Source organism: Eptesicus fuscus, chromosome 17 (genome assembly GCF_027574615.1).
Source record: "Eptesicus fuscus isolate TK198812 chromosome 17, DD_ASM_mEF_20220401, whole genome shotgun sequence".
Classification (NCBI taxonomy): Eukaryota; Metazoa; Chordata; class Mammalia; order Chiroptera; family Vespertilionidae; genus Eptesicus; species Eptesicus fuscus.
In genome coordinates, this window is record NC_072489.1 from 26095373 (window position 1) to 26383730 (window position 288358).

At 39.6% G+C, this 288358-nt stretch overlaps 2 protein-coding genes, 1 non-coding gene and 2 pseudogenes across 6 annotated transcripts; 1 reads left to right on the forward strand and 4 right to left on the reverse strand.

Annotated features, from left to right (window-relative positions):
* Window positions 1-1767: 1767 nt before the first annotated feature.
* LOC114232952 (small nucleolar RNA SNORA76) lies at window positions 1768-1904 on the reverse strand. The gene has a single exon (XR_003619064.2). It is a non-coding gene; the product is annotated as a small nucleolar RNA SNORA76 (small nucleolar RNA).
* A 76036-nt stretch (window positions 1905-77940) lies between these two features.
* LOC114232922 (COX assembly mitochondrial protein 2 homolog) lies at window positions 77941-78212 on the reverse strand (annotated as a pseudogene).
* A 3801-nt stretch (window positions 78213-82013) lies between these two features.
* On the reverse strand, window positions 82014-149038 carry LOC129152099 (ATP-dependent RNA helicase DDX54-like; annotated as a pseudogene).
* Window positions 149039-149345: 307 nt separating this feature from the next.
* Window positions 149346-212736, forward strand: RHOBTB1 (Rho related BTB domain containing 1). 3 transcript variants are annotated; one of them, XM_054729023.1, is made up of 12 exons: window positions 149346-149559; window positions 151666-151716; window positions 174413-174614; window positions 174981-175084; window positions 192417-192602; window positions 195522-196504; window positions 198161-198279; window positions 204315-204465; window positions 207985-208073; window positions 209600-209705; window positions 210459-210646; window positions 211073-212736. In XM_054729023.1, exons 3-11 carry the CDS (start codon window positions 174423-174425, stop codon window positions 210626-210628), a joined length of 2100 nt encoding a protein of 699 aa, XP_054584998.1. In that variant the 5' UTR covers window positions 149346-149559; window positions 151666-151716; window positions 174413-174422; the 3' UTR covers window positions 210629-210646; window positions 211073-212736. The 3 variants fall into 3 exon arrangements, with proteins under 3 accessions (XP_054584998.1, XP_008143696.2, XP_028007306.2); XM_008145474.3 differs by lacking the exon at window positions 211073-212736 and having other exon boundaries at window positions 210459-210894; XM_028151505.2 differs by lacking the exons at window positions 151666-151716; window positions 211073-212736 and having other exon boundaries at window positions 149521-149559; window positions 210459-210894.
* A 62908-nt stretch (window positions 212737-275644) lies between these two features.
* CDK1 (cyclin dependent kinase 1) lies at window positions 275645-286443 on the reverse strand. 2 transcript variants are annotated; one of them, XM_008145475.3, is made up of 8 exons: window positions 286291-286443; window positions 284181-284242; window positions 281522-281678; window positions 280754-280877; window positions 279600-279770; window positions 277912-278075; window positions 277663-277804; window positions 275645-275980 (listed from the first exon to the last, which is right to left on the reverse strand). In XM_008145475.3, exons 2-8 carry the CDS (start codon window positions 284215-284217, stop codon window positions 275882-275884), a joined length of 894 nt encoding a protein of 297 aa, XP_008143697.1. In that variant the 5' UTR covers window positions 284218-284242; window positions 286291-286443; the 3' UTR covers window positions 275645-275881. The 2 variants fall into 2 exon arrangements, with proteins under 2 accessions (XP_008143697.1, XP_054584912.1); XM_054728937.1 differs by lacking the exons at window positions 284181-284242; window positions 286291-286443 and adding an exon at window positions 283414-283464.
* Between the last annotated feature and the right edge of the window lie 1915 nt (window positions 286444-288358).

Consider the following 288358-nt stretch of genomic DNA (forward strand, 5'->3'; position numbering starts at 1 on the left):
TCAGAAAGCCCTCATCAGGGTGCCATGTAGGTCCTAAGTAAATGCTGACAACCTGAATCAAAGTGTGTGGAAGATACCAAAAAGACAGGTCCTACTGACACTAAATCAAGAGCATCCTTTTTGTATAAGCATAAAGGTTTTTTACAAGCACAGATTTATAATGAAAAACAGAAAAGGGACACAAAATTTGTGTGGTTGCTGTGCCAATTCCATTGCTCTAATTCAGAATAACTTTGTTGTAGTTAAGAGAGTATATTTTCTTGCTTTAGGATTGTTTGCTTGGAGGCTCCAGCAATAAAGCATATACATTTGGCTGAAGAACACTCTGATGTGAAAAGGTCATCCTCTTGAGTAGAAAGACTTAGGAAAAGTAACTGGTGGCTGTAAGGGAGATGAGGCCCATGACTCTGTCATAGGATTCTTACATCCTGACCCAAGGTTATGGGATACGATTATGAGAATCATGAGAGTTGGCCTGTGTCCCAGGTTTAACCAGTTAACTACCACAATATTTTGAATTTAATTAAAAATGGTCCGCCGCTTGCATCTATAGACACTTATGGTGTACAAATGGTTAACCACTTGCTGTCTATTTCTACACTTTGTCTAAGTTATATATATATATATATATATATATATATATATATATATATATATTGATTTTTAGCAGAGAGGAAGGGAGAGGGATAGAGAGCTAGAAACATCGATGAGAGAGAAACATTGATCAGCTACCTCCTGCACACCCCCTATTGGGGATGTGCCTGCAACCAATGTACATGCCCCTGACCGGAATCGAACCCGGGACCCTTCAGTCCACAGACCGACGCTCTATCCACTGAGCCAAACCGGTTTCGGCAAAGTTCTTATCCAGAGTTATTTTTCCAGAGGGTCACCAAAATGGAATGTTCATCATTTGAAATAATCTATATTATTATGATTTAAAAGTAGCAGGAATAGGAAAAATTAAGCTTTAAAAAGCAATGTTTTAGCAGAAGGTAATGCTTCAGGGAATATAGGCTTTGGGTTTGTTTGTTTTTTAGAAGAAAGTAATTAAATAAGGGAAAACAGAATGTCTTGGGCATGATTTATCCTTTCTTGAGCATCTGCCCCCTGGTGGTAAAGGCATGTTATAGTGACCGGTTATTCCCAGTTGTTCCGCTATTAGGGTCAATTTGCATATTACGCTTTTATTATATAGGATTATGTTCAGCTAGTCTTCAGATGGCTCTCCAGGTTGACTGTTCTATAGTATAGCTGTAATGTTGATGTGGTCATAGGAGGAGGCCATCACAGCATTTACCTACTCCTTCCTCTTGCCTGGAACTCCTAAAGCCTTTCATTCTGTACAGCTCCTCAGAGCTCCTTTCTATCTGCTCGATGGAATGTTGCACAATTCAAATTGATTTTTGCTCAAATAAACTCTTAAAATGTGTAACATGTCTTAGTTTATCTTTTAACTGATGACTTACTCTTGCCAAAATAATCACCCTCCTTTTTTTTTAAACTCAGAATATTGAGTCTTTTGGGTTTTATCCCTGTAATTTTGTAACTAGATCTTAATTGTGTTAATAGATACAGTAAAACCCTGAAACTTGACTCTGGAGGACATTTTTTATTTATTTATTTTAAGAAATGCTAATGATAATAATTATAACTGGAAGAAAACCAGTTTTAATACTAACACATTGTTTACTACTAAAATATTGAGTTCCCTGTGGGTGTTTTTTTTGTTTGTTTGTTTGGTTGGGTTTTTTTTCCTTTTTTTCCCACTGTCACTTGCTGCCAAAGGTACCGCTTAGTGGCATTTAAGCAGCCCTGGATCTGAGCAAGTCTTGTTTGCTCTGGCACAGCCACCAGACCCCTGAGGCCACCGGCCAGGCACTGCAGAGATTCCAGGGCAGTGCCTGAGTTCCCTGTTTTTAAGAAATCTGCTGAGGGGGAACCTTTGTCATCTAAGTAGGTCTTCCATAGTTTGAGAAGGGCCTTTCCTCTTATCCCTCTCTCCTCACTGCAACCTTCCTCCACCAAAAAAATTAAAATAAAAACAAATCCTTTCAGCAATTTATCCCTCTGGGTTAACAAGATACTCCTAAGGGTAATGAGAAGATTCTGAGAACAAACTTGCTTTAATTGATCATTTTACCTAATGTGCATTTACTTTGGCAATAATACTAAATCTGACTGTTGTAGGCTGGGGTCTAAGCTGGCCCCCATGATTCAAACTCTCTGATGTAGAAGCCTGAATAGCTCCCTCCTTCCCCTTAAGAGAAGAAAAAAACCTGTGAATATAATGGAACATCATACCCATTATTTGAGTTAATCGGAAGTGCAATTATCCTGGGTGTGTCTAACCAAATCAGAGGATTCTTTAAAAGAATATCAGAGGGACATTCTCCTGCTGGCCAGGAAGAAATAAAACCGCCATGTTGTAAGAGCTGTCCCCAGCCAACAGCTAGCAAGGAATAAGGGACCTTAGTCAGAAAACCACACAGAAATAAATTTGCCAACAACCAATGCATTCCAAGGACACTACAAGTCTCAGCTAACACCTTGATTTCAGCCTGGTGACAGCCTGAACAGAGCACCCATCTAACTTGTATCTAGATTCTTAACCTACAGAAACTGTGAGACAAAAAATACGTATCGTTGTAAAACAGTAAATTTTGGGTAATTTGTTATGAAGTAATAGAAAACTAATATGCTGACAAACACATATAAAATTCAATCACTCAACAGAATCTGTTAACTAACCTCAGAAGAAAAGGCACTACTTTATAATGGTGGAAGCAAAAGTGACAAAATTCAATACTGTCTTCTTTTATTTATTCAATTATAACATTTGGCATAAGTGCCTGGAGAGAAATGTTTTCATTTATTCTCTGTTATCTTCTTTCTGGGACCACATAATCAACTTCAGAAATAACATCATGGAATGATTTTTTTATAATAAGGTAATTAAAGTTAATATTCTTTTGAAAAGAATATATGCAATTAATCATTTTGATTATCTGAAGAAGTTTACCCTTTATATATATGGTACAATTATAATTTGGTCAATTTAAAAATGTGTTTATGAAGAGAGAAGCACATAGGATCCAATTATATGTATGGATTATATTAACATTCTCATCATTGATGTATTGATTTTTTTTCCTTTTTCCATTTTGCAAAAATAGTAGTAAGTATGTAATAGTAATAGTAGCAGCAGCATCCTTTATGGGAAATTGTGCTTAGCTGTTTTCTCTCTACTGAGGCTCCTAAAGGAAATAGACATAAGTTGAGTGAGGTAGCATCCTAGACATAAGTTGAATGAGGAAGTACAATGGCCCGGATATTAGGAGACCTAGGTTCTATGACCTATTTTGACATTAATTAGCTCATGATTTTAAACATAATTTTATTTTTCTAGGTCTAAGGTTCTTCATATATAAAAATAAAGGGTGAAATGAGCTCACTATAGTTTATGGTGTTTCGAACCTGAGGGAATCCTGAATGAACACACTGCAAAAGCAAAGATCGTGAATAGAGCCGGGGAGGTGGGGAACCAAGCAGGCAGGCTCAAGGTCTCCATGTCCACTCCCACACAGATCAGTTATTTTCTATTTCATACATATGGGCTTTATGAAGGGTTTCATCTCAAAAACTTTCCATAGTTTTAAAACAAAAATTTTCAAAAGAACTGGAATATATGGTCTGTAAGATCTTTCCCATCAAAGACCATATGAGTCTCTCAGAGGAAATAAACCAAGATACTGAGAATATACTCAACCTTTCTTCTGATCATCACTCCAGGTCTTAGATTCCACTAAAGTGAGGATACATTTTTTTCTACGGAAGATTGTATGTCCCATTATCGACCTGGTATTCAGCTTTCCTTCTCATGCAGATGCTATCCTTTATTTTTCCTGTGGCGGTCCATTTCATAGGCAGCCCATACTCAGTGCAACCAATATGTTCCAGTACAATAAGTACTTACTTCATTTAAGTTTAGCTGTATCACTAAAGCCAATTCATTGAGTGTGATAAAAATTTATTACATTGTAAAGCAGCTTAAATAAAGAAATTTAAAAACCATAAAAATTATTTTCTGTCCTTCTGCCCTATTCTTGGCTCTGGTCCCTAAGTTTATGTTTGATGCTGGGGTAAGACCAGCTCCACCAACAATCAGATCAGTCCCTTAGTATTGTAGGAAGCTACATAGACTACTAAAGGGGGTGGGTACTTCGGGATGTGGGGAGAGTAGGAGAAACACTGAGAGAAATGAATAGGAATGAAGTTTTTAGAAATTAGTGATGTCAATCTTCAGGAAGCAGAGATGTAATTTTGTATTACTCTTGCCACACCTCAACTCCATTCCTATCCTGATGTGATACTGAGCATACCAAGGCAAATATTCCCTATCCTTTCTGCTGAATGGTAGCACAATCTGGTGTTGACAAATGTTATTGAACAATTTAACAGAAATTACTTAATTAAAATGATAATGACTGCTTTTGCCAATACTTGTTGAATTACTAAGTGCCAGAAACTATGCTTAGCACTTCCTTACTAACTACCACCTCATTTAACATATACAACCACTTGTGGGATATTACTTTCTCCAGTTTACCAATGAGAAAACTGAGGCTCAAGGGAAGTTATTTAACTTGCTCAAGTCACACAATTTATAAGTGACAAGGCCACATCTGTCTGACTCCGAACACTTAACCACAAGTTGTGCTCTTCTCAAACTACTAGAGTTTGATCTTCTTTGGAGCAAAAGCCAAGATATTTATTTTGGAGCACCCTCATCCCTAGCACAAAACCTTGAACAATGAATGACATTCAAATATATTAGTTATTAAAAGATCTATCCCTATATTTTTGGTGATAGAATTGAAACCAAATCAATTGGGAGGTATAAAAATGTAATACACTGTTCAGTGGAGCTGATCTTTACATGTTACCATGATGACAGAACAAAACACATAGAGAACTTTAATTTTAATAATCTCTTCTCTAAATGATTTGTGAACATAGAACAATTGTCTTCTCTACATGGAAATTCCTAATTCTCTATAATGCAAAAATATCTAAAGAAGGCTATCAAAGCAATAGATTTTAAAAATATATATAGTCTAACCCATATTAATTTTAATTCGTATATGGTAATCTTTCCCCTAAATTGATTTGTTGTTATAGGACCACAGTCCTCTCTATATGGAAATTTCTAATTCTCTAGAAAGCAATAATATTTAAAGAAGAAAATTAAAGACATGAATCTAAAATAATGACTGATACAGTGTGGGTTAGTTTGGGATTCAACCTAAAAAAACATTTAGCTCATTAGCAATAGCAGCCTGATCTGTTCTCTCTACTTAGTAAGTGTTACATATGGTATTGGCTGTATATTCCAAATCCTGAATCAGGGTACATGACATAGGATTGCTAGGGAATATCCAGAACATATGGTCGCCATCATATTAGGAAACAGCCACTGAAGATACTTTGGAATTGCTATTTCTGCAGCACATATGTGTTTCAAAGAATAACCTCTTATTTTCCTAAAGATATAGCCCCAATATACCAGAAGTCTTTGAAAGCTAAAGTTAATTATACATCCAGGTAGGTGGGCCAGCAAGAAAGCTCAGAAAACAGCTTGATAATACCAGAAATCAACCCTTAAACCATTTTCAGTTTAGAGAAGCCACATCAAATCTTAATGAGAAACCACATGTAGTGGTAAATTTTGGCATTTAATTTTATGATTATTTACAGCCATTCTGGTGCATAGCATATGGCATAGAGTTGCCTTTTTTAAAGTACCAGAAAAATAAGCTAGAATGGACTACATACATAGCAATCTAGATTTATTCCTCTTGATAAAGAGATGAGAGCCATATTTAATTAAACAAAAAAGATAAAATGGGAAGAGCTGTGGGTAATAATTCATCTTGTGGAACAGCTTGGCATTATGCCTTAGGCAAAAACTGGTAACAAATATTTTAAAAAGTAACCAAAGTTCCATAGTAATTTATTATTAGGTGAATGTTCTATAGTCTACCAAAAAGCTTCATTCTTTTAATTCTATACTCATTTATCATTCTAATAAAATGTTATAATAAAATATATTGTAAAACCTTTCACCTATTTGGTTTTTAAATTATTTTCTGAAGGCTTGTAGGAGACTTTGGCAATAGAAGTAACATTAAGCTTTATTTTTTTTCTCCCAAAGAATAATGCCTTTGCTCATCCAAATTCCTAAATATAAACATAACAAATTTGAGTAAATTTACTTCCAAAATTAATTATTATGGTATGTTTCATTACATGGGAAGATGAATAATCAGATGACCCTTGGTATAGTATAAAAAGAGAAGCAGAATAGTTTCAGGTACAGGTGGCAGACCAGGGATGTGTATCCCTTGCCATCCAAAGGCCTACCAGCGAAAAAGTCTATCAGTAGAAAAAAACGTAGAACCATATGAATAGACAGAATGGGAGAAGAGGGCTGGTCTTTGCATTTCTACAATTGTACAGCAGATAGAAGCATGTTGGTAGATAAATCAGTAAAAGAATCCACAGTCCAATCCAGAATCTACCATAGGGAAATGCAGTGCAAATCACTGCAAATGCAGTACAGAACTAGAGAATCTCTCAGAAACAAGCTAGTATTTATCTATATTGGAATGTACTTTATAAAGGTTATATACCCTAGCGGAATGTGAGCACCTGGAAAGCAATTTTACTCTTTTATGTGTCTGGTACACAAAGAGTGGTTAAATGTTTGGTGACTGAGGAAAGACTTTCTCCACATCCAAGTTTATTCAACACCTTGACCTCTCTCTTACAGATTAAATTGATTTTCCTCCATTAAGAGGGAAGACCAAAAACAGGAGCAAGAGTGCACATTACAGATATAAAAACGTAAGCTTGTATTCTCCTATATTTAACAGACTTTGTTATTAGTATTGTTCAGTAATATTAGCAGCCCCCCTTTTTAAAATGTTTAATCCTACCATTCAGCAGCCTCAAGAGTCAGGGCAGCTGCATTAGCTCTGAGCTGATGCTTGGGTGAGCCTTAAATCTTCATGTTTTTTGACACCGTGCTGAGATAAACTCTTTGATTCAGGAAAACTGCATACTCTGTGGAATAAGGCTGAAGCAATTAATCAAATGTTTAATTACATCATAACAGAACACAGTTATCAAGCTTTTTTAACTAACAATAGTAAAGAGTCCCAAGTGACCCAGGCAACAGAAGACACTAAGACACAAAAGGCTGTTTAAACCTCAGTTCTTCTAGTCTCAGTAGAAATGTGTGGAAGAGTCTGGGATAGATTAGTACCAAAAGGCTGAGAATCTGGCAGACAAGTGTTTAAAAGCAGTCCCTTTTCTAAGAGGGTTTCTCATAGGAGGACCAGAGGTTCCTAATCACTGATCCAGACTGACCTGCAATTTTTACCACCATGCACACCCTGAAACACAGCTCATCGGTCCTTTCCCCACCGTTGTCTCCTTTCTCACATCTGGAGTCCATGGTCAAAAATCACTGCAAAGATCTCTCATAGTAATTCACTGAAATTTTCAATTTGTCTGTTGCTACAAAGTTATCTAATATGCATGATGTTAAAAAATGTCACAGTCTATTCTCAGCTTGCTTTACAGTTTCACCTGCCACCCATCTTCCCTCCACAAACCATATTTATGCCAAAATGGTTAGTTCCTAAATATACCCTATACTTTTCCATCTCCATGGTTCTGCTAATGAAAATCATTTGGCCTAGAACATACATGTTCTGGTGGAAAGAGCATAGGCTAACCTAGAGTGTGAAACCAAGACCATCACTCAAATAACTATGTTCTCTCAGAATCTCAATACCTCTATCTACATGGATTTGGGTATGCAAGGGTGGGGGCGGGGGCGGGTTAATATGAAAAAAAAAGCAAAAGCACAGACTTAAAAATGAGACCAACTCATATTCTCTGCTAATCATAATTTTGAGCTAATGACTTTGAGCCTTAGTCTCATCACCTATAAAATGGTTGTTAGGCTCACTACGTGACACAGAATTGGGAAATCAAGTAGGACAGTGCTTGACAGTAGGTCCTGGTTAATTTTGTTTGCACTGAAAATTTTAAATAGATAGATAAATAGGAAGAAAGTGCACAATTAAGCTAAGAGATATAAGCCACTTTTAAATTGTCAGATTAATACACATGCATTTTCTAAATTGTTCCCCATAGATTAGTTTTGCTGGAGATATTAACATGTATTTCTTGAGAAAAGTGTCCACAGTTCAATAAGTTTGGGAACTCTTACATAAAATATCTCCCTTTGGAGATGGATAATGCACATTAACAATTAACAATTAAAGATCTGAGAAGTCATATGATAAAGAATCCTATTTAACTTAATTTAGTACTCCCTGAAGTTACCTGCCTATCCACTGTTCCCCTACTGGAACACCCATTAACATCCAATGTTTTTCTGAATGTGGTGTGTGCCTCTGTGTGCTCAGACCGCCATAACAAAATGCCAGAGACTGAGTGCCTTAACCAACAAGAATTTTTCTCACAGTTCCAAGAGCTGGAAGTGTGAGCCCAGGGTGCCATGGTCAGTTTCTGATAAGGCTCTCTTCCTGGCATGAAGATGGCTGCCTTCTCACTCTGTCCTCACATGGCAGAGACAGAGACACAGATGGAGACAGAGAGAGCTCTTCCTCTTCTTATATGGCCACCAATTCTATTAGATTAGGGTACCGCCCTTATTATAAGGTGACCAGATTTTAACATTGGTAAAGCAGGACACCATTGACTGGGGGGGGGGGGTCTTGATTAAAAATTTGGTCTATATGGAGCAACAAAAATTTTCATAGAACGCAAAAATAGTATTGTAATATATTTTTTAAATTTCAACATAAGTACAATTTACAAATATAATAAATAAAAAATTATGTATAGTATTATTTTATTATTTGGCATATTTCTCATTTGAGTGAATTTTTTTTAGTCGATTGCTGTCGTTGTTTAAAAGGTCATGAATTTGCCGTAACGTAAGTCGTAAGTGTCACTTTCAAGGCCGGTGCTAGACTTTTTGCCGCCACTATAAAATATAAATAATACAAGTACTGTCTGCTAAATTCAAGAAAATTTATGTATTTATGAAATAAATAAATAAATTACATACCTAAATTATCTGAATAGCTGATTTGTAATGACATCACTCGTTTAACTAGCTTACTAGCACACAGTACGATGTGTATCGTCTGAGAGACAGTTACAAAATGTTTTCATCGTTGCCAATCCCCAAAAATGCCATTGTTCATTAAGTCCAAACAATGGTGGTCAAATTCTAACAACTGATCAACAATGCAAACTTTGATAAGCAGTTCTCGATAATCAGTTCTCAACAATTATTTGTTATTATTAAAGTTTAACATTATAAAATTAATAAAAATAATATAAAACTCATATCCTGGCTAAATAGCCACATGGCCGCCGAAAACTGTATATTCCCTTCCCGTTCTCCCACCGTTCCCTAGCTTGTCGTGCATTCTTTCCAAAAATCAGGACTTTTTTAAAACACCGCAGGACGCGGGACAAATTGTTAAAAATCGGGACTGTCCCGCCAAAAGCGGGACGTCTGGTCACCTTACCTTATTACCTCATTTAACCTTAATTGCCTCCTAAAAGCCCTATCTCAACATGCAGTCAAATTGCAAGTTAGAACTTCAACATATGAGTGGGGGTGGAGAGGGAGGGGGGAATGCAACTCAATCCATAACAGTTTGGGAAGTGCTGATAAAATCTATATATATAAAAGCCTATATGCAAATAGACCAAATGGCAGAACAACCAAACAACTGGTCACTATGACGTGCGCTGACCACCAGGGGGAGTGCACGGAACATGGCAGGTGTCGGCTGTGGCGGGATGGTGGAGCAGGTGAGTGGGGGCACCAGACCAAGGCAGGGTGCTGGTTGCTGTCATCAGGGCGAACCTCTGGTGGTTACTGAAAATTCTTTGCTCCCGCGTGCCACAGTCCTGCCTGGCGCTCGCACCCGCTGCCAGTGCCCAGCACCGACCCTGATCTCTCAGAGCTGTCAGCAGGTGCAAGCAGTGGCTGCCAGCCCAAATTGCCCCTCAGAGCTTCTCCACCTCCCTCTGCTCCTGAGGGGCAATCGGGGCAGCAGCCACCACTCGTACCCACTGACAGCACCAGCCCCACTTACACCTGCTGCTGGTGCCAGCCCCAATCGCTCCACATCATCAGTGGGTGCAAGAGGCGCTGGCACTGTCAGCGGGTAGGAGCAGCGGTGGTGGGAGTGGAGCTGCCAGCAGACAGGCAGACAGAGGATTGGAAGCTGTGGCAGAAGGGGTCAAGAGGGGGTGCGGAAGAAGGGCTAAGACCCACCCCTGTGTCCACCACAGCCTCATAGATCACAGTTCCTTTCAAGGTGTATGAATTCATTCACTGGGCCCCTAGGAAGGAGTATAATAGGAGTGTACTAGGATAAATTCAGTCTGTGTTGGTGGAGAAAGGAAATACTTTACTGAGGTAGGAATTAAATTCGTCTGGAACTCAGAGTGGATTTAGCAAGTTACTTGAGGGATCTGTAAAATGGCCCATTTTAAGTTAACACCCCTGTCAAATTTCAGGAGTATGGGCAATTTGCTGGCAGGTAGAGCAGATATCAGAACAATGTGGATGATGCCTCCAAATATTAAAATCTGACACATTCAACCACCTCTCTTTCTATGTACTTCTTCCCACAAATTTCCTACATTACCCTACTATGAAGATTTAGGAAGAAAGATTTACTCCATTATAATTATTTGGGAGGCCACCAAATGTAGAAAGAGGAGGAAATTTTATGAATTTATGACCACCTTTTGAGCTCAAGCTAACTCCCTGCCAAACATCTCCTACCTAGAGGAGACAAGTCTGAGAAAAAAATCATAATGAACTTAAATACTGCCAATAACTCAGCTCCATAGAACAACGACCAAGAGTGAAGGCAACTGGAATAATTCTATTAGCCTCTATGGTTAATTCCAATATGTTACTCATACAGATTTCTAGCGAATATTACTTTGTAGATATGTAAACTTAGTGCTGGCATATGTGATTTTTCAAGTAAAACTGGAAATCTGGATTTTTATGTGAAATTGGCAACTAGCTAAACATTTTTAAACTCTCTCTATATAGCTATAGCTATATTGCCCATACACACAACCAAACCCACACACAAAAATGCACACACACTTGCAGGACAAGTCCAGGCCACAGGTAACCAGTTTTTAACCTGTGACATATGCAATAAATACGTGCAGAATGAAGACATTAAAGCTATCCTAAAATACAATACTTCTCTCTCTCCAAATGAGGGCTATATACCAGAGAAGTCCTGGTATTTTGAGACCAGTAGCTGGGATTGCCTGAATGGTACAGCATTAATTTTTATCTTTGCTCTGTAAAGAAAACTGACCACTAAGGTTTATGGAAATGTCTGAGAGCAGTTGCCATCAAATATTATTTCTTCTCTGTTAAACAAATACTTCATAAAAAGCCCACATCCAGATGTCATTAGAGATGAAATAGGCATGGACTTTCACCACAGGATTCAATGTCAAATTGGAAACATTACTACTCTTTCCATACTCTTGATGAATATTACTTCAAGATGATGACATTAAGTCATGCGTAAAAAGTTATGCATTAATATTATGTCGTTGAGATTTAATTGCAGGATGTGTTACATTTAAATCCATACCTCTTACAGCTAGCCATGGTTTTTGTTTGTTTTTTATCTAACATGGCCTGATCTCAGGAGAGGATATTTTAAAGGGAAGGAAGGAAACTACATTCAATTCCTTTTCTTTTTTTCTGCAAAGCTGTTTCCTGTACTCCTTGTCCGTCACTATCCCTCACTCTTCTCTCACCAGAGGAGAAAGCAAGATTGGAGGTATTGACAACATGCATTCTGCTCATTTCTTGAATAATTAACTTTTGAGACTTCTTCCTAATCCCTTTTCACTACTAGATGTCTGACCCTCCTCCACCTCCTCCATCCCTAACCCCTACACATACCCACCTGGCAGTGAGACTTGCGCCAAGCTACACTGATTAGATTGTTTACCCTATCTAAGAAACAATCTGAGCCCTTCTGAATACAGGAGATATTAGATGGGCATCTGAGGTGGCCCCCTTCCGCTACCCTAAAAAACAAAAGAGTGGTGCAGAGGGATGGAGCAACTTTGGAGGCAGACAGAAAGTTCTGGGAAGTACTGCTCAGGTTTCCAATTGCATCCTAAGGCCTGTATGCACTCCTACCTTCATAATAAATACTCCTCCTCTTCCTTTTTCAAGCCAGTTCAAATCTGTTATTATAAAGTGATGAGTTCAACAGTAGTTCTATTTGGAAACCTCACCAAGTTCAATCCAAGATGCTATACAATTTATAAAAACTAAACAGCCCTCTTTTCACTTCATAGATGAGAAAATCAAATTTAAGGTGTAACTTGGGAGACTTCATCCCAAATTTATTCAAACTTTAAGGGAGAAAGTGAGCAGAAATACACATGCTGAATATGTAGTGAGAACAAGGACCTCTTTATTACAAGCCCTTGTATTTAGAGCACTGTCCGAACAATGTAGAGCTGCCCAATCTCCTAGTTGCTCCAGAGAATTAAGAAGCTGCAGAAAAAGGCAGACAAAGGTTTGAGACCACCTTTCAACTGGTTCGGCTGAAAAGTCAAATCAGGGAGTCAAACAGGACTCATTTACTAGTAACTTAAGGTAATCATTGCGACTGTACCAAAATTTTATACCAAAACCTTCCTGTGATTTATTCCATATAAGAGAGTCCCTGCCTTGGTCTCTTTTTGTTGGTCCTCAACCCCACCCCACAACTCCCCTCCACCATAGCTTCAGATTTTTACTTTTAATTTCACCCAACTCTACTCTGAGCTTTATAATGACTTTAACTGTTCAATATTTAATAAACCAATTAATTAAATGACATTTATTATACTGTAGGACAGTAGTTCTCATATTTTAGTATGCATCAGGCACCCACCAACCCAGAGATTCTGATTCAGTAAGTCTGAGGTGGGGAGCAGGGATTTTATTTTTAACAGTCGCGATGCATCTGCTCTTAGTGATCGGTTGGATACATTTTGGGGACACACATATCTAAGGCTATAGGACTATGAGACTATATGCACTGTAGGTGACAAAGAAAACGGCAATAGAGTACAAATCCCTGATCTAGTACTTACTAGCTGTGTGATTTGGGACACGTTATTAAATGCTCTGTGAGTCAGTTTTCTCATCTGTAAAATGAGAAAAATAATAATATTTGAGTCATAGTGTTGCTGTGGACACTGAGGTGATATAGGTAAAGTCAGTATCTGACCCTGCCTGGGACTCTTGCTGATTCTAGATGTCTCCTGCTCCATCAGCAGTTCCCACACAACTGGGGAAGAAGGCTAAGCTCTGCTAAAAGAATCATGGAAAACTCTGGAAGAGAAAATATAAATATTTGTTTATCTGTGTACTGGGAAAGAAAGGGACAGCAGTCTGAGGTAAAACAGGTGTGATGTGAGATGACCCCCTTCCAGTGTTCTCAGAGAGTGAGAGACAGTACCACATGAAGGTAAACAAGGATGTCACTACTACTGAAGTGACAAAAAAAAAAATCCCTTTAGGACAAGTGACACATTCCCACCTAAATGGTCCTATATATGGGAGCATTTACAATGTGTATACAGATTTCACTGTTCTACTTTTAGAAAAAAGTGGGTAGCTGCTGGTCACTGACCTTCACTGGCCCAGGGTGACCACCTTAAATCAAGAGCTTGCTACAACACAGCTGAGCTTAGCAATTTTAATGAGAAATCTGGTCCTTCTGGATTACTGTTCCTAGGCCACATCTTGTCAGCAATTCCTCAGGAAATTATTCAACCATCCCCAATTGCAAAGAAACAGATGGCGTACCAAAAAAAAATACTCTGAAGTATATGCGTTGGTAAAAAGCAAATTAAGGACACAAAGGCCAAGGATGACACAAATACTAAAAGTACACACACACCCCAAAAAATGGACTTGCAGATATTTCAGTTGTCCCTGCCCTTTTAAACTGTGAACTACACCAGTCATCACCTTGCACTCAATGGAGAGATTTGTTTGACTTTTCAGAATCATTGAATAGAGGCAGCTTGTTTTAATAATACAGAATAATACAAATGAAATGCTCTCATGGAAGATCAAATTTTAAAATTTGTATTAATGCCTTGCTTGCCACTCTATTATGCAACTGGCCATGAAGAAATGCTGAATTATTATTAAAAATTATCATGGCACCTGAGAAAATAGCATTGTAACCCTCATGAATATTAAATCTTTTCATAATGATCAGTGTTATTACCATGAATACTAAATGTAATGAATTCATTGCAAATTCATAATGTTTAATGTGAAAACTTGGCCTTTAACCAGAAAGTCTGAATTATACTTGGCAAATACTTGAATCGATTTTAGTTATAATAGAACAAAAAGGAAAATGGATAAAATTTTTGACCTTCAGTCTCAGAGGCCAAAGGGTGTTAGGAAACTTGCAAAAGGAAGGCCAGTTGCAATTTTCAAATATTTCATGTGAATTTTTAAATCTTTTTCAGGGTTCCCATCCATGCTTAATTATATCCCAATGCAGAAGAGCCCAAGAAGTATCAGGAATGAGAGACCAGCATATTCAGTTATTAGTCTGTGTCTGTACTTAAATGGCATTAACTTTCAGAGATTGCTGCTACAGCATATCATCAGAGTGATTCTGACCCTAGAAGAAATGTATGAAAAATAATCATTATACAACAAAGCCTGTACTTACTATAAACTAAACCAACTTGTAGTCCTCACATCGCTCATAAAGTAGGTACAACCAGCATGTTTTGCTTCAATAACTGAAAGCTACATCTCCACAAAAACAAATATCAGGTGTGTTTGTTATGGTTAACTGATCACACACCTTAGGTCGTGTGTTTTTATATTTGCCTGACATTCAGGGAAATAAAATGGAATGATTGATTCTCAAGACATTCCAAGAGCAGAGTAACAGACAGAGGTTCAGGGAAATAGATCTTAATGAAAATCTGATGGGAGAGTGGACTTCTCTCAGGGGTGTTCCAACTGGAAACCTGTTGGGCAATTTACAATAAACTGAAAAGTGTGCACTGCACAAGCATCCCTTTATAGGGTCATTTATAGCTATGTTTAACTGAGTAGGTCTCCCCATTTGTGCCATGTGATCAAAAACTCTTAGGAACCAGAATTTGTATCAAAGTGAAGAAGCTCAAATCACAGTTTTCTCCCTGGAAAATACATGTCTAAATCTGCAGATACTTAGCATCCTTCAGAGATTAAGAGCATGTTCAACATAGAGTTTAAGTACTGTGATTTTTTCCCTAGTTTAAGCTCCATCTGAAATTTTCTTTAACATATCCTAAAATATCCTTAAGAATTTGAGGGAGTTCTGACTGAAAGACAGTTTTAAGTATCTCATTATTTCCCAAAACATTATCTTACAGTCCTCAACAATAATTCCTTAAGGTGATGCAGAATAGGGCACAGATGCTAATTTTGCCTCTGGGAATTTCTATGAAGTTATTGGATGGCACTGAAACTGCGAAACAGCAGGATTTAACTAAACAGAACATCAATCAGTAAAGAACAGTATGGTGTGCCTGGAATCTATTCAGAATGTCCTCAAGGCAGATTCCAAGATATTTTTTTCCTCTAAATTTTAAGTCACATAAGTACTGTCTTACATTCTTTCACTAATTCCTTAAGTTATATAATCATGACCAGCCAAGTGGCTCCTGAGAGTTACTCAGCTAATAATCCACTGGAAGGAATTATTGGGCTCTTCAGAATAATTACTTTGCATTCCTCCTGAATCCACCCAGATTCCTTCAGCGTCCTCTGAATCTCCTTGGTTTCAATAGTGCAGAACTGCTTCAGAGTCTGAGGGTCCCAGATTAGAAATGCAGATTAAAATTATTCATAAGTTCCCAGAGAATCATGCATAACATTTCTAAGTTCAAAAATAGCCCCTACTTACTTATCAAGACTAGCAAACTGTGTAAAATTTTAAAGTAATACCATGGGGACAGAAAAAATTCAATATTCCAGTTTAAATGAAGTCAGATACGAGAGCATGGCAGAATGAAAAAGAAAATGATATAATTTTGAATCCTGGGTCTTTTATATAAAGTGAAAGATTACTTAACTTTTCTTGGTCTCTGGGTCTTCATCTGTAAAATGGGGATAGTAACTGCATACCTTACAGGGGTTTTGTAAATATTAAATGAAAGAGATTGGTAAAGCACCTGGCACAGTGACCTACATCTAAATTTGGCTTAAGAAACATTTATTTTCCCTACAATTAAAGTATCTTCTCACAAGTATGATTTCTCTGGCAGAGGCCTTGGACAGAGCCAGACATATTCAGTAAGTCTCCTATTTATAAAGCCAACTCATTAAATGATATATTTTCTTCTTCATCAGAGATTGCAAGCCACAGATACCCACTCAAGGAGGACAACTGGAAGGATATAAAGAAGGCTCAAGGAAAGGTGTTTTGGGTTTTGGTAACCCAGGACCTCAAAAGTCATCAGTGACCAAAGCAGCTACTCAGCTTCTCTCAATCTCTCTCTAAAGCCAACTGGCCTCTCTTCTCTGCTTCTCTCTGCTTGTCCCTTACCCTCACCTGCTTCCCTTTGGGGCCAGCTTTCTCCACTTATTAAAGCTGAAAACATACCCTGCACCTGCTCTCTTGCTTTCTTTGTAATTTCTATATTCAAGCATGCACCATCCTATGGGTATACACCTTGTGTCTTTGACACCAGATTCACAAGACAGTTAATATAGTTTGTCTCTGACAAATTAGGTGTATCTCTGGTACAAGAGGTTGTGGCAGGGGTGGGAAACAGGGGAGGCAGCTGTACCATGAGGCCCACAGCCCATCCCTTCAGCAAACACTGTAACAGGGGTCAGTACAAAAAAAAAAAAAAAAGAGTGAACTAGGCAGATACCCCAAAACAGATCAATGTCTCTATAGGATATTACCTTTATCTTCCTGTTTCTTATTCATCAAGAGCCTGGAGGCATTAGTGCAGCTGCAGTACAGTGCTGTTGGCCAATGGCCATGTATAACTATCGTGTCTATCAATGCCTCAATCATGAGCAACCTAGAAATTCTGGCCCTGAACAACTGTGGGAATGCTCCACCACTTCCAGAATTAGAAAATGGTGCCAAGCCTACTGCCTCTCCAATTTCCTTTCCCACCATTGTAAATACCCTTAGTTGCTACTATACACAGACTACATACAACCCCATTTCACAGGTCCACCCTCAACTCAGTCTATCAGCAAACCTGCTCATCCTCTTACCTGTCCCCTCCTGAAATGCACTCACTTCTCCCTCCCGTTTTGTTTCCCACCTGCTTTCCTTTACAATATTCTCTATCCCTCCCTCTTTTCTTACTCCTTCAGCCCTCAATTCCAGAACAAAGTTTAAGCCTGGAAATAGTAATAAAATCAAATTATAATGGCTGAGTTTTATTGATAGATATCTAATGGATGCCAATATGCTTCATACTCAGAAGAAATGTCTCCTTTATTTGTTCATTTGTTCTCAATCAAATTTACTCTTGTACTAAACCCCTCAATAATCAGCATTGACAACTGAATCTCAGACATATTTAGGGAGGCCCTCCCTCTCTCAGATTATTCAGTAGTCTCAGAGGGCATATCCAATCTTTAACATTGGGGAAAGAGGCGACTTGCCTTCAGACCTTCACACACACACACACACACACACACACACACACACACACACACACACCATCTAAAGGCAAGTGTTTCCTTTGCCTCTTGCCAAGCTCAGGCACAGGATCCTTTGCTATGGCTGGGACCTAGTGTATAGATTTTTTGGGTATCTAATACTGTCATTCCCTTCTGGGGGATAGCCATCTTGGGATAGTAATGAGAAACTCTATCTCTCTCCTTTCAGGGTAAAGTATCACCTATTTCTCCTTCCTCTCAGATGATCCATCCCTTCAGTGAATCTAGATTTTCAAAAACAAAGAACTGGTCATTTCCCCCTGAGGCCAAGAAATGTCCAGCTTCTGAGACTGTAAGCTTGTTTACTCTCTGGAAGGTAAAAAAGAGATAAACACCTCTTATTTATTTTCCAACTCTCCCGAAACTGTGAAAACAGGACAGATTTTACTATCACTTGCTTTAGCAACTCCCTATAAGTGAAAGTTTTAAATGACTGCACTCGAGGCCTCTTCCCAAGCTGCTGACTTCAGGATCATTCTCCCAGAAGCTGAAAGTGAACATCTTGACCATCCAGTTGGTTCATAAGGGGTCATGGAAAGGAGATATTTCAGAAACTGGTGACAAAGGCCCCGAGGAGTGTTCTCAGACAACTAAAAATAGTGTTGACCACATAGACTTCTTAATCTGACCTTTCACTTCTTTATCAATTAAGTAATAATAATACTTCATATGGCTGCTGGATTATGACAACACTTGAAAGTGTAGCTCATATCCTACTGTGCATGAGGTGACCTAAGAGTAATGCCACGTGTTCCTGAAAGATGTTACACAGGAAGTTGATCACCCTGAATAGTGAGGGAGTCGCCTCCAGCTTGAACTCCAAGCAGTCAGTCAGTCATTCTGCAAAGGAGAGTTTAAAACACCCCCCTCAAACAACAACAGTTTGCAAAGAATGCCAATCAGAGTAGGAAAAAAAGCAAGGCTAAGACAAAAGATAAAGACCTTCTGCGTTACAGAGATGGACCCCCCAGTTCAGCAATGAAAGTCAGCAGCCAGCATTTTGCAAAGTATGTCATCCGCTGCCTCCGCCCACTTCCTCACCTCTCATCAGAGGCAGCAAAGGATCCAGATGTCAACCCAGGCCAGAGGCAGGGAACCAATGTCACACATGGAAGCATATGATGTTAGAATAACTGGGACAAAAGGAAGCCTTTCTGTGTAAATACAGGGTTGGAAAGCAAGGAAAAGCCAAAAAGTGAAGTCCCTGGAGTTGTCGGATAAGAACTGAAGGCAAAGACAGGGTCTAGAGCACGAAGTACGCACAGCTAGGCTAGGCAAAGAACGTGGAGCTAGGAAACATTTTCTGAGCCAACCTGAGTGAGGTAAGGGTACCTTTCATAGGAGATCCAGAGGTAAGGATGGTATAGAAAGACCAAGGAGAGGAATGTTACTTAGACACCATAGATAAATGCAAATATTTCAGTAATAATAGTAATTCTGGAACTACTGATAAAATATAACTAACATATTGTGCTTTTTATGTTCAGGTGACATTTTAAACATTTTACATACTTCAATGCATTTACTCTCACAATACCCTGTGAAATAATTTTATTCCTACCTCCATTTTACAGATGTAGAAACTGAGGCACCAGAACTTGCCAAGATGGCACAGCCAGGAGGTAGCCGAGCTGGAATCCGAATGCAAGAGTTCTGACATCAGAGTCCAAACACTCACCTGATTCTTATGAGATGCTACACACTCCTTCAGGTATTTTACATATGGTAACTCAGTACTCACAGCCACCCTACTATATAGGTGCTATTATAAATCAATTCTAAATTTATAGATATTAATGCAACAAATACACCATTCAAAGACTAATATGGTAACATACATAAGAAAAATCTAACAACATTTATCAATGAGTTCTAAGAGCCTTGAAACAGAAATCCCAGGGTGGATCATCTTCATGCAACAAGAGATGCAGTGCAAGTCTAAAGAGGACATGGGTGGACCAGCACATGTCCAGTCCATGCCCTCTTTACACTACACCAACAACAACTTTGTAAGGAGGAACATGAGACTCAACTCAGTCCCACAGAAGAGCATTTATTCAGTAGCTTATTATATGTAAGATAAATTCAGTTTATTTATATATATAATATACATGTTATATTTGTTATACATGTATGTGTTATATGCATACACTTACATATATATATAAGGTAAGCAGTACAATCTTATAGAATTAACCTGAGTTCTTAACATGTTCAAAAAACAAAAACAGCAACAACAACACATACTTACATATACACACACACACACACACACACACACACACACACACCTCGCACAGTTTCTGAACCTCTCAACCTGTAGGAGAAATAAGCAAACCAATATTTGTAAGGGCTTAATTCTGTGTTAAGAATTAGGTTAGGCCCTTCATTCTGCTTTAAATTATTTATTACACAACAGCATAGCTAATATAAATCTAAGAAATTTTATTCTAAGACCAAGAAATGCCCTCAGGGGCAAAAATTGAATAAATAGAACACTACTGAAATTAAGGTATTTTAAGAAGAAATAATTCCATGTTAAGGTGTAGCTTAAAAGCAGTGGAGGAGAGAGGCCGGCGTGCCTTAATGGGAGAACATATCAGGTGCCCCAGCACAAGAAACATCTTGTGAAGTTATGCTTTGGCCAAAGGGACTGAGGACCATAAGGGCCTTATGGTGATAGGCCATGAGAGCCATCCAGTGTCGGTAGGAGACCGCACATTGCTGAACTGGGGTATTCTACCCTGAATGGCCTGTACCAATCTTCACATTGTCAAGGATGTGCAGAAAGAAAGAACACCAGAGATCAGAGAGATGCTCAGAAAAATGGAAATGGAAGAATGTCTTCGCAGCAGAGCAATGATGTGCCCTGACAGCTCAAACTTTGGGTTTTCAAACACAAATTTCAAAAGAATATGGCCATCCTTTCAGCTGAACTGATGGCAAAAACTTACATCCTATCTACGCTTCTGCTCAAATTAGGTGACATAAAATGCTGACAGGCAGGATTCATGGCAATCATAATTCAATATTTTGACAAAGGATTTCTTCTCAACATGACCAGTAACTTCACTGGTTTTATCTTTCTTATGTGGCATAGACTCTAAGGGGAGGGAAGCTACTGTTGAATTCAGTATTTAGGAATATAAAGAATGAGGTAGGAATATAAAGAATACTTTTGGAGTATCAGTCATAAAAATAAGATATTTTCCTTATCTTCCTTTTGTTAAATAAGGTGAGGGGCCTCTTACAGAGACAAATGGCTCCCAACATCCTCTTGTCTGGCAGGTCCAGGCAGGATAGTGTAAGAAACTAGGCTCTGTAATCCCACATCTGGGTTTGAATCCATCTTTGAACTAGCATTGATATAATTCTGACCCCATCACTGAGCTAGCATTTATGTCCTTGACAAAGTGCCTAAGTTCTCTGGGTTTCTGTTTCCCCTCTACAAAACAGCTAAACTTACCTCTGTTTTGTAAGGGTTTGGGGAGATTATAAATCCAAACACATCTGGGTGTGGTTTACAGTTTCCAGAATGTTTAGCTGGGGATCACATGATCAAACCTGCCAATAAACATACATCACATGAAGCCATGCCTATCAATTCTAATGTCAGCACCAAAAGATGAAAAGGAAAGGCTGCTTTAAGATTCATTTGTTTTTCTTATAACTTATTTCTTAATTTTTAAAATTCTATCTTATTGTTTAATGGTATAAATATTAGTATTATTCAATCTTATAATTCTTACAACTTGTAATGCTAAAATGTTATTCCCTATTTTGAAAATGACAGAGTGCCTAAAAGTCTAGGTAAAAATTCTATGCACATGTGAGACCTCATAGGGACAGACGTTCTATAAAATCTGCTTGTACCTTATAAACCTTTGTTTTATCCAGACAACTAGATAGTGCTCTGTCAAGATTCTGATCATTGGATTTAAGTGGTGCATGAGATTGTTAATTGGATTTACAATGAATTTTATGAATAAATAAATATACAGTATTAATATTTTATTAATAGTTATTAAGATACATTGAAAAGGGATATGTCATACTAGATAGTTATATAATGTAAAGTATCTAGTACAGTGCTGGAATAAAGTAGACACTCAGAAAATGATAACTGGCCTCAGTAAATGTAAATGTCCTGTAAAAAATAAGAGAATAGTTGCAGGGCTGGTGTTGCTCAGTGATTCAGCATCGACCCATGAACCAGGTCATGGTTCAATTCCTGGTCAGGGCACATGCCCAGGCTACAGGCTCAAGCCCCAGTGGGGAGTGCACAGGAGGCCACCAATCAATGATTCTCTCATCATTGATGTTCCTGTCCCTCTCTCTGTCTCCCTTCCTCTCTCTGAAATCAATAAAAATATATTTTTTTTAAAAAACTCACAAATAAACTGAAGAAATACCAGTCTGTTCTTTTGGAACATGCCTTGCCAAAATTAAGCCAAAACTGTCTGCCTTTTATAAATGGTTGCACTCTACATTGCAAAAGAAGCCATTTTATTTCTTTATTTACTTGTAAATGGTTATTAGAAGATCAACTGTACACATTTTGAGTCCCTAATTCTCCTTGTCAAGAATTCTTAACATTTTTATGTCTTAGTCAGTATATACTAGTGTATTTAGTCTCTTGGTTTCAACACCTATTAAAAATACCTGATTCTATTATTAAAAACATCACTCCACCAATGACCGTCTATTTTTGCTCTACAGCATATATCACAATTGTCAGCAATTGCTTTTCTGAATGCATCAACTGGATAGAATTCATGACTATGAATTTCTAAATCACAATTCTCCACCTTTCACATTCAACAAATATCTTGTCTCCCTCAATCAAAAATTACATCCTTCTTCTCTTATAGGGCAATACTTGGAAGCCTGACACCATATACCAGTAAAACGTATGTATCTATTAACTCTTATTTTGTATTCATCTTGCTAGGATATTGATAGCTTCTGGTCTTTCTGAACTTAGGGCCCACAATGTATCTTAGTTAAAGGTACAGTAGAGGCTTACATCTCAATATGGTATCTGTACTTCTCTCCTCTCCCTTTTGAGACTCATCATACACACTAAACGAAGAACTAGATATAAACTCATCACAGCAAAGGGAATGAGAGAGGAATCACCAGTGAGCAAAAGAGTTCACAAACTTTCTGCACAACAAAATACAGGTAAACAAACCTGAAGATTGATAGAGAAAGATGGGGAAACCACAACTAAAGATACTAATAAAGTGGACTGCAATCAACAAGAGAACAGATTTGCTCTGGAGGACTCAGAAACAGCAGATATGACAGAGAACATATTCAAAGACTAGGCTTGCCCTAGCCGGCTTGGCTCAGTGGTTGGAGCGTTGGCCTGCGGACTGAAGGGTCACATGTTTGATTCCAGTCAAGGACGTGCTTGGTTTGCGGGCTCGATCCCCAGTGAGGGGGCAATGCAGAAGGCAGCCAATCGATGATTCTCTCTCATCATTGATGTTTCTCTCTCTCCCTCTCTCTTCCTCTCTGAAATCAATAAAAATATATTTAAAAAAAGAATAGGCTTGAAAAGAGGATTAATTGAAAGCCTACAGATGGAACAGAAAACATTCCTCTTCTCACCTACCTGCATGCAGACCACTCTAAAGTGAGATAACTATCCTCCAGAGGATATGGTGAATAAATTACATGGCAGTCAGAGTAGAAATTAGTGCCTTTGAGCAAATCCCTCATCATTCCAGCACTCGGGAGTCCCAGTGCATAATCTCTGGATACCTGCCTTCTCTCCATATTGATTCCATCCTCTTCATCAAGTCCCATTCACATACACAAGGTTCAGGCCACTTATTAATGTCACCAATGATGGCATTTAAGAAAAGCTCAAAATATGCAAAATTAGGACAATAGATAAAAAAAGATTAATATGAATGTTGGGCAATTCAGGGAGAGAGAATGATGAGAGAGAGAGAGGGGTGGGGGGAGGGAGAGAGAGAGAAAGGTATCAAAAATACTTCTAATTGGTCTTCATAGAAAAGATTGGGAAGATATTGCAACCATCAACCAAGAAGAGGATTCTGTGAATAAAGTGAAAAGAAAAAAAAAAAGAAAAAAAAAACCTCTCAGAAATCCAAAAATTGTCAATTTTTTAAAAAATCATGATACATTGTAATATTACATCAAGCAAGTCTCCCATACAGTACAACAAAGACATTGAGATAGAAAACACTGTTATGCCTTGTCTAAATAATGTAAATTATCTTCATTTCCAATTATTAGAAGCAACTTGTGGATAAGCTGTGGAATACTATACTATAATTACTGAACAGAATGTATATATTCTTAACCTTGCCAGTATAAAAGGAAAGGTGTAACTGACTAAGGATAGAATTGGATTTGAAGTGGGAATAGAGGTAAAGGAAAGTATGGGAACACTGATGCTATTATCTTCACAGTAGGAAGTCAGTAAATACTATCAGTTATGATGCAACAAGAAATGGTGGGTTAATACTGGTGGAGCTGCAAAAATGACCTGTGAAAGAACTGAAAATAATTTTGGATAGAGGTATTATTTAGCTAAATATTTATATATTATAATGAATGAATTAAGAAAGATAAATTAAGAAACAGCAACAAATTTTATCTTTAAAAAAATGAAGAAAACAGATATATAGACAAAAGCAAAACATAAGTAGTTACCTCTGAGAAGTGTAACTAGAGTAAGGAAATAGCCAGATGCCAAGAATTATTGCTTTTCCTCCTAAGTGTCTTCATACTACTAGACTTTTTAAACCATGAGCATTACATAAAATATATACATTAATTTTAATTTTAAGAAAAAAGTAGCTTTCATGTTCCTCAACCTCAAACCATCTGCCTCTGTATTTCTTCAGTGGTTGCTCAACATTCTTAGCACTGTGGCATCATGGGGGTCATTTCCCAGCCATTCCAATCCTTAAAAACCATATTTTGCTGTTTGATCAATCCACATCCAAATTAAAGACAAAGTAGTAGAGAGAAATAAGGAAAATAATCTCATCTGACCTGCAGAATCAGATGTGCCCAGGAAGAATTTCAGTGTTTCGACTTTGAAAACATGCTGAGTTTATTACAAAGGAAGTAAAGTCTTGATTCTTTCGACTCCAGTGTTGTAAATCCCTCAATCAGAACTGTGGCTGCTATTACTGCTACTGCTGTTGTTTTGCTGCACACATATAAACATCTCACTCCATTTCTCATCTAGTGGAAAGATTAAGTTACCAACTCAGTGCAGACTCATATCAATCATCCTGGACTAAGATTCAGAAACATAACCCTGTAGAACTAGAAGGCATTTTTCCCTCTTCTTTGTACTTTATAATATGTTCCGGATTTTGCATAATGTAGACCTATTATTTTCAGTATAGAATAGAAAAGAAAAGTCTTAGGTAAAAAAGAAATCCAAGAATGAGAACTTGAAAGACCTCAATTATCAAAGAAAGGGAGATACATCTCAATTCCATATGATGCACTTAGGAGGCAAAAAGGATATGCACACATTTTGGATTTTACTAGCATGGTGGGACAGATTCCTAAAAGAGGTTTTGATCAAGGAGCCCTATGTCAATCTTCCCATTTACTGAGCTTAGACACTGCTAAAATCTCTCTTGCTATAATTTCTTTTACATTTTCACACAATTTTGCCACAAAATTCATTTTCTCATTGTGTGTATTGGGTTTATTTGTCTACACAATATATACATGTTCAATACAGAAATGTTAAAAAATATTGAAAAGCAAAAAGTGAAAAGGATTCATTATCCTACTACCTGGAGACCATCATTATTACTAACATTTTGGTGAATGTCTTCCAAGTTATTTTAATATGCACATAATTTTATACAAAAATATGCTTATGCTGCACATATCATTTTATAAACTGCTTACCAATTTATTGTGAACATTTTTACTTCAGTAAATACATTTCTTCAAAATTTGTTTACTGGTCACAAAATATTCCCTCTGGTGCCTGTTTTATACTCTTTTTAATTATTTTTTATTGTTGGATATTTCAGGTGTTTCCCATATCTGCCTATGTTCAATAATGCACTGATGAATACCTTTATACATACATCTTTGTACATATCTCTGAGAATTTCTTCAGGGTAAATCCTTAAGTAAGAAATTACTAGGTGGAAGGCCATGCATATTGTTAAGTCTTTCTTACAGTGCATTATTTTTTTAAAAAAAATTAATTCATTTTAATCCACAAATAATAGATAAATGAATCTGCATATTCCCATTCTTTCAGAATGTTTCCTTATTAAATATAGCCTTTTGAGATTTACACATAGGAAAAAAGACTGGAAGTAAATATACCCAAAACGTTTGCATTTGACTATGGGGAATGAGATTGTGAGTAATTTTGTTATGTTCACCCTTTGCAGGGGAGGGGAGAGGAAGGGAGGGAAGGAGGAGGGGAGGAAATATATATATGCATGGGTTCTTTTCTTTGGGACTACAGCATGCTTACTTGAACAAAGTGTAACAACTGACTTTGCATTGAGTTTAGTGTGAGAACACTGACATTCTAAATGTGAAGGCACAAAAGGAGAGCCCATGGGTTTTATTCCACCTCAATCGTGCTCAACTTGGCTACACAGTATTTTTATACTGGACAAGCATTTTATATGGACAAGCATTTATAATGGGGAAATTTTACACAATGTGAATCCTTATCTTCTTCTGAAAATATTTCATAGATCGAACATCATTGTGTCCTATATTTCTGTGAAGCCTAAATTGGCTCGAGTGGAGGAGTTGCTGACGCTTAAACACAATGTGTCACCTTCAGTTGACATTCTGCACCACTCCAAAGATACCTGCTTAGGCACCTTTTCTGGTCAGCTATGTTCCCTTCCTTTACCATTCAGTCCCCACAGCAATTAAAGTTCCTGACCCCCTATTCTAAAATACCTACTGTGAATTACTCCCTCTCCTTTGCCTGCTTCTGAAGGTCTGAGTCCTGGATTTTTTACATGAGGTTATAGGCAATGCTCATTCCATCTCCTGGATTCTCACTGGAGCATCACTTTCTAACTAAAGTTAAATGGCTTGTCATTAAAGAGTTATGTTGGTGCCTGAGAACAAGGCATTTCATCTGCCTCAGCAGTACATCTGTGGCAAAGGATAAAAGATAGAAAAATGAAATACCTCCTCATTTCTCCTGAAAAACCTTCCTTTTTCTACATTGGAAACATTCATTTTGGAATATCTTCTTTTGTTTGCAGAGTGAATCTTTGACACCACATCATTATCCCAAATCCCAAATATAAGCCACAAGGTCTGAAGGGTCTGATGAAGAATCTAAGATGAATATTAAAATTATTAAGCTTCAATTATGAAATAGCCTGGTTTATAGAACAGTTTACAAAAATGTTCATTTTGGGGCCCTGAAAAACTGTTTTGAAGAAACAAATGAGACATTATGATATTTCCCACATTAGATGGGAACAATGCACATTGGCTTTGAGCATCTGCGGACACTGAAGCCTTCTTCACTCTTTGATGTGTCTTGGAAAAATCAAAGGCAATATAAATAATTGGGTGGGTCTGCAAAGGAAATAGTAGCCTCCAAAATCTTAAAATTCTGAGGTCCTTGACATCTGCTAAACCACAGAGGAAATGTTTTTTTTATTACAAGAGGATGCTTTTTGAAGACTATATGTAAATAAGCAAATTGTTTTCTTTTTTTACCTTAATTATTAATATCTTTTAAAAGGACCCCAACCCCTGGCGAACTAACACATTTGCGAGGATACAGTCTTTGCTCTTGAGATCTGAATGAACTTTTCCAATTTAATACTTAAAGAAGACTGATTGGGTAAAGTTGTGGTACATATATACTATGGAATACTACTCAGCCATAAGAAAAGATGAAGTACTGCCATTTGCAGCAACATGGATAGATCTTGAGAATATTATGCTAAGCCAAATAAGTTAGTCAGAAAAATCTAAGAATCATGATTTTACTCATATGTGGGATATAAAACTGAAATTCATAGGCCAGACAACAGTATGGTGGTTATCAGAGGGAAGGGGGTGAAGGAGTAGTAAAGGATAAAAGGTACCAAAGATATGTTGACAGATGATTTGACTTTGGGTGGTGGCACACAATGCAATATACAGATCATGTATCATAGAAATGTACACTTGAATCTTATATGATCTTATTAACCAACTAGAGGCCCGGTGCACGAAATTGTGCATGGGGGGGGGGGAGTTCCCTCAGCCCAGCCTGCACCCTCTCCAATCTGGAACTCCTCAGGGGGATGTCCAACTATGGGACCGGGCCTAAACCGGCAGTCGGACATCCCTCTCACAATCTGGGACTGCTGGCTTCCAACCACTTGCCTGCCTGCCAACCTGATTATCCCATAACCACTCCCCTGCCAGCCTGATTTCCCCCAACTGCCCTCCCCTGCTGGCCCAGTTACCCCCAGCTGCCCTACCCTGCCAACCCGGTCACCCCAAACTGCCCTCCCCTGCAGGCCTGGTCACCCCTAACTGCCCTCCCCTGCAGGCCTGCCCCCCCCCAACTGCCCTCCCCTGAAGGCCTGTTTCCCCCCAACTGTCCTTCCCTGCTGGCCTGGTTGCCCCTAACTGCCCTCCCATGCTGGCCTGATCGCCCACAACTACCCTCCCCTGCCAGCCATCTTGTGGTGGCCATCTTTGACCACATGGGGGTGGCCATCTTATGCAAGGGTGTGAGGGTCAATTTGCATATTACATCTTTATTATATAGGATGTCACCCCAATAAATTTAATAAAAAAGAAGTACTAATATTGACATTATTTAATGCTAAAATAACAACTCCTGAATTTAAAAAATCATTCATTGATTTAAACAGGAAATATTTAGATATTTGTGATTGCAGAAAACAAATGTAGTTTCTTTTTTATTCTAAAAATGTAGATGAATCATAGATCTTTCAATCTAATAAGTGAAAGTTTAATTTTTAAAAAAAACTGTATCTCAAAGCATGCTAAAATATATTTGATAAAATTTCAAATCCATTCTTGTTATATTTATTTTTAAGCTGGATATTACATTTAGCATAATAAAATATAGTTTTATTATACCAATAAAAAAACACTTGAAGGCAGGAGATCAAATCTGGAATTAAACTAATTTCAGAGTAATGAAGGATATCCCACCTCCCCTCTACAAGGCCAGGCTTGTTGTGAGGGAAGAGGAAAGGCATTGACTATGCCACTGTGTTCCTTTAATCAAGATAACTGGTTGCAGAAATATTCTAAATTGTCCATTTTGAACACTAAGTCAAATTAAAGGTCAACCAAGGTTTAACCACAATCAATACTACCCATACTCTAATGAAATTATTTTTAAAAAATTTAACAATAATAAAATAGAATATATACATTTACACAATTCACCATTCTTCCAGCAATGAATAGTCACCCTTCAAGAATGTTAAGATACCTGACTTGAGACTATAATTAAATGTACACCTAAAAGGCACTGCACACAAATCTGGATGGAATTCAACCCTTTCATTCTATAGTAATGTCACACAGTCTACAGCTTCCTTAACATTATACACTGAATATGAAATGTCTGCTTGTATTCATCATTACAGAGATTTCCAAAGACCTTTAAATTATAAACCCATCTAAATAACCACAGGCTTGTTGCTAGGTATTTGTTGCGTTTTTAGCAAACTTGAATAAATGAGGGACTTCAGCAGACAAGGAAGAAATAGTCAGGAGCCTGCTGGGATACAATCCTGTGATCTCTGCCCAAGAAACCTTCTGGCCTCAGCCCAGATCTCCATTGAGGTCCAAACCCCAGCACCCTCTGCTTCACATCACTAAGAAAGGCATTTCCATCCTCAGGAAGAAACATCTGTGACAAAATGTTCAGCATATTTCATTAGCAGCAATGACCCTGGTGATAAGAAAATGATTAAATCAGTTCCTAAAATGCTGGTTTGCTAGAAAACAATCTTAACTGAAAAAACAAAAAATAATAATTTTTAAAAATATATGTACCACTGTTTCTTCCCTAGCCATACTCCTTCATATGTGAAATATCAGATCTCAGGAGATTAAATCACAAAATTCCATATCGCATTTAACAGACAGTCAGAGAATAGTAAGTTACAGGTGAATGAACTTTCCAAATAACTAAAATTTATTCCATTAAGCAATTAAGCATCAGTTTCATAAGTGTGTGTGTGTGTGTGTAGAATACAAATATATCTAAGTTTTAATTTTACAGTAAAACATATAATTTACAAAATTATATATTGTAAGTACATTACTCAGTTTTTGCCATTTGAAACCGAAGGCACTGAACGTGAGTGCCTCTTGATAACACAGGTCCCTAATCAGAAACATGTGTATGTGATAATCTCAGTATCCTAATATTGCTGTGCATTTTTATTTGGCTTTTTATAGATTCTTTTAGTGTCCTTTTAATTTTCAGCTATTTGTATCATCTGGTGGTTCTAGTAATCTTTCAATGCTACCCAAAATCCCCCTTGTTCTGATTCCTTATTTCTAATTTGCTATGGACAAATAGACTAGATTTTTAAAAGAGTGAGTGAGCGTGTGTGTGTGTGTGTGTGTGTGTGTGTGTAATATGATGGCAAAACAGTCTTTAAAGACTCTCCCAGATGTAAAGTGCAGGAGTTTTAGTTATTGGAAACCACAGCCACATTTTGACTTCTCAAAGCTCTCTTTCCCTGTTTCTGAACTAAGCTCCCAATAGTTGATATGCCTGGTTAAGTGACACCCTAATAAATGAGGTATTAATGGTCCATGATATCATATAAATTCTTTTCAATTGAAGGTTTAAGGAAACAATTCAAGTTTCAAGACTGGATTATTTCCATCCCCAAATTATGCAACCTTGGTGTTGAATATAAATCAAATATTATTGCTTGTAAAGCATAATTTAACACATAAAAAGCAAAGTATTAATTTGGAATCACAAATGTTTGGAGAGAGAAATAAAAAGGCAGTGTATTAGCAAACACTCTTCTATGAATTTTTCAAGGAGTTATACCTGTCTCACACTTCAAAATTCTAGGTGAAACATGTCCACAGGTTCAAGCATGCTGGGGGCCCTGACTGGAGATGCCACTTCTGAAAATCAAGGGAGGAGCATTACCTCCCTAAGTTTTAAAATTCCCTTAGTTAATTCTGAAGCGGGGTTTAAAAAAACAACAAGGAATAAACTTCCCACATTATTACTCCCATCTAGTTACTGCTTTCCCCATTTTATATTAATACTAGAGGCCCAGTGCACAAAATTCATGCACTTGGGGGGGGAGGGTCCCTCAGCCTGGCCTGCGCCCTCTCACAGTCCAGGAGCCCTTGTGGCATGTCTGACTAATGGCTTAGGCCCACTCTCCATGTAGGGAGCAGACCTAAGCCATCAGTAGGACATCCTTAGTGCTGCCACAGAGGCAGGAGAGGCTCCCGCCACCGCCGCTGCGCTCGCCAGCTGTGAGCCTGGCTCAGGGCTTCTGGCTGAGTGGTGCTCCCCCTGTAGGAGCACACTGACCACCTGGGGGGAGCTCCTGCATTAAGCATCTTCCCCCTGGTGGTCAGTGTGCATCATAGTGACCCATCATTCCACTCTCCGGTCGATTTGCATATTAGCCTTTTATAATACCTTTTATTATTCCTCTCATTTTTATACTCTTCATCTCCAACTCTGTTGTCCTCTTCCTCTTTTCTCCTGCCCCTTAGGCTTAACAGTGATATCTTCAGGAACTGAGAGATCTGCTTCTTCTAAGGCACTAATGTGTGTTCTAAACTTCCTTTGCTCAAAATCAAAATATCCCAACATTCTGTACTTTCCCACACATGTTGCTATTTAGCGAATATTTCCTCTTGAGGCAGGTGTTCTGGGGTTCCAGGGACCCAAAGATCTAGGATCCATTGTGGGTTCCTGGCTTCTAGCAGAGAAAGAATTCAAACCCAAGCCAGCATCAAGTTTAAAATTAAAGTATAAATTTATTAGTGAAACAGTAAGACAGAGAATGAGCTACCCCACAAACAGAGCAGCTACCCATTAGTGGGATATTCTTCTTTTATTGAGGTTTATTTAATCAAGAAGTGCGTGCATTCAATGAGAGGGATGAATATTCAGGATCTTTCTGGGAAAGGAGTGGAGATTTCTCAGAAAAGTCCCATTGGCCATTTCCTGTTCATATTTGGGTTTCTGATTCAGATCATGGTGGTTTAACATGCTAATGTCTTACAATGAGCCCATGAGGGAAGGGGTTAACATAAGGTGAAATTAGTCACCATGTTCAATTGAGCTGGTCTGCTGGTTTTAAGCTATAAATCTGGGGTGGTTTGTCTTACTATCTTCTTGACCATTAATCACATCATTTGAAGCCCTGGATCCAACCATATCTAGAGCCTACACAGAACATTTTTGTTATGTAAATCAATAAAAAATATTCTGCACAGCAAAGAAATCAATTGTCAAAATGAAAGGACAATTACAGATTGAGAGAAAATATTTGCAAACTATACATTTGAGAGGTTAATATCCAAAATATATAAAGAACTCATACAGGGAGATCATCCTGGCGGCCCACAGGATGGCAGTGAGAGAGTGTGAGTGAGTGAAGGAGTGAAAGGGGAGTGTGTGGGAGTGTGGGGCGTGTATGTGTGTGTGTGAGTGAGGGACAGTTATATTCTGCATGACTTTTGGGATCTGGTGGACCAGGCTCCATAGCCGGGCAGCCTCTACTACTGTTGCGAACTCTCCCAGGGAGGCCGGCTCTGCTGCAGAGACTGGGTCATCTTGAAGGGGAGGGCGGCTGTGACTGGGAGCCCAGCCTCACCTCCACCCCAGGAGTCCTCAGACACCACCTGGGACCCTACAGCCACACCAGCCAGGGACCTGCTGCCTCGGCTGTGAACCCACAAACACTGAGACTCCAGCCTCCCCGGCTGCAGGCTCCTAAAATGTTTGTCCAAGGGGGAGACAAAATGGTGGCTGAATAGGTGGATGTGTCCTGCACCTTCTCATGGAGCAGATAGAAGAAACAAATCAAGTAACATCCACCTGGAATTGGTGAATGAATTAAACACAGCTGGTAAGACAATCTGTGGCCAGAAAGGATAGAAGACACCTGGAGAATGGTAGAATCTGAGATCTGAGCTGGAGAGAGAAATGCGCAACCACCGGGACTGGAGGGTCAGAAGGAAACAGCACTGCACCAAGTCTGCATCCTGTGGGGACACGCATAACACTTGACTGTGTAAGGGGGTCCACAGGGCTGCTGGCAGCAGAGGACTCTAGATCTAACTCCACAGTCATGGGAGGCTGCACCCAGAAAGGCAGCCTGAAGTTCTGCACTGGCCATGCAGTGCCAGGGGGAGAGGATCATGGGAATCAGGAGGAAAATGTCTTTACATTTTCCTTGCTTTTACTCGCTAAACCCAGTACATAGGATCTTTCAATTATAAACACCCACCGAGGCTGCGGTGCAAGTGGAGGTGGTTTGGTGGAGGCTGAGGAGCAAAGCAGGGAGAGGCGACCAGGAATACAACTCTGGGACAGCCTAGTCTCTCAACCCTAAACAGCCATTTTTATCCAGAAGAGTTAGCCCCTCCTAGCGGTCCTGGAAACTAATACAGCAACACCGCCACCTAAAGCCTGTGTCAGAAATAGATGCTTGTGTAAATACGACTGAAAGAAGGCAGAAAAACAAAGAGGGCAGATTGGTCCCACATGCCTAAATCCAAGCCTGTGGAGACAGACACAGAGGAGCAGTAGATTGCTGGGAACTTCAACACGGTCCTGACTACCTAACAGAAAACTGAGAAGTGCCAGACAGAACAGTAGAGAAAGGTCTTAATCCAGTCCCTTGGGACACTAAAACTCAGCTGAAGCAAACGACACTTCACTACTTCATTTTTTTATTTGTTATATTTTACTTAAGAAAGAAAAGTAAAGGAAAAACATTTTTTCTTTATTTTTCATTATTATTATTATTACCTTTTATTTTTTTATTAGTGCTCCACATTCTATTTTTACTTTTAATCATTATTTTGCTTTATCTCACTTTTTCCTTTTTGCCAAATTTTTCTTCCTCACTTCTCCCTTTTTCATCCTGTTTCTCTTCTCCTGTTTCTGCTTTAGTTTTTCTCTCTCCTTTCTTTTTACTCCGTGTTAAAAATTGATCTTTTTTATCTGCTTTGTTGACACATTACTATTATAGTAGTCTCTGTTGGCTTACTCATATATCTAATTTCCTCTCCTCTGCTCCAAGGCCATGCACCCATCTCTTTTCTCTTTCTTTACTAGCCAATTTATTTATTTTATTTTATTTGCTTTTGTTTTTCCTCTCCTTATTTGCTCTCTTCTTCTCCTAATTGCTTAGTTTCACTCACCAAACTCAAGCCTATTTGCTCTCTATTCTATTCTCCTTTTCCAAAAATAGGTGAATATATAGATACATTAAAGAAAAGGGAAATATTTTTTATTGACTATTTTGTTTTTTACTTTTCTTCTTATCCACTCATTCTCTTTCTACCTCCTCTATACTAAACTGTAGCCATTCCCCCATTCATTCAATTCCTTTACCTTACTTCCTGGAAATAAGCTTTGCCTCTTCAGATTCAGTTCCCCCCTTTTCCTCTGTGTGTTTGTTGTTCGTATTTTTTGGTTTATTTGTTTGTTTTGTAGAGTTTTCTCCCCATATACGTATTTTTTTTCCCATTTCTTTTCTTCTTTTTCTTTTCTCTCTTACCTTTTTTCCTTTTCTCAATATCATTTTTGTGCTCTTTTCTCTTTTCTCTGGTGGTCACCTTTATTGGGGTTATTGGTGTCATGAATACATTCATATTTTGTTCCCTCTGTGTTATGTCTTGTCGAGTTGTATTTTGTACCTTTTGGTCAACATGGTAGACAGTGAGCCACATAACAAGACACCCTGAGCGGAGTAAAAATGGGGTGACAAAGAAACAGCCCCATATGAAAGAAAAGGAGGAATCACCAGAAAAGGAAGTAAATGAAATGGAGGCAAGCAATTTATTAGAGAAAGAATTCAGAGCAATGGTCACAAGGACGCTGAAAAGGATGGAAGACAAATTCAACAACATGTATAAGAATCAAAAGGAAATGAAGAACCAAGAAGAAATGAAAAATGACAAAGCTGCAGTAAAGAACACAATAGAACGCATCAACAGTAGACTAGAAGAAGTAGAGGACTGCATCAGTAAGCTAGAAGACAAGGTAGGAAAAAACACCCAAACAGAGCAGCAACTGGGAAAAAAAGAAACTTAAAAAGCAGGAGGAGAGCCTAAGGGAGCTTTGGGACAATACAAAACAAAACAACATCTGCATAATAGGGATGCCAGAAGGAGAGGAAACTGAGCAAGGAATAGAAAACCTATTTGAAGAAATAATGACAGAAAATTTCCCTGATACTGGGAAGAAAATACTCACATAAGTTCAAGAAGCACACAGAGTCCCAAGCAAGATAAACCCCAAAAGACTGATACCAAGACTCATCATAATTAAATTGGCAAAGACCAATGACAAAGTAAGAATCTTAAAGGTTGCCAGAGAGACAGAAAGTTGCCTATAAGGGATCTCCCATTAGACTATCAACAGATTTCTCAACAAAAACACATCAGGCCAGAAGGGAATGGAATGAAATATACAAAGTGATGCAAAGCAAGGGACTGAATCCAAGAATACTATACCCAACAAGGCTACCATTCAAAATTGAAGGTGAAATAAGGAGCTTCTTGACAAAAAAAAGGGCTAAGGGAGTTTATTACCACCAAGCCACCAATGCAAGAAATGCTAAAGGGGCTGCTGTAAAAAGAAGAAATAGGAAGGGAAGAAGGAACACAGGCATAAAGAATAAAAATGGCAACAAACAAGTACCTATCTATATATATAAAAGCCTAAGTGACCGTTAAGACTGAACAACCAGAATGACTGGCCGGTAGCTATGACGCACACTGACCCAGACCTTGCTGCTGAGGCCCAGACAGCCCTGAATCCAGTTCACCAGCACCCTGGACCCAGACAGGAGGGAGGAGGGAGCCTGATTTCTCACGAAACCGGCCATTGGTTAGCTTGCTGCTGGGGCCCTGACAGCCCCGAATCTGGTTCACCCGCACCCTGGACACAGACAGGAGGGAGGAGGGAGCCCGATTCCTCGTGGAATTGGCCATTGATTGGTGTGCTGCTGGGGCCCTGAAAGCCCCAAATCCGGTTCACCGGCACCCCGGACCCAGATAGGGTGAGACAGCCCCGATTGGCCCTGATTGCAGGCCAGTCCAGGCCTGAATTCGTGCACCGGGCCATAATAATAACCATAAACATAAATGGATTAAATGCTCCAATCGAAAGACATAGGGTAGCTGAATGCAATAGAAAACATGACCCATATATCTGCTGTCTATAAGAGACCCACTTCAGAATAAAGGACTTACACAGACTGATAGTGAAGGGATGGATAAAAAGACCCCACAGAAATCCAAAGGATTATAAAAAAATATATTATGAACAACTCTACTCCAACAAACTGGACAACCTAGACAAAAAAGACATATTCTCATAAAAATAAAAGCTTCCAATACTCAATCAGGAAGAAACAAAAAATTTGAATAGGCCGCTAACTACCAATGAAATTGAAGCAGTAATCAAAACTCTTCCAGCAAACAATATCCCTGGTCCAGACAACTTCACAGGGGAGTTTTACCAAACATTCAAAGAAGAACTAAAACCTATCTTCCTCAGACTATTACAAAAAATTCAAGAGGAAGGCACACTTCCAAGCTCTTTCTATGAAGCCAGCATTACCCTAATACCAATACCAGATAAAGACATCACAAAGGAAGAGAATTACAGGCCAATATCCCTGATGAATATAGATGCTAAAATCCTCAACAGAATTCTAGCAAATTAGATCCAGCATTACATCAGAAAGATCATACACCATGACCAAGTGGGATTTATTCCAGGGATACAAGGATGGTACAATATCTACAAATCAATACATGTGATACATAACATAAACAAATTGAGAGACAAAAAACTCCCCTGTGAAGTTGTCTGGACCAGGGATATTGTTTGCTGGAAGAGTTTTGATTACTGCTTCAATTTCATTGGTAGTTAGCGGCCTATTCAAATTTTTTGTTTCTTCCTGATTGAGTATTGGAAGCTGATTGAGTATCATAATGGGAAAAAATAAAACCATTTCCCCTAAGATCAAGAATAGGACAGGGATGATCATTTTCACCACTCCTGTTCCACATAGTACTGGAAGTGCTAGCAATAGGTTTCAGACATGAAGAAATAAAAGGCATCCAAATTAGAAAAGAAGAATAAAACTGCCATTATTGGCAGATGACATGATACTATACATAGAAATCCCTAAAGACTCCATCCAAAAACTACTAGACTTATTAAATGAATTGGGCAATGTAGCAGGATGCAAAATTAACACACAGAAATCTATGGCTTTTTTATACACCAATAATGAACTCACAGAAAGAGAAACTAAAAAAAAAAAAAAAGATCCCATTTAACATTGCGCCAAAAAAATTAAGACACCTAAGAATAAATTTAACCAAGGAGGTAAAAGACCTGTACTCAGAAAACTACAGGACATTGAAAAAAGAGATAGAGAAAGACATAAACAGGTGGAAGAACATACCATGTTCATGGATTGGTAGAATCAACATCATTAAAATGGACATACTACCCAAAGCAATTTATAGATTCAATGCAATCCCCATTAAAATACCAACAGCATACTTCAAAGACCTAGAACAAACTCTCCAAAAATTCATCTGGAATAAAAAAAAGATCCCAAATAGCTGCAGCAATCCTGAGAAAGAAATACAAAGTTTTTTTATTACTGCTTCAATTTCATCGGTAATTAGCGGCCTATTCAAATTTTTTGTATCAAGCTATATATACTACAAAGCCACTGTTCTCAAAACTGCCTGGTTCTGGCACAAGAACAGACATATAGACCAATGGAACAGAACAGAGAATCCAGAAAATGACCCAAGCCATTATGCTAAATTAATATTTGACAAAGGAGGCAAGAGCATACAATGAAGTCAAGACAGTCTCTTTAATAAATGGTACTGGGAAAATTGGACACAAACATGCAAAAAAATGAAACTATATCACCAACTTACACTACACACAAAAATAAACTCAAAATGGTTAAAGGACTTAAATATAAGGTGAGAAACCATAATAATCTTAGAAGACTCCATAGGCAGCAAAATATCAGACATATGTCATAGCAATATCTTTACCGATACAGCTCCTAGGACAATGGAAACTACGGAGAAAATAAATAAATGGGACTAGATTAAAATAAAAGGCCTCTGCACAGCAAAAGAAACCACCAACAAAACAACAAGAAAGCTCACTGCATGGGAGAACATATTTGCCAATGTTATCTCCGATAAGGGTTTAATCTCCACAGGGAACTCATACACTTAACAAAAGGAAGATAAACAATCCAATCAAAAAATGGGTAAAGGACCTAAATAGACACTTTTTGAAAGAGGACATACAGAAGGCCCAGAGACATATGAAAACATGGTCAAAGTCACTAATCATCTGAGAGATGCAAATCAAAATAACAATGAGGTACTATCACACCTGTCATAACAAACAACAAGTGTTGGTGAGGATGTGGAGAAAAAGGAACTCTTGTGCACTGCTGGTGAGAATGCAGACTGGTGCAGCCACTGTAGAGAACAGTATGGAGATTCCTCAAAAAGTAAAAATGGAATACCCATTTGAGCCAGTGATCCCTCTTCTAGAAATATATCCCAAGAAACTAGAAACACCAATCAGAAAGGACGTATGTACCCCTACATTCATAGCAGCACAATTTACACTAGCTAAGATTTGGAAACAGCCTAAATGCCCATCAGCAGATGAGTGGATTAAATCCTGTGGTATATCTACACAATGGAATACTACGCAGCTATAAAAAAGAAGGAACTTTTAGCATTTGCAATAGCATGGAGGGACCTAGAAAGCATTATGCTTAGTGAAATAAGCCAGTCAGAGAAAGATAAATATCACATGACCTCACTCATATGTGGGATATAATGAACAACATAAACTGATGAACAAAAATAGATCCAGAGACTAAGAAACACTGAACAGAGAGTCCAACATCAGAGAGAAGGCAGGAGAGGGGGGGAGTAACGGATCAACCAAAGGACTTACATTCATGCATATTAGCATAACCAATGGACACAGACACTGGGGCAGTGGGGGCTTGACTTGGGGGGGGGCGGGAATTGCGGGGGGATTCAATTGGGGGAAAAGGACATATATGTAATACTTTCAACAATAAAAAATTTAAAATAAAAAAAAAGAACTCATACAACTCAACCCTCCCAAAAATGACAACAAATAACTCAATTTAAAAATGTGCAAAGGACCTGAATAAACATTTTTTCAAAGAAGACATACAAATGGCCAACAGGTGTATAAATAGATGTTCTACATCACTAATCAACAGGGAATTGCAAATCAAAACCACAAAGAGATATCACCTCACAGCTGTTAGAATAGTTATTATCAAAAAGACAAAAGATATTGGCAAGGGTGTATAGAAAATGGAACCCTTGTATACTTTTTGTGGAAATGTAAATTGGTACAATCATTATGGAAAACAATATGGAGGCTCCTCCAAATATTAAAAACATAACAATCTCACTTCTAGGTATATATCCAAAGGAAATGAAAGCAGAATATCAAAGAAATGTCTGCACTCCTATGTTAATTGAATCATTATTCACAATAGCCAAGACCTGGAAACAACCAAAGTGTCCATCTATGGCTGAATGAATAAAGATGTGATAGAGATAGAGATAGATAAAGAGATAGAGATATCTATAGATATGTATGTATATATGTATGTATTATTCAGCCATATAAAAGGAGATCCTACCATTTGTGACACATGGATGCACCTGAAGGACAATATGCTAAGTGAAAAAGCCAGACACAGAAAGACAAATACTGCATGATCTCATTTATATTTAGTATCTAAAAAAAATTGAACTCCCTAGAGCCAGAGGGTAGAATTGTGGTTGACAGCAACCAGGAGTGGGGAAATGGATAAGATAAATAAGTTTAGAGATCTAATGTACAGCATGGTGATTATAGTTAATAATACTGTATTTCAAATTTGCTAAGATAATAAATATTAAGTCTTCTCACCACACACACACACACACACACACACACACACACACACACACACAGTAACTATGTGAGGTGATGGATGTGTTAATTAACTTGGCTGTGATGAGCTTTCACAATGTGTATGTATAGTAAGTCATCACACTGTTATCTTAAAAATCTCATTGTAACACCTAAATATATATAATTTTTATTTGTCAATAATACTTCAAAAAAGCTAAATCTGGAGGCACAAATATTATTTGGATAGGTTTTCTCCATTTGAAAAATGAAAACTCCTGACTAATGCCTACCTATTATCAGCCCAGGACATTGTCACTGTATACTCACCTAGCTTCTTCCACAAACTAATCACTAAGAATTAAGGTTGTTCTAAGATCCCTCTAAGATTATGTAATTAGGCCTCCCAGAACCAGGATCAGCTCTCAACCAGGGTTTCTTCCAACACTTCTCTCTCCCTCATGAAAGTTAAGTTGAAGAAGGTTTGAGGATCATGCTAGTTCTCCCTCTACTCCCATCCTCCACATACTTTATTTCTCCTCAAAAACACAGCATCAGAAAATATCATCATCTCTGTGGTAACACTCAGGTTGAATCAGAAAACAATTTTCAAAACAAATTAGTCAGTGGGGTTTAAACAAGTATAACATTGCCGCAAATTTATTTTACACAGTTTAAATAAATTTACCAAATATTGACCGATTTCACAATTTTACTTATCCATCATCTATATATATAAAAGCCTAAGTGACCAGCCAACCGGCCAATAGCTACCACACGCACTGACCACCAGGGAGCAGATGCTCAACGCTAGAGCTGCCGAGCGACATCAACTTTGCAGAGTGCCCTCTCACACTCCAGGACCCCTTGGGGGATGTCAGATTGTCGGTTTTGGCCCGATCCCCTCAGGCCAGGCTGAGGGACCCCACTGGTGCATGAATCCGTGCACCAGGCCTCTAGTATAATACAACATCATGTTCCTCTATACTGGTTTCTCCACTCACAGTTAACACATAATTTGGTCTTTCATTCCAGATCTAACTATTTTTTGGATTGTATTCCATAATGACTTTTTTCAAATTGCTCAAGATGCTAAAGTAAAAAAGATTTGCTGGACAAATGGTCTCTGAACATTACGTGGATATCACAGAAGGGATGTACACAGATAGATAAGGAAGGAGAAAGGAACAGGGTGTTTTTAGGGGAAGATAGTTGAGAGCCAATCACCAAAGCTTTATTATATCCCAGTAATGTTGCACCCACTGTAAGAGTATATCAGCCAAAACATCCAGTTAAACATTGTGGATGGAACATATGCATTTACACCTAAAACTAATATAAGATTATATATCAATTATTGCTCATTAAAATTTTGTAAGAATTATTTAGATTATCTATATATATAAACGCCTAAGCGACCGTTCAACCATTTGACCGTTTGACCATTTGATTGGTAGCTATGACGTGCACTGACCACCAGGGGGCAAACACTCAATGAACAGGCACAGAAACATGGAACAGACTGATGAATCTCAGAGGTAAGCAGGGAGGGGGGAGGGCGGGAAGAGATTAACCGAAGATCTTATATACATACTAGAGGCCCGGTACACGGACTCATGCACCAGTGGGGTCCCTTGGCCTGGCCTGCAGGGATCGGGCTGAAGCCGTGCATTGAGCCTCCAACATTCCCTGACGGGTCCCAGAATGTGAGAGGGCACAGGCCAGGCCAAGGGACCCCACCGGTGCACGAATCCATGCACCGGGTCTCTAGTAGTTAATAACATTGCATTATATACTTAAATGTTCCTAAGAGAATTGATCTTAAATGTTCTCGCCACAAAAAAAGGGGGGTAATTATGTGATATGATGGAAATGTTAGTTAACCTATGGTGGTAATTATTTATATCTATATATATAAAAGGCTAAGTGTCCGTCTGTCTGACCAGTAGCTATGACGCATACTGACCACCAGCAGGCAGACATTCAACGCAGGAGCTGCCATGACACATACTGGCCATTTAAAAATAAACAGCACCACTGACAAATCAACACCTGGCACTGACAAATCAACACTTGGCTTCCTCCAAGTGGGACACAGGCCCCGCCACCACTGCAGAGCGACACCCCACCAAATTGCAGCCAATGCTGCCAAGACCCCATGGCAAAAAATGAAGCCCACATCCCAGCCCAGAAATGGTGGCTGTGAGCACCAGGTAATGATGTCACATAGCAACACCCAGCTTCTTCTCCCTAACAACTAGCATCCTTGGAGTTTCTTCAGCCCAGGAACCCAACTTGCTTTATAGCCAGGTGCAAACATTTTATAGTTTAACCAAATGTTTGTGAAGTGTTTTCCCGTGCCTTATCTCATTTGATGCTCACAGAAGTCCTGGAGTAAGTAGATAGGAGACTCAGTAGAATCCTATTTTCTTTTCATTAGTGAGATGCAAATAGCAATATTAAAATATTTCTTCTAATTAATTTCCTTTCAATGCACGAATCCATGCACCCTGACACTAGTGTATGTAAGTATGTATGTATGTATATGTGTGTGTGTGTGTGTGTGTGTGTGTGTGTGTATATAATATAATATAAAATTTTACACCTTACATTTACACAAGGTTATATATCATTATATCTTAATAACACCAGAAAAAAAGTAAGTTTTTGAAGAAAAGAAAAAAAATGTTTAGATATGACAAAGTTTTGAAATAATATTTTCATCTGTAAAATAAAGAAATGGACTAGCAGATCTCTAACTCTTTTCCAGCTCAAGCCACCAATAATCTATAACCTATAACCTATGACTCTAAATCAGGGGTCCTCAAACTTTTTAAACAGGGGGCCAGTTCACTGTCCCTCAGACCATTGGAGGGCCAGACTATAGTTTAAAAAAAAACTATGAACAAATTCCTATGCACACTGCTAAGTCGGCTGCTAAGCAGGACAGGCAGTGGCGGCAAAAACACCCGGCGGGCCGGATAAATGTCCTCGGCGGGCCGCATGTGGCCCGCGGGCCATAGTTTGAGGACCCCTGCTCTAAATTCTTTAAAGATGAAAATCCATATTTTAGAGCCAAGGTCAAAGATGTATGGTTCATTCAATTACCTGGGAAAAGATAATGTATAGAAAAACATTTCTTATATCAAAATTTTAAAGTTAGTTAGTTAGCCAAATATGCTGCACTTCCTCCAGTTAAACCAAAACCCACCTCCCTGCACTCCTTAGAGGAGATCATGAAGAGAGAATTGGGTTGGCAAAAGGTAAATTTCAAAAACCAAGCAATATCTTAAATTGAATTGCCTTGAAATAACCCAACAGGAAGGTTATAAATGTTTTAAACATTTTAAGGGTCAAAAGCTCAGAATCCCAGAGCATTTTTAATTAGCAAAATTCAGTTTGTAGAAGAAAGCTAAACTCTCAAGATTAAATCCAGCTGACGTTCCTGACCGTTCCACTTAATCAGTGCACCTGACTAAGCCATGGACTTGCTTCATCTGTAAGACACCTGACTAACATTACAGTGGACAATTACCACTAATAGGTTGCTTTCTAGAATGTGAACACATAATTTTTATATTTACTCTGAGTTCCCTAAGTTTTCTGCAAGTCACTTTATGTTAGTATTCTTGCTATTGCAATTACATCCTTTAATTAAATATTATACAAACTGATGAAATATGAATGTGGAAAGTTTCAGTTTCTATGAAAACCTAGTTGAATACTTTAGGAAGAGTTGATAATAGCAAGTCTGGAAAGAAAATCATTGTGGATAAGATATCTGTGAAGTAGTGGGTAACATTTGTAAAAACCCGGACAGATTCTGCTTTGGGGCTGTTTCACTCTTTAACTTCTAGCTCTGCTTTCAGCAAATTAAAACTAGTAGAAATAGTAGACCATGCATTATGGGTATGGTGTATGCAAGAAAGATTGACTGAGCACTCTAATCAATGCAGTTACACTGAGGGGGGGAAAAATAAAAGGCCTTGACTTCCTACTGGTGAATAACATGAATATTTAAAATATGTATATATTGTTTTTATGAATCCCTTTTCAATTTACTGACATTTATTAGCCAATGCCAGTCACATTAAATAATAGGGCTTCTTCCAGGGTCATTTCAAATAAATCTTATGTTCAATATGAACAAGATAATACTTCTACCAAAATTTTTGACGGGTTTTAAATCCTTTTCAAGATATCAATGATCTCTTCAGACTAACATGCTAGCAAGGTGATACATTGCAAAGTTTACATTTCAGTGAAACTAAATCAGGGTAATATCTATGGAAAATTCTCTACTATGAAGTTGCATTTTTCTTCTTGATCTCATAAAAACTTATATTTTTGTTTCATAATTAAGATAAATAAACTTATCAAATTACTTTATAGTATCTAAAATGAATTATGCTACATTAGTCTCTGAAATACTTATAATTAGGTTGAAATTTTGAGAACTGATCATCATTAGTAATTTTATGTGCCAGACACTGATAATAAACATAGACATTCTACCTACGTCTATATAGTTATCTTTCACAGCATGCATTTTATACATGAGAAAATTAAGTGCCAGAGATAAATAGGTTTTCCACAGTCACAGTCTGTGATCTGAGGGGCAGAGCCAGGACTAGGCCTCTGGCCCCTTGAGCTCCAAAGCTGGTGCTTGTCACCAGGATGCTATCAGGAGTGTCATGGGATGTGTACTTTAATGCTACTCAACTAAAGGCGTCCAGATTCTTTGGACTATCCGGGTTTATTGTTTAAAATTGGTCCATACAATTTTTAAAGTCACTGGTTATAATATGCAATTATATCATTTAAAAATACTAGATGCTCCTTCACAAAATATCATCAGAATAGAAAGGTATACATATACATTACTAATAAGAAAGTACTACAAGGAAATATATAAAGGAAGTAATTCTGGGATTTTTAACTCATTCATACAAACATCTATTGCGGGCTTGTACTCAGTACTGAAAATTCAAAGGTAACATTGTTATTGTCCTCAAGGATCTTATGGTCTTGGTGAGGAAAAGATAATTAAGAAGTTGCAACATGATATTATGGCAGTTACAATAGAGATCCATATTAAATACTGTAGAGATATGAGCAATCAACCCAGAGAACCACCTTAAGACTAGCTGAATGGGACTCATATAACTAAGGATCTAAAGAAGGGGCAGAGCTGTGAAACAGGCTGGCCCCACACCCACATGCGGTGGTTGAGAATCTTTAGGGATATTTCAGTGGCAGAGGTCTCCACTGAGGAAAGAGGAGTCCCAGCCCCACACTAGACGCCCTGGCTCAGGGCTCCAGTGCCAGGAAGAGTGATCCCGATGGCAGCAGACTATGAAAATCTGTGGTACTACATAAACTAAAAAGTGTCTGCACAGCAAAAGAAACGATCGACAAAATAAAAATGCAACCACAGAATGGGAGAAAATATTTGCAACCACATATAAGGGGTTAATATCCAAAATCAGATAAGGGGAATAAACATACATAGAAGAGATACAAATGGCCAATAGGTACATGAAAAGATGCTCACCATCACTAATTGTCAGGGAAATATATATCAAAACCACAAGGAAGTATCACCTCACACCTGTTAGAATGGCTATCATCAAATATACAAGAGAACAAGTGTTGGTGAGGATGTGTAGAAAATGCAACCCTTGTACACTATTGGTGGGAATGTAAATTGGTGCAGCCATTATGGAAACCATTGAGGAGTTTCCTCAAAAAAATTAAAAATAGAACTACCATATGATTCAGCAATTCCACTTGGTAAATAATCCAGAGGAAATGGAAACAGAATATCAAAGAGATATCTGCATTCCATGTTTATTGAAACATTATTCTAAAGATATAGAAACAACCTAAGTGTCCAGTTAAAGGAGATGTGAAATATACATACATACATACACAGGAACATTATTCAGGCATGAGGAAAAAATGAAACCCTATCATTTGCAACAACTTTGTTGCAACACAATATATAGCAAACAGTCGTGGGTAGATCTGGGTAGAACTTAAAACAAGAAATGAGTATCATTAACAGCCATCATCAAAGCAGGCTTTCATTCTGGGGAACTTGAGGATACTATCCTAAATGAAATAAATCAGAGAGAGGAAAACACATACCATATGATATTAATTACATGTAGAAGCTAAAAAATCCCAATTCATAGAAACAGAGTTAGAATGGTGGTTAGCAGAGACTCAGAGGAGGGGAAAATGAGGAGATGTTAGTTAAAGGGTACAAACTTTTGGTTATAAGATAAATAAGTTCCGGGATCTAATGCACAACAGCATTGTGATTATAGATAATAATATTGTATATACTTATATACTATATACCTGAAAGTTACAAAGAGAGTCGATCTTAAATGTTCTCACCACACACACAAAAAAATGTAATTATTGATGTGAAAAAGGTGTTAACTAATCCTAAGATGATAATCATGTTGAAATATATAACTATCAAAATCAACACATCATACATTTTAAACTTACATATTTAATGAGATACACAGTGTTTATTGAGTTATTATGTCAATAAAGCTTGGAAGAAAAACAAAAAAGTGATTAATTTGCAAGGCAGTCTTCCCCAGAAGGGAATCTTTTGCCATTGATATTCCTTACAATTGCTGGCACATGGTACTGATAACTAAAAGGTGATTTCTGGTCAGTTTTATTTTGTGTTAAACTCTCCAGAGACAATGCATTGGCTTCTGCCTGCACTCAGGTGGGTTGTTCCAAATATCAACTCAGGGTTTTGAAAAGAATGAAGAATATTATTACCAATAATATTGCAAGTTTCATAATAGGCATGGAATTTTTAAGAATCCAGTTGTCCATGGTAATACGCAATGTTATGTACGAAAGGGTAATGAGAACTCTCTATGCTGTTTTTGTAACTTTTCTGTAAGTCTGAAATTATTTAACAATAAAATGTGAAAACAGTTATAAGGGTGTGAATGCACCCATGTGTGAATCTAAACAGTTGTTACCAGCAATGCGATTTGCAGAGAAATGGGACTATTCAAGCAGAGTTTAAATGATGTTCCCCTGGTGGACTGAACAACTGCCCAGTGACACACTGACCCTTGGAAGCTCCCTTTTAGCAGCATTTCTTTCTTTTCATGTAAGAATGACAGTAAACAGCCAAATCAAACTGGAACTGTTTGGCTTGTTTTAAAGCAGCCTTTGAAAAACTTCTTTGAGTTGCCATTTGTCATCGCCACCAAATCCTGGAGATGCAGAGAGAGAACTGTGTTGTCTTCCCTCAGCCCATTCATTCTTTCACACCAGATTAGAAGGTCCATGTGGAATTCTTAGAACTCAAATATCTCGCACAAGAAGGGTAGATGAGCATTTTTTTAACTGAAAATTATATGCTCAGTACTGTTTAGCAGTTTCCATCTCCCTTTGAATAGAAGTTTTTAAAAAGAAAAATAAGATTTATGTGTTTATTCTACATGCTAAGGCCATCAGTATCAGCACAGAAAAGAAAAAAAGAAATAGCCACTGAATTGCCTCATTTTCTTCTAACCAAAAAAAACCACCTTATTGATGAGAAAATAGAAGGTTAGAAAAATGAAGAATCTTGCTAAGAGTCTCTTCTCTTAGACTCAGCGTCATCTATTTAACTTCAGAACACTCATTTCTATCTAACACAACATACAGCCAACAGTTTTGGGTAGGTCTGGGTAGAACTTAAAACAAGAAATTAATTTGCACAAACAGCCATCATCAAAAGAGGCTTTCATTGCTATGAACTACTCTGGGGGAACCTGACCTAAAATCACATAGCCCCACCCAACCATAGGAGAAATACTTTAAACCTCCAATCCCAAAGCAGAGCCCCTCTGAGCACACATAATCACTGGATTACAATTCTCTTCACTTACACATGTGCAAAGAAGGGTCTTTCAAATGAAACAAATACTCCATTAAATACTCAATTAAAGCCATTTCCAGAACATACAAGAATGTGATTTAGGTCACACACATGATGTCAGAACTACAGGTTGAATCTCATCTATGCAATGAAGCAGAAGAAAATAAGATTGAAACCAGTTGTTTGGTTTCAGGTAGCTAAAGCAACTGCCTGATTAACTACATTTTTCTTTTTCTAACTGGTTGTCATGGTATTGTGCAGATGGAATCTTGGACTTAGCCTGCAGACAACAACAAATGTGTGACATTCTGCCTTGACCCTTACATTGCAATTATTTTAGGGCTGTCATTCTGAGATGACATGGAATCACAACACAGTCTCTTAAAAATCTCAGAAATTTGGGGATGGGAAAGCCAAGGAGTCAGTGGAAAGCCACATTTTAAATTACTTTAAAGTATGGCTTTATTATTTTCTAATACTGCACACATTCAAAACTCAATATATACAAGTACTAAAAATAAATTAAATTAAGAGTATGAAAAAAATGGCAAAAGGCCTGTATCGCATAGCAATATATCACATACAATTACTTCATTTGCTTTACTCTAGAATCAAGGCACTCTTACTCAACAATAACTGCAATAAAGGTGGTAGTTTTAATGTTGATTGTACATTTAGGACATATCAGACATTTCATGTGTATTTTCTCATTAAACCCCTGAACAAAATTAAGATGGGGCCAAGATAATCCCAATTTTACAAATGAAGAAACTGAGCTTGACCAAGATCACAGAGCTAGCAAGGGGTAGGCAAAATCCCTGTCCACAAAACCCCATGGCCTAGAGCAGGGGTCGGCAAACTCATTAGTCAACAGAGCGGCTCGCGAGCTGCAGTTTGCTGACCACTGGCCTAGAGCCTTACGGGTATTCTGAATAACCTGGAATGGGCACTCTCTAAATGCCGGGTGTCCAAAGCTGATTCCTCTTCAGTTACATTTCTTATCCATCTTCAGCCCGTATTTACAATCTCACTGAGACCAGGGGGGTCCCTTCAAATATAGAATCAATGATGAGGAGGAGTTAATCATTTTCAAATGTAAAGCAAAGCTTGGAATGCCCAACTCAAAATAAAGACATTTTTAGTTCAGCAACAATATCCAGGATTTTAATCCACTTCCAGGATTTTTGAGATATATGTTTTCCTGGTTTTCCAGAGCTATTTAAATGAAGGCTTTAACAGGTGGGTACTGAAATATCTAGGAAAAGGGAAGTGGGGGAGAGGGAGGCTTTGTAAAGTATGTCATTGTCTGGCTGCTATTCTGTACACCTGAAACAAATACAAAATAATATTGCATGTGAACTGTAATTGAAAAATAAATATAAATAAATAAAGACTTTAAAACAAAGAATAATGATTTGTCTCTAAGCCAAGGAAATTCGCAACCCTAGAATCCACATTCATCTGATACTATTTTGTATCACATTTTGGTTAGTGCCTTGGAGATGTGCACAGAGGCTGTGAAAGTCTCTTCAGCCTCATTCCCAGACACTGCATATGAGAGATGGTAGTGATGTCATGCTCTCTGGTGCCCTAGAGGTACAAATAGACACCAAAAGTGAATTAAACCAGCAAACACACTGCAGCACAGGGACTCAGTGTTATCTGCCCCTAGAGATTCAAAAGTGGAAGACTAACAAAGTATGCATCAAGTCACAGTTGGCAGAAATGACAACTCATTATCTTCTAACACAATCCCTAATGTTCATGGCTTAAAAATAAAAGGAAAGGGGCAATAATTTTTCATCTATAATGGGTTGGATAGATCACAGCTCTGATATTCTTTCCCCACTGGATTATTAAGTAAAAAGTCAATATGAATATGCAACAGAGTTGTGTCCTGCTTTCTTTTTCTGGCAAACTGGTCTTTGCTCCTAATTCCCAGCAGTATCAATTAACAATGCATAATTTTAATAGAATGCTTGAAAGTACAGGGCTGGTGCTATAAAAATTAATTGTCTTGAGCTGATTTCCTGTAGACACCATTAATCAATATCATGCCATCTCATGAGCAGCTGCTCGCCTTCTTCCCAGTGATTCAAGAGAGAAAGAATGTGAATAAGGTGGCCACATGCTCTGCAGGTGTGTGAGTGACATTTGAATTTTTAACATCTTGGAATATAAAATCCAGGAAAGAAAATGAATAATTTTGTGTGTTTTTTTAAGCTAAAGCTGAAGTTCTTAAGAAGTTTTCAGAGTGATTTAGATTAAACGATTTAAATAAACAAGGTACAAATAAAGGTGTCTCATAACAATGGTAACTAAAAAAAATGATCACTTGTTTGATGCCAAACTCTTGGATTTATACCCATTTATGTCAAGGAGTATTGTATATAATCATTTGATATATTCGGAAATAAATGATGCAGTATATATCACAGAGAGTGCTTTTTAAAAAATCTCTAAGTCAGCATCAACACTAATAAAAGAGTAAGAAGCAAATTGACAGTACCTTCGCAATGCCCACCAGCCAATCAGGAGTGAGTATGCAAATTAACCCAACAAAGATGGTGGGTTAATTTGCATATGCAGGCATTCCACACCTTCCCAGCCGCTCTGGGCCTCTGGGCAGCAAGGGAAGGCGGGAAGGTGGCTCCGGTCAGAGCGAATGCAGTGCCGGCCGCCAGAGGAAGGAAGGCCCATTCTTGCACGAATCTTCTTGCATCGGGCCTCTAGTATTTGAAATAAGAGAATATGAGTTCCAGGCCTGGCTCTGTCATTTTCTTGTAAGAAGGTATCTTGCCTTGAGTAAGACAATGTAGAAACTAACATTTCCCCTCTAGGGGTCAAAGTTTCCTATCTATGATGTGATGAAGTACTAAGTGATCTCTAACAGTCTAGCTCTCAAGTTCCTTAACCAAAAGGGGGGCTTGGAGCAATTCACACAAAGATGGAAAACCACACATATTCTTCAGCAAATGTTGAATACCTGTGCATGCTAATTCTCTAGATCTGTACTGTCCAATATTACAGCCACAAGGGGGCTTGATATGTGCTGTAGGTGTCAAGTACACAGCAGATCATGAAGATTTAGAACAAAATAAAGGATGCAAAAAAATCTCTATTTTATATAGGTTATATGTGGATATGACAATATTTGGGATATATTGGGTTAAATAAAATACATTATCAAAATTATTTTTATGCATCTTTTTTAATGTGGCTACAAGAAAACTTTAGGTTGCATATGTGGCTTGCATTCTATTGCTATTAGACAGCACTGGTCTAGGTCCTGGTTACTTAGCAGTAAAGAAAACATACAAGTCCCCATGCTTAAGGAGCTTGCACTCTAGTAAAGGCAAGAAAGAATAAATAATGAAATAAAAATTAATTTTAGATAACAGTACTATGAAAATTATAAAATAGGACACTCTGCCTGGATACTTTGCTGTGGACAGGAAAAATCTTTAAACCAAGGTGACATTTAAGTTGAGACCTGAATGATGAGATATGGCAACTTGACATGGATCAGAAACAATAGCCCAGGAGGAAGGAAAAGCAAGCCCCAAAACTCTGAAATGGAGCAGACTCGGATGTTTCTTTTCTTTTTTAAATATATTTTTATTGATTTCAGAGAGGAAGGGAGAGGGAGAGAGAGAAAGAAACATCAATGAGAGAGAATCACTGATCGGCTGCCTCCCTCACTACCCCTACTGGAAATGGAGCCCGCAATCCGGGCATGTGCCCCTGACTGGAATCGAACCTGGGACCCTTCAGTCCACAGGCTGATGTTCTATCCATTGAGCCAAGGCGGAATATTTCTTTTTACTGGACATTGAAATACTTACATTTACAACACAACATTTACCAGAAGTATTATTTAGGTTCCATAATGGAGTTACCCGGCACCAAGCATTGCTTTATGAACTGTCAAATATATTACTCCATTTAATCTTCTCAATGGCTCTGAGACTCTCTCTCTCTCTCTCTCTCTCTCTATCTCTCTCTCTCTCTCTCTCTCTCTCTCTCTCTCTCTCTCTCTCTTTCTCTCTCTCTCTCTCTCTCTCTCTCTCTCTCTCTATATATATATATATATATATATATATATATATATATATATATATATATATATATATATATATATTAGACAGCACTGGTCTAGGTCCTGGTTACTTAGCAGTAAAGAAAACAGACAAGTCCCCATGCTTAAGGAGCTTGCACTCTAGTAAAGCCAATGTCCATGATACAGAATGAAGAAACTAAAGCTCAGAGGGTTTGAGGGATCTGCCCAAGGATGTCCAGTGTGTAAGAAAGAGTGGAGACTGAAGCTCCCATCTTCACACTTCACATCCAGAGCACTTCCACTATGGTGCCCTCGGTCATCTTCACCCAAAGTAGAGAGTGCAAGCAAAAAAAGGTTTCCCAGCAGAGTTGTGATGTCTTTGTCACTATTTTCTGTTCTGCTCTTTACTAGTATTGCTCAGTGGCTCACAGGAGGAGTGAGTTCAGAGAAATGCAATCACCACCATCAAGCATTTGAAAAATTGGGGGCACAAGTTAGCCCTCAGACAACAGTGACTAAACAACATTGTTTATTTGTAGAAAGGAAGAGAGAAACTCTTAATCCCTCTCCCCTTTCTCTCTTCCTTTTAATTATTGAACATCCATGTTATTCATTACATTTGTTGGATGCTTAGCAAGCATTTTGTTGGTGGTTCAAATGACCTTAGAAAGACAACTGAACACTGCAGGTTTGGGAGGCAAAGAGATCTGGGTTTAAATCACCTCAGCTTCATCCCTTAAAGGCTGTATGATCTTCAACTATGCAACCTTGACACTATTAAGTCTCCAGTTTCTTATTATGTAAAGAGGGCATAGAAGGACCTGCTCCTACATGTGTTGTAAGGGTTGGAGGATCTGGAGTAGCCATCCCAGAAGCTTGAGGCAGCCCCTCAATCAATGCATGCAGTAAAATTCTAGGTGTGACCACACTTCAGAAGAGGCTACTTGTTGTGCAGAATCGGAGGCATGGGAAGTTTGAGGCTTCTAAGATCCTTGGGCATCCCTGAGTTAAATTAAGATGGTAATTTATCCTTTTCTCTGCAACGTAACTGATACATTTCTGTAAACTTGGATATCCTCACTCTGGCTCCCAACCAAATCTATTCTCCATCAGATATCATTGGGGCAACGGCAAAAACTGTGAACCATTGTTTAGTTACTAAATTCTTTCTATGTAACTCCTTTTATGAACTGAAGTACAACCATGAACTGAAGTGGCTTCTGAAAGTAGAACAACTGGTTTAGTTGAGATTCCAAAGGAAATGTCTTCATACTTTCCGATAACAGTAGTTTCACACTTTTGGACTGCAGCTCTTTTTCCAAAAACAGAGTAAACAGCTTGAAGGTCTCCAGTGACGTCCCCATCAAGGCTGTGACGCAAACTGCTAAGTCTGGCTCCTGGGAAATGGCTCACTGCTTAGCAAGAATCTCAGCCTGAACAATTAGAGGAGAGGTTTGTGAACCATGAAATTCTGAGAGTGAATGTGGGCAGGGGAGGGTATGAAGATGTAACCTCAAAAATGTTTATATCTATGTATTGATGAAACACAAACAGTATATTCCCTAGTTAGTACTGGTTATGTTTCTAAGAATTTGGGCTGGCTATAGCAATAAGCAACAAAACCCATATGGGTTCAGTGTAAGAGATGGGATGTTTCCTCTCTTATCTAATGTGAGTTGTCCCAATGAGCAGATTTTTCTCTGTTAGGGAAGTGTGTGAACTTGTTCGGGCCCCAAGACACCCACATCATCCAAGATGCATGACAACCTTCAGTCCATCTACCAGACCAGTTTTCTTATTTCTTTTCAATTCTAAATCACAATCTATCAATCACCCACAGATGGCTTTTAGTAACTATTCCATACTTCTCTGCAAGCACTGAATTGGGGCTGGGGTTTGGGTATTTTATTTAATTGCAGTGGATTATGGGGAAGTGGGACCAGAGTTCCTTAAATTTAACATCAAGAGCAATCACAGATGACGCCGTAAAAAGGGACGCCACGTTCCCACCATCACAATGCCTTTGTCTTGCATTATGGGGGCTGAATTGGGTAGACTGTATATAAGCTTCAAGGAAGCCTTGGTGTCTCCTTCCTTGAGTTACTTCCCTGCCTCCTTTTACAGATGCCTCAGAATGAAGGTCAGAGATCAACTGTCCCAATTCTCCCTTTCTGGAGCTCCACAAACTCTCCATCAGAAAACACTTAAGCTTTACCCTAGTTCCTATGCACTGATATAGAAACCCATACTTCAAAGTGCACTAAAGATCTAGTACTGTATCCTGCTGTATACCAATATTTCCTTAATATAAACTTTCCTCATATATTGCCAGAGATTACTGTGAGCATGTTGAAAGAATTGTTTCTCAGTAGAGCATATACAACCCTAACATAGAATTTAGACATATTATAGGTGGAATATCTAACCTAAGTTTTCAGTTTCCAACTAGTGATATCAAAGGACATGGTCTTTTCATTTTGGTCTGAAGGCAGTAGCTCTTGGTTTTTATGTCCACCTTCGTTGTTTCCCTTTCTTTCTCAACATAACTGGCCCTATGCTGAGAGGTATGACTGAGAGGTCATTTAGTTAAAACCTATCAGAGTTATCCCCAAAAAGGTGGAGATCTTGGATACATAGGAGGTGCTCAATAGACCTGAATTATACCATTAACCTTGCCAGTATGGCTGCAAGCCATCCATGGGGTTTCCCATCATCCTCCAACTTTATATCCAATTAAAATACCTTCAACTGATTTTCTTTTTTTTTTAATATATTTTATTGATTTCTCACAGAGAGGAAGAGAGAAGGATAGAGAGTCAGAAACATCGATCAGCTGCTTCCCGCACATCCCCCACTGGGGATGTGCCCGCAACCAAGGTACATGCCCTTGACCGGAATCAAACCTGGGACCCTTCAGTCCGAAGGCCGACGCTCCATCCACCGAGCTAAACCGGTCTCAGCTCAACTGATTTTCAAAGAGATCCAAAAGGGGGCAACAAGCAGTGAAGAAGAAATAAGATGTGATTTAAAACTAGAAAGATTCTTAGAATCATCTAGTCCAACCTCATCACTATGCTGTGAAGGAAATAAGGCACAGATTTAGGAGGACTTGTCCAATGACACAATGCTTAAAGGTTAGAGTCTGGGAATATGCCCCAAGTCTCATGACTTCCGGGCTAATGTTCTTTTCCACTATCCAATTTACCAACCCCAGAAATAGCTCTGACTCTTATCCTGATACTCTCCTCCAGCTGTCCATGACAACAAAATCTGGAAGAGTCAGCATTGTTAACTGAAAGGACCTGCCTTCAATGTCAGACCTGGGCTCAAGCATAGTTGTATATAACCTCCCAGGAAGTTACCAGAAACTTCCATGAGTTCCTGTTGTCTTATTAATCAAGCGGGGCTAATACCTGCTATTGGTGTCTATCTGAACTGTTGTGATTTCAAAAAAGTTGGGAAATGTGAAATTGCTGTGAGAAGTGTTAACTGTAATGATTCTCAAATTCCACTGACCTGACAGGCAGGGCACTAGATGGGTGAGGGGAAGAGATACAACATCTACTAAAAGTTCCCACATCCTAAAACATATGGAACTAAGGCAAAATGACTTCCCAGAAGCTCTGAGATCAGAGAAAGACAAGGAGGGAAAATGAAGACGGAAGAAAAACTTGTGATATCAAGGTGTTATTAGGGTGGCCAACTGCCTAGGTTGTCCCTGTTTTGGCACTGAAAGTCCTAGCCAAGCCAGGATAGATGGTCACCCTAAAATACAATGCTTTTTAAAAACCTAAAATGTGAATCACTAGGACATAGTATTCACTTATAGAAAAATAAAAATATTTCAGCTCAGCAGCTACCTGTGAACTTTACCCTTCTTCTCTGAGGTCAGCAATGTGAGGTAAAACTGGGTAAGTGCTTTAAAATACATACATTTCCCTACCTCTAATGGTCATTGGCTTATTTCCTACCTCATAGAACACGATAAGCAGCAGGAAAACAACAGCAAGATAACATGGGCGAGTAACGAGGCAGGATAAGATTAGAAAACATCAAAGAATACTATTTTATAGTCCTTCTGCTCACCCAGCCAACCCAGTCAGTGTCGTGTATCCTAGCTGTCCGTGTGCAAAGCCTAAGAAGCTTGTCAGATTCAGTATTTAACGTTATTTAATCTTACATTTTGCTCCCATTTTTCTAATAACTACTTGAGAAGTGCAATCACTGATTCCTGACAATGTGGACTATCTCTGACATCTATTGTTTTAAACATGCAACTTCAAAATGCAAGGCACTAAAAGGCATTGTTTCAACTCTATTTATTACAATTGGATTTTCTGGTCAAGGCCCTTAGAGTGAGTTCTCTTGGCCAAGACTGGAAAGAGTCATATTTAATATTCTAAACTATTCATCCCAGGTTCTGAATTAGGATCAGGCAGTCTGCCTGAATATACACCAATCCTAAAAGCTATTCTGAAGAGGTAATTTTGCAGTAGGAAGAATAACTTCTTTAGGACTATGTGCAGAAAGCACACCAAAAAAAAAAAAAATTGAAAGGCTTTGGAAAACTTCTGGTGTGCAATCACATTTGGAGTTTTCACCAAAATATTTATTCTGGTTCCTCCATCTCTCTAGACCAGATTTCTGAATATATGACTTGAGGACATTTTCTCAATCCTTCTGTCTCCCTCACCATCTTGTTTTCTAGTTTTGTAAGTAGAGACATATATAAAAATCATATGTGGGGTTTTTTTCTTCGAAACATGGGAAAATTTAGAAAGTAAAATATACTAGTAAGTTGCACTCATAAAGAACTTATATAAAAGATTGCTATTAACTCTACTAGCATACAAGCTACAGTGAGCCCGAGATTTTGTCCAGCATTATTCTTTCCATGATCCTTTTGGATCACATATAATTATGCCCAGGTGGAGCTAAAAAGAGTTTTAAATTCTGATGAGATATTAAAGCAGGATAAAATGACAGGCATGGTACACTTACTAAAATAATCAATAGTACCTCATACTTCTTCTGTTCTTTCAAATCTCCTTGAGAAAAATGATCTATATATACCAGAGTAGATTATTGACTAGGAGAGGATAAAAAAGGGCCCTATTTGCCCATGAGAGATTCAAAACACCATGAGAAGACATCATTTGTCTTTAAAACTAAATCAGTAACTTGTACATTACACATTTCAGTATCAGGCATAAGTTTATCATTTGCCTTGAAAAAAAAGTGTTCTGTTATATGTGTGTGTTTTTTAATATCTTAACTGCAGCTTGTTTCTCTGTATATAATCCTATACATGTTCTGTTTACCTCTCTCGATGCAACTTCATATTAATAGTACTTATGAGAGTACTTACTATGTGCCAAGTCCCAAAGACTTTACAAATATTTATTTAATAGTCTTAATTGATATTAAAAATAGTAGATAGTGTTTTATTTTTTAAAATATATCTTTATTGATTTCAGAGAGGAAGAGAGAGGAAAAGAGAGATAGAAACATCAATGATGAGAGAGAATCATTGACTGGCTGCTCCTGCATGCCCCATACTGGGGATCGAGCCCGAAAGCCAGGCATGTGCCCTTGACTAGTTTCTAACCTGGGACCCTTCAGTCCCCAGGCCGACACTCTATCCACTGAGCCAAACCAGCTAGGGCCAGATAGTGTTTTTATCCCCATTATACAGAAAAGAAAACTGAGCACAGAGATGTTAAGGGACTTTGCCAAGGTCACATTAGGTTCTGGAACCAGGATTCAAACCTAGACAGCTGAGCCACAGTCCTCACCATTTCCTTTCCAGGCCATATTATTTGCTGCCTCTACTCGACTCCTATTGTTTCTCAGTCCCTCAGTCCCTCAAAGGTTCTTGCTGGCTTCAGTGCCTTTGCACATGTTCTCTTTGCCAGCAGAATTCTCCCCTGCTGGTACCTTCTCTTCACTTCCCTCTAAGCCTGATGGCCATACACTTAGGAGGCTTCTCCTGCACTCCATCTAAAGTGTATCTATTTTGTCACTCTCTCTTTTTGTTCCTTGCTTATATATATCATAACAGTCAGCACTATTTATTACTATTTTATTTCTTGCTTGTTTCTGTCAGACTCCCCAACTAGAACATTCTCCTCACGAAAGCTGTCTTGATCACTGCAGTGTCCCTAGCACTAAGCACAGTACCTGTCGCATAGTAGCAGTCAATAAATATTTGCTGAATGAATAAATGAATATTAAAACATCTTTATATAGTCTGGACAAAGCACCTCATTGGAACAACTTTTGGGCTAACCTGAAGCTGTGTCCAGGTGTAGGTTCAGGAAAAGAGATTCTGGGTCAGGGTTATTTAGAGAACATGCCTCTAGCATGTTCTGTGGATGTGAGTCCAATACCAAAATCCTTTAGACATCTGTCTTCCTGCAAATGGAGAAAGTCATGTTGCAGCACTCTGCCTCAACTGTCAAATGCTGCATAGATGAGCAGCAAACAACTAGTAAATTCAAATCTAGAAGTAAGAGGCTGGACTGGAGGGGAGCCAATCTTACATCCCTACACTCCTATACTGCCTATAGATGCATGTTCCTGCCCTAGATTCTAACTTTTTTGTAAAACCTATCTAAAAGTTTGATGCTGTAGAGGCAATTAGGTTGCCAATTATTTCTGCCAACCTCAGAATGATGGTAAGACTAGAAACTCTCATAGTCAAAGCATCCTATCTAATAAAGAGGGAATATGCTAATTGACCATCACACCCTCACAAAGATAGCAGCGCCCGCAGCCAATAAGGAGAGAATATGCTAATTGACTGCCATGCCCTCAAAGATGGTGGTGCCCAGGCGGGTCCAGCTGCTCCGTGCGCCTGCCTCCAAAGTCCCCCAGTTCCCTCAGCCCCCCAGCCACCCAGGGCCGGCCCAAGGCACAGGCAAGCCTCAGATGTTGGCTGCCCAGCCGCCGAGGGCCACCCAGGGCCACCTGAGGCTCAGCTAACCAGGGCCGGCAAAGGCTTGCACTGCCAGCAGTGGCAGCAGCAGAGGTGTGATAAGGGCGTCACCTTTCCCTGATCGCCGGGTCGCCTCCTGCCCCTGAGGGCTCCCGGACTGTGAGAGGGGGCAGGCTAGGCTGAGGGACACCCCCCTCTCCAGTGCATGAATTTTCATGCACTGGGCCTCTAGTTATCATATAATTACCTTATCTGAGCTTCCAAATTGAATAGTCACTAGTCCAGAGTTAAATTGGCCAAAAATTACCACTCCAAATTACCACTGTTTACTGGCTTTGCTTGGGACCAGAGGTCGCTTTACTTGGTTTCCATTCCAGCAGTCTAATGAACAGAAGTTTTAACTGTAGGGTCTGTTTGGTCTCACAGCATCCTGCAAAGCCATGTCACCACTTTTCTCAGGCAAAAGCTAATCTAACCTCAAAATAGCATTGATCAACCATTGACTATACCAGTCAGGGTCATGGCAAGAAACAGGTGGGACTCAAACTGAGTCATTTAAAGAGAATTTAATAAAGGAATTATTTATAAAATATTGTCATGGTCTAAGGAAACAACAAAAAAGGGATGGTGCAGTACTCTAGGACTAGCAATAGTGGGGTGCTGTTATTACCCTGAGACACTAAAGAGCAAGAGAACCCTGTGGTTCCCAGAACCATATTCCAGAGCAATTAGCTATGGAGAGTAGATGCATGGAGTAGGCCATCTGACAGGGAGTTATGGCCTTCAGAGGAGGTTTGCAACAGCTGGGGCAACCATGGCAAGGAGGAAGCAGAGGAATAAATACCCCACTCCTACTCTTATCACTCACTGATACAACCCAACTGGGATCCAAAGTTTCTGAGAAGTTGTGTGATCCAATAATGTAGCCATAAATCTTTCCCCTGCTAAGTTGCACCTATAGCATACCACAGAAATGGTGCTCCACAGAATCGGTTTTGGAAAATGCTGGAGAAGATGACTTCTGTTATCTCTCCAAGCTCTAGCATTCTGTGCCCCTGACCAGTAATGAGTGGGAAGGCATATGATATATATCAAGTAATAACATTGTCATCCTGTATTAACTGACATTACTTACAGAATTACAGCAAGACCCAAGATGCAGGATGAGTTTTTGACCACTGGATTAACAACTGTGGAGAGGATGGAGAAAAAAATATTTTTGGATGAAGTAGCAGAAATTCATCCAAATTTCTTTTTTAAATGAGGCTGGAGGTTACTGAGAATTCACTAGAACCTATTAATTGCCTTCCCAGAATCATGATTGTGACAAGGGGTTCATACCAGATGCTCCTAAGCATAATGAGACTAATTTGTAAATGTTCCCATAATGCACTAATTCTGAAGGAGCTCGCTGTCAAGGGAAAGTTTCTCCTGACCTCAGTTAATGACCTCCTTACATCGTGAAGCATGAAGATTGATAGATCTTGTAATTTTATCCATGTTAATTTAACTGCAGATGCTATTCTTGGGCAACTTGGTGATCACAAGATTTGAAATATTGATAAGAGTCTATAGGATGGCAGTAAAGAAATAGCAATTTTTAGCAGACTGTGAAGGAACGTACAGCTTGTTAAAGAAAACTGGCTACAGCTCAAAAATGCATGGGAAATTGACAGAGTGGGAAGCATTTAAGATAGAGTCAAGGAAGTAAACTGTAAAATTTATATTTATGAAGCCAGGAGTGCCAAATGAGCAACAGGAACCAATGCTCAGTGTGGAAGGGGAGACATAAACTGCAATAGAGAAGCCAGGAATATTAAAAATATAAAAGCACGTGTATACTGTAATATTTCACCACCTCAACGTTTGCAACTAAGAACTGCTGAGAATATTCCCAACTGGGATGCAGTTCTGCCTTGGTGGTGATGAACTGCCCAACACCCACGCCATCCCAGCACATGGGAGGAGTATTTACTGGTGATCTCTGCATGTCCCCTGGACTCTCCCTGCTCCCTTTATTCTGCCACCATGCTGGCTCTTGGGACATCTGTATATCAGAACACCCAATTGACAGGTTAGAAAAATCAACTGTACAACTAGCAGGGCTGTGAAAGATAACAGCCTTTGTGAGAAGTTCTCAGAATGTAAGAAAATGTATTTTGTGCAGAATACATTTCTTTCAGGCATTGCCAGATGATGTTGTTTTGTTTAAGCTATAACTCGCCCCTAATATACAGGGGAATTTTGACATCAGGCCAAGAAAAAAAAAATGTTGACATTAATCAGTTAATTCCTTGCCATTCTACTGAGATATACAGTATTATCTCCTTCTCAATTATAAAGAAACCAAAACAAAGAGAATTTCAGCAATGGGACTAGCTAGTTAAACTGTGGGGAGTCATGTCTATAGCCAAGAGGGAAAGAATCCGAATATTTTAATTAATTCTAAAATCTTTACCCTTAGAACTAGAAAAGGAGAACAAAGGTATTAAAACTGGTACCTTGAGCTCTTCTTTCACCTCACTTTACTCATTTCTACTGACTATCCTAGAAAGAAAATACAAAATAAGTAAAGTAGAAGAGGACATATAAAATAAACATGGAGGAGAGAGGGGAAAGAGAGAGTTGGCATAAAAGTCAAATAGTCCAGCTGGTAGTTACTGGGCCACAAATATGTGCTGTAAAAAATCCTTTGAGATCTTTGAGGATATGGATTTTTCTGCTCATAAGTGAAGAAACAGAATGACATCTCCTGGAGATAGGCACCTGTGATGCTGCAATTTATAAAAAAAAAAAAAAAAAAAAAAAAACTAAAGGCCCAATGCACGAAATTCGTGAAAGAGTAGGCCTTCACAGCCACAGCAGTGGCCTGGATCCCTCTCTTGCAGCTGCGGGTGGCTTCCTTGATCCTGCGGCTGCAGTCCCGGCTTCATCTTAGCATATTATGCTTTTATTACTATAGATATATTTGGTCATTAGTCCACAATTCTTGGTAAGTATCGAGAGTAATAAAGGTATGTTTTTTGTGAGGTGAATAAAGTGACTTTTGGAAGTAGGTAAGAATATGTTGCCAGGAGACCCAACCCCATGATTAAAGGGTTGGAACTTTCAGTCCTACTCCTTCTGCTTCTAACCCCCACCTCCAGGGAGGGGAGAAGGACTGGAGTTTGAATCAACTGTCAATGGCAAATGATTTAATCAAACATGACTATGTAATGAAGCCTCCATAAAAACCTAAAGGGACAGAGTTTGGAGAGCTTCAGGATTGGTGAACACGTGGAGGTGCTGGGAGATGGTGTGCCTAGAGAGGACAAGGAAGCTCCGCACCCCTTCCTACATAACTTGCCCTGTTATGCATCTGCTCCATCTGGCTGTTTCTGAGTTATATCCTTTTGTAACCGACAACCAAGAGTCCATGCTGCCTATCACTACTTGAGCCAATTAAGCAGAGACAGGGCAAGTAATGAGTATTTATTCCAATATTGCCGGTAGTATGGGAGAGCAGCAGATCATCCACAAAAATCTGCTCTGCCCCCCACTATAAGCCAGCTGCTTATATTGGGTAGAAGGACAAAGATTACATGGGGAAGTAGGCAAAAGGTATGCCAAATGGGCAGTTTGCAGGTAATGCAGGCTGGACATTTGCAAAGGCTGGGGTCTTTGAAGAGCTGGTGGCTCTGGTTTCTGTAACAAGGTTGTTAATCTTTCCATGATAATAGGCAGCTCCTGGATGGAGAGGATGGGCCGCATTTCTAAGTGAGCTCCCAGGTCCCATGGATAACTCCCAGCCAGGTTAGAATGTGCTTTCTTTAATCAGAAAAAAAACAACAATCACAGTTAACAGAGCATGACTAATATTTCTTACACTATAATGCTGGTCCCCAATATTCTATTTCTGCCCCTATCACTTATACAGTAAACTAGTGATCTAGTCAGTCACATGTTTCTCTGAGTTCTGTAAGTTGCTCTAGCAAATTAATGGAGTGTGTAAAGGAGATTGTGAGAAACTCTGATTTTATAGCCAGTTGGCCAGAAGTATACCATGGACTTATGATTGGCATTCCTAGTTGGAAGGGGCTGTCACAACTTCCAATCAGAAGCACAGAAAGCCTGGGCTTGTAGCTGGCAGCTGAAGTATGAAGGGGTATGTGGGAAGTGGGGGCAGTCATGTAGCACTCAACCCTTAACCTGTGGAATCTGACACTATCTCCTGGTAGATGGTGTCTAAATTGAGTTGAATTCTCAGGCACTCTTCTGGTGTTGGTATCGGGGGAACCACAGCACCACTGTTTGGAATTGGGTCTGAGAAACCTAATTTAGTACCATATCAAAAAGGCAACAATACAGGACTAAAATTCCTATGGGCCTGGATTCTGATCCCAATTCTGCTACTCTCAAGGTCTGTGTGACCATGAGCAAATCACTGAAGTGCCTGCCTTCAAGGCCTGAGTTTGTTTGCCAACAGATGGAAGTTCCCACCCACTTCTGTCTCCAATCCCTCAAGCTGTGTTCATAACTGAAAAATATTTAAGCCAAATGGCCAAGCAGAATTGAGCTTTTAGAGAGAGCCTGCTTTCAGACAGCTGACAAATCAGCTTTCTATGGTTTCTGTTAGCCAGAAGCTATATTCACTAGTATAATAAGGCCCCTGGATCTCAACAAATATTTTTCATTTTTCTAAGTCCTCAGAGATAACTGAGCTCCTGTCTGCCTGTCATGTCTTTGGGGTCACCAGTTGCCTGAAAATGGCCAAGGGTGAAATGCTCACACGACCTGAAAAATCAAGACCAAGATGCTACAGCCCTAAAAAATTCTCTGAAATCCAAAACCTTCCATGGTTACAATGGCATCCAAGTACCTACTCCATGCACCAGAACTCACAATACATACGGTTGATAGACTATTTTTGCCAACCTGTTTTCTTTAAGTTCTGAATGTCTTGGATTCAATATCAGAGGTTTTCTTTGTTCCCTTGTAAAAGGCATTGCCTGACAGGTACAAAGAAAAGTATAGTGAGTGACATGTTTTCATAGAACATATCACCAAAGCTTTATTCTGAAACTTGAAGCATTAAGTTCTTGAATAGATATTTTAAATAAATAGAAAAGTAATGATGGGCTCCCCAACAATTGTAAAATTAGAGGTTCTAACATTATTCTAACAGATGGCATCCAGCTTTGTGCTATCGTGATGCAGTCAGCAACAGTCTTCATTATACAGAGATATTCTTCATTGTATGATCTTCATAATAGGGATTAAGGAAAGGATATAAATGCAGTAATTTAGCAAATCTTATTGTTGGAAAGTGCTCATTTACTTCTAAGTTGCAGCATGACTCTGTTGCTTAAAAAATGTTTTCCTGCTGATTTTTTAACAGTAGGGAGAATACAACACATTATTGCTAAGGTTGTTGATTCTAACTAGCTTTCATTAGTTATAAGAATCCATAAAGAACCAATAAATACTTTGTTTTTTTTCTAAAGAGCATTTAAGAGTGGGAACTATTAATGTGTTCATTGTGTCTAAACAGTATTAGCCCAAGAGAAATAATGAGGAAAAACATGAATAGAAAATGGAAACTATTCTCTGTTAGTAATGCTTTCCATACAATAAAGCATTCACACGAATAACTTGCTTACTACTTATAGGCCGGCACAATATTTTAAAAATTCCCTTACAGAACTGGCCGACCATGTTTAATGGGATTTTTCTGCACAAATATTATATAGTCCCTGATGAAGTCATTAGCTGTTCATGGAAACTGTCCATCCTGATCCTATTCCTCTAAGCTAGCCTTACCCATCCCCACACCACAAGGCAAGTAGCCAATTAAAAATGAAAGAAGAAGCCATGGCTGCTTCAGCTTTATCTCAACATAGCTTATTGACCCTGAAAGGCCTATTACAATGCACTGAACATGTTAGGTGCTCAACAAATGCTTCATGTTTAGAAATGAATCCTGGCTAATAACCACAGTCTATGTCTCAAAATTGCTTGTTTGTATAAAAGCTAGATTCAAAAGAATACTATCTGTGGAATCTGGGCTGAGACAATAAACTCATTGCTTCTTATTCTAATCATTCTTAAGATCACAGATCCTTTTAAGAAACTGATGAAAGTAATGAACTCTCTCCCCAGAAAAAATCACATGTACACATATACATTTGATTTTATATAGAATTCTATGTGATACCATAAAAAATGTTTAAAGAACATAAACATTTTTAAAACATTTTAAAGATCCCAGATTAAGAATCCCTCACATTTCAAAACAATAAAATGATCATGGAAATGCTGGTGAATACATATCAATTTATTTGAGCAAACAATGACCAAATTCTTTGTAGTGTTATATAGTTCAATTTTTAAGAACCACCATTACATGCGTATTATGAGGCATTAGATTTGGGGGCTGATCTTTTACATCTCAAAGTAAATTTTAAATCTACCAAAGAAAATAAGCATCTTGAAGCTAAGGGGTCCGTGTCTCTGAATCCACAGTCCCTGGCAACTAGTTGGTATTTGTTGTGTGTATTGGACGAATACATGGTTCTCTTGCAATTTCTGTAAATAGCTATATTTCATTTAAGTGTTTGCATTTAGGTCATTAAATGCTTGCATGGAAGTGCAAAAAGCCTCTGTCAATTGAAGATTATTCAGAAAAGAAGATAAAGTGTATTGCAAATTGTAATGTGAGTCAATGGGAAAAGTGATTTACTCTACAAAAATGAAATTTACACAAAACTAGTGCATAAATCAGGATCTCCTCTCTCTCATGAATAATTTGAGTCACCTAGTATAATTTATAGCCTTTGTCATGAAACCAATTTAAAACCCTATTCCAATTTTAGTATATCTTCTGTTGAAGCTAGCACAAATCCTGATGCAGGAAACTCATCTGAATTGCATAAATTTTTTTCCTGTAGTAAGGGACGTGAGCTCTTCAAACACCAGGCACTTTTTGTTTTGTTTTGCTCTTTAGCTCTTTGCTGCGACAAATTTTGAAATTTGCTATATCACTGTCACAGAGAATTCTCTTTATGTAAAGGTTATACATAGCTAGTAGCTCCAACTAAAGAAGCAAGTAGCATACTGAGGGTGTCACTTTACTCTTCTTCCAGAAATAGAAAATTCCAACCTCCTGATTGGGAAAAAAGATTCATGAGAAAGAATTTTCTTACTCCAAGCAGGAATACCTTATCATGGTACAATCCCGTTTAACAATAGCCTCTCAGTTTCGAGGTGTCACACTGATTATCCAGGAATTAAGCTTCTTCCATCTATTAATTAGTTTGCTAGGTCTGCTAAAACAAAATACCACAGACTTGATGATTTAGACAACAGACATTTATTTTCTCACAGTTCTGGAGGCTGGAAGTCCAAGATCAAAGTGTCAGTAAATTTAATTTATACCGAAGTTTCTCTCTTTGGCTTGCAGTTAACCACCCTCTTGCTTCCTCTTCACATGGTGACCCTATGTATACTCATCCCTAGTATCTCTTCCCTTTCTTATAAGAACATCAATCCTATTGGATTAGAGTCCCACCGCAATAGCCTCATTTTAACTCAATCACCCCTTTAAAGACTATCTCTCCAAATATTGTTACATTCTGGGGACTGGGACTTCAACCTATGATGTGGAGAGAACACAGTTCAGCTCATAACACTGTGGAATCCAGGAAACTGACAGCTTAACTTCTCATTACCCTGTCTTTCTTGATTCTGGAACTCATGGTGTTTCTGAACCTATTACATAGTTAGTTCAGCTTACTTTTCTAGTGCTGCCAAAGTAACCAGGGGCCAGGAAGAGAGTTCTCTGTAGAATTCTGAGTAATTTGCTTGTTTTACTTGACTGTGTGTGTGTGTGTGTGTGTGTTTGTGTGCGTGCACATGTACTCTTCTTGATATAGAAAACAAACCTCCTGTCCCTTATTTGAACTTAAGCATCAATAAATCAATGTCAATAATCCCACTTACATCTGTGTAGAACTCTACACTAAGAGGAGAACTGTGGAAGAAAATCCAACAAAATGGAATGAAAAGGGACAGCAAAACCAAAGGCAAGACAACTATGAGAGAATGATCTTAAAGGAAGAAAGGAGATTTGAATGTTCCATAGACACTTTTAGGCATGATGACCAATAAAAGGTCACAGAGTTTGGAAATTAAGAAATCATTGATAATATTAAGAACTGTACTTCAGTGGACTGAAGTTTTTTAAGCCAAATGAAATTGGTTGAGATTTTAATAAGAAGTAGTTAATCAGAATAGTGAATATTAGAAAGTATTTTCAAGATACAGAGAGAAACACAACAGCAAGTAGCTTGAAGCGTGGTTGGGAGAACATGGAGCGCCAACAAATGAATTTGTAAGAATGGGTGAACAGGGTCATATGCTTAGGACAAGAAGGAAGCATAAAGAAATCAATTAGATTAAAAGAGAATATAACAAATGAAGCAATGTTTGGAAAGAAAGAAGGGCATCCAAGGGATAAAGTATAGCCAAGAACATACTGGGAAGTTGCATGGAAGACTTAGTAAAGAAGAGAGCTCACATCCTTCCTTCATCGAAACCATCAGGAAAGAACAATTGTCAGCCTGGCTAAAATGGAAGATAACTAAGCCACTCATGGGTTGGTAATACCAGACACAAGTAGTTCCCATTTAATGCCCATTTGAGATGACATGTTTCATATGGAACCTGGAAAAGGAAGACCTTTGGGAACTAGCCTCACCTTCCAAGTTCATTTTGCTGAAAAATCAATTAAGCAGCATTAAGTCACCAAATTTATCCGTTCATTTAAATTTTTTTTCTTTTAACTATTTATAAATTTACTAGAGGCCCGGTGCACAAAATTCATGCACAGGAGTGTGTGTCCCTCAGCCCAGCCGGCACACTCTCCAATCTGGGACTCCTCAAGGGATGTCCGACTGCCCTCTCACAACCCAGGACTGCTGGCTCCCAACTGCTCCCCTGCCTGCCTTCCTGATTGCCCCTAACTGCTTCTGCCTGCTAGCCTGATCACCCCCCAACCACTCCCCTGCCAGCCTGATTGATGCCTAACTGGTCCCCTGCCAGCCTGTTTGCCCTTAACTGCCCTCCCCTGCAGGCATGGTCACCCCTAACTGCCCTCCCCTGCAGGCTTGATCACCCACAACTGCCCTCTCTTGCAGGCCTTGTGCCTCCCAACTGCCCTCCCCTGCTGGCCATCTTGTGTCCACATGGGGGCAGCCAATTTTGACCACATGGGGGCAGCCATCTTGTGTGTTGGAGCAATGGTCAATTTGCATATTACTCTTTCATTAGGTAGGATAGAGGCCTGGTGCACAGGTGGGGGCCAGCTGGTTTGCCCTGAGGATGTCCTGGATCAGGGTGGTGGTTCCCTTGGGGTGTGGGAGGCCTGGGCAAGGGGCCTGTGGTGGTTTGCAGGCTGGCCACGCCCCCCAGCGACCCAAGAGGAGGCCCTGGTATCTGGGATTTATTTATCTTATATAATTGAAACTTTGTAGCCTTGAGCGGAGGCCTTGACCAGCCAGGGTGTGCAGAAAGCTTGGCTTCCTCCATCACCAGGGGCAACTCAAGCCCCTTGTCCACTCCGTGGCCACAGCCATTTTTGTTGGGATTTATTTATCTTCCATAATTGAAACTTTGTAGCCTTGAGCAGAGGCCTTGGCCGGCCAGGGTGTGCGGAAAGCTTGGCTTCCTCCATCACCAGGGGCAGCCCAAGCCTCCTGTTTGCTCCGTGGCCAAAGCCATCTTGATTTGGTTAATTTGCATACTCACTCCTGATTGGCTGTTGGGCATGGCTTGTGAGTGTAGTGGAGTGATGGTTAATTTGCATATTACTCTTTTATTAGATAGGATAGCAATTAGTACTGGATGAGATTTAACAGATTTCTGAAGATTTGAGGGAAGTTTTAGTTGACTGATTTTCATTTTGTTCTTTATACCACAATTTTAAGAAATACTTAATCTGTCAAAGCAAAAGTATCATGAAATGCTTTAATCTAATTATGAACATATATAATATTCAAAAAGTGTTAAATACCAATAATAAAAATTTTTAGTGGTTCATATGGGGTTTCAAGTTATATTGATTCTAATACATTTTACTCATTTTTTGCCTTGCTCAATTTTTGCCCTGTTTAAAATCCTTTTGTCAATATATCAAGTACAACACCCCACTTATATTGTTATTACAGTAATTTGTCAACAAAATTTAGTTGATCTTCTTATTCTTTCAGTTACTTCCCCCCCAAAAAAACATACAGTATCCCCAAGATCCAAGGAGTCAATGAAACTGTCAGCTATTGAGTAAGACTCATCACAGAGGATTTTCCAATTCCATCTCTAAAAGCTCTGTTGTGGTCTTCAAAAAGCTAGAATTTAAAATATATATATAAGTCCACCACTTAGTGCATAGCTATATTACTTGAGTTCTTTATGACTGCTGGAAGAGGCAAGTTCATGATTTTCTCCAAGGGTATTGGGGTCCCAGGACAGCATCAGCCACAAAGTCACAGGGGACCTGTGATTCCAAGGCCAGGATCAGCTCCCCAGGAAACTAGGATGCTAGCACACAGGACCTCAAAGAAGAACTGAGTAGGAGTGGCCACCTGGGGGCTCTTTTAACTAATAGATTATTTGATCTCTCCTTCATGTTTTGTATTTAGATTTAATGTGGTTCAAACTGAAGTCCTAATCACGAGGCCTATATAATAATCCCATATAAGCAGTTTCATTTCCTTGTCCATCTTTGAATGGTTCCAACCTTTCATTTTTCTGCAACTTGTTAATAAGCCTATGGCTTTGGATGCTTTTTCACTGGAACACAAACATTCATTTCTTAAAAGATGAATATGGAATATTGGATACCAAGATACATTTTATGTGGGCAATAACAAATTAGATTATATAAGCATATTTGTAGAGTTCTTTGTGGATGGGAGAGGGTATCTCTTGATCCATCCATTTTGGCCTGATATTTGATTGCTGGTATTTGGCCTCATAAGGAATCTGGTGCACAGCCCAGAGTCAGATTGCAGGGCCACACTCACCAAGTCAGCTGCAAAGTATGTAGGTAGAACAGCTCTCCATAATGGTTAAAAAGTGGATCCAGGTTTCCCAAGTTCTGATCAGTAATAAGTTCAGTTCACTTATTACTTAATATTTGGCTAATTATCTAATCTCTTTGTGCCTTTGCTTATAAATATCTTTACACGTAACAAATATGTATAAACTCATCCAATTCTCACCTAGTTTCATAAAGACATATATACACTGAGTGGCCAGATTATGATCTCTGAACGCATAATAATCTGGCCACTCAGTGCATATATATCCTATACAATAAAAAGCTAATATGCAAATTGTCCCTTCAACCAGGAGTTCAAATAGCAGGCTGGCCGGACCCCACCCATGCACGAATTCATGCACCAGGCCTCTAATATATATATTACACACACACACACACACACACACACACACACACACACACACTGAGTGGCCAGGTTATTATGCGTTTAGAGATCATAATAATCTGGCCACTCAAGTGTATACACATACATACATATATACATATTTGGCACATAATGCACACTCAATAAATGTATTGTACATATTTATTTTGTACACATTGGAAAAGACTATAGATCAAAGCTCATGACTACACACTTTATAATTTCTTCCCTTCTTGGCTTTTTGCATGGCAAACCTAAAATGTTGAACTTAAATGTCAGGCTATCTCTGATACAGAATCTATTCATTCATGCAAAAAAATTGTGTTTTTATAAAATATATTTTTATTGATTTCAGAGAGGAAGGGAGAGGGAAAGAGAAATAGAAACATCAATGATTAGAGAGAATCATTGATTGGTTGCCTCCTGCATGCCCTACACTGGGGATCGAACCTGCAACCCAGGCACCAGGAATCGAATTGTGACCTCCTGGTTCATGGGTTGATGCTCAATGACTCAGCCACGCTGGCTAGGCCAAAAAATCTTTATTGAATGCATACCAAATTATGCTTTATGCTGGACACATAATTTAAAAAACAGTGAAAAATAAAACTAGGTGGTGCCTGCCCGCAAGGAGTTTACAGTCTAGTAGGGAGGACCTCCGACTATAAATGAAGAACAATTGGAATGTATGTGATGAATGATAGAAGGAATGGATCAGATGTGAAACAGACGTAAAATTTAAAGCTTCCATCAGTTTAAACCTGAACTAATGATCGGTGGCAACTGGAATTGCTGCTAGGCAAGAGTAGAAGTATTTTAGCCTCATAGAAATTATTCATGTTTAGAGTTAGTCGCCTTTAATACACTTGTGTCTGTATGTTGAGGTAGCTGTAGCAGGATTCACCTATCTCACCAGAGAATCAAATACTAAGCAGTGAAATCTTTCCCTAAAAGAAATATCCAGAAGGCAAATGAAGTAGGTACTATGTCATGAAAGATAGAGGAAAATTAGGAGAAAACTACTCCCCCTGACTTCTCTCCATGGTCAATCTTCTCTGTCCTGGAGCCACATTTCTGTGCTGTTTACATCCCCATAGGCAGCTAGGAGAGCTGAAAAGTACACTCTAAATAGTCCTGGGCTCCTCTGTGCCATTGAACCCCTTCTGTATGAGCTTTGCAAAACTAACATGTCGGGGCCGGGGGGGGGGGGGGGGGCGCGGGGGGGCGGGCATCGATCCCATTGACGTAGTTGTGACAAGTCTCTCCATGACTGAAGAAATACATATGTGCATTAGCAGTATTGGTAACCAGCTGTCTTGGTTTGCCTGGACTGAGTGGTGTCCTGGGATATGGGACTTGCAATGCTAACTGGACATTTCTGAAGTAACCAGGACAGGGGCCATCCTCATAGTAGGAAGTCTCACAAAGTAGGTATCTGTTTTACATTCTAGAGTATCCTCAGTGTGGGGCCCCTAGAAATGAAGTGTGGTAGTTAAATACAGGAGGTTCTGGGGTCAGTCATGTGTTCAAATCCAGCTTCCATTTACAAGCTGTGCAACCTCACACATTTTACCCTTCCTCTGGGAGTCTCAACTTTCTCACTTTCAAAATGGTGATGTATTTCACAGGTTGTTGTAAGGATTAAATAAAATAATGGATGCAAAGCTTTCTACACACCTCCTAGCCCACCATCAGCACATTGTATGTGTTATTAACTTTAGTAAGTCCTCAACAAATACTTGTTGAATGAATAAGTAATTGAATGTATTTGTTACAATTCTATAATGTTTCTGACACTTACAAATGTTTTTTCCTCTAGGTGTTAGGAGCTACAGATTAATGAATATGACACCATATTGACCACCCAGACCACCCCACACCACAGCTCTGCTTACACTTTCCTACACTTTTCTAGATCTGTTCATATTCCTTTGGAGTCTCTATATCCCATCAAGGCATGTCTTGAGCAAAAGGACATTTCATTGTCCTAACAATGGATAGAGTCACGTTCTCTCCATCCTCCCTCACCTTCAGCCTACCTCCTGAGGAAGACTAGGCTACCTTGTCATCATTCCTACATGGGAAATACTTGGTTGATTGAGCTGGCATCCAAGGAGCAAGCAGAAAGGGAAGAAGACAGGATAAAACCGCATTGTGTTCTTTCAACAGTGTGGAGAAACATACAATAGGAGCCAGGTCAAACCTAATCTGTCATAAGAGAGAGGCTGGGTTTCATCAGGCAGATTAGCTTTGAACAAAACCAAAAATGATCAATATGACAAAGGTTTCACTGTATAAATGAAGCAGCCAACAAGTGTTATAACGTCTAATAAGGAAGCATTTTAGTTTCTGAAGTAAAAGACTTCCAGACTCCCAGGGAAAGATGGAAGGAAAGATTTAGAAATATTACAGAAAATGCATTAATATTACCCATGACTTTCAAGGAGCTGGAGAATTCTTCTTGGTGTATTTTAAAACTATACTCAGTAACCCCACCAAAACTCTGATATATCCCCCTTTTAAATCACACACACACACACACACACACACACACACACACACACACACCATGAAAGTCACTGGTGCTGTGATCCATGAGTATACATAAAAGTGTATCTCGTATGTCAGGAGTGATGTCAGTGGGAAAGCAAGACTGGGAATCCATGGTGGTGGACAGGGCACTGGACTAGAAGACCAGAAATCTTCATTTCAACCCAGTCTTTTTGTGACTATGACAAGTCATCCATTTCTTTGTTCTTTGCCTGTTCTAACTGCAAAAGGATCACAGGCATTTTTGTGCATTTCTCCCGTCTAGCATACTTGTAGAAAGGAATAAGATCACAAACATGGAGACATTCTTCAGACGATGAGAATATATGTATACTTTATATTATGAGTAGTAAATATCAGATTCAAAAATCTGTCAAAAGGCCAGAAGAGTGCAAGTCCTCTGAATGATAACAATTCTTTGTACTAAGTAGGCTTTGAATATGAAGGTATTTTTAAGCAATAAGAGGTCACTATATAATCATTCACTACTAAATATTTTCAATATCTTGTTCAAGCTAGTTTTAACTTTATTGAAATAACAAGTCAAAGCTTTAAAATATATATTAATTTAAAAATCCCTTTCTATGGTAGATACAATGTAAGCTTATTCTTTGTTTATAAAGCATGTAGTTCACATTGAGAGAAACAAGTGGTTTCTGATTACAAAGCATATTGAAAAATACAACCATCATCAGATAGCATGTGTTGTATAAATAATGCTCAATCATGTGAGTCAGCCAACTACTGTGGATAAAAGTATATTTTTTTCAGTCATGCTGGCTATTAATCAATGGTAACACCAATGAACAGAATAAAAACTTCATCCAAAGCTGACTATTGACGTGTTCCACATAATATTGCCCATTCACTGTCCATATAATTAGTCACATTGATAGCTTCAATAAGAGGTCTTTGTTCTTTATATTTTTTTCTGGTTTCTGGGGTACTGAACAGTGTTTTATGAAGGGACTTGAAATCTTTTGTGATTTTAAACTTGGCTCACATGAAAGTCACACCTGGAATAAATAGGTGGAGCCATACTGAGTCTTTTATGAGCATATCAATCCAGTTATATTAAGTAAATGCTGTCATCAATTAAAAGGACATACTGCTTTCTGAATCACTGTGCCTAATGGCATTCAGGAAGTGTTAACAGCATAGGGTCAATATGTAGTCCTTTCAGAACAAGAGCCCAATTTGCCACTTGCTTTTTTGTGCTGCTTAGACTTACTACCTATTCATGTCCAGGTTCCTGAATGGTTTCCTCTCTTGAGTGTTAGAAACCAGACAGAATCAGCAATCAATCAGTAATTATGGACAGAGCACCCTTTTTACAAGCTGAGCACTGAGTTAGTCTATGTGGATTTTGACTTGGCTCCTCTCTAAGACAAGATACTCTTTCTACTCTTGAGGAGATTACAGTCTAGTGGAGAAATCAAAACATATAATAGGAAAATTAAATAGCTATGCAAAATGTAATACAGTGGCTGAAGTATAAGAAACATCAAAAAACAGTAACTGATTCAATGCTAAATGACTAATACTGAGACCAGTGGTTTGCAAACTGTGCTCCAGGTAACTCCAGGTGTTCAGCTGAAGGAAGCTCACAAGGCTGTAGCAGAAAAGAAGAGAAGCACCAAATAAGTGAAGCTTCAGCCAAATCCACCATCCTGGCTTCTACTCTCTCACTCTTTGGGTGTTTTTGGTTTTCCTTTTCTGTTTATTGATTTATTTTCTGTAAAGGATCTTCTCATACAATTTCATATCAAGAAAGGGCCTCAAATTTATGATTTTAGAAACCACTGATACATTCTTAAATGCTATAAATTTCAAAATCACTTAGTGTAATCTCTATGACCTATTGTGGTATCAGAAGGTTCCTTGGTGGAGAAAGACTGAGGACTTGACAGATGTCAATGATTTGGATAGTTAGAAAATTTCCAGCTTAATGGCTTCTATAAAAAACACTAAGATGCCTGAATAAGTGGTAGTCCAGGTGCTATGCCGTGGTTTGGGTGTGGTATCTTATAGTCTAGATTAGGTAAAGTTGCTGGGCAAAAGTGACTTAAGAGGTATTATCTTGGAGGGAAACCATATCAAAATCCACACAGACAGTCACTATTTCATAGAAAGAACCCATGTACACAGATGCAAGACAGGTATCAGCAAACAAAGTGGAGAAAAAGAAGTTTGCAGTAAATGGACAGAGTTTGGCTGGCCTGACAGGAAGTCAGTGTGAGTGCGGTTCCTGGACCAGCTAAGGCAAACACCAGAGCTAGATTAGTTTCAGAACTAAGAGTGAGAGTCCTGGCTTGCTAAGAAACACTGGACTGGAAAAACATGAGGATGGGGTCCTCTTCTCCCAACGATCCTTTACTCTTGAAATGAGTAGGCAGCCTCTTAACAGAGAGATGAGCAGAGAAAGCTCTAATATCCTGATACCATTTCTCTCTTCAGCTGACCTTTGGGCTAGAGACCAGGGGGGATCAATTCTGCTGTTATTGCCTGAGAGATAAAGTTGTGGGAAGTCAAATGCATTACTCAAAGCATTTGCAGTTAATAACAGAACTGGTGTGTATTTTCTGAGCACAAGTAATATGCTTTTCTAGATTACACAGATAAATATATAAACACATCATAAGCATTATTGAACTACAAGCACAAAAATTAGTAATTTAAGCATTGAAAATATTATTAGAAGAAGAGGTGAGTTTCTTGTAGAATTAAAGATAATGAACAAACAAATCTCAGAAAAGACGAGAACAGGGCTAAGATTGGGGGAGTCTCAGCAGCAAAAGCTTGAGGACCCCCCCACCTCTGGAGGCTGCCCTTGAAGATTCCAACTTGCTTTCATGTCTGCATGACTCCAGTAACCCCTTTTCAAGTTCTCAGGAAAGACAGTATCATTGGCTGTTACCAAGGAGTTTTAATCCTTGAGGTAATCCTATCTAATAAAAGGGTAATCTGCAAATTAACCATCACTCCATCACAAAGATGGCAGTGCCCAGTCCTCTCAGCCCGCCAGAGTCCCCCAGTCCCAGGGGGGCAGCCGCTGAGAGCAGGCAGCATGAGCAGCCTGGCAGAATGCTTGCTTCATTGCCATTCCGCACCCGGCTGTAGAGGGCCTCTGGGCCACAGAGAGCCTCTGGGCAGCAGGCGCAGAGTGGCCAGGCCCTGCAGAGAGCTACTGGCGCACAGATTAGTGCGCAGGGCTCCTAGTCAAGTATAACAAGGAGAAAGGGTAAGTAGAACTAGGAGATCTCTGTGAACCAGGAAGCCTCTACAGTATGTAACTATATATATATATATATATATGTATGTGTATATGTGTGTGTGTATGTGTGTGTGTGTGTATGTATATATGTATATACATATACACACACACACACACACACACACACACACACACACACACACACATACTATATTCACTGGTCTAGGAGTCATGGGAACAGACATCTAAGATGTACTGAAATACGATGAACTCCATCAGTCACATATAGTGCTTGTTGATGACAGTGCTCTTGAAAAATGGTAACAAAGAAAGTTTCTCTGCTTTTGACTGTTTGGTAGAGCACAGTAGTGACATGAGTGCTCCTCCAATATGTTCTTAGAACATGTTCATGCTTACCCCAGGTTTGTACATACTATTATAATTGCCTTTTTGCCAGGTTGCCTTTTTTTTTTTTTTTTTTTTTTTTTTTTTTTGTCCCTAGACTGGCTGGAAGCATCTTAAGAATAGGGGCTGTTTCTTGTTCACCTCTGCATCTCTAATTCCTGTACTACAGTTAGAGGATTAACATTTCTTACCTGTTGAATGAAAAATATGCCTGTCAGTCTCAAGATGGATTTACCTATTGGTCAGACTCAGGAAAGGTGTGTGTTCTCCAGGCAAAGGTTTTGAGTAAAATAATAGGAGAGTAGAGGAAGATGAGAGCCTTGATCCAGGACTCACAGCATGAAAGTGGGTGGGAGGCTGATTAGAAATAAATCACACAGTAAGGTCATGGGAAGCAGATCTCCATGACAGAGGCTGAAGCAAAGGAGCCCTGGAAGGTGGTTCTGATCTCAGCCTATCGTGGCCCCTAAGGCAAAGAAAGCCTGGCTGATCTTATTAAAGGTTGGGGCTGTTATCTCCAAACAGGTTCTGCAACATCAAATGCTAAGTGCTCTTCCATCTACACTTCCTCTTCCAAATGTGTGTCCTAAAAGGAGAGAAGTAAATGGGAAGGGGGGTGGGGTGCTGTGTGGTTCCCCTTGAGCCTCATCTCCTACCCAAAGGGAAATGGTTAATATTTAACTTTCTGTATATAACCCTTCCATAAATTTTTTATATAACACCTGATTTCCAGACAATCTGCTTACATCTGCTGTTCCCCAGGGGGATTTCTTTAATTGTAGAGGTGAGGAGTTTTCCTTTTCTAAATTAAGTCATGTTGGTCATACAGCCCACGGATGAAATTCAGTAATAACAAAACCACCTCCCGTCCAGCTACCATTGAGGCCCTCTAGAAAACAATGCTTCTCTGAACAATGTTGCCAATATAGCTGAATTTGACCCAAACACTAGCAAAAAACTCAGGTCTTCCATTATTATCCTTAGAGTTAACTGAGCATGTCTTCTTGTGTATCACACTTATCTACTCAGAAACTTTTTAAGTCAATTATTTTATTTAGGGAGATAAATTACTCAAATGTTAACTTGTTGTAGGCAAAGGAAAGAAACATTAAAAGTCAGGTGTGTTGGTAAAAGAATCAGAGTACTAAAGGCTCTGCCCAACAAATATTCTGAATCCAGGATTTCTGTATTTCTCCATGCCTCGATTTCTCCTGGTTCACTTGCTATTCAAAAGATTCTGGAGACCAAATGAGATAGGATTGCTTTGGTTTTATCAACCAAGAGTCTTCAGATCTTCTCTCAGCCAAGGCATCCAGTGATAATATAATTTATGTTTCAGATTCCTCTGAAGGATTAGAAAGTCTTTTTCACATAGCATTACCAAGCTCCCTGCTCTTGGTCCTCTTTTCCATGTACTCATTCTTCAAGCATTTTCTCATCTCCTGATCAAGATCATTGCAATGACCAAAAAATTTCAGAATGCTGTGATTTTTGTGAAATTCCTTAAGTGTTCATCAAGACGTTGCATTCTTCAGTGTGCAAGTGTGGAGATAAGTCAGGATCCATCTTTAGAGAAGGTGATGGAGCACAGCAGAGCAACCTGCCTGGCGGCCACACCAGAAGGGCTGAAGAGGAATTCACCAGCGAAGACGCCTCATCCCAAGGCCTGCCTGCCAGGGTGCCAGAGCCGGGACAGCTCCACAAGGAGAACACTCCTATGCCCTACACTGCTGACCCACTTTACTCAGAATTTTTAAGGTATAATTGTTATAACATACTATAATATGACTGTTTGTTTACCTTCTTAACATTATTGCTCATGCTAATTAATTGCCTGATCTTTAGAATCAAAACCAGAGTCCCCTAGTGGCCAGGATGAAGACCCACAGCTGATACAAACAAGGGGGCTGGAGCCCAGGAGAGGAAACTTCATCTATTCTGGCAGGAAACCCAAAAAGGGAATCTGAGCCAGGAGGCAGACAGCTTCTACAGTAACATAAGTACCAAAGAAAAGGATGAGAATATCATGAAATATAGAATACATAAAAATGTAACTATTTGAAACCAAATAGCAGCTCTGTCCTTTAATAAAGCATTATATTGCCTTCTCAGAAAGCATATATCCAAAATTATAATAATTCAGGTTGTTTTTGGTTCCACTAAGAAACGTTTTGTTAAAAGATTACCTTACATCGTATTTGAAAAATATAAGCAGACTTTTACCAAATATAGATACAAGGATCATAAACTGAAAATAGAAACCAGAAGACAGACTCAGTGGAAACCAAGAGAATAGTGACATTGTATTACACTTGGCAGTGAAGAAGTAGAAATCTATAGTGATTTACTACCTTTACATAAGAATAAAGAATTGGGAGAAAAAATATTTAAACTATCAAAAATAGTAAGACACTTCTTGGCAGTAAGGAAGGAAGAAGATTTATTTAACTGTGGAGCAGGTTGGCAGAAAGGAACTAAAATGAGAAACAATAATATCACATATTAACTTTGTTCTTAAACATCCACATTTAATGTATCAACTTTGGCTGTTGTTATATGCCTTGGCAACTCAATAAAGTTACTGAAATGGAAAATTGAAAATTTTTATTGTGATATTTCCAATTTCTCCACTAGTGGAATAGTTTAATAATAAGCCATTACATATGCTTTCAGCATTCTCATTAAAATGAGTGAGCTATCATTTTTCTTTCTATTCCTAGTTATCAGCAACTTTATTTACCAGTGTATATTAGGTGGAACGCAAAGCTCAACTAACTAACCACTGTGGTTGTACTTTATGAATAGGCAAGTATTATCTATTGCAAAGACATAGAATTTTAAAGGTGGAAGAAATACTAAGTAGTTTCATATTCCATATTTCATTGTATCAATGAGGAAACTGAGGCTCAGAAAGGTTAAGTAACTTGTCTTCAATCAATAACTAGTCGATGGCAGAGTAGATGTCATGCTTCTAAAATGTTCTATTACAGCAGACTATCCTAGAATCCAAATATTATTTCAATAGCAGTTGTTGAACAGTGGCCTACACATTCCTGTCTGGCAAAAAAAAAAAAAAGTGGCTGAAAAGGAACCTTAATTTATTGAAAGCCTACTTCATCATTATCACAGGGAATACCAGATTGCAAAGGACTCAAATTCCAGTTATATTCCCCAGTACTTTGGAATGGATATTTTCCTTTTGGCTTTTATGAATCTGCCCTCACCGTTTACATGTTTTAATTATCTATAAAATGTCTCTCTGCATTCACATCAGAGTTCAGGTGGAATGTCAAAGACTCCCTAATTTGTAAGGTGATATCTTCATAAAGCTGCATTAATTCATCTATTGGTCTTTGCAGAGTAAATCTACTTCTAATCTGGTACCCACCATTAAGCTGCTCATATCACTAATTTATTTCCTTTTTAAACAGCAATTTGTGCATGCCATCTTTGGCTCAGGGTCAACATAAAGCATTTACATTAACTATTAACTCTCCTGAGGCAGTGGGCTTGATGGGAAGAGAAGCCAAGTGGAGCTGAAAGAACCAGGAATGGGTCCAACTCTCAGTTCAGGTGACAATAAGCAATGTGACCTTGAGCAAATCATTTATCTCCTCTGACCCTTTCTTCATGTGCAAAATGTAGGCCATCACGTTCATGACCGCAAAGATCTAAAATTCTGTATTTCTAAATTGCTAATTTTTAAGCCAATCTTATTAATTTTTATGCTTGTATCCTAAATTTCCAACCCATACATTCCATACACCTGGCACAGATTTCAGTCCTAGCATTGAGACAAGTAACTAAACTACAATAAAATGTGATGTCTCCCTTACCACATTGTGAATTCCATAAAAGGTTAATTCATTTTTATAGGCTCAGTGCCTGGCAGAGGTGACATTCTATAAAGGTTTGATATATGGACGGATGGATGGATGATTGCTACAGCAAAATAGTAATAAGAGCTTAAGTGTATGAGTTTATATTATCTCTGTAAATAGCCCAAAGATCATTATCCTAAACCTTATCAGAAGAGCTAGCACTTAAGTGTAATTTTGCCTATTTACAGCTTAATAGACTTCACAGTACATCTCTTATAGCCTAATCTCTTCCTGCCTAATGTTATACTTTTTTTTTTTTTTTGGAGGAGGTGCCAGGTAGCGAACCCAGGCCCTCAAACATGCATATAATCTTATACTCTTTAATTTCCTTTTTTTTTAAAAAAAAATATGGTCAGTTCATAATTAATGTAACATAGTTAGGTCTAATGGAATCTAAAAGATCTCCCAAAGGAGAAGAAGCATGAAGAGTCCTTTTTACTTCAGTTGCAGTTCCACAAATAAAAGTCACAGTAGAGTTGTAGTATTTGCATAGTTTCAGTTTATATAAAATCCAGTGGCATGGCAAAAGCATTCCTCATGCCTTGCATGCAAATTATCTCTATGTTACTTCAATAGACTCTCTGTCAAATGTTAATAGTCCACCACTCTGAGTGATATGGAATAGCAACAGAATATTGAGTCCTGGTAGAATATCTTACCATCTTTTGACTTATTATCATATGATTTCAGTGTATTTACTTTAGGAAGATGTCTTTTTGTTCTCAGGCATATCCATTTTTCTGGTTGAGGGATGCTTTCCCTACATGCAGTTCTCTTTTTTAGGCAATGTAAGTTTCACAACTTTCACACATTCATAATCTATATTAACACATACACAATGTCAATATTTTCTAACTGTTTTGAAATAGTTATCAGAACTTTAAATATGCTATTACTCCATTACTAGAGGCCCAGTGCACAAAATTTGTGCACCTGTGGGGCCGCACTCCCCAACCCCCCAATGTTCATGTATTTATGTATATGTGTGTATTAGAGGCCCTGTGCATGAAATATGTGCACTTGGGAGGGGGGTGTCCCTCAGCCTGGATTGCGCCCTCTTGCAGTCCAGGAGCCCTTGTGGGATGTCCAACTAAGCCAGCAGTCAGACATCCTTAGCCCTGCCACGGAGGTGGGAGAGGCTCCTGCCACCACCGCTGCATTCGCCAGCCAGGAGCCCAGCTTCTGGCTGAGTAGCGCTCCACCTGTAGGAGTGCACTGACCACCAGGGGGCAGCTCCTGCACTGAGCGTCTGCCCCCTGGTTGTCAGTGCATGTCATAGAGACTGGTCATTTCGCCATTTGGTCAATTTGCATATTAGCCTTTTATTATATGGGATGTATGCATATTTTTTGTTTTTTGTTAATCCTCACCTGAGGACATTTTTCATTAATTTTTAGAGTAGAAGGGAAGGTGAGAGACAGAGAGAGAAACATGGATGTGAGAAAGACACATCAATTGGTTGCCTCCTGCACATGCCCCCACCACATCAGCTAAAACAGTGCCCCCAACAGGGCCGACTGCTGGTGGCCCGCTGGGGCTCAGGCGTTGAGCATATGGTGATTTTCTGTTTCTGCTTCCACTTCTGGTAGAGGCCCCACTTATAGAACCTGCTGATGTAGCGACCACTTTCTGTCTTGATCTTCTTCTTGTCCTCCTGTCCTGACTGTCCCACAAACCGCTTCTTCTTCCAGTCCCACTTGAGCTGCTGCCGGCCCCTGGTCGGCCCCTGGTCAGGTTCTGGGGCTCGTCCCCCATCAGGTTCAGGAAAGCGCCAGCCACCTGCTGCTCAAAAGCGCACCTGTCTCCACCAACGCTCAGACCCCGTTCACTGTCGAAGTCCTTCGCCTATAGGGGACATAGAAATCCTGGTCCAGTGGCCGGGCCACCTCCTTCCGCCTCTTGGCTCCCCCTCCTTCTGCCTCTTGGCTCCCCCCTCAGGTCCTGGCTGCTGCTGTTTCTGGCCCACAGCCTCTGTGAAGACATCTTACACACTCTCTCCCGCAGCCTCCTCCACCTCCTCCTCTTTCCCAGGCTGCTCCACCTGCTGTACTGGGCAGCTCGGGGCTGGGCCAGCCAGGCCCTCCTGCCACTCCTGCCAGCCCTGCCAGAAGCTGGCGATGGCCTTGCAATCCTTCTGCCGCTTGGCCCACATCACCTGGCTGCTCAGGTCCTGGTTGGAGGCATTGATCTCCAAGATGGTCACCTGTGAGTGGTACTGCTTGATGCTGTCCACCAGCCTCAGCCACTGCTGCTCCTCCTCCTCAAAGCTCAAGCTGAAGAGGGGGTGCAGGCCCTGCCCCATGAGGTCCAGCTCCTTGGCCCACTTGATGGGGTCTGGTGAGGGCGCCGGCTGCAAGCGCACGCACTGCTGCTCAGCGTTGTCGGCCACGCAGCCCAGGCCCCACAGCTCCAGTGACGCCTCCAGGGTGTTCCGCAGGCCGCAGTCCTCATCATCCACCATGCTCTGTGGCACCCGGCCCAGCACGCCGTCCACGCCAACCGCACTTGAGAGCTCCTCATGGGGGCAGGCAAGGGTGAGGACATGGCCCAGGAACAGGTGCAGGTCCAACAGGTAGGGGACCTCATCTGGGGCCACCAAGGAGTAGGCTATGCCACTTCGGCCAGCCTGAGGAACATGACCCACGTGGTGCAGGCAGAGCTTGTCCTTGGCCAGAAAGCTGAAGTTGATGACATTGTCCAGCAGTGGGATGTCCAGGCCCCAGGCCACCAGGTCAATCACAATGAGGGTGGAGCACTTACTGTGAGTGAACTTGGCCAGGTTGATCTTGCAGCCATCTGGTCCAGGCCGCTGTAGATGTGGGAGCAGCTCACCCGCCAGAGCGGCCTTGGCCCCGGGATACCAAGCGGCCAGGGGGAGGCAGAAGCTCAACACCTGAGCCTGGGGTGAGGAGGGCCGATGGGGCCAGTTGGCCGCAGTGCACATCATAGCGACTGGTCGTTCCATCGATTTGCACATTAGCCTTTTGTTATATAGGATGATTATAGGATGATATTGAAGAAATAATTTCTTCATGGGGATCTTCACTATTATAAGCAGTACTTTATATTACAGTTAGAAATACTACCAATAAACCATAATTGTTAGGACACCATTATTGTATTTACTATTTGTTTTATCAGGTCCTACATTATCAACATGGACATATTTATGTCTAAGTAGACTTCAAAGGAACCAGATTATCCCTTACTCCTCAAAACTTGCTATCATGTTAATAAAAATAATAGTTGAGATTTATTAAGCACTTGCCATGTGCCAGTTACTGTGTTAGCACAAAATGCGTTAACATAGATCATGTCATTAATGTTCCAAGGGTCTTATGGGGTAAAAGCTTTCATTAATCCCATTTTACAGTGAAGAAAACTAAGGTTTAGACAGGTTAAATAATTACTCAAATGCTTACAGCTAGTAAATGATGGTGCTAGAACAGAAACCCAGACAATTTCACTCCAGATTATTATATTTGGGGAAGAGGATGAACCTGTTCATTTTGGAAGACACCATAATTTTTGTATTTGCATATCAAACTCAAGTTTGCATATCATTTGAAAATTCTGTCTTAAAATCAAAAGCACATAGAGAGTACAAATTGAAATATTTGCAATAAGAATTACAGGTTATCAAAGATATAATGAATCATTATTACTGCAAAATTATCAAATACAGTACATCAAAGCAGGAACATAATGTATTATATAATTATCAGCATAGTTTTCTAACTGTGAATTTGCTAATGTTGACTGATTAATTTTATACTTAAGCTTATTAACTGTATACCTTAGCAGATTTTTAGTGTCTGAGGTTTAAAGTTTAATTTCTTTTCACAAAGATTAAACAAACATTTTCTAGCTGCCAAAGATAATAAAGCAAAAATGATTAAAAGTAAATTTAACCATAAAGATTTTGATAGTACCACATTACATTATATCCATTTATAAATTGATTTTTATAAAAAAAGCAAATATGGAAAATCTGACATTCATTGTTTCCTTTAATATTTTGTTTGCCATAGTGCAATTAAAATCACATTTATAAGGATTATGTGCATAAAATAGGTATGAACCACATTCTCTCTGAAAATTTAAAGAATCTATGAGCCTTTTAGAAAATATGCTTAACATGTTATCTTAATAAAGATAGCTTACAAATAAGAAATATTTCCTGGTTTTATGATATGAAGCCAAAATTATATAAAACTTAAGAGGCAAATATTCCTTACTTTAAAAACTATGAAACCTAAAAAGTTTAAATATTTACACTGGAAAGCAAATAAGTACTCTGAGAATATGAGAATTCACCCAAATAGCCTTTAGAACCAAATGATGCATTGTGATTCATTTCAAAGCCACTGCTCTATTTACACATCAAAAACTTATTGAGGGTTTGTCATATTCAAGACCCTATGAAACATACTGTATAGAATATGTCCTCAAAGAGCTTATCTTTTGGACTGTTTTATTTTCTCTGTTCTTAATTATGAAAATAATAAAACAGACACTTGTTTCACAACACCTAGATTTAAGAAAGGTTAAATATTTTAAGTACTTCTTAGCCTACTTTTATTACACAAAAATCCAGGTAGTTATATCAGAACCAATAACTCAGTTTTCCATTTAGAATTCTTTATATGCAGACCTTATAAGTCCTATGGTAGTTTTGGTTTGCAAAACCAGTCTACTAAAATTTCACTTAAATTGAAATAGAAATGATACTTAGACACAAGAAATGATACTTAGATACATGAGTATACTTTTTAAGAGCCATATTGCTTTTAAAAAGAAACTGAAGGGAAAGGGAGCAAGGATAACATGGTAAGGTCATCAACTTGGTGACTACAAGAGACGAAATCAGGTACCAATACTGATTTTGCCACCTACCAGAAACATGGACTTGAGTAAGTAATTTCAGTTCAGTTCTATTTTCCTCATAATTATGTTGTTTCCCTATTACAGTTTTTATGAGGATTAAGTTATATAAATAAAAGATTTAGCATAATGTTGGGAACAAGGCATATGTTCAATAAATGGTATACATAACCATAATTAGAAAAGAGCTAAATTGGGGAGGAAAGGTTATACGGTTGGTCCTTTTTCAGGGGTGTTGCAATAACAACAACAAAAAAATAACAAAAAGAATTTAGATAATAGTTTATACTTCCATGGTGTATTATTATAAAACAATGAAATTTTATTTGGACTAAAGAATGAATGCAAGTATCTTTCATCACTATAAGCCGTGCAGTTAAGAGATGTGCAAATACTACTTGACCTAACGAAAAACCACAGGCTCTGAGGAAATTGTGGATAATTAACTTGTTAAATAATTCACTAAAATTAACCAGTTGTCATGATGTGAATCACTTGATACTGGTTGAAGAGACTGTGTAAAACAATGATGTTTACAATTCAAACTTCTATGTACCAAATTCCTTACTTGAAATGAACTCAAAGATTCTATTAGAGGTATGATCCCTCTATTCCCACTTTGCTAATGGTTTTTATCAAGAAAGGATGTTGGATTTTGTCAAGTGCTTTTTCTACATCAATTCATATGACTATGTGATTTTTATCATTCAATTTGGTTATGTGATGTATCCCATTTATTGATTTGCAGATATTGTACCATCCTTGCATCTGGGATAAATCCTACTTGGTCATGGTGTATGATTTTTCTGATGTAATGCTGAATCCAATTTGCTAGAATTTTGTTGAGGCTTTTGGCATCTATGTTAATGAGGGATATTGGCCTGTAATCCTCTTTCTTTGTGTTGTCTTTATCTGATTTTGGTATCAGGGTAATGCTGGCTTCATAGGATGAACTTAGAAGTGTTCCTTCCTCTTGAATTATTTGGAATTGTATGAGGAGGACAGGTTTTAGTTCTTTGAACGTTTGGTAAAACTGCCCTGTGAAGCTGCAATAATAAAAGCCTTATATGACAAACCTACAGCCAATATCATACTCAATGGGCAAAAACTAAAACCATTTCCCCTAAGAACAGGAACAAGACAGGGATGCCCACTTTCACAACTTCTGTTCGACAAAGTATTGGAAGTGCTAACCATAGCGATTAGACAAGAAGAAGAAATAAAAGGTATCCAAACTGGAAAAGAAGAAGTAAAACTGTCCTTCTTCACAGATGACATGATACTGGACAAAGAAACCCTAAAGACTCCATCAAAAAATTATTAGACTTAATAAGTGAATTCAGCAATGTAGCAGGATACAAAATTAATGCCTAGAAATCTATGGCATTTTTATATACCAATAGTGAACTTACAGAAAGAGAGATTTAAAAAATAATTCTATTTGCCATTGCAACAAAAAAATTAAGATACCTAGGGAAAACTTAACTAAGGAGGTAAAAGACCTGTACTCAGAAAACTACATGACTCTGAAAAAAGAGATAGAGGAAGACATAAACAGGTGGAAGAACATACCATGTTCATAGGTTGGTAGAATCAACATCATTAAAATGTCCATACTACCCAAAGCAATCTATAGATTCAATGCAATCCCCATTAACCCTTTGCACTCGCTTGCTTTTTTCTCGATTCCTGCTACCGATGCTAACCGTGTCGAGTCACACTCGACATTCGAGTGCAAAAGGTTAAAATACTAACGGCATATTTCACAGACCTAGAAAGAACTCTCAAAAAATTCATCTGTAATAAAAAAAGACCCCAATTAGCTGCAGCAATCCTGAGAAAGAAGAACAGAGTAGGAAGGATCTCAATACCAGATATCAAGCTATATTACAAAGCCACTGTTCTCAAAACTGCCTGGTACTGGCACAAGAACAGACATATAGACCAATGGAAGAGAAGAGAGAACCCAGAAATCAACCCAAACCACTATGCTCAATTAATATTTGACAAAGGAGGCAAGAGCATACAATGGAGTCAAGACAGCCTCTTCAATAAATGGTGATGGGAAAACTGGACAGATACTTGCAAAAAAATGAAACTAAACCACCAACTTATACCATACCCAAAAATAAACTCAGAATGGATGAAGGATGGGAAACGTAAGACGGGAAACCATAAAAATCTTAGAGAAATCCACAGGCAGCAAAATCTCAGACATAGGCCGAAGCAATTGCTTCACCGATAATACTACTAAGGCAATGGAAACTAAAGAGAAAATAAACAAATGGGAGTAAATCAAAATAAAAAGCTTCTGCACGGCAAAAGAAACCATCAACAATACAATAAGAAAGACCACTGCATGGGAGAACATATTTGCCAATGTTATCTCCAATAAGGGTTTAATCTCCAACATTTACAGGCAACTCATACAACTTAACAAAAGGGAGGTAAACAATCCAATCAAAAAATGGGCAACAGATCTATATAGATACTTTTCAAAAGAGGACATAAGGAAGGCCAAGAGACATATGAAAACATGCTCAAAGTCACTAATCATCCGAGAGATGCAAATCAAAACAACAATGAGCTACCATCTCACACCTGTCAGAATGGCTATCATCAACAAATCAACAAATGACAAATGCTGGCGAGGATGCGGAGAAAAAGGAACCCTCCTGCACTGCTGGTGGGAATGCAGACTGGTACAGCCAGTATGGAGATTCCTCAAAAAAGTAAAAATGGAGCTCCCATTTGACCCATTGATCCCACTTCTAGGAATATATCCCAAGAAACTAGAAACACCAATCAGAAAGGATATATGCACCCCTATGTTCTTAGCAGCACCATTTACAATAACTAAGATTTGGAAACAGCCTAAATGCCCATCAGCAGATGAGTGGATTAGAAAACTGTGGTACGTCTACACAATGGAATACTATGCTGCTATAAAAATGAAGGAACTACTACATTTGCAACAGCATGAATGGACCTGGAGAGCAAGCACTACGCTAAGCGAAATAAGTCAGTCAAAGAAAGATAAATATCACATGATCTCACTCGTTTGTGGAATATAATGAACAACATAAACTGATGAACAAAAACAGATCCAGAGACAGAGAATCATCAATCAGACCGTCAAACCTCTGAGGGAAGGCAGGGGAGGGGAGGAGGGAGGGGGAGAGATCAACCAAAGGACTTGTATGCATGCATATAAGCCTAACCAATGGACACAGACACCAGGGAAGTGAGGGGCATGAGGGCAGGGTGGTGGGAGGTAATGGGGGCATAAGGATACATATGTAATACTTTAATCAATAAGAAAAAAATATTCTATTAGAATACCTAAATTAGGGCTATACCAGAAAAATAGGTAAAATAAGGGAAATGTCAATATCCTAGTTATTAATTATAAGGTTGAATCATATAAAAGTAGCTATTGCTACTTTTGTAAGTTTAAAAATGATTAAATATCACTAATTTCAGAAGTTTTAATCCAATTGTCTGGGAGTTTCATGACATACTCTATTCTGAGTTCAGGGTAGCATTTCAAGTGTACCACAACACATTGGAATGACTCAAATCTCCTACCCTTTTCAGAGCCACTGCAAAAATGGGAGGTTAGACAAAATAGGAAACACAGAATCAATTTCCTAAAGGAAGCTAAAGAACAGAAATAAGATGGCATTATAAAAATATACTTGGCTATGTCACATCTGCCATAAGAATGTATTTTTTAGTGTAATCCTTGAGTAATCCTTGAATCACCAATTATCCTTGAGTAGCCAATAATCCAATTTTACCAGAGATAAGCCTATACACATGTCGAGGCTCCATTTGGAATAATTTTAAGCTCTGAGACAAATCTTTTGCTTAAAAAAAGTCCAACTTCAGGGAATAATATACATAGTAGCCTACACTAATATCTGTTGCCTCATTTTTACCAGGGTATATGGAAAATCTTTCTTACCAATGCACTTGCAGTAAGGTGGGACCATGTGAATAGTTCTGGACAATGAAATGTAAGTGGAAAAAATGAGTATCACTTCTTAATGCTGAGAAGGGAAAGGACCATATGGTTTCCCTTTCTGCACTACAACAATCAGGGAGGTCTTGAAAGGAGATTGCAGAGCCACACGATCAAAAGAGCCTGGACTGTCAATGCACCTCATAGAGGACAACTGCCATGAAGGTCACCCAAAACCACTGGGTTTCTACATGAGGGAGAAAGGAACTTTCACTGTGAAAAGGCACTGAGAGTTTGGAGTTGTTTGTTACCACAGAATAACCTAATTTATCTTAACTACTATTATCTCCAAAAACACCCAAAACAACTGATTATCCTTAAGATCCTTTGCTTAATAGACTACTTCTAGGCTATAAAAAATGCGCACAAAAATATATATATAAATCTTGAATATTCTAAAATGACATTAGGAATTAAAATACCTTTTTTTTTCAATTCTCTAAATTTTCTCTACTTTCGAGATTTTTCAAAAATTTAAAACTCAAAACATCCTCCCACACATACTCCTTCCAGAAAAGATTTGGTTGTGTGGCTTTTGTTTGGCTTTTAGTTGTTTGATTCTAATTTAAGGAAAAGTTGTTTAGGGTTTGAGGCTGAAAATTTGGACCTGGGACCTGAGATGTGAGATCTAAAATCCTCAATCCTGTTTTCTAAAACATATCTAGAGAGGACTAAATTAAAACCTTTAGAGGCCCAAGCACTGGAGAAACCTTATTTCATCCTGACCCCTCTACCCATATGTAATTCCAACATGGCAAAACAAAGTCATAAATATTTATAAGGAATTCTAATAAAGTTTTACTCTTTTTTTTTTTTTTTTTTTTTTTTTTGCATGACTACTACACTGTCCCTTCATTTTCTTGTTTATTTTTTAACTTAGGACCAACTACCATCAAGTGACCAAATTAGGTTTATTTGGCCTTCAAGTTTATGGATGAAATTGGAAGGATAAAACATATTAAAGAGAACAGTTTACAAAATAATAAAACTGGGCTCTCTCTAATGAGTTAGAATGAGATCCATATAATATCTAAAAATATTAAAATATTAACCAACAAAGTAATATAAGTTTCAGCTATGAAAACAACCAGTTTCTAGCATTGCTCAGGACTCTCTGATCCATTGGCAGCAACTGTCTTGGTCCTCCTACCTTTGTTTTTTCCTTGCTACTTGTCCTCACCTACTCTACCCAAACTCTGAACTTTGAATGTCTGTGCTTTTGAACTTGATCAAAGAATTTGCTTCCTGGCTTTTGACCCCTGGCATACCCCCAGGATTCAGAATGTACTTGGCCTCCAGCCCAACCTGTTCCTTTCCAGTCTTGAAGAAAAACTATCACAACCACCAGTGAGCAATTGCCATGTGTTAGGCATGCTAGGCACTTTGCATACATCACCTCAACTAATAGCCACAATAGACCTTAATTAATAAATAGTTTTATCACCATGTTGTGATTAAAGCAACCAAAGAACTTGAGAAAGGTTAAATGGCAAGAGGCCAGGATTTAATCACTGATCTCAATCCTATGCTTTTAACTCTGATTATACTATCGCTGCCTCCATTTTTAACTTAAAAATAAATATTTACTGAACACCTACTCTGTTCTGCATTCTGTGCTAAATCATGGTTATACAGGTGTGAATAATACAGACAGGGTCCCTAATTTCATAGCAAATGCATTCCAATGGAGATCATGACATAAACATGTAACTAAATAATATCATTTCTGAATTTGACAAGTGCTATGAAGGAAAAAACAGGTTAAAGTGATGAAGGACTAGAAGAGTAGGTGGCAGCATTAGATGGCTGATGAAGAAAGACATATTGAGAAGAAGCCACTCATTTGAAAATCTGGACTAGGAAAATTCCAGAATGAGGGAATTACAAGTTCACAGGTACAAGGTCAGGAATGAGTGTGCTGTCCTCAAAAAATGAAAAATCATCTAATGTCACTGAGCGTAGTGACCCAGGGGAAGATTTGTAGGAGATGAAAAAGGTAGGCAAAGTCAAGTCCTACAGGGCCTTGTTGTCATTGCTAAGAATTACAGGTTAATTCTAGGTGCAATGAGTGCCACATTTTGAGGAGGGAATTGACATGATGACAAAGCTTTTTTAAAGCACAGAGAATGCATCATTTTAAACAATGAGTACAGAGAGAGACTAGAAAGATATAAATGCACAAGGTATCCCAAAAGGTCAAGGCACAAAACCCTAAAAGGAAATGGATATTCTGTACTTTCAGCAATCAGTTCTATTGCAAAAAAACAATGGAGTTCATGGGAGATGAAGAATAAGATTTTAATTTCCTAAAATTTAGTAATATTTATGGGTGCCATCTCTTCAGGCTAAGAATATTCTCCCAAGGTGAAATGTCCTCTCTCATGTTAGTAATCTGAAATCATGGTTTCACAATTCAAGATAGCCCCTGCAATAAATCCCAGGCTGTACAGTTTCTACTCACAAAGCATACTATCTGTGGAAAATGAGCACATTACAACCATAAAATAATTTTATTAAGCACTGCATATTGAGAAAGAGGAATGGACAGAATCCTTGTAATCAAGGCCTTGTCTTCTTTTATGGAAGGAAAATAGATGGTGCCACTTGTGCAATATCCATCTGGACCAGGGGTCCTCAAACTTTTTAAACAGGGGGCCAGTTCACTGTCCCTCAGACCGTTGGAGGGCCGGACTATAGTTTAAAAAAACTATGAACAAATTCCTATGCACACTGCACATATCTTATTTTGAAGTAAAAAAAACAAAACGGCAAAAACACCCGCATGTGGCCTGCGGGCCGTAGTTTGAGGACGCCTGATCTGGACAGACGTTACAAAGATGGCTTTATCATGCAATGTTTTCTTTTGGAGTAAAACCCAGAGGGCATAGTACTGTAAAAATGTGAACCTCACCAATTCAGAGACTTTGTTATTAACAAATAAAACTTTGGACAGAATTTGGTTATATGACTTACAAGTCGCATCTTCGGGCACTACAGATAAATCTCCAAATTCCTTTCAGAAATATTCTACCCTACTGCAGCTTTCAAAGTTCAGGGCAGGTGAAACATCAAAGCTAGAAAGATAAGATTAAAATCAAATTGTTGCAATTTTTCCTTAAATCCATGCCATATTAACTAGTTTAGCAGGAATATCAGGAAAAATGCAACTAACAAGTTCAAAATATGGAATCTAGAGCCAGAAATTCAAATGTAGGGAGAAAATACAGTAACCAAGTGCATTCCAGAAAAAATAGTGTCTTAGAAGTAACAAAGAAAAAATATTCAGTGCATTTTAACAACTAAACTGCAGGGTAACTCCATGCCCCTGAGAAAAAGAAAATCTTTATTTTCTCATAAAAGAATAAAGAACACACACATTTCAAGAACCATAAAAGCTGTAACTAAGGAAAGGCCATCTGGGCAACCAGATTATCTTCACAATACAGTCTTCACTATTTTATTTGGTCCTATTTTATGTACCACAGAAAATTAGATTTCCATCACTTTCCTTGAAAATGTTCTGCCAAACTATTAGATATTATTGCTAAGTAGTAACCAATAATCCCTACCAAGTATTTTAAAGCACTCTGCCTGCCTCGTACTGATATCTTCTTTTTTTAATAGGACCATATTACGAAAATAATTTTTTTGTGAAGGTTAACATTTTAATTGGGAAAATGGTAACCAGGAGTGGCTTAGTGGTAAGTTGTGGTAAATTAAATTCTGAGGCACACACACACACACACACACACAGAAGAAAAATAAAATAATTTATAAGGTTTCCTTTCACCTTTTATTAATTTCAAAATAAATCTCTAGGAGACAATGATCCCTTTTCCTTCATGGGCACCCTTTGGGGTAGAGTTTTTTGGGAAATTCAAACTCTGGGCTGCCTGACACATATTTGTATGGATACATGAGGCATAGCCAAAGGTGCCCTACTTTCTCTAGCTCAAACTTCCAAAGAAAAACAACATTCTCTCCAAGCTCATTCTGAGGTAGGACATCACAGTGCAAATACTCAGAATGAGGAGTCAAAGATTTGGAGTCTAAACTCAGCTCTTCCAGGATCCAGTGGTGTGAGCACAGGCAAGGCCTCTGGTATTCTGTGCCTCAGCTTCTTCATTCACACTGTGGATTGCATTAAAGTCTCCCTTCACCCACCAAATGTTATGGTGTGATTATATTCATCTAAGAAAATAAAACTAAACAGCTAGTCCTTCTACTAAAGATATGTCGATATCAATTGTTACACAATGTTGGTGGGGAAGAATAAAAAATGCATAAATTCATCGTGCAGATAAATATGCTATGTTTTAGAATACGGGGTGTTGATGAAAGCTTGAAAAGAAATAGAGTAAACCTTCCTTATGTGTGAGCAGTGAGAAGAGTTTGTGTTTTAATATTACTTCAATGTCAGGTTCTCTGGATACATTTCATTGTAAGAAAAAAAAGTCAACTAATTTAAAGAAGATGGTGAATATAAAGTCATACTATCATGATCTGTAGTAATTCAAAACTAGAATAACAGGGTAACCAATACCCCTAAGTAAACACCAAACTCATTTTGGGGGGCAAGTTTAATCTCCTTGCAAAATATGGTAAATTAAAAATGTTTCTTCTCTTCTTTCCCTTGAAATTGTGGAATTATCAAAACTGAAGAAAAAAGAAAAATATAAAAAGGCGCTGGCACCCTGAATAGGTATTCTCTGATTAAGAAGTTGGTTTTATTTGTTCTTATCTTTCAGGACTAGGGTTTGGAGTTCCAATAAATTATTTACCCCTAGTTACGTAAATCAGTGTTTCCAAACTTTTCTGATAGGACCCTCCATCAGTTAAAAATGTTTGGTATATACCCCCAATATTTATTCTTTTATTAATATATTAATCAGATAATATATTACACATACCATTATATATTATGAAACATACACATAAATAAAATTGTTTAAAATAATTTAATGATGAAGTGGATCATTTTATTTTCTTGATAGCCACAATGCTTCATATTATCATCAGCCTATATCTCAAAATACAATATACACTTAAGGCAAGATTCATTGTTAATAAAAGTGGATATAAATCTATATTTCACATGTTTATTTCAATGGGAAGAAGCTGACTTCTTGTAAGACTGGATTAAATAGATCATCAGCATTGTTACCTCCCAATATGGCTAACAATTCTTACTACAGTAGCAAAAGCTTAAATTCCACCAATTTCCTGTTATTGGCTTATGCTTGTATTGTTAGTATTATGTTCTTTACAAAAATCCTTTTAAGCTATTTTTCCATTTTGTGACTGCTGGTTTGGTTAAAACTGGATAATAGAACCCTTAATTCCTTAATGAACACACATAAAATCAATAAGACACAACACAACGGAAATAAAAAGAAGTTTATTTTAACCCAATTAACCATGTTAGCCCCTCCATGTTGTGAATCACCCAATATTTCTCAAGACACCTCTGCAAAGGAGGACAGGAGAACAACTGACGTATGGGTAAATGAGGGTGCCAGTAACAGCCTGTTTGTTATATATTTGCAAGAGCTTAGGGTTATTTTATTATTTTTTAAATTTATCTTATTGTTGAAAGTATTACAGATGTCCCCTTTTTTCCCCATTGACCCTCTCCACCCCACCCTGCCCCCACCCTCCAGGCCTTCACCACACTATTGACTGTGTCCATGGGTTATGCATATATTCATATAAATTCTCTGGTTAATCTCTTCCTGCCCCTTCTGCCCCCTTCCCTCTGAGATCCCTCAGTTTGTTCCATGCTTCTATGTCTCTAGATCTGTTTTGGTCATCAATTTGTTTTGTTCATTAGATTCCACATAAGTGAGAACATGTGATACTTGTCTTTCTCTTCCTGGCTTATTTCACTTAGCATAATACTCTCCATAAATGCTGTTCTAATGCTTATTCCCTGCAGCCTACTTTGAAAATCCCCACAGCCTAGTTTGGAAATCAAGAGTATAAACAGTTGTGGTAGGTAATTGAGCCTGTTATCTGAAGCATCTGATACTTTGCTAGAATATCAATGGACCATCAGCATACTAGTCCTCCAGCTGAAAAGGGAACTTTTATGGAGTTTAAAGGCTGAGCTCTCTTGAAACAGCATTTTTCACCATGGTGACTGGAGTATTCTTTCTTCTCTGAGCTTCAATCATGAAGTCAGAATAACAATAACAAAGCTGTAAAAGTGAACACTCATTCCATTCTCAGGTCCATATATGATTAATCTTCAAGCCTCGGTTATTCTGGGAGGTGCTGCAAAGTTTTCTCATTGGTTAAAGGTCATACCATCATAGCATTCCATGCATTAGTGATCTTGAAATGATTAGCCATACTGTATCAGCCTAGATTGCACCTACACTTTTTCTTTATCTTACGGTAATCAGCTTGGGCTGCCATAAAATACCAAAGATGGGATGGCTTAAACAATAGAAATTTAATTCTCTCAGTTCTATAAGTTGGGAAGTCCAAGATCAAGGTGCTGACAGATTCAGTTTCTGGAGAGCTCTCTTCCTGCCTTTCAGACAGCTGTGCCTTCTCACCGAGTGCTCTCATGCCTTTCCTCACTACTGAAGTGAGCTCATGAGCTCACTAGTGTCTCTTCTTATAAGGACACTAATCCTATCAGATTAGGGCCCTAAATTATAACTTCTTTTAACCTTAATTACTTCCATAAAGACCCTATTTCCAAATACAGGTCACATTGAGGGTTAGAGCTTCAACATAAAAATTTTGGGAAAACAAACATTCAGTCCATAACATAATTTATATGCTTTCTTTCAGCAAATATTTATTGAGTTCCTTCTGTGTGCCTGGCACTATAACCAAGTTGCTGTTCTCATTCTAGAGGAGAGACTGCAGACAGTATGTTTTTTGTAGGGTTTTTTTGTGTGTGTGTATGTGTGTGTACATGCACACATATACATACACATATATTAAAATGAAAACTTAAGTAGATTAAAGAGACAGAGAATGAGAGGGTTCAGAGAAGGGGCTAATTTAGAATAGGTGGTCAAATACAGACACTCTGAAAAGAGGACAAAAGAGTAAATATCTGACGTAACTGATGAGCAAGCCTCTACATATTTAAAAGAAGAAAGTCCAGGCTCAAAGAATAGGCAGTAGCATGATCCTTGGAAAAACAACAACAACAGCAGAAAGGCCACAAGAGCCAGAGAGGCTGTGACAGGGTATGATGGAGAGAAGAAAATAAGAGAAGTGATATGGTAGGAAGTAAGGCCTTGGGGACTATGGTCAAGTTCATGTTGTCACAATGGGAAGCCATTGGGTGGTTTTTGAGTAGAAGACTGACATGAGCTAACACCTATACTTTCAAAGGGTCACCCTAAAGTCTACATGGACAATAGAACACAGGGGCAAGATTGAGAACATGACAAGTTTTTCATAAATACCAACAGGTGGTGCTGGTTTGAAAGAGTGGTAGTGGAGGTCAGATTTCAAACCCCTTTGGAAGGTAGAGTTATCAGGATTACCTGATATACTGGATATGAGATCTGAAAGAAAAGATAGGGGGGGAAGCTCTGTAGCATCAACATCATTCTTGAGTTCAAAACAAAAAAGGAATCTAAAAGTCACCAAACTTAGAGTGTGTCCTCCCTCTCCTAGCACTCCATACTTCCAAATAACACTTTCAGGTGCAATTAATCATGTTTGCACTGGCCTATTTAGCAGCTCTCCTCCCCCCCCCCCCCCATTAGAATATAAGCTCCTAGAAGGTCTAGCTTGTATCCATCTGTCTAGTCCAGCGGACGCCAACTGTTGGTCCGCAGACCACTGGTGGTCCGTGAGGTCTGAAAGGTTGGAGACTGCTGGACTCTAGTCTACCCTTATATCACCTGCACCAAGCTCAATGCCAGGCACCTTTTGAGCTCTCATTGAATATTTTAAAGCAGTGATTTTCAACCTTTTTCATCTCATGACACACATAAACTATTAAAATTCTGTGGCACATCAAAAAATATATTTTTGCCAATCTGACAAAAATAGGTATAATTTTGATTCATTCATACCAGATGGCTATTGTTGTGTTGGCTGCTATCATCTTTTTATTTAACAATCTAAGGGAAAGAGGTCAGTGCCCCTGACTAAATAGTCAGATATTACATGTTTTAAAAATACTTGCAACACACCGCTTGAAAATCACTGCTTTAAAGAATGAATAAATGTCCAAAGCTTTGAGCAGTCTTAAAATTATATCTTACTAGAAACAACTGAAGGAAATAAGGATACTAAAAGGTGAATATCTGCATTAGATAGTAGATAGAACTATAAAGATTCTATATTTTTTAAGTTTATCCTTTTATATGATTAAACTCATTTTTAAAAGTTTTTAATGGTATTTTAGAAAAGAGAAGAAGGAAAAGGGAGAGAGAAATAGAAAAATTGATGTGAAAGAGAAGCATCGATCGGCTGCCTCCTGCACATCTCCTACTGGGATCATGCCCACAACCCTGGCATGTGCCCTGACCAAAAATCGAACCAGTGACCTTTTGGTGCATGGGATGACACTCAATCAATTGGGCAACATATGCCAGGGCAAGACACAACTAGTTTTATTCCAAGGAAATGTGTCTCTGGACATATCAGCTGGTTAACACATTGCTCTGTAGAGTGTTACCCTGGTCAGACATCATAACCATATTATATATTTAAACTATTTAGTAATTCTTAGAAAAGTATTATTTTGCTAAAAATAACAGTTACCACTGGCCCTCCATTATTCAATCTCAAGCAAAATGATACAACTGAAGAGTGGGTCTAAAGATAATTTTTTGAATCTTATTTTCAATGATTGCAGACTGCCATTTTCACCTCTCCTTCACATTTCTAGGAAAATGACAAAGAAAAATGAAGAAATCGATAGGTCTAAAGATATGGAGGTGCCAAGTAGTGACTGGCCTAGGTAATCCTGCTCACTGGATTAATCAGATGTGACCAAATTTAGACTTTGGAACAGAGCTAACTGGTTTCTAGCATTATTTTTATTAAAAAATATGTAAGTTCCTTAAATTTTTTCACTGCAGTGTCACTCGGCTGGGGCTTTGAAAGGTGAACAGGCAAAACGCTGCAGTACTTGATGAAGAGTCTTTATGTAAACTATTCAAGATGACACTGAGCTATGCGTGGTTTGTGATGCCCTGCAGATAGAATCGCTTGAGTTTCCATCTCTTGGCTAGAGAATGTTCCTAAAAGAAAAGGCTGACCCTTGATACCACCAGAAACTGTACCAGACTTTGCCTCCATTTGTAGAAAGGACCTCACCCCTCCTGATGCTCCACCAGTCCCAGAGGTGGGTTGTGGAGACACTGATAATGGGGTGTAGTCCCTCTGGCCCTGTGTGGAGAAGCATGGGGTCACTTGGGCCCACAAAGGCTGGGAGTCCCTGGAAAGAGGCCTGTGTAAATAGGGTGATAGCTATGTGGGTGTGGGAAGCAGCCAGGGCTCCGGGACAGGCTTTGGCTCCAGTGACCAGCCCAGATGGCTCCTGAGCAGGCTATGAGGGTGGGGAGGGACCCACAGCCTCTGCCCTCAGGGAGGCAGCCAGCTGGAGTTAGGTGACCAAGAGTTTGCAGGGAATAAGGAGGGTGGGGAGGACGGAGAGGCGTGGTGGGAGGGGGGCGAGTGGTAGAGGGAGGGGCTGGTGGGGCGGGGTTGGTGGCTGGGTTGGCCGCTCTCCCCTGTGGCTTTACACAGTCCGAACCACACCAGCCCTGCAGCTAGGCAGACCACAAGCTGCTGCTGAGCCGCCAGTGTCCCCAGGTAGAGTCTGTGCAGCGGGTCGGGATCTGGGCTTGGGTGGGGAGAGGGAGAGCCTGGGTGGCGGGATTATGTTGGGTCTTTTCTGCACACCTCCACCCCTACCCCCATATTCATAGACTCAGGAGATACTAGAGCATGGAGAATCCCTTTGCACCCCTGAAAGGGAGGGGACTTAGTTACCTTGCCGTGGCCTCCTGCAGCTGCCCTGCTGCTCTGAGAAAGCACAGGGCCCCAGAGGGGCTTGGTTCCAAAATACTTTAGATGTTTTCTTCACCCTATCTAACTGTCCAAAACATACATATTTATCCATATTCATCATATTCATTCTCTCTCTCTAACACACACACACACACACACACACACACACACACACACACACACAGAGAGACTGAGAGAGGAGGGGGGAGGGGGAGGAGCCTGAGAGATAGAGTAGCTAGCTGTCCATCAGAAGAGATTAGAATCTGGGCAGAACACATCCAGGCTGGGATCTTGAGAAAGAGAAGCAGCATTTGTGGCTCCTCAGGTCCAGCCCTCAGGTGAGGTGTAATGAATTTTTCTTGGCTTGTTAGCTCTGAAAACCCCAGACTGTAGAAAGGTTTGGGTCAAGAATGAGACTTTGGTCCACACAGGCTTTCTTTGCCCTGCTCTCCAATACCTTCTGGGATCTGGAAGAGGGGTATATTGGAGGACTGTAAAAAGCTGAAGGTGGGTATTCAAGGAAGCTTAGTCTTTAAAACTTGTGAATTTTCAAATAAAGGGGGGGGGAGGGAATACAAACTCTCTTAGTTAGCATTAGGTTTTCTTTTTTTAACTATACATGCATGCATTTCAGGAGAATAAACGGTGATGGTCATTAGATATTTAATTCAGCAAATGTGGCATCATTAGAATTGAAAACTAAGTTTACTTTGTAGTTTTAGAAAAACTGACTGCTTCTTTCTGTGCTCTTTAGAGTCTATGTTCCTAGGATGTGTCTCTATTGGGAATCCCATCACAAAACCTGGGTGTCTTGGGAGGTTTCCTCTGGTGTAGGCCACCTAACCTGGGGCAGAACCCACTATATTCCCTTTTATTATCAATGTTTCAGGTGGGTGTGACCCACTCCCCAGGCCTCAAGCTTTGTTCTCCAGGGAGAGGAAAAAGATTTCAGAAATGTGCTTCTAGGCAAGTATAGGAGCAAGGAGGAATGCTACAGATTTTTTTCCCTACTCAAGTTTTCATGTACTGGCAATTTAAGACCCAAAGCATTGTTTAGACCCACCTGCCAGACTCACTCTGAAATGTAAGCATTAACTAATAAAAGATTTGTAAAATGTTTCCCAAATATAAAATTCCATAAATATGCTAATTAGTAATAATCTACCCATTGTTAAATTTATGTAGCTGTTTCTGCCATGCATACAAGATGATTTAGAATGCATGTTTCCTGTCAATTAAACAATGAGTTTGGAATAAAATAATGAGTTCAATTCGTATCCTATGAAACTCTGAAATAAAATTTCTCCCATAAGGCACCATCGGCAGAGAATCATAAAGTAAGCAGCATTTCAAAAAGCTATATATGGAATAGCATTTACCTTATGGTTGGGGGGAAAGGGATCCAGTGAACTTCTGAAACTAAGAAATATTCAGCCCTAGTTGTGTGTGCCTGAACCATAAGTATTCCATTATGTTTTGGGTTAGTCTACAGGGAGGGCAAACAGGTTTTGAGGAATAGCCTAACCTTATAGCTGTCTGCTTTATTCCATTTATTCCATGAAATACACCTCTTGGTATTTTAAGGCTGGAGTTTAATCTGTGGTTTTGTTCATAGACAATGAAGAAAATCCTCATAGTTACTTGGATAAATTATTCAATCTTTCAATATCATGGGCTTGCTTTTTTAGCATCTTTAACACCAGCAATCATTTTAATAGCCTGCAGATAACTGAATTAGTTTGTTCCCATTGGACTGAATGACATGTTAACAACACATTTTTTTTCTTTGCATATATTTAATAATAAATTATGTCATTCTTTTGTTTATTGGTCTCCTAGAGTAAAACCTGTTTCTTATATGATAATGTAAGTGTGAACATTGGTATGGCTAATCTTTTCTGTTTTATGAAAGCAACCCTATACATTCACCACTAGTAGATTAAGCTGTGGGCAAAATAATGAAGTTGGAACTCTTTCCTTGACAGCTTCCCACTTTAGGTGGCCTTCTCATTTCCTCCAATCAGATGGACAGCTGCTAAATAGGCCCCAGCCTTGTATTCCAGAACTTCTCCTCTGCCACCCCTCCCTTTACCCAAGTAACTTAACCTCTGCCCAACTCATGTTCCAGCAGCTTGGTTTGGGTGAAAGTGCACTAGGTGAAAAATCAAAAGAGCTTGCATTTATCTGGCAGCTCTAATATACCAGGCACTGTGCCACGTTATCTCATTTAATCCCCGTAACAGTCTGATGCAGTCGATGTCATCCGTGTTTCACACAGAGGAAACAGACTCTTAAAGAAGATTTGCTGCCCAGGAACAAGCAGTTTATGAGTCAGAGTCAGGATTTGAACCAAGGCATTCTGGCACGTCCTGTTACATTGTGATCCCTAAAGATTCACATTCTGGACTGAAGTGTGGAAGAGTTCTATCATTAACTAACTGGACGTTTGACCTTCGATAAGTCCCTTAAACCCTCTGGGCCTCTTATTTCCTTTCTCTAGTCTTGGTTTAAACTCCCAGAGATGGAAGGAACTCAGGATTTTGGTTGCCAAGCAGATGAACTGCTCCTCCCACAGGGTTTCAGAATATACTCTCTTCTGCCCTTTCCTCCAATGCCCTACCTAATTTATCTTTCATCTTCCTTTACATCTAAGTAAATATCACCTCCTCCAAGAGGCCTTTCCAAAACATTTTTCAGGTTTCTGTTATTCGCTACCCTAACCCTTAGTGATCCCTTAGAACACTGATTACAAGCTGCAGTTAATTTATTTATAAATCCTCCATCAGAGTGTAAGCAGAATGAGGCCAGAACTCTTTTTGTCTGACTTTTTTTCATTATTGTATTCCCAGGGCCCACTACGGTGATAAATATCACATAGTAAGTGATCAATAAGTATATGTTTAATGAATAATTATCTCTTATAAGGGCATGTGGCAATATACTTCCCCTTTCTTGGGATAATCTAAATGAAGTATCATCAATCTTAAACTGTTGCAGGGGTAGGGAACCTTTATTCTGCCAAGGGCTATTTGGATATTTACACCAGCATTCGTGGGCCATACAAAATTATCAACTTAAAAATTAGCCTGCTATATTTGGTCAAACATTTAATTAACTCACCCCTAATGCCTTGGCAGGGTCAGACCAAGTGATTTCTGGATGTTTCCCACCCATGTTAGAGTGAGCCTGAACTATGAATGGGTTTCCAAGTATAGTAATAGAGACATGCCCTCGGACACACGGGACCAAAGGTACACTGCAAATTTTCCAACCCTCAGATTTTACAGCAGAGAAAACTGACTTCAACAATAACAGAAACTTAGGTTTGGAAGATAAGATTAAGAACAGTTAATAATCTAAACCACTGTTTTATTGACGAGAAGACTGAAGCTCAGAAAAACATAGAACCTAAAGTACAGACCCTATGCCTCCTGACTTCCAGACCAGCGCTCTTTTCACCTTCCTCAATAAAAAACTTGGGGACCAACTAAACAATAGGAGTGGGAAGTTTTGGACAATGATGCTTTCTTCCAGAAATTCCAAAGAGCCTTACATTTCCCAGACCAGTGGTCGGCAAACTGCGGCTCGCGAGCCACATGCAGCTCTTTGACCCCTTGAGTGTGGCTCTTCCACAAAATACCACGTGCAGGTGCGCACATACAGTGCAATTGAAACTTCGTGGCCCATGCGCAGAAGTCGGTTTTCGGCCTGGGCGAGTCTATTTTGAAGAAGTGGCGTTAGAAGAAGTTAAAGTTTAAAAAATGTGGCTCTCAAAAGAAAGTTCAATCGTTATACTGTTGGTATTTGGCTCTGTTGACTAATGAGTGTGCCGACCACTGTCCCAGACCAATGCTGAGCAGCAGCAATTGGCACAGAGCAGGACATCCTACGTCAGATGATTTTATTTTAAATTTCATATGGTCTCCATACATTTCAGCGACTCATTTACTATTTTAATGATCCATCAGGCAAGCCTTTTAATACCTAACATTAGTTTACCAACTCTGTTTAAATGCTTGGAAGTTCCAAATGGAAAATCTACAGTGCAGATCATTTAATACCAGTATGATAGATTTAAGATACGTTTAAAGGATAATTGATATTTTGAACTCCAAATGATAATGGTTTGTTTTTAAGGACGAAAATAACTTTTTTTTTCCTTAGATAGCAATCCTTGCTAGAGTGTTACGTCCCATAAAAAAGTTCTTAAACTTTAGAGGCCATAAAAGTCATCTGAAAGCTTTTATTTAAAAAAACTAGATTGTTTGTAGCACAGTTCTCAATTAATAGGTCAGAGATTAGACCCAAACAACTAAATTTTAACAAACATCTTTAGTGATTTCTCAGTCAAATGGTTTGAAGATATCACAATGAGGTCCAATGATAATTTTTGTGTTTTGAATTTTCCAAGGTTCCTTCTAAGAGGATTTTTTAAATTAAATGTATTGGGGTGACATTGGTTAATAACATTACATAAGCTTCAGGTGTACACGTCTATAATACATCATTTGTATATTGCATTGTGTGCTAACCACCCAAAGTCTAGTCTCCATTCGTCACCATATATTTGAACCCCTCTATCCTCTTTATGTCCCCGCTACTTCCCTTTCCCCTCTGGTAACCACCATTTTGTTTGTGTCTATGAGTTTGTTTTGTTTGTTCATTTGCTGTTTTCTGCTTTCTATCCCACATATAAGTGAAATAATATGCTTCTTGTCCTTTTCCTTCTGGCTTATTTTATTTAGCATGATATTCTCAAGATTCATTCAAGTTGTTGCAAATGGCTATATTTTATCCTTTTTATGGCTGAGTAATATTCCAGTGTGTGTGTGTGTGTGTGTGTGTGTGTGTGTGTGTGTGTGTGGCATCTTCTTTATCCAATTATCCACTGAAGGACACTTAGGTTGTTTCCATGTCTTGGCTACCATGAGTAATGCTGCAATGGATGCAGGGGTACATATATCTTTATGAATAAATGCTTTCAAATTTTTCAGGTAGATATCCAGAAGAGGACTTGCTGGGACATATGGTAGCTCCATTCTTAATTTTCTGAGGATCTCCCATACTACTTTCCAAAGTGGCTGAACCAATTTACATTCCCACCAGCAGTGTATGAGGATTCCTTTTTCTTAAGAGAATTTTTTTAACAAAAGATATTTGGGAAGGAGTTCAATGTGTTTAAATCTAACAAGGAGCAGAAAGGATGAAAACTGGTTTTCTAGGTATGATGGGCATCTGTTACCTTGTAGCAAAGCCATATGTACAATCATGATAGAGAACTCTCATATTATTCCATGGATTCCAAACTGCCAGAGCTCTTAGGGAAACTATAGTCATTTGCAGTGGTAAACAGCAGAGGCTGGATCTTCAAGCTACTTACTCTGTCTGGGCTTACATATATGGTTACATATATGGCAGTTATATTTGGCAGTTATATTTATTGGTTCTGTGCTGAGCACCTTGAAGGCATCCCCCACAGTGTCTTAAAGATAATAGACTCACATATTTATTAATTTAATGGACAAAAAAATACACCAGACTCTTTTTCTGAGGATACCTTTCCCTCACATTAGGAAATATAACTTTTAAAAAAACAGAAAATGAAAACAAGAAAAAGATATCTAACCTTCATGCAAAATACCATTAGTCTGCTATATGTAGACTGAAATATTGAAAATGAATTTGAAAAGTGGATTTGGAGATCTACCATTCATATTTTCTAGAAGAGCTATAGATTATACCAAGCTTGGATCTCCATTAGAGTTTTTGCATTAGCTGATCCTTCTCTTTGGAATGCTCTTCCCTCCAAACCTGATTGGCCTAGATAAGATGACTCCTCAGAGAGGTCTTCCTGAACACCCAATCTCATTCAGTTTCTATTACATTACTCTATTCTGTTACTGTACATAGCCATCCAGTTATTTTATCTTTATCTTCTATCTTCCCTCATTGCCACTGGACTAGAAATGCCCTGAGGTCAGAGGTCAACTCTCTATGTTTACTGCTGTTTTCTGAGTATTTATATAGTGCCAGGAGCTTTGTAAGTACTTAATAAATATTTTGCTAATTATTTGTTGAATGTCAAAAAATAATATCTGGTCTTCTAGGATTATTCCACTATAATGAAGTAGTTTTTAATCTTTTAGGTCAAATTCACCTCTCAGAATTGGGTTAAAATCATAAAACCCCTCCTTAATATATATATTTACATGCAAAGAAATTGTCATCTAACTTGAGAGTCCATGGAACTCAGGCTAGAAAACTTAGCCCTAAACATGAATGTATCCTATGTAATAAAAGGCTAATATGCAAATCAACCAAACGGCAGAACAACCGGTTGCTATGACATGCACTGACCACTAGGGGGCAGACGTTCAACTCAGGAGCTGACCCCTGCTGGTCAGTGCGCTCCCACAGGGGGAGCACCGCTCAGCCAGAAGTCGGGCTCATGGCTGGCAAGCGCAGCGGCTGTGGCGGGAGCCTCTCCCGCCTCCACTGCAGCACTAAGGATGTCCAACTGCCAGCTTAGGCCCACTCCCCGACTGCTGGCTTAGGGGAGCAGGCCTAAGTCGGCAGTTGGACATCCCCCGAGGGCTCCCAGACTGTGAGAGGGTGCAGGCCAGGTTGAGGGACCCCCCCTGAGTGCATGAATTTCTTGCACTGGGCCTCTAGTAAGTAGCTAAATAGTAAACAACAACACTGAAATACTGAGCTAAATTATATGTTACCTTGGGAAATTTTGCAACCCTCCAAAGGAAAAAAAGGCTACCTATAAATGCTGTATATTTTATTTACTAGTATATACTGGAAATGATTTAGGCTTATAGAGAAAGGGTACTAAAAATATATCATATAGCAATATAAAATATTTTTCAAAAAGGGAAAATGTGTCAAAGTCAAAAATAAGGCTGAAAACATAAGTTGGGACCAGGAAAGAAATTCATACTCAAAATTCATGCCACAAAATTCAACACTATTGCTAAAAGATAGTAACAAATTTGTTCTCAGTTTATTAGCAGCCAGTGTGAAGGAGAAATAAAATAATTAGCTATGCCTTACAAAGGGTGATATTTTATATAAACTTAATATGAATATATGTACATGTATTTAAAATAGCAAACTGCTCCTTAAAAGAAAGAAACCTGAGTATAGTGATAAGGAATAGAGATTACAGTTCCAATGTTTGTTTTTAGCAAGTGCCCTTGTACGCAAGTCTAAAATAACCCATAATAAAATGTTTAAAAATAAACAGCACTTTAGATATTTATAATTGAGATTTTTATGGCTCTAATTTTTTGTTAGCATTAGGCATGGCATAAAGAAGCCTCATCAAGTCAGTAACAACCTCATAGTTTTCAGGGGAGGGAAGAGGGGGAAAGACAAGGAAGACAAAGGTTTTTCTCCTTTTTTTCTTTTTCACCCCCACCAATCCCTGCAACATTCCAGTTTTTCTATTGTTATACACTATTTAAATGAAAGGCCTGAAACTTTCATTCTTCCCTTTAATGGGTATGCACCTAGGACACTGACTAATGCAAGTTATTCTAGCTAACCTTAGTTTCCTTAGATAGAAGTCCATTGGGGACTTTTTTGCCTTCTCTCTTTTGAGAGAGCAAATATAATAACTAGCTTCTCAGAACATTATGTGGATTTGAGGCATTCTCTGAGGAGCTATAAATGGATCACATTGGCAGCTTTATTTGTCATTCTTAAATGAGATGTGTTTTCCCGCCTTTGTTAAATCAAAATCAGATGGCATTTCATATTTCCATGCAGAATGTTTTTAGTCTCATAATTGCAAGAGTACATTTATAACTGATACATTCTAATATACAAACTTTGTGTTTCATTATTGGGGGGTCTGTATTTGTAAGTTAACTGAGGGAAAACAACTTATGCAACATTTTCATTTTATCTATTTGTTGTGATCCTGATATAGTTGCTAGAATTCTGTCACCAGGTGGAAGAAGAGACAATTATATTTCATGTAATGGCATGGATTTTAGAATCAAGGATACAAAAAAAAAAAAACACACAACCAGCAGAATATCCACAATTCAGACACTTAAACATTTTTTTTAAATCTCTTCTCTCCGTTGCCTCCCCAGCATGTCTCTAGTCTTAATTTCTCTTCCTCTCCATGCAATGGCTCTTGTTCCATATATGCAGTGGCAAAAATTGGCAAGAATAGGATTGAAAAATACTATTTTCATATCTTAGCATATATCTTATATGCTAAAACCAGTTGCTTCAGCCTATTTTAATTTCTTAAATCCATCAAAAACTTTTAGTGGTCTTGCACTGATCTCAATACTGTGCTTATCTTTAGAATTTTTAAACAGTAGGCTAAGTTTACATTTTTCTCACTAAATTTATATCTGTTTATTTTCATGTTCATTTCATATAGTCATGCTTTCAGTAAAGTCATCTTTATGAGCATTCACTATGTGACAGACATTGCTAGGATGCAATGAATTGCATCAGGCATTCACTGCTCTCATTTAGCCTCAATGCTGATGGGGAAGACAGGCAGTAACAGAATGACACAAATAAGTATGAAACTGAAACTATTCTAAATGCTACAAAGGAGAAATACAAGGGTCTAGAAAATGAGATCTGAATAATGTACAGGAGCCACTAACTAGATAAGGAGTATAGGCAGAAGTCATGATGTATTGGAAAGCCACGATGTATAGAAAGCAGAAGAGTTCAGGGATAATGTGAGAGACAAGGAACTCTCAAGTTAGATGCAGTACCAAGAGCAGGGGCAAACATCTCCAATCTAAAGATGTAATCAGGTGCCATCACAACAAAAGGCTTTTTAGCCATATCAAAGAATATGCCTTGATCCTAGCATAGGGTATGTTGTTGTTTTTTGTCAATTTTATATTTCCAAAAGAAAAAAATTGCAGGCTATAATGCAGAGTATTGGTTGGCAAGGGGTAAAAGTTATGTAGACCAACTGAACTGTTTCAGCTGAGATACACTGGTAGCTTTTCCTAGGGGAAGAAGGTTGGGATATTGGTGACTTTCAAAAAGTCAATAGATTCAAGAGATATATAGGAGATAAAACTGATGAGCCATCTTCTGAGAAAGTGTCAGGGAACAAGTTTGCAAAGATAAATGCTAAATTCAATGTCAGACATGTTGAGTTTAAGAAGTCTTGACTACATCACAGGTCAGAGCAAGCAGTCATTTGATTATGGGTGTGGAGCTTGTCAGAGAACTCTGGGGTTTGGATAGAAACTTATGACTCATCTTCACATTCATAGGTCTGTCTATGATCGATATGATCCATAGATGGATAAGACTGTCTAAAGAAAGGTTATAAAGTGAGTCCACCCAGACATAGCAGAGTGGAAGTCAACATCTCAGCACCGTGAGCAATGTGGTAAGACAGAGGTCGGATTGATGCAGTATGAACTGCAAACAAGAGGTAAGAAAATGTAGACAAGCCTCAGTAATTATTTGCCTTAGTTAGGCTATAAAGAGGGAGAGATTGGGAAGAGGGGGGCGCACAGCTGGGAGAGAGATGAGGAAATGAGTAAGTACTTATTCATTCAACAAATATTGAACTATCTTACATGTGCCAGCCACTAGGATAGGCACCAGGAAGTCATTTTCCATCCCTAATCTCTCCTTTCATTTCTTTTGTGTTTCAAATGTGAACAGTCTTGCTATTTCACTTATTTAGAAAAAAACTTCTAGAATGGTGTCCTTAAAATCACCTAATCCTCTGTTATTTATAGAGCACGCACAATATTCAATCATTAAATATTACCCTATGAAAGTCAGAAATTTAAATAAAACAGGGTTTCCCTACTAGATTATAAACTTTTGAGAGCTCTTAGCACTACTGTATATAACTATACAAAATAAAGCCAGAGTTCTAGAAATGAGATTTTTGTAGTAAGGGTACAACTAAGCATCCTTGGGTATATAGAGGAGGGTACAATGAATTCTTACTCAGGAATTCCAAACGAGCCCTGAAAGAGGTGGTATTTGAACTGGGTGTTAAAAGATGAACATTTCAGACAGCAGAAAGCTACTAACCAAAGTCATGGAGGCAGGAAACAGCTTTTGGAAAGAGTAGAAACAATGAGGCAAAACGGTTTCATAGTTCTAGAAAGGACGGTATATGGTGGATGGTGAATTTCTGCTATGACAATGATAAATATGCTGATCTCAGGTCTTAGAAAGTTCTGCTAAAAAGTTTTAGACTTGATCCTACAATGATTGGAGAGTGTTAGAATTTTTAATTTAAGTGAAAAAGCATGAAGTTTAGGAAGAAAACAATCAGGAAATCTGGGAAATGAAGATTGGAAGCAGGGAGTACATGAGATGGGAAGCCATTGCCTTGATGGTAGATGGTGGACAGTGACCATTGTCATATCAAAAATAGAGCTTTGTGTGGGCATAGTAGCCATAATCAGTTGGATGTGTGTTGTGTGTTGTGGGGAGCTGCAGTGATGGAGAGAGGAGGTGGGAGGTACAGTTCTAGCCCCTATTTATTAGTGAGCAGCAATCAGTGGCTTCATTCAGAAACTCCTCCTCTACTGAGAACATGTCTTAAGAAACCCCTCATGTGTTGGTTAGGAAGGCACAACAAGGGAAGAGAGTTGGATGATTTGCTAATTGAGAGTTAGTGGGTTTATATCTAGGATTCCCCTAATTCAAGCTTCAGGTTTGTCTCTAGGAGAAATACAAGTTGTACAGCAATAATAACTACCTCCAAGCAAAAGTACTGTTTTGGCCTTTAGTTTTCATAGTAGGTAGTCAGTCCTGCTCTTGTTAAGTAGAACAGTCCATTTTATCTCAATTTCTCTGTATCATGTTTGACATGAAAATTTCTTTTCTATGAATTTCATGTCAGAAAGATAAAATACTTGGTTTCTTTAGGGTGAGTGATATATTTTCTCCTTTCTAATAACATGAGTTATACCCTTTTACCAAAATTACCAAGATATTCAAATCCAAATTATAACTTCAATCGGCTCAATTACTGACCAACATATGTCGCATATATACTTCCTCCTTTTTTACTCTCAACCCTATTTGCTTATTTTTATTCACATGTCATTATTTTTCTTTTTGGAAGCCACCTCAAATTCTCAAGCTAAAGAGTCATGGCATGAATAAATACTTTTACTGCAAAGTAAATGTCTTTCCACACATATTATCTCATCATCAGGAGAGTCCCTTGAATAGCTGATAATATTACTCCCGCCTGATGAGGAAACTGACCCTCAGTGACGTTAAAGGCTTAAAGTTCACTCAAATACTGAGTGGGACTGGACCCCAAGACTTTCTCTCTAATGGCAGTAGTTGCTCTTCTTGGTCAAACACTTGTGGGCAGCTGATTGATTTGTAAATAGCATATAGCTCTCATTCAGAAAATAATCACTGACATAAGAAATTAGTATTGTTTGAGCAGTTTTCTTCTTGATAATGAAACATTCCACACTTGTATCCCCTTCCCAGGTTTTGTAACAATCAAAAAGCCGTGGAAAAGGCCTCTTTCAGCAAGTATTCTTGATTAAGTTATGAAAATGGAATTGATGTTTCTTTTCCCTCTTTCTATGGTAAGTACTGATTTTGGTAACAGAATTTACTTTCCTCTTCGTCTAATTTTCTCACAATATTTACTAAAGAAATGGAAATGCTACTTGTGTGAAGATGACTTATGAATAATATCCAAATTTGTCTTTAAAATACTTCATTTAAAAAAGGTTATATTTCACTTTCCAGTTCAATTATGTGTTTTATAAATTATAGTTTAATGTTTTACCTGGTTTAGAATTTGAGTCATTTTGACCTACATATCTGTTTTAATCATTAAAATAACAATTTACCTACCCACTTTATACACATTCTAAAATTATTTAGTGAATGATGTCCTAAAAAATAAAACAACCAGGTATTTTACCAGCAAAATGAATTTGAGAATAGCAGAGAATTGCAATTGGGGACAAGCACGCTACAGCAAAAACTAGGCAAGACCAACTAGCAAAAGAGAGGAACATTACTTTTTAGAAAAAAAAGGAGGAATTTGGAAGGGGCTGTTTTGAAAGACCATTCAAGGTAAGTGTGAGTTCAGGGTGTTGACAGTTTCTCATTGGCTGAATTGTGGATAAGGAAGGAAACCTTCCTTCCTCCCGCTGGAATTGTAAAGTAGTATGGATTTTCAGGCGTCTCTTCCTATTGAGGTATCATGACAGTACTTCCTGTTGGGATCTGGGCATGGAGTGGTAGTAAGTGACAGCTCCCTCTTCTTGCCTCCTGACTCCATTTTAAATGAGGATTCCCTTCATTAATTTTCACAGTAGCATCTTGTGCAGAAAATGGACATGTGGACTCTTAAAAGTCATGGCCATATACAAGGATAATTTAGAAATGCCAGATGGCTATGTGGTGGCACTTCCCTTCTCCCAGATGCCATAGTTTGGAGCATCTACCCCTTTTAGCCTAGGGACTGACTGCCTTTAATAGGAAATCTTATCATCATTTTGCAAGTGATTAAAACTGAGACATTCCAAGTAAACAAAATCAACTTTTGAAGAAAAGGCCCTATATTGACTTCATTTACCAGAGTATTGTACTAAAGGACTTACAATGGTTTGAGATAGTTCATCTCCTTTGTCTACCCACAAAACATTTATTTTCACTCTTCATTATTTTTCTTTGTATGTTCTAATGCAAATTTAAGAGAAAACTTCTCTATATATGTATAACTGTGAATACTGTAAAATTTCATTTATTCAAACGAATTAGGAAGGTGGGCATATCTGAATTTGTGAAAAGGCTGAATTATAGATAACTTTTAAACAAATGTAGCTTTTATTACTTTAAACTACACACAGTAACTTCAACAAAACATTACAAAGTAGAAAATCCTTAAGGAGACCTGTTATAATAAATCATATGAATATTTTGTTATTAGCATATAGATTAGATGTATGTAGGAGCTTGTAAAGTGCCTGAGGTTCATTGAAAATAGTTTATTCTGCATCTAAAAAGTGTACATGAGATTGAAAATAAATGTTTAAAACACCATATATTATCTACCTATAAATAAATGTGTTTGCAAAGGTAAACGTCAGCCAAGCTCATGAACAAACTATCGAAAGATTTTTAAATTAACTGAAGCCCTTAATTAAGAGATATTACCATGTGTGCATAAATAACTTAAAAGATAAAATTTGCTGATCCTTCTCTCAGATGGGTATTTGTGCTAATGAATCACGATCCTATTTACACTATTAGTCCCTAAAGTAATTGCTTATTTGAAGAAGTTCTGTCTTATGGGTATTCAGTTAATTAAATCCATTTGCATTTTATGCACACATGTTAAATTCTCAAGTCCTAATTTTCATAATCCAGATTCAAATATTTTCATGTAATAATACTTCTCATAAAGGCACTGGTCTTTCATTTTTAAAAGAACTTTCAGAATAGCTATATGCATAAAATGCTTATTAAGTCCAATTCAATATTTTAGAAGAGTCAACCCATTAAAGGTATTTTTTTGTTTAAATTTTTTTATTTGTAATGGGGATTACTATGCTGAACATACCACCAATTTCTAATTTTTCAGTTAGGTTAATTTATTCAACAGTTATTTTTGCTTTGATTTTGCATAGTAGTTTTTGATTTCTAATAGTGCCTTTAGAATTTCAAGCAACCTTTTCCTAAAGAGTACTTTTTTCAAGGTATGTGCATATTAACTGATTGATCTGGCCAACCAAATTGGAGATCTCTAAAATAAGGAGCAAAACATGTCTAACACTGAGGAACAGAGTATAATAATTAACAAAGTTAGGGATGTTATAAAAGGTATCTTTTTCATAGCTTTCAAATATTTGAGAAGTTGGGAATTAAAGTACATGAGTAATTTAAAAAAACACCTATATACGCCTTTATCAGATCGAAGCTATGGAAATCTTTCAGTGCTACCCCAGCTTGGAAACCTGAAAAAGCTACTGAAGCTAGGAGAGTAGAAACAGAAGGACAGAATAAATAGAGGCGGAGGGGGGGGGGAATGAGGGGGGATGAGTGGCAGGTAGAAAAGAGCCATAGGATCCATGTAGTGGTACCAGAGTCTAAAATCAGAGAGCACAGCAAGGCCAGATGCTGGGAAAGGCACACAAGAACACAATTTGGAAAGTAGATTTGAAATTCAGTTTTGAAATCATGCCTAACTGAACTATTTCTAGGTGTGATTAGTAGATGTTTATCTAGATCTAGCTTAATTTATCTAAGTTTATTAGTTCCTCTTTGCAAAGAAGTTATAAAATGTGAAGTTTGGATACATTTAGGTTCAAATTCCAGCCCAAGATTATCTGAATCAGAAGTAGAGTACCAAGTAGAAAAAAAAGAGAGGAAATAGAGTGGGGAGATAGGAAGGGAAGAAGGAGTAATTACCTAAAATCAGGATTATAACAGTTATTTGTCCTTTTTAGCAGTATTGGACAATAATGTTGTCACCTTAACATGAGATATAGGTATAAAATAGAAAACAATTGTTTTCTATTGTTTGTCACCTTAACATGAGATATAGGTATAAAATAGAAAACAATTTTTGATATGCTGAAAAAAGCAGACACTTTATAAAAAATAAACAAATTTTATTCAATTAAATCTTATTGATTCATTTAAGCAATGATCTACAGAAAGCTTAATACCAATACTCTTCAAGGAAAATAACATTTTCTTTGGAGTTGGGATCGCCCTAAGGAAGCATTTCTTCTCATTTAAAGAAAGTAGGAATAAAGCACTTGTATTAACATTTGTATAAATTTTTAATACTGAATAAAATATTAGTGTTTAGTGTAATATTGATTCTCAAAGTAATACTCCCCCATAATGGCATATTAATTGGTTAAAATTAAATCAGGCATTCAAAAACCCTGAGAATAGACCATTTAACACTTGTAATTTTTTTCATTAGTTTCCAGAATTCCAATTAAAATGGAATTAATCTGTTGAATAAAAGATCATGATACAAAAAAAGTTCTGTGCACTATGTCATGTGCACCCTCTCTTCCTTCCCACTGCTCCAACCCTGTGATGTCATACAGGAGTAAGGTGAGTGGGAAGGAGGGCACATCTTCTCTTGGGTGTTTCAACCACAATAACAGCATTCAAGAGGCAGGCAACTTATGCACATTCCAGCTCTATAATTTACTAACTGTGAGACTACAGACATTTTACTTAAACCTCAAAGAGCACAGAATCCTCACCAGCAATATTATTAGTCTAATAGTACCAACCTCCTAGAATTACTGACAAAATAAAAGAGGTTCTCAATTGGGGGTGATTTTGACCAACAGGAGACTTAGAAATTGGTCTGAAGATAGTTTGGGCTGTTGCAACTGGAGAGTGTGGGTGTGATGCTGGCATCTGGGGAGTAGAGGCCAGAAATATTGCTAATCTCCTAGCAGGATAGCCCCCAACAACAAAGTGTCACCTGGCCCAATAGATCAATAGTACTAAGATTGAAAAACCCTGGAGTAAAGTGAATATATGTAACGAGTATAGTGTCTGATACATAGTAGATCCTCAAAAAATCAATCTAATAAAAGAGTAACATGCTAATTGACCATTCCTGCGTGACACCCACCAGCCAATCAGGCGTGAGTATGCAAATTAACCCAACAAAGATGGTGGGTTAATTTGCATATGCAGACGCCAAGCAGCCGGGGGTGGGACGCTTGCATTGTCGCTATGGCGATGATGCAGGTGTTCCACACCACCCCAGCCGCTCCGGGCCTCTGGGCAGCATGGCAAGGTGAAAAGGCAGCTCCGGCCAGAGCAAAGGCAGTGCCGACAGCCAGGGGAAGGAAGGCCCATTCTTGCACGAATCTTCGTGCATCGGGCCTCTAGCATTAAAATAACTACATTGTTATTGTCATCATTATTTATTTCAAAAGAACTCCAAATCACCCCCATGGTATTAGAACTGAGTACTAAAAGCAATTCAGTAAGCCCACCATGGCATAGTCATGCCTATCTGCTAAGTCATCTACTTGGGGTGGCCAATTTTCAAGTGCCTTCAGGAATGACCCACTTAATACTTGACTAGTCTAGCAGACTCATAGATAGAACTGTATCAAAGTTCATGGGCTATCATTTAATTTTTACCTTTTTAGATGTTAGAAGAAAATAGGAAAAGACAAATAAAAAGTAACTTACAGTACCATGTGACTATTACTTTTTAAATTCTGCTGATAGTAATGGCTCAGGAGTCTCCTGATGATCATTTACTTTATAAAATAAACTGGTGTTTGGATACATGGCTAGGAAATATGGTCTAGTTAATATAAGATTCTGCAATAATATAGTTTTAACTTAATGTTAAAACATTTTAAGAATGAGAAACATGTTTAATGCAAAAAATTTAGGACAAACAGACCTGAGTTTGAATTTTAGCTTTATAACCTTTAAGCTGCGTGACCTTGAATAATTTGCCTGACTTCTCTGAGCTCAGTTTCCTCATCTGTTTAATAGACATAAAATAACCTCAGAGGGCTATTGAGAGAATTAAATGAGACATACAGCATTTGACATACAGAGTGTGGCAAAAGTAGGTCTACAGTTGTTCATATGAAAAATAATACAATAGTTAATAATACAAGAATAAACTCCATGTTTTACATAGTCACAACCTATTTACATAAACCTATTTTTGCCCAACCCTGTATATTAGCAGTGAATTAATGGTAACATTTATTATTTTCATTATTAGTATTATTTTTTACATTGCCTTGGGGTTTTATCATGGCCATGGGTTCTCAATGTAAAGAATAACTATAATGTGTGGGTACTTTTTATTAGCAGAGGAAGCTCAAATTACTTCCATTACCTCAATAAACAAACAAAAACCACCTTAGACTTACTTCAATAAAATTAATTTAGAAGAAAAAAGAAAATGTACATATTATACATGGAATTTCCCAGTGAGAATTTTTTTTTTTTTTTTTTTTTTTTTAGGAAAAGGTGGATTTCCTAAATTAAAGACTGAATGATGTGCACATCTTCCTGGCATTTTTTAATATAGCTGATAATTCACTTTTTAATTAGCCACCTAATTAAAATTCAATAGAAATTTCCCTAGGTGAATGTAGAACCTACTTCAGAGAGAGAGAGATGGTGCTCTGAGTGGGCATTCCTACTGTGAATTTTGACACTTTTTCAGGTCCAATTTGTTCTAAGCCTAAATGGCCAAGGAGAGATGGGAAGAGCTATTTCACAACCTAATCATCCTAACTGCCAGAAAGACTGACTTTAAGGCTAAATTCACCTTTTATTCGTTTTCTTTTGTTTTTGTTTTTTCATTTTCAGTGTTCCCTGGAGAAGGCCCAATTATTTTTAAAATCTTTTCATCATTCAGAGTTTTATATTTGCAATAACAATATTTATGATTAATCCAAACCATGGCTCCCTTCATTTTTCTTGGTTTGCTTTCTTCTTCACTATAGTTTCCCCAACTTCCAACTCCAGAAAAGCAAAGAACTAAAAGTTACCTAAGGAGGCCATCCTAGATAATAAAAGCCTAATATGCAAATTGACTGAACTGCAGAACAATAAATGGAACAACGGGTCACTATGACACGCACTGACCATCAGGGGGAAGACACTCAATGCAGGAGCTTTCCCCAGCCCACAGGCCCCAGGCCAGCCAAGGTGGGTGCCAGCGGGGGGCGCCCCAATCACCCCTCCAGCCACCCCACAGATTGGCCCTGATCACTGGCCAGGCCTACGAATTTCATGCATCGGGCCTCTAGTCTCAACATAATAAGAGGCAGTTGTTTAATTCCACAACCTAGACCATTTTGGGAAGGGAGATTTTTTACCTATTCCTTAACAATAGATGTCTGAAATTCCCAAACCTTAATAGTTGTTTTCTTTTTAAATCACTGGTGTCACATCCTTAGTTTAAAATGTTTTCAAACTTACCATTTGGTTCTGTAGAAAGGAAATTGATTGCTTTATTGAATTCTCTCTTTTCCAACCAGTTTTAGCTTTGTATACTTACAACTTCATTATGTCTGTACATAATTTTAAACTATTGTCTCATTGATTTCTGAATCATGGTCATTAAACTTATGCATAAAGGAGAGTTGAAATTTTCATTTTATTATTATTATTATTATTATTATTATTATTATTATTTTTTAATCCTCACTCGAGGATGTGCTGAGAGGGAGTTGGGGGGAGAGAGAGAGAGAAATATCGATGTGAGAAACATCAATCAGTTGCCTTCCATACGTGCCACAACAGGGGATGGAATCTGCAACCCAGGTATATGCCCTAATCCGGAATCCAACTGGCAACCTTTCAGTGTACAGGATGACTCAACCAACTGAGCCACTCCAGCCAGGCTGCAACTTTTCATTTTAAATAATTTCCTTTCTTCTAACCTTGCCTGCTACAGCCTATTTTTCAATGAAGTATAGGTCAGATCATTTTGCTCCTTGACTCAAAATTATCCAATGGCTCCTGTTTGAATCAGAGTAAAGGCTATAGTCTAACAATGGTCCTCAAGGGCATATGTGTTTCAGCTCATCATGATCACCATATCTCCTACCTGCATCCTACATTCACTCCACTCCAATCACTCTAACTTCCTTACAGTTCTGCCACCACACCAGGCGTGTTCTGGCATCAGGGCCTTTGTATTTGCTCTTTCCTGTTTGAGACATTCTTCCCCATGGAATCCACGTGACTTGCTGCTCTTTCATCTCTTTGAAGTCTTTGCTCAAACATCAACTTCTCAATAAGACCTTCACTGCCCACCCTTCCAAAAATGCAACCCCTTGCCACAATTCCTATTTTGCTTCCCTGATTTATTTCTGTCTTATATTTGCCACCCTGTAATAAAATATACAATTTACTCATTTCTTTATTGTCTGTCTCCCTCAACTAGAATGTAAGCTCCATGAGGACAGCAATTTTTATTAGTTTTGACTAGTGTATCCTAAGCATCTACTCCAGTGTCTGGGATCCAGCAGACACCTGATGGATATTAGTTCAACCAAACTGAATTATGCAGAATTATACCTTTATTGACTCTATTTCATTTCCCTCAAAGCCTAAATTTGCATTCTGTTAGTTTTATCTCTGATGCTCTGCCCTTATAGTTCCTTTACAAAAACTTTGATTTCTCCCTGCCCCTGACAGGATTTAGGAGATGGAGGAAACAACTTCACTGTGCTTCCTTTTGATTACTGATTAGCTTAACTGGGATAAAATTGCGTTTTAGCCATATTCCTTTCCATATTACTTTTCCTATCAGACAAGGAGACTGTTATCACCAAAATGGTGAACTGACTGGGATAAATTAGATTCCAGATCAGAACATTCCCGGGTGAATCCTGATGCAAGAAAAAGAGATTGATACAGATGGAAATGACAAGCTCTATAAGTAGTTATATGGAAGAAAATGGGAAGATTATTTTCCTTTGAATCTAGGTATACTTTTTCTAGCACTCATGTTCCTAGCATAAATATTAGAGCCTTAAACCTGATTCAAGAAATACATATGCCTCCTGATGACAAGAAAGCCATAAATATAGTTCATGACCAAAGATTAGTCCCTGTTTATTATTGCTGGTGACACATGATACATAGGGGAGATTTGGCAATTTTTCAGACATCTCTAGTCAGTCATTTATCATTTCATAAAGATGAGGAGGTATTTCTACATTAACGGCCTCTATAAAAGGAAGTGAGTGGAGAAACATTTCATATGCTTTATCATTGAAAGTCAAAGGGACATTGACAATGCTAAAAATGTGCTGAGTGGATTACAGGTTTTGTACAAGTTGGTCTCTAAATAATGAGTCCATTTTTAAAAAACTAGTAGGAGAAGAAGAAAGGAACTATGTTCTATGTTGCTTATTTCTCCCTTGTGCCCTTGAAAGATATTTCTGGACTTCAGAAACAGAAGCTTGATTTATCTCTAAAGCCTTTAACGTTCTGAGCAGCATGGTGGCCTTGGGAATCTGCTCCTTCAGGCCAGGCTGTGTCCCAACACAGAAGATTTACCCTGCAGACCAGTTTGATACAATATGCAGAGACCCAACATCGCCCCCCCCCCTCCCAATTTAACACTGCTTCCCTATTTCAGTCTATAATTTAGAATAAGCCAAAGTGCAGAGCATGTTAGTAACTTCTGCCTGATTAAAAAATCCAAACCCATCTTCTCTTCAGAACTGCTATGTCTATACAAGTGAAATACATGAAGCCCTTTGTGAGTAGACTTTTAAAATGGGTTTGGGGATGAGAACAGTGAAGAACTTTGCCTTAGAAATGGTGGGAGTGAGCCACTGAGAAGTGTTTAATGTTATATAACCAATAACTTATATGATGCTTTGCAGAATTCCAAAGACACCATTAAAACGAAATAAAAAGCCTCAGCTTGGTTTTGTGTATGCTTCAATAGACAAAAAGATATATTTAATGCAGGGGGTGTTGAATCTGAATTAGTACAAATATTATTAATTTAATGTTCATACTGCACTTTATGGTTTATAAACTGCTAGCAATAATTTTATATATTTTCCCTCACAGCAACACAGTAAAATATATCAGCATTTTATTTTTCCCATGTTATAGATGAGGCAACATTTAATAAGTGATCTATTTCTTTCCTGTGCATATTGGTTAACTGGTAAATGATTAATTTATGTCTACATGAACTTCATCATGCAGAGTATTTATTTTAGTGCAAGTTGGTATTTATTTTACCCGCAAAGCATTACAGTATCCAATTATATATGCATGTTTTAAAGGCAGTAAAGCAGCCACCAGTAGTTAATGCAGCATTAAGTCAGAGAATTTAAATCACAGTAAATTCTGAGTTAGGGTATTTAAATCAACCCTCTTTCTCCTGCCTCTGGTTTGCGAGGGTGAGAAATGGTCCTCCTAGTAAATGACCACCTGGCACCTGTCCAGTAATATGGGGAAGATGTGTTGAGATTTTCTGAGTTTATAATCTTAACTGTAAAATAAAAGAACCAAAGGTTTCTGATTTGGCTGGTGGAAGGGTAAGCAAGTGTGATCATTTATATCTGCCCACGGGGTAACTTGCGATTGTGGGGCTTCTATCTTGCCTGCTTCCTTCTTTCTTCTTTCTTTTCTACCTTCATTTCTTCTTTTTGTTTTTGTTTTTCATCAATATTTGCATCAGTATGACAGTTACTGTGGCTGCTTGTATGGAGAAGTATAACTAACCTGCACACATAAGTGATATATTAAGATTTAGTAAAAAAGACAACAACCCCTGCATTACTACTGTTTCATTATTCTCCATATTGCAATATATTGAACTGTTAGTAAAATTGCCTCTCTCAATGTGTGTGGCACCTAAAGTCCATGCTTCTCAAAATACACCTCTAATATAATTGTACTGCTTTAATCCTATAAGCTAGAGGACTACCCACCAAAAACTTCAGTCATTTTATAAGTCTAATTATTTAGAAATGTGCTTTCTTTTGATAATGTATTCTACATAATTGTCCTTCATGTTCTATGAGGGGTAGTGGAGTGTCTTATTATTATAAACTAGGAGCCCCGCGTGCGAAATCGCACGGCCCCCCCCACCCACCCACCGACTGCCCTGCCTTGACACCCAAACCTCGCCATGCAGCACTCCAGCACTCCTGGTCCAGCCCCCGACCCCTCTGGCCTTCTTTGGCTACTTCAAGCCCCGCCCTCAGTCCCTTGAGTTGCCTCCAGTTGGTCCCGCCTTAACCGGGCGCCTCCCCGCTTCTACCCCATCTCGAGCAACACCCTGCCGTGCACATGCAGGCAGCCTCCTGCAATCAGTCATTACGCGTTACAGCATCCCGACCATTAGCATATTAGCTCTTTATTATGATGATGTTGAACTGGGCTTGATCCCCAAGTTCTCAGTCTTGTAATCCCAGAATCCATTATTACGTTTCTGTTTTCATTTTTATTTAATTCTGTAAGCTTTTGCCAAAAGAAACATATCAAGGATGGTTTCTTTAAAAAAAAAAAGAAAAGAAAAGAAAAGAATGTTCATGCTAACTAAAAACAATGTATTCTTTTTCAAAGAAAAAACTTACATAAAATCAAGTATTCCTGATTTTTCAAAACTGCATATGGAGAAGTTGCTGAAACTCAATCTTGCTTCCAGACAAAATTAGTACAGCATTTACACATTACCAGGCTAATAAAAAAACGTATTTCAGTTTAAATTTTCAGCTTTTAGTCTACATGTAACTCTAAAACTCTTACAAGTAAAATTTCTTACAAGTAAGCATTCTTGTCCATCAGAAGTTGTTACAGAAAAAGAAGAAAACTAAACGGGGCAGGTATGGACATTGCCTGTCCAACCCTGGCATTTTAAGGAGATCCTGGCCCAAGAACACAGATCTCTAGGCCATGCAGTAAATGTAACCCTGAGGGAGAAGACTCCATTAGGTTGTCATGGTTTTGAAACATCAGCCATTTATACTTTCCAACTTATTCCCATGGTTCTGAACCAAGATTCACTTGCTAATCAGTTCGTTGATTATAACTCTCCATCCATATACTCATATTTATATCTATATATCTATATTCTTAGAGAGAAAATACAGTCAATATAACTCATTAGCTTTACGGATGCATTTCTTATTATAAAATAACACTAGAGGCCCGGTGCACGAAATTCATGCATGGGGGGGTGTCCCTCAGCCCAGCCTGCACCCATTTCAATCTGGGACCCCTCGAGGGATGTCCGACTGCCCATTTAGGCACAATCCTAGTGGGATCGGGCCTAAACGGGCAGTCAGACACCCCTCTCACAATCCAGGACTGCTGGCTCTCAAACGCTCGCCTGCCTGCCTGCCTGATTACCCCTAACCGCTTCTGCCTGACAGCCTGATCACCACCTAAAAACTCCCCTGCCAGCCTGATTGACGCCTAACTTCTCTCCTGCCAGCCTGATTGCCCCTAACTGCCCTCCCCTGGCCTGGTCACCCCTAACTGCCCTCCCTTGCAGGCCTGGTCCCTCCCAAATGCCCTCTCCTGCTGGCCTGATTGCCCACAACTTCCCTCCCCTTCCGACCATCTTGTGGTGGCCATCTTGTGTCCACATGGGGGCAGCCATATTTGACCACATGGGAGTGGCCATCTTGTGTGTTGGAGTGATGGTCAATTTGCATCTTACTCTTTCATTAGATAGGATATTGGCATTCTGCTAGAAAGAAGCGATGCAATTAATGTAAATATTGTCAATGAGATAATCTTCAAGTCATATAACTCCAGCCACACATATAGAGGTAGAAGTTCCATTTCTGGAACATAGGACTAGAGAGTTATTTCTCATCTATATTTGCTTATATAATACTAGAGGCCTGGTGCACGAAATTCATGCATGGGGGGGTGTCCCTCAGCCCAGACTGCACCCTCTCCAATCTGGGACCCCTCGAGGGATGTCCGACTGCCCTTTTAGGCCCTGATCCTGGTAGGATCAGGGCCTAAAAGGGCAGTCAGACATCCTTCTCACAATCCAGGTCTGCTGGCTCCCAACTGCTAACCTGATTGGCCCTAACCGCTTCTGCCTGCCAGCCTGATCACCCCCTAACCACACTCCTGCCAGCCTGATTGATGCCTAACTGCTCCCCTGACAGCCTGATTGCCCCTAAATGCCTCCCCTGTAGGCCTGGTAACCCCTAACTGCCCTCCCCTGCAGCCCTGGTCCCCTCCAACTGCCCTTCCCTGCAGGCCTGGTCCCTCCCAACTGCCCTACCCTGCTGGCCATCTTGTGGCAGCCATCTTGTGTCCACATGGGGCCAGCCATCTTTGACCACATGGGGGCAGCCATCTTGTGTGTTGGAGTGATGGTCAGTTTGCATATTACTCTCTTATTAGATAAAATAGAGGCCTGGTGCAGGGGTGGGGGCCAGATGGTTTGCCCTGAAGGGTGTCTCAATCAGGGTGGGGGTTCCCTTGGGGTGTGGGGCGGCCTAGGCAAGGGGCTTGTGGTGGTTTGCAGGCTGGCCACGCCCCCCCCAGCGACCCAAACAGAGGCCCTGGTATCTGTGATTTATTTATCTTCTATAATTGAAACTTTGTAGCCTTGAGTGGAGGCCTGGGCCTGCCAGGGTCTGCAGAAAGCTTGGCTTCCTCCATTGTTGGGGAAACCCAAGCCTCCTGTTCACTCCATGGCCACAGCCATCTTGGTTGGGTGAATTTGCATACTTGCTCCTGATTGGCTGGTGGGTGTGGCTTGTGGGTATAGCAGAGTAATGGTTAATTTGCATATTACTCTTTTATTAGATATTAGAGGCCTGGTGCACGAAATTCGTGCACGGGGGGGGGGGTGTCTCCCTCAGCCCAGCCTGCACCCTCTCCAATCTGGGACCCCTTGAGGGATGTCTGACTTCCCGTATAGACCCGATCCTACCAGGATCTGGCCTATATGGGCAGTCGGACATCCCTCTCACAATCCAGGATGGCTGGCTCCCAACTGCTCCCCTGCCTACCTTTCTGATTGCCCCTAACCACTTCTTCCTGCCAGCCTGATTGATGCCTAACTGCTCCCCTGCCAGCCTGATTGCCCCTAAATGCCCTCCCCTGTAGGCCTGGCCACCCCTAACTGCCCTCCCCTGCAGCCCTGGTCACCCCTAACTGCCCTCCCCTGCAGGCCTGGTCCCCCCCAACTGCTCTCCCCTTCAGGCTTGGGTCCCCCCAACTGCCCTTCCCTGAAGGCCCGGTCACCCCCAACTTCCCTCCTCTGCCGGTCTGGTCACCCCTAACTGCCTTCCCTTGCAGGCTTGATTGCCCCCAACTTCCCTCCCTTGCAGGCCTAGTTCCTCACAACTGCCCTCCCCTGCTGGCCTGATCGCCCACATATGCCCTCCCTTGCAGGCCTGGACCCTCCCAATTGCCCTCCCCTGTTGGCCATCTTGTGGCAGCCATCTTGTGTCCACATGGGGGCAGCCATTTTTGACCACATGAGGGCAGCCATCTTGTGTGTTGGAGTGATGGTCAATTTGCATATTACTCTTTTAATAGCTAGGATAGAGGCCTGGTGCACGGGTGAGTGCCAGCTGGTTTGCCCTGAAGGGAGTCCCAGATCAAGGTGGGGGTTCCCTTGGGGCATGGGGTGGCCTAGCGAGGGGCCTGTGGTGGTTTTCAGGCCAGCCACGCCCCCTGGCGACCCTAGGGGAGGCCCTGGTATCTGGGATTTATTTATCTTCTATAATTGAAACTTTATAGCCTTGAGTGGAGCCAAGCCTCCTGCTTGCTCTGTTGCCCCAGCCATTTTTGTTGGGATTTATTTACCTTCTATAATTGAAACTTTGTAGCCTTGAGTGGAGGCCTAGGCTGGCCAGAGTGTGTGGAAAGCTTGGCTTCCTCCATTACTGGGGATACCCAAGCCTCCTGCTTGCTCCGTGGCCACAGCCATCTTGGTTGGGTTAATTTGCATACTCGCTCCTGATTGACTGGTGGACGTGGCTTGTGGGTGTAGTGGAGTGATGGTTAATTTGCACATTATTCTTTTATTAGATAGGATGATAGCCACTCCCATACATGTTATTGCAAAGCCTTTCCTACTCCACATGAAAGAGAACTAATGCTTGCAAGAAACAATGATGGTCTTACCTTGTCCTCAGAGAAATAAAGTTACTTGTGCAAGTTCACCAGCCAGAAAGTAATAGAGATGAGATTAAAACTCAGGTCTGACCAATGCCATCATTACAAATAAACTTGTATCTTTACTTTGAATCTACTACTAGCAACAGGCCCTGACCAGGAGACACAGATATCATTTATTTCCTGGCTGCTAGAGAATAAACATTTGCTGAATGGCCTATTGGCTATTTCTTTTAAACCTAAATCTCACACCCCCGAAATGGGTGTTCTGTAACTGGCACTCTTATCTTCATGCACATGGGGAGAAACCTTGTCTGATAATTTAGTTATACATCTATTTTGGAATCTGATTTTTAAATGAATGCAACACGAAGATATCTGCTTATAGTAAACTTAAGAATTCAATGTGTACTACTTATCAGACCATTGGGAAATTTTAAAGAAGTTATTTCATTAAGCTATTTCATCGTTTATTATCTATTTATATCTATTTATTTGATATGGCTATATAATTATGAGCCCAGTTCCCATTATTACATTTTGTTAGTTGAAATACAGTTTTGTTTCCAAATGTATTTCATATTATTTACCTAAACTAATCTGAAAGGCCTTCTATCTACTTAATTGGAGCTATTTGTGATAGAGGTGAAGGGTACTCCTAATTATAAGCCTAGTGATGCACAGATGAAATATTTTGTGTTTTGGCTATACATGTTAGGTATTAGGAATAATACATTTCATGTTATGGAGATATAAAAAAATCTGGAGATTAATTTTTTACATCTTAAAGAATTATAAGTGTTAAACAGCATTTATTAAGTCATATAGATTTAACTTAATGAGATAATTCTTCCATCTTCCAGTAGATATTTTACCTAAAATGGTTCAAACATTAGAACATTTTCTTTAAGAAAAGATTATCCACTGAGCCAAACCAGCTAGGGCAATTATCACTGAAGATTAAAATTTTATAACCTAAACAGGAATTATTTTCAGTGTTTAACACACCTCCTCACTTGGAATAAATTCTAATATATAACTCAAATCTCTTCCAAAATGTCCTACATCTTCTCCTCTGCAAGTAATGTAATACCAAACCATTTTCCTTATTCTCGATTTTTCATTCTTTTAGTGCATGGTCTGAATCTATAATTAGGTTATTATTTTCATTACTTTCTAATCAGCTATTTTTGAACCAGTGGAAAACTTTAAATAAAAAGTGAAAAACAGACCTCTTCTATATCAAATAGATGATCTGCTTGACTCTAGATCCAGGTGCTAATATTGTCCTTAATTACATTGTTACTACTAATAATGGCAATGATAACAATGTTCCATAAAAGCTAGCTACATTGAGCTAATCCCTGGAAGAGCTTTACATATATTATTTATATTGAATCATCACAACAGTTTTCTGGAGTTTTACCAAAATAAAAATGGTGAGTTACTCATAGAGTTTGGGACATTTCTTCTGGTATTGACTTTACATGTCCATGAATATTTTTACAATGAGCTGTTCAGCATTTAGTTGATTATTTTTTGTTGTTGCTTGGTCCAAATGCAGTTTGGATGATACAGAATGAACATAGAAAACTCTAGCATTAATCTTGAACTGTAAAAGCCCTATTTGTATTGTGACACAAATATAAATGTAAAGCAAGCAGAAAAAATGCTATGTAAGCTCTTTTCTGAGCTTGGTATTGTTAGAAAATGTTTAACTCTTATGTTATTCGGTAACTTTTCCATTGTGTGTACTGTAAGTGCAAGAAGAATTATGCTAGGGACAAAAATGATTCTGAAGTTTCATAGTGAACCATTTTTATCAAAAATTTATTAGTTCTTCAGGTACATGTGCATCACTGAACTTAAGAAAATTACCAAGAGCCATGGAATATAGAGTTAATGTTCAATACAGGTCTGATCAGCAAATACTTGATATAAGGTATTACAAAGAAAAAAAAGTATTTTATTAATATTCCTTGTCTCTTAAATGAGTTATGATTGAAATAATGGGTTTATATATTTAAAGAGGATAGCATTTTATTGTTCCAAATATAAACTGTGACTATCACTCACATCACCTCAGCCCCACTGTATTCAAAACTGGGAAGCATTTTTTATGCAATGGAATAATTAGAACTGTTGGCAACAATCACATGTTTTTATTATAGCACTGAGAGAAAAGTTGATACTATTATAGGCAAATGATCACTGATGGCATTTTGCTAAATGACAGCATAGATAGCAAGTTTCGTCATAGCACTAAATGATCCCTCTACCAGACAGAATTGGAGACCACACTGGAAACTCCTCCAGGTGATAGTTTTACCCAGCTGGCCTTGTATGAATCAACTAAGCAGTTGCCCCAGTTTGCATAGTCTTTCCTTGGGGACATCAGAACTGAGATGGGTAAATCTGAAGTGCTATATATAGTCTGCTCCCACATTGGGATAGGAGAGATTATCTCTATTGCTCCATTTCCACAATTCCTAAAAGTACAGACTAAAAGTGATGCTAAAGAGGTAAGTCAATGTCATTGTACAATGAATGATTAGTAAACAACTCAAGAACTAAAGACTCTCTGAAAGGGATCTTAGAGATCATGAATGATGGTCCTTCCTTCTTCTGATGACTGCAGTGACACTAAAACATCACTGATGATAGGAATCTCTTGGCCTCCCAATATCAGACTGTTCCAGTTCACAGAAAGTCCTTGAATGAAACTATAATGTTTCTCTCTGTAAATTCCATTTAGTCCTAGATACAAGCTTTTGGACAAATGAAATGTTTACTTCCTCTTTGATAACGACAAGTTCCTTTCCAATACTTCCTATTCTCTCTTGTTTTCTTCCTTCGATGTCCTAGTCACTTTCCTCTGAACGTGCTCCAATTTTTTTTAACATTTTGCAAACTCAGAGTATAATCTAACCTGCACAGGATAAAACAAAATTAGCAATAGCTTTATTCCAAGCACTGTCTTTCTCTTAACACTGAGTTTGCTTTTGTGGCAACTATATCAGAGTGACAGTTGAAATTCCTAAGTGCTTCTTAAATATCTAAGCCGAGTCATGTGTACCCCATCGTATACTATGTATTTGGGTTTTTACATTTTTGTTTTGGACCTCCACAGACTTCACATTTATATCCATTAATATTACCTCATTAAATGTGTTCCATCCTGACTTCTTTTTTTTTTTTTTCCTTCAAATTTGGAATGTCTAGTGTATTCTAATTCTGTCACCTCACTCACTAGAAATCCTAACTTACTGCATTGGTAAATCTGACTAGCATACTTTCTATTTATTCTAATGCCTGATGCTTTTTAATGTTGACAGTAACAGGAATGAGGCATCACCATTAGAAATGTTCTTCTAGACAGACATTGATCATTCATTGCTATCCTCTGGGTGTGGCTATTCAACAAGTTGCCTAACACCCTTGATTTCTAGCTCATACTAGTATTTCTTCTTATTAGCCACTAGGATGCCATGTGATGCCTTGGCAAATATCCTGTAGAAGTCCAGATATATTAGCTACCCCCATTACCCGCACTCGTTAGCCCCACTAGTTAACCCAGTACCTCTTTCAAAGTTCACCTACATGCTCTGTTCCTTGCTGAATCACTTGGATCCCAGTTATGAGCCTTCTCATGGTTGATGTGAGGCCCACAGATATGTAGGTTTTGAGAAACTTTCCCCCTCTCCCTTTTTAAAATCACACTCACATTTGCCAATCCTTTACCCGTTATACACCTCCCCTGCTTTCCACAGTTCCTCAAAGGTGTTCAGCAATGGTTCAGTATCTTTCATTTGCCCCAGTGTCCTCAGCATACTCATGGTCTCTAGAATTGGCACAGTGTCTAAAACATAAGTGGTATCCTACTATTTTTAAAAATCAAAGCACACAAAATTTGATATTTTGGTGGTTGTCTTCATGTTTTAAAACTCTGAAATAGAAATTATAAAATTCATTTGTACACTACATTAGAATTTGAATTGGGCAAAGAAACACTCCCACATCTGATTACATGCCACATCTACTTAACACCCTTCCAAACTATCTTCCTGTGGTGGTAAATGATATTCTCTGGGTTCCTAGAAAGTTTATCTGCATTACACCCAGAGACAGTGTGGGCTCAGATGGAGCCATATTTGAATTGTTTGGTACAGGAAGAAGGAAGAGAAGAGTGCAGGTGGCAATAAAAAACCTCAGAGGAAGGGGATAGGGCTTTAGAGGAATAGAAGAGGATAAGGTTTCCAATCCAGTCCCTTGAGACCTCCAGTCCCTGGAGTCCTTCTGCTCCCCCTTTTTCCTCCAGGGCCAATTTCTCTTAGGACCTAGTCCCTCTTCCACTAGTATTATATAATCTAACCTTTCCTTTAGAAAATTTAAGCCAGAAGGACAGAAGAATTTCACGTGGAAGAGTTTCTAAAGATAACAAGTAGAAGGTGGTGATGGACAAATCTCACATTTCAATAAATCTTGGTAATTACTATTAATTGAGATTATTCAAAATAATTATAAAAACACCAACACTGTCTCTTGGCCCCATGGTTGCAATAATTTCTACGTGATCAAGAAATGAACACCCAGGGACACAGCTCCCACCTACTAGAATCCTTGAAGACATATAGGCTTCTTCTTACACTCTCTTTATTCATCTCTTCCCTCTTAGCAATAGTGGTCTATTATTTCCATTCCAAAGGTCATTCACTGCTTGAAATAGACAAAGGAAATAGAAACCTGTTTTCTTTCTGATCCTTCAATGTTACCATCATCTCTAAGCTGTAGGTCCATCTTTAATTGGATCATTGTGCCCCTTAAACTTAAAAAAAAAAAAAAGACAAAAACATATGTAGCCTGAGATTTTTTTTTAATTGGTTTTAGGCCTGGCCAGGTTGCTAAGCTGGTTGGAGCATTGTCCCATACACCAAAAGGTTGCGGGGTTGAGTCAAGTACGGTTAGGGCACATACCTAAGTTGCAGGTTTGATCCCTGGACTGGTGCATATGTGAGACAACTGATAGATGTTTCTCTCTCTGATATCTCTATCTCTCTCTCTCGCTCTCTCTTTCTCTCCCCCTCCATTCCTCTAAAAGCAATAAAAACATATCCTTGGGTGTGGATTTTTGTAAAAGGTTTGGGGTATATTTAGAATGTTTGCAAACTTGTCAATCTTTCTAAGGCATTTTCTATTTCAAATTCTCATGCTATAGAGTTCTTCTAATCTGTTCCCTGAACTTTTAAAAATCTGTTCTCATAAATTTGCCATATTTGTCTGATAATTTTCAGACTTCCCCTATCCCATCACAGTTTTTAAAACTATATATTTTTTGTTCTATAAAATGCCTGTTACTTCCACATGGTCAACCAGTTCCCCTTTGTTAGAATTTGATTTTTTTTTTTTTTTGCAATATCAGTTCCCGTATTCATTTCCTCAAATTTCTGGACAATGAAATTGCCAACAAGGCAGGTCTATGACCTATCAGATGTACTGAGTTTAGCTGAAAATGAATTTCAGGATGGTTGGTTAGAGTCTATCATCAATACTGTATCTCATAAGACACTTAATCTCATGTAATATTAAGACTTTATTCTACTATTATTGATATACCATTATAATTAACTAGAGGCACATTGCACGAAATTCGTGCACGGAGGGGGGGGGTGTCCCTCAGCCCAGTCTGTACCCTCTCCAATCTGGGACCCCTCGAGGGATGTCCGACTGCCCGTTTAGGCCCAATCCCACCAGGATCAGGCCTAAACGGGCCGTCAGACATCCCTCTCACAATCCAGGACTGCTGGCTCCCAACTGCTTGCCTGCCTGCCTTCCTGATTGCCCCTAACTGCTTCTGCCTGCCAGTCTGATCACCCCCTAACCACTCCGCTGCCAGCCTGATTGATGCCTAACTGCTCCCCTGCCAGCCTGTTTGCCCCCAACTTCCCTCCTATGCCGGCCTGGTCACCCCTAACTGCCCTCCCCTGCAGGGTTGATCACCTCCAACTTCCCTCCCTTACAGGCCTGGGTCCCTCTCAACTGCCCTCCCTTGCAGGCCTGGTGCCTCCCAACTGCCCTCCCCTGCTGGCCATCTTGTGGTGGCCATCTTGTGTCCACATGGGGGCAGGATCTTTGACCACATGGGGGCATCCATATTGTGTGTTGGATTGATGGTCAATCTGCATATTACTCTTTTATTAGATAGGATAGAGGCCTGGTGCAGGGGTGGGGGCCAGCTGATTTGCCCTGAAGGGTGTCCCGGATCAGGATGGGGGTTCCCTTGGGGTGTGGGGTGGCCTGAGCAAGGGGCCTGTGGTTGTTTGCAGGCCAGCCATGCCCCCTGGTGACCCAAGCGGAGGCCCTGGTATCTGGAATTTATTTACCTTCTACAATTGAAACTTTGTAGCCTGGAGCGGAGCCAAGCCTCCTGCTCGCTCCATGGCCAGCAGCCATTTCTGTTGGGGTTAATTCACCTTCTATAATTGAAACTTTGTAGCCTTAAGCGGAGGCCTGGGCCTGGCCAGGGTGTGCGGAAAGCTTTGCTTTCTCCATTGCCGGGGGCAACCCTGGCCTGCTCTCTCCAGCTCTGTGGCTGCCGCCATTTCTGTTAAGATTTGTTTACCTTCTATAATTGAAACTTTGTAGCTTGAGTGAGGCTTAGGCCTGGCAAGGCCAGGCGGAAAGCTTGGCTTCCTCCGTTGCCTGGGAAACCTTGCTCTCTGTGGCTGTAGCCATCTTGGTTGGGTTTATTTGCATACTCACCCTGATTGACTGGTGGGCGTGGCTTAGGCATAGTGAAGGTGCGGTCAATTTGCATATTACCATTTTATTAGGTAGGATGTAATGAAAATATAATCAAAGGACACTTCCTAAAATAATCTACATTCGTTCATTCATTCAACAATTATTGAGGACCTATTACTTACAAAACATAATAGCTTGAAGAACCTGAGATACCAAAATGAAAGCAAATAATACACTACTTAGAAAGAGCACACCAACTAATTCTTTTGCAAGTATTTATTGAGCACCTACTATGACCTAGGCACATAAGCATAGAGGAATCCTATTGTTGATGATACAGACACATTTGAGTTTAAATCTCTAATACCTACTAGCTTATAAATTGCTGAATATTTTATCTACAAACTGAGAATAATAACACAATTTTAGACTTGAGAAATTAAATTATCCAAGATACTGGTGATAGAAAGATGAGCAAAATAAACTCCCTATTTTCAAGATACTTGAAGTGTAATAGATAATAAAAACTAAGCATTTCAATAATACTTGTTAAATAAAGTTAAATTTAATGTAGGGCAAAATGTGATACTGTAATACTCATAATCTTCTCTACCAAATGGTAAGTTTCTTTGAACACCAGGAACCCATAATGTAGTATCAAAAGAGTAATAGAATATTCAACAAATGTTAAATAGATGGATAAATAGATGTTTTACGAGTAACTCTTCACAATATCACCCTAAAGTCATAAAATTTACTTAAGGCGGAATATTTACTAGTTTGTACAAAAACTTCATTCTAGTATCAAGATTTAAATTCTCCTTTAATATTTTAGAAATGAAAGACCAAATTAATTTCTGCCTATAAAGTAGGATTGCAACAGATATTATCACTAATTTTTTAAGTTTTATATAAAAAAAGATTGACCTGAGGGTATTCTAAATTGGATCTACCACGTAAAAATCAAAAGTTGATCTTTCCCCTTCACCTTGAATTAGTGAAGCTTCTTTGTCCAGAAATAAGTAACAATTTGACAACTTTTGAAATGTTTGCATATTTTCCTCTATACAAATTAACTTTACAAAGAAATACTGGAAGAAGCTGGGGGTTTTGGTTTCTGGAGCACTGAAAGCCGAAAGCTTAAAATATAAACAGTGACTAACATATTAGTCAGAGTAAGCAGCTGTTCCTTACTAGGAAAAGAAATAACATGTTTAAAATACTGTAGGAAAATTAGGACAGACCAAATAACATTTTATCTACTAAGAGTAACTCTAAATTAGGTGACCCTAGAAAAGTATGCAATGTAATTTTATTAGGATTATACAGCTATCCTGGAAGTAATTTTAATTTGTTTTTAATTGCCTTCCTTAGTAAAAGTTGCATAGACAAAATAATTTTCCAGTCTTCTCAAATTTCTTGATGTTTGAGAGACTTGATATATTTTCCATGTGTCCCCTAGAGGGCAGTGGTGACCCAGAACACAGGAAAGGATTTTCTGTCAGTGTCCTTTCTGGCATCAACCTTCACTCCAGTCCCTTTACCATTTCTCACAGATCTGGCTTCTATAAGCAAGTTGGCAGTGGTATGTTTATTTCTGAGTACACACCTAGCAAAAGCACTAAATATTAGAAAAGGACATTGCATGAAGTATATTTTCACAGAGTGAAAGACAAGAACATTATATGAAGATATTTTGCTTGTGTATATCACTTAATACACACATGACGTGTGCACACACACATACACACACCCTAATTGGTTCTTTTCATGCGTTTTGAAGTAGAAAATGATGTGAGACAGTTGTGTCAAGGCGAAGAAATTAAAGTTTTTTCCTTTAGTTGGTTTGAAACAACTCATGGTATTACTGAATAACTTTTAACTCATCCAGGAGTTACCTAATGTGTAAGATATTATATTACAAGATACGCTGATAATGTGAGGAACAAAGAAACTAATGCTGGGAGCTTATAATTAAGAAAGTGATAATTGCATGACACAGGAATATACTCAACTAGTTGTCAATTTTGGTATCAATGTAACATAAAAATCATTTTATAAATGTTTTGGATTTCTTTTGGAGGCTCCAAAAACCTTGTCCTGGTCCAACAGGACACATAACTTTATATTTAAAAGGTGATGAGGAACCACAGGAAGCTTCCTAAATAGGAAGGGAGAGCCTGCATGTGCGCTTTTCTGATGCTGAGGTTTTCAATTTTAGTTAATGTTGCTATTTAAATATTTTATTCTGCTCACAGACATTTTTATGCAAAGGGTGCAACTTTCAGAAGAGCCTGTTTTGCAAGGCTGTTCTAAAAGCCTCTTATAATAACTATGAATTTATCTTCCAGGATCTCTTTTATTGTATTTGGGTTATTTGCTGATTAAACTTCTTTATTCATTTTTATCTTGTGAAATTGGGAGCAAGATGCAAACCTCAAGTATATGAAGAAAAAGATTAATGATATCAGAATTATAATTCAGTCAGTATTGACTAAGCCACTTGAGCTTTCTGTGGGAGGCAGAGGGTAATAATATCTGCCTTCCTGTATAGCAGAGAGTGGCTCTGAGAATATTCCTGCCATAACTTTTGGTCAAACCAAATGCTATGGTTTGTTTATGTGATTGCTTCTTTATGCAGATGGCTTTGGCTAGAAATTATACATATTTGCAAAACCTCCTGGGGGAACTCCACCATCACAACTGTAGCCGTGGTCTGCATTACAATCAACAGTTTATTGAGATGTTAGAAAATAGACTCATTCCTAACAATATGGATGATAATTATTTATGACGGTTTAACATTAGATTAGGAATGACATATTTGTTTAAGCATATTAAAAATGGCGGATATTTTCAGTGACACTGTTTTAAAGAGTTATAGTAGCAGAATCAGTATTGTCAGTGTACAGGTTAAGGTTGACGGCACCAAGACTAACTCAAGAAGGGGACAAACTGTTACAATTAGATTTTTTAAACTAATATTTATTTCTATTTTCCCAGATTGGACTAACCCACTATTATTTCCAGGGCTACAGTAAACCATCTTAAGACTTTATCAAAGGATAGTTGTGATTCTAAGTACTTGTCAACTTCTAAGTGAACAACTTCTTTAGAAGAAAATAGAAAATTATGACTGTTTGACAAAGACCTAGACCAGTGGTCAGCAAACTCATTAGTCAACAGAGCGGCAAACCGCGGCTCGCAAGCCGCATGTGGCTCGCGAGCCGTGGTTTGCCGACCACTGACCTAGACATGTACACAAGACAGTTTATGAGAGGAAGGAAAACCAAAAAACAACATAATTTGCTTCTTCTTGAAGATGTGAAAATTTCTTCCAAAAGGCAAAAACAAAAAAAATTTTTTGTTTGTCCCAGCTGGTATGGCTCAGTGGTTGAATGTTGACCCATTAACCAGGAGGTCACGGCTCCATTCCGGGTCAGGGCACATACCGGTTGCAGCTAGATCCCCAGTAGGGGTGGGGGGTGAAGGAGGCAGCTGATGGATGATTCTCTCTCATCACTGATATTTCTATCTCTCCCTCTCCCTTTCTTCTCTGAAGTCAATTTAAAGAAACATATTTTTTTTAAATTGTTAGTAGAAATAGTAGGTATAAGAGCCAATTTTGACTCCTAACTTTACTTTGCATTTGCAGTTTGAGATGTGTCTATAAAATGGCTATTAGACATTCATCGTTTCTTTCTCCTGCCATTTCTGTGTGATTATGTTTAAAAGAAAAATATAATCATTGTATGTATTTTGATATATTATTTGTAGAAAATAGTCTCTTTTTTTCTGTTGGGAATTGTTATATTAGAAGTCAGAGATAACCAGGTGATTCTAATGTTGGTTCCAACAAAGAACTACAGCCTACTAACTAAATATAAGCTTTATAATCAGCAGACATTTTCTATCATGTAGCTCATTTTGAGTTTCTGGATCTGAGGGACAGAAACATTGTCAATTTCTTTGAAAAAAATTATAAACAATCATTACATTTAATAGTATTGCAATAACATATTAATAGAATAATAGCCTATCTTGCTTAGAATGTAGAGCTTGTAAAAGCACTTCCACACACAGCAATGTTGATCCTAGGTGAGTGTAGTTAAGCCCATTCCAGACATTTCTAAGAATTAGAGAGCCATAGGGGGTTTCCCCAAGGTCACATAACTTGAAAATTGCCAAATGCTTCTCAGACAAGGTCTCCTCACTCTGACCTAGATCTATGTGATATTATAGTGAGGTAGTATTTACTGCATGATTTCACTCATTTTATTATATGAGGCAGCTTTCTTATATGTCGATGGAACATATGCAGAATGTAGCTCTTATTATGTTCCAGGCAAGGTATTCAATGCACAGATCCCCTTTTTAGAGAGGAGAAAGTGGAATCTCAGAGAGGTTAAATACTGCATCCAGAATCACACAGTTTGTGAGCAGTGGAATCACAGGTGTCCGGCTCCAAAGCCACACTGCCTGCTGGAAATGGACTATCCTTCCAGTGCATTTCTAGATGGGCTTTTTTCTAAACTGGGCTTTCACTCCCCTAATTGTTTATTTTTAAAATGTCACGCAGTTCTGTGCTGACTTTTTCCCTCACTGTTGTATGTTTTCATTGGATACAAGGTTTTCTACGAGCTCCAAATAATGTTGGTGTGGTCTCTCTGTTTTGAGTGTAATTTGCATAGCGTGGCACAGTCTCTTTTGAACATCACTGAAGGACCAACTGAAGGTATCTAAGAAGCCAGCCCCAGGGCCCTCTGAGAATGAGGGCCACCCCCTCTTCTTCCATTGGTTGGTGCAATGGTAGAAGAAAAAGCTGCGCTGAGTAAAGCACACTGGACTCTGAGTACAGGGCAGAGTTATGACTCCCTACCCACAAACCCAACCCCAAGTCAATAAATAAATAAGGAAGAGCTACAGGATGAGAACTGAAAAAGACTCTACAATCCTGCTCTTGCCACATGATGGTGACAGGGCATCTTCCTGAAGTGGCAATGACAAATTCATAGGTACCAAAGGTAGTAAGCAATAGAGCAACAGTCAAAGGCACCAAAGAATACAGGCCAGTGAGGGTAGCCAACTGCCATTACTGCCTAAAAGGCCACCGAAAATGCAATCCAATTGAAGTTTATTGACAAGTTCTTCATGACTTCGGCTATGATTGCCAGTAAATAAGAAAGCGTCAGATGGTGGGGGCATGATACAAAAAGTAAAATCATTTAAACCTCTCTCATGAGTATTCCCAGTTTAAATATTTGGTCTAACCAAGTAGCTCAAAGTCTCAGATACTATAAATATTACTTTGGGAAAAAGCAGTCTTTCATTTGACACAATGTGTTACGTTGCAAATGCAGATGATTAAATTTCCAGTTCTCTAAGGGGGTACTTTGTTCCTGTGAGCAGCTTATTTACAGCTGGCAAAAACCACATGTCTGGCTGTGGACGTCAGACTTTGTTGGATTATTTAGACAAACATACTATTTGATTAAATTTACCAGTGTAATCAATAGGGGGTTCTGGTTGACACATTAATTACATTCTATGGAAATTCTATGGATGCATCATTTAATTAAAATTTTCACTTAGTACTTATCCGAGTATAAGAAATGTCATCACAGTTTTTTGCACATGGTAATAAAATCACTGGTACATTACCAAGATTAAATCATGAAAAAATATCTACCCTTCTGTTTTCCTTCCTACTAAAATTATCGAGCTTCTTACTGTACCACCTGTGATGACAGGCAGGATAAACAGAATTTCAAAGCTTTCCACAACATCTCCATGTCAGAACAAATGAGTATTTCCAGTCGACAATTTATCATTATAGCATTTCAGAGCCTTATAGCTAATTCTTAAAAACATTAATAACAGCTACCTTTACTGAGTGCTCACTATGTGCAGTGAATATGTTAAGAATTCCACTTAGATGATCTTATTTAATCTCAGAGGAACATCTTGAGGTTTCTTTCCATTATACAGATATGGAAAGTAAGGCACAGGTTATATAGATGGTAAAGACTGGAGCCAGGATTGAAACCCAGATCTGACTCATTCTGAGGCCCTTCTAGTCTAATCCACTTTGTATTTCATAAATACAGAAACAGGCCCAAGGGAATAACCTAACCTGTCTTTCCAAAGGGCACACAGCTGGACAGGGACAGACAAAATGAGGGCTCAGGTTTCTCCCAGTTATCTTTACTGCAATGAGCCATCACTATAGGACTAGACTATTCAGCTTTTTATCTCGTTGCATTTCTTTTTCAGCATAAGGCAGCCAGAGACATGTAAGTAATATCCATTATCACTGCTGCCTGTGATGTATAGAGCAATCATATTTTTAATGGACCCTGTCTGAGTCCTTGCTTGTCTGCATAGCTCTTAAAGAGGTCTGGAGTGAATCTATTGCTTCTTAGTGGCAGTCAGCATTTGGCATAGTTCCTCATATGGTAGAGTTGGATTTCTGTGGATTTTGTTTTCTCCCCTATCTCTGGAAATTTGCCCCCAAAAAAATGTCATACTGTACCTCCCTACTGCAAGAATAAGAACTGTGACTGCTTCATTAAAAGTCTTCTATTTTAAACAGCCCTAATCTGGTCATACCTTTTCCCTGCTTTAAATACTCAGATAAACATTTTGGTGTTTGTTTGTTTTTATTACGAATGAGTATAGAACTTTATCAACTGCTTTATCTGTATCTGTTGAGATAATCATGTGGTTTTCTATTCTAATATGGTGATTTACATTATGGATGTTTTAATGTTAAACCAACCTTGCATTACTGACAATTTGGCCTTAATGTATTATCCTTTGCTAAATTTCTAAATTTGCTAATACTATTTTTATTTGCTAATATTTTATTCAGAATATGTGTCTATGCTCATGATGTCCTTGTCAGGTTTTGTTATGAGTGTTATGCTGGCCTCATCTTGGTTCAGGTGGTGGTGAAAAAGGTATTTACATATATTAAAAGTCATTGAACTCAAGATATTAGACATTTTACTGTATATAAATTACACTTGATTTAAGTACAATTATTAAAAAATCATTCAGATGGCTTCACCTTGCCCTGAAACCAAATTCATTAGAATGGCATTCAAGGCTTCTGTCTTCTTGGACAGATGAATCATCTTTGTCACTTCACCTATTACATGGCTATTCAAGACTACTTTTAGTTATTCAAAACTATCATATTCTTTCATACTGTCAGAACTTTGCTAATGCTCTTCCTTCAGAACTGAATGCTCTCTTCCATGCCTCGCTTTCTCCATCTGGGAGAATTCCTTTCATCCTTCAAGGTTAACACAAACAATGCTCCTTCTAGGATTTTCTGGAAGATTCTGCCCCCTCCCCAGCCACCTGAATGAGCTAATCCCTGCTTTGTGCTGTCACTACTCTGGACACACAACATTCTAACAAACAAAACAGGTGCTGTGTGTAAGTATTTCTGTTTCCTCTGTGAGGTTGAGAGCTTTTCTGAATCTTTTTCTCATCTTTGGATATCCAGGGCCCAATGGCACCCAACAGGGGTAATTAACAAACATTTATTAAAAGAATAAATATTCCCTCCAATACAAAATTGGAGGAAGGGAAAGATTATAACATAGTAAAGTTACCATTTAATAAAACCAATAAATGAATGAATACCTCCTCCAAAACAAAAGAAAGATCTAGCATTATGCTTGTACTAGAGGCCTGATGCACAAAATTCATGCAAGAGTAGGCCTTCCCTCCCCTGGCTGCCAGCACCGGCTTCCCTCCGGCACCTGGGACCTGGGCTTCCCTCACAGCCCTGGCTTTGTCCAGAAGGACGTCTGGCCTAATTAGCATATTACGCTTTTATTATTATAGATATCACTGTATAACAAATTAATCCAAAATGTGGAGGCTTAAAACAACCATTTCACTTATTTGCTCCCAATTCTACACACAGAAGAGTATTACCAGCTTATTAAGAAATAAGGCCCAACTGTACAACTTTTGTAGAATCCCACATGATATTAATTCATTACTGTTCATGAAGAAAATTAGTGACTAAAAATTGTTATGAATTTAATAACATGTTTAAATGAAAAATGCCTCATCAACCATGATAGCACACACTTAATTTTTAATATAGTGATGTTCTTTTTTAAACAAATAAGCTTGGTGCATATGAGTTCTTGTTTCCTTTGCATCAAACACTGGACCCATTTGAGTATCTACTGACAAGTTACCAGACCACAAATTTAGACTAAGAGAATGCTTTTCTAATAACTGGGTCACTCCTTCCAATTACAGTGTTTTACAATTAGCATTGCTGGTATATACTAGACTGGCAATTTAAGTGAATGTATTTGTGCCAAGTAATAATAGATGGCAATTATCTGTGGTTTGGGAAAACCCAGGGCAGTTACTCCTTGAATAATTGACCACAATGACCCACATGTCTGCCCAATCAGAAGGAAGCCTCCATGTTAAGTTGTGTGGAATAACTTATCCACCATTTCTGCATTATTTACTCTGTTGTCCACAAAGTGTGTTCAGTGAAACACTGTGGATTGTTGGTTACATAGAAGGGTTACTTAGTCAAGTATGAATGGGGAGCCCAAAACAAGACTATTTCTTCTTATAAGTGCATAATTTCTTTTCACATATAAATGCCCTGAGAAGTCTTCCAATAAGAAATATAACTTTATTTCATCTATTAGCCACCTCAAATGAGTTGAGAAGAAACATCAAGTCCACCAATAATCAAACAGTACAAGCAGTAATGCTCATAAGATGAACAATTGTGACAGGTTCCTTTTTATAGAAAGCAGAAGAACTATTTATGTTCACAGTAGATGTTATATCACCTTTACTATTCACACACACAAAAGTACTGTTTGTATTGAAGTACTGAAAACTGCTAAGAAAAAAGTGACTTAGATATTTCTTCTTGTTTCCTGTGAGTGTCATATTTAGTACCCATCTCACACAAAGACCACTGATCCTTCAGGTGCCATGTAACTTAGAGAAATGAGTGAGAGACCCAGATCTTCAACAAGGATTCTGGGTTGGCCAAGAATTAAGAAGAAAGAAGCATCTCTTTTGAACTAATGGGTTCTTGTGTCTAGCTTAGTCCTCCTCTGGATAGATGTGGATATTTAAACATCAAGGTATATTCTTTACTTAAGTAATTGGGAATGATACACTTATTAGGAGCCTAAGTCCCTGCCTTGCCCATACCATACTGTCCATGTATTTAAATCAGACTTCATAATCACATCATCTGTTTAAATGGGCTGTGTTTTTTATGCCTATTTTAACCTCCCTTCTTATCAACCTAACATTGCTGCCACAAGGTGAAACCACTGTAATATCCCAGTTGTTTCATTAGGAAGTAGAGCAATAATTTAATTTCTTAAAGAAATATCAAGGAATTAATTACAAATTGCATTATTAGTTTTCTGGTACATTGTGGTGGTGAGGTGATATCACTCACAAATGACCCTCAGATGTTAGCCAGCTTATCAAGGACCCTGCCAGTCCTAAAGGTGTCATCTCATGAAGATGAACTCTTTTCAACTATACTTGACCTTTAACCTACCTGAAGTTTCTGAAATATAAAGTATTAAGGTAATTTAATTATGTTTGATATTTGAATTTAAGAGAATCTAAAGACCATTAGTCTTCTAATCACACAGTGTGATATTATGCATTGTAATCAGCTTTACTTTAACTGCATGAATAGGGAATGGTAAATATGAAATGCTTATTATATGAAAGTAGATTTTTTTTTCCTATAAGGAATTCCTTCTTTTAAATGAATAATATTTATATAGGTATTTGAGGCCTAGCGGGTTTGGCTCAGTGTTGGCCTGTGGACTGAAGGGTCCTGGGTTCAATTCTGGGCAAGGGCACATACCTCGGTTGCAGGCTCAATCCCAGCCATGGTCTGGGCGCGTGCAAGGAGGCAACCAATCGATGTGTCTCTCACATAGATGTTTCTCTCTCTCTGTCTCTCCACCTTCCTTCCACTCTCTAAAAATCAATGGGAAAAATCCTGGGGTGAGGATTAAATAAATAAACAAACAAACAAATAGGAATTTGAGTTCTGGCAAGTGACTTGACCTTTCTGGTCCTCAGTTTCCTCGTCCATGAAGTGGGGGTGATAGTAGCACCTTCCTCATTGTCATTGTGAAGAGCTAATGTAAATGTGAAAGCTTTTAGCACCCTGCCCAACACATAGTGGGTGTTTACTCAAATATTAACTAATGTAATTACAGATTAAAAAGTCAGGTGGTGATAGTGGTGTTTATTTCTATTGTTCAGGCACACTAAGTACCTTGCCTGTTTATCACACTTAATTCTTTGCAAAACATCTTCATGATGATCAATGTAATGCTGGCAGTTGTTAGAGTAGAACAAATAAAAACATGAAACCTAGTTTTCCCTTAAAACTGCAGCTTTGTCATAAGTCACACAGATGGCCTGTATATAAACTAGAAGAAATTATAACTAAGGTGTCTTGTGAAAGTTTTATCATTTATCATTATTAAAAATCATTTACTATGGTCTTTCTTACTGTTCAAGGCACTGTGGGATGAAAACACAATGACACTTCCATGTCTTTCAATAAAAAAAACTTCAGTTTCCTCTAAGACTGGTGCTGTGAAGGGAAGTGAGATTTTGTGTTCTGATGCCAGGCGTCACCAGCTTATATTTACAAACTCAGGGATTATGCTCCTTCAATATTGATCTGACATGTTTAACTGCTTATATCACTCGCCTGCAATGCAGTTTAACTTACTTGTCCATAAAGGGGAGTTTACCAAGTGGTAAATTGGAGTCATATGAAATATTAAAGTAAATATGTTTACAGAGTTAAGGAGAGACTGCAATTGTATGCAATTGCATCAGATGTTCTTGAGTCAGGTCCTCTGTGCTTTTAGATAAGGAACCATTATGAAAGGAGGAGCGATGCCAAATAAGGAAAAGCCTCCAATTCAGCTTTTTTCTGGTGACTGTATGTCTCCTTCCAGATCACTGGAGTTTCTAAAAAAATGTGTCTCCTTTTAAAGTGGTACCTGTGCATACGTTCGTGTACTATGCACTCATTTACTTCAGAATACCTACATCCACATGACCAGAAGATCAGGGTTAGAATTCTGGGTTAAGCAGAATTCTGGTTTCCCCTCCGCTGACATAGAGCAAGTCACTTACCCTCTAGGAAACTTCATTTCCCCCTCTCTCATATTTGAGATAATAATTCTCAAGGCTGTCATGAAGATTAAGTGACATGTATATTAGAGATGTTTGGTAACCAGAAAATTGTGATATGAACGTAGGTGGAATTATTTTTCTGAAGTGGGCTGCATGTATATGCATGTGCAGTCCATTTATTTTTCTAGTTTCTGCATGTAGTTTAGCTCACTTCCATAGATGGAAGAAAAAGCAGCAATTGCAAGTCATTCGCAGTGCAAAAACCTCAAATACTAAACTTTCTACTTTACAGAGAGAACTTGATGGAGCCTATTATGTATAATGCTTACAGTCAGCATTTGGGAGATGAGTTGTAGAAATGATTGATCTTTGGTACTCCCAAATCAAACGATACCTTGTGCTGCACATTATTTTTAAATGGCCTCATGATGAGTCCAATTTTACATTTACCAATGTGTACAGAGATTCACATTTGACGTTTTCCACAAACACTATTTCATTTAGTCTCTTAACAACTTTTCTCGTTTCATATATGGAACTTTGAGTTGTTATGAATTAAGAAACTAGCACAGAATTACACGGCTAGTTAGTGGGCCAGCCAAATACAATCCCATTTTTCTGTGCTTTCTACTACAATGTGTTCCCTTAATGTGTGTTTGGGGATTTTTTTTTCCACTTGTTTCATGAACAGAAACACAGTTCTGTGTTTGTTGTATGAAACAGCTGGTCAGGCAAGACAGCCTTAAACATGCTATGAGTCATAAATATTTTCATTTATTTTTAATTAGGTAAAACTGAAGTCTAGCATTAACACCTTTTGCAAATATTAGGAGGAAATGTAGCTTATTCCTGAAACAAATGTCCCATCACATGCAGATTTTTTCCAGTACAGAATCATGTTGTACTCTAAGAAAAAACTAAAAATACACATTGTGCATGAGACTGTTGTTTTTCTTCTATGTATAGGTGTGACATACTTGTTTTCCAATTAGTAATGCCATACCAACAAAGCCAAACATATAACCATAAAGGCTGTTTGCTACCCTCTTACACATGCTGAGCTAGAACTGTGGAACAACACCATCTTGGTAAGAGCGATTTTGACAGAAAGAAGACTATACTTAGAATTGTGGAGCTTGTAAAATCACAGTTTTAACCAAACTTGCCCCACCCCAACAGAAAACCTAATGCATGGATCCATACAAACCTGCACAAATACGTTTAACATGCTATAAAAAAGGGATACTTTTTTGTTGATTTTCAGCTCATAGACTATACCCATTGGTGCCCAGTAACTTAGAAACTCCAAGGTAAAAAGTGTTTTTGCCTTCATAGACCTAACAACTAAAAGCACCCAGGATTTAATGTTTCTATCTTTAAATGGATAATCTTGGAAATTCCAGGATTGAATCCACTAGATTAAGTTTAGTAGTCATGTGTTCACCTATAAATACGTATAAGCATCTTTAAATTTATACTTTTAAGATAAATTTTTAAGTGTTTATTTTCAAAAGCTTCTCCTAGAAACTACATCAAGACTGACAGTGATAACTGAACTAAAAACCCAAGACTGGGAGTTAATTTCCACCTGTAGGTTTTAGGTAAAGAACATCTCTTTCAGCTGATTCCCACAGTTAAGAATAACAAAGATTACCCCAACAGTGGACAGAAAATAGAAGCTTCAGAGATCTCAGAGCCGTCTTGAGTAATAGCACCTGAGATAAATTCCCAAGTAGTCAAAACTCCACATCCCAAACCCCTTGAGCTGAAGGGTTTTCACACTTTGCCAAATGAAAGACCCATTAACACAGACGCATGCAACGCCTGCCCTGTGGTATTTGGAACAGAAAGGATTCATGGCGGTAGGTTACCCATCTTATTGCTGTATCAACCACATGAAAGCTAGGGAAGGGGCCCCAGATGGAATGCCCCGCATCACCAGGCCCCAGAGGAGTGTGACAGCTGAGAGAAGCATCTACTCTGGCAGACATACTCCAGTTCCTGAATACAAAAAGAGTTTCAGGAGAAGCAGAGGCCCCAGGAGGTGCAGGTCATTTTCTGTTTGACCTTTAATGCTTAGCATTAACGAAGAGCCACAGAGGAGGGTCAGCCTTACCTTTCTGTCATCATCAGCTGGAGCCGCTGCCAGCCTTTGGGGCGCATGCTCTCCCTGGCGTGGCGGTGGGAGCTGGGGGCCCCCGTTCTGGGGAAGCTGGCACGCAAGCTGGTTTGTACAAGGAAGTCCGCACTGAACCACTGCTCACGTCCGGTGCCCACAGGCCTTCCTCTGGTCAGGGGCGCAGGGGCGTTTCTGGAAAAGCCAGACGACCCGAGCATGCAAGTCCGCACGTGGGCCACGTCGCCAGCCACTTCATCTTTAGGGGACCGCCACGTTGTCGGCCGTCCTGAAAGCCACCTTGTAAACTCCAGGAATCCTCGCGCACAGCTGGTTTCTCGTGTCTTGCAGCCAGACACATCGAGTCTTAAAAATGGGCGTAAGAGTGAGCGTAGAATCGTCCTTGTCTTCAAACCCTGATAGTAAAGAGTCTCTGGAACACCTGAAATTCGCCACCTAAGGGAGCACCCTCTTTCTAGCCAAAGTCAGCATCCGAGGACGAAAGACAACACCAAGGGGTCCTCCCCTCCGGCGTGCGTGGTTCCGTGGCTGCGCGGGGGGCGCTTTGGCTGCTGGAACGTGCCCACGCCTGCGCCTGCGCCTGCGCCTGAGCATGCGCAGAAGCCAGAACTGGACTTCTGGCGCCGCCGCCACGTGTTAGCTGGGCTTTGGGTGTCGGTTGCCAACCACGGAAATGCAGGTTTATACAATAATACGGAAATTACCCTATCTACAGGAGTTGTATGTAAGTACTTGGGTGTGCTTTACGTAACCCCCTGAGAATATTTTCTGTAAACTGACGGCAGTAGAAATGTTAAACAATAGTGATTGAGTTGAACTTAGTTATCTTGAGGTAGGAGTTTGAAAAAATCCTATGATCTGAGAATATACTTTTTTTAAAAAAACTCTCACAAATCAATAGTAAAAAAAAATAAATAAACAATCTAGTTATGAACTAGGCCAAAGACACAAACAGATATTTAGCTAAGATATTGGAACGGCAAATAAGCATGTGAAAAGATGTCCAACATTATTAGCCTTTAGAGTAATGCAAATTAAAACCACAATAAGTCGTCCCTACAAAACTGTTGAACTGAATTTTTTTTTGTTTGTTTAAGTAATAATACCAAATGCCAGTGAGAATGTGAAGAAACTAAATCTCTTCGACCTTATTGGTGGGAAAGTAAAATGGTACAACCACTCGGAAACATAGTTTAACAGTTGCTTAACGTATGACCCAGCAATCACATTCTTGGGCGTTCATCCCAAAGAAATAAAAATCTTATGCTCACACAAATACCTATATACAAATGTTTATAGAACTGTTACTCATCGTAGCAAAATATTGGAAACTGCTCAAACATCCTTCAGCGGGTACATGGATGAACATACTCTGGTATAATACCAATTTACTTAGCAATAAAAAGGAATGACTACTGACATGCAACGCCTTGAATGACCCTCAAGGGCATTATGCTTAGTTTTTAAAAAATCAATCTTAAAACATTATATATTGTATTCTCCCATTAATATAACAGTCTCAAAGTGACAAAACTGTAGAGATGGCGAACAGATGAATGGCTGCTTCGGTAGCATGATGAAGTGCTTTTGTGATAATGGAACAGTTCTCTATATTCATTGTGGGGATTATTTTTTAATCCTATGACTTTGATAAATATTTACCATAAAAGCTAGTCAAAAGCTTTTACATCCACTTTTGTACAGTATAATCCTGAAAGTATTTAAATATACAGCGTTGGTTTAATTAAGCTTAAATACCTATTTTTATATTTAGTAAAATCAAATAGTATTGATTTTATTAGCAAGCAACAATTTCAGCATACAGATGTAGGTTATTTTGTAGTAATAATAAGAACAGGGATAAATTCTGGAGTTCAATTTGCTATTGTTTCTTTTCACTCCTTTGTTGGCAAAGTAGAGACTAGTATCTCCAACTTTTCTAGAATTGGGGGGGAGGGGGTTCATTTGTAAAATTTGAGAGCTACATAGCATAATTATGGCAACCTCTTTCGCAGATCACTGCCTTAGTATGGAAGGACTTTCTAGAATAGTGACTTTTCCTCTGCAATCTTGATTACTGTTTACACCAATTATTTTTTTCCTGAAAGTTCTTCTGGTCAGTTTCCCTCAGGTTTAGGCATCAACTGGGCAATTTCACGCTGTTTGTTCTTTACCCCTATGGAAGCAGCATCCTTTAGAAGGCCTGAGCCTCGGTGTCCCCTGGGTATGGAATGCAAGCAACAACTGAATGGTAGCCTATCAACTGGAGTCTTTGTATAGATGTCTTTTTGGTCCTAGCACCTACCTCGCTTAAGCATGCCACTTAATTTTGTAAAATTTATTACTGAGGAAATGAAACAGGAAAGGAAGGATACCAAAAAGCAGGTTAGTGATAAAATAAAGCCTTGGCACAAGCTGACTACAAATGCAACTGTCAAAATCTCAGAAAACTACTCACTTCTGCATGCCTCAGTTGCATCATCTATAAAATGATTATCATGTTAATAGCATCTTCTTCATTGGTTGTTGTGCGGATTGAGAAAATATGTTTTAAACCTTCGAGCCCATTGCCTGCCACATATGATGGCTGCAATACATGTTGATTCCCATTTCTTTTGAGTTTCTACCCTAATTCTTAGCCTTGAGGGTAGTTTGAAAAGATCAGGGACTGATAACTCCATTTCAAAGACCGTTCAATGAGGATGGCCTAAACAAAGCAGATTGCCCGTAATACCTTTCCTTGAAAAAAATAAAAACCACTGAACTTCACTATATCCTGGAGTCTCTGAGATATTCAGAGAGCACCAGGCAAGCCTTTGTCTCTGCGGGAAATATAAACCAGTGGGGAAGAATAGGAATACCCAATGGACTAAAACTCATCCTAGGAAGGGAGAGTAAGTACTCCATCTGGGAAACTAAGAATGGTTTCCTGGAAGAAACTGAGGGACTGAGGGGTTTGCTTATAGGAGTTTTCCCAATGTTCTGTTTCTTGGGGGATGTGGCAAAGAGAGAGCCCTTGCAATAAAATATGGCTCCCTTTTCCCCAGCCCTCAATATCTCAGAACATGTTACCCGAGAACTCCTGGAGGACCAAGGACACGTTGCCATCTTTGCATCCCCAGCCCTTTATACACATCCTTCTAAATAAAAGTTTATTAAATGAATAAATCCCTTAAGGTAGCTGAGCACATCAATACCATTGTTCCCCAGGCTGGAAGTGAGGAGGTTTGGGCACACTAATTTTAGCAGGCCCCCTCAAAGCTCTCTGAGGGCCCAGGCCAGTTTGGTTGTGCTCACTGTCGCCTCCTTAGAACTTGACATACTGTAAGCATTCTAAATACTTATGTGAATCCTGAAAAAAAATACCCCTGGTCCTGTCCTCAGAGGTCACAGTCAGCCTGGAAGAGGAGAGCTGGACTATCTTGGGTTTCCAAGGATTCTGACAACCCCTGAGCGGCCAGAAGTCAATTTCACTTCCTCACTCAGCCATTTGTTGGAGGTTGTAAATCACCCGCTTACTCAGGTTGGGGGCTGCCTGTGAGTCCTTAAGCCCCCTGCGGGGATCCCAAGAGCTAAGTCACCAAGGAAGGTAACCCAGAGGGGGAAGCCTGACAGCACGTGCAGCCGCCCAGGGGAGGAGGAGGCTGGGCTAACGCCGCCCTTAGTCAGCAGCTGGGCTCGGTTTTGAAACAAAAGCCAATGTCCTCCCTCGGAGCCCGCGGCCGGTCAGCTGCTAGGGGAAAGAAAGCCATGCTGCCCAGCCGGTTAGTGGCCCAACTTACTTTTCCAGAGCCTGGGACAAAGGGCCAGCAATTGCACGGGGAACGGGTGGGATGTTAGGGATGGGAACCGGGGCGCAAATCTCATTGACCCGCCCCTCCCCACGGCCCAGGAGAGGGGCCTGGGTCTCCCAGGCTCTGCGCATGTTTGTCCTGGGCAATCCGCCTCCGAGCCCGGGCCCAGGCTGCGGAAAGCCGAGGCCCCCTCGCCACCCGCGCACCCGGCGCCCAGACACACCGGGCCCTGGTTTCATGAATGAAATCCAATCGTGTGGATATAAATAGCCGCGAAGGCTGCTAACGTCACAGTGAGCGCGGCTGCCGCCACCGCGGCGGAGCTCGGTGCCGGGAGCTCTATCCGCCGAGCTGGCCCGCCCGGGAGCGGGGTGGGGGCCGGAGGAGAAGGGGAGGGCTGGGGGTGGAAAGGGGCGAACCCCTCTGTCCCCGGACTGGGAAGAGCGGCCGCGGCGGGAGGCGAGCCCGCCAGACCCGGCAGTGCCATGCTGCCTTTGTGCAAAGTTGGGCGGCGGGCTGCACGCCGCGCGCAGCGGCCCCGCACACCCGCGACCGCGCGCAGTCGTGGCTGCTGCTGAGTGACGGGGGGGCCCCCCCGCTCCCCCCCCAGCCCTTGAAGGCGGAGAGAGCTCGCGTCTCGCTCGGCTTCAGGGTAGGTTCTGTGTTGTGAGTGCGCTAAGGTACGAAACTTCTCGGAGCCGCCGCCGCCGCGCAGCCCCTACCGCCCCCTGCCCCAGCGGGTGGCGTGCGGGGGTCCCCGGGCCGCGCCACGCGGTGAGCAGCGTCCCAAGAGAGAGTTGTGGGACGGAGATGCCATGGGAGCCACCCTCGTTTCTCCGCGAGGCCGGAAACCCTCACAGCAGAGGCAAACGAGAGATTTCTAGGAGCGCCCGCACAGCCGCACCCCTAACTTAGAGCTGAGAAAATGAACAACAGGCACCCTTAGAAGGCTGGCTGCGCCAGGGAGGGGGTGGTGCCGCGCCGACAGGAGGGCTCTTTTCCTTGGAAGGACGGCGGTGGGGAGCCAGAGACCCCGAAAGGGGGATAGGCTTGCCCTTTTGGCGCTTGCACCCCCAGGAGAGTTGACGGTCAGCCCACAGTTTGGCACTCCCCACCTCCAACCCCCCTGTCTGTGGAGTCTGTTGTGAGTTGCTGTGACAACAGTAGGAGCTGCCATGAGGGGCTTTCAAAACCTCTTACCTAGTCTCCCTGTGCTCAGCTTTCGGGGAGAACAATGGGGGTGGGGGTGGGGGGAGCGTGCAGACAAGGGAATCCAACCTCCTCACCAAAGAAAGAAATGAGAGGAAGGCACAGCGATGTAAAAATATATCATTAGCTCCTACTGTTAGCTGTGCCGTTCCTACCCTCAGCAGTATCAAACATCTCAACTGAGGAGCAATGTCAATATTTAGACTTGGACAAGCCAGAAAGTTAGAAGGGAGCGCCAGGCACAGGGTTTTGACTTGGCTTTGCACGTCAGCACACAAGCTGTGCCTTTCGAGCTGACTGTACACATTTACTGCGGGTGAAAATGCATGAAGGTTGATATATACACAAAGGCACCCAGACCTTCCTAGGAAGGTCTCAGAAGACCAAGAGTAGCCTTGACTTTGAACTTCTCCCAACTTGCGCTGTTCACACAGCTCTGTTGGAACCCAGCCAGATGCTCAGCCTAAGGTTTCTCTAGTTTGGGGCTCTCCCACCCCCAACCAGGCTGTGTTGCATATTCTACACTGAACTGTGCATCCTCTCTAAACTGCAAAAATATTGTTATCAGTAGTTTTGATCTTTGTATACCTTCTCTCACTAACAGCAGATATAAATAGCCAATAGTCTGTTTTTGTTTGATCTCAGACAAGCTCTAGGCTTTCCAAACATACACTATGTTTACAAAAACTCTTTATAAATTTGGAATTATGTTTAGTTTCCAATAACTTTGTAGATGCTTAAGAGAGTCTCCAGTTGCTAAAAAATAAACACAAGTTTGTTTGTTTCAGTGTAAATAACGTCTGCATATTACTCTGCAGGTGGAGTGGGCAGTGAATTATTACATTAAACAAGGTTTCCTCTGAGATTCCTGGATCATATTTGGACATATTAGTGGGAAAGGGGTTTAACCAGTCCAATCCAATGTGGAAGACTGAAAAATAATTTGGAAGCACTAAAATCACAGCCAGTTTTCTTCTAAACTTGCCCATTGGTTGTTATTTTCCAAAATGTTGAATGTAGTGTAAATTGAAGTACAAAAGTCTGTGTGTGATCAAGATGTGGAAATAGAAACACAGGTAGTTTAATGTCATTGGCTCAATAACATAACTTACTGACTATTCAGATATAATTTAATAGGGAAAAAAGAATCGTGTGGACTTTTACTTATGATAATATTATCTTTAAAAAATGTTATTTTAGAGGAATAGCATGTCTGCCTTTATGACTTTTGTATTGCAAAATGTCTGTAAGCTTTTCCTTGTTCCTATCCTTGGGTTTGTGGCCAAATGCTTTTTTTGTAACATACCCAGTGTTCAGAAATATATTTTAACAAATGCTACAAAATGTTACCCTCGCTATTTTAGGATAACATTTTTTTGACCCAAAGAAATGCTACTTTACCACTGGCACCTAGCAAAAGTAAAGCAGATTCTGCCCCTTTTGGGGGAGGGGTTGGGGGAGAAAACAACGTATGTTGAAAATTTTAGTAGCTTTTCATGTGCTCCTGGCAAGCAGTAGGGTTTATACAGTATTTCTCTCTTTTATGTAGGTAAGTCCAGCTGTAAGCAGAGTGTTTTGTTCTTCACATCCAGCAAGCCAGGTTAGTATCTTTGTACAAACCCATGACCACAGATTACATCTTGTGTGTCTAATTCTGAGCATGCATTTGAGAACAGGTTTCTTAGTCAATTTGTCTTACAACAATTTGTCTTTGTCATTTTTTAATGGAATCATTTATTAACATCATAACTTCAATGATTATTAAAATTATTCTATTTACTCTGTGAATAAAATGGACCTTGAATCAATTTGTCCTTTATAAGACTTTTTTATTAGGGTGGGGGGGGAATAAAAGTGGTGCCTGAGTAGCTGAGGATACTGGAGATCTAAGTGCTTGATAAATAAGGTTTTACTTCTAATCTTAGCACTCTAGAGCTGGAAGAAACTTGATAAAATAATAGTTGGCATTTTTTAACATGAACCAAAGTTAAGGTAATGTACTGCATTCTTTGCATTTATGTTCTCATTCTGCACCTAAAAAACTCCCCGTGATGTGAAATTACTCTCTTGAGGAATTGGAAGCTCAGAGAAGTTAGATAATACGTTCAATTCCTAGTTCTAGGCAATGGAAAAAAATAGAATTGATTTTTTAAAAAAAGTTCTATCTTACTCTAATACCTAACTCTCTAGTTGAAAAATTCTTCTCCAATAGGGAAACTGGGGCCAAGAAAAGTTAAGTGACTTGCCCAATATAACTTGGTAATTACAGCTCATATCATACAGCTGTTACAAAATAAATCAATTTGATTTTCTAGAATCTAGAGTAAAACGGTGGAATAATAAGTATTCATGTCTACTTTCTGGCATGGAACTGTCAAAGATCTAAGTAAGTTTTTATCATGAAATCTCTGGTCCTAAGGATCTTACAAACAAGTAAGACTGTATAAAAAAAAATTAGGAATAAATCAAGAACATGTATACCAAAAGGCCAAATGGGGGGTCATGGGTACATTGACAAGAAGTTCAACATTTTCCACTCTGTGAGATTACTTTGTCATTGGGGGGGGGGAATATCCAGTACATACTTTGTCTGGATAGATGATAAATGGGTGAAAGTGTAGGAAAAGATAGAATGTAGAATTTCAACTGAACAGAGAGAGATTTTGCAGTCATCTAGAAACACTAAATTACACTATCTCAGACTCAAAGGTGTTACTGCTTCAAAAGCATTGTACAAAAATAGGCAGTTCAATCTCATTACTTGGAGGCCTCACTTGGGCTTCATGTAATGGGGTTGGTTCAAAGAATTCAGGTGATTTGAATTTGGTTTTTGTGTTGGAATCTGCATAGCATCTTAGAGAAAGCATTGCAATTTGGCATGTTGCTTGAAAGTACTGTATTCCTTTTGGAATTTCAATTTGTCTGAAATATGCCATGTAATGGATTTGGATACATAATAGATAAATCCCAACTAAAGTCCTGAAAATAGCCAATATTTATAGATTAAGTAAGACATTTTTAGTTTTTGCCTAGGTTGATAGTCTTCTCTCCCCCACTCTTCCCTACTTTTTGAAAAATCATTGGTGACAGTTCTTAATCCTTTTAAACAGGGGTAATAAAAAAAAGAAATGGCCAAAACCGGTTTGGCTCAGTGGATAGAGTGTCGGCCTGCGGACTGAAAGGTCCCAGGTTCGATTCCGGTCAAGGGCATGTACCTTGGTTGCGGGCACATCCCCAGTAGGGGGTGTGCAGGAGGCAGCTGATCGATGTTTCTCTCTCATCGATGTTTCTAGCTTTCTATCCCTCTCCCTTCCTCTCTGTAAAAAATCAATAAAATATATTAAAAAAAAAAAAAAGAAATGGAAACAAATTACTAAAGAAAACCTTAATATATCATCTTTTATTAAAGTATTGATATTACCAACTCAAGCTAATAGCCCTAAAAGCTTATTAGTTAAGATATCCTTTTAAGCATTTAAGGGGTGGTTATAAGATGTTCCATAACAGCTTTGTCCTGTAAAAATTGTTATATAGTGTATCATTACAAAATAGATCATAAGAGCATTATTATACTGGGAAGATCCCATTACAGGTTGAGACTTCAGCATCAACTGATATTTGGTCATAGCAACTACAAATCTATAATTACTTCAAGAGTAAAATTATGCTCTGAATCGTATAGTGTTAGTACCACAAGAGATGCTAGAATTTGTGTGATATCTCTAATGATAATTTAATTAGCAATCATTTTTGGTTTGTTTTTGTTTTGTCTTAACTTCAGAAAGCTTTAGTTAATGTGCTTGACTTATCTCAAAATATGGCTGGAAACATTTGAAATTTTACTATGTTTTTTGTTCAGAAAATGTACTTGTATAGAACAGAATAATTTTTTTAAATCTTTTTGTTGTTCTCCCTTTTAGAAAATAGACAGTTCAATTTCATTATTTGGAGGCCTCACTTGGGCTTCATGTAATGGGGTTGGTTCAAAGAATTCAGGTGATTTGAATGTGGTTCTTAATGTTCATCTTCTTTTCTCCATCCAAGCTTTGACCAACCTCACAACACCAAAACAAAACTTGGAGAAAGAAGAAAAAATAAGTCACAAAAAGTAGTTTATGTAGAAAGGGATAGGAAGTGGTAGTGTGGGAGTAGTGGAACAGGAGATGGGGGAAGGGAAAGCTTTGATGGGGAGGTCCAGAGGCAGGCACTCAAGTGGATGGGGTGTGTGTAGATTAGTTATTTACATGTCAACATGAGAATTGTTTGGTTTTTTTATTATCTAAACAAAGTGAATCACCTCCTCCTCTTCCTAGAATCTTTTGTTCCTGTGCACATAGGGCAGAAATTGGGCAATGGACAAATAAGACGCTGAAATGAAATGTGGGTATGACAGTAGTCTTTCCAAATGTCCAAGAACACTATGGTCTTCAAATACTTTGAGAAGGTTTTATCCACTAAGAGGGAATTAGAAAGTTTTAAAAAAAAAGAAAGAAAGAGATGCTAAAAGGTCCAGAAGGAGCAATTACATTTTTCTATTCTGTACCTGAGTTAATTTATTGCACAAACATTGGTTCATGAAAAGTTCTCAGTGCAAATGAGTTTACCATCTCAGGTTCCATTTCACTGGAAAAATTTCCTTTGAATTGTTACCCAACCATAGATCCAATCCCTGATGATCTGGAATAACAATAGCCAGTACTAGTTATGCTCCTGCTAGATGCCAGGCACTTTACTACATTACAGCTCATGTTCATTATCAATTTCAATTTACAGAAGCAAAAAATGGAACTCAGATATGTTAAGTCAAAGAGCTAATAGGAGATAGAGCTTGGATTTGCACTCAGATCTAAGAACTTGAATATATATTTATTTTTAAAGAATGCCTAGAAATAAAAACAACACTTTAAATCATTTTATTCCAGGTTACTCTTGCCAATGGTATAGTATGGGAGTAAATAATTATTCTTGTGTGTGTGTGTGTGTGTGTGTGTGTGTGTGTGTGTGTGTGTGTGTGTGTTTTAATTTAATGTAATTTGAATCACATGGCAGGTTTTTCTCAACAAATTTGTTAACTCTTCAGGTCATTTCTAATATATTTTGATGAAAGTCTCTGTCTTAAATAGTTGAGTCATGGAGGGTTGAATCATGGATCCAGAAAAGTTCTTAAGGACACTTAATCCAACCTCATGTAGGTTAAAAAAAAACTGCCATCTAGAAAAGTGGTATAACTTACCCACTCTCATAGTTAATAAGTGACACATCTGGAACAGAACCCAGGCTTCTAAGTCCCAGCCCTGGGCTCAATTCTATTATATAACACTGGCAGAAAAATGCCAAGTCTTCTAAACCCTCCAGCTTAGCCAAAATTACAACTATCAGTATGAAATACATCTGAAACCTAAGATACATCCAGAAATGGGTGATAAAGATGTGTTGGGTACTAAGAGATCCCTTACTTATCTTCATTAACACCGACATAGGAAAAAACCCTTTCCTCTTATCCAGAAGATAACAACCCCATACTCTGATTCCTGCCACGCTGTCTTTGTTGAGCAATCTGTTTTAATTAAGGAAGGAGCTATTTAATTTTATCTGTGGAGCTCCAGATTTTTATTTACTATGTGACATGGCTGAAATATTTCCTTGGACCTCATTTTGCTAATCTGTAAAATGGGGACCATATCACCTCCTCTAGAGGCTTATGACGATATTAGGAAATTACACATGTCCAGCACATAGTAGGTGTCCAGTAAGGGTTAGTTCTCAGCCTTCCTAGATTATTTCAAGGGAAAATGCTACAACACATTAGGGCAGTGATATCATTTTACCCCTAAATGTACTAAAGTTATTTGAATTCTGATATCACAAGGATGGTTGTAGTAATCTTTTTTCTTGGGTAAAAACAGGCATGATGGTCTCTCTGGGTACCACTGGCCCAGTCGCAATTACATTTGATTTGTTTTCTTCACATTCTAGGGTTGCCAGAGTTTACCTGAATTATTTTACTGTTCCGGTTTCTGCCGCAACTAATCCCAAGTTCCTCTTGGAGATTTGTGGCTCGAATTTCCTTCCAGACACTGTTTAAGTAGCTAACGTGATTTCCCATAGACCTTTGCAGCTCAAAGCAACTACAATATTTTCAACCAAATAGCTAAGAAATATTTCCAGAGAATATTATGGCCAGTAGAACATTTTTGCTTTCAATTTCAAAATATGTGACACTTTCCTACCATCATTTCAATTAACTTGAGCACTGAGTGTTGTCTGTGTGCTGGCCCTCTCTTTTCTTTCTGTCCTGTGTTGCTGACTGATATATTGATAGGAAAAGCATGAGCACTACAATTTCCCCCTTTCGCCCTCAGCACTTGATAACTACCCTGGCCTAAATTACATCCCTGGGAAGTGTTTCATCACACTCCTCTCCCAGCTGCCACACTTTGTCATGTGGCACTTGCTGCCCTGCTTTGAAATTTTGGAACCAAGTCTATGGCAACATTTCCTATTCATCACGTATATGGAGGAAAGCTACTATTGTGATTTTTTTCTGTCTTGTACTTTTTTCCTCCTTCTTAAATTAATAATCCAAGTGGCCTAGAATAGCCTTTATTTTCCTAGTGGCACAGTTTCCCTTTCAATATTTGACAAATGTATATTGCAAGATGTAGGTCCTTTTCTTCTGGTTTATGGGTAGCAATTGTGTATTTTCCCCAGTGCTACAAAGTGGCTAGACTGGTTTTAGATGCTTAAAGACCACTAATTGCTAGATTGTCCTTAACCTTATTGCTAATCTCAAATTGGTTATATAAATTCCAGTTCATACCAATGAGTTTCTTTTTAAAACTAGAGGCCCGATGCACGAAATTTGTGCAAGAGTAGGCCTTCCTTTCCCTGGCTGCTGGCACTGGCTTCCCTCTGGCACCCGGGACCCGGGCTTCCCTCCGGCCACCGGCTTCGTCTGGAATGTTGTCTGGAAGGATATCCAGTCTAATTAGCATATTTATTATTATAGAAAGTGCTTCTCAAACTTTAGTCAGCATACAGATCACCTGGGCACCTTGATAAAATGCAGATTCTGATTCAGTTCTGGGGGTTAAACCCAAGGTTATTCTCACAAGCTTCCCATTGATGCCAGTGCTATTGGTGTGGGAACCACAGGTTGAATAGTGAGGCTCTATAGTATAATTGTTACTATATCTTATGCCAAAACTTATTACTTATAGGCCCTACAACTCCCACCTTATTTTGTTTGCTTGTTTCTTAAATCATAATAGAGTCATGGAATCTTAAACATGGGAGGAATGTAGACAGAGGTGTGCTGGTAAATCAACCAGCTCTCTGGGGGAGAGGGGGGAGAAATGCATTTATGTGCATACATAAGTTGATGATAAATTTTACTGACATAAAGAATGTGTGTAGCATACAATTTACAAATAATAATAAAATATACAATACTCTTTATTGTAAATTCCATATAGCCCATTGGGTTTCACAGAATGTTTGTTGGTTTTTGCAGAACTCTTCTATCCAAAGCCTACGTAGGATACAATTGATGAAGAGGTGTAATTCCCATATAAATGTTGGCTGATAGTTTTCTTTAAGTTAATGAGTAAAACAAAGTTAAAATAACAAAGACATATGTCAGAACTGTGTACATTCATTAAAAACTAGAGGCCCAGCACACAAAATTGTGCACAGGTAGCTCGCCGCTGCTTGCCACTGCTCTCGCCGCCCCACCTGGTGCCTCTCACTGCCCCACCCACCGCCACTCATGGGCCAGGGGGGAGGGACCGAGAGGTGGTCAATGCACCTCATGGCGACTGGTCGAGCCATCATTCCAGTCATTATGCTTATGGTCCCTGGCCTGTTATTATATAGGATATGAATAACTTCTTTGCTGAACCAGATAATAGCTTTTAAATACTATAAGGATATTTCCTTAAATGTACTATTCACAATGTAGCAGCTACACATATAACACACTTTTAAATTTAGTCGCTATTCTTAACATTTTTAAATCATTTTCTTAAGACAGTCAACAGACCAGTAAAGCTGTTGTGTAGTGGTTGCTAATTTCTGTGGTGTAAATACTCCCACCATAGCCACTTTCAAGCTATCATTCTGACTGAGCATGGAGTTGAGAAGAGATGGGATGGTAGCACACCACTATATAGTATTTCCACCATGCAGATAAAATTGGCATAAATAACATCAAAAATATAGATAACAGTAAAATGATGAGTTTTGAGTATTTGGTACCTTTAGTACATTTTATTTAATCAAAACTTTACATAGTTTAATTCTTAATACTGACCCTATTTTAACAGGCTTGCAAAAATCCTAAAAATATAACTGGTTCTCATGGGCTAACAGAGACTGGCTCCAGCACACCACTAGATGTAGACCATTGGTCCAGTGATTCTCAAACTTGACTGTACTATTTAACACCCCAGGAAAAAATATAACCAACAATCTTAGTAGATCTGCATTGGGGCCCAGGAATCTGAATGTAAAACATTTTATTGAAGTGTATCTCATTTCAAGAAAAATATACAAATTATGAGTATATAACTTAAAGAATTTTCACCATCTGAACATACCCACATAACTGGCACCTACATACAGAAATAGAACATCACCGCCAAGAAGGCTTTCTTAAACCCCTATCCAGTCACAACCCAATGGAGTTAAGCACTGTCTTGATTTCTAATACTGTAGATTAGATTTGCCTGATTTTGTGCTTTTATAGAAACAAAATCTCTTTTGTGTCAGGCTTTCCTCCCCCTCATTATTGCATTTGTGAGATGTAGCCACAGTTCATTCATTTTTAGTGCTGTATAATACTTCATTGTATAAATAGACCTCAATTTCTGATTTATTTATTATTTATTCTACCATTGGTGAGTTGTTTCAAGTTGTTGGCTATTATGAATAATGCTGCCAAGAACAGTCATGTACAGACAGCAGCAGTATTTAAAACAACACAAAACAAAACAAAACAAAAATTCTCCCAGTGGTTCTAATGAGCAGCCAGTCTCTTGACCAACATCTCTATACTTCCTCTCCTTTTATTTCTCATTAGAGGCCCTGTGCACAAATTTGTGCACAAGTGGGGTCCCTTGGCCTGGCTGGCGATTGAGGCCTATCACGGGGCCGGCCAGCTGGGGGGAGGGACCACGGGAGGTTGGCCTGCTGGCCCTGCCCCCCCCCCCCATCAGGGCCCAGGAGGAGGGACCGCGGGAGGTTGGCCGGGGGAGCGGGGAAGGGGCCACAGGAGGTTGGCCAGCAGCCAGGGGTCGGGGAAGGGCTGCGGGAGGTTGGCTGTGGGAGCGCACTGACCACCAGGGGGAAGTTCCTTCATTGAGTATCTGCCCCCTGATGGTCAGTGCGCATCATAACGACTGGTCAACCAGTTGTTCTGGTCATTCTGGTCATTCGGTCTTAACGGCCGCTTAGCCTTTTATATATATAGATGTAGTATGACCAAGGCCATTGATTCTTTTGTGTAAATGTACTTTTATTTATTTTTTTAAAATATATTTTATTGATTTTTCACAGAGAGGAAGGGAGAGGGATAGAGAATTAGAAACATCAATGAGGAGAAACATCGATCAGCTGCCTCTTGCACACTCCCTACTGGGGCTGTGCCCACAACCAAGGTACATGCCCTTGACTGGAATCGAACCGGGAACCCTTCAGTCTGCAGGCCAACGCTCTATCCACTGAGCCAAACTGGTTAGGGCCATAAATGTACTTTTAGTACCATAAGCCAGGAAGCTGTGCTTCCTTTCAGTACAGTGTGTTCTCCTAGCTCTTTTCATATGGGTTCACCAACTCCCCCTTTTATCAAGACATCTGCTCTTGTACACTCTGATGGAGATGAGATTGGGCCTCACATCAATAGCATGGAGGAGGAATAGACATGGCGGCGAGGCACCAGGGCTAAATTTGGCAGCTGATCATTAAGGCTCCTAGAAAGAGGCTTCAAGGAAAGGATATTGTTTCCCTTTGTGTATACCAGTATTAAACACAAGTCAACAGTGAGCCCTTAGAATATTTCAGATTTTAAAAAATCCGTTTATTTGAAGTAGAACAAGGACTCTCTTCTGAAAGAGAATTGAAATCTCTAAAAGTCAGATGACTTTATCTGAAAAGATTGGAGAAGGAAGTTATCCGATTGTCTTATTCCTACCCCTAGTGTTCAGCAGGTGTATCCTTGTTGCATTATTCTAGGCCAGGTGGCTGTGCAGTTTTCTTATTTGGGCCTATTGAGATTTTAGAGTCTTCTTTGACATAAGTCAAAGGAGCTGAATGACCTCAAGCTCCAAAGTGATATTGATGATGAGTGGTATATCTGCTCAGAACTGAAAGAACGTTTTCAGGAGTGATAGGGCTGTTCTTATTCTATGAAATGCACTTCACATAAAGCTCTCAAGGTATTCAGAGAGGTCAAGAGTAGACATTAATTCCCTATAAAGAAGAAGAATATTCTAGTCCCTGGTTTTCCTACTTTCCCACCTCATTTTTTTTTTTTTTTTTTGGTAAATTTCTTGTTATAAAAGAATGCATGTCCATTATAGAAAAGATGGAATATATAGATAAGAAAAAATTAATTATAATAGTAGTTGGCACTTATATTTTAATGTATCTCTATCCCAAATGTTTTTGTTTATATTTAGGCACATTTATTTTTAAGGAATGGTGTTTTCTGTAAATATTTTTATGATCTTTTTTCTTTAAAGATTTCCAATGAATATCTAACTACTAGAGCCCCAGTGCATGAGATTTGTGCACTCGCGGGGCGGGGGGAGGAGGGGAGGGGGGGGATCCCTCAGGCCGGCCTGTACCCTCTCACAGTATGGGAGCCCTCAGGGGATGTCTGACTGCTGGCTTAGGCGCACTCCCCACAGCTGTCAGCAGTCAGACATCCTAAGCACTGCCGTGGAGGTGGGAGAGGCTCCCGCCACCACCACTGTGCTTGCCATGAGCCCCTGGTGGTCAGTGCACGTCATAGCGACCGGTCGTTCCGCCGTTCAGTTGATTTGCATATTACCTTTTCATTATATAGGATAAAAATAAATGTACTCTTAAAACATATTTTTGGTGGCTATATACTCTCCCATTGTATGGACATTTATTGGTGGTGTTTTTTAACCAATCCCCTATAGTTGTATTTCTGAAGTTGTTTTCAATATTTTATTTCCACAAATAGTGAATGATGAGCATACCTTTAGTGGAATTTTTTTGTACCCTAATTATGCTTTTAGGAATAAAGTCTTATAACTAATGAAAGTTGTGGACATTTTAAAGTCTTTTATGTGCCAGTTACATTCCTGAATAATGGATCCATCTTACATTCCCACAAATAGTGCCTCATCCTGCTTTTTAAAAATGTGTAATCTTTCATGTAATAACTCCTTGCCAAGAGTTGGAAGGTATAGGAACATGATCTGAAAATACTAGCTAGAATCTATACAATGATATCAGCCAATAACCTTAAATAAAATAAGAGATTGTAAAGAGTCTGGATTTTGTCCACCAGCACTTTTATATTTATGCTCTAACTTTGCTAGGAAATTCTAGGGGGAACAAAACAGTTTTCTTCATTTGCTTCAATCAGAGCATAACCTAATCCTAACTGTCATATTACAGTCTCATAAATGATTAAATGCAATTGTTTGATTGTCATCATATCTGAAGGTTTCACAGCAAGTGGTCTCTTGGTACTTCAAAAGCTGACCCAGTGACATCTTTAGAGAATGCTCTCAGTGAACAAGTAGCTACAGAACACTATAGAGACTTGTATTCATTAGGATGGATTTTTAAGCATGTCTTCACGACAGATTGGATATTAGCTTTCTCAAACAAGCACATACAACGTTGACTGTTTAAAGACTTGACCAATATTTTAATTATTAATTCTTGACAAAGCTTCCTGATTCAGCCCTTAGCAAAAGCTCACCAACATGAGAACCACGTGCCCTTCAAAATCAATATGTAGGGTCTTTTGTTGCTATTTCAACTTTAAAGAATTATTGAAGTATACCACACATAGCAAAATGTGTAAATGTCACAAGTGTGCGGTTTGATGAAATTTTGCAAATGAAGCCTACCTATGTAACCAGCACCTAGATCAAGACCACAAGCATCCCGCTTCCGCTCACCACTCCACTGCACCCTCAATGTGTTTGAAGTGCTTCATATTTTATGTCCAGGGTCATTTATTTATAGAATTTGATTTTTCACTGAACTCTTACTTTATATGAGCTAGCTGCAGTCAGCTTTGCTCAAGCTTATCTCCCATATAACTAAAAATATATAAGACTCTGCCTTTCCAAGTAAAGATTATAACATGAATTCACATACTGAGTTTGTATCAACAAGTGTTTGTGATTTGCAGCTACACAAATATATATACAGTATGCATACAAACAAGTTAGGAACTTCTTTCTTCTTAAAGCTGCTGAAGTATACTATGTTGATCCATGCTTAAAATATCTTATTTGATTGCCACAGAATAGTACATGTACTATGTTTCCAAATAATTTCTTAAAATTGCTCATTTTACTACTATAATTTTCTCTTTGAACATTCAAAATTTTAAAGCCAAGAATGTTTCAACTTCTGTTTAAGATAGAAGTATGTATGTGTCCTGGGTGTCCACACCTGTCTCTCTATATTGTTTAATTTTTGTCTGATTATCAGCAAGATATCATTTAGATTCCCATGTTATTTATAGTTGAGAGCTTGAATCAGAAAGAAAACATTTTACAGGCTCACTATGCTTTATAAATACATGATTTTGAAAATTAATTTGTACATTATCGAAAAAATTTATTATTATTGGATTGTATCAATGTACCCTTAGTAGAATTAACAATCAAGGGCTACACTTATGTACTCATTCCTTTTTTAAAAGCTAAAATATTTTCTCATTATAGAAGTAATACATCTAAAAATATTATTCCACCATAAAAGTAATGAAGCACTAATACATGCTGCAACATAAATGAACTTGAAAACATGCTAAGTAAAAAACAGACACCAAAGGCCACATATTATATGATTCCATTTATAAGAAATGTCCATAATAGGCAAATCCATAGAGATAGGAAGTAAATTAGTGGTTTCCAGAGCAGGTGGAGGTGGAATGGGAATACTGCTATGGGCACAGGGTTTCTTTTTGATGAAAATGTTCTAGAATTAGAGAGTGGGAATAGTTGTACAAATTTGTGAATACTAGAGGCCCGGTGCACGAAATTCATGCATGGGGGGGAGGGGTCCTTCAGCCCTGCTTGCACCCTCTAACAATCTGGGACCGCTGGCTCCTAACCACTTGCCTGCCGGCCTGCTTGATTGCCCCTAACCACTCTGCTTGCCTGCCTCATCGCCCCTAACTGCTCGCCTGCCTGCCTCATCGCCCCTAACTGCCTCTGCCTGCCTGCCTGATTGACCCTTATATTACACTTTTATTATTATAAATAATGAAACAGCCTGAATTGTTTACTTTAAAAGGGTGAGTTTTATGGCATTTTACCTCAATTAAACAAAGAAAGGTAATATAGTTTCACTGTAAAACACCTGGAAACCAAAGGAAAATAGAAAAATGGCAACAAGTTCTAGTCACATTGTCCAGCAATAATCACTGTTACCTGTTTAGTATCTCCCTTCCATTTTTCTCTCCATGTATTATTGTTGTAGGAGGAAGAGGTTGGTGTTGCTTCTTTTTAGATTAAATTATTAAATTATAAAGATTCACATATTAATGCTTACCCATTCCTCCTTCCCCCAAAAATGATAGGTCCCAAGGAAAATCCATTTAGTTGTCAGAGGGGAATAATGGATGGAAATGCGATTAAGAGAAGAGAGGGCAATGGCCAGCCCTATAAGAGGGGAAGAAGAAGCACTGAAGGGGAAAGATCTGGGGTCCTTCCTGAGAGACAGAGAGGCAGATTTGAGCAGTTGCCATGAGACGTGGAACTCTTTCTAGGAGTTTAGCTGCCAGATGCCTGATGTATTATGTAACCCACATTTCAGATGTGTCACTGTGCTAAGATGGTACTTCCAGGGAAAGAATGAGGAATAAGTCCCAATTTTATTCAAGTTACACATATTTGTTTATTTTATGTAGTTTTCATCGACTATATTTCAGATTACTATCCTGCACTTTCCTTTCAATAGCATAATATTAGCATTTCTCTATATTATTGCAAGCTCAGCACAAGCATAATATTAAATAATAACAATCTGTTTCTTATAGCATATGTACTTCAGTACACCTTTCCTCTGTGTCTTTATCTAATTGCTTGTCCTTTTCTATGTGTCAGGGTTTTTAATAGACCATATGTTGAATGGTCTCTGTTTATTTCATTCATATAAGGAAAGATTCATGGTGGCCAAAAACCAAAGTATATTCTAAATGCTTGGATAACCTTAGACTCTTTCAGAGACCAAGGTAGGGCTCTATAGTGACCGAGGAACCCACCCAGTTCCAGAATGCACAAGCAAAGCTATTCAGTATGGTACAGGTTGAGAGAACTTTTGTAGGTGAGATAAGGACAGTGGTGAGTAATGTCATCACTGAAGATGTTCCCGTGTTCAGTCTTAGAGCTTGCACTACCTCACCCCACTCCCTCTCACATTAACATCACAAGATCAATCACTCCTGTTGCAAGGTCAGAACTGAAATGGCCTGGTTGAGCAGGCTGGAGGAAGCAAAAACAGTCTTTTCTATGCTCAGTGCTGTCTGTCTGGTCCATTCCAAGCAAGGACCATCACTGGGGCTACTCCTTGCCCATGGCAGCAGGCTGGTCTCCTAATGGCTTTCCAGTGGATCCACAACCTTCTCTTTCCATGCTTGTCCCAAGTCAGGCCAACTCTCATTGCACATCACGAGCATCTATGCCAAAGAGCATCCCATTTACCACCTAAACAAACTTCGTTCCCTGTAGAAATGGGCAGTCTGCTGGTCTTCAGTGACTTTCTCATTTGGCTCCATAGAAATGAATTTGGCAGAAATCCTTCAAATTTCTGGTATATGGTTATTCTTTATCCTTAGCTTCTGGTACTGTCGTGAAGTCTGTTATCTGTATAGAATAAGGTTAATTTTAGTGAAATGTGGGTAGAGGGGGATCCAAGCATCTGTTCTTTCAATGCTATCTTGCCTTCAAGGCTAATTGCCTCTTGTGATGTAGCTCTTTTAGGCATAGATTGACCTCCTTCATTCAAAACTCACTTTCATTTCAATTATAAATTGTTCTCCATATGTAGTGGATACATGTGCCTCCCTTTTCCCCATTTTTTCCCAGGCAAGTAGTGGCTCACTAGAGTTGGGAATTTATTGAATTAAGATGTTAAAGTCTAAAAGTAGATGGGAACTTTTTTAGACCTTTAAATGCTATTAAGATTCATAAATTGGCTCTAGGCACTAGAGTACAATAAACGATCACATTCCTTTTTTTTTTTTTTTTCTAAATCAGATCAGATCCTAAACTGCTCCTGCCAACCTATATTGGGGCTCTCCCCTGCCCCCACCTTCCTGTTTGGTGAAGGAGCCCGGTGCTTGGTCCCTGGTGGTTTCCATGGTGACTGATGCTTTTTCTGATGGGGCGTCATGGCTGGTGCGATGCCATCTGTCAAACACCGCTCTCATGATGAGTCACACAGATGTCCCTCAAGGTGTTCCTCTCACCGACTGCAGGCTTAGCCACATGCTGCTGCTTTCGAGGCCACAGACTTAATGATCATTCATCAGAGAAAGCTGAGTGCAAGTTCTCTGCCAGCCCCGGGTGGAAGTTTCCCTAAAGAGAGTGGCTGTACTTTTATATTCTATTGAACTAATGTTTACAGAAAGCCACATATGGCCAAGCACTGAGAAAGACTTGAGGATTTAACAATAACAGTTTCTGTTGTCAAAAATGTATAATCTTGGTGTCGTAAAAGCAAAATACATATAAGCATAATTGTCAATATTACAAAGCAGAATTTTATAAATATAGTATAAAGGATGCATGTTTTAAGGGCATCTTCTTCCAAAACATAACTTGTGTCTATCCACTTTGCTCCATCTCTGCTGATTCCACCCTGGTCCAAGCCACCATTCTTTCCCTCCTGGAGAATTTGGGAGCATCCTACCTGGTCCTTCTGCCACTGCTCAAATTCCCCACAGCGAGTTCTCCACACAGCAGTCTCAGTGATATCAGTGGTACTACTGAAAAGCAAATCAGAACCTGGTACTCCTCTGCCTACAGCAATTCAGTGGCTTCTCACTGATGTAAGAATAAATCCATTTATTTAAATCCATTTATTCTCATTTAGAATAAAATCCAAACTCCTGACTGTGGCTTGAAAGGCAAGGAATGACCTAGCCCCGCCTGCCTTTCTGACCTTGCATCTCACCAGTCCCCCTCCTTCTATTCTGGGCCTGCTTCCTTTCTCATCTCATGGCTGGGCCTTCTTATTTTCCAATGGCAGGAATATGGGACTTCCTCATAGAGACTGCCCTTGACTTCCCAGCAAACTCCCGCCCATTAATTTCTCCCACAGCACCCTTTCATTTTTCTTCAAGTTACGTATCAAGTATATGATTACATCTACCTGTTTGGTTGTCTCTCCCCACCTGACTCTGAGGTCCGTGAGGGCAAGAACTACACCTGGATTGTTCACTACTATCTACCTGTAGGCCTGGCACCCACAAAGTACTCAGTCTATATTTCTTTTTTTTTTTTTTTAATACATTTTTATTGATTTCAGAGAGGAGGGGAGAAGGAAAGAGAGATATAAAGATTAATGATGAGAGAGAATCGATCAGCTGCCTCCTGCACGCCCCCTACTGGGGATCGAGATGGCAACCTGGGCATGTGCCCCTTGACCAGAATCAAACCCAGGACCCTTCTATCTGCTGGCTGACGCTCTATCCACTGAGCCGAACTGGCTAGATCAATCTATATTTCTTTAATTAAGACTGCCTGAGTCCTAAAGGACAATTCCATGATCAGGGCATGAGAAAGAGCATTTGAGCAGAAGTTATGGCAAAACAAAGTCACCAAAGGACAGTTTACATGGCATGTTTGTAGTTGGAAGTAGACAGACCAGTGTAGTTTACTTTTGGTGGTTTTGCAAACTACCCTGGAACTTTTATGTGTATTTTAAGCTAATTTTTATATCTGTTCTTTATTTTTCGATCGGGGCAGCACTTAATAAGTTGCAGTGGATAGGTAGAAAGTGTCTTTCTAATCCTGGCTCACTTCCCCCACTGACATTGAGTTTAAAAAAACTAGCGAGAGCATGAGCTCCTGTAGGTCTCCATTATCACAGGGCTCTCTCTGGCAGGATAATGAGTGGATGTTCAAAAACAGCACCTCTGAATTACTCGCATTCCTGGACTTCTATGCAGTGTGCTTTCTGTTACTTAATCTCTTCTCTTTTCTGTTTTAATCAAAACTTTCAACTGAAAAAAAAATAGTTTTGCTTTGAATGATGAAAAGAAACTTGATCCTAGAGCTATATTTCTATGAAGTTTTGATTTAGGAAAGCCCAGCCCTGCCTGTCTCTTTCCCAGCTCTGGACCCATTCTCCATTCCAGCGGAGATGTTTATGTTATGTATAAAGTGGCTCCTGCCTGCCTGGGACTGGTGATTAAGAGCTCAGAATAATGAAATCTGCACAGTTGAAACTTGGCTGTTGGCTATAGTTATTATGCAACTCTTAACATTTCCCTTTTGTTTCTGTCAATAATATAAAATTCTCAGTTTTTCTTTCAGAAGGAGCTCTTGAAATACACTAAAATTAGTTCCAGTAGTATTTTTTTAATGATCAAGTTAAATATATGCATTTTGAAAGGACAAGAAAATGTAGTGGCTGTACAACAGTATTGTTCAAACTGTCTACGTGAACAGCTGCACAGAGCTGAAAATACAAAGGCCACTCTGTGGGCCTTAGATTCTTGTCTTTAAGCAGATTGCTCACCAAGCCTTGGTTAAAATAGCAAATATCACAAGGAATACAGCAAAAGTGATGCTAAGAGGCAGCATATTCCAATGGTAGGGTAATTCTGAACAATTAGGAGATGTGTAATGAGATGCCTTATGCAAATGATAAACATTTTTCTACCCATTCTCCCTAATACCTGAATTTCTAATATTAGAAGAGACTCACACCTCACCTTAATTCAAATTGTGGCCCTGTACTAAAGTGCTCCTCTCCAGAGCAAGCAGGAATATCTTGAGTTTTATCGGCCACAGTGCCCCTGAATTATTAAAGTATAGGGCCAGGACTCTTCGATGGTCATCTAGCCGTAGTGTGATTGAGGGAGTGAATGTGTCTGACACTTCCTGAGAGCCCATTTCTTAAGAGAGGAACAGGACACCATGAAGGCCTTTATCTCAAGGAGTGAAGGTGGGGATGGGGTACCACCATAGGAAGAGAAAAGATTTGAAGAGGAGGCCAGGGCAGCTAAGGTCACATGATTATGTTACTCTTCTGCCCATGGTTGGCTCCAGCAGACAGTCACAAATTGGGGGATATCTTTGAGGGACCATTATTCTGCCTACCACACATGCAATGTAGTGTAAGGTGATGAAGATGATGATGAAGAGAGAAGTTGGCATGAACTTGTCAACCCCAGGCCAGACTGAGCAGTCAGAGAAAGCAATACAGAAGAGGGGTATTGCATACTCATAGATTCCAAGCACTTCAGCACAGAGTAGCAGCCCAGAAACACTTGATGATTCATTAAGTGCACGAGATGGGCACTTTACGGTATAGCCCAGGAAAAATAAAAGACTCACAAAACTCCATTCCATGATTGCTAATGTAGGAACAAATGAGTGTGGATATGTGTTTGCCTTTGTGATTGCTTCTCCTAGAACCATTTATTGGTACAGAGGAGAAAGTAATTTAGTCTGTATGGAGGCGAGGCAGTTAGGAAAGCATTTTAGAAGAGGTCATATCTGAATAAGGTTTTAGGGAATGAAGAGAATTTGCCAGGCCGACAGGTTTTGCAAGATACATTTGTTAACTGAAACATACCCAAGACAGGCCAGAAATGCCCTGGAGTCCTCCCAAGGTCCCTCCCCAGCTGGCCAACCCCCCGCATCCCTCCCCTGCCCCGATCATGCACCCGTGGGGTCCCTTGGCCTGGCCTGTGCCCTCACGCAATCCTGGACCCCTCGGGGGATGTCAGAGCGCTGATTTTGGCCCAATCCCACAGGCCAGGCCGAGGGACCCCACTGGTGCATGATTCGTGCACCAGGCCTCTAATTCAAGATAATCTCCTTGTAGTAAGGTCAACTGACTAGCAATCTTAATTTCATTGACCATCCTAATTCTACCCCATGCCATGTAATGTAACATACTCATAGGTCCCAGAAATTAGGACAAGGATATCTTTGAGGGACCATTATTCTGCCTACCACACATGCAATGTAGTGTAAGGTGATGAAGGTGATGATGAAGAGAGAAGTTGGCATGAACTTGTCAACCCCAGGTGGAAAATACCATCCATCCATATCAGGCCCCAATATTAGGGGCCTATAACCTGGTATTTGTTTGTTTGTTTTTAATGGAGGAGTCAATATGCTGGAGTTTTTCCATGGGTATGTTTCAGTTAACAAATGTATGTTTGCTGTATAATAAACCACCCAAAACTTGGTGGCTTAAAACTATAACCTATTCTCATGATTTTGTGAGATTTGGTTAGGTGATTCCTGGGCTGGTTTTATCTGGACTTCCTCATAAAGCTACATTTAACTGGAGAGATGACTGAGCTGGAAGATCCAAGGTCTGGGCTGCCTCAATGGTTCTCACTGTGAATTCCCATCCTCTTAGGCTGGGCCAGCTTCCTTAGATGATAGCCTCAGGACAGCATTCCAACAGCATGAAGGTGGAGGTGCAGGGATTCTGGGCCCCCACAACATCACTGCCACATCCTTTGGGTTTGGCCAAACAGTCACAAGGTGAACTCATATTCAAGAGGACAGGAAATAGACTCCATGTCCTGATGGGAGTTGCTGCAGTGGCCATACTTCATCTCGCACAAGTTGTGAAAATAGGAATTTTTGCTCTGAGAGTAGGATTTTGAAATTTGAGATTTCAGAAGCAAAATGTTTCTGGATGACAATATCAGGCACATGACCAAAAGTATGAATGGCTCATTAGAGTGTGGCAGATATCACTGGTGTTGAAGGGGTAAAGAAACCATGAGGCTAGGGTGTGGGGTGCATCGTCTTGTGGACACAACAAGAGTTGATGGTGATGGTGAATGTGGAGGAGGGACCTGCAGTTCAGGAGATGACAGTAATAATGCCATGGGCAGGTGTGGGATAATCAAGCCAGATGGGGCTAATTAATAGCCAGAAGATCATGACCACTGTGTTCTAAGTCAGCCTATGGATGGTGGGCACTGCACACAGAGCAGCAGCCACCATGTACCACCTATTTGTCGTCTTCCACATTGTCTTGTTCACTTGCCAGTCTTTAAATAAACATACCACTTCTGATTTCCAGGGTGTGAATGTAGATCCTTCAATTATTTTAACTTCAGCATCTGTGCCCTGAGGATTCAGTGAAAGTATCTTATGAACTTCAAGTCAGTTTTGAGTAAGAAGACTACAAAGCTGCCATAGTAACAGGTTACTAATGTCAGTTCTTCTAAGTTTTCTTTCTCTTTTATACTTTCCTTATCTCTTCAGATATGTACCTAAAGGCAGAAGGGTATCTGCACAGATCTGCATGATACATGGTGCTGAAATTTATTAACAGTGCTAAATGAATACTATTTATTATTCTCATGCTAGGTAAATAAAGATCAGAAACTAGATAGTCATTATCCAGATGGTCCCAAGAGCTCACTCAACCATAAGAGTGCCAGATATGAATAAAGTAGAGCCCCTAACACGTAAAGGAAAATAAAATTGCATATTTTCATAATTACCACCATAGTTTAATGCTCATTTGTTTATATGTAACAAATGAACAACCAGTTTACAACAATACATGTGTAGCATGAGTTTACATCCTTGGCTGTGACTTCATGCCCTTAAAATGCTTTTTAGATGACGACAAAATATCTTCCCAAAAGAAAAGATCTTCAGTATCTGAAAATCCAGAAAACCGTTCCTGAAAATTAAATTCCATGTCTAAAGGGAGTGACCTAGGCTATGAATATTTAATTCCTGCCTCTTATTTCCTTCATGTGCTGTCCCCTTTCACCAGGTTCAGCACCTTTGGCAGTCACTTCGGTGTCTAGCAAGATTGCTAGACATTAGACGACTCACCGATGTTATTCTCACCTTTGACACACAAATTCTTTTAAGGACTGCGCATGAGATGTGTCTATAAATAAGTAATGATATTTTTGTAATCATAGCCTTAATATAAAGCTGGGAAAGCTTTGGCCCCCTCAAAGTAGTGTCCTGAAAAAACTACACAGCTATTCCACCAAAGCTGCCATGTTTCAAATTATTGAGGGGAGAGGAGATTACTCTTTTGGAGCTGCTAACACAGCTACTTTGCAAGCCAACAAGAAAACCAATTGTTTTGTGTGTGTGTGTGTGTGTGTGTGTGTGTGTGTGTGTTTTCATATCTCAATTTTGACTAAATCCAAGCATTCCTCAAATTTTAGGGATTGGCTCTCTATGACTTTTAATTATCTAAAACAGCAGTCACCAACCAGTGATCCGCAGACCACTGGTGATCCATGAGGTCCGAAAGGTTGGGGACCGCTGATCTAAAACATAAAATAAAATTCACTCTCAAAAGATGGAGGTTTTCCTTCCATCTCTTAGGGCAGTGGTCGGCAAACTGCGGCTTGTGAGCCACATGCAGCTCGCGAGCCGTGGTTTGCCGCTCTGTTGACTAATGAGTTTGACGACCACTGTCTTAGGGCATTCCAAATAATATAACTCAGTTTCCAGAGTGTGAGGCTCCAAATGGAACCTGTTTTTCTGGCACAGGCTACCCCATGCTAATATCCCCAGAAACTTATTAAGTCTATTAAGAAGTGTTACCATTCTCATACCAGAATCTAGAAATGCCTCCTAAAAATATTTTTAAGCTACCTTTCTAACTCTATTATATTTAGGTAACTATATCCTCCTCCCCACCCAGAACCTTTTCTGCCTTCTTTGTATACGGTCACCTATGCTCCATCTTGTATTTCCATTCTCTGTTTTTCAATAACTTACCCTTTAATTGCTCTTCTAGAATATATCCCTTTTATAGATCTTTGTGCAAAATCAAGTGTATGGTTTTGCATCTAATTCTGGTCTTCCAATTTTGACTGACTCAATTTTGCTGTCATGTAAAGGCATTCATCTTCAGTATCATGATTATAATTTTTGAAGGCATCTGTGTGTCGGAGACTCAAAACAACAGTTCACCTAACCCTCACAACGACCTCAGGGAATTCCCACCTCACAGATGAGGAAGCTGAGGCTTACAAAGAGGAAATAACTTGCCAAGTCAATGACTGCAAAATGCGGACTAGGATTCAAACTCACATCCATCTAAGGCAGGGATTTCTCAGCCTCGGCACTATGGCATTTGGGGCAGCTCTATGACATTTGGTTGTGGGGGCTGTATTGTGCATTCCACTGTGTTCAGCAGTATTTCTGGCCTATGCCCACTAGAAGCCAGTAGCACTCCCCCAACCCCATGTGACAGCCAAAAATGTCTCCAGACATTGCTAAATTTTCTCTACTTAAGACCCACTGATCTAATGCCAAAGTCATGCTTTTGCCATCTTATACTATTAAATAGGGAACAAGTAAAACCATAGAATGTTAAGGCTGGATTTTAAAGAGATAAATATTAGGAGATACCACACCTGGCTGATCCTCAGAATTGGAGATTTCTTTTCCCACCTGAGACCTTCAGAACAGCATTTGTCAGGTGAGGGGCAGGTATCTTATCTATTTTAAGCCCTTCCATTGTGTAGGAGCCACAGATCAGATCCTAACCTCATCACACATCTGTTCCTTGAGTCACTCCATTCCCATCAAATAATTCTCCAGCCTCTGGTCTGTCACCTCCTGTGATGGTGTTACAGGAGACAAGTTCATGTCCAGATAGTCCCAACTGAAAAAGCATTCTTCTTCATGTTCTTCCTTCTATCTCTCCCTCTATTCTCTTATTCTCACACTAGGCAAATGGTCACTTTTCTCAAATCAGTTGAATTAAACACTTATAGAGTCCCCATTACGTATCAGGTCCAACAATTTCTTCACCACTATGGCCATTAAAACCATTATCGGCTCTTTAAAAATGACCATATAACCAGTGTTCTCAATTTAACAATAGACTTCCTCAAAAAGGCAGTTCCAATTCATTAAAATCTTAAAGTCTTAAAATGGTTGGCTGTCCATCTGGTCTCTACCAGGAAGCAGTCTGCTCTGCCTTTTGTGGAGGCTCTTATACGGAAAGCAGAGCTAACAGCTGCTCTTCCTCTTCCTCTTGAAAGATCTTCAGTATTAGAAAATTCAGAAAATCAGGTCAGAAACTCTCTTTAAACCTTTTTTGATGGTTTCAGGAAAACTCCTAAGTAGTTCCTCATCCTGGTAAAATCATTCTTTACCAAATGTTCCAGATTTCTTGATGAAAACACAGAAAGGAGAATAAAATATATATTGCTTAATGGTGCCCCTTGTGGGAATATATTTTTATGAACTTGATTAATAAAAATAAATGGATAAGTATAACAAGTTGATTTTATTAATGTATCAGTTAATAAAATTACAATTCACTCTTCAGTAATGTTGGGTAGTGCTGTCTGCTTGCACTTTGGAGTCTCCTCTAAGTCACCACGATAGTTGAGAACCTATGGAAAACTGCTTTCCAGCAGGAGATACTGGATCAGTGGAAGACTGTGATGGTATGGGCACTAGTGTTGCCAAGGCAGCCTCCGCCCTCATGTCTCAGGCTAACCCTGCAGGTGATGAGTCTCTTTAGCGGTCAACATGAGTAGCTGGTGAGCTATAAATGTGTCCCAGCAGCTGACTAGTCTGGATGGATCTCCAGTAGGCAGGTTGTGTTTAGAGAAAACCAAGGAGAAAATAACATGTTAACCGGAATAAACCGTTTGAGGTCAAAATAACAATCCGGTGTTTTTGTACTTGTGTGAGATATAAAAAGAAAACTTGGGTTTCACTTAGGCTTAGTATAAACTTCCAAACTTCTTGCTTATGCTTGGTTACCTCCAAAGCAGTTCCTGGACAAAGAGAAAACTGCCTAAACCCCTCAGGTCTTTGATTGCCCTGGAAAGTCCTGGTGTCTTTAATGTGGTATCTACTCTCTTCTTACAGGGTTTTATAAATGGACACTGACATGGACTACGAAAGGCCCAACGTTGAAACCATCAAGTGTGTGGTCGTGGGAGACAACGCCGTGGGGAAGACACGCTTGATCTGTGCCAGAGCATGTAATACGACGCTAACGCAGTATCAGCTGCTGGCCACCCATGTACCAACCGTGTGGGCAATTGACCAGTACCGGGTCTGCCAGGAGGTAAGATATACAGAGTTTCTTTAGAATCCTCAGGGCACATCACTGCTACTGCCTGTCTGATTTTAAAGGGAGGGAAAGGGCAATTTGTACATTCAAAATAAAACTAGCATTTGTAGTGCCATAAGAGAAAACAAAAGCAAAACGCAAATTTGGGAGGATGGCTATGGGATCCTGAATGAGGTGGGTTTGAGTCATGTGATTCCAGGAGGAGAACTGAGCTGAGGTTAAGTCCTGTTACGGGAAATGAGAAAACTAAATGCAAGCAAGTTGGAATCAGGTGGGCATTGAGGGGTGCTGATCCAGACATCCTTCCCTGGGGAGCCTTTGAGTGCCACTGAGCATGAATGCTCTCTCTCTCTCCTGCAGGTTTTGGAACGTTCCCGGGATGTTGTTGATGAAGTGAGTGTTTCTCTCAGGCTTTGGGATACTTTTGGCGATCATCACAAAGACCGGCGCTTTGCATATGGCAGGTAAACCAGGACTATGCAGCGCGGTTGAGCTTGAATACAATTTCCTTTCCAAAACCCACAGCTGCTTCATAACTCAACAAAAACCACATCATATGGCCTTGAAATATGTTGGGTTCTGCAGTGTGTCTAAGAAAAGACCAAAAAAAAAAAAAAACACCCCACAACCCAAAATGACGTTGTTTCCTGTTGTCAAGAAAAGCAGTGTGCCTGGCCACTCTGTTCCTCCCAGGAAGTACTTGACTAAAAACAACCAGAGTGCTAGTTAAACAGGGATGTTTGCAAGTGGAGGATTCTTTTGTGCCCTCAGCCTTGGGCTGCTTTGATTGCTGTTTTCCTGGATAATGCTTTATTTGCCTTCTGTTAAAATGTTTTAAGTTTTCTTAGCACATGACCACCCCAGCTCTAAAGGTCTCTTTGGTCTTTTCATGACCATATTTGCAGAGTCGGATGTTATTTGCTTTGGGTTTTGTTATCTGAAAAGTCTATTACTTTTATGTGAAGGTCATTTTTAAAAAGAAAGAAAAATATCTCTGAAGTCCTTCACAAGACACATTTCCAAAATGAACTGAAGCATTAATATATATTTTTCATTAAAAAAGAAAAAGAAAAAAGAAAGCAAAGAAGGGAAAGTTCAGTAAAGGGAAGCTTAATCTGGAAGGACATGAGAAGGAATATGCCTTAAAATATTTAGCAACTTCTTGTCACCAAAACTCCAACAGTCTTCGTGACCTTAACTTTAAGCCTATCATAGAGAATGTGTTATACCTATCAAATCCAGATAAGGAGATCTTCTTACCCCTTAATTATAAATTAACAACTTTCATTTTAAGTTTAGAATTTAGGTTTTGTGGATCAGTTATCCCTTGTCAAAATCAAACATGGTGTTACCTCATAGGGTTGAACTATTTAGCTACTCCAAACACGGGAGTTGCTCCTTGGTATTGAGGTAAGCGTTTCTGAACATCTCCTCTATCCCTTCACGCCGTTAGCTCTCTGCAACCTCTGAGCACACTTCTACTGGCATTTCTCCAAATGGCCTCAAATACTGAATAAGCCGCTGAGAAGCCATTCACACACTGAGAGAATCTGCAATTTAGACAGGTCTGTTCAAGGGGATTCAGAAGGAGGCATATGAAAGTAAAGCTTTAACTTTAACAAAAATGTTTGGTAACAAGGTCTTTGAACTTAATAGTCTGCATCATGGATACTTGTCTTCTCCTTAAGTTTTGTTTTGTTGTTTTTTTCTTTCCAGGATGTTCTTGATTTTTATCTTAGTTGCCATGTTAGTTTTTTCCCATGTTAGTTTGTTTCTTTTGTCCAATTATTACACACACACAGTAATGAACCTGCTTATAAGTACTATGCAATCACATTTGTAATATCTATAGTTTCAGGAAAGCATAATAAAATGATGACTTGAAGCAAAGTAAGAATAGATATGGTAAATTTCAAAGGACTGTTTGTATATACCCCACTTCTAAAAAAGTATTGTGAGAATGATGGGCCTAATACAATCCTGCTGAGACTTTGGGTTTTGCTTCTGTAGTCTGGTTCAATACCTCAGTGGTTTGCTGCCACTTGAAATTTATGCTTTTAAAAACATGAATTTTAACTTGGGTCCACAGTGTAAAAGTTGCATTGTGGTCCTGTAAGGGCTGCTTCATTATCGTGTGAGGTTCCTGCTTAGGATTGATGGACTGGCACAACAGCCTTCATTGACCTAATATAGACAGGCATCTACATTGGGCCTCCCCCGGCTCCCTGATGTATCTGGGGTCATTTTACCACTTGTCATGCCTGTGCTTATTCACCAACAAAAACAAGCTGCTCTTGCATGTGACTCCGGCAGATCAAAGTGCATTGTTCTGTTCCCTTGACTGTCTGTCTGGTTTGGTTCTATCAACTGTAACCGGGTCCCCCTTTGATGGAAACAGGACATGCTTTCCAAGCCAAGTCCAGTTCTCCAAACAACACACGGGGCTTCAGGAAACATTCCCGTGTTTCTGGCCCAGCTCTCCATGGGCCTCACTTCATGTGCATGTTTGTACCTTGTACTTCCTCTGTCTTTTCCAATTCTCCGCAGCCTCCAGGCCCCACTACTGGTAAAAAACAAACGCTCCTGTCTTGGACTCCAGCATCTTTCTGTAAATGATAAAAATGTGATGCCCTATTGATGCAGCACCAAAATATTACATTTTATGGAAAATTCTGATAGTAGTAGGAGTTTTTATTTATTTATTATTTTTAATGTGTTTTTATTGATTTCAGGGATGAAGGGAGAGGGAGAGAGAGATAGAAACATCAATGATGAGAGAGAATCATTGATTGGCTGCCTCCAGCATGATCAGGGATCAAACCTGCAACCCGGGCATGTGCCCTGACCAGGAATCGAACCTTGAGCTCAACGCTCAACCACTGAGCCACTGCAGCCTGGCAGAAGTTTCTTTTATTCAGTCTAAGGCTCCGACCACTGCATTTAATGGCTATGTGAAAGCTGTTGAATTTCTTTATAACTTTTATTTTTAGCTTTATATCATTCGTGAAGGAGAAAAATCCTAATTACAGTTCCTGACAACGTTTGGTTTGCAAACCTATTTTTTGACTGATGTTTTTACTATGCTTGGTGTGAACTGCAAGTCAGTGAGATGTGATATATTCTTTATACTAGTACTTGGAAATGTATTTGAAACCTTTTTGAAATAATTCATTTGATTCTTGTGGTGACAGTGAGAGAAACCAGATTCCTACCAAGATGCCTTGGACTTCACCTAAAGTTTCCTCTGCTCCTTAGCACCAAACTAGCTAATAATTTGCCCCTTCAAACATTCTTTGGCATGGACAAGCAGAGTGGATCCTGGGGACACAGGAGGGTCTCAGTCTGCTCACTTTAATCTATAGTTTACTAGCATAGTATAACTATAACCAGAATGGCATTGCTCTTTTTTTATGATAGTCAACTATTCAACCCATTTATTTTTAGCCAACTAGAAAAATAGCAGAATAATAGCTCTAATTTATCCAAGGCCTATAATGTGCCAGTCAAAATATTTGATGCTTTGCCAACATTAACTTTGTTCATCCTTTTAGGAACCCTAGGAGGCAGAGGTTATTTGCAGGCTGCATACAATTGAGTCGAGTTGTGTTCCTTCACTTGCCCAATAGTGAATTTGAGAGGTGGATTTAAACCCAGCTCTGCCTGACTCCTAGCCCCCACTCTTCCTACTACACCAGGCTACCTCAACCTCATTTTAAACAGGATGCTACGGAAAAACCACTCCACCTTGATGAGCTAAGTGTGTGTTTGCTGTTTCATATTTGTGCAAAGACTTAGAACTAGAAGAGATCTCAAAAGGTCATCTAGTCGAATTATTTTCTTTAGAAAGGGAAGTCATCCATCCAAGAAAAAGTACTGATAGGAGCCCTGAGTTCACTGGAGATGGAAGGCAGCAGAGTAGCAGCATCACCATCCCAACACTTAACACATTTGAAATCTGTCAAACCCTCTCTTGTCTGGAGTGAATGACTCCAACTCTCGTGTAGCCTGTCTTCCCACCACCTACTTTCTATCCACTTTTGGATGAACTTTTGAAGCTCTTTTCTGGATCTTTTTAAATGTCAAGAACAAGACTGTACATAGTAACCATGACTGTGATCAGCTGCTCTCTTTTTTGGCAAGAAAAGAGCCTCTTTTTAAAGGGATATCACTCAACTCAAAGTTTATCCCTGGAACTATTATAAGAATGAAATGTTCACACTTAGGTACCTGGCACTGAAAATGTAGACAAATAGGTTGGGCTCTGCCTTCAACAGGACATCTGGGCCCCTCTATTCCTCTCTGATAGTCACACCACACATGAATAATTATAAGTTGTATTGTTTCCTTTCCTTGGAAACTTCCAGCATTGATCTGTCTCAGGCCCTTCCAACACTGAATAAACCCTATGGTGCTGGAGGTGGTGGTGACAACAGCAGCCACAATTAAATTGGGGCTCCCCATGAGCCAGGCCTGTGGCAGGTGCTGTATAAATCTCTTCCCACTTCATTCCTGATGTGACCCTGCAAAGAAAGCTCTCTTCATAGGAGCAAACAGGCACAGAAAGGGACCAAGGTCAGACAGCTAGGAGACAGTAAAACTGAACTTTTCCTGTATCTTCCTTTGCACCATGCTTTTTGGCTAATGGTAATGCTTGATCAGAAATTTACTTTAAATTTATTCCTGGTGCAGTCTAATTCTTATGCTGTTTTGTTTTCTGTTTTTGTGGACACTGAAGACCAGCATTCACCATCTGTCACCAGCTCTACTATTCCATTGTTCCTCTTAAGTTTTTATACCTAGCAAATAGCCAAATTCTTTATGTGCATCTAAAACTAGCTAAAAATGAGTCCTTTTACTTCCAGTAAAAATGATACATTCAAGTGAACTTTCTGAGTGTGAGTAGAAATCTTGGGTACAGATGGCCCTTCATTTCTGCAGGTTCCGAATCCATAAATTCTACCAACGACGGATTGAAAATATTCGGAAAAACAATGTTAATGTTGTTGCTGGCATGTACTATGTAGTTAAGCTGGCATGTACTATGTAGTTAAGCCTAAAAATGTACAGACATTTTTCCTTGTCATTATTCCCTAAACAATACAGTATAACAGCATTTGCAAGCACTTACATTGTATTACATATTATAAATAATCTAGAGATTATTTAAAGTATAGAAGGATATGCATAGGTTACATGCAAATACTACACCATTTTACATAAGGGACTTGAAAATCCTCAGATCATGGTATCTACAGCGGGTCCTGGAACCAATCCTTGTGGATACTGAGGCGTGACTGTATTTTATAATGACATGCTTTCTCCCCAAAATTTAACTTAAACATGCAAAACTACTGTACTTGCCCTTATACGCAGCAGTTTCTAATCATATTTTCAGTCTAGTTGGAATCCATTTATTCTGTAAATTATTCTTACACACTGTTTTTCCCCAAATATTATTAGCTCCTATGAAAAGTACAGTATATGTTTTAAATGGTAACATTAATTAGAGCCATAGTTTCTGTGTGTCTTAGGTAACTGATGTTTCACATTGAAGGCACATGTAATCAGATACAGCATGAATACATCCCAATTTGAGTGCTCGCTTGAGGTCCTTTAAAAAATTCAGGATTATGGGTTTGTGTCTTTGTCTGGGATTGGCTGTACTTGTGGTTAATGGTGAGGGAAAAATCAGAAACAACTAATGCATCTAGATAGAGTATTTTGAAATAGCTCTTACTGTTCATGGCACATTCTAAACGCTGAGCCAGAAGTAACATCCTAATGATGATTTCAGGATGGCAAAAAGCCTGTTTGAGAGAAACATATCAAAGTGAGGTGGACCAGGGCCAAGACTAGGGTGAGGTGAGTAAGTCATTCCACCTCAGGCATAAAATATGAATAATAATGCTTTTTAAAAGATAGGAGCACTATTACTGGTTTTTTGTGCGGCTTTTTTTTTTTTTTTTCTGCCTCAGGCTCAGTATTGGCACTGTTGCTGGTCTTGATTTTATTTAAAATTTTGGTATTTCGTTCATCATGGATTTTTTTTCCTGTAATTTTTTTTAAAGATGTGTTTCATCTGGATTACTGAGATTTTTGGCACCTCTATAAGTTTTGCACTTGAGGCAAGTGTTAAACTCTTCACCCAAGACCTGGCCCCAGTGGTGGACTTCATAAATTGATAGCAAGGTAGCAAAGGGAGGAAAGTTAGCAATGCATGTTCTTTATGGGAAAGTAATCCAAACCACATTTCGACATGTGTAGTACAAAGGGACCTAGGAAAATTCTTGCAACTTATGTCTTAAAGATATTTAATCCTGCCCTAGCTGGTTTGGCTCAGTGGATAGAGCGTTGGCCTGCGGACTGAAGGTTCCCCGGTTCGATTCTGGTCAAGGGCATATACCTGGGTTTCGGGCTCAATCCCCAGTAAGGGGTGTACAGGAGGCAGCCAATCAATGATTCTCTCTCATCATTGATGTTTCTATCTCTCTCTCCCTCTCCCTTCCTCTCTGAAATCAATAAAAATATATTTTTTTAGAAAAGATATTTAGTTATATGTACTGCTGTGGCTTAAAAGACTAAGACCTGCCTAGGTTATAGAAAACAGTAGAAAGGCATAAAAGAAACAGTTCGTTGGACCAAGGGACAAGAATAGTTGTTCCCTAAGAGGTTAAACTAAAACTGCTAGTTCTCATACTTGAGAATGCCTAAGCACCCTGGTTATTTTGGTTTCAGAGTCCTGGGGAGAGATGAATCAGCAAATTTTAGCTAGTGTCTGGATGATTATAAAGCAGATGGTCCTCGAGTTATGCTTTGGTAAACACTGCCGTGGAATTATCATGATGCTCTTTACTGAACCTCGGCCAAAAGGGAGGAATCTCTGGAAGATTAAAAAGAGAACTTGAGAGTAAAGGAAACCAAAGAATACATACTATGTGATTCCATTTGTATAAAATTCTAGAAAATGCAATCTATAATGATAGAAAGTATATTGTTGGTTGCCTGGGAAACAGGAGGGAGGGAGGAATAAATTACAAAGTGACACAAGTAAACTTTGGGGGTGATAGGTGGCTGTTATCTTGATTGGGATGATAGTGCTAAGGGGTGCATAGTGTATTTCGATTGTATCTCAAAGTTCTTTAAAAAATAGAAATATTTTATGGGCAATAAAAGTAGTCTATGATATGCAAGAAAATTTGCATGGTAAACAATATATGTTTTAATTATTTATAGAACTTAAAATTCTCATTGAAAATGTAAATCATTTGTGTGAATTTGGAATTGGGTGGGAATGGGACCAGATTTTTAATAGCAGAATATGAGAAATGGGATAGTTTTAGAAAGTCAAAGCTAATGATGGGACACTATCAAATTGTCCCCAAATTATGCTGGTTCCCTTTCCCAAGAGATAGAGCCCTCAGATGTGAGATTATAGTCTGACGAAGTAGCCTATGTCTTTGGCTATGGTTATGTGTGTATCTTTTTCTAAGGAAATTGTTTTGACCAGGTACCCTGTGATAGCCAAATAGAGAACAACACGTTCCATGAAAGTTTTCCATGTCCCCATCAAATAGCAACAATTTAGTCTTTTCTAGTGGGTTTGTTCTGGAACTGGGGGATGCAGTGGTTCTCTGGGAGTATACAAGCGACCTTTTCCATTTGGGACTCAGCCACTCTGGCTGGGAATTGGGTGCAGAGTGGAGCTATCAGGAGTGTCCTCTCACTGGATTAAGCACTAAGTAGAGGTGTGAGGTTCCACCCTTGTTAGTTTCTCTGGTTGAGTCCCAACCTACCTTTCCAGCCTCATCCCTTGCTGCCTGCATAACAAGATATTTATAGTTCCCCATCCTCTGTTGCCTCTTGCCCACAAACATGCTTTACATCCACATGAAAAAATTACAGTTCCTACTCCATCTATTCTTTACCTACTTAATTATCACTCATATTCTAATTTAGAACAGGGTCAAAAAATCCCAGAAGTACTCTTCATCCCTATCACCTTCCAGGTGAAGTATCTCTTCCTTTGTGTTTCTATACAATACCTTCACAAATCTCTATTACAGCCATGATCACATTGTTTGAAAATTGTTCCTTAATCTTCTTTTCCCATTCCCCTTTTCCTATTATTCCTAGTATCTTTAGAACAGAGATTTTGTCTTTCTACTCTATGTCCCCGATGCCTGGACCTGGTACACAGCAGGAGTTTAATGAATGTTAGTTGTTGGAGTGCCTGAATCTATCGATTGATCTTATACAAGCCAGGATTTTCTAAGGCACTTATGAAGAAATATCATAACAAAAACCAAATTATTTCACTAGGTTGAATTTTACATTTGAACTTTTAAAATAAGAATAACAAATCTTGTACCAGCCTGAAGGTTAGGAAGATGGAAAACACTTGTGCCAGGCCTCTCTTCAATGAATTAGCAAATGAAAAGATCAGCTGTGAAGCCAGGAGAAAAAGGAGGGAGGCACAGTCAGCCACAACCCCAAACCTCTCTTTTTCCCCCAATATTTGGATGTGAAAATTTCTTTTGGAGTGACTTGTTTGAATGAGTATTACTAAACAGAGAATTACTTGTATTAATGCTAATGCTTTTCCAACTATAGGTTGTTTTCCTCTGGGTATCATTTCCAGGATCTTTATAAGAATCATTTTAAAAATAATTATATATGTAATTATTCCATTTTCCCAAAGATGAGGCATTAAGGAGAACAATTAAAGTTGGATTATTACTGCTTTGCGCTTATCCAAAACAAACAAAAATACATTAGACTAAATGCATATAAATAATTGATAAAATTTAAGGTGATGGAAATTTATGGATTGTATACTAAAGCATAGGATTTCAGTGATGCCAAATCATCTGGAACACAGAAAATACGTCTGTGCCATACTCCGTGCCCTCCTCCGCCTGCTGTCCCACACTGTCCTTCCTGCTCTGAACTGGTACATCTTGTATTGTAACCAGAAGACTGACTATCCCAAGAGCCAGATTCCCGTGCCAGACTCAGCCCTGTGTCCAGGATGAAATTGTCCTTGGGAAAAAGCAGTGCCAGATGAGATAGCAATAGGGCTTGATTGATGACTGGGGTCACTCGTGTTCCAAGACCTACAAGAATGCTTGCTGCTGCCCAAACACTGGCCATGGCTGGGGAAAGGGTCATCTGTGGTCCATTTTTTCCAACCCCCAAGGTCCTGTCTGTACTTGTTTACAGGTCATCTGGAGAGTAACTAGTATGTGTTTAGAAAAGCATTGATGAACCCAAAAGATGCCACAGAAATATGAATAACAAGGCCACTAGATGGGTAAAAAGAATAAAAAACATATGCATTGTTCAATACATTAACATCTTGTGTTCTGCCTTCTTTTTTACCTTTTTTCTATTACTACTTAATAACTACAAGCTTGAAAACTTGGCTTAAATCTACCTAAGTAGATTTTCTTCATGGAGGAAGAGAAAAAACATCAGTTTGTGATGGAATTTTCTGATGAAGAAATCTATTTCAGTCCATATAGATTTTTTCTTTTAAATTAGGAGGTAAAATAAAAGAGACTGTTAAGTAATTCTACTGTGTCTTCAAAGGGTAATTCTATTGCCATCTTTCAGCAAGTCCATATCAATAAAGGAATGAGCTGGTAAGCCAAAAGGAAAAGATCTCTTGATGAGAATCTTCTTCCTTCTAATTAGCTGTAATATACAAGATATTTCCTTGGTGACTTTTGAACCCATAAACATATGTATCTGACAATAATTAGTACTTCATAGTTTACAGAACACTTTACAGGCACAAATATTTTTTCAGTGAATCTTAACAAAAATCTATCAGTAACTTTTAATATTGGCCATTCATTAGATTTCCATGATTATCCCATCACTTCATTCTCTCCCCAGAACTGTTGTGCCCCCAGCATGCAGTGTATAGACCATAGTCAGAAGGACAAAGTATTGAATTACAGAAAGATAAAGCAAATTTTCAAATTCTCTTTTAAACTTACCACCTTGGCTATCTTTCTGTTTTAGTGATTTTTTAAAAAATTTGGTTTTTAGCATTTTTTAAATGATGATCTGTGAAATAGAAGGTGTTCCCTTAAGCCTTAATTCTATGTAACTAACACAGAATTAATTCTGAAAGTAGCTTCCCTATTTCTTTACATTTCCTTTGCTTCTGGAGATAATCTAATTCCTGGAAGAGATCATTAATCCATTATTCTGGTGTTATGAAAGTATCCAATTAGATTGGGTAAATGGGTTTTTTAGATAAATTCAAATAATTTAAAAACAATATTGCCTGGCTAATCTCTGCTGTATACCAGAGATATTATAGTGCCATCTTTCAGCAATAATTATCTGAAGAAAGAGAATAACTCACATACTATTTTCATTCTTTATTAAAATTATAAAATATCCCCTGACTTATTTTAAGCCTAAGTTTATTTCTTTTAGACTTTGAGTCTGCAAACATACTGGCATCAATATTTTTTATCCTCCAATATCTATAAGGCTTTTTATTTGATAAACAGTAACTGAAGGGCTCTTTTGTTACAAATGCTGTGTTGTGTACAATGGAAGACAAACTAATAGGAACAGAACAAAATCCCTAAAAAATGAAACTCACAATATAGTGGTGAAGACAGCACATAAATAATTACAATTCAGTGTTAGAAATGCTGAACTAAAGATGTCAGTATGAGGAACAGGGAAGAAAATTGCTCAGGGTGAATACTCAAGCAGCATTCTCAACTTTTCTTGTTCATACCCTATACCTAGTCCATCAGCAAACCCTGTTGGCTCTACTTTCACATATATATATAGAGAGAGAGAGAGAGAATGCAGCCACTTCTTACCATCTGCTCCCAGGCCAAAGTCACCATCATTTCTCACTGCATTATCTCATAACTGGTCCCCTTCTCCTACCTTATCCCTCCTGGCAACCCTCTCCCCACCACCATTTAGTCAGTTTTCATTATAACAGTGGGTGATCCTTTTAAAACATAAATTACAGTATTCTGATTTCAGATTGCATAAATCTTTCGCCTTTTTAAAACAGATTATGTCATGTCATTCTGCCCAAAAACTCCTAATGGTCTATCAGTTCACTTGAAGTAAGAGGCCCTGAGGCTCTCCCTACCTCTGCCCAGCATTGCCTCTCAGCTCAGCTCCTGCTGTATTCCCCCGGCCCTCAGGGAAACATCCCAGGCATGCTTCTGCCTCAGGGCCTTTGCACCAGCTTTCCCTCTTCCACTGTATTCTCCCTCAAGATATCAGCAAGTTAGCTCCCTCACTTCCTCCGGTCTTTACTGAAATGTCACCTTCTCACTAAGGCCTTCCCTGGCCACATTTCAGTAGCACCTTCTGCTCCCCAATATTTCTGTCCCCATTTCCTGCTTTATTTTCTGTTAGCATTTGTCACTACCTAACATATTATGTATTTTACTGTTTTTGTTTGCTTGTTTTGCTTATTGTCTCTGTATGAGGAGGGTAAGAACAATGAGGACAGTCATTTGTGTCCCTAACTAATTGCTGTGTCCCCAATGCCTAGAAGATTGCCTGGTACACAGCAGGTTACCAGTTAATATTTCTGGAATAAATGATTGAGTGATCGCTTATTGATATTGGATGAGTGACTTAACAAGTTCTTGTACCTTTATCCATTCAAAGAGGATTGCTGAGAGACCTGGGTTAAACTCCCTTTCTTGTTGTGGTAGAATGATCTTGAGGGTTTGTTTCAGAACAGTCAGGGAGGTTAATCCCAGAGACCTCCCATCTGACATTCTAGCTGATACAGAGGCTTTCTTCTATTTACAGCTAGTCTTGCTCTCAGGAGAAAACATTAACAGTGTAGGAAGGAAGTTCCTTAGTCACTTAGCTTCAGGGAAAGCCAAAGAGAAATGAGACTGACAGGTGGAGCAGGGAGGGCATTTATTACCACAATTTCACCTTCTGTTAAGCAAGCCTTCTTTATGTCAATACTTACTGCTTCCATTGACCAGGAGTTAAATCAGATTGCTTAACCTATTCCTTCTAACAAATTACTTGTGCTTCACTCAATTTCACATGCATTCAACTTTTTCTGATGATTGTGTGAGGTGTAAGAATATACTAAATGAAGCATAGATTGCTAAGTATAGAAAATAGAATATCAAGTGGAAAATAGCCAGTTTCCATTGGACGATAAACCAACAACCTTCTAGGGCAGGGCCATTTCCCCCTGTGACATTCGTGCTATGATGGTAAAACCAACCATCTTTAAGACTTGCATATTATTTATCTTAGGGTTTGGTGGCATTGGTTGGGGTGTGGCTATGGCTTCCCTGCATAAGAGTGTGCATTGCTCTGGTCCCATTTTTGGAGGGTGGGGGAAGACTGGTTTAAAATGCTGATTCCTACTAAATATGCGGTTATGGGCTTAGAAGAAATAGTTGCGCATGCTAACCATTCCCAAATCTGAATATATTTCAGGGTGTTTTCACAGTTTTCCCCACATAACATCTGTCCTTAAGAAGCCTCACTGCTATTGGTAAAGTATTGACTTGATTTCTCTGCTCACCTCCAGGGCACTGCATGGTACTGCCCTGCCAGGCGTTCCCCTGCAGGCCTCTCCATCTTCCATGAGTATGAGCTTACACAGCCATTCATCTCCAGGTGGTTATGTTCGCCATCACTGACAATCCCTCCGCATCTCATACACACCACCGGGCTGCTCCCCTACTAAAATTTTCCCAAGCCACATGTTACACATTTCTTTTCTCTGCCATGCTCCCAACTGTTTTGTGCTGTTTGGGTCTGTCTGTTTGCATAGCGCTGTCAGACGATATGCATGAAAGGTGCATTGTTGACATGACTGGTTTTGAAAATGTTTCTGAAAAGAGCCTACCTCGATTATTTGGGAGGTGGGAGGAAGAGGAAGTTTGAAGCCCCTAAAGTGGAGGTCAGAGACTCTTACTTGAGTCTTTGTCAAAGGGGAACAAAGAAAAGAATGTGATCATGATCTCTACCCATATAAAGGGTACGGATGTCTCTACTAAAAAAGAAAAAAAAAAAGAAAGAATAATAGGTAATAGTGACATAAAGAGGTAGGATCCATAGAACAAAGGACTTAAAAATGTTTGTTAAAAAGGACACACTTGCAGGCAAGACTCAGGTTAATATCATTGTTAGCTTTCTTTTAGTCACCAAGTTCAAGACACCCAACCAGAACTGGCCCATGGAGAAGAGTGTTTGGCTACCCCTCTCACTCCGCTGTCCTTCACATTGCCCATCAGATTGGCCTGGTTTTAGGCTCTCAGATAAAGAATAATTTAGGAATTCTTTTTCACTTAACCAGATAAGGAAGCATAAGTTAACTGGACAATGATGGGACTAGAAAAGGGAACACGAGAAGCACTTTTGGGATAGAAACGAACTTACTAATAGGAAACTCGTTCCTAATCACCAATTTTTGATAGTGATTATCTACCCTTTTCAACCACTTCTTCAAAGGATGAATTGGGTATTTCTGGTTGGAAAAGCAGGTTAGCTTCTCATTGCTTCTCTGGTCTTTTCCTACTATGTTTGCTGTATTTGATTGTAGTTTTATAAAGACAGGCCTTGAGGACATGTGTGGCATTTGCTGTTTAATGTGTAGCTCTGGCCAAGATATGTGGATAAGATGCACTTTTTTCAGACTTTCTTCCTTTAATCTTCCAACAAAGATTGGTCCCAACTTTGCATGCACACTCCTTATGTTATCCAAATATCTTTGCCAATCTTTTCACATGCTATTTTTGGCCAGTGTCCTACTTGAAAGATCACTGAAAAATATGCTTTTTTGTTTGTTTACCATCTGAAGAAAAACTGATGCGATTGAGGTTGGCTTTATCAGCTCAAGCATTTTTGGATGACTAGATCTCTTTCTGATTCCCTCCCCAACCATTCCCTCTTTCTGATTCTGCTACCCCTCCATGAAACTGAAAATTTACAATGTTCAAACATATAGACTTACTTTATATTGTTTTTTACTTAACTAATCAAAACATTATTTCATGGGCATTATTTGATATGTTAGTACCCTAGTGAAACTTTTATATGTATATTTCCCCTTAGGAACAAGAAATCACATTTTCTCCAAAACAGTAAACATTCATAGGCAAGCAGCTGAAACTATACATTTGAATCCTTTGTAACCCTGGCTTTCTAATACAGTTACTTAGCCCAATCACAAAAATAAGTAATCCAAATTTCTTTCTACCCCCTTCTCAATATTCAACTTGTGGAGTTTAGAGTTTTGTCTACTTTGTGCTTTGCCTCTTTATTCTCAAATTCTTATGCATTCTATTCCAAATAGCTGTAGGACTCCATTTAAATCCTATCAGGTTTTTTTACAGCTGAAATAGGAACGCTGAGGTCATTTCCAGGCTAATCCTGCTGCTTAATATGTGAGAATGTCCTCATCACACCACCCCCTCCCAATTATTTTTAAACTCAGTTCTTCAAAGTAAAAAAAATAATAATAACAGTTTCAGTTCCAGGTCCCCATGGAATGTTAGCTCCAATAGAAGTAAACACGCTAAAAGCTGCCTTTTTCTCTTTATCCTTCGTAGGAATGGCATTTTTAAACATGAGCTTGTGTAGACATTGAACAGTCTCCACATGGGAATGAATGGTTTGATTAAAGGTTATTTAATATCTTAGTTCCTTGGAATTCTGCCTAAAGCTGGAGATATTCTTCACTATAGGTTTTGTGCCTTCTTTGACTACATTGAAAAATGGCTCAAAAAAGCAGAGGGAATAAATGGCATTCTCAAAATAGTTACTTGATTATATAGGTGTGTGTGTCACAGAGGATACTGATGTGTTGAGAATGAGGAATTAGAAGAGAATGTGGAGATAAGGAGGAATGTGTTAAAGCAGCATCTTCCTATGGCCCTATCATAATATTCATTGACACAGTTTCTTGGTTAAAATCAGGTTTCGAGTACTGCATTCATATTGCAGCCTAAGGAATAGGATTCTGTATCATCTGTGCACAATGTTTTCTTCATTTGCATTTATATTTAGATCAGCAAGGGTTAAACTGAATACATTTAAGCAAAGATGATATTTTTAACTGCTTTCAATATAAAATTATGGGGACAGAGTCTCATGGATGTGCATTAAAGAGGGGAAAAAATAACTTTATTCTAAGGATACAAGTAGAATTTTGACTCAGTAAATTATTTTAGCTTCAGAGGTAGTGTTCCTCTCAGCACAATCTCTTCTCTTTAACTATCATTCTTTTGAGGCAAATATTTACAGAGCATGGAATTATATTTCTAGCTTTCCAACAGCATGTCATACATTGAAATATTGATGAGACACAGTTAGAAGTTGGGCCCTCCGGACTTGTATTGTGTGATGGCATTGTGCTGCTATCATCAGGAGATTCCATTTTTTCCAACCCCCAAGGTCCTGTCTGTACTTGTTTACAGGTCATCTGGAGAGTAACTAGTATGTGTTCAGCGGCATGAGTGTTATCACGGTAACCTTGGCAACAGAGCTAGCTCTGATTTCAAAACATCACATGCTGTATCATAAAATTAGATAACGGAATTGACATTTAGCTACATGTCTGTCATATAAATTAAGCCCTGAGAATGATTTCCTTTATAGTCACATACCTTAATATGGAAAGAGAAGGCACCAATTAGAACAATTTTATACAAATACATACTATTCCACTTTTAAGTGCTAAATACATTTCCTCAATTCTTTCTCTATAATATTGAACCTCAGATATTGCCATATTATTCTCACACTGCCAAAATTCATGGTGGCTTTATTTTATGATCAGGATGAAGCTTACAGCAGAGCTACATCAGATATCCTATATAAATAGGATTATGAATAATAGAAAACTCAGCTCCTAAAAAAAATGTAAAATTCAAAGCACTCTTGGCTTTACTGGGTATTGTTATTTATGCTGATTAGAAGTAAGACTGCACAGAATATTCTAATAAATCAGAACCCCAAAGAGAAGACATGCTTCCTTTTCATTTATATATTTATGAATATTTTACACATATTTTCTAGTATCCAAGAATCTTTGATAATATCTTTATTTCAAGGACACTACACATGCAGATTAATACATTTATCTACTTTGAGTCCTAGGTCCTCTTTTGTGATTTATAAATATTTTAATCTCAGCATTTTTCTCTATATTTGCTCTGATCTGTTGCATGTGTGTGTGTGTGTGTGTGTAAATATAAAGAGTTAACTTGTGATTTACATTTAATGTAAGCACCCTGCAGTTTTCTACCTTGCAAATGATTATTTTTTAGAAATTTTATGGTTGCCTGGATATATTTGTTTGTCTTTATTGATATGTAGGGGGAAAGCTCATTAATGATTTAAAAGAAGGTGTTTTGATTAAATTTATTCCTAGTATTTTTTGAAGCAATTGTGAATGGGATTGTTATTTTAGTTTCCCTTTTTGATAGTTCATAATTAGTATATAAAAATTCAACTGATTTCTGGATATTTATTTTGTATCCTGCTACTTTACTGAATTCTGGACCCTTGAACTTCCTGCTCAGGTGGTAAATATTAGAGGCAGGCTTTTAATATATGTTTCTTTCAGGTCCCCATGGAATGTTAGCTCCTGCTCTTTGAACTAGTTCCTTTCTAATTTCCAACATATATAAATTTCCCTTCATTTATTTTGAGCTAAAAAAATTAAAAATTAAAGATGGTATTTTGATTAATCAACTTGATCCTTCTCATTCCATAACAATAAAGGCAATAAATTAACATCTAATAAAATTATAAGAGTTTATTTCTGAATTTAGCTGCAAGATAATCTCAAATCCTTGGGCATAAGTTTTCCTATTCTTTATACTCTTCTGCCTCAATGTTCTCAAAGTCATCATTAAGCCTGTTTCAACCTAGAATGATAGTTTATAATTCTTCTTAAAGATACCTTTTAGCAACTATCTGTCAAACACCATAATGGAACAACTGTCTTGTAAAACAGTTCTTTGGCTTCTAGAATGGTAAGTTGTTATATAAAAATGAAAGATCTTTATGTCAAAATTGACTATAAAGCAATTTTTCTTTTCCCCATCTACCTGCTATGTTTCATAAATAATATTGAGAAATCTGCTTCCAACATTTCCTCATCTTATTAGCCATCCATTTAACTCTTGCTATTTTTATGTTGAACACTACCTTCTTACCTTATACTTGGTAAAGAGTCAAAATCCCTGCAAATTCAGAACCAGATAAGTGGTTGTGCTCTCCACTCATGTGCTGAAGTGGGAAGAAGGGTAGAAATCCTTCTGAGCATTTGCCACTTTGTACAGTAAATACCTGTTCCGTTTTCAGTATTGTTTAAACTCTTTGCTTTATCTCATTGGGTTGAGTCATCATCACCTTTATGTTTTAACTGCTAAAAGGTAGTTTGTATTGTTTTCTATTATCTTGAAACTATTTCTTGTGTTGAACAGAAATAGTTCAGCATGTTGTGGTTCCAGGACTGAGTCAAGCTTGAGTCACCATCTATACTATAGAATAGCATCACTGGAAACTTGTCAATGCATAGACATTCTGCAGTGCAATGTGGACATGAACTTGGGCTGTGCTGGTGCTGGACTGTGGGGGCTTATCAGGCTCTTTGCATGACTCCAAGATGTAGTTTAATATCTAATCTCTCTCCTTTTTTTAATTATGACATGATCATTGGCATTAGATGGATGGGAGTGGGGAGGAACTTTAATGATAAAAGAAAAAAAGTGAAAAGATGATACAGTGTTGTTGTTTTTTATTTCCTTTTAGGTCTGATGTTGTGGTCCTCTGCTTTTCTATTGCTAATCCCAACTCCCTAAATCATGTGAAAACCATGTGGTATCAAGAAATCAAGCACTTTTGCCCCCGCACACCTGTTGTCCTAGTTGGCTGCCAGCTAGATCTCCGCTATGCTGATCTTGAAGCTGTTAATCGAGCCCGACGCCCTTTAGCAAGGTAAGCCAAGGGACTCGGTGTTTCTCTCTGCTGGCCAAATTAAAACGTAGAGGTAGTAGATGTCTCTGTAACCTGGCATTCTGTTCTGTAACAGTCTTAGGACCCCTTCAACCAGCCATACGCTTTCAGTCAGCTTATTCAGCATGAGGGGGCGTGTCCCAACCCTTCTCAGGGTGATATCACCTCTTCGGTAGAAACCCATTTCACAAAATGGTTGGCCAGTGCTTGAAGTGAATTCTCTAATTATGACATGGTGTAGAGAAAAGTGCTTTGAAATTTGTAAAGTACTAAACAAAATGTTAGCTACTCATAATGTCATTCTTGAAATTATGATTATAATAAAGTTAAATAACAGAGTGATCAGCACAATTTTTGGACCCAAGATCATCAGGTTTATACACATATGTATGTCCAAGGTTTATAATCTTATTTTCCTCAATCCAACCTCTGAGAGTATTTCATTCCCAAAAGGACAGTGTCCAGCTTTAAAAATCATATGGATATATAGTTGCAAAACAACATCTTTTTAAATGTTTCTAGTGGTTATATTTTAATGTGTCACTATTATCTTATTTCCCCTAAGACTAGTGCCTGTCACTCACAAGTTTAAAAATCAACTCAAAGGAGAATTTTAAAATGTGGATACCAATTTGGGGGGGCGGGGAATAAGAGTTTTTAAAAACCTATGCTCCTTCAATATTCCCTTTACAAAAATAATTTTATGTGTTTTATGTTTAAGTGCATTTTTTTTCTGAAGAGCATATCTTTTCAAAATGCTGATATTAATACCTTCCTTCAATATTTGCTAATGTGCTTGTTACAAAATTTTATCTAGATATAATTTTTTATGCTCTCACAACAAAAGCAAATGTTACTTTGTTTAAATAATTTCTGATGTTCTGGGTACATTTTGGATACATTTTCTGAAAACATTTCATGTAAAATTTTCACAATCATTCTGTTCTTAAATAGATGGCCTCTGAATTGAATATTAGAAGCCACATAGAGGACTTAGGGTGAATAAGAGACTGCCTGAGCCTCAGAACTTTCTGTATAAAAGAATAGATTAAGATGATCAGGCCTTACAACCATGGACATGTGGAGGACTGGGGGAGAGTTATGGAGCTCTAGAGGACAGGGAGGGGACAAGCCCTTCTACAGAACAGTAATGAGGTTGCATAAAGGAGGTGATATTTGAGCTTAACCTTGAAAAGTGTCATCAGTTAGTGATCTTCCAGCCAGTCCCAGGATAAGGGGCACAAAATGCCCACAGAAACAAACCTTGATGTTCCACTTGCTTTTCTATACGTCCCTTCCACTTTGGCAGCGCCCTACAGTTTCTCCTCTTTTCAATCCAGGTCTTCAAATCCAAATTCTACCTACTGTTATCTTAGTTCCCCTAAGACTGGTGCCTGTCACTCACATTACCTTTGGTCTTGAAAGCCAAATGTTTATTTAGGAAGATAAATTCTAATAGTATGTCTCAAAATCAAGTATGCATTTATAACAGATCACATCTTACCTATGTTCTGGAATCCATCTGTGTCTTTGCTGTGGTTATGCTATAATCACAGGACTGTTCCATTACACAGCTTCCAAAGGTTTGGCCTCCCTGGGTTTGATTAGATTGCAAATTGGTCTCATGTGCCAGCCCAAAGGATGTAGAACTTGGTCGAACCAGAAGAAAAAAAAAATGTTTTTTTCAGGAACTTTGTGGAACCAGAAGAAAAATAAATAATTTTTTTTTTTTTTTTTGCTAATCCTGACCTGAGGATATTTTGTGGAACCAGAATTCTATCAACTCTGTAGAACCAGAAGGAAAAAAAAATTTTTTTTTGTTAATCCTTACCTGAGGATATTTTTCTCCATTGATTTTTAGAGAGTGGAAAGGAGGAAGAGAGCGGGGAAGGGGGAGAGAGAAAGACTAATGCACTTGTCCAGGCAAAAAGGTGACGAGGTCCTGACTAAAGAGGGTGAAAGAAAAAAGAAGGGAAAGATGTGAAAGATTTACAAATCTAATTACTGAGAACGTAATGAGCTTTTGGATGGGGACCATTTAGTTTAGAACTAGGGAGTTCTAGACTCTTAATTGTTCTCAGCAACTTGCAAATGTGACTATAGGCAAACCCTTTAAACTCTCTGCCTCGGTTTCTTTAGAATGTAGAATGAAAATAATACCCATAGGGTTATGGTGAGGCTCAGATGAGAAAATGAATATGGACTCATTTTAAAGTTATAAAGCAAAATTTAGTGATGATGAAGATGAAGATGAAGATGATAATGGTGGTCACAATGATAACCACTAACATTTATCAAGGATAGTGGACCAGGTACTATGCTAAGCATATTACCTCATTTAAACCTCTCAACAGTCTTTGAAGATATAGGTACTCATTATTATTATTCCTCTTTTAGAGTTTGGAGAACCAAGGCTTAAAGAGATTAAGTAACTTTCCCAGGATCAAATAGTAAATGGCTGTTACTTCAGTTATTGTGGTTACTACTGAAAGCATTTTTTTCCTATAATCATAAGTCCTTTATATTTTAAAGACTAGGTTGGCAGTATATTTTTTCAAGAGCCTTAAAGCTTTAGTAGGACCAGCCGGTGTTGCTCAGTGGTTGAGCTTCAACCTATGCACCCTAAGGTCATGGTTTGATTCTGGTCAGAGCACATGACCAGGTTGAGGACTCTATCCCCAGTGGGGGACATGCAGGAGGCAACCAATTGATGATTCTCTCTCATCATTGATGTTACTGTCTCTCTCTCTCTCTCCTTCTCCCTTCCTCTTTGAAATCAATAAAAATATATATTTTAAAAAATAAAAGCTTGAGAAGGATTTTAAATTATGATTCAATTGGGTCCTTAGGTAGACCCTGGCTACTACATTTATTTTTCTAATAATTTTTATTCTATTTCAGGCCCATAAAGAGAGGAGATATTCTGCCCCCTGAGAAAGGCCGAGAGGTTGCAAAGGAATTGGGCATCCCATACTATGAGACGAGCGTCTTTGATCAGTTTGGAATCAAGGATGTGTTTGACAACGCAATCCGGGCAGCGCTGATTTCCCGCCGGCACCTGCAGTTCTGGAAATCCCACCTCAAGAAAGTTCAGAAACCTTTACTTCAGGCACCGTTCCTACCTCCAAAAGCCCCTCCACCGGTCATCAAAGTCCCAGAGTGTCCCTCCACGGGGACGAACGAAGCCGCCTGTTTACTGGACAATCCTCTGTGTGCCGACGTCCTGTTCGTCCTCCAGGACCAGGAGCACATCTTCGCACACCGCATTTACCTCGCTACCTCCTCTTCCAAATTTTATGATCTTTTTCTAATGGAATGTGAAGAAACTCCAAATTGGAGTGAAGTTACTTGTGAAAAGGAGAAGCAGAGCCGGGATGTCCAGGAGCAGGCATGGAGTGTTGTTGACCCAGATGAGGAGCAGCAGGAGGGTACCCCAAGGACGCCTCAGGCTGAGCAGTGGGAGTCCCCCAGCCAGAACCTATCCCAGCAGGAGATTCTCAAGCTGGAAGCCGAGGGCTCGATCCCGGAGACACAGACACTGGCAGGCTGGAGTAAGGGGTTTATTGACATGCACAAGGAAATGCAAGTCAATCCCATTTCAAAGCGGTTGGGCCCCGTGACCGTGGTCAGGATGGACGCGTCAGTCCAGTCGGGCCCTTTTCGGACCCTGCTCCAGTTTCTTTACACGGGGCAACTGGATGAAAAGGAGAAGGACTTGGTGGGCCTGGCTCAGATCGCAGAGATCCTGGAGGTGTTTGACTTGAGAATGATGGTGGAAAACATCATGAACAAGGAAGCCTTCATGAACCAGGAGATTACGAAAGCGTTTCACGTCCGGAAGGCCAATCGCATAAAAGAGTGTCTTAGCAAGGGGACGTTCTCAGGTGAGCAGGGCCAGTGGCCCAGTCGTGGATGCCTTTGATGTGTTTTATCAAACCTTAGTCAGACATGAGCGGGGGAAAACATAACTGTCCCTAACATGGATGAGTACTTATGTTTTCCCACATGCCTAAGTTACATGTATTTACTTGTTTATCTCGCGTCAGACTTAAGTGCTAAATATTATTAGCTATATTTTTCAGCTAGGGAAACTGAGGGACACAGACGATTAGGTAACTTGCCCATGGTTACACAGGTAGTAAAGGCAGACCCGGGATTTGAACCCAAGCTGTCCCCTTTACTGTGTGTAAAGTGCCAGGTATCCCAATACTTCCAAGGATGGGTCAGGTTACCCCTGAGCCTGAGCCAGGCAGCTTGATGCTCACAGTTCTCCTTCAGGATTCCTTCCGGAGCAACTCTGTTCCCCACTGACCCTTCAGCAAGTACTCAAAACCAAAATCAAAGACCTCTTTGTCCTGAGGCACTGAAATCCTTGAGGCAATTTTGGTGACCCCCTGCATTCCCATCAGGGGTGCCTCATCTCTTCCCACCCCCTCTTCTTTTTTTGTTCTCACACTCCTTTCTTGTTCCTTCTTTGTCTTTGACAAATAAGCATATCTGCCCACGGTGTCCTTACATAATTGCTTAAGTACACTGGTGGCCTGTATCCAAGTTGGGTTACATACCCATGTTTGTACTGTCTTCTATCTTGTACTATTTTTGTTTTGCAGTTGTCCTCTGTGTGTGTGTGTGTGTGTGTGTGTGTGTGTGTGTGTGATTATTAAATTTTGACTTCCTAACTTGTGATAATATGTATACTTCATTTGTGTCTTTATCTTTCATAATGCCTGTCAAGATATATACATTTAGTAAGTGGTTACTGAGTCTGTTCATAAATTTTAAAACCTATGAGTAATATTTACTCCAAACATTGACCATCATGATATAAAAGCAGCCTTGAAAGTTAATGGGAAAAAAATGTTCAAAGCTGCAGCAGATTAAACAGTGGGCCTTAAGTAAAGTTCATGAAATCACGCTCTCCTTACTGCAGAAGCATAATGAACAAATACAGTGGGGAACCCTCAAGTGAATTCTGTTTAAGGGGGAAAAAGCTATAAAATACAGTTTATGGATAATTAGAAAATTTTTAATATGAACCAGATAGTAGATGATATTAGGGAATTATTTTTAATTTTCTTAGAAGTAATGGTATGATTATCTAGCAGAATGTTCTTATTTTTAGAAACTTGATAAAGTAGGAATGAAGTGTAATACTATCTGTTAAAGTCTATATATATATATATAAATTATATGTACACATATAGCTGAAGCAAACATGGCAAATATTAAGTGTGATAAATGAATTATTGTACTATTCTTACCACTGTTGTAATTTTTTGAAATTGTTCGTAATGGGGAAGAAAAAATATTCCTCTTTTATGTGTCCTTATGGTTCAGAGAAGTTGTGTTGTGACACTGTGTGTAAATGCTTACTCCTTAATCCTTGGAGAACATGGAGGGAATTGGGTGTGCCACGGGCGGGACACAAAATCACTCGGTAAAGCTATGGAAGAGAGAGGACAAGAGACGTAGATGGATGAATATGGGTGCAACTCTCAATGAGGCTGGCTCATGGTGGTGTTTCCTCAATCCCTGGGCAGATGTGACATTTAAGTTGGATGATGGAGCCATCAGTGCCCACAAACCACTGCTGATCTGTAGCTGCCAATGGATGGCTGCCATGTTCGGGGGGTCGTTTGTGGAAAGCGCCAACAGTGAGGTACGTGCCTTCCGAAAAGCCTAAGTGAGTGTTCATGAACGTGCGTGTGTATTTGTATAAAGTGTTTTATTAGCCAGATGACTTTGCTTCTTTAACTCCTTCTTTAACGTGAAAGTTCCTTAGGCAGTGCCTGTGTGTCAGGTCACCCTCTTCTTCAATCTGCGATTGTGAGGAGCATTGATTAGCGTTCGCTTGTTATGTATGCGCACCTAAGTGCTTTCCGTGCCTAACCTTTCATCCCCACAGCTCTCCTCTGCCCTGAAAACATGACCAGCTGTACTTGGTAACAGATGTCTCCAGGCATGTTATCAAAAGCATATATAAGAGGGACAGACCTGTCTTTCCAAAGTTTAGGACAGTGAAATGTGTCTTCAGTCACTAATGTCCTAGGCTCAGCTCTGGCCCTAAACAGAGAGGGGACCTCAAGAAGCCAACTCCTTGTGCCATAGTCTCCTCATCTGCAAGATGAGGGATGCACGGGATTGCCCTTGAGGTCCCCTTGAGCTATGACTCTCCTTGTGGCTCTGCCCTAACTTGCCTTCTCTGAGGTTTGTCAACAGTAGGGAAGCAGTAATAAAGCAAATGGTTACTCCTCTGAACACATCTCTCAAAGTGCTTAGGTCTAGTGCAGTGGTCGGCAAACTGCGGCTCTTGAGCCACATGCGGCTTGCGAGCCGTGGTTTGCCACTCTGTTGACTAGTTTGCCGACCACTAGTTTAGAGGACTCCACTTATCACAGACACACACATAACTATCTTTATATTCATTAAAGAATATTCTAAACACCTGTTCTGTGCATAACAACTTTTAGGCCCATGCTTTTAGCCATGCAGTGGCCCTCCAGTACCCCAGAAGAAAGTATAGACCAGTGGTCGGCAAACTCATTAGTCAACAGAGCGGCAAACCGCGGCTCGCGAGCCACAGTTTGCCGACCACTGGTCTAGTGGAAGCCCCTGGGTTAGTGTCAGATGCTGGCCTTATCTCCAAAAGAGGGCACTCTCTAGAGCAGAGCAAGTTGTACCTCAGAGACCCTGTACCTTCATCTTTTTACACGCTCAGTTGGAAAAGAAATAAAAATTTTATTCAAACACTTCTAACTTTAGCCTAGAGGTGAGCAAGCATTTTTGTTCAGTTTTGCAAGTATTTTTAACCATCCTTTTTTTTTTTAAGAAAAAACATGGGGACACCCCATCAAGTTGATTGTCCTAAGAGGCTTGCTTTGATTATCTCAGCAACTCTCCAAACTTTAAAAAGAAATACAGAAAACAATGGCTAACTTTTGGAAAGGGTTGCTCACACCAGAAATCCGAGCACTCCCATTGTGACCCAGGAGCCTGCATTTGCATCCCCAAGTAGGGAAACAGAATCCTAGAATCACAAGCTGGGATGGCCAGGACTAGAGAGGTCACTGGGCCTCCCCCCTGCCTCCAGAACAAACTGCAGCTGCTGCTAAGCCAACCCCCAGCACAAGGCTGTCTGCTGTTTGGAGAAAAGCATTGGAACTATCCTAACGACCTCTCCTGGTGTCCTTCAGCCATTGTAAATCAGGAGCTCCTCATGTGTAACAGTGAAAACGGCCCTGTACTGTCAGAGGTGTTCTGGGGAGTTATCATGGAGACTCCTGCAGCCCGTGGAGGCCACCCAGTGAAGGAGCGAGCTCTCTCTGCAAGCTTGAGGCCTTGGGCCAGTGATCACCCTTCTGAGTTCCCGTCTCCCTACCTGGAAATCACGATAATAAGCCATAGTGTAGTCAAGAGGTGTAAGAATGAATACTTGCAAAGCACCTCATCAACTTTACATAAATGGTAGCTGTCAGTAGTCTTATTTTGATGCCAGCAGTGTTGATATTCTTTGTCTCTTAAAAAAAAAAAAAGTGAAGAAGCCACTGATTAATAAAACTTCATCCTAAAGGCATTTCACTGACTTCAGTACTCTCTGGATAGGAGCCCAGAGGCTCGCTGCCCTTCTTTCTCCGGCTCACTGCAACGTGTGCTGATGGTGCTGTAGACGCCAGCGATTAACCCAGCAGGGAGAAGCTGATCAAGGTCAGGGACCCAGGCACAGAGGGACACTGTGGAGCTGACCTCACAAATGCTAATCCCCTTTATCCCTTCCCAGAATGGACTGTAATTGTCTCCAGATTAAAATGTGCAGGAGAGGTGACCAAAGCAGAAACTTGGCAGCAAATGTGAATGTGCACGTATGCGGCTGTTTAGTAGCCTCCCTTGGAGATGGCCACCTGTTGAGCACTCCCCCAGAAAGTGAGGGTCGCTCACCCCTTAGAGCTGTGTAGCTAAGGCTAATAACAGGTATGTTTTGATTCAACCAGCTCAAAAGACAAGACCCTGGAACCAAGCAACCAAAGGTCTGTGCCGAAATTCCTCTGGCCAATATATGGCGAATGCCACGTGCGCAGGCATTCCTGCCCTTTCCTGCTCCTTCTCTTTATATCCAGTATAGCTGTGATAGTTACGTAGTTTTGAACTCCTGTCTCAGCTTGATCTTGGGCAAGTGACCAGCCTCTCTAAATCTGTGTCCTCGTCTGTAAAATGGGGATAACAGGGAAGGAGAGAACCTTCTTTAAAGGGCAGGCAAGGCAGGCGAGTGTGTGCGTAAAGCATTGAATTTGGTGTCTAGAACATTTAAGAATCGTTAGTGACTATTATCCTAGAGGATTCTTGTGCTTTCTAATGAGGAGTTAAAGATCTTTGTCCCCTGAAAACCCTAAGTTAAAGCCCCCAGTTTCCTTCCTGGTAGAGGTGGTTTTGGGGGTAGGGAAGAGCACTCAAGCGCCCAGGAAATGCTCCAGGGTTGATTTGGGTCCCTATGTGCATTTGGGATTTGTCTTTTCTAGGCCACATTTTACCTCTATTTTGTCTTGTGAAAATCTGACTTCCCAATACAAAATTCAGCCTATTTTTTTTTTTGCATTAATAGAATTCACATGCATATTCAGAAAAGAATAAAATGTGCCCATTGATATTCCTTTTACTTTTTTGTCATTTAATATTTAAGAAGACACTATTTTACTTATATTTTTCTCATTACTTTTAATACAGCAGTAAGCATAATTCTCTCCCCAGAGGTTCGCAGCAAATGGTTTATTAAAAATGCATGCCAGGGTTGTAGTAAGCAATGCTCTGGATCTACAATACTTTCTCATTCTCTAGGAGACTGTCTCTAATTATAAGCCTAATAGTCTGAGCTGATCTTTGCAATTAAAATTTTAAACCAACTAAACTGGAATATAGAATGTTGTTTAGGGATAGCATTATATTCTCTTTTATTACTCTCTTTTTTGAAGCTACATCAAGCAGGTACAATGCAAAATTCTTAATTCCATTTCTTATGTCACTTTATATTATTTTTTAATTCTATAAAACGGTCTCTCCATAGTTAAACAGTTCTGTTGTAAATGTTGAAATCACATAAACAGGCTTTAAAAAAAAACAATGAACCATGAGAAAAAAAAATGTGTGCTCTGAAAGTGTTTTTAGTTTATTCTTATTTGCTGGTTACTTCCAAAAGTCCCTAACATTATTTTACAAAAAGGACATCACTTCAAAAAAATATTAGTACCATTTAGCAAGCAGGAAGCAACAAGTCACGAATGATTACAAAAGTCAGAACATTCTGAAGATATTGAGAGTTTTGGGGGCTGCTTGCTGGACTCTGCCATCTCCTGCCAGAAATTTTTTTTTTTTAATTTAGAACACCCATTTTGCCATGACTTAGAACTGACTCTTACAAAGAAAAACAAAAACCTGTTAAAGTAATCTGAATATTGTGAAAATCCATGATCTCAGTAAAGAAGAACAAACTTCAGATATCATCGATTCCAAATTTCTCCCCTATAACAGATGAGGCAACTGGGAGTCATAGAAGGTGAATGATTTGTCAAACCTCACACGGCATTGTAGTGACATCCCTGGCCTGCCCCACACTCCTGCCCTGTCCTTCAAGCCCTTATTTTTAGAAACAGCAGACATCCTCCTCTCTGAGAGAGCAGGGGTTCACAGGAAGCCCTTGGACTTTTTATATCACAATCACTAACACCTTTAGCACTTGGCACTTTATAAAATGTGCGCTGTACTTTCACCATCAAAAAGGCTCCAATTTTAAAGTTTTACAACTTAATTAGCCTTCCATTATCTAGAAAATTGTACTAATCCAAACACCACTTTTGAGAGATAAAAATTTGCCATGTGCTCACACATACAGAAACAATTGGGTGTCTAGAAATGAATTCATGTCTGTATGAGGTAAATGCATGTGTACATAAACATGTCTACCTATGTAAGCATGCACACAAGTACAACCAGTGTTAGATTCACTGGAATAGCAATTAATTACAATACAAGGGCTTTTTTATTTCAAAATAATATTAGTAATAGTTCCTACTTGCCAAGTTCTATATGTTGCAGAGGTTATGCTAGAAATTTGCAATGGTCACACCTGTTAAATCATGGATGGTAATAACTCACATACCTTATTTATGGAATAATAATTGTTTCCACTGACTAAAGCTGAAGGAAGCAGGGGAGATAATTTTCTAAATATTTCTAGGAATTTTATGAGCCTTTCCTTTGATGCATTAATTCCCTCTCTGAGGTGGCTGGTGGCTGTACAAGAGAATAATATAGAAGGTTGCTATGCTTGAAACAATTCTGGAACCACTAGAATACATTAGACATGAGGAGAGAGAGGGGGGCAGAGAGGGGGAGAGAGGAGGGAAGAGAGGAGAAGAGAATAAAATTTGATATATAGTATAGATATAATTAGACATGTATATGTTTATACTATGCTTTAGAGAGGCTTATTAAATACCAGAATTAAGAAGTACATAACTACTCATCCTTTTGAACTCAGAAATCTAATTCTTAAAAATGATGTTTTATATAACCCAAACCTTTGCTTCCTTTGCCATGAGGAATTCCCAATACTGCACAGCAGTTCTGAACACAGACTTTAGAATTATATTCCCTGGATCCAAATCTCAGTCACTACTCACTAGCTCTGTGACCTTGGATATGGAACTTAACCTCCCTAAATCTCAATTTCCTTATCTGTAAAGTAGCAGAAATAATCATCTCTTCCTGTGAGGATTAAATTAGATGCTGCGTGTGAAAAGTTTAGCACAGTATCTTGTGCATAGGAGACCTTTCAATTGGGTTCATTTTTGTAATCATCATTTCAGAAGTAAACACCAGGGCAGTTAGAGACCTGCAGCGAAGAGCAGCTGCTGAGCAGTGTAGATCCCACTGATCCATACCCCACCCAGCCATCCAGAACTCCCTGGCTGCCTAGCAAACTCCAGCATGCATTCATTCATATGGGCAATAGCTACAGGTACTCAGGAGGGAGATTAGGGGAATCCTACAGGGGAGAGGTCACCATACCAACCAGCTGTTCCCCCAGAAGTCCCAGGCGAAGATTTCTCTGCATTCTCTCAATCTACTGACACCTGGTAATGTTCCAGTAGTTCTGAATCTATGTGGTTGTGCCATAGGAAAAATAATTAAGTGTGTATATCGTATTAGCATATTTCGATAGAATGTTGGAATCAAGCCAGTCACTGTGGCATCTCGAGTGGTTGCATATCCTCTGCTTTGACATCTTAGAGATCTGGGTTCTACTGTGTGTCAGCAACAGTCTGGTTTGCAGCTCCCCCCAACACCTGTCATGTTGCTAGGAGATTTCTTTCCCCACAATAGAGTATTATAAGGTACTTGGCAAGGAGGGCCCATAATGTCATCTTACATTTACATCCCATTTTTCTGATTTATAAATCCAAATAGCCATTTAAAAATTCCAAATCAGGCTTTGTCAGGCAGCCCCACGCTTTTGTCATCTACAAATCAAACTGTTATGTTTAAAGCCGTAAATAGTGAATGACTTCTATACACAGCCTCAAAGCAGGTGTTCCAGACTCGCCAATATCGAATAACACAGTTGGGGTGTTTATAAGCAGTATAGCCTGGAAATGTGCCCACTGCTTTCTTCATCAGAACTCAGCTTTTCAAATAACATTTCAGGTGTATCTCCCGAACATAAACAAGATGTCAATGCAGGCGGTACTGGATTATCTCTACACCAAGCAGTTGTCACCTAACTTGGACCTGGACCCACTGGAATTAATTGCCTTGGCGAACAGATTCTGCCTGCCACACTTGGTTGCACTTGCAGGTAAGGCTGATGACTCAGGCCATGTGGTGTCTGACTGTCATATTTATCAAATTCACATTTAAACAAAAGTAAGATTTCCAGGGACTAAAAATTAATTTTTTATCATCCATTATAAGACAGTCTTGTATAGGATGATATGAACTGACCAAATGTATCAGACAGCCCAATTCAATTCAACAAATATTTTTAAGCACCTCCTTTATGGTAGGGACTGTTAGGTAATGCAAATATAAGAAGATGGATAATACATGGCCGATCCCCTCATGGCCCATGCTCTCTGCACTCTACCTCATTTGTGGACCATGGAATTTGAAATAACACTGTTGTGTCCATGTCATCTTCATAATGTGTGTCCAGACACAGTCTTTAAGAAAGAGGCTAGAGGAGGCAGTGGTTAAGAACATGGGCTACCCAGCCAGATTGCTTGGGTTCACATTTTGACTGCAACATTTACTGACTTCTTGCTCTCACTCTCTTTAAAATGGGGAAAATGGTATTCTTCCATGGAGCTGTAGGGAAGATTAAAGAGTTAAGATGTATGTATATATAAAGTCCTTAGAACAGTGTCTGGTCCTAGTCAGCATTATATAAGTGGTTTTTTTAAAGCTATTTTAGAAAATGTTCTGACATTGTCAAGATCATTTTGGGAGAAAGAATGAAAAAAAAAAAAGGGAAACTTGGCTTAACTTCTCAAAATCTTATGTATCATTTGTAGATTTGTTTAGTGGGTAAGCTAAAGCAGGTCTAAATAGGACATAGGCGTTCAAATACCTTCTACTTACATTTAAACCTTCAGCTTTATTCACCAGCAGTGTCAGTTAGCAAGCCATCTGGGTGTTTATCACTACATTTAGTTTACTCCTATTAACCATGAAAGCGAAGATAGTGCCTGTTTTGTCTACTGGTTTATTCTCTGCACTCAGAAAAGTGCCTGAGGATGTTAGGTTCTCAATAAATATTTGTTGAATCAATAAATGAATGAAAATGAATGTATGAGCAAACCAACCAGTCATGTCTGTGCTTGATTTTCTGTCAGTGTCTTTAGGAAAAAGATTTATTTCTCTGTACTCCACGTTTCTACTACATGCAGCCAACAGGAGGTCAGAGTCCTCCCCTCCCCTGCCTTCTTTCTCAGTGAGATAGCAAGAGCTAGTTGAAGCATTGCTAGCTGATATTTTTTAAAATATATTTATTTCAGAGAGGAAGGGAGAGGGAGAAATAGAAACATCTATTTCTATGGTGAGAGAGAATTATTGATCAGATGCCTCCTACATGCCCCGCACTGAGGATTGAGCCCACAACCTGGGCATATGCCCTGACCATGAATCAAACTGTGACCTCCTGGTTCATAGTTCAACACTCAATCACTAAGCCACACCAGTCAGGCACCAGCTGATTTTTAAAAACTGTTTTTAACTAACACACCTGAAGTCATAGGTCTAAATGAGTATATACTACTTTTTAAATAGTAACTAGGAAGCATTGATGGGCAGTGTCCTTTTTCAGAGGTAGGAGTTCCAAACCACTTGGCTATTTTTCCAAGTATTTATCCTTTGAGGATAAATTTGATTTTGTTTTAAACAGAAGCAATGTGGAGCTAAATCCATTGAACAGGGTTTGTAACCAATATCAACATAGTTCCATTTTTGCTTAAATATTAAGTGTGGTGATGAAAACCTGGGACTGATTTCTCCATGAAAGAAACTGACCCAGAGAAACCCTTCCCTATGAACTATAGACTTCTCTAGCTGTTTACTTTTGTTATTAAATGCTATTATTACTGTTATAATTATTTAATATACTAGAGGCCTGGTGCACGAAATTTGTGCACAGGGGGTGGGGAGGTCCCTCAGCCTGGCCTGCACCCTCTCCAATCTGGGACCCCTCAGGGGATGTCCGGCTGCTAATTTAGGCCCAATCTGTAACTGCTCTCCCCTGCCGGCCTGATTGCCCCTAACTGCCTCTGCCTTGGCCCCTGCCACCATGGCTTTGTCCAGAAGGACGTCCGGAAGATGTCCGGTCTAATTAGCATATTACCCTTGTATTAGTATAGATAGCTTCCTAAGATGATTCCTCTAATCACTTATACTGTTTGGTGTATACTGTTTAGTGTAAGGATAGAGTGTTTAGAATCTTGTTTAAAAATCAGCTTCTGGGGTGAAAATGCTTTGCAAGCCAAAGTGTTGAATGAATATCAAGGAATGGTGAGGTTACCTCAAATTAAAAAGCCCAATGACTTCTCTGGGAAATTTAGTTCCAAATAGCTCTTACTTTTCAAGTGAGCTGAGGAAGGGTGTGCCAAAGAAACCACTGAAATCTAGATAACTTATTGACCAGTTAGAGGCATATTGACTAACAAGAATGTAGAGGAGAGCTGAAAGTAAGCATGATTCAGCAATATAGTGGAGTAGAAGAACAGATGCAATGATAGAGATGAAAAAAACATCGTAATATCAAGGAGCTAGAAACGCGGGGCCTAGACTACCCACTCCCTGTCAGTCCCAGAGGCAGGTGACAGCCTAAATGGAGGCAGGACAGCTCAGTCTCAGAACCACAATTTAAATTCAGGTTTGAAACCTTGAACATGGCTCACAAGCAGAAATAGTTCTCCCAACTGGATTCGTGTTACTTCTGGCTGACAGTCGTTAGCATCTAAGGGATTGAGCAATATGTGGTCCATCTGCAGCTGTTAAGATAGACATATGCATTCACATTTTTTTTAATTGATTTCAGAGAGGAAGGGAGAGGGAGAGAGAGATAGAAACATCAATGATGAGAAAGAATCATTGATCGGCTGCCTCCTGCATGGCCCCTACTGGGGATAGAGCCTGCAACCTGGGCATATACTCTGACCTGGAATTGAACCCTGACCTCCTGGTTCATAGGTCAATGCTCAGCCACTAAGCCAGGCAGCATTCACATTTTCAATTCCCCATATGAACTCGTTCCTGTTACTCATTCTCTCCACTTTCAGAAAGTGTTGAGATTTGGAGCAAGGTGAGTGAGGAAACTGTCAAACAGGAAGATACTAGAGAGTCTAGAGGATTCTAGAAAGGTGCTGGACTGTTTAGAGCAGCAGGTCCAATAGGACTTTTTGCGGTGATGGGGACGCTGTGCATCTGCCTTGTCCAAAACTCATGTGGCTATTGAGCACTTAAAAGTGGCTAGTTGTGGCTAAGGACCTGGGTTTTTTATTTCATTTAAGTTTAAATTAATTAAAACATAAATAGTCTCATGGCCAGTAGTTACCATACTAGACAGCGAAGGTCTGGAGGTAATCTGGCTCTTTCAGAAGTACTAACTAGTGTCCTCAGAGTCATAGGTGCGTGGCTGGAGACCAAACTCTGTACTGAAGGGCCACACATCAGAATGGGCCTTAGGTTCAGTTAGGAGGGCTTTTAGAGCTGTGCACCATACTTCCTCCCCTCTTAGGCAGCCCAAGACCAGACCCAGCCCTCCAGGCAAGATGTCTGGCTTGCAGAGGATGGTCTAACGTTCTCCTGTCCCTCTCTTCCCCAGAGCAGCACGCAGTTCAGGAGCTGACCAAGGCTGCTATGAGTGGCGTGGGCATTGATGGGGAAGTGCTCTCTTATTTGGAGTTGGCCCAGGTTTGTAACAATTTGCTTTTCACCTTTTTAGTGTGTTCAACCCATTCATGTAATGCTGATAAAACATTCCACTGTTGCATCTGTCTAAATAAAGATGTCACCAACGAGTCACACAGGCCCCCTGTGTACACTGGGAAGATCTGAGAGTTTTACGTTTCATGCACCATTCACCCCGCTGGGCTTCCTTTGAAAAAGCAACAAGGACCTAACCCCCACACCAGCCCCATTGTCCCCGAGGCATCAGCTTTGCATGCAGGGGAACAACTTGGGGCAGTCTAGGGGAGGGATTTGTCTCCCCTTTGTAAAATTCTTGGACACTTGTTGGCCAAGATCTGTTTCTAGGATTCCATGAAGTCCCACTAGGCCCCATGTCTCACTGTGGCTCTCCAGGGTTTTCTAAAATCAGTATTTGCTAACATTGATATTGTGATTCTGTCATCCCAATACACATGTGCCCTAGGCTTGGGACAGGTGGGTGGGACCCTGATCTGTTGCATTTTCTAATTCCCCATGGTATAAATTTCTAACAACATCAAGTCACTGAATTAAGAGTAGGGAAGAAATATCCACAATTGGCTCTCCTGAATATGAACAAGCCAACTGCAATATAACACTATCTTAATCCTACTTTCAGAAAGAAATCTAATATCAAGAGAAATTGGAAGCACCAGTTAAAACTGTCCGTGAGGTTGGGGTTGTGATTTTCAAAGAGTTTCTTGCATTAGTTTCTGAGGACTTCGGCTCTTTTCATGGCCTTTGTTCAAGGCCATGTGGGCCCCAGAAGAAGCCAGGCTGTAGGTTTCAGGGTCTCGTCTAATCCAAGAAACTTCAAGAGCAACAAACACAATGGATGTCTGAGAAGGGGTATAGACCAAAAGAGTAAGGGATGGGAGGAGACCTTTCACGTTTGGGGAAGGAATGGGGAGCTGTCGTTTTTTGAGCATTGGGTCTTGTTCCATCACAGCCACCTCAGTGTCACCTCCCTGAGCACCTACTCAAAAAGGAGGGGTGGGACGTTTGGATCCCTTCCATCATGCCCACACTGCCTGCTCTTCTTATGTAACCAAAGGACAGGTATAGGACAGCCACACATTCCACAGTCTCCTCTTTCAGATCTTTGGCTCCGCAAGCTGAGCTCTGACATGCGACACGGAGTATTGCGTTGCCCAGGCTTCCTTAAACAGAGATGACATCGCTGTTTTCTGGTGTTGGCTGGTGCCATTCAGAGGCCATGGCCACTTATCACACTAGAGGGCCAGGTGGCAGGGTAAGGGAGGGCAGGCGTACTTTAAACTCCTGATCTGATACAGTGATTATTTTTGGTGCACCTATCACAGGGGATAAGGGAGGGGTGTGCCAAATGCTATACTTGGCTGGAATAGACCACAGCCAAAGCCAAGACAAGGTGTTTACTGAATTAGTATACAGGCCTTTATTTCTCTCCCCGCTACAGTGGCTTCCTATTTGTTTGTATCCCCACTTTATTAAAAAAAGAGGCACACCCATTTTTGCTCACTTCCTTGCAGTTCCACAATGCCCACCAGCTGGCCGCCTGGTGCCTGCACCACATCTGCACCAACTACAACAGTGTTTGTTCCAAGTTCCGCAAGGAGATCAAATCGAAATCCGCAGGTGAGACTTTGGGGTCCCCATTCATCCAATTCTTATCTCCTCTGGCTGAGTCGATACCCTACTTGCCCTTGAGAAGGAACATGGGCCACAGGAAGCTCGTGGAGAAATTCTGGTGACTGGCTGGTGGTCACATATCCATGTGACATGACACAGGGATTGTAGGTTAGGGATTCTCTTTGGAGAACTTTGTGTTTGGAGGGGTTTGGGTGAAGTGGGGCTCATGGGGCCCTGCTACAGAGCATGCTGAGGTTGTCAGCTCAGCCTCGTCTAGGGAGGCAGGCTTGGGAGCAAGCTTACACTAAATCGAGTGATCCTGGGTTCCGGTTCTCTGTGCCCGGCAAGTGAGAGTTTAGGGCAAGTGATTCTACCACTCAACTTCAGTGTCACACAGCTGGCATGGCTCAGTGGTTGAGCATTGACATATGAACCAGGAGGTCACGGTTTGATTCCTGGTGAGCGCACATGCCCAGTGGGGAGCGTGCGGAAGGCAGCTTATAGATGATTCTCTCTCATCATTGATATTTCTATCTCTCTCTCCCTCTCCCTTCCTCTCTGAAATCAATAAAAATATATTTTTAAAAAGAAAAGAAAAAAATAACTTCCGTGTCACAATCTGCAAATGGTCCTAATATTGTCCCAGCACATCAGGTTGTGGGTAATCATGCATGTGAAGCATTAAACAGAGAACCTAGCTCATAGAAGCAATTGATGCATGAACCACAGGTATGATCATCCACCCCTTTCCTTCACCAGACAACCAGGAATACTTTGAGCGCCACCGGTGGCCCCCCGTGTGGTACCTGAAGGAAGAAGACCACTACCAGCGGGTGAAAAGAGAAAGAGAGAAGGAAGATATTGCACTAAATAAACATCACTCGAGACGAAAGTGGTGCTTCTGGAATTCATCTCCAGCAGTTGCCTGAGGAGGAAGAGGAGGAAAAGTCAGTAATCCATCACACCCTTTTGAAAGCACTACTGTACGATTAGTCTTATTATTAGCGATAAGCTGTAGTTCAGGTTTCAGGCACTGGTCTTCCTCCACTTTTGTGCATTTATCTGGCTGGGATCAAAGCACAAGCTCACCATCAATGAGCCTGGACAAAAGGGAAGTTGACAATGCTCACTGCATTCCTTAAATTTACATGTATATTTTTTGTTAGAAGGCTTAATAAACCTTAGTCCGTTTTGGGTGGGGTTTTTTTGTTTGTTTGTTTGGTTTTTGTTTTTGTTTTTTTCTCATTTCTTTTTATACAAAGGAAAAAAAACAACCCAGCTTTCATGTTGCAAATTCCAAATTGGAAAATATTTTTATATGGTCTCTTGTATTTTGTTGAAATGAAAATACTATGTATTACTTTATTTTACAGGCCACAAATTAACCATGAAGTCGCCCTCTGATTCTCTGTGCCCACACGATCACGGAGCGTTATTACATAATTAGAGGGTTAGCCTTTTGTTGTGAAGTAAAGGGTTGGAATAAAATTCCCCAAAGTGCAAGTTAGAGAGTGTTTAATCTTTGTTCTGCCGACTAACACTGGTATAATTACCAAGTCAACTCCAAGAACGTGTATTTACAATATTTGCCGTGTAAGTGCTAGTAATTATATGGTTATGTGTGCCATGTAAAATATAGTGATATCAAATCTTCTGTTGTTTAAAATGTCTAGTTTCAAGAGGATAATCTTTCTAATCATTAGAAGGGCTTATTAAATCCCAGCATTATTCAGGGCAAACTCACTGGTGGACCTGAATACAAAAGATACCATAAGAGTGTTGGTGTTTGGATTGCTGTATTAGGGTCTATGTCTCTCAGTATTCATTGATCTCGCCATGCTTCTGCATGCCGATTCTCTACTGACTTGAATCTAGTTGGGTAAGGGCAAGGGTCCCTGAACTCTTTCCCACCATCTACAGGCTTGTCACATCTCACCACCAGAAACAAGCTTCCTCAGGTCTCTCACCTGTGGCCAACTTCACTTGTAAGACACGTATTTTTAATTCTTCCCAGGGAAAATCCATGTTGCTGCAGAAGTAAGCTAAGGAAAGTAGACCACCCACCCCAGCTGAAATTCAGCGGGGCCTATGAAGGCGCAAAGCTGGAGGCTGGGTCGTCTGGGGTCCCTGTATTCTCCAATGTAGACAGGAATCTTATTCCAAAAGTCTAGGAAATGGTGCTATTGTGAGTTTGTTCTGACCCCTTGTTATTCTGAGTTTTCACTGTTAAAATAGAAAGCACTGAGCCAGAGAGCTTTTGAAAGGCAGTCAATCATTGCTTCTCTGTGAATTAAAGTGTTGCAGCAGTCATACAAAGCATTTTAAGGCCACAGCTTCATATCTGCCATGGGATGCTGTGTGGTGGAAGCTTGGGCTTATTCTGTTGGGAGGTCAACTTACTGATGCTAAAGGTTGTGGATTTGTGTTTTGTTTGGTTTTGTTTTTTCTAGCTTTCAGAGCTTGGAACAGAGACAGTAGAGTCCAGACCCCAATGTTGACAGTCATGCATTTGAAAATCTATCCAGATTATAGATAGGCATTTATTACTGACAGTGGAAACACACCAGATACAAGAGTTTGGAGAAGCCCAGAAATACATCACCCTTTCATGACAAGGGCTGGGGAGGGGGAGGGGACAGTAGCGTACAGAGGGATGGCTGTAAATGCATCTGCTTTAATTTTTCGTCAATAGAGTTGTGAATCATTAATGGAAGGAGAAGGGTCACAGAATGAGAGGATAAATGCCAGGACTCAGGAAGAATCAGCATATATCCTGTCACTTAATGGTAGAGGCTGAGTTTTCAATGTGCAGTCAGAGTTGAATTTACACAACCAAAGCTCCCGTTTGATTGTAATCTTGCCAAAAACACAATGGACGTATAAATGAACCTGGGGTAAAAGCAATAATATTCACTAGTGTTATCAGCTACTCTGACCAAGTGGCTGGTTCATTTGGTTGACGCTGACTATGGCCTTTAACCATGATGGTTTGTTTTGTGTTTTTTATTTCACAAAAAGCCAATAAAATTGTTTAGCTATAAAATGAGTCCAGTTTGTTTTTTATTAAGGACTACCATTATCATGTGTGTAATGTTAATAGCTTTTTTAAAAACTAAGGTGCTGGGTCATGGGGGTCTGGGTGCTCCAGTAACGAGGCAGCTGGGAGGACTGTCATCCTTGTTTTAGGCATTGCCAGCCATGATATAAATGAGAGGTCTGGTTCTTTGCTCTTGGCTAATATGGTTATGTCACTAGACATGGTGCAGCACTGGAAAAAACAAATGATGTCTCTATTCTAATGGACTTATTATAACCTGGGTTTGGGCCGTTTGCCAGCAATTAAGTGAAAGGCTGCATTGGTGGACTCATGAAAATCAATCTTTTCAGAAGCACATCTGAGAAAGCCTTTAGGAAAATGTGTAAACCATTTCTGAACTTCTAGGTGGTATAATGTTTGCCCAAGCTCAGAGGGAAGAAGAGTCTCCAATGGGAACTCATGGGGGATTTTTCTGAGTGGCAGGTTTTCTAAAACTCTGTGGAAAGAAGTTGACTACTAATAAATAAATAAATAACTGTAGAAAAAGGCTGTGAAATTTCCAGCACATTCCCATACCTTTTGGTAGATGGTCCAGATCATGGCACCTTTTACATAATGCATAGCAATGGAGTCTTACCTATAGAAAATCTTCATCTAAGTTTCTCCTAAGGCAATGCCCTGACAAATCCCCAAGAATTTCAACACCCTATATTGGCACTATAGGAACCACAAATCCTACTGGTTTCGAGATAACAAGTAATTTCCTTATGGACATTCAAGAATAAGAATCCAATGTTTCTAAAATTTCTTTTTTGCATTTGCTTCCATTGTATGATGTATCAGTTGTCAAAATTCGGTTTTTCATCATGGTAACATTAACCAAGTAGAATGCATCCTACTAATCAGAGGCGGGAGGGAAAGGAGTGAATCACAAGTTTGGAAACTATTTTGTGAGTTCCACATTTCTGAAATGAATGCTTTTCTGCCAGCTGAAGATTTACCAGGCTTTTTCTTGAATTAGGTTAGTAGCAATAATTTATTTTTTTCCTAGAAGAATGTGACCATTGCATTTTAAGAAGTTAGCCAGGGAGACTGTGTTTGTTGTGTGTGCATGTGCATGTGTTTAAGTAATCCAAAACCAGCATAATGGAAAAAATGAAAGGTTAAGAGCAATTAAAAAAATAAAAAGAAGGGCCAATGACAGAAACCATAGAAGTAGAATTAAACACCCTGAGCCACAGATGTCCTCTTTTTCTTTTAAAAATGCTAATTTATCAGATTACTCTATATCCCATGACAATTTATTTTCAGATGAAGACTTTGTTCTCTTGAATTTTCAATTAGGCAGGTGATATATGCAACATAAAAATGCACAGGTGTGGCAACACTGGTGACCTCTGGTGAAAACAATGCTTAGAAGCAGTGCCATTCCCTTTGGCTGCATTTGAAAATTCCACCCTATGCTGATAGTACCTCTAAACTGGGCATTTTTAGGTAAGCCATTTAGATGCATGGTTTCTCACTGGGTTCATGGGCAGGTGCCTCATCAGTTACATATTTACAGACTATAGTTCACAAAATAGGGAAATCATTTAGGAGCAGATAACTCCTGGGTAGAAGTTAATTAATCATATATAGTCACACATGCACCGACATGAGAGTGTTAGAAACAACAGTAGAAGACATGAAGTGACTTGCCAGCAACTCACCATTTCTCTAAAAATAACATTTTAGTGACATGGAATGCCAATAGAATGTAGATGAAATGGGTAATATATAAATTCTTTGAGCCTGAACACATTCTCCACTCCAAAGACAAGACTGGTTATATCTTTCAGCCATTCAATGAAGAAAGAACTTGATTAATTTATCTCTGCTTGGATGCCAACCAAAGTTTTGGCATTTTTCTTATTTTCTCCCAATCTGATAAAAGAAACATCCTTTTGGTTGGATGATTCACGGTAGTCTCAAATGGAATGTTAAGTTTAACTGTTGTGTGAAAAGACACAGCTCTCTAAACCTAAGTCATCTAAAAAATAGGAACAGGCTTCACTGAGTTTTTGGTGAAGATTAAATGATTTAGGTAAAGCACAGTGCCTGGCATGTAGTAAGCATTCAGTAAACGAACCTGTGTACTAAGCATGTTGACTAGCAAGGCAAGAAACCCAAGAGAGAAGACAATGCTCAAAATAGAACCATGTGGTCTTTTCCGGTCATTCTTTTAAACCAAACACCGACTTGGCTGCTTAGTGCATCATAACAGATTAAAAATTAGAAAATAAGAGCTATCCTATATAATAAAAGGCTAAGATGCCAATTGTCCCCATGGGCAGGAGTTCAACCGACTGGGAGTTAGACTTGCGCTGACCACTAGGGGTCATCGTGGAACATGACGGGCAGTGGCGCTGGCTGCGGGTGGCAGTGGAGGCGCTGCTGGCCCCGATGGCCCCAACGAGAGCAGGACCGCGGCAGAGGTGGTGAGTGGGTGGCACCAGGCCAAGGAGGGTGCCCCGATCACCCCCACTGGTTGCCCCACAGATCGGCGCTGATCGCTGGCCAGGCCTACGGACCCTACCCATGCACGAATTTTGTGCAACAGACCTCTAGTCTATAATAATAAAAGCATAATATGCTAATTAGACCGGACAGCCGAACGACCTTCCAGATGAAGCCGGGGCTGCGAGGGCCAAGGCAAGCTGCCATGGCTGCAAGGGCCAAGCCCCTTGCACAAATTTCATGCATCGGGCCTCTAGTGGGAAAATAAAAGAAAAAAATAGGCTGTGAGAAAAGGCAGGTCGGTGGTGGGAGGATAGAAGAGGGTGTGGCACTTTCCAAGGGGATGGTCCCCCTCCCTGGGCCCCCATTGTTTGTGGAATAGGGCTGCCACCCGAACTTGGCTGAGGTCTGAGTGACTTGGAGTACTTCCTTTTTTTATTGCTCCCAGTCACTTTTTTCTTACTTTTCTTGAAGATTGGATGCCGAGTCTAGTTAACCGGATTCTTCAATGCTTGTCACTGGTCAACGCTGTCATCTTCAGTCAGTACAAAGGCCTCTCTTTTTTTTATTTTTTCATTCTTCCATACTATCCCACACCCGTAATATTTTCAATGTATGTCTTTAAATGTGTGGGTATCCTCTCATACTGTGTTGTTTCATGTGTGTGGTCATTACACAAATGGTGTTGCACAATAAATTTCATCCTCTCTGCTTGTCATACTCCACACTGATTTTGGAAACAGCCATGTTACAATATGTGCATCCTATCTTTTTTTTTTTTCCCATGGCTTCTCAGTGTTCCTTAGACTGCTTCCACATTTTACTCTCCTATTCCACTAGTGATAAAACCACTGGTCAATTCCCACTCCTTGGCACTATAGTGAACCTTGTATATGCCCTGGGGTCAAGAGCTAAAAATGGATTCCAGGTCCTGCACCTGAGGTACAGAATCAGAGCATTCCAAGGTGATGGACATGCATGGGAACCCACTGGTGATTGGACTTTGTGATGCAAATCCTTCCACTGCCAGCACTAAGTTGACATGATTCTATAGAATCTAAGTCAAAAAGAGTCTTAAAATCTCTGGCCCAGCCCAGAGACTGGCTGTCCTCTGGCCAAAAAGAGGAGAAACTGGGCTTAACTCCCTTACTGCCTTAGAGGTTCAAAGAGACTCTCCAGATGGTAAAAATTGTTAGATATTGGAATGAATTAGTCAATCCCATCTGGTGTTGATATTTTGTATCATCAGCCCCTCATGAAAGGTGAGAGGACAAGATAGCTTCTCAAGAGCCTCTTGAATATTAAGATTCCTAATTTTCTGCCTTAAAAAATCTATAGTGAACTTATGCACACCCATTGAAGGTTGCCTTCTAATTCTGTTATTTCACATAAGAAGTTTAAAGAAGCCATACCTGGTGGCTCTGTGGACTAAAGAGTCCCAGGTTTGATTCTGACCAAGGGCACATGCCCAAGTTGCAGGCTCAATCCCCCCCTCAGTAGGGGGTGTACATGAGGCAGTCAATCAGTGATTCTCATCATTGATGTTTCTATCTCTCTTTCTCTTACCCTTCCTCTCTGAAATCAATTAAACAAAAAAAAAGTCTAAAGAACAAGTAACCTGCCAGTACAAATTCTATAGATTGTTCAAACTATCTCAGAGTCAAATTCTATATGACTCTTGAATTTTGAAGAATCCTATCAACATGAATATAAAACTTTCCTTTCTTAGTTCCATCTCTGGATGGTAAAGCACAAAGCAACACCATCCAACTCATTAGCTTGGGGGTGTTCAGACAACTGTGATTTCTCTCCCAACCCTACCCCCACTGGGATTCTTGAGCCTCATTGCCACCATGACCATATATCTGAGAGACATATCTGAGAGATTTCTTTAAAAATAAGTAGTCATAGTAAATGGTCAAATGTGAAATTTCCAACTCTTAGAGAAATGGGCTTAACTAATTTTTAAAAGAGTTATAAGGTAGACTCTCTCCCCAGCAGATTCTGTACTGCTGGTTATCCTTGCTCTCATTTTGCTTCATTTGCATAGATAGCCAGAGTGGTGAGCACTTGGTGTGCTAATATACACTTTGACATATTCTTTCAGTCTTAGTTAAATGTGTCTTCACTGTGCTCTACTGTATGGATCGATGTTCCAAGTCTTGGGCACCAACTATCAGAGTCCAAGAAACTGATGTGAGAACCATGATAGTAAGATATTTAACATTTTTTAGTATACATTGTGGCCAAACACTATGACAAGTGATTTACATGCATTTACCTACTTAATTCCCACAACATTACCTTATGGGGAAGGTAATTGATTCCCCAGAAGCAGACCCTGAGCTAAAGTTTCACACACGAGTCATTTACTTAGGCAGTGCCCCTAGGTAAGACAAACAAGGGAAGGGGAAAGAAGCAGGAAAATAAAACAGGGATAAAGTTTAAGCAACCTCACTCTCAGCCTGGTCGTAGGGTGTGCTCTAGAGTTTAAACTACACCTCAGAGTTGTCCCTATTCCTGCACCAGTGGTCAAAGGCTCAGTGCTCCAGGCAGAGGAGGGGCAGGGAATAAGAGTAAACTCATGGGCATTTTAGCTCTCTGGCTTTGGAGAGTTCAGGAAAGTGGCTCCAAAAGCTTGCAGGAAATTCTTTTTTTTTTAATTTCTTTATTGATTAAGGTGTTACATATGTGTCCTTATTCCCCCATTACTCCCCCTATCCCCCCCACTCATGCCCTCACCCCCATGTTGTCTGTGTCCATTGGTTAGGCTTATATACATGCATACAAATCCTTTGGTTGATCTCTCCCCCTTACCCCCACCCTCCCCTACCTTCCCTCTGAGGTTTGATGGAAGTGTCACAGACGCCGGCTCCTAAAGGTCAGCAGAAGGACATAGAAGCCAGGAAGGACACTCAGAAAAGCAAAAAGGACCAAGAACATCTGGGAGGAGCATAGATTCGTCTGCCCACTAATCTCTATTTTGAAATTCTAACAAACAACCTGAACTACTTGATGGGGCACACTGATAGAAGTTTTGTGTGTTGATGAGTAACTATGGATGAAAACATTGCATCCCCCTCTGCTTCTATGTCAAAAAGCCTCTGAAATCAATTTGGAGAACATTAACAATAAATTCACCTTGATTAACTTTTCAGAATTACAGAATCTCAAACGTAATCATCCTTCTAAAAGTGTATACAAGACCTTACTTGAAAATGCATCATTGAATTTTTCCCTATATTGTGCAAAACAAATTTAATAATGATTTACTTTGAACCTAAACAAATTTCTGCCACACAGCATTTTATAGACTTAAGCAATTTCTGCAATTTTATAGGCGTAAGCAATTTCTGAAAAATGCCCAAGATGGCAATTCTGATTCTCCTTCAATTCTCCCACCATCTCCCTACATACACACAGAATCAGTCCAGGATAAATGAGCAAAGAATAAGATTTAAGGCAAACTTTTAAAATTTTTATTTCAATACCAACTGCCTGATGTCCATAGCATTCTCTGCCTGTGTGTGGTTTTTTTGGGTTGTTTTGTTTTGTTTTGTGTTGTTTTGTGTGTTTTTTTGTCTACCATAGGACCTAATGTCACTGCTCAGACCTGAGCATTAGAATCTGGACCTGACTCGGAGCTTTAATAAATTAGCAGAGCATTTCTCCAACTGCCTGAAGGCTGAGCACCCCTGCCAGCTGCAGCCACAGGGTAGCACCTACCCTTGGGTCATTTCTCTGGTTTCATTCAGACAATTCTACAGAGAAAAGAATGCTTTTATTGAACCATATATTTTCTTGCAACTCGCTAAGGGAGGATGGGGGAGTAAATATCTGATTTGTCAGTGGGGTATCTTTTTTATTTTCATAGTTTGGGTTGTTTCTGAGTGATGGATATATTGATAATAGGGGTAAATGATGTTTCTATGTGTGATGGTAATCTTTGTTGAAACTACTTCTTTCCAAAATTGGCATTCATCTCTGTTTCACTGGGATGTTCTTCTTGACTACGCATGCCCTAAAGTATAAGTGATTGCTTTCATAACCAATCTCTCCTGTTTTAAACACATTTGGTATGAGCAAGGCCCTCGAATGACAGCCATGAAGACATGCTTCTACTGTGAGTGTCTTGACCCAAAATCTACCCAGGAAGTTAGGGCCTTCCACGTTGAAGATAATTCAGATTTTATTTCTCCTAAAACAGATCACCCATTCCCAATAAAATTGGATAACAGGTTCACTTTGATCTTCGTCTGAAGAACTGCATTACAGCTGTCATGTTTCCATCCACCCTCTCCCTCACCCGAAGCCTGAGCCCGGCTTCTAGGCTGAGCCCTGGAGAAATTCCATTGGAACAGCATCATGCCATATGCAAGTAGATGATGCAAATGAAAGTCCGGTGGAATAGGTGGAAAATGTTCACTTTTCAAATCCTACAGAAATTCATATTGAACATCTTATAACCTCAAGTTTCTGGCATCAGAACTAACTTCCTCATCTGTTATATTTTGTCTTATCTTTTGAAGCTTAGTGATCATATGTTGATTTAGTCCTCCTTCTACCCTGCCACATGGTTGATCTGAAGATTATCACAAATCATTTCAATTCATCTAAGACTCTTTGAACTTCTATTATGTGCCAAAAATAGCATGAGACCTAGTCAACGGCCTGAGAGAGCATCTAGTATCTAGTTGGACACACCCAAATAATAACAACAAGAAGACCATAAGTGAACGTGCCAAAATTAATGTGATGGACCAGGTATGGAAAACAGGTTTCATTTCATCTGCTAACTCAAATCAGTAATGCATGATTGTGTTGTGAGTTATTCTGAGGCATAATCCAGGCTCCAGGGCAAAGAGTGCTGGGGTTGCTTAATGGTGTCTGACATGACTCTGGAAGAATGAACTAATAACATAATTGTCAAGTTTTATTCACTCCATGGATATTGAGCTCACAGATACCTGTCTAATATGTGCAGGCATTTGTCTAAGTACCAATGTCCCTATCATTGTGCAGCGTATATGCCATTATGGGAGGCATGCAATGAAAATCAACAAACAAATACAGGGTGTCCCCCCAAAATGTATACACACTTTAACAGCTGATGGCTCAATTTTGAAAATGAAATGTATTTTAATAAACACTGCCTTTATGATTATTCAAAGTGTGTGTATACATTTTTTGGAATACCCTTTATATACTTTTATTAGATATGTGCTATGAAAAAAAGGAAGAAGATAAAAAATAGTCAATAATATTATTTTAGGTGGTCAAAAGGAACAAGCTGCCAGTTATAAAATAAATAAGTCTGGGTATGTAAAGTACAATATCGTGACTGTAGTTAATAATACTGTATTGTATATTTGAAAGTTGCTAAAAGAGATCTTAAAAGTCCTCACCACAAAAAAAAATAAATATCTAACTATATGTGGAGATGAATATTAACTAGACTTACTGTGGTGATCATTTAGCAATATACACAAATATTGAATCATTCTGTTGTACCGCTGAAACTAATATAATGGTTTATTTCAATTAAACCTCAATTTTAAAAAATACCATTTTAGACAAAAGTGGTCTGAGTAGTCCTTTTCAAGGAGGTATTATTTGAGTAAAGACCTGAATTAAGTGTTTGTCAGAAATTTGGAGAGGACACAGCACAGATAGCTTGTCTCTACTTCACAATGTTTGGACCTCAGCTAAGACTTAGAGGCCTGGGGCACCTAAGTGGCTCAGGGCTGAAATCATCTGGAGTATCTACACCAGTGATGGGCAACCTTTTGAGCTTGGTATGTCAAACTTCGCCAAAAAACTGAGCATAACTCGGGTAGTGTGTCACTTTGAGGAAAAAACTAACTCCAAGACTCCAGTTGCAAATGTTTCATCCTCAGGAGCAGCAAATGTTTCATCCTCGGCATGCGGCCGTGTGTCATCAGAAATGGCTACGCGTGTCAGTGCTGACACGCGTGTCATAGGTTCGCCATCACTGATTCTACACTAACATATTTGGTTTATGCCGGCTGTTGGCTGAGACCTTAGCAGGGCCGTTGACTAAGAATACTTACATAGGGTTTCTCCACCAGATCTCCCTGCCTGGACTTGTTCAGTCTTTCTTAAGGAAAGTGTCTCCAAAGAAGGTAAAAGTACATGCAATATGTTTTTATTTAGCCTTGGGAGTCACATGGTGCCACTTCTACCATAGTCTATAATTTGAGGCAGTCAAAAGGTCCATCCAAGTTCAAGGACACAGACTTCACCACTCAGTGGGAGGAGTATCAAGGTCAACTTAAGAAGAACATGTGCAATGGGAGATAGTGTTGCTGCCATCTGCCACAATGTCTTACAGTGAAAGGGTCGGATGCTTTTCCAGAGCTGGCTTTTGGTTGGTGAAGGGAGGAAAATGAGATGGAGAGGCCATGAAGAATATTCTATGCCCCAAAGGAGAAAAGGTAGAGTCAGGGCTCAGAGCAAGGAAGAAAAGCTCTGCTGCCGCTTGCTTTCTTGTTTGACATCTTCTTTCACATGCAAAGCTACTGCCAGGACTGCTCTTTGATTTTTCTTGCCCTATTTCCGGCATTAACCCATGCTCACTTAGACCGGAACTCTCCCTGCTTCACCTGAGCTTTTGGTCATTAAAATGGTTACCTCTACATGTGGGCAGCCACCGTGCTTCAGCAGCCTCAACTGTCTGAAGATTACTGACCCCAGTGAGGCTCTGCTGTTTTCCTATTGGATCTCCCAGGTGAAAAACAACCTCTTTTAAAGCCATGTCCTCTCATTTTCCTCCCATAAACTCTCCAAAGAGGGTCTGAAGTTTTTGAAATAATTGGCTTTGGTTAAGTAAAAGTTTTAAAAATGAATATTTCTTCATAAACAACAATAGCAGCATCAACAATATTCTTTTTTCGGTGGAGCAACCAGAAAGCCTAAAAGTCAATACAAAATCCTGAGGGAGTGATGCCCAGATACCTATGTTTTCAAAGCTTGTGGGTGATTCTAATGTGCATGATGGTTGAGAACTGTCCTATCTGATCTGTCCTGAGACCCTCCCTTCCTGCCTGCTTCCCCTGCCACTCCTTCTCTTGATTATTGTGCTCCAGCCCCTCTGGTCTCCTTGACCAGCCTTAATAGACTAAGTGTGTTCTTGTCCTATGGTCTTTGAACACGCTGTCCCTAAGCATCAGATGCTGTTTCCTAGTTATCTGTTTGACTCTCTGTACCAGGACCATAAAGCTTCAAGAAGCAGCCTCCTTTCTCCTTGGATGTGTCACCACATAGGCCCCTGTGAGTTTCTATCCACTTGTATAGCCACCTTCAAGGAGGCCGAAAGGGTTCACGTTATAACTCGAAGTAGTCATCTCAGCTTCGAGTTGGAAAATGATTCAGCCTTGAAGTTCCATAATTACGCACATCATGCTCACTTGTCTGTTCTACCATCAGAGCCAAGAAGCAGTACCTTGGCCTCCCACGTGGCTTCTTCTCTGAAAATAGTCGTCTCTTGATGGTTTCAAGGTAAACTCGTTGTTCTACCTTCTGAACAGCCCCCAACCTACCTACAACTCCAACCACTGTCTGGCTACTCCTTCTCTCTGATGCTAAGAAGCTGTGTGTGTGCTGTACTGGAGTAGAAAGAACCAGCCAGCAGGAATATCAGTTAGGAGGCCCCAATGTAGTGATGGGAGCCGGAGGAGGGGAGCGTTGGCAAGGAAAAATGTCCCTCTTCCCCCAGGTTAACATTTCCAAAAACAAGCATTCTGTCTCTTTTTATCAAAATCACTAACTCATGTGTATTCTTGGGCATCTGGCACTATAAAGTCCCAGATGTTCTGCCCTTGGCTTTCGAAAACTTCAACAGGAACTGATATTCAGGTCACTCAAGGTGAAGGGAAACATGGCACATTATACCTGAGACAGGTGTCGGAAAGGCTGTTCATCCAGTAGGTTTCCTGGAGACATCCAATTGCCAGATTTGCAAATACCTTGAGCCCAAAGCTCTTCACAATAGTAGGGGACAACCTGGCTGGTGGGAATGTGATACTCACTGGACAGGGTTGCTCTGCCTCTCCTTTCCCTGCCTTGAGGAAGTATGGGAGGGGCCAGGACTCTCTGATACTCCCTGTTCAATAGAAAGAACCTCTGGTCAGGACTTCAAGAGGCAACCTGGGGGCCACCATTCTCTTGGGGATCTTTCTTTCTCTGCCAACAATGGAGGTGACAGCCCCTTTCCTAAAGCCAGGTAGGCTTCCCACACCCACTGCGCCACCCAGCAGCTCCCCTGGTCTAAGGCTAAGGCTTGGGTTTGAGAAGCAGCAGGAGGCCCTCATTTGACCAAGGCCCAAGCTAATGTCTCCAATCAGCTTTCCCAGGAAAACCTGACATTTGCGATTTGGGGGCACTTGACACAATAATATAGCCAAAACTTTTTTTTTTTTTTTAGTTTTATTGAATTTATTGGGGTGATAGTGGTTAAAAATATTATTAGTTTTGGATGTATAATTTGATAATGCATCATCTGTATATTGTATTGTGTGTTCATCACCCCAAGTCAGACTCTGATCGCCTTTTGGCCACTTATATCTTTTCAGTACCAGTTAAAACCTGAAGCAGGAAACAATAAATGATCCCCAAGCACATAACTACTGACTGTTATTTCTCTCCACTTACTAGGAGCCTGGTGATGTCCTCACTCAATTCTATCATGTCGGCCCTAATGCAGACCCTGTATTGCAGTGAGGAGGCAGAGGCTCAAGGCGGATGTGGCCAAGTTAGGAATAGGACCCGGTCTGTGTAATTCCTAGTTCCACTCTACAGTGCAATACTGCTAGCTTCCCATTTGCTTTACAAATGAGAAAATGACACAGAGAACCTAAGAACTTACACACTTAGTTTATACATTTAGAACCTGAGCAGGGATTTGAACTCAGTTCAGTACTCATCCACTTATTTTATTTGCATGCTACATTTGTTTGTTTATTTTTTGGAGTTAGACAATTTTATTCTAAATTTCTTTGAGATAGATAACATTAGCCGTGTGCTATAGACCTAGTGGTTGTGCCCCCACCCAATACATATGTTGAAATATAACCCCCCATGTGATTGTATTAGAGGTGGAAAATTTGGTAGGTAATTGGGTCATGAGGGTGGAGCCCACATGAATGGGATTAGTGCCCTTGTAAGAGGCCCAAGAGAGTTCCCTCGCCCTTTTCACCATGTGAAGATACAGAAAAAAGCTGGCTGTTGATGAACCAGGAAGTAGGCCCTCACCAGACACAGAATCTGTTGGAACCTTGATCTTGTTAGACTTTCTATCCTGCAGAACTGTGAGAAATAAATTTCTGTTGTTTAGAAGCCCACCAGTCCGTGGCATGTTTGTTATAGCAGCCTAAACAGACTAAGATATCATGAAAGTTCTAAAAACAAGAAGAAAAAAATAGGAGGTGGACAGCCCTAGTGATTATTAAAATATCTATGAGGCCTTTACAATAACACAGTTCATTTCAGCATAAAAATAGAAAGAAATGTGAAATAGAATAGAACGTACAGAAATAATCAACATATGTGCAAGTTCATATCATTTGTCCTATGATTAAAGTTGCACGGCATATGACTGAGGAAGAGATGGAACTTTTGATCAATGGTATTGGGACAACTAGATAGCCATTGGAAAAGAAAATATAAAATACTCTATACTTCCACATCATTTCTAACTTTAGAGATCTCAATGTAAAATATAACATGGAACTAACACAAAAACTGTGGGTGAACTTCTTAGAGAGTGGGATAGCATTTATGACTGATTCAGATCTTCAGTAAATAAAAGAAACAACTGATAGTTTCAACTATATAAAATCAAAATTTTATTTATGAGGATCCTGAGCACCAGAGAATGTAAGTGACTTACCCCAGCCACACAGAGTTAGTGGAAGCTACTGAGTCTAACGCCAGTTTGACCTTATTCTCAGGTATTTCTCTGTCTTTCCCACCAAAATTTCCTCTTACTGCTGGTAACCCTCCTGTTCTTTGCCCAGTCTATATCTGTATCATTAGGTGCACAGAGCCACAGTGTTAGGTTCCAGATTCCTTTAAATGAAATGTGCATCTCATTTCCACTTCACTAGTTGGCTGAAGGTTAACCTGTGATGGGATTGTAAAGTCGTCCAAAGTTCACCCGTGTTGTAATCTGCAGGTATAAGTAACAGAGGAGCCCAGAGTCTGGCAGACGTGGGCTCTGTGCTGCATCTTTGTTTTCTGCAGAGGCAGGAGGCCAGCTGGATGCAGTATTTCTCTGGTAACCCCTGTTTAAAAGACACCTTGTTGGGAGAGATAACAGCGACACAGAAAACCCTGCCCTCAAGTGTCTTGGCAGCAAATTCAGAAATTGGGAGGATGGAAGGGACCTTAGAGGTCATGTAAACCAACCACCAGTCTTTGAGGAGGCATCGGTGTGAACCCAGTAAGAGATCCTAGGGAATCAGTGCCAGCGTGTATGGCACAGAACATGCTGGGACTCAGAGAAGGGTGGGATCTGAAACAGAGTGACTGAAGCTCCACGTGACCAAGACAGATGGCTAGTGAGACTCTTACCGAGGTCCCAATCACTACTTATACCCACCCCCAGCCCTAAGCCTTCTTCCTGCACGCAGTACTTCCTGTGTACAGTTGTGTATGGCATTGCTGCTCTAACTCTCATTACTTGTAGCAGGTCCTGTAGTCTGGGTTGCCCCTTTGAGTGAAGACTCTGAAATGTTTCAGACTCCCCCTTCCCCAGTCCAGGCAAACATGCCCTTGGGCACTGTGATATTGGGGAATCTAAGAGTATATCATGTTTGGCATCCTGGTACTTAGACAATGAGTTAAAACTGGAAGGGAAGCCCCAATCATTCAGTCAAGTTCCTCGGGGTCACAAGGCAGGAATACAGACAGAGCCTCCAGATCACAGCAATGAGGGCTTGTGGCAAGGGCCCATAGGCATACCACATAGGAGGGAAATGATTATCGCATTCATCTCAAGTCTCAGTTCTCCCAGCTCTGGGGTCAAGGTGGGTTCACGGTCACAGGGAAGAGGCACAGAAGCACCTGGGATGCCCACGCTGAGAGAGCCACTCTCTCGTTGTCCACTCTACATTTCTCCTTCCCAGAGGGAGAAGTGAGTGAGGTTGGTTTGTTACCACCGGAACACCTCTCTTGACCCTTCACCCCAAGGCTATTTGCCTTTTGGTTCACATGGCAGTTCCAGGTTTTGGCCACCATGGTTTCGGCCACCATGTTCAGGAGAACAACCAACTTCATTTCCACTTCATTTCCATTTCTACATGAATGATGGAAACAAAGCAAAACAAGGTGTGTCCACTTTTATCAAAAGTGAACTACAGATGTCAGTGAGATTTCACGGGCCTCTCCTTTTCTCTTCCCGCCACAGCCACCTTAGTTCTTTCACCCTTTCTATCTTCTTTTGCCTGTCTCTCTCAAGCCAGGCTGAGAAGAAAGTTCCTCTGCCCTCTGGAGACCCCTAGTATACAAGGCCTGCCTCTGAGCAGCAAGCTTTGCAGCAGGGATCCAAGGTGGAGAGGAAGACTGGGGGAGGAAGGATGAGGAGGGAGAGCAGAGTTAAAAGAGCTTAAGCAATAGTCCAACCACAGCCCGTTGGCACTGGGTGATGGTCATTAATAACACATGGTTCAGAGCTACTTAATTTAGGCAACTGTCACTCTCCTGCTTAGTCACTCTCTCGGGATTGTGGTGTGTACACGGTTGGCTCTTTAAGCCTGCTCAGGCAGAAAGAAGGGACAGTCGTATCCCCTGGATTCACCGCTCCCCTCATTAAGGCATCACCCCCATTGGGAAGCTTCTCCTTTGCCTACACCCCATCAGGGGAGGTCTTCGCCCAAGTTTGTTTGCATTCTTGAATAGTCCACTGATAACAAAAGAGCACTTTTGCCAAACATGTATCCTTCTCCTCTGCCACTTAGTGTAATGTCCACTATTCTTGAACTCTTCCAATGTTCTTTTTTGTTTCCATTTTTAAAATATTTCCAATTACAGTTAATGCCCAAAGCTTTGCTGCCAGAGGTGCAGGATTGATTCTGTGGAATGGTTTGCACACTATAAGATACTCCCATTTATTTATCTGAAAGGACCCTACGTTGGGCTGCACATCAAGCTGGGCCAGGCAGTGCAGGGCATTGGGTTTCTGGGCTGCATTGCCTTGGAAACCATGGACCTCTGAGGTAAGGCCAAGAGGGGGCCCGCAGCAACCTGAGACTTCCTCCCAGTGCTTTCCCCCACATTGGGTAATGGGACTCCAAAGGCTACTGCCAAATTCTACTCTGGCCAGCTCCCAGCTGAAGGAATATTCAAGCAATATTTGTGAAAATGGACTTCATTGAGGAGGGTAAGCCTTCTGAATGGGCATGTCTCACTGGGTTTAGTTTACTTTGAATAAAATGCATGGTGTGCTGGAAAGAAGATGGGCTTTCCAACCAGACACACTTGAGTTCTAACATGGGCCCTGCCCTTAAAGTGACCCCATCTCTCCCAGTCTCTGTTTCCTCATTTATAAAATGGGCTAATGTAAAAAAAAAACACACAAAGAAAACCAAACACATGGCATCACCTACAGCAGGGCTTGGCATATGTACATGCCCTCAATAATGGTAGTGCCCTCTGATTAGCAAGAGCTTCTCACCAACCTCTTCTGAGCATTGACACGGGCTTTCTTCATTTACCTGGTAAAGTAAGCTGCTGCTGGATCTCTTTGGCCTTTGTGGTAGGCAGATTAATGTCCCTCTTCCCACAATACCCCCGCCCTTATCCCTGGAACCTGTGAATGTTACCCTGCATGGCAACAGAGATGTTGCAGATGTGATTTAGTTAAAGGTGTGAGATGGGGAGGTTATCCTGGATTATCCAGGTGAGCCACTGTAATCGCCAGGGTCCTCAGAGGGGAAAGCAGGAGGCAGAGGAGGGAGAGACAGGGAAGGAGAGGCTGAGACCTAAGCGGAGGTCTTGGTGATGCCAGGTAGATAGGCTGCTGGCTTTGAGGCCCCAGGAAAAGGTCGTGAACCAAGGAACGCAGATAACTTCTAGAAAATGGGAAAGGCCAAAAGTCACTTCTCCCCCTAGAGCCTCTAGAAGGAACTCAGCATTGTGGACGCTTTGGTTTAGGCCTGGTGAGATCCATTTCAGACTGATGAACTCCAGAACTGTAATAGTAAGTTTGTTTTAGTTGTTTTAAACCACTACAATGTGGTCATTTGTTACAGCAACAATAGGAAACGAATGAAGCCCTCTTCACCTAGAAAACCTACCAACCCCCTGTTCAAATCTTGTGGGAACCTTGGAACCCCCCTGCATGGTTCTAGCCCTACTGATTAGGGAGCCACCCAACCCTGTCTGGATACAGGAAGGGGAAGTTAAGTCTGACTTGGGACAGAACCACCACAGCGGGTAACACTTGTTGCGTGCTTCTAAGTACATTATTCCTATTCATTTATGTAATTCTCACCACACTTCTGAAAGGCAGGTACTTTATATCCTCCCCTTTTACAGATGCAAAGCTGAGGCACAGAGATGATAAGTAATTTACCCAAAATCCACACCACTAGCAAGTGGCTGAGTATACATTTGAACCCAGGAATTCTTTCTTCAGACTTCAAGCTCCAAACCACTGCTCTGCCCGACAAAAAGTCCCCCATCCTGAGAGTGAGGTGCTGGAAGAGCCCTCTCAGGTTTTCCCCTCCAGACTCACCCCAGAGGCGTGGCCCGAGATTTTAAAAACCAATTTTTCCCTCCTTTGAGTGATTAGGGAGAGGATAGAAGCCAACCCACCAACCCCATTTCTGGAATGCAATCACTGTCAGAGTCCAGAAAGCTTGCTTAGAAAGGAGTATTGGAGATAGAATGCTCCATCACATACACATCTCCCCCCACCACATGAGGCTCTGCTTTTTGCTGAGCCCCAGAAAGAGGTTCCAGTCACCTCCCAGCTGGCTCCATGTGCCAGGGCACCTGCCACCCTCCTGGACACTGCAGGGTGGCCCTGACACAGGATCAGGTTAGAGAAGAGTGCAGTGAGGGGGCTGATGGGTGATCAGAAAAGTTACTATTAGGAAGATGCTCAAAACATGGCCTGGCCCACAGTAAGGCTGTGTGAGCTTTTGTTTGATTTATTAAATTCCCTGAACTGAAGGGTGCTGAGGAGAAGTTATGGAAGACAGTGCTTCTCACCCACACACATCACCTAGGGATCCTGTTAAAGTGCAGACTCTGATTCTCAAGGTCTGAGATGTGGTCAGGGTCTGTGTTTTTACGAGGTGATGCGGATACACTGGTCTGCGGACCAGACCTTGAGTAGGAAGGGCGTCAGGCACAGATAACGTAGACCAGGAAGCTGACCTCATTATGGAAAGGGGTCATGAGGTCCAGTGAGTACCCTGACCACAGCGAGAGGTCTGGCCTCCCAAACCTTCCTCCCTTTCCGGGCAGGAATCAACTGCGTGACCAGGATGGTGGCGATGGGCCATTTCTGCTGAAGGCTGGCCATGTCTCAAGCACGAATGAGGCACTTAGCAGGAGGCCAAGGAAGGAGTTGACCAGGAGAAGCTTAAACCCTTCAAAGCTCTCCCATCCCCTACAAAATAAACACCAAGCTCCTTGGGATTCACACCCATGTCACTCAAAGTCCTGATCTCCTTTCCGCCACACCAGCAACTTCCCAAGTGTTCCTGGCTGTAAACACAGATGGCTTCCCACTTGATCAAACCATTTATAGCACTAGGCTGCCCTTACGTGCTCAAACGAGGTAAACCGCACTCCCCTCAGCCCACAGAGTCCCTTTTGTGTCCCCTCCGTCTTCCAAGCCTTCACTTCTCAATGTGCGGTCCAGGGACCAGCAGTGTCGGTATCACCTGGGAGCCTGATAGAAATGCAGACTCTCAGGCCCCACCCAGACCGATTGAATCAGAAGCTGCATTTTCATAAGACCCCCCGACACACACACACACACACACACACACACACACACACACACACACACACACCAGCAATTTGTGTGCACGTCAAAGTCTGAGGAGCCCTGGCTTAAGCCAGTTCTATTTCTGTGTTTGCCACACCTTCACACCCAGCCCCCGTCTCAACTTCCCTCTCCCAGGCGGGTCAGCTTGACCTACATACCGGGTATAAATTTAGGCTCCTCTCCTTTCAGATGCTTCCAGTCCATTCCTCATCTTCCTCCGTCAGGGCCAAGACTGCCACCCGCCCCCCCCTCCTTAAGAACATGTCAGCATTTAAGAATCTTTGCAATCATTTTTTTTCTTGCTAAATAAGAAATCATTCGCTTGATGGTTTTCAACTGACCAGACAAGCTGCTCTGCACCGGGACATGGCTGTGCTGTGTTTTCCACTCTGGCCCCTGAGACTGCCCACCCGCCAGGAGGAGTCTGCCATGGTGGGGCAAAGAGGGAGGCCACCACTTGGGGGCAGTTCTTGTCCTTGCAGGACCTTAGATCGTAGCAGGGAGAACACGGCAAAATTGCAAGCAGCTGCCACTCCACAGCAGGCACCAGCCAGGCTGACCCAGGTCATCCTGGGGCAGGTGGGGTTATTCCAAGGAGTCAATTTTAGAAATGAGCCAGCGGAGAGCTCCTTCAAGGCCCTGAGGGCCTGAGGATAAACTTGACCTTAACCTTGGAATGATCCTGGTCCCCTTTTCACTCCCCATGTGAACAGCCTTCAACATTTTTGATAACATAGACCAGGAAGCTTCTTGGCTTATATTTTTGTTTTTAATCCAGTCTATCGACTTTTCTCAGAAAATAAAAATACATGGAGAAAATGTGTAATGTAAATACAGATACCTTGAGCAAAGAAAATAAAATCCAGTTCACGAAGCAGAGATAATCATAGTTCATACATGGGTCATATGAGAGATTGCTATCTACCAAGCTCTATTATCTGTACTTTAAATGTAGAAACTCATTTAAAGCTTACAAATTTATGAGGTAGCTCTCATTACCTTTATAGATAAAGAAACTGAAGCCCAGAGAAGTTAAATCCAAGGTCACCTAACTCGTCAGTGGCAGAATCCATACCTCAGGCTCCGAATCATTACACCACACTGCCACCCTGGGGATTCTCAACTCCTTTTATAATTTGGAGTCTAGAACCTAGATTTCCAGGGGTCCAGAGGAGAAAAATCCCTCCCCACAGAGTGGGGCAGATGGCGTCTATAGTTAGGAAGAGCTAAGCAGGAAGTAGGAGATAAGTGAGCTGTGTCTCCTAAATTACTGGTTCTTGAACCACATATCTATACCCAATCCCAGGCATTGTGAATCGGAATCTCCATGGATGGACTTGGGAATCAGCATTTTCATTCCCTCCAGTGTGTTGCCCCCAACCCAGGAAGCAGCATTTAGAAACCATAGTATCAAACTGCACACTATTTTGTGTATCTGTTTTCAAGCATGTCACAAAGTCTCAGAAAATTGGGGGACAATTAGAGGCCAAGGTAGAGGAAGCAGAAGCAATTAGTGTGAATTGCCCCAAGTGGTAATAAATCTCCAGGAATAAAATTTAAGGTTATCAGAACTAGTTGTCTGGACCTAAAGAGGGCTGCAATAGTCCCGCCTGACAGCGTTCGATCAGAAATGCAACCCCCACAATGGTCACACTCCATTCTCCATGCATGTTATTACATAGGAGCCACTATTCGGCCCTTTGTCTTATTTATTACAGGTACCAAACAGATACTTAATTGGATTCTTTATTGGAATTGCATCAACACCCAGTCTTTATCTAAGTAGACTAGAGTTATATATTTAAGAAAATGGTCTCTGTAAAGAACCTAGCATATATAATATTGTAGTATAGAATCATGGTGGCACTTGTCAAGCCATCCTTTCATCTGCCAGCACATTCCTGCAGACAGAATGCCATGTGAAGATGAAGGCAGAGATAGGAATAATGCATCTACTCTCCAAGGAATGCCAAAGATTGCCAGCAAACCAGTAGAGAAGCATGGTATGGATTCTCCCTTAGAGCTTTCAAAGAGACCAAATCTACCAACACCTTAGACTTCTAGCCTCCAGAGCTGTTGTGTAAGCCACTCCATTTGTGGGACTTGGTTACAGCAGCCCTAGCAAACTAATACACCATCTCACGACCACAAGTTGATATAAATCAACTGGACAATTCATATAATAATGAAGCTCTTAGCTAGACTCATTCTAAAGGGCACCCAGTTTTGAGAATCACAGATTTAGAATCTAGCAGAGTATGCATCATAACTGTAATAAGGAAAACCATAGAAAGAAAGAGATGGACTGAAAATACCAGTCCCAAATTCCTAACAAGTCATTTGCTGCCACCACAGTTTGAAAATGGATGTAAGTGTAGAGGAACTCCAGGTGAAAGTATATTCTAAACCCCAAGGTTCCCGTTTGATGAGCAGTATTCATTACACATGAGGTACCAGCAGGTTTTTTTGTCCCTCTGGTCTGAAGGTAGGGACCCTTATTTGTTATAATACCCACAGTATTTGCTCATGAAGAATGTTTTTTAATAAATAAATGAATGAACAGCCTCTCTAACTATTTCATTTTAAGCTCACAACCTAATCTTAGCCATTTTAGATCACTGGTATCCTTCAGCATGTGCCCCTAATACATGTTTGTTTGTTTTTTATTATAAACATGCACAGCTCTATGTTATAAAACACAAAAAAGAGATAGAAATATCAAAATGATAAGGTGAAAAATAAACAAAAATTAGAGGTTCTATTATATTCTTCTAAAGTTTCAGTGGATATTCTATAGCTTTTTAAAAAATATATGTGTTATTGATTTCAGAGAGGAAAGGAGAGAGAGATAGAAACAACAATAATGAGAATCATTGATCCACTGCCTCCTGCACGTCCCCTATTGGGGATTGAGCACTTAACCGGGGCATGTGCCCTGACCAGGAATTGAACTGTGACCTCCTGGTTCATAGGTCAACGCTCAACCACTGAGCCACACCAGCCAGGCTCTAGTGGATATTCTTTCACACATCCCAGCATCCTCAACCACACTACCACTGTAACAGGATTTACAGCTTAATGACAAAAAGGTCCAGAAAACACGCATCCAATGCAATGAAGGCTTCTCCCTAAGACCCAGATAAGCATCCCCTGCTCCCAAGCCCTCTTTGCTACTTATTTAGCTTTGGTAGAAAGGGGTCAAGTCAAAGGAGGGAAAATGTGCCTGTTTTCAAAGGGAAGAAGGTCCTAGGTTCCTCTCATAATCAAATCCACAAAAATGCAAAGTTTAGCCGGATTTGTTTAGCACAGGCCATCACAGAGCTGTTACTATGCTAATGTGCTTTGGGAAGCCCCAGGAGGAGCTAGAGTCTGGGCCTCTTAGAACAGTTTGGGAACTAGGAATAAGGGATTATATGATTCAGTTTGTCTAGGCCAGTGGTCGGCAAACTGCGGCTCTTTGGCCCCTTGAGTGTGGCTCTTCCACAAAATACCACGGCCTTGGGCGAGTCTATTTTGACGAAGTTAGGAGAAGTTTAAGTTTAAAAAATTTGGCTCTCAAAAGAAATTTCAATCGTTGTCCTGTTGATATTTGGCTCTGTTGACTAATGAGTTTGCCGACCACTGGTCTAGGCTCTTAGTGTGGATCAGAGGAAGTGTTCTTTTTGCTCACCATCCCCACTTACGGGCTATCTTCCAATTTATTTGATTATGGAACTTTTTTCAGTGAATTCTTATTCACATTTTAAGGGAAATTAGTTTGAGATTAATGAGGTAACCAAAGAAAACAGTTACCTTACATAACCTTCATTAAAAAACATTCCATTTCTAATTCAAATATAACTAAAAATTTTGTTCACTTAGGTTGGGAGTATAATTACTTTCTTCTAACAAATTTTCAGAAACTTATAATAAATTTGTCATCAATTAAATTCAGGCCCCATGAAAGGGTTTAATCCATAAATCCTAAATATAAAAGACATAATAAATAACAAACATAAGCAAAAATATTTAGCTCTGCTCACAAATAAAGAAACACATATCAAAGACAGCTATTATTACATTAGCAAGAAAGAGGACCCAAATAAATAAAATTAGAAATTAAAGAGAAGTAACAACTGACACCACAGTAATACGAAGAATTATAAGAAAATATTACAAACAACTAAATTAGCAAGAAAGAGAGAAAAAGAGAAAGACAAAATGCTGGTGAGTACAATGGCCCTAATATATTGTAGAATTCTATTTCATTGGAACAACCCTAGTGTAAAGCAATTTAACAATATATATTCAGAGCCAAGAAAATGTCTTATACTCTTTTACTCATTAATTCCACTTCTTAGAAATAATTGAAAGTCTGGAACCAGAACAAGAGATGAAGAAGGGCACTTTACACATGAATATATTCATTGTATTTTTATTTGTAATGGCAGAATTGCAAAGAAAATCTAAATATTTTATCCTACAGACAACAGTTAAGTAAATGTTGGCATATCTCCTAGAAGGAATACCATGCAACCATTAAAATTTTAAATTAAAATGTGGAATATGTAACAACATCAGAAAAAAACTTATTTTATAATAAGGAAAAAAAGAGCATAATACAAAATTGCATAACAATATGAAAACCATATGCCCACAGAGGATTATAAAAAAGAAATGAGTTCTTATAATAGGCTGGTAAGATTGTAGATTTTTTTTCCTAAAATTTTGCAATGATATTATATTACCTTTCCCTTTTAAAAATATTTTTAAGAACATACAAAATTTGCTGCCAATATACCAATATGAGATTAAAGATGTATCCATATACATTTTAAACCCAAATGAGTTTCTGACAGGGTACAGAACACATTTCTTTTTAAATCCTCACCCGAGGATATGTTTTTTTATTTATTTTTATGGAGAAAGGAAGGGGGATGGGGGAGAGAGGTAGAGAGAGAGAGAAAAAAACACATCAATCCGTTGGCCTCCTCTACCGGCCCTACAGGGGATCAAACCTGCAACCTAGGTATGTGCCCTGACAGGTAGATAATCGAACCAGCAACCTTTTGGTGTATGGGATGATGCTCCAACCAAGTGAGCCACCTGGCTAGGGCAGGTATAGAACACATTTTCAAACATTCTCCCATTCATCTGAAAATACATTAAAATTCTCCTACTCATCTGAAAAAAACATTAAAATTCTACTAGATTTTCAATAATTCAAATGATCTTTCAACTTGAAAGCTGTGCTAAGGCCGTTGGATAAATATAACCATTTCTGGGGCCCAACATGATTATTTTAAGTAATTTTGTAAAATCCATTCCGCTTTTGCTACACCTGGTAATTACGTTCTAACATTCTGAAAGAAGGCCACCTCATCTCCCTGGGGCCCCGAGAGAATTTCAATTGCCATTTAAAGCTTCCAATTAGCTCACAATATAACACTACAATTTGCTTTTGATATTTTTTTCCCTCTGGGCCTAATTTTTTTCTTTTCTTACCGCTCTTCTAACCTATATTATAATTATACCTGATCAATCTGATGCAAAACGTGCCCTCTTTTCATGCTGGGCTTACTAAAATACAACGTGGCTCGTTAGTCACTGTCCCTATTTAAGAGTACCTTAGTCCTGGAGACAAACTGTCACTCCAAGCTTCTGGGAAAGGCTCTCCAACGCTGAAGACCTCCTAATCTCGTCCCCACCACACCCGCTCCTGTTAGCTGGCCCTTGAAGCTGTATCACTCTCAGGTGATAGGACTTGCCGGTTTTACTCTAAAAAGGGTTCCATTTTTCTAACCTGATTTCCAGAATGGCCCCTAATTCAGGGGCTGAAGGTGACAATTCAAACTTACCTGCCCACCACTTGTTAGTTTTTCCTGTAACCTTCCCTCTACCTGTTGTAAGCAAATAGCCAAACCCTTCACAGTCTCTTGCCTCTGGGATTTTCTCCTCACCCCCTACTCAGAAATCTGAAGCTACCTCAAGTCAATCCTTTTAAATACCTAAGTCATTAAAGAGATACAAACAGTACTTGAGAGAGTTACATAGAAGATAGCTTTTTTTTTTTACCTTTTTTTTCTTTATTGATTAAGGTATTACATATGTGTCCTTATCCCCCCGTTGCCCCACCCACACACACACACACACCCCCCGCTCGTGCCCTCACCCCCCTAGTGTCTGTGTCCATTGGTTATGTTTATATGCATGCATACAAGTCCTTTGATTGATCTCTCCTGCTTCCCCCCCACCCTCCCTGCCTTCCCTCTGAGGTTTGATGGTCTGATCGATGCTTCTCTGTTTCTGTTTTTATTCATCAGTTTATGTTGTTCATTATATTCCACAAACAAGTGCGATCAGGTGATTTATTTTTCTCTGACTGGCTTATTTTACTTAGCATAATGCTCTCCAGGTCCCGTAGAAGATAGCTTTTGAGAGCAATGGGAGTGAAGGTTAAGATCACCTGTCAATCATAGCTCTCCCCACCACAACCTTCCCTGCCCCAGAACTGGAAAGGGAAGTGTGTCTAGACGACAAGGACCAGGAATGCTGAGTGGCTGCAGAATGGTGGTCATGTGGGCAGCTCATTCTTCCCAGAGGCAAGAGGCACCCCTCTTCTGGGCCCAATGGTTTAGAGAGGATTCCACTTATCACAGACACGCACATAACTATCTTTATATTCATTAAAGAATATTCTAAACACCTGTTCTGTACATAACACCTTTTAGGCCCCAGGGAAATGCTTCTACCCAGTGCTTGTTCTATTTCCTCAGATGAACTGCACCTGAAGCCCTTGCTTTTAGCCATGCAGTGGCCCTCCAGTACCCCAGAAGGAAGTATAGACCAACAAGCCTCTCCATAGCCAGAACTCTTCTTTGTTCTTTAGCCTTATTCCTCCTCACTCTCTACACATAGAACCACTTCAAGCTTCCTAACATAGTACATCACAGGCCCCCTTTCTGCATAACCCTTATTCGATCACCCATTGAAACAGGCTACCCCCTCCCCCGCCGTGTACTTCAATTGTGCTACTCTTGGGCCCTTTTCCCTGGCAGAGCCATTTGTGTGTGTTTATTATCTCTTCCAGGAGGTTGTAAACACCTTTAAAGGGACCTTTACCTTAGGCCCGTGGTCGGCAAACTGCAGCTTGAGAGCCACATGCGGCTCTTAGACCCCTTGAGTGTGGCTCTTCCACAAAATACCACGGCCTGGGTGAGTCTATTTTGAAGAAGTGGCATTAGAAGAAGTTTAAGTTTAAAAAATTTGGCTCTCAAAAGAAATTTCAATCGTTGTACTGTTGATATTTGGCTCTGTTGACCAATGAGTTTGCCGACCACTGCCTTAGGCATCTTACTCCCTGCTCTGAAACCTCCCATAGTATCTGACACACAGTAGGTATTCAATAAATATTTGTGGACTGAATACGTATTGATAGCATTTTAAACTTTCCCAACTTGTATTTATTTTCAAAGGGGAGAAAGCAAGCCCAATCTATTAAATGGTAACAAATGGAAACTAGAAGGCTTTAGTCAACTTTTCCAAATCCTTTCATATTGCTCCACTTCTGCTGTTTACCAAGTAAATACGGAAATTAAAGAGCAACTACAAACTGTTTTAATGGTTAGATTTAAATTCAATTTTTTGAGTCATCACAGAGCAATATTATTTCTGAAGGCTCTTAAGTGAAAAGGACTGGAAAATATATTAAATGAAACTCAGAAGAAAAATAAATCTCCGCCTGATATTCACAGCTTTGGAAGAGAAAATACACAACAGCATTCTTAATAATGTCTAATAATTCCCATAGCATAGGAACACAAAAATATTCATTCTGAATGCCAATATGTCAATTCAGGTTCTTATTCTTCAACCTGGAATACACATGGAGCACCCTCTGAATGTCCTGTTGTTAAGAGCTACCAGTGCAAAAGGAATTTTCATTTCAGAAAATTCAAGCTCAAATCATGAGTCTTCTCCATTTTAACCACAATTCTGGTATACATTTTATTGGTTACAATGAATAATTTCTTACTGCAGAACAAAAAATAATCTAAGCAAACTGGCACACTGGCTTTCAAACTTAATCCAAACCCATGTTGGTACCAACACAAATAAATCACACCCAATTTTGCAATGTCTTTAAGACAACACAATGGTTTAATCTTAAAACTCCCTTAGTCATATTATAAATAGATCACATAACACAAATCCATATTACATTATTTTGGCTGCAAAAAGCCAGTACAAATATTTAATGTGGATAGCTCTGAAGAGGAAAATACTCTACAGGTAGCAAGATGTTGACCAGAGCTGCCTGCCAGATAGAGTTTCAGCTGTGACACCAAATCCATCTTCCACATGGCCTCTGGAGTGAGCTTGCCTCTGCCTTGCTTTCAGCCATGCAGTGGCTCTCCAGTACCACAGAAGAAAGTATAGACCAACAAGCCTCTCCATAGCCAGAACTCTTCTTTGTTCTTTAGCCTTATTCCTCCTCACTTTCTACACATAGAACCACTTCAAGCTTCCTGCATATTCTGCATTATTTTATACCTCCATGGTTTTCCTCAAAATAAAAATATCCTACCAATTCCTACCCATCCTTTCTCCTTCCTCTGAATCTCCCTGCCTCTTCAGCCATTAAATCATTCAAAATAATGCTTAGCTAAGCAATTCTGCTCCTAAAAATATACCCAAGAGAAATGAAAACATGTCCACATAAAAATTGGACACAAATGTTCATAACAGCTTTATTCATAGTAGCTAAAAAAAATGGAAACAACCCATTTGTCCATCGACTGATAAATAGATAAATAAAATGTGGTATGTCCATACAATGTGGCACTGAAAAAGGAATGAAGCCCTGATACATGCTACAACATGCATAAATTTTGAAAACACTATGCTAAGTGAAGGACCACATATTATAAGATCCCACCTGCATTAAATGGCCAGAGTAGGCAAATCTATAGAGACACAAAATATAATAGTGGTTGTCTAGGTCTGGAAGGTTTGTGGGGAGATGGGAAGTGATGGCTAATGGGTATGGAATTACTTTGGGAGAGGTATTGAAAATGTTCTAAAATTGATTGTGGTGATGGTTGCACAACTCTATGAATATATAAAGCCACTAAATTGAATACTTAAATGAGTGAGTTGTATGGATTATCTCTCAATAAAGCTGGTACAGAAAACAATGCTCGGGCATCACCATCTCTGGAAACTCTCTCTGACTTTTCCCTGCACAATTTGTAACTCCATCCTCTGATCACCTCTATCCTGGACACATGAAATGTATCACCCATTTATAACAATTAAGAGCAGTCATTTGGGCAAGTACTTTATACCCAAATCTTATTTAATGCTTTTAATAAACCTGTGAGATAAGTATCATTATCACTTTGCAATTAGACATATTTTTAAGTGCTTTGTCATTCAAGGACAGAAGTTGCATATATGTGACCTTCAGGTCTAATGTGGTCCAGTGGGATTTTTTTGTTTGATCCAAAGTCACAATGTTTTTAAAAACTTTAAATTAGTTGATAACATTCTTTAAACCTGGAGAGTTTATGGAAAAATCCATTTTGCTAACCTATCTTGAAACACAGAGGGCCTAATGAAATTAGAGCCTAATTTGGGAAGCCCTCTTCAAATTTGCCGCCATCCTCCTTACTCCTCCCTATTGTCTCATATCCAGCTCACTTTGCTAACTGGTGCTACCTGCTAAGGTAGCATAATAGAGCCTGTAAGCAATGCCCTTGCACATGTAAGTTAAATCCTTTATCTACCAACTAGAGGCCCAGTGCATGAATTCATGCACCGGTGGAATCCCTTGGCCTGGCCTGCGGGGCTTGGGCCGAAACCAGCTCTCTGACATCCCCCGAGGGGTCCCGGATTGCAAGAGGGTGCAGGCCAGGCCGAGGGACCCCACCAGTGCACTATCAGGGTCGGGGAGGGGCCATGGGAGGGCTCCAGGGCAAGTCCAGCCCATCTAGCCCAGTCCCAATAGGCCAGACCCCAGCAGCAGGCTAACCTACCAGTTGGAGTGTCTGCCTCCTGGTGGTCAGTGTGCATCATAGTGACAAATAGTTGAAGGGTCAGAGGGACAATTAGTATATTAGGCTTTTATATATATATAGATAATGTGTTTACATAAGTATACCTTTTTAATTTTAAAATATTCATACTCAGAGAAAATTAGAAGAAGAAAATATTAAATTTCTCATAATCCCAACTACCCAAAGACTAACATTTAACATTTAGTATCTTCCCTTATAGCCTTCTTCCTATGAATATTTTTGCATAATTTTAATCATAAAGTAAATCATGTTTGCATATTGCTTTCCATTAATAATTATAACTTGAATATTTTAATGGCTGCATGATATTGCATTGTATGCATGTACCCTAATTTATATAACTTGTCCCTGTAATGGGACATTTAAGTTGTCTTATTTTTCAGAGTAATAAGGCTGTAATTATCTCTCAGTAAACAACTTTTTTCATACTTCAAGCTATGTCCTCCGGGTAAATTCCCAAGAATAGAATTACATTGTTAGAATCTTCACCTGTGTTACCAAACTTCCATTCAAGTTGGACTGATTTCCACTCCTACCAGCAGTTGAGGGTTCACCGACCCATTTTTAATTAAAATGTTCTCTCTGAAAACTTCAATTGTGATGTGTAAGGCTAGCTGGAGACATCTGAAGAAGTCCAAGAATGTCCTTGGTGCTATCACTTCTCTTCACTCCCGTTCACGCAGTCAACTCTACTAACCTCTATCCTGCCTCCCTGCACCCCCTCCCCCTTCAGGCCTATAGTGCCTCTGCCTTCTCCACCCCAATCCCTACTGCACTTGCTGGAGCCAGATTTAGGAAGCAATAGACAAGCGGGGAAGTGTTCTCGTCTTAAACAGCATTTGCATCTACAATATTCCCAGGACCTGCAAACTGATAGAAAGCCCTGGGGTAACCAGGACCTTCCTAGGGTCCTTGAATTTCACCCCATAGAAGGCTGCTGGCCTGTTTTGAAAGAATTATTTTTGGAGGGGGAAAAAGAATTGTTTTAATTATCTTTATTTTTCCTGATTGTAAAACTAATACATGCTCCCTATTAAAAAGTCCGGAAAATATTTTCTCCAAAAAGAATTAAGAAAAAAACAAAATCACCCCGATTGCTCGGTGGATTTGTTTGGAAGCCTCGGAATAACCCGTACTCTCACCCTGAGCTCCTGCACAGTCTCCAACCCAGGGAAGAAGCTGGTTCTGCCTGTTCCTTTGCGATAAGCTCCCAGAAATATGTACTCAACCAGGTCACCAGAGTCAGAACCAGAAAAGGCCCTTTTCGCCCATGTGACCTCAGGGGGCTTTTGGAAGCCCAGTCCAGCGGTTCTTCCCTTAGAAGATTGCATGCTTCCTGTCTGTGTATGGAGTCCAGTGGTATTTCCTGGAATTCAACCACCTTCCTCTCTCTAGAGAGGAAGGAGACAGTTTAGAAACCCAGGCGCTCCAGAATGGAAACTCAATTATTGGCATCAATGTCTCTATACTGTTCCCCGGGAGTATAATTATCACGTACGTTCCGTTTTGCTTCTGGTTTATAATACTTCTGGCCAGACATTTGACTCAGGTCAAGTTTTTGACCTTTTCTTATGCAGCTAAGTTTTCCTTGGACTTGCACAGCTTTCAAATTAATTTGTCCTTGCGAGACGGTATGTGCCGTGGTTAAGGGCACAGGCCTTGGGACAATGAGTTGTGGGAATGCGGCCATGGTGACACGGGCACTTTGGTCCATGGCTGGTAGGGATGATAAAGGGTACAAGTCCCTTGGAAGGCAACTTGTCATGGTCTATCAAAATTACAAGTGTATATAGTCTTCTGTCTATACTTTGGCTCTGCAACTCACCAGCTCCGAGGCCCGGCACAAAATTATAAAGTTTGTGACTTCTCCAAGCCTGAGATTCCTCTCTTCCTAAAAATCCCATCCACAGGTAATGGAGATACAGCAGTATTGTGTTTGATGTAGGGCAGGCCCATGGCGCATGCTCAGGAAGTGGGAAAGCCCACAGATACTTCTTGCTCTTCACTTTCTCCTTCCTCCAGGCGCCCCAAGGACACTGATTCTCCCCCCTCCAGCTGCCAGCATTCCAGAAACTGAGACCCAATTGCCTGTAGATGGAAGAGGTGGGCAGACACTCTGGAGTGAAATCTGATCAGGGTTCAAATCTCAGCTAAGTCCATTGTTATTAATAGCGTGGACTTGAGCAAGTGGCTTCAGACTCCTCATTTGTAAATGGAGGCAATGACAATATTAATAACCACCATCTTGTAGGGTTGTTGTAAGGACTAGAAATGATGTTTGTGAAGTGCCCAGCACAGGACTGAGGATGTACTGAGTCCATGGAAGTTATTTTGAGGAAGAGGACAGGAGGGGCTGGGAGAAAAGGGAAATGGCTCTTATTCCCAACACTTGCTCTTCCAATGTAGCAAGCAGCTTAACCACTGAAGGCCAGTAGCTAAGTCCTGTCCTCATTTAGCTTCCTGGGGAACAGAAAGCACCTGGGTTAAGATGTTAGTGGTAATGTGGGCTCTCTGTTCTTGACAGGAAAGATTTCAAAATACAAGTCCTGGTCATTTTTGAGAGTACGTTTATTAAAGCTGGAAATAGTGAAATAAAGGAAGGGCTTAAGACAAGAGGCAAGTTCATAGCAACAGGAGTGAGCCTAGGTGTAGCTACCTTGGCCCTTTAGAAAAAAGTTTCTGAAGCAGAAGTGAGTCAGCTGGCATGCATGGACTCAGGAAACAAGTTACCAACGCAAAAGAAGGGCCCTTGGAGAAAGAAAGCAAAGATACATGCCTTAGGAAAGAAGGAGGGAAGGTGCTGGCATGCTCATGCTCCAGAGAGGCAGAGAGAGAGAGAGAAAGTGAGAGAGAATGTGCACTTGGTCCTTTGCCTTTAAGGGTTTTTATCTGTTTTCTAAAAGCAGGAATTGTAGAGGAGGATCTCAGAAGAATATTCATCAGCTTTCCAGGGGTAGGGGGTCATTAGTCAATGTAGTTGTCCCTTTGGCTGGTTTTGCTGCTTTTCTGGGCCCAGAGCTGAAACGCGCCTGAGGCCTAGATGTTATCTCTAGTTTGACCAAAACTCTGTCTCTGTGATCAACAGACCGAGGCTTTGTTCCTAAGATTATTTGATGCTGCTCAGAACCTCATTCTCCTGAGGGCTTAATGCTTAAGGCAGTGATTGTGCAAGGGAGATGGAGGCGGGTAAATCGGGTGCTGGACGAGGCCAGTTTGAATCTGGTATCTCTCTCAGTTTCCCCATTCCCCTTGCCAAGGAATTTTCCTAGCTTCTTACTATCCTACCTCACTCACTATCATCATCTTACCATTCTCAATGAGGGTCAATCAAACCATTTCTGGGTAGGTCATCAGTCAAGAAAGAAATGGTGAACTAAACAAGCACAAGAGAAACCCCACTTTATGAGCACCTTCTGTGTGCCAGACTTTGTCCTCCGTCCTAAGGCTACAGACACAAACAAGGCAGATGAGACGCCAGTTCTCATAGCACCTACACTCACTTCAGTGGACCGGACACAAATAAGCACAGAGAGTAGGACCGTATTTGTGGGGGGCTGCCCAGGGGAGACGGTTGTGAAGGTAAACTGGGGAGCTCAGGTGGTGGGGTTAGGGTTTGAATATGTTACTTTCATACTGAAGATGTTCCCGTCTCCAGTTTTTTGAAAGATTGAGGACTTTAGACAAATTTTCATCAGAGGAGGAGGAGAGAAGTCAAGTTAGAGATCTAACCACTGTTTTCAGTCCTGCCTCCACCACCCACCAGGGCCTGTTCTCTCAGCTGCATGGTAGCAGCTAGAAGATCGCTCCTTCTCAAGGTCCTGACACTCTGGGGTCCCACAGCTCAATTTGGCATTAACCATCATATTAATGTGATGTCATTGCAAAATTAACCATAATATCATTTTTATGTCTTTGCAGACTTTTTTTTTTTTTTTTTTTTTTACTTTCGCTCTTGCTAAAAACTACGTGCAGCTCTATGTGTTACGGAGTCAGGTTTTTACTATGCTGGACGTGAAAGGTCACATTTTTGGCAAGATGTGGATAAGCAAAACCCCACGTGTGCCTATAAAACTAAATTTCAAAGTATCTCTCAGTATGGGCCCAGGATGTTTCCCAGATTTTAAAATATATAATTTAAAATTCATGATTCTCTTGAGAAATGCAGGAAAGTAAAATAAATCTTCTCTTTTATATACAAATGCCTCAAGGAAAGCAGAGTTTCATGTAAATAGCTGCAGATGGCAATGGAACAGTATTACAATAGCCCCTATAAATTTTGGAGTTTGCCAAGTGGACCCTGAGTCTCTGCAAATTCTGTTCCTTCTTCTTGGAGTACCCTCTTTCTTCCTTCCGACTTGCACTGAATTCAACTGAAAAACTTCTCATTTTCCTTTAGTTAAAACTGAGTCATCCCTTTCTCTAAGAGATATTTATGTGATCTCCCCAACACTCGGTTAGTTGCCCCTCCTCTATGCTGTCTTAGCAACCTGAATCTTTATCACATGATTTAAATAAACTTTACCACAATGCTTAAATAAATGTATTTATTTTTTGCCCTTGGCCTTATAGGCACCGAATGGTTAAAAATAATCCTTGGTTTGTAATGCATTATCATCACTGGCCTATGGTTGGCCCTGTTTTAGAATTAGTATTTTGTCTTATTTGTGTATTTATTTGCAACAGTACTGCCCAGTAGGAATGTAATGGAAACCACACATGTAGCTTAAAATTTTCTAGTAGCCCCATTTTAAAAAATATGGAGTAACAAATGAAATTAATTTTAATAATATTTTTATTTAACCCAATATATCTAAAAGACTATCACTTGCACAAAAAAATCAATATAAAAATTATTAATGAAATATTTACATTCATTTTTTTTCCATATGAAGCCTCCAAAATCTGGTATGTATTTTTACATTTAAAGCATATCTTAATTAGCTCTTGTCACATTCCAAGTGATCAATAATCATATATGACCGGTGGCTATCATATTGGACAACACATATTTACAATATAACCAAACTCCATGCATGCATGACCAAAAACAAGAAATAGAATATTACCAATAAGTTATATCTACCTGAAGACGCTTCTTCCAACCTACTTCTTATCAGCTGGTCTGCTGGTTCAACTGGATGTTAAGTTCATGGAGGACAGAACATGTATATATGATACAGATGCTTGTGTTTCATTGTCTTCCCAAAGTGTGGTCCCTAGACCATGGGAGCCCCTGAGATACTTTTAAGTCAGAGTATTTTTATAATAACATTAAGATGTTATTTGCCTTTTTTATTATGACATTTGCACAAATTACAAAAGCAATGGTGTGTAAAACTGCTGGCACCTTATTACAAATCAAGGTAAGCAGCCCCATACCATACAAGGAGTCATTGTAATCTTCAACACTATACACTTTGGGTTTAAAAATATGAGATTGTGGGGGGTTTTTTAATTTGATTGATTAAGCAGTAAAATGTATTAATTTTGTTAAACCAGTGAATTCTCATCTTTCAGTATTTTGTGTGATAAATGGGGAGCATCAGAGAGCACTTTGCTGCACACGCACTGATTGACAATGTTTATTGACAATAATAAAAATGTGGGCTTTCAAGGTAAAACTCAAATTTTGAAAAATTTGTAACCACCACTGTGAATTTCACAGTTCCTCAATCTCTAAACACTTTTCGGAAGAGCTCAGTGGTGATATTAACAAATGTGGCTTTTGGGGGTTATGATTTAAAGAAGTGGCAACATTTGAAAGATATGTATAACTCAGGGAGCCAATATTTTACAAATGACCAGTGCATGATGTTTACAAAACCATGTATGGGGAAAAGATCCATTCAAAGTATGTGATAAACCAATGGGTTTTAACGTAACAGAAAACAAAATGTTCATTGATACAATTTCAGATTTTACATTGCTAGGAACCTTTTAGAAACTATTACTTATTGAGATTTGACCTAGTATCAAAGATTATCCACAATCATCTGAAAAGGCTCCTAAAATACCCCCTTCTGTTCCAATTATATATGTATTTTTTCACATGTAATACATATGTATTTTTTTCTTAATCTACTTCAACCAAAAAAACATATTGCAACAGATTGACTCCAGAAGCAGATAAGAGAATCCAGCTGCTCTCCATTAAGCCAGACATTAAAGAGGCTTACAAAAATGTAAAACAATGACATTTTACTCCCTAATTTTTTGTTTGGGAAAGTAGGGTTACTATTTACAAAACATATATTATTTGTGTCATTATGTATCAGGTTTATTATTGTTACTCTTAAATAAATTAATGTCAATATTTTTAATTTCTCAGTTTTAATTTATAATACAGTAAATATTGATAGATCTAACCGAAAGAAACAAAAGCTCTTTGAGACCCTCAGTAACTGTTAGAGTGTAAAATATTCCTGAGATGTAAGTTTAAGAACCACTAGCCTAACGCATTTCCTATTATATTATATTATATTTATTATATTTAGCTTTTATGTTATACTTAGCTTTTATATTATTCTTAGCTTATATATTATACTTAGTTTATATGTGATATATAACTTATGTATGATATATGCTAATATATGGTATATTATAGCTTTCATAATATGTTTACTATTATACATAGTACTATTACCTTACAAGTGATCAATGTTAATACCACAACTGATGGGACAAATCGAAATCAACATCATGTGCTTCCTGATGTGATGTACGAGAGAGACATAACATCACTTCTATGATATATTAACTTATATATTATATTTTGTGTTCCTAACAAAAATGCACATCCTGAATCTAATCATGAAGTAATGTCAGACAAATCCAACATCAACATTCTGTCAAATATTATGCTTATACTTTTCAAAAATGTCAATATCAAGAAAGACAAAGCACAACCAGGAAATGGATGTCATCTGGGAGATTCTTTTACTATAGAAAATATTAATGACAATTGGAAAAACCTGAATAAAATCTGAACTTGGAAAATAATAGTATTAATGTTAATTTCTTGATTTTGATCATTGTACAGAGGTTATATAAGAGAATGTTCTTGGGTTTAGAAAATATACAGTGAATAGAGGAATTAATTAATTTCTGTTGCTTTAACTCTCAAATGGTTCAGAAAACAATCTGAGAAAGAGGAGAGAAGAGAGAAAACCTGGCAAAATGTTAATATTTGAAACATGGGAAAGAAAATTCAAAATTTTTTGCATTATTTTTGCAACTTTTCTGTTAATCAGAAATCATGTCAAAATAAGGAGTTAAAGGGGGGGGAGGGTGAATTTACTAAACGAATACATGAATGAATCCTTTTCTAGATACTCCACCCTCAGCTTCTAGATTTAGTTGCTAGGAGGATTAAATGGAGGGGGAAAGTCTCTTGTAATGGTTATTATATCCTGATATTGCAGTAACAATATGTGCTAAAAGTGCCTCTAAAATTTAACCTCTCTTGTAATTTTTCTGAAATAGACATTTTCATTACATGAACTCCAAATTATTTCATTTCTACTTTGATGTGGGGGAAAGAGGATCATTTGCCAGCCTCTGACACTGAACATGAAGAGAAAAGAGCAATTATAAAATTACTCCTGGAGGAACTTAGAAAGACGTTTGTGTCAAATCAGTAGGGAATGTTAGCATAAGCTGCTTCTCAATTCCAGGAGGATCTTGGTGACAGGGGGAGAGGGTGGGACAACTGTATCAGTGACTCTTGGCTCCACTTCTCTGGTCTGAAAGTGCCTCGCCTGTGGTTGACTGCTCTGTGTGTGAAGAAGCAGCCTGGGCCATGGAGGACTGGCTGAAATGTGTGTGGTTAAGAGCCCTATGTATAATTAGAAGCTGGTCATGCGAGTGAGCGCTGGTGGTTTTTATTGTTGTTGTTTCTTTTAAACAACACACCCTCAGTCTTATCCTTAACATTTCAATTCTGCAAAAGTAGCCTCGCCCGCCTCCCTCTAGTGGTTCTGAGTAGGATCGCCATGGTCGGAGAAGCCACTGTTTCTGACCATGGGTGGCTTCCCTGTCCAGGAAGGGGTTGTGAGCATTGGTTCTTGTTTTACGATCAGGAGCCTTATAAATTAGTTCATCTAACCTGGGTTAAGGTTATTAAAATTTAGAGAGCTTAACGAAATCTTCTGAGGCAACAAAGTAAGGGCTAAATCAGTGCAGGAAGATTCATCAGCTGACCCTAGTCCAGAACCCTTCCTAGGACGACCTGAAGAGGGACCCACTGGCTTCCCAAACATACTGACAACTCCCAAAGCCATACTTAGTATGAAGCGCAAAGCCTTTACTCTGCATATGCTGCCCAATTCATTTCCTACCATAATCTCAGGCTCCAGGGGCTCCACCACCCGGCTTTATTTTTAGTATATGGCGAGCATCATATCAGAAATTAGATTGTGCATCTGTGTGTCTGTTCATTGTCTCTTCCACAAGCATCATATTAGACATTAGATTGTGTGTTTGTGTGTCTGTTCATTGTCTCTTTGACATTAGACTATAAGCGCCATGAAGGATGTTTTTCCTGAATTGCTCTCTTCCCAGCATCTATCATATGATAAGTGTATTAGAGTCCCATGGCTGCTGTAACAAATGACCACAAACCTGGTGGCTTAAAACAACAGAAATGTTTTCTTTCACAGTTCTGGGGGTCAGAGTTGAAAATCAGTTTCACTGAGCCCAAATCAAGGTGCTGGCAGAGCCACACTCCGTCCGGGGGCTCTAGGGACCATCAGTTCTTTGCCTCTTGTGGTTTCAGGTAGCTGCCAGCATTCCTTGATTTGGGGCTCTATCTCTTCAGTCTTCCAGGCCAAACATTTTCAAATCTTTCTCTGCTCCATCTTCATATGACCCCTCTGTGTGTGTGCATCAAATCTCTCTCTGCCACTCTCTCATAAAGACAGTACTTGTGATAGTATTTGGGCCCGCCCCAATAATCCAGGCTAATCTTGCAAACCAGGAAATTGAGGTCCCTAAGGATGGACTGCCCATAGTCAGACAGGTAGGAGTCTAGAGGCAGGGTCTGAACCCAGGCATCTGACTCCAGGACTCTCCCCCAGCCCTGCACAGCAGTCTGAGGGCACCTGTGCTTTTGAGATCCATGCGTATAGATGAGCCCAATGAACTGTCCTTCACTAAGTGCTAGTCTGGACACTAAAGGAATCCCAGGACATCAGGACCTGTCTCTGTCTTCCAGGATATACCCATTTATTTGGAAAGAAATGGCATAAAATCAGATAGTGATTACCCTGGTGTAGAGATGTGACTGAAAAAAAGGTATGCAGGAGCTTCTGGGATCTTGTAATGTTTCTTGATCTGGTGCTGTTACAGGAGTATGTGAAGTCTTTTGTAACAATTCATCACTGTTCACTTGTGATGTATGCACTTTACTCTGTGTATTTTATATTTTCAAAAAGGCATAAAATGCAGGCACAAAGTCAAGTACTCTCTCCCACAGCACTGGATGTGTGGGCCACTCCCTAGCCTTCTGATTAATTGCCTGACTAGTTAAGGGCGATGGGGTAGGAGGGTGAGAGATTGAGATTTTTCCAGGGCCTTTCATATCAAAATTCCCAAGGTGAGCCCACTTCAAACTCAGTTTGGCTTTTTTTTTTTTTTTTAATATATTTTTATTGATTTCAGAGGGGAAAGGAGAGGGAGAGAGAGAGAGACAGAAACATCAATGATGAGAGAGAATCACTGATAGGCTGCCTCCTGCATGCCCCACACTGGGGACCAAGCCTGCAACCCAAGCATGTGCCCTTGATCAGAATCGAACCCGGGACCCTTCAGTCCACATGCCAACGCTCTATCCGCTGAGCCAAACCAGCTAGGGCTCAGTTTAGCTTTAAAGCACAGGGAAATAAGTATATTTTTAAATATATTTTTATTAATTTCAGAGAGGAAGGGAGAGAAATATAGAAACATCAATTATGAGAGAGAACGATTGGCTGTCTCCTGCATGCCCCACACTGGGGATCAAGCCCAGGCATGTGCCCTGACCAGGAATTGAACCATTGACCTCCTGGTTCATAGGTCGATGCTCAGCCACTGAGCCATGCCGGCCAGGCGAAACAAATATTTTAAGTGACATTCAAAAATATTGCCAAAAAGAGCTAACCCCTCTAAAAATAAATCTATTATCACATAAATGTGGAAAATCCTAGGCTAAACAAATTTAGATCCCTTTCTTTACTGCTGGACTTGTCAGAGACCTTAACGTATTAATATATATATATAAAAGCCAAGCCATCAGAATGCTGGAATGACTGGAATGACCAGCACTGTGGCCAGCCAACTAGCTGGATTTGGGGCGTGAGTTGTGGCCTCTCCCACCAGCTGGTCCCACTGGATCGGGGGTGGGGCTGGCTGGCCAACCTCCCGCAGCCCCGCCCCCTCCCCCTGCCAGCCTGGCCCAATCAGCCCCCATGGGGGGGCTGGCCAGACCCCACCCATGCACAAATTTGTGCACCAGGCCTCTAGTGTAAACTATAAGTCTGTTAAGAGGGAGAGATATTTCTAATTTTTCCCAGATTTATTTTACTCTGGAATAGTTTTGGAGTTCTTCTGAACACTTTCAGAATTAATATTTTAAGGAACAAATTGGGGAAGTGAGATTTTAGAATTCTGACGTACAGATCCACTTACCCAAAGATCATGGAGAATTCCTTGAGGCCTTTCTAGGTTACTCTCACTATCCCTTAACAAGCCAGGGGAAATGGTTCAAAAGATCAAATAAATTGCAAGTACCAGAGTGGTTTGGTTGAAGAAAATGAATATTTACTATGAGGCTATAGGGCTTTCTCTTGGAACCCAAGAGTGGATGAGTTGGCCTCCAGGACAAGATGGAACTGGATACCTGATGCACTCTGTCAGTGCTCCTCAGTGACTCCTTCGTGTTTATGCCTCTCTGCAGACCTGTGTTTAGATTCTTGGTCAGCAAGATGGAAAATATAGTGACCAACAGTTCTTGAGTTTGCATGCCCAGTCATCTGGAGAGAGGCTCAACTGACTCAACCCCAAATTCCTGTGAAAGGGATATTGACCAGGCTCCCAGCCACTGTTCAGAACACTAGGTGGGTCACATCAAATGCCAGTCACACTGTGACCCTGTGGGTGGAGAAAAGCATATTGACATCTGCATACAGGTGGGGAGCTGGACAGACCACCCAATACACGGCTGTTCAGGTCCAAGAATTCGTTGTGTATACGGCTGCTTTTTAAAAGAACTTTCATGACTTCTATGTAAATAAGTAAATACAATTTTTTCAACGACTCGGGAACTTTCAGTTCTTCAGAATCGTGATCCAGAGCGCCAGCTGTCATCTCCTGGCCTGCAGATGTGTCCCATGGAGGGGCCCCTGCCGGCTGTGCTAGCCAATCGGAAAGTCATTTCACCCAAGGAACAAGAGAGGAACTTGCATTTTTTAAAAAATGATTTGTTTCCTTCCCCTAAAATTGGAGTCTGAAGGGAAATTTGGTTAATTAACAATATTTGTTTTCTGGAAACTGGTTGTTTGAAGCCTGGCTGAGCAGGGTTTTGGTTGTTTTCAGCGATTACACCCTCCATATTTAATGCCATCGTTTTGAAAATGGATTGATCTCAGAAGTATTTCTCTCAGGCTTTGAAGATTTTGCACATTGGCCCAAATGGGTTTTTACTTTCCATTTTAATTTATACAGTATAAATATGATGTCGGACTTCTTTGGAGTTAGCAGTTTCACTGTGCAGATGTTTCTTGAAAGCCTTTTCAATTCATAGTGTTGGTTTAAAAAAATATTTTTCATTAACCTGGCTGTCTGCCAGAAAAAGAAAGAAAAAAAAAACACACACACACAAAACTATTCTATTTTGTATAAAACTGCAAGTTTCTTTTTCTGGTCTTTCCCCACCCCCAGCTAGCTACACCATTATTAGGATTAAAGATGCCATAGTGACATCTTGTGGTCAATCACCACATACACAGCAAAAAGTGGTCTTGCGGGGATGACAGAAGTGATCTAGCTCATTTTCCCATAAGGATTTCTTGATTTACTTTATTTGCTTTTTATTTACCATTTGGCTCAAATCACTCTAGGTTACCAGGCTGGGTTTTTTTTACAGAAGATATTTGACTTTGCCCCCATAGAAAGAATAAACACCCTGTGCTCTGCAAAGGAAGGAAAGGAAATAACTCTTGTTTTGGCGTTTTTATTGGGTCCCTCCTAAAAATAGAGTTGTGCAAGTTACTCAGCAATAACACTAAAAAATATTTAAATTTTTTTCCCTCGAAAAGGGACAAGAAACAATAATGCTAGTGGCCTTCATTTATTATTTTACTGCTAAGCGCTCAGATACTTATTCACATGCTTAATATTTAAATGAAAATGTATAAATAATGACCCTCCAATTTTTTATTTTTTTCTTCATAACTAGTGTCTATGAAGATAAAATCTGCTTGCCTAAAAAAATTCTTGACTTTTAAAAGAAAAATGTACCAAAAATTATGCAGCAATAAAAAAAAAAAAATCATGCTTACCAGAACTTTTGGAAAACATAGAAGAAAGATATGATGTAATGTTAAAAGAGTAAGATAACAAGTTATATATAAGTTATGATCCTATTCACATATCCATGTGATCATCTATATGGATGTAGATGCTACACAAGTGTGGATGTAAATGTTGAGGTGCATGTGGAGGAGGGTGGAGACACAGAAATAAGCCTAGAAGGAACACTTTCTGTTTTATGACATTATAACTAATTTTGATTATGTTTTTTCCTATTTTCTATTTTTTCTTATGAGAATATATTAAAATCATAAGCAGAAAAAAATACTCAGCAATTTTTAAAAATGTAAATATATTTTTATTGATTTGAGAGAGGAAGGAAGAGGGAGAAATAGATAAAAACACCAATGATGATATCATTGATCAGCTGTTTCATGCAAACCCCTCACTGGGGATTGAACCGGCAACCCTGGCATGTGCCCTGACCTCCTGGTTCATAGGTGGATGCTCAACCACGGAGCCACGCCAGCCGGGACTCAGCACTTTTTTTTTAAGGATCTAGGTTTTATTTGTCTATATGTGAAATATCTCCATTTCAGGGTGACCCCAAAAACATGAGGGAAAAATCCTGCCAAGTGAGATGCATAGCAATGCACTGAGAAGCGGGAATCACAGACCAAGAGCCACGTCACGGGGCAGAGCTGAAATGGCTTGAAGTCCAGAAGCAGAAAGGCCTGCCCTATCTGTTAGGTGCCTTCTCTGTGGGTCTGAGGAAGCGAGTCTGTCTGGTGTGTGATGCTCCTTTCCACAGGCGAGGTTCGCCAAGGCTGCAGAGACACTGTAATGCCATTCAAGGTTTCTTTGGTGCAAAATGAGCACCTATTTCCTCATTCCCTGATGTATGCCAGGTGCTCTGCCAGATCTAGACATGTATTCATTCTAACATTGACAATTCCACAAGGTATTTCTAAAGGTGAGAAAAGCGAGATTTGGAGAAATTAAGTGCCCAAAATCACACAAAAGGACTGGGATTTAAACTCAGTCCCATTGGGCTCATGCTCTTTACCCTATACCTGCCTCTCACTATCCTTTCCAGCAGATAAAACACTCCCCCCACACCATTAGTGTCCCAGGCCTCCAGAACCATGAGACCAAATTCCTTTCAGAACCACTGAAATGTCTCCTGAGAGGAATCCCTGGCAGGTGCCCTTCAAATTTACTGTCATGGTGAACACCTTTACCCACCTGCTCCTGAAGTTTCCTTGGGGGGAGGTTTTCTGCTCTACTCCTCAGAAAAGAGCAGTAAATATTTCTGCTTGCCTCTCTTCCCTGTCACTCACTGGACCCCAAAGTCACAGTAGTGTTATCTGATCAGTGATATTTGTGAGGGTCTGACATCCATTGGATCCAAGGGGCAGGACTGCTGGACTGTAAAGGTAACACACATAAAGCCACAGTCCCCTCTCATTACTCAATGTTCTATACAATGCTGATAGAATATGAATTTTTTAAACTCAGTGATTCTAAAATTTAGAAGGAAAAATGAGCAAAAGGGTCAAGAAAATTCTAGGAGGGTTGTGGGGGGGAATCACCAGATTTTCTCCAAACAGATCATTAAAGCCTACTATAAAGTGATTAAGAATGTGTAGGGCTAATGTATGAATAGACAGAGCAATCAATGAAAAAGAATAGAAAGTTTAGAAATAGACTTAAGGACATATGGAAATATAGTATGTGGTAAGTTTAATATAGCTTAAAGAATAATGTCTCAAATCAAAAGAGAAAAGATAGATTATTCAATTAAAGGCTTTAGGACAATTGGATGGCCAACTAAAAGTAATGTTGGATCCCATATTTCACACCTTATGTCAAGAAAAAATCCAAGTGGTATGAAAATTTAAATGCAAAAACAAAACAAAACACACCCTAATTGGTTTGGCTCAGTGGATAGAGCGTTGGCCTGTGGATTGAAGGGTCCCAGGTTTGATTCCCATCAAGGGCATGTACCTTGATTGTGGGCACATCCCCTGTAGGGGGTGTGCAGGAGGCAGCTGATTGATGTTTCTCTCTCATCAATGTTTCTAGCTCTCTATCCCTCCCCTTCCTGTCTGTAAAAATCAATACAATATATTTTAAAAAAACAAAACAAAACATTACAAGTGATATAAGGAACCCTGGGACAATTATTTAATAATCTCAGAGTACAGAATATCTTTATATTTATATTTATAACACACATAAAACACAGAAGTCACAATGTTCTACAGGGAAAAAAATCAAAGACAAATGACAGAACTAGAAGGGGAAAATATTTGCAATAGATGCCATGCTAATTTGCCTAAATATATAAAGAATCCCTTAAATTCAACAAGAAACAAGCCAATGACGCAGTCGAAAAATAGACAAATCATATGAAGCAACTCTTCACAGCAAAGAAAACCCAAATGAGTTTTAGGACATATGAAAAAGGGTTCAGTGTCACTCACAATTAGAAAGATGCACTTTACAGCCATCGGGAAGTATCATTTTGGCAGAAATCAAACTTTTGGAGAAGACGGTATTGATGAGGGTGTGGGGAAACAGGCATTCTCCCACACTGCTAGTGGAAGTGGAAATTAGAACAACCTTAATGAAGGGCAATCTATAAATGCACATATTTTTTTGACCCAGCTATTCCACTTCTAGAAATTTATAGAACAAAAGATGCTCCTATATGCAAAATGACTTATGTCCAAGGTCATTCACTGCAGCAATGTTTAAATAGCAAAAGGCTGAAAACATCAACAGAATATTGGTTAAATACATTATAATACATTCACATAAAAGAATAAACTGTACAGCTGTTTTTAAAAAAATGGATGAAGCTCTTTATGAGTGGAGATAAGATATATTTTTAAGGTAAAATTCAGAGCCAGTGTGTTGTTGGGTTTAAGAGCAGGTTGTACCTGGGACCCCCAGCTCCTGGGTGGCAGTCCGTAGAAGGCAACTCCTCTCCCTGCTCTTCCTCACTCCCTAATAAACAGTCTATAGACCCCCCAAAAAACATGGCTTAAAGCAATGTGTAGAATGTGCTATCATTTGTGTTAGAAATAAAAAGAAAGGATAGAGCAGAGTAGAATATATATGCTTATGTGTGCATAGTCTAGCACTGGAAAAAAAAATGCTAACAGTGGTTACTTAGATATCCAGAGTGGCCTCTGAAAGTCCCCGCTCACTCAGAATGTAAGACCTTCATGATGCTCAAGGCTTTGCTCTCTACCCAAAGGCCAGGGGACACCAATGGCAGAGACGTGTGACTAGTACCCTCAAGGAGACTGAGCACTCCCAAATGAGTCGATAAAAAGGGGGAGTTTTTTTTCAAAACATATGAAGTTTCATTTTTATCTTAATTAATTGATACAAATTTGGCATTCTAATCAACAACATATTTACATTAGTTTTTTTTTTATTGATTTATTAGAGAGAAGAGGGGTGGGGAGAGAAAGAGAAACATCTATGTGAGAGAAAAACATTGATAGGTTGCCTCACACACATGCCCTGACCCAGGATCGAATCTGCAACCTGGGTATGTGCCTTGACCAGGAATCAAACTATGGCATGGCACTCTAACCGCACCAGCCAGGGGTACATTAGTTTTAAGATAAAAATGATTATTTCTTTTTCCCCAAGGAAGGTTCATCATATGGAGCTGAGGTCTCAGGTCTTCTCGTAGTTTGGGCAGCAAGAGAGAATTGCTTAGAATCCATACTTATATTTTTAACTATCCACCTTTTTATGCTCGATCGTTCCTCCTGGGTTCTGAATAATATTGAAAATAACTGAGATTTGTTGTGCAGCAGGCACTTTAATTAAATGCTCACTGCCATCCTAGATGTGAAGATTATTATTATCTTCTTTTTTTTTTCTTCATCTGAGGACATGCTTAGAGAGAGGGAGAGAGAGGGAGAGAGAGAGAGAGAGAGAGAGAGAGAGAGAGAGAGAGAGAGAGAGAGAGAGAGAGAGAGAGATGATTGGTTGCCTTCTGTATATGCCCCAATAGGGAATCAAATCCCCAAACCTTGTATGTGCCCTGACCCAGAACTGTACTGGCAACCTTTCAGTGCACAGAATGACACTCAACCAACTGAGCCACTCTGGCCCGGTCTATCCTCATTTTTAAATGTTGAAGCAAAGGCTCAGAGTGGTTAAATGCTTGTCCAGTATAACTAAAAAATAGGCTGAAATTCTAGCACAGATTGATCAGACACCAAAGTTATTTTTCTTTTTCCGACTTCCTCTGCACCCACTGTTCTTCAACACCCACGCAGGGCTTCCTCTTTAGTTGGTTCTCTTTCTAGCCCTTCTCCTGAGAATATTAAACCTCATTCACTCCTCTGGCTTCAGTATCTACATTATGTATATTCGAGAGATTCTCGATCCTATCTGCATATTGGACTATTGGAGAGATTTTATAAACATACCTATAACCAGAATTCACCCCAGATATTTTGTTTTAACTGGTCCGGGGTGGAGTCTCAGAATCAGTATTTTCAACCCCTTTTCTCCACTTCAGATGTTTTATTCAACTTTGCATCCCCAGTGCCTAGCAGGAAATCTTTAATATTTGTTGAATGAATGAATGAATGAACGAGGGAAGGAAGGAAGGAAGGAAGGAAGGAAGGAAGGAAGGAAGGAAGGAAGGAAGGAAGGAACTTTAGGATAAGGTAAAAGCCAAAATTATTTTTGACAATAAAACAAAATAGGTTTTGAAAGACCTTGGCCAAGTGGAAGCTCACGATAAATGCAGAGTCATTTTGCTCTTCTTCTGGAAAGCTGGGGAACGACGCATCCCTGTAACCCAGCCCAGAGCCCACACAATGGAAAACTATAAATAGCGACCCTGAATCACATGAGGGTTATGCAATATAAGGGTCACAGAACACGGCTGCCTTTATCACTCAGGCTTAAGTTGCACTGAAATGGAAACTCAGCTGATGCCCCATGTATTAGTTTCTCCAAAAGATGAAAGCCTCCAGGCACTTGCCCAGACCATATTTGAGGCAGGTTGCCGGGCCTTTCTTGCTAAGGAATCCCTGCTGTCTTTCCAAAGAACAAGCAGGCAACTTCAGCAGAAGAATTATTTTTATTTGCAAAGATAAGATCAAAATTTCCCTTGATCAAGTGAAAAAGCAGTGTTTGTCAGCTTTTCAGACACTCGGGGAAAATGGATCACAGGCTCCAGCGAGGAGAGAGGCTGCATTCCTGAGTACGGTTCCAGAAGGTCACCCCCACTTGTTCCTCCAGTAGAGATTTACTGATCATCTCAAAAGCTTTTGCAAAACACCTAAATCCACTCTGTGCCATTTAACTCTATTAGAAGAGGTTTGTCATCCTCTAGAAAATGTTAGGGCACCTACCCCATCTAGGAAAGAATCCCAAAGCTACCTCTGAATGCACAATTAATCTCACTGATTGGCCAACACTCTGGAATACATTATTCCATGAGCCAAATGGTAAGGATGTGGTGGTAGAGATTGGTACCCATATTCTCCCTTTCTTCCGTGAGGTACAGCTAGCCCTCTCTTCCCTATCTTGCTTGCACTTAAGCATGGCCGAATAACTGCCTTCTAGCCAATGGAATGTGAGAAGAGAAATGTGCTGCGTCCAGATGTGGCCTTGCATACCTCTCCCTGTTTTTATCTGCCTTCTGTATGGCAGGAATGGAGATGCCTCTGGGGCAATTCTGAAAGTCATGGGTTGAAGATGGTAGAGCATCGTCACTTTCAGTCCCTGAAATACTGCCTGCAGGGAGCCCCCCACCATCCTGCTGTCATCAGAGAGATATATAAACGTCTATTGTGTTTGAGTCATTACACAGTGCCGAGGCTGTCCTTTACAGCATTTAGCCTTCCCTATCTAATTATAAATGTCATTCACATGTCATTATACTTTAGCATCAAGGACAGGAATTCCTCATTTGCTTTGAAAGAAAAGATCCCCCAGAATGGCCAACCCCAAAACTGTTATGTCAGCCTGCCTTCACCCCCCCGGAGGCCCTCATCTGAAGCCAGGTGTGCGTGTTTGCCGGGAGCACCTGTTTATCTCTAATGTAGACCAGCAGTTTTTCCAAATTCCATCTCAAAACAAGATATTTCATGCCAGGATTTTAGCAAAGGCCTGAACTGAAGGAAAGGGATACTTCACATTACGCTATAGATGGGCTCCTGAAACTATTGAACAAAATTGAAGTTTTTATCAAACTGATCATACGTCAAGAAGATAGAAAAGAATGTCTTTTTGCCGTTGAAATGATCACAATCCACATTCCCTACATACTTTTTGAGTTATCACAGCCTAGTAATTCTTTCAGTGAAACACAACCTATATTTTACAGACACTATCAGTGATTTTAATGACACACTGACATGCGAGCAGAGGTAGCAGGGAGAGAGAAGAAAATAGAACACTTAGATGGGTGTGGAAAATAATCTTCAGTCCAAACACCCACCCTGCCTGAAGGGATTGCTGGGCAAGAAGGTAGGCAGAGTGTTTGACGCACAGACACTGGGTTAATGAGAAGAAATGAAACGTTACAGAAAAGTTGGTAGAATGCTCTGGGGTTGACAAATGGGGCACCCTGCTAGACATCTATTGCCAAATGTAAGTGTCTGGCAATAGAAGAGAGGGGGAGATGGGGACTCAGAACCCCATCTGATGCTCCTCCAACTCTATCTAGAATGAGGAAGAAGGAGTGAAAGGGGTTGGTAAAATATGGCGTTTCCTTGGGACACAAGGTGGAGATACCTCTGGAGAAGAGCTTCAACAACAAATAAACATCAAATGGATTCTTCAAGTATGAGTGAAAAGAGTAAGCTCTTAAACTCAGGAAGGAAGATCTAATTCGGCTAAGAAGAAATCTATCCTTCCTCAGTCTGTGTTAGAGAGAAGATTTGGCACAGTCTGCAGGACCTCGTTCGAACTTTACCACTCTGGACACCTTGTAAAATTCTCCCCTCAGCCATCTGGCCAAATCTGAACCCAATGACTTGGGAAAGCTTCCCAAATGAGGCTTTCAGCAGTTTCCTATACCGCTGAGAAGGAACGGCAGGGTAGCTGCGGCTTTTAGAGCTGTGAAGCCCAAATTCTTGATTGCCCACTTCATCAATAAAACACTACTGAGCACATAATATATGTGTATTTATTGATTCATAAAGTATTCAGGTGTACTAATGTATGTAATACTAACATTATACATCTTACGTAAAACACATGATCAATAAAAGATACATTGTAAGGCTACATGAAAATATTTTCTTCCTGCGCCCCAGATAGGTTGTCTTGTACAACTCATGTTGGACACCACTGCCTTCAGTGCTGGTCTGAGAACAAAGACCTGATCTTCACAAGAGTGACTGTGGTGTCAAAAAGGAATGAAAAGCACTTGGCCTATGCTTTAGGTAATGATACCTTGCTGAGCTGTCCCCCACTTGTGTCTAAGGCCATAGCTGGTTTGGCTTAGTGCATGGAGCGGTCAGCCTGTGGACTGAAGGGTCCCGAGTTCGATTCTGGTCAAGGGCACATGCCCAGGTTGTGTGCTCAACCCCCAGTAGGGGCCGTGCAGGAGGCAGCCAATCAATGATTCTCTCTCATCATTGATGTTTCTGTCTCTCACCCTCTCCCTTCCTCTCTGAAATCAATAAAAATATATTTTAAAAATAATAATGTTAGAAGTGTGGATTGTGTGTTATCTAATAATGCTTCACTCGAGTCTGCTGCTTAAGTAACCAGAAGAATCATGTGGAAATGGAGCTCCTTAAGGGGATAACTCATTTTTTATTTACTGTGTCCTCCTCTAGGGCTAGTGACACCTGTTGAATTCAAGCATGAATGAGTAAATGATTGAACAATTGAGTGAATATGTGAAAAACATTTTTAAGCCACAGGAAAAACACAATTAAGGTGTGATTCTCACTTGTCTGTAAAACATCTCCATTGCTGGAGGTGTGTACCTCTTCCACCTTGCCTACAATCTGGAACTCCCGGGCCACAACAGCTCAAGTTCTAACTTCTCATCAGGAGCTCTGCCTCAAAGAACTTTGAGCTCTAAGTTCACACCACAGATGAAGAAGAAGAAGACCGAGTAAGGTAACAGAAAGAAGTGCCGAAAACTGACTAAACAAAGTATGCATAGGGTCTGGTGAGAGTGGTCATTTCTACCTTTGTTAGGCTGTCTTCTTATCTGGGTGTCTAATGGTTTTGTGACTTATCTCCTCACCTATATTGTAAATCTACTGAGGTCTGGGAATGCAGGGTGTTTCTTCTCTCTTCTGTCCTCACCATAGTCTGGTATAATGAGAATCAGACTTTGGGTCCAAACCTACAACTCTTTCTATCTAATTAGCTAGATGGCATTAAACAAGGCACTTAACTCTGTGATTCTGTTTCTTCATCCAGCTGATGAGAACAATGCTACCTCGAGAGGAGAAAAAAAAATGTCAGCGGAATAGACAGACATGTCCCGAGCCTTGTCCTGGAGCAGAAAGAAAGAACAGCTGAGGGTCGCATGGGGAGTGTTTGTTGACGAGTTAAGGGACAGCTATACTCCAGAAGGTGGGGGACTGCTGGACGGGGCTCCCCTGACCAGGCAGCCCCCTCTGCTGCTGGGTTCCCTCCCAGAGACACCGGCTTGGACGCGGAGACCGCGCCATCTTGAAGGGGAAAGTGGATGTTATCAGAAGCCTGAAAATCTACAACTGCGGCACCCACCGAACAGCTGCGAACTCCAGAGAACAGTGCTACCTCCCTCAACAGGATGTTCAGAAGAGCAAGCAATTCTTTTGCAAACAGTGGTACTATATACAAATGTAGGGAATTACTATTATAATTAAAGTAGTGAATAAATACTTGTTGAAATGCATTGAACTAAATAGAGAAGTGATGTAATTTTTTACACTAGGCACAGAATCTATATGTGCCTCTATTTAAGAATCTTTTTAAAAAATAATATGTATTATGGTTAGGCTCAGTGGATAGAGCGTGGGCCTGTGGACCAAAGGGTCCAGGGTTCAATTCTGATCAAGGGCACATACCTTGGTTGCAGGCTCCTCAGGCCCTGGCACTGGTCGGAGGCAACCAATCGATGTGTTTCTCTCACATCGATGTTTCTCTCTGTCTTTCCCTCTCTCCCCCACTCTCCCTAAAAATCAATGGAAAAATATCCTCGGGTGAGGATTAACAAAATCATCATCATCATCATCATCATATATAATAAAAGCCTAATATGCAAATTGACCAAACGGCAGAACGACTGGTGGAACAACGGGTCACTATGATGTGCACTGACTACCAGGGGGCAGACGCTCAATGCAGAAGCTGCACCCAGCCCAGAGGCCCCAGGCCAGCCAAGGCAGGTGCCAGCGGGTCTCCCCACCCCCCAATTGCCCTGCAGGTCACCCTGCAGAGGGAGGCGACCGGTGGCAGTGAGGGGAGGGGTGGGGGACAGGACCGGCAAGTGGGTGGTGCCAGGCCAGCCAAGGTGGGTGCCAGCAAGGGACCCCCCGATTGCCCCATCAGTCACCCCACAGATTGGCCCTGATCTCTGGCCAGGCCTAGGGATCCTACCCGTGCACGAATTTTGTGCACCGGGCCTCTAGTAATAATAATAATTAAAGGAAACATATGTGAAAAATAAATAGAGAGAGCAAGCTAACACATCAATATGTCACAAAGTTGTCACCAATGAGCTTGGATTCTGAACATTTGTGATTTTATGGTAAATAAACAGTATTGATTAATGCTTTTCAACTTTACAGTTTAACTGTTAATTGTATTTGCATTTTATTGGGATGTATAATATATCTGTTATGAAATACTGAATCTTATACACTATAATGGTTATCACTATATTTCTGGGTAATAGAATTACTATTAAATTTTATTTTCTTCTTTGTGCTTTTCTCTATTCTCGAAATTTTCTTCAGTAAACATACCATAAGCCCTTTTTGCTGATTCTGAAACATTTTTTTAATCACCCTGTTTATACCCATCTTACTTGAACTGATGGCTGACCACAGATTTTGTAAGAAAACTTTTAAATTGTGGTAAGAAATAAAGTAAGAAAAAAAATTATCAAAATGACAGTCAACTCATAGAAGATATCCAATAAAATTAAAACCTGATTTAAAAAATTATTTTAAAAAATATATATTTTATTGATTTTTTTTACAGAGAGGAAGGGAGAGGGATAGAGAGTTAGAAACATCGATGAGAGAGAAACATCAATCAGCTGCCTCCTGCACACCCACTACTGGGTATGTGCCTGCAACCAAGGTACATGCCCTTGACTGGAATCGAACCTGGGACCCTTGAGTCCGCAGACCGATGCTCTATCCACTGAGCCAAACTGGTTAGGGCTGTTTTAAAAATTCTTGATCAAACATCTTCTAGATCTGTTGTGTGCTGTTTTTTAAATCGGTCTGTATAATATGCAATTTTTGTGTAAAAACAGGAAAGTATAACAACATATATTCGTATTCACTGAATTTTCTATAAAGAAAATCTTAGAGGGGGAAGGGAGGTAAGGGGTAAGGGGAAGGGAATGAGAGGTAGGAACCCAGATGAGAACAAGAAAGAAACAAGACTTTTGCCGTTTTTGTTCATTTTTGAATTTTTAAATATCACATGCAAGTAATAACTCCTCTAAAACACAAGTGTTCCCAGAGCCCCCGACCTTTGTGGCGGGGAGTGAGAGGTCACAGTGGGTTGGTGCGGGGGCTGCCATGCCAGGGGCGAGATGCCTGCGCAGCGCTGGGCAGCCGGGCAGAGCAGGCGGGTCCTGAGCTCGTGTCCTCCGCCCGCTGAGCAGTCGTGCTTGGACCGATCTGCCTCCTGTGGCAGCGGGAGGCTCTGCCTGCACCCGCCTGTGTTCTCTGCTCCAACCCAGCATGGCTCTTGGCTGCCAGTTGGCCACATTGAACAGAGCTGGTTACGTTTCCAATAATCTTTCCAAGCCAGGCTCAGTTTCAACTGAAAGAAACATGTTCCCACTACAGGCTTGCGTTCCACGAGTCTGAAGGAGAGTTGGGCTTAGTAAAGCGTGGGAGGTGCCCCCCCCCCACCCCCGCCCCCGTGAAGCCACGTGCCCTGCCCTCCCTGCTCCCAGCTGGGACTTGCAGCAATTAGAGCCTCGGACTTTCTCTCTGAGTCCATCCCCATCTATTTTAACGGGAAATGCTGACATGGGATTCCTTGACAAGCCAGCTGTGAGCCGCTTCTTGCACATCCGGGTCAAGAAAATCCGGGTTGTAAAAGTTTGTCAATATAGGTAGTCTGGTTATACAACTCACAATTGATAAGGTTCTGTCCAAAAGCAATGTTTTGTGCGGCTCAGGGAAACAACAAAACTACGTGAGAACTACATTAAAACTGGGAACTTCTATCCATGAGAAGACACCATTGAAAGATGGAAACAAGACAAAGAATGGAAGAAGATATTTTCCATGTATATAACCAACAAGAGTAGCATGCAGAATATAAGCAACTCCTATAAACTGGTAAGAACCAAAGAGTCAAAAAACAGGCAAACAAGCAATTCACCAGGAAAACCTAAATGGTCAAAATATATAGAAAGAAACTCAGTTCAATAAAAGGGAACTAAGAAGTGAAACATTGTTTGAGACCATTAAGATTAGCAAAACTTTAAAAGTCTGACAATACTTAATATGTGTTGTTAGGATTATAACAATGGAAACTTCTTTTTAAATCCTCACCTGAGTGTATGTTTTTATTGATTCTGATTTTAGAGAGAGAAGGGGGGGAGAGAGAGAGAGAGAGAGAGAGAGAGAGAGAGAGAGAGAAACATTGACGGTTGCCTCCCGTACAAGTTCCAACCAGGGATCAAACCCAAAACCTTTTTGGTGTATGGGACAACTACCCAACTATCCAACCGACTGAGCCACCTGGCCAGGCACAATGGGAACTCTTATACACTGTTGGTAAAAGTATAAATTGGTATGCCTAGCTTGGAGAGTAATTTGGAATTGAAGACACGCAAAACCTATCCTATCTAATAAAAGAGAAACATGCATATTGATTGTACCTCTGCTAAGCCCACAAGCCATGCCCACCAGCCAATCAGGAGCGAGTATGCAAATTAACCCAACCAAGATGGTGGTCAATTTGCATATTCAGGCACAGAGCGAAGACTGAAGACAGCGTAGAAGGAAGCCAAGCGCTGCAGAAGGGAGCAAAGCTGCGGAGAAGCAAGCGGGGAGGCAGCGAAGGGAGGGAAGCAGGAGAGGTGGGAAGCAGGCGGGGCGGCAGAGAAGGGAGGGAAGCAGGCGGGGCTGTGGAGGTCGCAGGAAGCCCTATTATTGCAGGAATCTTCCTGCAACGGGCCTCTAGTGTATTAAGATAAAAGAGAAAAACGAAAAACATTCCAAGTATTGAAACAAAAGAATTTAATCTAAGGAACTTGTTACCTGGGGACTGAAAGAACTGAGAGATCAAAAAGTAGACAGTGAGGTAATGAGAGACTAGCCACTTCGGAACCCACTACCACCCCAGGTCACGGAGACAAAAGGTGGGGCTACAGAAGACCAGGAGTGAGTTGGAGTCTCTGGGCAGAAGCTAGAACCAGGTGTGCAATGGGAGCTGGAGGTGCAGAAGTGACACCATCTGAGGGAGACGGAGATAAGCACTATGACTTCTTTCCTCCTTCTCCCGCCAGTGCCTCCCACTGGCTCAGTCCAGAAGCAAGCCAGGTGCACAGGAGTCTGGGAAATGCAACCTGTGTGGGTCGGGTCTCTGAGATACAGAGCAGAGTAAGGGAAGGTCAAGGAATGGATCTGCCAAAAAACAACCAAGAAACCTCTTGCACAGGAGCAAGAAAATATAAAACTTAGAGCAGCATTGTTCATAAAAGCAAAGCATCAGAAATAGGTATCTATTAATAGAAGAGATGAATAAATTGCAGTAGAGTCAGGCAATGGAATCCTGTACAGCAATGAAAGCAAACGAACTATAGCTACATTTATCAACATGAATGGATCTCACAAAGACAACATAAATTTCAGAATCTTTAATATCCTTTATATAAAGCATGAAAGCAAGCACTATGATGATGATGAAAATTATAGATAGATATGATAGACATATATATATTTGAAATATATATATTTTTAAAAATATATATTTTTAAATTATAAATTTTAAATATAAATTTTTAAATTATAAATTTTAAGAAGTATACAGAAATAAATCCTTTGGGGGAAGAAAGGAAAATGTGATCAGGGAACGAGACATTGAGGGTTTAAAATATAATAAATACACTGGGTGATGGATACATGGGGGTGGTGAATAATGCTATTTATAGTTTATATAAAAATATTTCATAATATATTAAATTTTAATTTTACAAAGGTGCATAGAAGATGAGTGATAGGGGCCTGGCTATCCTAAAAGGCAGGAGGAGACTCCATTCTCCTAGTATTGGAGACAGGCTTAATGCCATTTGGCAAGTGCAGACTGGTCCAAGAGACCCCTCCAGCTCTCTCTCCCTCTTGGCCCCAACACAGTCAGGCAAACAATCAATTCTTGGTCCCACGAGCTACAGACATGCAGGTGGGTCCCATTGCAGAGGCTTTCTCCTGTCATGTAGATATGGTGGGCAGGAGCAGGCTCCCAGTCACAATTTGCTTTAGTTTTTTTCAGGCCTCAAGTCGGCACCAGTTCTGTGTCTCACCATAGCATGAAATGTTTCAGAGTTCTTCAAGGAGTACCTTTGAACCACTTCCCCTTAGACTTGGGTTAGATTCGCACAGCACAGCACAGCTCTGCAAAGATCACCACCTCCAACATCTCTCCTCTCCACTCTGCCTTATTTTCTTTCTTTGCTAAAGGATCTATGCAGGGTCACATGGACATGTGACCCGGCAGTCGCACAGCCCAGCCTCCACGCCCCCTTTGAATGGCCTGCACTTGGTTTAATGTGCTGCTGTTGCTGTCTTGAATTTCTTATTTTTTGAACAAGAGGCCGCGCATTTTTACTTTGCACTGGGCCTTGGAAATTGTGCAGCTTATCCTGGACCTGAGAGTTGTGGGACAGGTTCTTAGAGCCATTTCCTTGTGAATCTGCATATCAGATATGAAATTCTGATCTTATTGGGCTTAGTCAACACAAGCAGGAAGAGTCCCATTCTAACATCCCATTACATTTATTCATCTGTTTATTATCTGTCTTTCCTACAAAGAACATAAAGTCCACCAAGGCAAGAACCATGAGTCTATTTCATTGAACACTGTGTCCTCATGTCCTAGCACATCTGACTCATAATCATGTTCAATAAATACTTGTTGCATGAACAAACACTTACAGAATCATTAAACCTGGGCTTGTCCCATAATTATTTTCCAATAACTGTACATATGAAAATCATATACTGGATTTTATACGGAAGATATACAGAGAGGTGGGCAATGTAGGTTTACAGTTGTGAATATATGAAACAGTTTATTCTTGTATTGTTATGAACTGTTGTATTATTTGTATTACAACTATAAACTTACTTTTGCCTACCCCTATATTCTTGAAGAACTTAGATAACTTAATACTGATTATTCCACAGAAATAAGTGTAGAGAGATGTTTCCTCTACAACTGTTGTGTATTTTTGCTAAAGCTGCTTTTTATTTTCTCAAGATTATCATTAATGTTTTATGGAGTATGCTCTCTAAAATGTGCCCTGGGCCCTAACTTGTTTGGCTCAGTGGATAGAGCGTCGGCCTGTGGACTCAAGGGTCCCAGGTTCGATTCTGGTCAAGGGCATGTACCTTGGTTGCGGGCACATACCCAGTAGGGAGTGTGCAGGAGGCAGCTGATCAATGTTTCTCTCTCATCAATGTTTCTAACTCTCTATCCCTCTCCCCTCCTCCCTGTAAAAAAATCAATGAAATATATATATTATAAAAATAAATAAAATAAAATGTGCCCTGGGAGCTGTTTGCGTGGCCTTCTTTGTGACATGAAAGCACATCCGAAGTTCTCTCTAAAAGGCCCAATTCTCGGGCCCATGTTTCAGCACTAGCATTGTCACCCCCATTTAATGAGAGCTCAGATGAGATAGCGTCAGAGTGTAAACACATTTCCAAGTACAAAAGGGAAAATGTTCAAATAAGCACAGAGTCATCCCCACAGGCACCTGCGGGAGTTCTAATTCTGGGAAAACACAGCCTGGCTCATGCAACACCAACAAAGGGCTGCAGGTATTTCTGTGACCAGCCAAAGAGCTCCGAGTAATAGCGTAAACCAGTTCCACAGCTCACTCGCTTGCCAAGCTGAAAAGAATTTTCAAAAACTGGGGTATTGACATTATTCCAAAATCTACACGAGACATTCCTCATAAACTGTGTGTTACCTGACATTTGCGTAACTGAAATCACACAAATGCAGCCACACTCTGTGTCACTAGGTTATCTGGGTTCTCCCGTGTCCATAAACACACTACTTTGAACTGAACACAATAAACAGTGGATGGTGAATAAGCAGAGGCAAAACTTGTGCAGTCCCCGATGACCCAAAGTGGTTTGGGCAGCAGAATCAGACACAAGGAATACTTCTTCAAATCCATGATAGAGGAAGTGAAATATCTAAAACCTAATATTTAAACCCTAGACAAAACATTCCAGTGCAAATAGGGAAGTGCCTCATTTACTCCAATCCAAGTCAAAGGTAGCTGGATAATTAGTTTTCTTTAAACAACATTCAGCTCTGCTGACATCTCCATTTCCCAAAGCAGCTGTTAGCCAAATATAGTATTGTTTATTCTCGCCCTGGAAGGCTGTTTTTAAAAAGCGCTTCTTCTGGTAAAAATGTTGCATCACATCACTGGAGATAACAGGAAAAGTAGGAGTTGCTGTTTGTATTTAAATAAACATCTGCTCAAAAGTCCAATTTTCTGTTTGTGAATAATTCTTTTATTTTTTGCCATTAGACATGCTGAATTATTGTGTTTTGGGCCATGCTAGGAGATATTCCAAACACGCTATCACATTTTTCTCTTGGAAAAGGATAAGAGATGAAGTTGAGTTCTTTGCCTTTTTCCTCTACTCTACATATATTAGCTATTCCAGTACCAAAGATGTTATGAATATGTAATATTAATTACCAGTGTTTATTATCTGATACATAATTAAATTTCAGATGGATAGGTCTTTGGACTTTTTTTAAATGTGGCCTTTAAAGAAAAAAAAAACCTGCAGCATCTAAGTTAAATCCCAGATTGCCCTCTGAAGGGAAATAGAGAACGAAACTGCTATTGCTCTTGCAAAGAACACACTCAATGCCTGTCACTTATGTAGTTGCTTGCCTTGCATGTGCTGCTGGCACTGTGGACTATTTCACTGTTCATTCCTAAGATCTGAAAATCGATGCAACTTTCTCTGATCTGACTTCTGTTTTTCTCCTCACTAATTACTTGGGTTCTCTCCTGCCTGAATATTTTCTCCTTGAAACACATAATTTCTTTCTAGACTCCATTATTAATACCCAACTTCACTATCAGAGTCGATCTAAAGGAGTAGGAATCTCTTTAAACTGAATGTCAGAAAACCTAACTTCTATTTCTCACTCTATTGCAGCAATTCCAGGTTGCTCCTTGGGAAGATAAGCATTGAATTGTGATACCCAAGTTCCCATTCAATTCTAAGATTTTCTGATTTCACTAACTAGGAAGTAAGATGTATTGCTGAAAGTGGGTGGGTTACCCAGGGAAATGTGGGGCGAGGAAGGTGAGATATTTGCTCTTTGGGGTCATCCAAGCTGCTATGACCTTGTTAGCACGGGTAATTAAGAGTCCCCAACAGATAAATAACAAGATGTTTGTCATCCAGTTCATGGGGCTTCAGATTGATGCTGTTTGTCACTGTTTTGTGCTCATCTGGGAAATTGCAAACTTTTTACGTTCAGAGCCATTTTCTATTAGTGCTTGTACAGGAGAAGTATTTCAAACAAGAAGCCACAAAGCACTTTTAAAACTATGTTCAAATTCTAGCAAGAAGATTTACTAGCAAGGTAGAGCAAATGCTCTGCTCCCCATTTGGGCCCCAGAAACATGAGCACACTTAATGAAGATCATACTTATATTTTCTTGCACATAAATACGTTTGTCATACCAGAACCATTGAGACAAATGGCTATGTTCCATTGGGAAATGTATCTTTTCTCTCTGTATTGTGAAGAATGTGTAAGGTATAATTACTCTTGTTTTACAGTTAAGAGCAGAGCATTTTTATGGTATAGGAAGCCTCTGCCTATTGAAATAGCATATGCTATTTAATTACTACCAAGCTCTTTACGAAGATAAAGATCTCCTAATACTCATTAGCAAATAAATTCTCCAAATACCTTCTGCTTTTGTTATGGCATTATTTCCTTAACAGAGAAGTATAACATGGTTTTGAAATCCTATCAAGGGGAAGAATAATTGCCTGTAGAAAAGTGTGTTCTACAGATTTCTACTCCGGCCTGGTAAAGAGAGACCCACATATAAACATTCCTCAAAAGTTTGCAGATTCTCAGTAAAGCATCAAACAGACTGTCAAATTACAGGGGGAAAGTTAGGGAGAGGTGGGGGAGATAAGAGATCAATCAAAGGACTTGTATGCATGCATATAAGCATAACCAATGGATGCAAAACTCTGGGGGGTGAGGGCATATATGGGAGTGGGGTGGAGGGTGGCAATGGTAAAATATGTACACATATAATACCTTAATAAAAAAAATTGGGGAAAAAATAAATAAATAAATAAATAAATAAAAATAAAAAAAAAGTTTGCAGATTCTGTGAAAGGTCAATATGCATACAATACATTTACACAATCAATACTAGAAGTCCCGAGGAAAACAATGGTTCTGAGCAATAAAGAACTTTAAAGAAGGAAGATATTTAATTATTTAAGGACTTATAACTTCAAGGGTGAGAGTTCCTTTAAAACTATTTATCCAATTGCAGCTGTATTAGTCAGGACTCTTCGGTTTAAAGGACAGAATCCCAATTCAAACTGATAATTTCATAGGTCAGTGGTTGAGCACTGACCTTGTGAACCAGGAGGTAAGTTCAATTCCCAATGAGGGTACATGCCTGGTTAGGGGGCTCAATCTCCAGTAGGAGGCGTGCAGGAGGCAGTCAATCCATGATACTCTCATCAATGATGTTTCTATGTGTCTCTTTCTGAAATCAATTGTGTGTGTGTGTGTGTGTGTGTGTGTGTGTGTATGTTTGTTTGTTTTTAAAACCCCAGGCAGGTCCTTGCTCTGGCATTGACTAGCCTTGTGACCTTTGGCTAATTCTTGAGCTCTAGAATCTTGGTTAAATCATTTGTAAAATAAAAATGCCTCGTCCTAACTGGTTTGGCTCAGTGGATAGAGCGTCGGCCTGCGACTGAAAGGCCCCAGGTTCGATTCCAGTCACGGGCATGTACCTTGGTTGCGGGCACATCCCCAGTAGGTGGTGTGCAAGAGGCAGCTGATCTGTTTCTCTCTCATCGATGTTTCTAACTCTCTGTCCCTCTCCCTTCCTCTCTAAAAATTCAATAAAGTATATATTTTTTTAAAAATGCCCTCTTCCTTACAAGGTTGCTGCGAAAAAGAGAGGAAATGTATGTAAAATATAGTGGCTGCTTACTAGAGATGTTCAATTATTATTGCAGGTGAGGGACCACTACCTTTGGGCAACCTTAAAGGACTGGAATCATGTCTAATGCTCATATTAGATCAAGGGCTGTGAGGATTGAAGAACAAAACATGATTCCTCAGAGGATCTGAATAGACATTTCTCCAAAGAGGACATATAAATGGCCAACAGACATATGAAAAGATGCTGTGTCACTAATCAGAGAAATGCAAATTAAAGCCAAGATGAGATATCACCTCTCACCTGTCAGAATGGCTATCATCAATAAATTAACAAAAAAGTGTTGGTGAGGACGTGGAGAAAAGGGAACCCTAAAGTGTACTGTTGGTGGGAATGCAGATTGGTACAGCCATTATGAAAAACAGTCTAGTTTCCTCAAAAAATTAAAAATGGAACTACCTTATGACCCAGTGATTTCATTTCTGTATATATATATATATATATATATATATATATATATATATATATATATCCAAAGAAACCCCAAAAACACTAATTCAAAAGAATATATACACCCCTATGTTCCAAAAAGACTAATTCAAAAGAATATATACACCCCTATGTTCATTGCAGCATTATTTATAATAGTCAAGGTATGAAGCAACCCAAGTGTCTACCAATAGACAAGTAGAGAACAAGTTGTGGTACATGTATGATTTCACTTAAATGTGGAATCTAAAGAGCAAAATAAACACACAAAATAGAAACAGACGCATAGAAAACAGACTGATGGTTGTCAGAAGGGAGTGGGTAAGGGGCTGAGTGAAAAAGGTAAAGCAATTAAGAACTACAAATAGGTAGTCACAAAATAGTCCCATGGATGCAAAGTATAACACAACATAGGAAATATAGTCAATAATATTGTAATAACTATGTATAGTGCAGTTGGGTACTTGAAATATTGGGGTGATCACTTTGTAAAATATGATTGTCTAACCACTCACTATACTGTACACCTGACACTAACACAAAATGATACTGAATGTAAACTGTAACTGAAAAATAAAATTAAAAACAAACAAATCATGACCCCTGCCCTCACTGGACTTATAATTTAGTAAGAGAGAAAATAAGAGAAGGGCTTTAAGAGGTAATGAGAAAGAAGTGATGAGAGCTCAAAGAAAATTACTGTGTGCCAGGAACTTTACCTATACTCTTCAACTAGTGCTGCAACTTAAAAGTTTTAAGCACCAATTACTGTGGCAGAAAAACAGCTCTAACTGCCCAATTTTTGTAATGTATTGAAAAAAGGACATTTATTTAGGCCATCGTGATAAATTATGTCCTATATATGCAGAATGTCTGGCAATCCTATCTTCATCCCTCACAACAACCCTATTTATAGAAATAAACCCCAATTGAGGAAATGGACTCAAAGCCACCAAGTGACTTATTCAAGGCTACAGACAGAAATGGCAGAACTGGAGCCAAGCTCTTAATCTCTCCAGTTCTAAACCTGGAATTTTTATATTCCACCATTCATTTTTCTCAACACTGCCATGTGATATTTAAGTTCCAGTTCCACCTCTAAACATATGCTTGACTTTAAGTCAATTTCTCCTGCTCAATTCTCTAGCCTTTTGAAAACTCATGTAGTGATTCTCAGTGTGGCCCCTGCACCAACAGCATCATCACCTGGGAGTTTGTTAAGAAAGGACATTCATGGCCACACAGGACCTACTGAATCAGACTCTGGAAATGGACCAGAAATCTGTTTTAACACGTTTGAAAACCACAGACCTTCAGCATTCTAAAGGAATGCTATCATTATACCTTCTCTCTTTAACAGCCAAGTCTGACTCTCAATACATTCCTTCTAAAGCTTTGATGGTCTTAGAAAGTTGACATTTATACTATGACAGGTGAAAATGTCTACTCTCCCTTCCAAATACTTCATTGAACTTGACCCCTTCTCCATAAGGACTAAGGTTACAATCGTTGTCAATACCATTACTGCCCCACCTTTGCCTTTTCCTAAATGCTATTTTTAAGTCAGTAATTCTCTTGCAGGACCTTTCATGCTTTAACCTTCCCTTCCTTCACTTTTCCTTTAACCATTCAATAATCTATCCATCTTGTCAGAAACCTATTTCAACAATACCCATTACTCTCCTCACTCTTCCACAAACATCACTGTCTTTGCTCCATCCTCAATGCAAAATGTGTCTATGGCCCCATGGAACCTCACCGACTCCTTTGAATATGGTAACTATTTCAACAGAGAGATTGAAGTTGACCTTTTATGAACTAGTTTGCTAAAGGAATGGATGTAAAAGTTTGTTCTAACAGAGCTCTCATGTCTCCTCAAAGTTCTCTGCATCATTACTGCATCTATATTCAAAGTTCAAATAGATTTAAAAATCCTCAAGAAACTAGGGAGAATCTGAAGATAAATTCTCAGTGTATGCTCACGCACATTAAATCTTAGATTGGTGATGAAATATACAGCCCTCTCTCCTCACTACAGTAGACTGAAACAGAAATAGAACAAGTGAAAGATATTGCATGAAGTTTTAAGAACTAAAACTGTATGTAGGTCTAAGTGTTAAACTTACTACCAAATGTGATAACTGGGCTACATCAGAATCAGCTTGGGGAACTTTTGAAATTTCCTGGAATACATTCCTAATTTTCAATTTCATAATTGTTCAGATAGAGGCAGTGTTAGTGCATAACAGATTTCAAACCTACTGGTACAGAGACAAGCTCCATTTTAACATTAATCAGAAGCACCATAGCACAAGGCAATTTAAAAGTATGCATGAGGATCTAGTTCAGTAGCTTTTCACCCTCACCGAAGCTGCCATAAACACTTTACACAGGATTACACAGATAGTGCAGGAAAAGTAGGTCCCTCATTATAGCAATTGATGAGTGTTCTATCATCTCACTGCCCTGATCCACCAAGTAGGTTCTAAATTGATGAATTACTGACTTTTCAAATTAAACTCCATGAAGCAAGTGAGGTTCTGTGCTGCTTCTACTAAATCCACAAGGCCCCAAGCATGGGTGACAACCATGTATCTATATATTACTGGATCAGACGTACCAAGACTTAAAATTATGTCAGATATGCTGATAGTGTGTCCTTTCATTTACCAAATTCCCACCATAAATTCTTAATAACTCTCCACAATATGACCCCAAATGACTTCCATCTCCAAGGCTCTGCACTCTTACTACAGGTTAGCTTCCACCAAACCTCTTGTCTTGTAAGTCCCATTGCCAAAGAAAGTGACCCATACACTTTCTCATACAAAGTGGAAAAATTCCAAGGCACTGTAGATTATAGATCACCCATTACATATCCAATCAATTGGGTGACAGGATCGATAACAGAGGAATGCCTGTTCTAGCCATGGGTAAGCAGGAGGAAAAATAGAGGATACATGGTCAAAGGATAGATGTCCACTAAAATTGATAAAACTATTTTCATAGACATTTCTCTTGGCTATAACAATTTAAATTCGGCTGCTCATAAGTAAGAATCATAATGAGCAGCATTATTAAACAATTTAAGTCCCCAATTTAGTGATTTTAGCTAAATACGTGAACCTTTTAAGGCTACTAATAAAAACTTTATTTGCAAATGTTGACATAATGTTTAAGTCAATATTGAAAGCAACGATAAGCAACTCCTTCGCAGTTATTACCTCTGACCAAGGCATAATAAGAATTCACTTGGACAAATATCTTTCATAACCTACCTAAAAACAGGATAGTTCATAAATTCTCCAAACTGTTCTTTTCTGCTATGGTCAGTCCTTGATCTTTAGCTGCAAAACCTAGTAAACTTTGGCATACTCTAATGCTAGTATCTTAAGTTACCAAAAACCTCTATAAATTTAGCATTATTTCTCAAATCTGGGCAGTTTTCTCATTCTGAATGCTTAAACATTTAGATCACAAATTGAAATACCAGCAGAAAAACATTAATCTTTAGGCAGGTTGCACAGTTAACACATGACAAGAAACTAACAAGAAAATTTAAACATCTAGAACATACAAATACTTGAAAGTATTATGAAGTCTGAACTTAATTGGTACACTTTGCTAAATTATAACAATTCAATTAAAGGAAAACGGACTGCTGTAAGGTTTAATGATTTAAGCTACCTCAAATTTTTCCCAATTCCTGACACCAATATTAGATTTATACAGAAGTTTTATTATAGTAAGAAATAGCTGTTACAGTGAGATCTGCAAACATATACAGAATTATATTTAAATTCATATAGAATAATATTTACATTTTTAAGTTACAACTTTGAAGTTAGAAGATGAAGTATAGCTTAAGTTTTACAACAAAGAAGACAAAAATACACAAGACAAAAATAGAGTTGACAGTAAAAATATAACTATCTGTTCTTGATACAACATGTGGAAATTCTTGTCAGAAAACTACATCTTCTTAATCTGATTGTCCAAATCACTAAAATATGGATGAATCAGTGCCATTTTGCCAGAAATTCGTTTGGCAGGATCATATACTAACATTTTCTGGAGGGGAAAGATAAAAAGAAAAAAGGTTTTTATTTTTAAAATGAACCATTAAAAAAACAAACTCCATAAAGCCTAAACTCCCTACTAATAAGCCTAATAAGCCATAAGCTAATTTTAATGAAAATCTACAGATGAACATTTCCATTAGTTTAATACTAAATCACATAAGTATCTCATCCACTATACTTTATCCTCTAGCTCTAGAATAACCTATTTCTTAAATTATAGGTATCTTGATAACCTTTTTGCTATAAATTATAGTTTAAGATACTAGCATTCAGAAACAGCTTGAAAACCAAAACATACATTTAACAAAGATATCTAGTTAATTATATTTACTTTGAGAAATTGCCGTCTGAGTTATTTACAACATTCCTGAAATGATGGCAACTATAGTGGTTTCTAATGTAGCTTCCAACAAGTTCCAAGTAAAAACAAAACCCAAGGGCAATGTGTTACAAATATAGTTAAAATGAGTCTTTAAATGAGTCCGTCAATCTCGTATTAATTTATACATCACCAGAAAAAGATGAATAAAGTTAAATATTGACCTTAAATTTTATCTTCTGATTTTTGACTTACAGCAATGGTCCTCAACTGGGTGAGACTGCCCTTCAGGGGATACTTGGCAATGTCTGGAGGCATTGTGGATTGTAACCACTGGGTAGAAATTATGTCCATGCACAAGACAGCCTCCAGCAATAAAGAATGACCAGTGGCTAAGGCCCTCTGACTTACAGTATTTAATTTTTGTTTTCTTCATTGAAGTGAAATTCTTTATATTAAAAAAATTACAGATATTAAAAACATAGACTGGGCCCAGAATATGGGAGGTCTTTTACCTCAAATCAGCACTATTGATAACACAAAATGTTGAATAGCAGGTAAAAGACTCTGGACTTCACTGCAAACAATTGGGAAATCTGAGCTGAATTTGGTGGCACAATGATTTATAAAGTGTGAAAGGTGCCCAGAAACGAACTAGAAGATGTATATGATGACATAGCAATAGATTACTTTGTTTAGTAAACTGCCAAAACATTATTTTTTTTCTGGAATCAAGTTTGCAGAGATTTATTATTACTTCCTCCTAAAAGCTCAATATTTAAATACTGTTCTAAAACTAACTTCCTGAAACAAGCCTAGGACATTTTATTTTTTTGTCCCAATACTGTTTTTGTTTCGTTTTTCCTAAGAAAACCACTATTGGGAATGGCAATGTAACAGAAGGGAAACATTTTCAAGAACTACTTCAGTCCTTCTAATGTTTCTGATGTGGAAAGAAGGCACAAAGTAAGAAATGGGAGTTCATGCAGTATAGAAGGTTTTAATAACTAAAAAATGAAGCAACAAAGGGAACACCTTTGACTTGGATAAACTTAAAAGTAGTATGTAATGAGACAAAAAGCTGGAAAGGGAGGCTACTACAAATCAGCAACTTAAATTAAAGGTGTTATTAACCCTGACCTTTCCTTCCCTTCATCTGAAGCTGTCCATCAGATCAAGAAAAACAAAAAATAATGAAAACAACTAATTCACTTAATTCTCAAAGTAAATATCATACTAATTCTCCTCTCAAAATTACTAGGATTTCTTGGTATCTGAAATGAGCTAGTAACATAACCGACATAATAGCTATTTGCCTAAGTATCAATGGCAGTATAAAGGGCACTGCCTACCGAGAGAAGATCCAAGCCATCTTCATCCAAGTTTTTGACATGGGATGATAGGCTTCCTGGTTTCCACTTGGGAAATGTATTCTTATAGTCCTGTAAAGACTCCACCTCTGGCCACACTTCATTGTTGGGGGTACCCAAAGCTCTAAAAGCCATAGTAAAACAAAATATTATTAAAGCATAAATATAATCTTATTTATATTATGTTGCCTTTAAAGTTCTTAACAGCTTAAATAAATAAATAAAAAATACCTGAAAATCCTGAAGAGTTGATCAATTTCTGAATCCCCATGGAAGAGTGGTTTCTTAGTTGCTAATTCTGCAAATATGGTGCCTATACTCCAAATGTCAACTGGAGTCGAATAGCGAGCTGACCCCAGCAACACCTCTGGAGACCTATACCAAAGTGTGACCACCTATGACAGAGCAAATTTCACACTGAGTAAATGTGGTGCATTAACCTACCTCAATGTACACATTTACATTTCATTAGAACTGTCCTTTACAAGGCTGTATGATTGCCTCTGATTATAGTTTGCTTGTACTGCTTACACGCTAAAAACATGAAGAAGTTACATAATAGTTTATTAGTGGTCTAGAGCAGATTATTTTAGTATATATAATTTACCACAATGGTAACAATATCACCTTTAACTTAAAAGTCAACGAGGTCAATGGCATCAGCCATGGGAAAATTATATAATAGGATAAAAATAAGCCAACAAATCCAATGAGATGAGCACGGCTTTAAGTTTTCATGTGGGGACAGTCTTTGGGCTGAAGGGTAGACAACTCCACAGAAGACACTGTTTACCAATACAGACAACATGTGACACATAAAAACGTTTCAGTCAGACAGGTGGTATACACAGCGGTGGTCCCATAAGATTATAATGGAGCTAAAAAAAATTCCTAGAAGTCATAGCCATCCTAATGTCATAGTGCAACACTATGCTTAAAAAAATCATCTAGTGTAGTCTACTAAGTGTACAGTGTTTATAAAGTCTACAGTAACATCCAAGGACTTCACATTTCACTTGCCACTCACTCACTGCCTCACCCAGAACTTTCAAACCTGCTAGCTTCCTAAGTGCCTTATACAGGTGAACCATTTTTTAAAATTTTACAGTGTATGTTGCTGTAGCTTCTATGTTTAGACACATATCATTGTGTTACAACTGACTACAGTATTCAGTACAGTAACATATTGTACAGATTTGTAGTCTAGCAGAAATACCCGACAGCCTAAATATATAGTAGATTATACAATCTAGGTTTGTGTAAGTGCACTGTATGTTTGAGGTGACAAAATGGCTTGCAGATATACTTCTCAAAACACATCCCAGACATTAAGCAACACATGACAATAATCCTATATTGCAAAATCCAACATTCCCTTTCCCTTCAGAAATAACAAATGAAATGCCAAGTCATCAATATAACACTGATGAAACATGACTATATTTATACTCCTAAATGTATCGGAAACAGTACCCCTTAAGCAACAAAACCTATTTTTTAACCAATTTGCTTGTGTATCAGAGAGAAGCCAATCAGGAGACAGACAGAAACCACATGGTGATTGAATGGGGAAAATTAGTACAAAGGATTGTTAACTGTAATGGGATTGAGATAATGAGAGACTGACTAGAATAATGAAAACTCTAAGGGAAACAAGTTCCTCCTGCAATGCTTTTCCAGCACCCCCTAGTGACAAAGCATAACATCTCACCAGCCAGCAAAGGAAAACTATTCAGCGGTTCCAGGTCCATTTTTACATAGCATGCAATGAATGGTGAATGCAGAGCTGAGGCAATAAAACTAAGATGGTCGAGTGGAAATCTTTTTTGAGCATTTCTTTCTTGACTTAAAAAACAAATATGGAAGACAATCCAGCAATCACATATTCAAAAGCACCAAAAACACATGATTCTCCATACCTCATGTGTATATACTCTAATAGGTATTCCAAAAGCTCTGGCAAGGCCAAAATCAGCCAGTTTAATTGTTCCTTTGTCATCAATCAATAGATTTTGAGGTTTTAAGTCTCTGTGTAGAACTCTTCTAGAGTGACAAAACACAATCCCTTGTAGGATTTGGTACAAATAACTCTGGAAGAAGAAAATATGTTAGAAGCTTAACTGCATAGCACGTAATGATTTTCTAAATAACCTTGGTGAGTTTGTTTCAAAGAAAGAAGAAATTATAATACAGGGAAATAATTTAACTACCAAAAAGCTTTTAGGACTTCTGAGATGAACAAGAAGCATTTGAAAGGTTGAAAAGCCTATTTATATGCAACATATCATACTTGTAAACTAAGACAAAGATATTCATCTTATGCACACATCTATATCCATATGAATTCGTTTTGTCTTCTTTTACTTATTTTTTGGTCCCTCATGCTTTAAGTCACAAGTTAGTTTTCTGTAGAGAAAGTTTCTTACTATACACTGATAACAATTCTATTTCTATCTTGAATAAATTTGGTCTTGACTTCTATCTTTTATCTTTACATATTTATTTCCTCTTTGGAGACATTGGTCAGATCCCCCCAAAAATGACAATGAGAATATTATAATTATGTTTAAATAAACACAATGATCAGAAAAAACTGTTTAGTAGTTCAGAGTTGTTTTATAAGACAACTGGAAGAATGCTTTGCTCAAGCTGGTATAAGGATAAAACACTTTCATTTTATACACTTCATCACTTTTAAACAATTGTGTATACATGTATAGTTTAATAGTATGTAATGTCTATAATATTTAATCAAAACATATTCAAAATCAGAAAAAAATAAAACCACCTACCAACACCACTTGCCCCAGGCATTTGTTACTTTGTTGTACACATTTACAAATAAAGACCAGAATACCCTAGGGCAGTGGTCGGCAGAATCATCTAGTAAAAATAGTTCCTATTAACAATATAATCTCTGGACTGTGGGAATAAAATAAAATACTCTTTTCTTCCTCACTCTACTTTCTAACACTTTACCCAAGCATACTCCCACAAAACACAGGTGAAATACAGAGTAGACCCTTTATATTCACAGTGAATGAATAGTAATAAAATTAGACAAGCGTCTTACCTTAACAAGTGCAGCATCCATGAACTGACCAGGAGGGATAGAATCCAAGTATTTTTTTAGATCCATGGAAAGGTATTCAAAGATGAGATATAACCTGGAATCTTGCATGAGCACATCTTGAAGACTAAAAAAAATAAAACAATTATATGAAAAAAAATAATAAACATTTTTGACCGCTCTAAAATGACATTTTGACCATTCCAAAATGACATTTCTAAGCTGACTGTTGTTCAGAGCTTGGATTTTCCATTAAAGTAAATTATTGAAATAAATTTAAAGTAGTATCTGAACTTAATTGTTGCTCACTATATCCAGTCTACCTAAATTCAGTTAAATACTAACTTGGACCTTTAGAAAGACAACCCACCCCAAAACACCAGCCCACATATTTAAAACGGAAGAAACTTTTCTTTTTCATCTAACCTAGCTTCCTGTCTTAGGACTCTGATTAAGGGATCTTTAAGGACCAGAGCTTTGAATGAGAGTTGACAAAGCTCAGTAAAAAGGTCTTCCTTTTCTCTCACATCCAGTTTACCTTGATCTTTCAGCCCCAATTACTAATCTCTATGACCAAGCTCTTTTAACTTTGTTCCTGCTTTAACAGCCTATTTTTCCTATGTCCAGCATTCTCAATTAACAAAAATAATAGAGTTCTATTCCACTCAGCAAGGTTACACAAAAATTAAGCAAATGTAAATATTTCCACATTGAAATGCACATTTTAAATAGTATGCGGGAAATGGTTTAAATCCAGATATTATACCATACCTGACTATATTTGGATGACGAAGTTCTTTTAATAGAGAAATTTCCCGAATTGCCGTACTAGGAACCCCTTCCTCTTCACTTTCTAGTCTGATTTTCTTCATGGCTACTATTTGACCTGTAGTTTTGTGTCTACCCTTATACACAACTCCATAGGTACCTGAAATAGACAAAGTAAATGTCTGCTATGGGATACCCCTCCATGAACTAAGCAAGGTTTTAAAAATGATTGAGTCCCATAAGGTGTCACATGATGGAAATGTCTGCTGTGTCCAGATAGGAAGTATCTTACTCATAATTATACCCTTAGCACTTACAAAAAGAAATTGAGGATACCTCAACCTACTGCATCTACAATTGAAAAATACAATTCATGTAGTCATCACAAGTTTCCATACATTTAAATTACCAGTAATTTTCCAGCACATATTAGAGAAGAAAATGTATACTTTGCAAACTGAAATTTATCTCTTATCTTATATCCTACCCCCGATAACATAGGCAAAAATACAATGTAAAGATTTGGGCTCAAGAAATATTTCTAACAGGGGTCACTGTGACACTTTCAGAAAACTCTGTAAAAGGTTCTCTATGAATTTCAAATAGTTAATAACCCTCATACAGAAAAGAATGTTCCTCAAACAGTACCTACATAAATTGGATCAGGTAGTAAATTATTTTGTATAAGCTATATCATTTGTCCTTGAAGAGTTTAGAATGTCATACCAACACTCATTTTCAGGGGGCTCAAGTGGTTAGAGCGTGGGCCCTCAGACAGAAGAGTCGAGTTCATTTATTGGTCAAGAGCAAGTACTTGGGTTGCAGGTTTGATCCCTGGCCTCTAGGTGCACACAGGGGGCAACTAAGCAATGTCACACTGATGTCTTGATGTCTCTCTCTCCTCTCCCTCCCTTCCACTCTCTCTAAAAAAGATCAATGGAAAAACAACCTTGGGCCAAGACAGTGTGGCTCAGAGGTTGAGAGTTGACCTATGAACCAGGAGGTGTCAGTTCAATTCCCAGTCAGGGCACATGCCAGGGTTGCAGGCTTAATCCCCAATAGGGGGGCATGCAGAAAGCAACTGATCAATGACTCTCATCATTGATGTTTCTCTCTCCCTCTCCCTTCCCCTCTGAAATCAATAAAAATATATTTAAAAAAATATCCTTGGGTGAGGATTAACAAAATAAAACAAATCAATCTTAAGATATTCTGTTGGGGGAGAGGGGAAGAGACAAAGGGGCATTTTTATCCCCATTTATAGCATATAGATAAAAACTTTCTTTAAAAACCTCTAATGAAATTACTATAGATAAGGAATGAATGATTGTATATTACTAGAGGCCCGGTGCATGAATTCACACACGGGTGGAGTTCCTCGGCCTGGCCAGTGATCAGGCCTATTGGAGGGCGGCCAGCAACAGGGAGGGACCACGGGAGGTTGGCCGGCTGGTCCTCCCATAGGGGCTGATCTGGGGGGCCGGGTGGGCCAGAGGGGGGAGGGGCCACAAGAAGTTGGCCAGCAGGGCGCCCCATCGGGGTTAAATGGGGAGCTGGGTGGGCAGGGTCATGGGAGGTTGGCTGGCCAGGGGGGAGGGGCAGTGGGAGGTTGGCTATGGGAGTGCACTGACCACCAGAGGGCAGCTCCTGCGATGAGTGTCTGCCCCCTGGGGGTCAGTGTGCACCATAGCACCTGGTTGACTGGTCATTCTGGTTGTTCAGTCATAAGGGTTGCTTAGGCTTTTATATATGTAGATTGGTTTTAAAGCAGCTTAAATATGTACACATGACAAATCATTTCAACCTAGGGTAACTAAATAAAAAGTTTATTTAAATTAGGTTAATAGTGAATTACCTAAACCAGTTCAGACAATTTAGGTAAAAATATTTATCACCTTAAAAATAATTTTAGTCCTAGCCGGCTTGGCTCAGTGGATAGAGCATCAGCCTGCGGACTGAAGGGTTCCATGTTCGATTCCGGCCAAGGGCACATGTCTGGGTTGCAGGCTTGATCCCCAGCAGGAGGGTGTGCAGGAGGCAGCCAATCAATGATTCTCTCTCAACATGGATGTTGCTATCTCTCTCTCCTCCCTTCCTCTCTGAAATCAATCAAGAAATATATTTAAAATAAATAATTTATTTTAGGCGACTAAAAGTATATTATGAAACTTAACATAATTCTACTGACCTAACTTCTCCCCCCAACATATATATAAGACGTCAATAATCAATACTTACCAAAATAGAAATACTGTTTTAATTAGAATATTGTTTAGTAGTAGGTATAAGATTATTGGGCAGGGAGGTTGTCAGGGAATCATCATATTAATTTCAATTCTCTTGAAATGTGAACATTTTTGTTATTTTTGTGTTTAAATTATTATATAAAGAACATATCTATAATAATAAAAGTGTAATATGCTAATTAGACCAGACAGCCGAACCACCTTCCGGAAGTCCTTTCTGAGGAAGCCGGGGCTGCGAGAGCTGAGCCCCTTGAACAAATTTTGTGCATCAGGCCTCTAGTATATATATACTGATGCACATTAGTAGTGAAAGGTACTTTAAAGGTTGGATTTTAATAAATATTTACACGTTTTTATGTCACAGAAGTTATAGCATCATTGGGTCATTTAAAACTTTTACATGAAAAAGCACTCACCTTCTCCAATTTTCTCTATTTTGGTATAGTCATCCATAGTCAATCAACAGTTATGGCAGATGCTAAAATGAGAGGAAAAAATTATTTGATTATATGCCACTAATTCAAATGGTGGTTTTAAGTTATTAATGAGATACTATATTAAAGCATTTTCCACAGAGCCTGATGCAATATTAATTTTCCACAAATATTAGTTATTATATTAAAGCAATATTTGTAAGGGAAATGACTCATGCAATAAAACATTCCCACAATTTCTTAGCTCCTTCAATGCTGGAAATATTTGTATATCTTACACCAGTGACTTAGCTTCTAATCAAATAAATCTTCAAATTCACACATCAATTTATCTATCCTTCCCAAACAAAAACCAGAAATATGTTTCTTTATGGAACACTTCTAAGGAGCACCATTGTGTACCATTATACTCAGGTATTTCAACAAATAATGTTATTTGACTGAATTTTTTACTGCTTTATGATTTTATGAAGATAACTGTAAGACATGAGTAGGGAGCTAAAATGTGCTCATGCATTAGAAAAAATTGTTAGAAGCTTAAGTGTTTATATTGCTCAAGTGAGTTTTCATCTTTCTCCTGTTTTTAGCAGTCACATACACAAACATGAGTAAGACACTTTCAAGGCAATTTTGAAAGAGTAGGAAATATCACTTAGCACCCTACAGGAAAAAGGTGTGATTCCACAGATAATTATGAATCTTAAGAACAAAGTACAAAACCAAACCTATACTTGAATCACAAAGAATGGTTAAAAAAGAAAAAAAAAAGTTGAAATGCTGCTGGACAACCACTCAAGGCTGCCTCAGCAAATTTGCCAATGAAACTTGAGAAAATTAAGGTAATTATGCTTTGGGCTTCTAACACACCCATCACTGATAAGATCCTATGTAAGTCACTGAGTAACTCCCCTCAAGTTCTATTTCTCACATTCATCTTCAAAACCATTCCGGAAATAAGTAGAGAGAAGTCATCTTTTTAAGTCAGTTTTTTTTTTTTTTTTTAATCAACAAACTTGGACTACACTGGCCATCCGTGCCCATGTTAAAAATGTTTAATTTCACGAAATGGCCATGTGCGACTAAGATAGTTCGCTTTCCTTCCATATCCAGATGTCATGTCCAATGCACAATACATCTGTTGAGCTCGCTTCGAACAAACTGCTAAAAGACGACCTCCGTTTCAAAGCTGCATCCCATGCCTCCGTTTTCCCGTTGTAACATTGCAAAATAGAGGGTGAGCAAGCTCGGGCCTTGGGAGCGCCTCCTAGAGCTCGGTCCTGGGAGCTGCAGCACGTAAACCACCCCCGGCTTCACCATCCCCCCGGGTCTTTCAAAGAAGGTCGTGCAACATTAGTGCTAAATAAAGAAGGATTCCAGGCTATTAAAACCCACATATGCATCTATCTCTCGGCATTTCTTAGTTGATCACTTTTTGCTAATTCCATAGTTGATAGCATTACCACCAAGCATCAAATAAAAACGAAAAAGACACACAAGTTCCCTCTGGCTCTGGGCCTTGGCTAAATGTTCTTAAAAGCTGTAGGGGCGGGAGGCCATATGGACACAGAGGCAGGTCAGAGGAGGCCCACAGTGAGTTCCTCGGGGCGGCTTTCCGGGGGGCCTGGAAGGAAGGAAGGACCGGCGTGGGGGGGCCTGGCCCAAGTGCGGCCTGGCTTGTATCACCCCCGGAGCAGAGCGCCAAGGACCCAGCCCCGACCTGGCACTGCCCTGGGCGAACGCGGTCGAGACCAAACAAAGCACGGGCTCGGCTTCAACCGGTGACCGAAAGCCTCCGTAACCAGGTGAGCGGCCTCCTCCTGACAACAGCCGCCCGCGACCCCAGAGGGCCGCCGCTCGGATGCCCGGGGCAGCCCTGCGCTCCCCGGAGTAGCCCGCCCGCCCGCCCGCTCCGCGCTCCCCCAGGGGTCCCAGGGGAAGGCCACGGCCCAGCGCCCCCGCCGGGCCCCACGCAGACCCCAGCTGCCCCGCCAGCCTCCGCAGGGCCACCCGATTCCTCCCAGCTCCCCCTCCGAGCGCCCTGAGTCGGCCCCTGTGGATCCCGCAGGCATGACCCCGACCCCAGCCACTCTACCCGGCAAGCGACCCCGCGGCGAAAGCGGCGGCGGCGACCACGTCGGCGTCGCTTGGTCCTCAACTTCCCAGACCCAGCTCTGAAGCTAAGTGCGAGCAGTTTCAAACTCGCCGCGCTAAAGGGCCCCGCATCCACCAATCAGGCGACCCGTAGACTTTCAAAGGAGCCAATCAGAGCCCAGTCGCGCTGGGGCTGGGCTCCCCCCGTGGCTAGAGCGCGAAAGGAAAGGAAAACGGCGGCTGCAGAAAAAGCAGGCGGGCGGGCGCCAACTGAGCCTGCGCGCAAGCTCTAGGTCTTTCTTCCCGTGGGAGCATCGTCCCACTGTTTCTCGTCACCAGAAACTGTTCTTTTTGTTTGTTTGTTTTTTTCACCTGCCAATATTAGCACAATTAACATTTAGTGTACACAAATAGCTCATCACAAAAGTGATACTGCACTTGCATCCAGATTCCATTCCTTTCACTGTTAATGCTTAAAGCCTCCAGTACATTGATGTTTTTCTAAACAGATGACTTTCAGGCTGGGCCGAAGGAAGATAAGGGAACCAGAAAACCTCTATACATACAATACATAGACACAGACGACAGAGTGATGATAGCCACAGGGAAAGGGGGTGAGAGGTTAGGTGGAGGTGGGCAAAGGCAGGGGAAATGAGGATGGAAAGTCTCTCTCTCTCTCTCTCCCTCTCCCTTCATCTCTGAAATCAATAAAAATATATTTTTAAAAATATCCTTGAGTGAGGATTAACAAAAACAAAATAAAACAAACCAACTTTAAGATATTATGTTGCGGGAGAGGGGAAGAGCCAAAGAGATATTTTTATCCTCCATTTATACCATATAGACAAAATCATTCTTTATTTTGATGGGGAGTGCATTGAATCTGTAGATTGCTTTGGGTAGTATGGACATTTTAATGATGTTGATTCTACCAATCCATGAACATGGTATGTTCTGCCATCTGTTTACATCTTCCTCTATCTCTTTTTTCAGTGTCCTGTAGTTTTCTGCGTATAGGTGTTTTACCTCAAAATCATTCTTTAAAAACCTCTAATGAAATTACTATAAGTAGGGAATTAATGATTATATATTATTGGTTTTAAAGCAGCTTAAATATGTACACATGAAAGATCATTTCAACCTAGGGTAACTAAATAAAAAGTTTATTTAAATTAGATTAATAGTGAATTATCTAAACCAGTTCAGACAATTTAAGTAAAAATATTTATCATCTTAAAAATAATTTTAGGTGACTGAAAGTATGTTATGAAACTTAACATAATTCTACTGACCTAACTTCTCTCCCCAACACATATGTAAGACAATCAACAATCAATACTTATCAAAGTAGAAATTTTGTTTTAGTTAGAATATTGCTTGTGGCGATAATGTTTATTGAGTTGTACACTTGAAACCTATATGGTTTTATGAACCAATGTCACCCCAATAAATTTATAAAAAGAAGATAATGGAAAACTCGAAGACAATGTAAAGAATAAATATGTAATATATATAACCATGCTTTGTTTTTACCTCACTTGTTATTATATTTTTTATGTATTTAAAATTTTTACTTATTTAAAAATTAAGAGCAAAATATTACATTTTTAAATTTTGAAATATTTTCACATCAGTATTTTAAATGTCATTTAAAAGAAAAATAAATCAATTCTATAAGGGAAGAAAAAGAAATCTAAATTATACTTTAAATAACCCAGTATCAAAAACTCTTTCTTTCATTGCACTCTTCCATATCTTTAAGAGAGATTTCTGCACTTGAACATCATTCTTAAATTCTGAAGAAAATAAAAGAATAAAATAGAACTGCAGATAATAAGAGTCCCCTAGTAAGGATTTCTCTTTGCAGAACAAAGACTGATTAGCGTGACCTCTTACTAATATGTATTAAATGACCCAGATTAGGATAAGGAATAGAACTAGTATATCACATGCATTTAAGTGTTTAATACATTTTCACACAATGAGTAGCATCTGTCATCTGACCCCTTATGTGGCACAAATTTTATGTTCCTAGGTGACAGAGGCAGAGCATTCATAGTGGAGATAGG

Coding starts and splice junctions, on each gene's coding strand:
- RHOBTB1 (XM_054729023.1), top strand. CDS start 174,423: ATGGACACTGACATGGACTACGAAAGGCCCAACGTTGAAACCATCAAG. Junction 174,615..174,980: donor AGTACCGGGTCTGCCAGGAG/GTAAGATATACA, acceptor TCTCTCCTGCAG/GTTTTGGAACGTTCCCGGGA. Junction 204,466..207,984: donor ACACTTGGTTGCACTTGCAG/GTAAGGCTGATG, acceptor TCTCTTCCCCAG/AGCAGCACGCAGTTCAGGAG.
- CDK1 (XM_008145475.3), bottom strand. CDS start 284,217: ATGGATGACTATACCAAAATAGAGAAAATTGGAGAAG. Junction 279,771..280,753: donor TGGATGCTGCACTTGTTAAG/GTAAGACGCTTG, acceptor TTCTTCTTCCAG/AGTTATTTGTACCAAATCCT. Junction 278,076..279,599: donor TTAGAGTATATACACATGAG/GTATGGAGAATC, acceptor GCTCTGTCATAG/GTGGTCACACTTTGGTATAG.